Raw genomic sequence first — 243793 nt, 5'->3', positions numbered from 1 at the left:
ATGTCCTGTGCATCATGCACCCTTACGTGGTAGGTTCTATCTGTGTCAAAGAAATGCCATGTAATGACCACCTGCAATTAGAGAATTTAGGTTGTCTTTGCAATGAATCTGTTGGTATCGAGCATCTTCAATGGCTTAGCCAAAGAGCTACCATGGCTACTGGGGTACACACAAGGTTAGGCAACCTTGATTAGTGACTCGTCTTCTGAAATCCCAAAGTATCTCTGCTATTCAAAAGCTTTAATTCAGATGTGTGATTGAATATTCTTCACTTGCTTGGATAACCATAAGACATAGGAGAAGAATTAAGCACTTAATCCTCCTATCAAGTCTACTGTGCCATTTGACCATGACTGATTTATTTTCTCTCGTAACCCCATAATTCTAGTACCAGCAACACTCAAGACTTGATATTATCAGTACAAATCAGACCACATAACTGGTAGTTTGTACATTTATTCTCTCCATCACTAAAAAGGGCAACTACAATATATGCCATCTACAAGATACATTGAGAAAATTTGCCGGAGTCTCTTCACCAGCAGCTAAGACAAGGATGTGCAGTGCTTAGGAAATCTATGACCCATAGCTCCCCTCCAAGTCACACAGGCAACTTATTGGGAAGAATTTTACATCCCTTCATTAACTTTAGGTCAAAAGTTCCACTGAGTCACATATTTTCCAGCCCTGCAAGATTTCCTAGTGGCGTTAGATCACAACCTTCCTAACCATGCAGAGATGTTGATCTTACAAATCCTACAAATTGATTTAAAAATAGACAGGCAGGTTGACCTTAAGCTTAATTACAATTCTAGGTCTGCAAAAGTGTGTGGTTTCTGGAAAACCACAGGGAAGTATTTGTAAATGATGGGCATGATTGAGCAGGATCTTCCCATCAAGATCCACTTGATTTGTTACAACTTCTTTACATACAGGTCTGTTTAAACAATACGCCATTTTTTACTTATACTGTCCTATATGTAAAAAAGTTGCGACGATTGTGGCTTCTGCAGGTTACTTGCTTGGCTTAAGCAGATTAAATTCTTTGCACTTTTTCCGTAGAGTGGGACAAAAATTTGCAGTCCTTAAACAGAATTTCACTATAGAACATAGACCATAGAAAATGTACAGCACAATACAGGCCCTTCGGCCCACAAAGCTGTGCCGAACATGTCCCTACCTTAGAAGTTACCTCGGGTTACCCATAGCCCTCTATTTTTCTAAGCTCCATGTACCTATTCAGGAGTCTCTTAAAAGACCCTTTCATATCCGCCTCCACCACCTTCACCGAGCCCATTCCATGCACTCAACATTCTGCGTAAAAAAAAACTTACCCCTGCCTGTTCCTCTGAAACTACTTCCAAGCATCTTAAGACTGTGTCCTTTCCTGTCAGTCATTTCAGCCCTGGGAAAAAGCCTCTGACTATCCACAAGATCAATGCCTCTCATCTTATATACTCTATCAGGTCACCTCTCATCTTCCGTCGCACCAAAGAGAAAAGGCCGATTTCACTCAACCTATTCTCATAAGGCATGCTCCCCAATCCAGGCAACATCCTTGTAAATCTCCTCTGCACCCTTTCTATGGTTTCCACATCCTTCCTGTAGTGAGGCGACCAGAACTGAGCACAGTCTGACCAGGGTCCTATATAGCTGTAACATTACCTCTCGGCTTTTAAACTCAATTCCACAATTGATGAAGGTCAATACACCATATGCCTTCTTAACCACAGAGTCAACCTACGCAGCAGCTTCGAGTGTCCTGTGGGCTCGGACCCCAAGATCCCTCTGATCCTCAAACTTGCCAAGAGTCTTACCATTAATATCCACAACACCCCCAACCTTTGTGGCATCAGCAAGTTTACTGACCCATCCCTCCACTTATTCATCCAGGTCATTTATAAAAATGACAAAGAGAAGGGGTCCCAGACAGATCCCTGAGGCACACCACTGGTCACTAAACTCCATGCAGACTATGACCCATCTACAACCATTTGTTGCCTTCTGTGGGCAAGCCAATCCTGGATCCATAAAGTAAGGTCCCCTTGGATCCTATGCCTCCTTACTTTCTCAATAAGTCTTGCATGGGGTACCTTATAAAATACCTTGCTGAAATCCATATACACTACATCTACTGCTCTACCTTCATCTCTGTGTTTAGTCACATCCTCAAAAAATTCAATCAGGCTCGTAAGGCACGACCTGCCTTTGACAAAGCCATGCTGACTATTCCTAATCATATACGTCTCCAAATGCACATAAATCTTGTCTCTCAGAACCCTTTCCATCAACTTACCAACCACTGAAGTGAAACTCACAGGCCTATAATTTCCTGGGCTATCTCTGCTCCTTTTCTTGAATAAGGGAACAACATCTGCAACTCTCCAATCCTCTGGAACTTCTCCAGTCCCCATTAATGATTCAAAGATCATTGCCAAAGGCAATCTCCTCCCTCACCTCCTACCGTAGCCTGGGGTACATCTCATTCGGTTCCGGAGACTTATCCAACTTGATGCTTTCCAAAAGCTCCAGCAGGTTCTCTTTCTTAATGTCTATATGCTCAAGCTTTTCAGTCATCCCTACAATCGCCAAGATCCTTTTCCATTGTGAATACTGAAAGAAAATATTCATTAAGTACCTCTGCTATGTCCTCCTGTTCCATACACACTCTTCCACTGCCACGCTTGATTGGTTCTATTCTCTCACGTCTTATCCTCTTGCTCTTAATATATCTGTAGAATGCCTTGGGGTTTTCTTTAATCCTGCTCACCAAGGCCTTCCACGGCCCCTTCTGGCTCTCCTAAATTCATGCTTAAGTTCCTTCCTGCTAGCCTTATAATCTTCTAGACGTCTATCATAACCTAGTCTTTTGAACCTTTCATAAGCTTTTTTTTTTCCTTTGTACACCACAGTTCCTGCACCCTACCATCCTTTCCCTGTCTCATTGGAATGTACCTTTGCAGAATATCATGCAAGTATTCTCTGAACATTTCTGCCACATTTTTGCTGTACATTTCCCTGAGAACATCTTTTTCCAATTTATGCTTCCAAGTTCCTGCCTGATAGCTTCATATTTCCCCTTAGTCCAATTAAACGCTTTCCTATCTTATCTGCTCCTATCCTTCTCCAATGCTATGGTAAAGGAGATAGAATTGTGATCATTATCTCCAAAATGCTCTTCACTGAGAGAACTGACACCTGGCCAGGTTCCTTTCCCAATACCAGATCAAGTACAGCCTCTCCTCTTGTAGGTTTATCTACATATTGTGTCAGGAAACCTTCCTGAACACACCTGACAATCTCAACCCCATCTAAACCCTTTGCTCTAGGGAGATGCCAAACAATATTTGGGAAATTAAAATCTCCAACCACAACAACCCTGTTATTATTACACCTTTCCAGAATCTGTCTCCCTATCTGTTCCTCGATGTCCCTGTTACTATTGGGTGGTCTATAAAAAACACCCAGTAGAGTTATTGACCTCTTCCTGTTTCTAACTTCCATCCACAGAGACTCAGTAGACAATCCGTCCATGACTTCCTCCTTTTCTGCATCTGTGACACTATCTCTGATCAACAGTGCCATGCTCCAACCTCTTTTGCCTCCCTCCCTGTCCTTTCTGAAACATCTAAAGCCTGGCACTCTAAGTAGTCATTCCTGCCCCTGAGCCATCCAAGTCTCAAGTAATGGCCACATCATAAATCCAAGTACTGATGCATGCTCTAAGCTCAACCGCTGGGTTCATGATCCTCCTTGCATTAAAATAGACACATCTCAAACCATCAATTTCAGTGTATCCCTTCTCTATCACCTGCCTATCCTCTCTCTCACATTGTTTCCAAGCTTTCTCTATTTGTGAGCCAACCACCGCTTCCTCGCCCCAGTTTGGTTCCCATCCCCCAGCAATTCTAGTTTAAACTGTCCCCAATAGCCTTAGCAAATCTCCTTTCCAGGATATTGGTCCCCCTCAGATTCAAGTGCAACCTGTACTTTTTGAACTGGTCACGCCTGCCCCAAAAGAGGTCCCAATGAGCCACTGGGGTACTCTCTAGTATCTGACTCTTTCCCTTCTTACTCCTGACTGTTCCCCACTTATCTGTCTCCCAGGGCCCTGCTGTGACTACTTGCCTATAGCTCCTCTCTATCACTTCCTCACTTTCCCTGACCAGACGAAGGTCATCGAGCTGCATCTCCAGTGCCCTAACCTGGTCCCTAAGGAGCTTCAGCTCGATGCATCTGGTGCAGATGTAGCTGTCTGGGAGGCCGGGTGTCTCCTGGACTTCCCACATCTGACACCGAGCACTGAACACCGGCCTCACAGACATACTTCCTGTTTCTATTCCTCACAGGTAACTTAGCTCTTACCTCGCCTCGACCTGTTATCGGAGAAGCCCAAATGAGCCAAAACCCGACCATTTTGTCTCAGATCACTCTGTCGATAACCACTCCTTTGTCTCCCTTTTATGCCTGAACCTTCCCTGCTATCTATCTCATGATTGGTGCTCCGGTTATAGCTGCTGATAGGCAACGCATAATAGACAAATGCTCGTGAAGCTCCCTTCTCCAATAACCACCGCTGATCTGCGAGAAATCCCTCTTGGTAAAGCTCTGTTGACACTGCTGACAGGCCACGTACAATAACGAAGTGCAGAATAAAACATTATGTAATGCCCTAGTTCACATCTTTACTGCTATGCTGTAGGTATTTAATTTAGTAGCTCTGTTCTGCTTTCAGCCTGTTTGGGTTATTGTTGAAGATAAGAGATGATGTGGAATGTGTGCTGTCCAATTAACGGGAGGTTTTCTTGGTGAGGGACAAGAAGGTTGGTCTTGGGCTTTTGTTCGTTGGAAGATGAAGGGAGAAGACACTGGGGAGAACTGTTCATAGCATATGATCCGGTGGGAGCCCCATTTGTTTGAGATCTATTGCGAGCGACATTCGGAATGTGGTGTGTGCTTTCACACAGACCAAGGATCCAGTGTGTCGGTGACAGAGAAGTTGAAGATGACCTTCAACTTGTGCATGTTTGACTGTTTAATTAGAATGGGCCATTTTCTTTTTGTTAATCTTTACTAACCCTTCAGTTAAGATTCATAGGTATAATTCCTTTAATTGCATGCAGTGTACTCTGTTATTTCGTGGCATTAACTGGTAACAGGGTTGCAAATTACACAGCACAAACTGGGGTTTGGGGTGGGAGAGACGTCTCAACCTCACGAGTTTGGTGGGACAGGAGAGTGTCTTCCCTAGACTTACGCAGTGAAGGAAACCAGGTTTGTTTCAATTAATTGTAGAGAAAGTGCAGTGTGGGGAGTCAGCAAGGTGCAAAGTCACAATAAAGTAGATTGTGAGGTCAAGAGTCTGTCTTATCATACAAGGAACCATTCAGTGGTCTGCTAACTGTGGGAGAGAAACTGTTCTTGAGCCCGCTGATACGTGCTTCCAAGTTTGCGTATTTCCTGCCCGATGAGAGGGAGTGTCTGAGAAGTGAGCGTCGAGAGGGAGTGTCTGAGAAGTGAGCGTCGAGAGGGAGTGTCTGAGAAGTGAGCGTCGAGAGGGAGTGTCTGAGAAGTGAGCGTCGAGAGGGAGTGTCTGAGAAGTGAGTGTTGAGAGGGAGTGTCTGAGAAGTGAGCGTCGAGAGGGAGTGTCTGAGAAGTGATTGTCGAGAGGGAGTGTCTGAGAAGTGAGCGTCGAGAGGGAGTGTCTGAGAAGTGAGCGTCGAGAGGGAGTGTCTGAGAAGTGATTGTCGAGAGGGAGTGTCTGAGAAGTGAGCGTCGAGAGGGAGTATCTGAGAAGTGAGCGTCGAGAGGGAGTGTCTGAGAAGTGAGCGTCGAGAGGGAGTGTCTGAGAAGTGAGCGTCGAGAGGGAGTGTCTGAGAAGTGAGTGTCGAGAGGGAGTGTCTGAGAAGTGAGTGTCGAGAGGGAGTGTCTGAGAAGTGAGTGTCGAGAGGGAGTGTCTGAGAAGTGAGCGTCGAGAGGGAGTTTTCTGAGAAGTTTGGGATCTTTGATTAGGCTGACTGCTTTATTGAGGTAGTGAGAAGTGCAGACAGAGTTCATTGGTGGTGGTGGAGGGTGTGGGGCATGTGGTTAGAGGTTAGTTTCAGTGAGGTGCTGAGCTGCGTCCACACTTCTTTGCAGTTTCTTGTGGCCACAGGCAGAGCAGTAACCAAGTTGTGATGCAGTTGGATAGGATGCTTTCAATGGTGCATTGATAAAAATTGGTGAGATTCAAAGGGTCGTGCCAAATTTCTTTAGCCTCCTAAGGAAGAAGAGGCAATTGTGAGTTTTCTTGGCCATGGTATCAATGTGGTTGGAGCAGTAATGTTCACTACTAGGAAATAAAAAACAGCTTTCATCACAAGGTTTCAAGCTGAGGTAGCTCTTATTTTCCATTCTCTGGAGAGAAACAACAACTGTTTAGCTTATTAACCAGGCTTCATCTGGAATCTTATTCGCAAAATTCATGAAAATATTTTTGAAAGTAAGCAGTTCTGGTACCGTAAATACTTTTTCAATTCCTGTCATAAATTTCTAAAAGTGACAGCTTGGAGTAGATAATTTCTTTGAAGACGAGGTATTAATAAAATCCAGTCCACCAGTCTAAACCCACTTGGAGTTCTTGTTATATAACTATAGTAGTTTCAGTGCAGGCAGGATGAAATCCAGTGCAAAGAGAATGCCCACATTTCATCATTGCTGCACAGTGAAGGGATATTAACTATTGAAAAACACAATCTAAATCAGGTTTTATTTAAAGCTCCCTCCCCCACCTGTCCATTAAAAGCAAACATATTCCTCAGCACTACGAATGTATAAATTTTTTAAAATACTTCACCTATTCTCCTACAAATTCACTGAGAGCATCATTACAAAGTGATGTATTTTGGGAAGACAAACCAGTGCAGGACATGCACAGAGACTCGCAGGGCCATGAAGAGTGTCCTTGGCATACAAGTACAAGGCTCCCCGACAGTGGTGACACAGGTAGTCAAGGTAGCAAAGACATCATATCGCATGTTTGTCTTCATTGGGGATGAAATACAAGAATAGGGATGTCATGTTACAGCTGTGTTAGACTTTGTCTGAGAACACACCGGCAATGTTGAGTACAGTTCTAATGCCATACCATTGGAAGGTTATGATTAAATTAGAGGCAGTGAAGAGATTCACAAGGATGTTGCAGGGATAGGAAGGCTTGAGTTACAATTGGAATCTGGATAAGGCTGTGACTATTTTCCTTGGAGTGAAAGAGACTGAGGATTCAAAGATTCATTTATTATCAAAGCAGGTATCCATATAAAACTCTAAAATTTGGCTTTTCCAGACAGCCATGAATAAAGAAAGAGCATGAAAGTCATTCAGAGCGAACATTCCCCCACCCCCATACAAAATTAATAGCATCTCAATCATCAACTCCAACCCCCCTGCACAAAATGGATCAGGAAAATCGACCCCAAAAAATAGCCCCTTGCCCACACAAAGAAACTAACAGAACACAACAGAATATCAACCCCCAAACCACCCCTCCACCTCCCCGCATAACAAAACGGAAAAGGAGCAGGCAATAAAAAACACCGAATATAAAAACCTTAAGTCTGAAAAAGCCCACAGTCCATAACCATACAAGGCTTATACATAAACATTAACTGTTAATATCTGGACAAAGCAACTGATGGCATTGTGGGAAAAGTTGTGGATGATAGAAATGTGGGTGGAGGGACAAGTAGGCAGTCTGCAGAAGAACCTGGACTGGTTAGGAGAGTGAGTGAAGAAGTGGCAGATGGAAGTGTGTGTTATGCACTTTGATAGGGGGAGACTTTTTTCAAAATGGTGAGTATTCGGAAATCAGAGGTGAAAAGCATCTTAAGTGTTCTAATTATGAATTGCGGCAGTGTTAACTTGCAGGTTGAGTTGGTAGTAAGGAAAGCAAATGCAATATTAGCATTAATTTCCAGAGTGCTGGAGTAAAAAAGCATGGATGCACTGCTGATGCTTTATAAGATATTGGTCAGACTACATTTGGACCATTGTGAGCAATTTTCGGTGGAATGTCTAATAAAAGATGTTCTGACCTGGGAGAAATCCAGATGAAGTTCTCAAGAATGATCCCAGGAATAAAAGGCTTAACATATAGGAAATGTTTGGTGTCTCTGGGTCTTTACCCAATGGAGGTTAGAAGGTTGAGCCAGGACCTCACTAAAATCTACCAAAAGTCCTGGATGTAGCAGATGTGGAAAGGCTTTTCCATTAGTGGAGGGGGATCCGGTTTCAGAATAAAGGGACATTCCTTTAGAATTGAAATAAGGCTGAATTTCTTCAGCCAGAGGGTGGTGAATCTGTGGAGTTCATTGCTACAAGGCCAAAGCACTGGTGCGTTTAAGGCAGAGTTTGATAGGTTCTTAATCATTAAAGGGGTTAGGATTTATGGAGAGAAAACAGGAGAATGGGAATTTGGAAAAAAATCTGTTAGGATTGAAAGGCAGAGCAGAAGTGGTGGGTCAAATAGCCAATTTTCCTCCTATATCTTAGTCTTATAAAATGAGGGGCATAGTTAAGGTCACAATCTCTTCTCCAGGGTAGGGGATTTTAATACTAGAGGAAATAGGTCTGAGATGAGAGAGGCATGATGCACAGAGGATCTATGCTTCCAGATTTTCCACACATACTGTGGTGAACGTACGGATTAAGGTGCCAGAAGAAGTGGTAGGGGTGGGTACAAATGTAACGTTTAAGATACATTTGGATAGATCCATGGATAGCAAACATTTAGAGCAGAGGCTCCCAACCTGAAGTGCATGGAGCCTCTGGTTAATGGTAGGGGTTTATGGCACAAGAAAGACTGTGAAGCCCTGGCTTAGAGGAATATGGGTAAGTGCAGGCTTGGTCAGGGTAGACAAGTTCAGCCGAGAAACCTTTTCCTGTGCTGTATAACTGTATGATTTCCACCATCATTCACTCATGATGCAACTTGTATCATGTACAAAATGTTTGTTAAGACTTGTTAAGGTCTCTTCAACAGTATTTCCCCAACCTAGAATGGTTATCACCTAAATAGTGAAGGAAAGTTAGCACATCAGAAAATGATAACCACATGTCTCCCATTGAGTTATACCACATGGGAATTCCTGGAATTTCTAATGAGCACAGTGAGTGAAATGACATTACAACAACAAAAGCAACTCATCAGCATCCTCAAAATAATGTAGAATGGCAAAGAATAGCAGCTATGATATGAATAAAAATAACAACACAATAAACAAATGTTTGATGTTGTTCTTCCTGAAATGCAGAATCTACTGCTTCATTTGAATGAATGTGGGACACATTTTCCATGAAATTACTTGAGTATTAGTACAATTAAAATGTAGATTATTAATATAATTTATACAAATAGTTTTCTGACAGTCAGTGCTATGGATGAAATTTTGAATATGAGGAAAATTAGAAACCATGCAGAATCTAGTAGCAACAAATAAAATTCTCATGACAGGAAAAATATGGAAAAAAAGATATTTTACACTGCTTAAAGGAGGTAGAGCTTGAAATCATCCATATGCTTAAACAGACAGACGCAGCAGATTTCCTTAACATGAAAACAGCTTTGGGATAGCAAGATAATCTGCACTGATTTTTTTTGACATGATCAAATGATCAGATCAATGCAAGAAAAAAACTCATTGAAAATTATAAAATATTTCCAACACAAATCATTCAGTAATTTGAGTTGATGCTAATCGAAGATAACTACCCTGTGTAATCCCATCCTTCCATTATCTAATTTACTGTCCTGCAAGTAACAGCTGATTTGGCATGGAACCAATCATTTATATATACTGTATATATTAACAAGCCTTTGTTTCTACTACACTTTTAGATAGCTAGCACAGACCCCAAACCAGACCCTAAAGTATTTTTCCTAATTTCCTCTTTACTGATTTGTTTTTTAAATCTATTGCCTGGTTTTTGACTCCTCAGCAAAAAGAAATATGACCCTTCTATTTGAAACTGAAAAATTACCTTGAGAAAAAGTTTGGAACCAAACTGAAACACAAGTTAAAAGCGCAAATTGACATGTTCATCACCACTTATTATTTACACAATTTCTTGAAGAATCCAAGAGAAGTTTAATCTCCAACCTCTTTTTTTTCAACATTAACATCAAGTGGTAGGACAAGATGAGATGTCAAAGGCAAATACACAATGCTATGATCAAAAAAGAATATCTACATTGGCCAGGATGCCCCACTAAAATGGAGCTTTATAGGACAGGAACACATTGAATCTTGAGTAACAGGCACAAAGTGCTGGAGAAATTCAACAGGTCAGGCAACACCTATGGAGGGAAACGGTTATTCGACATTTCAAGCCAAGACCCTTCATCTGAACTGGAAAGAAAGAAAACAGAAGCTAGACTAAAAGGTTGCAGTGAGGGGGAAGAGAATGAGTTGGCAGGTGAGGGTAGGTGGGGTGGGGAGGGGAGCCATGGGAGTTATGTGAGAAGCTGTCAGGTGATATGTGGAAGATGAAAAGGCTTGAACAAGATGGAACTTAACAGGGGAGGAGAGTAGACTATGGAGTAAAGGGAAGGAGGTGGAGAACAGGAGGTGTGGGCATTGGGTAGTAGGGAGGGGTAAGAGAGGGCTAAAGAGGTCAGAGGAATAAGGGAACACAAAGGGGAGGGGGAGTGGCATATGCTTTCAGACATTTATGTCTTTTGCTCGATGGGAGCTTGGAGAAGAGAAAATGTCTAGAGTGGGTGTGGTTGCTTTATTGAAAAGTAACTCTGATAAATAACACTGATAGATCCGCATGTGAAATGCTGTCTCAACTGGAAGGGATGATTGGGGGTGAGGAGGTGGTGTAGGGCTGGTTTAACACTCGTCAGTCTTACAAATGCATTACAGGGTTAATGGCAAAATTCTGAGCAGTGCTTAGGAACAGAGAGACTTGAGGTCCAGTCCATAGCTCCCTCAAAGTTGCCATGCAGGGTTGATGGAGTTGGGGATTGAGTTCATGAGTGCGAGGTAATGTTCCGGCTCTATAAAGCATGGTTAGGCCACACTTGGAGTATTGCGTTCAGTTCTGATAGGAAGGATGTAGAGGCTTTTGAAAGGGTGCAGAGGAGGTTCAGCAGGATGCTGCATCAATTAGGGACCATGTCTTATGAAGGCAGATTGAGTGAGTTAGGGCTTTTCTCTTTTGAATGAAGGCTGATGAGAGGTAGCTTTACAGAGCTGGTCAAGATGATGAGAAGCAGGGCAGAAATGGCTAATACAGGGCAGCCTAATTTTAAGGTGATTGGATGAAAATAAGGCTGGATGCCAGAGGTAAGTTTATGTTCTTTATGCAGAAAGTGGATCATGCTGCCAAGAGTGGTGGTAGAGTCGGGTACCCTAGAGACTCGTAGATACGGAAGATAGCAAAATGGAGGACTATGTGGGAGTGAAGGGTTGGATTGATCATAGAATAGAGTAAAAGGTCACCACAACATTGTGAGCCGAAGGGCCTGAACTGTTCTGTAATCTTTTATGTCCTACTCAGTAATCACCAGTCCTAGCACCATTCTGCTACAACGAACTGGACAGAATCTACAGCAGATTAAATGGAAATTTGATTTGAAGCAAGATGCCTGCACTAACTTCAAGCAAAGTAAAGATTAAAAATGTAAAATTCAGGAGCTAGTTGGATGCAATCAGTGATACACTGCTATCGAAGCATGAACAGCAACTCGATCTGTATTGAAGAGTAACAGTAGAAAGCAAAAGCACAGGCATACTTATTCTGCATCTGTTGCTTGGTTTAATGCAACATGCTTGAATGTTTTACTGTTTTTCTTCTCTTTACATTAATAACTCATCATTACTTTCCTTCGAACAAGAAGCAGCTTCAAACATGAATATTATGTATCTTTAGAAGATGGGCGGATGTAGCATGAATGATTCAGGAGTAACATTGTTCATCTGCAACAGTGGCATGGAAATCACATCAGCAGCAGTATGAATTCAGCACTATTTCTGAAATTTCATCATGGTCCGCGCCCACCCCGGTACTTGAATTTCAGTGTATGGGTCACACTGGATTTAACTCATAACTTGTATGAATATGAAGGCTGATAGGTGAGAGAATATTGCTACAGTAATAAGACAACAAGACATTGGTGCAGAATTAGGCTGTTTGGTCCATCAAGTCTGCTCTATCATTTCCCTCTCAACCCCATTCTCCTGCCTTCTCTCGATAACCTTTAATGCCCTGACTAATCAAGAATCTATCAACCTCTGCCTTAAATACACCCAATGACCAGGCCTCCACAGATGCCAGTGGCAACAAATTCCACACATTCACCACCCTCTGATGGTGAAGTTCCTGCTCCTCTCTGTCCTAAATGGACGCCCCTCTATTCTGAGTCTGTGCACTCTGGAACTAGACTCTATAGGCCTTTCAACATTCGATAAGATTCAATGAGATCATGCCTCATTCTTCTAAATTCCAGCAACTACAGGCACCGAGCCATCAATTGCTCCTCATATGATAACCCTTACGTTCCCAGGGTCATTCTTGTGAACCTCCTCTGAGCACAGAGTCAGCAGATGTTTTTAGATAAGGGGTCCAAAACTGCTGCCAATACTCCAAGTGAAGTCTCACCAATATTTTATGAAACTTCAACATTATGTCTCTGTTTTTGTATTCTAGTCCTCTCGAAATGAATGCTAACATTGTATTTACCTTCCCTACCACTGACTCAACCTGCAAGTTAATCCTTAGGGGATCCTGCACATGGACTCCCAAAGACCCTTTGCACCTCAGATTTTTGAATTTTCTTGTTTAGAAAATGGTCTACACTTTTATTTCTTCTGCCTAAGTACATGACCATATGCTTCCTGACATTGGGTTCCATCTGCCACTTATTTGTCCATTCTCCTAATCTGTCCAAGTCCTTCTGCAGACTCCCAGTTTCCTTGACACTACCTGCCCTTCTACATTCTTCATATCATCTGCAAACTTAGCCACAAATTACATCATCCAAGTCATTGACATACAATGTTAAGAAAAAGCAGTCCCAACACTGACCCATGCAGAACACCATTAGTCACTGTCAGCCAATCAGAAAAGGCTCCCTCTATTCCCACTCTCTGACTCCTGCCAATCAGCCAACATTCTATCCAAACTAATACCTTTCCTGAAACACCATGGGCTCGTAACTTGTTAAGCAGTCTCATGTATAACACCCTGTCAAAGGCCTTCTGAAAATCTAAGAAAACAACACCCACCAATTCTCCTTTGTCAATCCTGCTTGTTATTTCCTCAAAGAATTCCAACGCATTTGTCAGGCAGGATTTTCCTTTAAGGAAACCATGCTGACTTTGTCATATTTTATCATGTGCCTCTAAGTACCCCAAAATCTCATCTTTAACAATTTACTCCAGCATCTTCTCAACCACTGAGGGCAGGCTAATTGGCTTATAATTTCCTTCCTTCTGCCTCTCTCCCTTCTTATAGATGAGAGTGACAGCTGAAATTTTCCAGTCCTGTCTTCTGGAAACCATGCCAGGATCAATTGATTCTTGAAAGATTATTACTAATGCCTCCACTTTCAGCTGTCACTCAGTGGTACCCACAATACCATACCTGCCTATCTCTTACAGTGCTAGAAGATCACCTACCTTATTCCATATACTGTGTGCATTCAACTGTAACACCGTCAGTCCTGTATTCATCACCCTTTTCAACTTTCTCCCCATTACACTCAACTCATCCCACTGACAGCAATTTTGCCCTATCATCTGCCTGCCCTTCCTGACAGTCTCACTACACACTACCTCTGCTTGTATACCAACTGTCCCCATCCTCAGCTCCTTCACCCCAGTTCTCATCCCCCTGCCAAATTAGTTTAAACACTCCCTAAATAGTTCTTGCAAAACTGCCCACAAGGATCACAAGGATATTGGTCCCCCTTGGTTTCACGTGTAATGCATCCCATTTGTACAGGTCATACCTTGCCTTTATAAAAATATTAATATTTGTAATATTAAACAAATCAGGAACACATTCATAAAGCAAAATAATTGCAGAAAATGTCTTTCAGCAGGAACTTTATTAGTTGTTTGGTTACTGTGGAAGCAAACAAAATTAACATTCCAAAGTAGAATATATGAATTAATTCTTTTCAATTGTAATCAGTGAAGCATATATTGGTGTGGCATTGCATTTCAGGCATTGTGTTATACTTCTCTTTGAAGAAGAATCCAACTTAGAAGCAGGAAATAATGGTAAAAGTTTTGTGGAAAGATCAGAATGTTTTTTTTTAGATTGAAGTAAAGGGAGCTCCTCTAGTTAATTCAAATATTTAATAGGCTTTCATGTGAGAAAAACTTTTCCCATTGACCAGTTGCTAATCACCATTGCAGTTTTAAAATAATTGACAATGGAAGTGGAGTTGGAGGTGTCACATGGATGTGTAGCTCAGTCAGATTTCAGAGCAGCTCCTTCATGAAATTGAATAAATAGGGAAAATCTATGCGTCATGAAAATCTACTAATGATACTTCATGGAGCCAACATGAACATAGAGGATGGAATTGCTTTCTTTTGGGTTAAATGATTGAACCAATTTGATTTCTGATTGTTAGTTGTACCTTATTCAATGTTGGCTTCAAAATAGCACACAGTATATTTCATAATTTAATATTCTTGACTTTTGCATTTCCCCATGCAAACTACCAATGGAATAAGCTTATGACAATCTTACAAAGAATCAGAATCAGTTTTAATATCACTGGCATATCAAAGTTCAAAGTAAAACGTATTATTAAAGTACATGTATGTCACCATATAGAACCTGGAGATTCACCTTCTTGCGAGCAATCATAGTAAACAAAGGAAACATAACAGAATCATCCAGGTAGCACTTAGATCCAGTGATGAAATGTTTTGAAAGGTTGGTGATTAAACATATCAACCCCTGCCTGAGAAGCAACTTGGATCTGTTGCAATTTGCCTACCAGAGCAATAGGAGGGAGGAAGGGAGGAAGGGAGGAAGGAAGGAAGGAAGGAAGGAAGGAAGGAAGGAAGGAAGGGAGGGAGGAAGGGAGGAAGGGAGGGAGGAAGGGAGGGAGGAAGGGAGGGAGGAAGGGAGGGAGGAAGGGAGGGAGGAAGGGAGGGAGGGAGGGAGGGAGGGAGGAAGGGAGGAAGGGAGGAAGGGAGGAAGGAAGGAAGGAAGGAAGGAAGGAAGGAAGGAAGGAAGGAAGGAAGGAAGGAAGGAAGGAAGGAAGGAAGGAAGGAAGGAAGGAAGGAAGGAAGGAAGGAAGGAAGGAAGGAAGGAAGGAAGGAAGGAAGGAAGGAAGGAAGGAAGGAAGGAAGGAAGGAAGGAAGGAAGGAAGGAAGGAAGGAAGGAAGGAAGGAAGGAAGGAAGGAAGGAAGGAAGGAAGGAAGGAAGGAAGGAAGGAAGGAAGGAAGGAAGGAAGGAAGGAAGGAAGGAAGGAAGGAAGGAAGGAAGGAAGGAAGGAAGGAAGGAAGGAAGGAAGGAAGGAAGGAAGGAGGGAAGGAGGGAAGGAGGGAAGGAAGGAAGGAAGGAAGGAAGGAAGGAAGGAAGGAAGGAAGAAAGATACTTTATTCATCCCCAAGGGGAAATTCAACATTTTTCCAGTGTCCCATACACTTATTGTAGCAAAACTAATTACATAAGTATTTAACTCAATATAAATATGATATGCATCTAAAATCACCCTCCCAAAAAGCTTTAATAAATAGCTTTTAAAAAGTTCTTAAACAGTTACTAAAGTGCATTGAGTGGTAACTTAAGCTCAGTCCTAACCCCGGCACTTTAACATGTCTTGCCCCTGGTGGTTGAATTGTAGAGCCGAATGGCGTTGGGGAGTAATGATCTCTTCATCCTGTCTGAGAAGCATTGCATTGACAGCAACCTGCCGCTGAAGCTGCTTCTCTGTCTCTGGATGGTGCTGTGCAGAGGATGTTCAGGGTTTTCCATGATTGACCATAGCCTACTCAGCGCCCTCCGCTCTGCCACCGATGTCATACTCTCCAGTTCTGTGCCCACGACAGAGCCTGCCTTCCTTACCAGCTTATTAAGACGTGAGGCATCCCTCTTCTTAATGCTGCCTCCCCAGCACGCCACCACAAAGAAGAGGGCGCTCTCCACAACTGACCGATAGAACATCTTCAGCATCTCACTACAAACATTGAATGACGCCAGCCTTCTGAGGAAGTACAGTTGACTCTGTGCTTTCCTGCACAGGGCATCTGTGTTGGCAATCCAGTCTAGCTTCTCGTCTAACTGCGCTCCCAGATACTTATATGTCTTAACCTGCTCAACACATTCTCCATTAATGATCACTGGCTCCATATGAGGCTGAGGTCTCCTAAAGTCCACCACCATCTCCTTGGTCTTGGTGATATTGAGACGCAGGTAGTTTGAGTTGCACCATATCACAAAGTCCTGTATCAGTTTCCTATACTCTTCCTCCTGACCATTCCTGACACACCCCACTATGGCCGTGTCATCAGCGAACTTCTGCACATGCCAGGACTCCGAGTTATATTGGAAGTCTGATGTGTACAGGGTGAACAGGACCGGAGAGAGCACGGTCCCCTGCGGCGCTCCTGTGCTGCTGACCACCGTGTCAGACCTACAGTCGCCCAACCAATGTCTCTTTACTCAACCTTGGAACACCTGGACAGCAAAAATGCATACAGCAAGATGCTCTTTATCAACTACAGTTTGGAATTCAATACCATCATCCCCTAAAATGATTACATAAGCTTCAAAACCTTGTCCTCAATACCTCCTTGTGCATTTGCATTCTCAATTTCCTTACTTCCATACCTCAGTCAGTTCAGATCGGCAACTACATCTCAACAAATTCCATCAGCACAGGTGCATAAGGCTGTGTGCTTAGTCCCCTGCTCTACTCACTTTACACCTGTGATAGTGTGGCTAAGCACAGCTCCAATGTCATATTCAAATTTGCTGACACCACCATTGTCATTGGCCAAATCAAAGGTGGTGACAAATCAGCATTTAGGAAGGAGACTGAAAACCTGGTTGAGTGGTGCCACAACAACCTCTTACTCAATGTCAGCAAGACCAAGGAGTTGATTATTGATCTCAGGAAAAGGAAACAAGAGGTCAGTGAGCAATTTCTCATCAGAGGATCAGCAACTTTAAATTCTGTGGTGTTTTCTTATTTTGGAGGACCTGTCCTGGGCCCAGTATGTAAGTGCCATCATGAAGAAAGCACCACAGCACCTCTACTTTCTTAGGAGTTTGTAAAGATTTGGCATGACATCTAAACCTTTGACAAATCTCAATAGATGTGTGATGGAGAATATATTGACTAGTTGCATCAAGGACTAATAAGGAAACACCAATATCCTTTTATGAAAAAGCCAAAGAAAAGTAGTGGATACGGCCCAGTTCCATATGAGTGAAGCCCTAACTGCCACTGAGCACATCTACACGAGGTGTTGTAGCAGAAAAGCAACATCCATCATCACAAACCCCACCTTCTGGGCCATGCATTCTTCCCACTGCTTCTATCAGGAAGAATGAATTGGAGCCTCAGGACTCACACCACCAGGTTCAGGAAGTTATTACCTTTCAGCCATCAGGCCCTTGAACCAGAGGGGATAACTTCACCCAACTTCACTTGCACCATCATTGAAATATTCCCACAACCTGTGGACACACTTTTAAGGACTCTTCATCTCATGTACTTATTTACTTATTATTATTTCTTTATTTTTATGTTTGCAGTAGTTGAACACCAAAGTTGATGCAATATTTCATTGATTCTGTTATGGTTATTATTCTATGGTTTTATTAAGTATACCAACAAGAAAATGAATCTCAATGTTGTATATGGTGACATATACGTACTTTGATAATAAATTTACTTTGAAGTTTGAATCCTTGAAAGACCATACCCCAAGGAGGGTGGACTGCAACCAATGTGCAAAAAAAAACCCCCCAAAAACCCAATTGTACAAATTCAAAAATAAAGTAATAAATAAGCAATAAATATTGAGAACATGAGGTGAAGAGTCCCTAAAAGTGAGTCAAGTTCAGTGGGAATAGATGAGTGATGGGGAAGTGATGCTGAGTGAAGTTTTAAGGGATGATAGTATGGCTTTCCGGATATTGTATTTTACTTGGTCACTAGACCTAAATGCCATTGATATGGCCCTCAGCAGATTACAGATCAGAAAGCTTCTGGATGGTTTTGTGGGGACATACTTGTCTACAACTGTTTTTCTAAAGCCTGTGACAACTGTAATGTATTCATTCAGATCCACTGATGAGTCCTTGAACACAGCCTGGTCCACCAACTCAAAGCAACCCCATAACCACTCCTCAGCCTCCTGCTATCACCTATTTGTTGTCCTTATCACTGGAGCCCTGCTCTTTAGACTCTACCTTACCCTAAACCTAACACAAATAGAAGGAAGACAGCTAAGTGATCAGATTTCCCAAGATGTGTTCTAGGCAAGGAACAGTAGGCATTCCTGCTGTGTAACAGTGGTTGAGTGTTTGGGATTCCTGGTGCTGCAGGTGATATGTTGATGATAATGGGCAGAGGTTTCTTCAACCAAGCCTGATTTAGGTCCCTGATAATGATTTGAAAGGCGTCAGGGTTTCTTGTTTGCTAATTGCAGCTTCCAATACATTCAGTGCTTGTTTAACATTTGCTTTGGGCAGTATGCAAACTGTGGTCAGGATCACAGAGGAGACCTCTCTTGGTAACTAGAATGGTTGGCACTTAATTATCAAATGTTCCAGGTTGGGGGATCTAGAGTGTGAAAAGACTGCTGTGTCCAAACACCATAAAGAGCTTATCATGAAATACAACTCCCACCTTTTGACTCCTCCGAATCAGCAGTCCAGTCCATCTGGTGTATCGAGAAGCCCTCAGGTCTTACCAACATTTCCAGCATGTCTGGAGTGAACCATGTCTCAGTGAAACACAGAATGCAGCATTTCCTCATTTCTCACCAAACATCAATCTTGCTCTTGTTCCCTAGGGTCTGTACATTTGTTAACAAGAAGCTGGGTGCAGGATGTTTCATTCCTGGCTGGGAGTCCTCCCTTCCTCCCTCTCTTCCGGCCATGCTGATGTACCTTCATCAGCTTAAAGGTGTTGTACCTGCAAGCTTGAGAATCAAGTTTTCAGAAGTTCATGAAACCGCTAGTTCATTAAGACGGTTCAGAAGAATGTTGCTAGGGTTCCATATATGAAGAAATTTGTTGTTTTGCAACAGCAGTACATTGCAATACATAATAATAAATAAAATATAAACTACAGTAAGAAATCTATTTTAAAGATTATATCAAATTAATGCAAAAAGAGCCAAAAAACGAATTGAGGTAGTGTACATGGATTCATTGTCCATTCGGAAATTTGATGGTAAAGGGGAAGAAGCTGTTCAAAAACATCAAGTGTGCATCTTCAGCTCCTGAAAATACTTTTAACTGTGAAAGCAGCTTGCTAACATAAGGAGCTGAGCAAGAATTATCCAAAGGAATTTCCATAAACATTGACTCAGTTCTTTCTGGTGATGATTGCTCGTGTTCAGACATTGATTTAACTTCTGGTGTCAACTGTTCTTTTCTGCTTAACACTGCAAAAAAATTTCTAGTTTACATTTTTTCATTTAAAAAAATAATCAAATTAAGGCTCTGTACTTATGGTAGACATATTGTATAAATTCTACATGATACACATTTCATTTTGAAATATGTTGGTTACATATTTCAGTAATTTATCTACATTATAATTTGAATGAAATATATATGTATATTTAAGTTTTCTCCCCAGTTCAGATCATCTATTAAAAATGTCAATTATAAAAAAACTATAACGCTGCTTACTAAATAAGATTGCTAAAGGATTACATTGCTGCTTTTCTGCTTTCTGTGATATATCCAAGTTGCAATTGCAGTATAACGAAAAAGACAAGCTGTCATATTTCCAGCTTGGAATGAACAGTAAGGGATCATGTGCAAGATTGACATTTGTGATTAGATTAAATCGGGAAAGAACCAAACAGTGAGGTTGTGTTTTTGATCACTCTTTCCCATTTAATTTCAAGAGAGACAGCCATTAATTTTGACCACCCACTCCTTTCAATATCTGTACAGAACTATTTTGTCCTTAATAAAGTGGTTTTAAATAAAAGGTGTAAATCATTTAATTGGACTTTTGCTTAGGCAGATGAAATTGAAAACTAATCCCAAAAATATACACAGAAAAACACAAGTTTAGTAAATATAACTGAGTCATCATCCTGATTGGGCATTCCTAACAAAATGATTTTGAATTATTATAAATACCGATCGTTATGTTCATTATTGGCTACAACCTGTTATGGTCACAGATTGGAGAAAAATTGATTATATGGAACGATAACAAAGATCATGGCTGTGTGAAAATTTAAATTCTCAATTAGTCATTGATGGAATTCATACATCTTAATCCTGTAATTAGAAGTCATTACAAATTGTGCAAAAGATATGGAGAATCTGCAGAGAGATATAAACAGGTTAGTGAGTGGGCAAGGGTCTGGCAGATGGACTACAATGTTGGTAAATGCAAGGTCATCTACTTTGGAAGGAAAGATGGAAAAGCAGATTATTATTTAAATGGTAAAAAAAGTTGTAGCATGTTGCTGTGCAGAGGGATTTGGGAGTGCTTGTGAATGAATCAAAAAAGGTTTGTTTGCAGGTACAGCAGGCTATCAAGAGGGCAAATGGAATGCTAACCTTCATTGCTGGAGGGATTGAATTTAAGAGCAGGGAGGTTATGCTGCATCTGGAGTTATGGTCTCCTTACTTGAGGAAGGATATACTGGCTTTAGAGGCGGTGCAGAGTAGGTACACCATGTTGATTCCAGAGATGAGGGGGTCTGACTATGAGGAGAGATTGAGTCACCTGGGACCGTACTCAATGGAATTCAGAAGAATGAGAGAAGATCTGATGGAAACATATAAAATTATGAAAGAGATAGATAAGATAGAGGCAGGAAAGTTGTTTCCACTGGTAGGTGAGACTAGAACTAGGAGACATAGCCTCAAGATTCGGGGGAGTAGGTTTGGGTCAGAAATGAGGAGGAACTGTTTTTTCCAGAGAGTGGTGAATCTGTGGAATTCTCTGCCCAATGAAGGAGTGGAGGCTACCTCAGTAAATATATTTAAGACAAGGCTGGATAGATTTTTGAATAGCAGGGGAACCAAGGGTTATGAGGTAAAGGCAGGTAGGTGGGGATGACTCCATGGCGAGAGCAGTCATGATCTTATTGAATGGTGGAACAGGTTCAATGGGCCAAGATGGCTTAATCCTGCTCCTATTTCTTATGTCCTTATGAATTTTGTTGCATGGATCCAAATTAACTATTTTAAGAAAGCATATATACCCATTATTTTAATGAAGTCTGAGAATTCACTCTGGTTATTCAGATTTTAGTGCAATATTTGAATAGAAGCAGTGAAATATTAGAATTTTTCTTATGCATTATAATTTCTACGAGCAACCTGCCTTAATTAAGATTGTGAATGAAATTAAAACAATATTGCAAAGGAATAAACTAATACAGCCTAAGTAGTCTTAAGGAGGTCAACTCTCCAGATAGATACCATTTATCACAAATTGGAAAGGTTCTTACTATTTCTCCACCAACCAGAGAACATATAGCTCAACAGGTTTGCATGGTGGGCCACCGTCAATAAGTAGTCAACCACAACGACACCACCAAAACAAAAATAGAATGGGTGACACAGGTTAAAGCCTCCAATTATGTAAATACCAGTATAGATGGTGAGTCCAGTGCAATCTGTTTGTGACATGGGATCTTATTTTAAGATGGATGATGTCAAGCTGTTAAGTTCCTTTCATTACTACAGACATGCCTTGTGTCCAGGGACCCTGGCTGTTGATTCTTGAATACACACTTTACAGGCTCTTTGATCCAACAAGTCAGTGCGTAACCATCAACCTAAATTAATCCCATTTTATTCTCCCCATATACTCACCAACTGCACCCAGATTCTATCAGTCACTCAGGCATCTAAACCACAAGCTGCTCATCTTTGGTATGAGGGAGGAGCACTTTTAAAACCCTTGTGGTCTCAGAGGGTTTGTGTAAACTCCATATCCAAGATCATGATGAAACTCAGGTTGAGAGCACTGACTGAGCAGCTCTACCAGCTGTGCCATTGCTTGAATACACAACAAAGTAGCATGTGGTGAAACAATTTGTTAAATGGTGAGTTTAAGCTTTATCTGACTATTCACTGATTAACCTAATTTAAGTGCTAAATGAACAACTTATTTGTTAAAGGTAACTGAGTGATAATGCATTTCATAATGACTTTATTGAAGAGTCTGCTTTGTTTTAATTGAGCCAGATGGAGCTGCGGCATCTAATGCAAGATGGACACTGTTCTCAAAATTAAATGCTGCTTCCCAGATACTTGCACAGCTGCAAGCCCCATATAACACTGATATAATGAGATAAGATTTCTGTAATTTAGAGTGTTTATTCACTTACCAATCCATGATCAATTCCAGTTCAACAAGAAACAAATGTTTTTTTTAAATTTTAGAACCAGAACAAATGAATATATAAATTGAATTTGTTACTTTTTGTGGTTCTACATGAAACATAAACATCCTTCAGTTGTTCATATTTACCCTTTACATACAGAAAAGTAATTGTAAAATCAGTTTCAGTAGTTCATACACTAACATTAATTAATATAGTCTCATTCTGTTACAATATATAATCCTTACATCCCATATTCTAATAGATACAATTTTAAGCTTCCTCCCACAATATAATAACCATAACATTGAAAATAGTTTTCATACAGGCTCTAAAGACAACATTACTCTTGATGACTTACCAAGACTGGAGTGAACATACATTTGCAACTAGAACAGCATTTTCAGTTCAGTTTGTTGTTTTTTTTTAAAATCAGAAAATACATAACATGCATCATAAGTGCGTGTAACAGAAAAGAGTTATGATGTATTAGCTGGGAGTGGAAATATTTATCCTTTTGCCATCCAGGACAGCAACATACAGACATCGGTAGAGGCTATCTCTTAAGTCTATCCGGTTCATCGATGGCGGCTATCAGTTTCTGCCGTGCTTTTTTATTGATATGCGAGCCCAGACATACATTCACAAGGTTCATTAACTGCTTCGTTGAATATTCCTGCCAAAAGAAAGCACAAAATTATAAATAAGAAAAAAAATCACTTAGCTTTACAAAACAATTTCACAGAAGTCAAACGAATAATGTGCTGATGTGAAAGCTCAACCAGCAGATGTTTCAAATTCTAATAGATGTATAAACATTTCATCTATAATAGAATATCTGGCGGTTGCAAAAATAATTTGAGACATTCAAACATGTTTAAGCCTTTCCTCTGCCATAACACACAAGCCTTACCCTATGTTCTTTGATCCACCTTTCCATATCATTTTCCGTTAGATAATAGGCTTTAATATAAGTTTCCACAAACTCCTTATCAGGAATTGGTCTGATGTCAGTCAGTTTCTCTAGTTTCATTAAAAACTGCTGGAAGTCCAACTGCATTAAGGCCCGTCCCTCATTGCTGCATTTTTTCACATTAGCATAACTGTAGGAGAAAGAGAAAGAAGATGGTCAAACCAGTACATATGACAAATTAAAGATAACCAATCTGAAAAGTGAAATATGAAAAATTCTATTAATTCTTACAGCAAAGCATTCAGCAGAATGCGAGTATTTAAAATTTGTACTCTAAAGAAATCTTCCAACAACTGTTTGTCAAAGTCATTCAGGAATTTGTCTCGTGTACGTAATGTTCATCATATATCCACGATTTGAGTGAGCAAGAGAGAAAACAGGATGGAACATAATCAGATGGGTAAATCCAATGGGGGTCTGATAGAGAACTACGAAAATCAAATAAATACTACGTAGAGTCAACATGGGATTACTAAAAGGCGTGTCGGTATCATTAGAGTCATAGAGCCTGCAAACAGGCCTTCGGGCCAAATAACCCATGCAGACTGTGCTGTCTAGCAATCTAGTCTCATATGTCCATAGTTGGCCTATAGCCCTCAAAACCTCTATGTAGATGTTGCCAATATATCTGACTCAACTACTATTTCCAAATACCCAAATAGTTCCTTTGTCTAAATCTCTCACTTGACCTTAAGCACACGTTCTCTTGCTTTTAGAACCCTATCCCTGGGGAAAAAGACTGTGCGCTTTTACTCCTGATCTTATAATACTCTATCAGGTGACCCCTGCCCCCACTCAATATTTAACATTCTAGGGAATATGCAACTTCTCCCTGTAACTTAAGCCACCCAAGTTTTCAAGTACTCTTTCAAGTCTAAAAAACATCATTCCTATAAGAGGATGATCAAAACTGTACACAATACTCCAAACGTAGCCTTATATAACTGCAACATCAAAACTATGATATTCAGTGCCCATGACTGAAGGTCAGCATGCCAAATACTTTCTTCACCACGCAATGTAGTTGTGATGTTGCTTTCCAAGATCTATGCACTTGCACCTCTAGATCCCTCTGTTCCATAGCACTCCCAGACTCCTACCATTCACTGCATCAATCCTACAATGGTTTGATCTCCCAAAATACAGTATCTCACATTTATCTGGATTGAAAGACATTTGTCAATCCACAGCTCACATACTCAGTTGATTAGGATCTCTAATTTTTCATAACTGTTTACACCATCTACAATATCACCTATTTTAGTATCATCTGCAAACTTACTAACACCATGCTTCGTATACTGACATCCAAATAATCCAAACACAGGCTTCCAGTCCAAGAAACAACTCTCAAACATCACCATCTGCTTCCTATCACAGAAAAGAGAAAATTTGCAGATGCTGCAAATCTGAACAACACACGCTAAATGCTGGAGGAACTCAGCAGGCTAGGCAGCATCTATGGAAAAAAGTACAGTTGACATTACCGGCCAAAATCCTTCTGCAGGACCGGGCCAATTATGAATCCAATCTATTATCTCCCCATGTGCTCTAAATGCCATGAAAGACCTTGTCAAAGGCCTTGCTTAAGTGCATACAGACAGTATCTGGTCTACCCTCACCCACCCTCTTGGTTACTTCATCGAACAACTCGAAGAGATTTGTCAGACATGACTTCCTGCTGACTGACCAGAATATGCCTCTCCATATGTTGGTAATTCCTGTCCCTCAGGATCCTCTCCAGCAAACTACCCACCATAGAAGTCAGTCACATTGGTATGTAACTTTCTGGCTTGCTTTGTTACCCTTTTTAAACAATGGTACCACATTAGGCCACTCCCCAGTCATTCAGAACCTCAGCTGTGGCTACAGGTGAAGCAAACATCTCTGCAAAAACCTCCACAATTTCTTCTCTAGCTTCCCACAAGGCCCAAGAATGCAATAGGTCTGGCCATGGGGATGTGTATTCCTTAGTGCACTTTAAAACCTGTAAAACCTCCTCCCTGCTAATTTGTATGTCGATTAAGGCAACACCACTCATTTTCTCCATTTCTTTATCTTCCATCATTTTATCCACAGAAAAAAACTGAAGAGAAACATTCAGTAAAAATTTCACCCATTTATTTTGGTTCCTTACACAGATGGCCATGTTGATTTCTAAGGGAACCTATTCTCTCCCTAGCCAACCGTTTACTCTTAATATACCTACAGAATCTCTCAAGATTTTGCTTCACCTTGCCTGCCAGAACTCGCTCATTCTCTTTTTGCCCTCTTAACTTCCCTCTTTAGTGCACTCTCATACTTCTTGTGGTTAACAAATACAAATGTTCACAGGTGTAATGAAAAACCTACTTGCAAGAGCATCACACACAGAGTATCATACAAGCAGGATTCACAATATAAATTAAACAAATTATATACAATTATTACAAGAACACACAACTAGAACAAAAAGAGTCCATTTTAGTGCAAAATGGTAATATTGCTGGAGTGATTGTAGTGATTTTGCTGGTTGGCTTAAGAATTGAATGGTTGAAGAAAAGTTGTTCTGGAAACTGCTGGTGTGGGATTTCAGGCTTATTCTGCAAGTATTCTTCAAACCTTCTTCATCACTTAATTTACCTTTGCTGCCACTTTTCTGAATCTTTGGATTTTTGTAGCTGGTCCTTAATGCTCCCTAGGGCCCTATCATTCATGGTACATTTCCCTCCGTTATTGAACCCTCACAAGCATGATTACATCATTCACACATTTAGTTAACTCCTGAAAAATAGCAGTTGAATTAGTCAGATAGGAACTTCCACCAACAAAGTTGCCACACAAGTTAATAGGGTTGGTGTGAAAACAAATGGTGTGTTGGCTTTTATTAGTTGGGAAATTAAACTCAAGAGCTCTATAAAAAAGGCTCTATAAAACCTTTGCCAGACCACACTTGGAATAGTGTGTCAGCTCTGGTCACCTCATTATAAGAAGCATGTAGAAGCTTCAGAGGAGATTTACCATGATTCTGCCTGGATGGGAGGGCATGTCTTTTGAGGATAGGATGAACAAGTTAAAGCCTTTCTCTTTGGAGCAAAGGAGGATGAGATGACTAGACAGAGGTGTACAAGATGAGAAGAGGCATAGGGCAAGTGAATAGCCAGAGACTATTCCCAGTGTACAATTGGCTAATACAATGAGGCATAATTTTAAGGTGATTGGAGCAAAGTATATGAGGGATGTCAGAGGTAAGACCTTTACACGAAGTGGTAGGTACATGGAACTCACTGCCAGTGGTGGTAATAGAGGCTGATACACTAGGAACATTTAAGACACTCTAAGGTAGGCACATGGATGATAGAAGAATGGAGGGTTGTGTAGGAAGGAAGTTTTAGATTTGTCTTAGAATATGTTAAAAGGTTGGCACAACATCAAGACAAAGCACATTGATGAAGGTAAAGCAGTGGATATGGCGCATATAGACTTTAGACATTAAGGCTTTAGGCTGATGGCATCTTGTAAGGTTCCCCATGGTGGGCTCATTTAGAAAGTCAGGAGGCATAGGATTCAGGGACACTTGGCTGTGAGGATACATAACTGGCTTGCCCATAGAAGGGAGATGGTGGTAGCAGATGGGAGCGTATTCTACCTGGAGGTTGGTGATCAGTGGTGTTCCACAGAGAACCGTTCCAGCTATTTATGATTTTTATAAATGGTTTGGATTCATTTTCAATGGGACATTGACATGATGCAGAGCTGGACTGAGAAGTGGCTGATGGAGTTCAACCAGGAAAAATGTATGGTGATACATTTTGAAAGGTTGAATTTGAAGGCAAATACAAGATTAATGGTAAAATTCTTGGCAGTGTGGTAATATGATGTAATTTTCCATGTTCTATGAAATCTGTGATAAGTATCCTTGCCTTTCCAAGGAAAGATAAATAATGTTTCTTTGTAATGTAAGAGTCACAACCTGCAGAGCTACAGATAAAGTGCTAGGATGTGGTATCTGATTGGGCAGCCCTTCGTTGAGAAATGGGGCTCAATGCTGGCCCCCACCACCACCACCATCTTTATGTATCACAAATGATCTATGATATAAAACACCATTGAACTTTTAATGGAGTAAATTATATGAAAAATATTTTTATTGTTTCCACATATGCCAGATATAGTTCAGAAGGAATATTGTTAGTTCAACTTCCACACTTGAACTCAAGCATATAATCTCAAACAATGACTCAAGTAATGCAGGGACAAATGTTTAATTCGATACAAAGTCTCTACCTGCCTTCTTATCACTCAACCAACATAACAAACAATTAACCTTGCTACTGTTCACGGGACTTACTGGGGTCAAGATCACTGCTGCACTGTCCCATCTGATGAAGGGTTCTGGACTTGAAATGTTAACTACTTCTCTTTCCACAGATGCTGTCTACCTTGCTGAGCTTTTCCATCATTTTCTCAGCAGACAAATGGTGTAAATAATGGACAACAGCTATGGATGCCATGTCTTTGAAGACTCATTTGATCTTAAAACTTTCAGCAGCTCAATTCAATTCTTGTGGAAATAAACACGAGGAAATCTGCAGATGCTGGAAATTCAAACAACACACACAAAATGCTGGTGGAACACAGCAGACCAGGCAGCATCGGGCAGCATCTATAAGGAGAAGCACTGTCAACGTTTCGGGCTGAGACCCTTCGTCAGGACTAACTGAAAGGAAAGATAGTAAGAGATTTGAAAGTAGTGGGGGGAGGGGGAAATGCGAAATGATAGGAGAAGACCGGAGGGGGTGGGATGAAGCTAAGAGCTGGAAAGGTGATTGGCGAAAGTGATACAGAGCTGGAGAAGGGAAAGGATCATGGGACGGGAGGCCTCGGGAGAAATGGGGGGGGGGGGGGGGGAGCACCAGAGGGAGATGGAGAACAGGCAGAGAGAGACAAAAAAAATAAACAACTAAATATGTCAGGGATGGGGTAAGAAGGAGTGGAGGGGCATTAACGGAAGTCAGAGAAGTCAATGTTCATGCCATCAGGTTGGAGGCTACCCAGCCGGTATATAAGGTGTTGTTCCTCCAACCTGAGTTTGGATTCATCTTGACAGTAGAGGAGGCCATGGATAGACATAACAGAATGGGAATGGGATGTGGAATTAAAATGTGTGGCCACTGGGAGATCCTGCTTTCTCTGGCGGACCAAGCGTAGGTGTTCAGCAAAACGGTCTCCCAGTCTGCGTCAGGTCTCACCAATATATAAAAGGCCACACCGGGAGCACTGGACACAGTATATCACACCAGCTGACTCACAGGTGAAGTGTTGCCTCACCTGGAAGGACTGTCTGGGGCCCTGAATGGTGGTGAGGGAGGAAGTGTAAGGGCAGGTATAGCACTTGTTCCGCTTACAAGGGTAAGTGCCAGGAGGGAGATCGGTGGGAAGGGATGGGGGGACGAGTGGACAAAAGAGTTGCGTAGAGAGCGATCCCTGCGGAAAGCAGAAAGGGGGGGGGGGGAGGGAAAGATGTGCTTGGTAGTGGGATCCCATTGGAGCTGGCGGAAGTTACGGAGAATTATACGTTGGACCTGGAGGCTGGTGGGGTGGTAGGTGAGGACAAGGGGAACCCTATCCCGAGTGGGGTGGCGGGTGGATGAGGTGAGGGCAGATGTGCGGGAAATGGGAGAGACGCGTTTGAGAGCAGAGCTGATGGTGGAAGGAGGGAAGGCCCTTTGTTTAAAAAAGGAAGACATCTCCTTCGTCCTGGAATGAAAAGCCTCATCCTGAGAGCAGATGCGGCGGAGATGGAGGAATTATGAGAAGGGGATAGCATTTTTGCAAGAGACAGGGTGGGAAGAGGAATAGTCCAGGTAGCTGTGAGAGTCTGTAGGCTTATAGTAGATATCAGTAGATAAGCCATCTCCAGAGATGGAGACAGAAAGATCAAGAAAGGGGAGGGAGGTGTCGGAAATGGACCAGGTAAATTTGAGGGCAGGGTGAAAGTTGGAGGCAAAGTTAATGAAGTCAACGAGCTCAGCATGCGTGCAGGAGGCAGCGCCAATGCAGTTGTCGATGTAGCAAAGGAAAAGTGGGGGACGGATACCCGTATAGACTTGGAACATGGACTGTTCCACAAAGCCAACAAAAAGGCAGGCATAACTGGGACCCATGCGGGTGCCCATGCCTACACCCTTGGCTTGGAGGAAGTGGGAGGAGCCAAAGGAGAAATTATTGAGAGTAAAAATTAATTCCGTCAGACGGAGGAGAGTGGTGGTAGAGGGGAATTGGTTAGGTCTGGAAAACTAATTCCTCTAGACGGAGGAGAGTGGTGAACTAATTCCACTAGAATTCTTGCGGAAATGGAGGGTGTTTTGTAATTCAGAAAATAGTTTACTAAAATGAACTTACCCTTCCACTATAGTTCTGTTTGCCAGCCGGATACAATGCTCCCAAAGGACGTTGGACACTTGGAATGGTATACGCACTTGTTTAGAAACTTCAGATAACTTCTTATGGAAATGTTCAAACTCCTTGAGAAACCATTGACAGAATAAAACAGAAAAGACATTCTGGTTTAATATACCTGAATATTAGCATCTTGTATTTTCATAGTAATTTTGTTTTTCAGTGCAAAGGAACATAGCAAAGGAAAAACACTTGCTGCAAACAAACTCTTATACGCTGTGAAATTATTCTATCAATTTGATTACAATGTTATAGTAACTATTGCGACCATTTTCATTCTTGCAATTACCTTGAGAAGAGTATCAACGTACACATTGTGCTGTGACATAATTTCTTTTATATCCCACTTCACACTGGCCATAAGATGCAACATCTGTTCGTAATCGATTGCTTTAGCAGCCACAATCCAATAGATCGGTTTGCGCAGCTCACTGGCAGTTGCCACGGTCTTTTTGTTATCCGATAGGAAGAGAAAATACAGAATAGTTGAAAACTATGAAAAAAACGCAAATCAACAACTGAAAGTGATCTTATTTTAGAAGCAGACATTTAAAAATTGATAATTTACTTCCTAACTACAGTGAATGTTTTTCCATTTGAAAAATTCAGTTCTGACCTGGGAATAGAACTGCTGCAAAAAAGGCTTCTTGGCTGAAGGCATCATGGCATCAAGATGAGGTTGCAAACAATCAAATTGATCAGCCAGAAACACCCTGGGAAACACAGACATACAAGACCATTTATGCTTTGGCAATTATTGTCAGCACCTTAAGAATATATTGTCAGTTCTCATCCAAAAGAATTCCAATAAACCAAAGTAGTATTAAGGTCAGAGTTCAATCTGAAAAGTATATCTACAAAACTCTGGCTTCAAATTGTGAATTCAGCTTCCCATTTGTTGCAAAGGAAATCAAGTAATCAGAAATTTGCAATTATTCTTGAAATGATCATCACTTTTCTGTGCTTTTTGCATAAATGCCAAATATCATTGCCCTACAGATTGCCATTACTAATGCACATCTAGATTTAACTGTTTCCTTAATGTTTTGGGCGAGCTCAAAACGAGATTGGCAGAGAGATGGATGCCCAAGAGTGTCTTTACAAGTGACAGTGATTGATAAGGAAGGCAGGGGGTTGGTAAGCAAGTTTGGGAAGTCTTGATGAAAAAACAAAGAATTTTTTGGTTGTGTTTAATGGCTTATGCTTCACTGCAGACCACTTTGATTACTTTACACTACAATCGCCTTCATGTTTGCTTGTTATAATTGAGTATGTTCTTGTTAAAATGGTGCAATAATTTAAAGTTATCTTCTTAATGCCTCTTGTATGATGCTATGTGCCTGTGCTGCTGATTTAATTAAGTATTTCATTGCACCTGTGCATAAATGTATTTTCAAACTCAACTTTGAACTTGATGGAATTTTCCTTTTATAAAGCTTGGGTGTTTAGATATCCTTGCTCCACAATCCAGTAAATTGGCCGACCTGCTGGCAACTTTGACGAGCTATCTAGGTCAGGGGTCACCAACCTTTTTTGCACCACGGACCGGTTTGCTATTGACAATATTCTTGCAGACCGGCTGATGGGGGCGGGAGGGTGGTGTTAATCACGACTGGAATATAGGTGATATGTCAAATATAAGTGGCTAATGCACTCAATTTTGTTTCTAAATGGGTTTATCTAACGAATTTAATATTAAACACACAGCGCATAGCTTCCTTGCATGAATATAGTGATAAGTCAATTATAAGTTACATATAAGTCAATAGCATCATAACATTTTAAGTAACGTTTGGATATTAAACACACAGCACATACTTTCCTGATATGAACATATAAAATCACTGCAACACACCAATATCGCTGAATCAGTGGGAGCCCTGGGCTTCTTTCCCTGCAACATGACAGTCCCATTGAGGGGTAATGGGAGACAGCGATACTCAAAAGGGGTTCCTTATGTTCAGTCTATTCTGCAATTTAGTTTTCGTTGGATTCATTGCAGAAAACCCCACAGAGATATGATGTTGGAAATGGAAGCAACGTTTTCAGTGCTTTTGTGGCTATCTCAGGATATTCAGCCTTGACTTTGATCCAGAATGCCGGCAGCAATGTTATGTCAAACAATACTTTTCAGCCCACCGCCATTTGCAAGCTCGAGGAGTTGGTCTTCTTCCCGCACAGACATGGATGATTCACAAATAGGTCACGAACCCATTCCTTTGCACGTCTTGGGTCATTTGCGGTTGGGAAGTAACACTCGAATTTTGTCGACGGCAAAGATTGGTGATTGCGCACCAGCTTTGAGAAGGACGGTGCAGCCTCAATCTCTCCCTAAATCCCAGCTAAAGTTGGGAACATGGCAAATATGCCCCTGTCAACTCGCCGTCCCCACAGTTCCAGTTTGGCTTTGAAAGCAGACACTTTATCTGCCAACTTGAAGACAGTTGTTATTCTCCCTTGAAGTGACAAATTGAATTCATTAAGCAGGTTGAAGATATCACACAGATAAGCGAATTTTGCTATCCCACTCCTCGTCACTGAAGCGTGCTGCCAGTGGTGACTTTTTTCCTGAAAGAAATCTCCGTAGCTGAAAGAGAAACCTGTGCCATCTTGTTAGCTGCAGCTTCTCCCAACAGTTCACGGCACATGTCCTTGGCAGCAGGCAGAATCAATTCTTCACCAACAGTGAAAGGCTTCTTAGCCTTAGCAATACGGTTAGCCACTAAGTACGATGCTCTCAGAGCAGCAGCATTTGTGGAGGTGGTGGCTCTCAGCACTTGCTTCTGTCCCGCTTGCTCACGCTTTTTTTCCGCTCAAATATCTCAACGGGTTTGTCTTTAAGGGCAGGGTCCTTGGACTCAAGGTGCCGAAGCAGTTTTGTGGGCTTCATTACCTCATTAGACAGCTTGTCCCCAGATATTACACACAGGGGGCTTGGAGCATGCGAGTCACCAGTCGCATTTAAAGCCATATTTTATGTACGACTCGTCGTATTTTCTGTTGAAGGAAGTGATCTCTTTTTTTTTAGCAGATTCAGCCTCAGTTGTCTCTGCGTTATCACCATCATTAGGCCTTTTATGTCCCCTACCACCTCTCATGTGTGCTGATATGGTATCACATGCAAGGGTCGCTCTGCTAGTTGCTGCAGGACATGCTGCACACACATTAGACACACTGTCATCAGTACACGTCATCCTCAGAAAGGCAATGCCCCTTATTAAGGACCTCCAGCACCCAGGGCATGCCCTTTTCTCACTGTTACTATTAGGTAGGAGGTTCAGAAGCCTGAAGGCACACACTCAGTGATTCAGGAACAGCTTCTTCCCCTCTGCCATCTGATTCCTAAATGGACATTGAACCCTTGAATACTACCACAAGTAGTATTATAAATACATACTATTGGGTTTTTTTTTTGCACAATTTTTAATCTATTCAATATACGTATACTGTAAACTGATTTACTTATTATTTTTTCTTCTATATTATGTTTTGCTTTGATTTGCTGCTGCTAAGTTAACAAATTTCACAACACATGCCAGTGATAATAAACCTGATTCTGATTTTGATCCTGTAACTCATCACCCTTATACATAGTCATAACCTGTTCTAAGGCATTGCATATAGTTTCATTTCCTCTAACAAACCGAGCTTCAACATTGCATGTTTCTCTAATTTCTCTCTTTGTCTCGACTTCAAGCTCATTACTTTCAGCTGGACTCATGTTGTTTTCCAAGTGCATAAATCAGACAAAACAATGATTAAATCAATTCAAGAAGCAATTTCATTCTTCAGTTTTTCAGCAGAATCAAATGGTCGAACTATTCAGGCAGACACCACTACACAGCTTTCCAATCCAATCCACTTAGACAAGGCAGTGCTGACCATTCAAAACTGTGTTTCAAATCCAAACACACAGCATTAATCAACAAAAGCTTGTTACTTGTCACAAGCTGCTCCAGGCTGCAAAGCTCCTAATTGCATGGACATGTCCAAATGCTTAGTATTCATTTGGTGTAAAAGTAGAAAATTTTTGCTGACAGAAATGTAGCAGCAATATCAAACCAAAACAATTGTCGCTAGTCTGTGACTGCTACAGCGTTGTCATACTTGCATGACGTGCCCCTAGCTCCAATGATTTCTCCAAAAAACAAATACTTTATTCAACCCTTTATTAGTAACCAACAATCATGAAGCAATGAAACTTAAATGTATGCAAGTGTAAGCTAAGCTTTATCCAGCATTATCTTACTGGTCAGCAAAAATATGCCCTCCGCCTGTCCCAAGCAACAAAATGTCATAAAATAAGCAAGAGTATGTAACTTATTCCCTTTGCTTTTACCATGTCCCCACTCATGTGACAATTAATCATAATAAAAGAGCAGAATACAAAGCAGATAGAGAACAGATACTGCAGTAACAATATGGTATAGTTAGAGAAGATAGCTGAGTGTGATCAGAGCCCAATGCTTTGGGGATATTGGTCAAGGACAGGGCATTGACACTACCCTATCAATTGAATTAACAGAGTTTTATGCTAAAACATAATTTGTGATAAGTTTTGAGTACTTTGAGATGTCTACTTGATGTATCCTGTGATGCCAAAATATACACTAAGTATGGACTATCTACCAAGCCAGAAGTCTGAATAAAACAGAGAAATACTGGGACTAATAATACACTATTACAATAATTTTATTAGATCTACACATTATTTAGCTGGAAAAAGTGAGAGATTAATCAGACACAGTTGAAATGGTATAAGATGAGATAAAAACCATTTTTTTCAAGAAAAAATGAATGCAACTCCAAAGTTCAGATGCTACAGGATGTGAAAGTTCATACAGGGTACGAGAACCAAATTGACTTTACTGTGAGCACTATATTATCAAATGCTGAGAGGAGGAAAGTGCAGAGGTAAAAGTTTAGATCAAAATTGGAAAGGCTAAAAGAAAAAAAAGAATATGGATAAATAAATCTGAAGAAAATCCAAAATTATATGATCATATAAAGATTACATGATTTGAATGAAAAAAAGGGGACAATCAAGAAAATTATAGGGGACTAGCATACACTGGAATTGGAAAATATGGACCTGGTTATAAATGAATGCAGTTTCACAGTCAACCACCATAGAGAAGCAGTAAGAATGAAGATTTTATTTTAATAAGGCAATACAATGCAAGAAATTCCAACAATAACTGCATTCAGCATTAACTGGGTTCCTGCAAGGCTACTGTGCACGCTGCTCGTCATCACACAACAAGAAAGATATGATAGCACAAGAGAAGCTGCAGGGCCAATTCATGAGATAGCCTCAGGGATTAAGAAGTTTGCTTATGAAGAAAAAATAGGCTGCTTTTTTTGGAAGGGGACATTGCAGAAACTTTTATTTAGGAGCTATAAAAGGGGAGAGATCATAGCAGAAAAGTCAATAACTCTTGGATATAGATTTGAGGTAAGAGGTAAAAGTTCAGAGTAAAATTATCAAAGTGCATATATGGTGGCACTGAGATTTGTTTTCTTGTGGGCATTTACAGTAAATTCAAGAAACACAACAGAATCAATGAAAGACTGCATGCCACAGGATGGGCAAATAAACAACCTGCAAAAGAAACCAAAGTGTGGAAATATGAAAAGAAAGAAAAATAAAAATAATAATAAATAAATATTCAATAAATATTGAGAACATGAGATGAGGAGTCCTTGAAACTGAGTCCATAGATTGTGTGAACAGTTCAGTGATGAGGTGAGTGAAGTTGAATGAAATTATCTCCTATGGTTCAAGAGCCTGATGGTTGAAGGGCAATAACTGTTCCTGAACCAAGTAGTGTGGGTCCGGAGGCTCCTGTACCTCCTCCTGGTTGCAGCAGCAAGACAACAGCATGGCCTGGATGGTAGGGATCCTGTCTGATGGATGATGCTTTCTTCCTGTGACAGTGCTCTGTATAGATGTGCTCAGTGGTAGGGAAGGTTTTACCTGTGATGGACTGGGCCATTTCCTCTATTTCTTATAAGCATTTCCATTCAAGGGCATTAGTGTTTCCATTCCAGGCTGTGATGCAACCAGTGAAAATACTCTCCAATGCATATCTATAGAAGTCTGTCACAGTTTTAGATGACATGCTGAATTTTCACAAACTTCTAAGAAAGTAGAAGTGCTGCTATGGTTTCTACATAAATGGCATTTACGTTCTGGACTAAGGACAGATCCTCTGAGAATTAATGTCTAGATCTCACAGATTAAGAGCTGATGAAGCAGAAACTCTTACCATATTTAATTAGTAACTCGATAAGCATTTGCAAAGCTATGAAACATGAGCTGGAAAGGAGGGTAATTTTGATTGCTCTTTTTCAGTAGGAATGTGTCTCTCCTGTGATGGGAAAGTATATTATTCAAAGTCAGTAAGAGTAAAATTAGATGATAACCGATATTTCAAACTTAAATTACGGTTCATCTCATTTTATATGTTTTATTACAGAAATCCCAAATGCATTTTTCATGATGACTTAAAAATTGATGTTATGATTAGAGGAGTATCTTCCTAAATAATTATATTTCTGCCACAAGGTATTGCTGGATCAATTTCAGAAACAACTTTTCAACACAAATTTCACAGCTATTTAAAAAAATGGCATATTAGTTGGGGGAATGAGTAGAAGAATTGAATTGTGTGGTTCATGTAGAATAAAATGTGAACATTCAATTACCTGTGAGAAATATATAACATTTGAAGGAACATAACTTGAATATAATTTAAATTTCTATGTCTGATTTGGCTTTTAATTAAAAATATTGAGAAAAGAATATCTTTAATCATTCAGTGATTTGTGACAAATAACTTACAAAGACTCTGTAGCCACGACCCTTTCTGCAAGACCATACAATGTTTCAGTAGAATTTAGAACAACAAGGTGACTGAGGTGTGGGCTTGGAACCTTTTCTTTTCGCTCTTCTGTGGCTGTCAAGGAGCCTGATGTTTCTGGTTGTGCCTCCTACAAAAAAAATGTACAATTACTGATAGTTATATCTATGTAATGAGCTGTCACATGAAAATAATGAATCAAAGTCTGAATAAGCAACGAAGTTTGCTACTTCAAATCTGCTCTGCCATTTATCAAGGCTGAGCTACATCAGCAACATTTACCTGTTACACATCCAAATTCTTTGATATCCTTTACGTCTAGTAATCTATCTTCGTTTTAAATGAACCTTCCATAATCCCCCATTGCTAGTAACTCCAAAGCTCACCAACCTTTCATTGAAGATATTCCTCTTTAACACATTTCTAAAGTCTGATCCTTATTTGGAGATTGTCACCTGGATACCGACTGTCAAGACCTGTAGGGATTCTGCAAGTTTCAAGGTGATCCCTTCTCATTCTTCTGAAGTTGATAATACAATCCTAGCCTACCCTACTCTCCTCATACAGTAAATCTACCATCTATGGAATCAGTAGAGTAAATCTTCATTGGAAGCCCATGATAGCAGCTAGTTTGCTTCTTGGGTAAGGAGACTAAAACTGTTTCCAATTCTTTGCAGTCTCATCAAGGCCCGAAGTAACTGCAGAAAGGCTTCCTTACTCATAGATTGAAATCCTCTAGAAATAAAGGCAAAGTGTTACACTGTATATTGGGTTTCAGTTACATCAACATTACCCAGCCTTTCACCATTCAAAAAATAGACGCCTCTATCTTTTGCGAACAGTTTTCCACATTATATTCCTTTTGCTATGGTCACATCCACTTGCTTAGCTTGTACTTCTTAAAAGTATTTTTTTTAAACTCTTCCGTCCTCACATTTTGTGGCATCAGCAAATGTGGAAATATTTTACTGGGTCTTCTCAGTTAGACAGAGATGGGGGTGAGGGCGGAGACAGAGGGGTGGGAGACAGAGACACACAAACAACTGGGACCTAATACTGATTCCCTTCTCAGCACAATATGCCTACCTGAGGATATTTGGTTTCTGGTCAATTTTCAATCCATGTCACTTTATCAAAAACCTCTATACACTACACCCACTGGTTCCTCTAATTGTCACATACTCAATGATTTCCAATGACTTAGTCAAAGCACGAATATGAGAAAACCTGCAGATGCTGGAAATTCAATTAAAACACTCAAAATGCTGGAAGAACTCAGCAGGCAAGGCAGCAGCTATGGAAAAGAGTCAACATTTCAGGGCCGAGACCCTCCGTCAAACCTACTTTTTCTTTTGTAAATCCATGCTGACTGCTCAATTCAAGGATTTTTGTTAATATATCCTTCATTATAAATTTCAGCGTTTTCTCTTCTGTTGCTTTTATCTGATTTTTGTTCTTAAATACCGAGGCCCCTATATCCACAGCAGCATTTTTAGAATCTACAGAATTTTGGTTGATAACTAGAGCACTCAATAACTCTAAAGCCATCTCCTAAGTCTGTGAGATGTAGATAATCAGTCCATCTTTCATGCTCAAGTATTCCTACAGCACTTTTTTCTGATAAAAACTTACACGTTCAGTTCCAAGACCCTTGGTTTTCCACTATTTCCAAGTCCATCTAAGTGATTAAAAGTCTACAGCACATTTTGTGTACTGTAGGATGTATGGATTTAGATTTCTGAGCCTTAGAAAGCAATGCTGAGAGATGAGATCAATACAAATTAAATGCAGAATCCTTCGATATTGTAATGAGGGTATTTGCATATTTTACTGTAATATATGAACTAACTGAGCCTTTGGAGCAGATTCACAAGGAAGAAAGGTAAAGCTTGAACTGGCTAAACCAGTTGAAATGAAGAAAAAATATAAATAGGACAGGAGTAAGGCATATGGCTCCCAGCTGATTACATCTTCAAGTCTAGTTTCCTGTCTGTTCTTAGATTCAATAATCCATCATGATCTTGTGTCACAATCACAGCTCAATGAGGTGGAGTGTTCCAAGGATTCACTACCCTCTAAGAGGAAATCTCTCTTTATCTCCATCTTAAACAGGTGACACCTTACCATGAAACAAAGCTGTTTAAATCTGGGTTCCTTTATAAAGGAAATCATCCTATTAGCATCCACTCTGTCAAGTTACTTAAAAGCTCTGAATCAGGTTTAATATCACAGGCATGTGCCGTGAAATTTTCTGTTTTGGAGCAGCAGTACATTGTAATACATAATAAAACCTATAAATTACAATAAATACATATTTAAAAAATTAAATAAGTAATGATAAAAGAGAGGAAAAGATGTGAGGTCATATTCTTGGGTTTATTGTCCATTCAGAAATCTGGAAGCAGAGCGGAAGAAAATGAGTGTGTGTCTTCAGGTTCTCATACCTACTCCTTGATGGTAGCAATGAGAAGAGGGCATGCCCTGATGGATGATGGAGGGTCTTTAATAATGGAAGCCATATTTTTGAGGCCTCACATTTTGAAGGAGTCATCAATGCTGGGGAGGCTAGTGCCTATGATGGAACTGGCTGAGTTTACAATTTTCTGCAACGTTTGCTAATTTTGTGCAGTGGCCCCTCCATACCAGATGGTGATGCAATCAGTTAGAATGCTCTCCATGGCATATCTGTAGAAATTTGTAAGAGTCGTTGGTGAGATACCAATTCTCCTCAAACTCCTAATGAAATATAGTCACTACTATCCCTTTTTTGTAATTGCATCAATATGTTGGGCCCAGGATAGATCCTCAGAGATGTTGACACCCAAGAACTTGAAACTGCTCACTCTTTCCACTGCTGATCCATCGATGAGGACTGAATGTGTTCCCTCAACTTCCCCTTTCTGAAGTCCACAATCAATTCCTTGGTCTTACTAATGTTCAGTGCAAGGTTGCTGTGACATCACTAAACCAGCTGATCTATCTCACTCCTGTATGCCTCCACATCACCATCTGAAATTCTGCCAACAATAGCTGTGTTGTAGACAATTTTATAGATGGCATTTGAGCTGTGCCATGCCACACAGTTGTGGGTCGACAGAGAGTAGAACAGTGGGCTAAGCACACGCCCTTGAGATGCACGAGTGTTGATCATCAGTGAGGGGGAGATGTTATTTGTGATCTCCACAGTCTGTGACATCCCATTGAGGAAGTCAAGGATTCATTGCAGAGGGCCAATTTTTGGAACTTGTTGATTAGAACTGAGGGTATGATCATGTTGAATGTTGAGCTGTATTAAATAAACAACAGCCTGACGTAGGTATTGCTATTGTCCAGTTGATCCAAATGGAGAGCCAGTGAGATTGCATCTGCTGTAGACCTACTATGGTGATCGCAAATTGCAGCAGGTCCAGGTCCATGCAGGAGTTGATTCTAGCCATGACCAAACTCTCAAAGCACCTCCATCATAGTAGATGTGGGTGCCACTGGGCACTAGAATTTTAACATTTCCAGTAAGAATATTATTCATTTTAAATGCCAATGAAAACTAGCCCAATTTGCTGAAGTGTTTTCCTCAGATAAGCTCTTCATTCAGCCTCAAGGTTCTTATTTAAGCTACCTTTAATCATAAATGAAGAAGCTTGGTCTCAAAGCCTATATTTGAACTCTATATTTGAAATAACCTGGTAAGCACACCACTGCATGTGAAATGCAGACATTTCAACTGTCAAACAGAACAATTAACACATATTGAAGCAAATTCCTGAGAAATACAAAGTACAGAATGGCTATGATTTTAATAACATTGTTAAATCAATTTAATTGTTTAAAAGACATATAGCAACGTGAACTTGAGAGTGCTGGGGTTCCAGAGTTTCAGTTTCGGGGCAGAATGGGGTCATCAGTGCTTTCTGGTGGTTGTGAGCTAAAATGTGGCTTGGTTAAAAATACATCACAAACCGATTAGTAGGAGGCATAGAACGGAGAACGAGGATTTGGTTAAATTATATCACAAAAGCCGAATAATGCACTCCTGCACTCCTAAATCTTACTGCATGGATACTCAGAACCCACAATAGACAGAGTTGGGAAATGGGATGAACCTGAACAGATATTTTTCAGCCACACACACCATAGATGGAATGGCCCCCTTTTGTGTCACAGATATGTGATTTTCATTTTTGCTTCATATGAAATGAAGACCAACAAAATGTACCCTAGCTAGAAGCTGATCTCCTGTTTGGTGATGTCTATGTCAGGGTTATTGAACATTTTTAGAAAGCTTCAAAGTCAGAAGTTATTATTTTCTACTGTGTTCTTTAACTATGGAATAATACAAGAAAATATTTCTGAACCCCTGCATTCCAAAATAAGTAAAAGCAGGTGTATGCAATTACTGAGTACAAAGTATGCCACACAACGTGTACTATTTTAAGCATATTCATTTTCCTTTGTGACCATTCACAATCTGACAATGATTTAATGAAGAATAGACATCACCTGTCTACGACATCTATTTCTAGTTTCACAACTTGTCGAAACAAGAGACAAGAACAGCATTCTTCTTTGACAGCAATGTTCACTTACTGGTGCAAACCTGTCAAAACAAATTCTGAACAATTTAGGCAGAGTGCATATGCAAGAAGTTGAAGAGTGCAAAACTTCTCTGAAATGAACATAAACATTACAGCACAGTACATGCACTTCAGCCCACAATGCAGAGCCAATTCCTTTACTCTAAAATCAATCTAACCATTCCTTCCCATATAGCTCTCATTTTCCTTCATCCTTTTGCCTAGCTAAGAGTCTCTTAGAAGTGCCTAATGTATTTGGCTCTCCCACCACCCCAGCAGTGTGTTCCATGCACCCACTGCTCCCCATGTAATAAAAACTACCTCTGACATTCCCCAACAAACTTAAAAGTATGCTCCCTGTATTAGCTATTAGCACCCTGGGGAAAATGGTATTCATTAGTCAGGGTTTGAGCTTGAAAGCTGTGAGTTAATATTACAGCTCTTTAAAAATTGTGAGACCACATTTGGAATATTGTGGACAGTTCTGGTTGCCTCATTATAGGAATGATATGGAAGCTTTAGAGAGGATGCAGAGCAGATTTACCAGGATACTACCTAGATTAAGATCCTGCTTTATGAAGACAGGCTGAGCAAGCTAGGACTTTTTCTCTTGGAGTGAAGGAGATGACAGGCAACTTGATAGAGGTGTACACAATTGAGTGGATTGCCAGAGACTTTTTCCCAGGGTGGAAATGTTTAATACAGGGTGCATAATTATAAGATCAGTGAAGAAAAGTACAGAGAAAAATATTGGAGGCAAGTTTTTTTTTAATAAATAGCGAGGGGTGAATGTGTGGAATACCTTGCCAGGAGGGGTGGTGATCAAAGCAGATATTTTAAGGGCATTTAAGAAACTATTTGATGGCTACATGGACAATAGAAAAAATAGAAGTGCCGTGTAGGAAGGAAGGATTAGATTAACCTTAGAGGTTAAAGAGTCAGCATGACATCATAGACCATGTTGCCTCTTATCCCTGATCCATTCTACCCTCACTCTAGTTATACTCCTGTTCTTCAAGTACATGCAGTACACCTTGGGGCTTTCCCTAACCCTACTTGCCAAAGGTTTCTCATGTCCCCTTCTTGCTCTGCTCAATTCCTTAACTTCTTTCCATCTATCTTATAACTCCCAAAAACCTTTTCTGAACTTGCTGAACTGAATTATGCTTCTTTTTTCTTCTTGGCCATATGTAAATGTATTTGCTAATGAATTTTACACAAGTATAGCACATATATATTTGGAAGTTATTCAACTGCATATTAACTTATAGCAAAAATAATCAAATCATTTTATCACACTTGTATGAAGCACTTGGAAGTGGAACATGTAGGGATGAAAGAGACTTTCTTTCATTGCACAGCCCTGGATACAGTAAAAGTACAGTTGGTATTATTTCCCTAATGTTTTATTATTGATTTTCAAAATTATTTGCAGTAAATTGAGAGAACAAGTCAACATTTGAGAAGTGACCTACATCCATTAAGAACCCACAGAAGCCATCTTGACAATGCCATCTCCCACTCTGTTTCCTGTGGACTTCATTTTTCCAACTTTTCAACTTCAAAACATCCATTCAAACAACTGCCACAACAGCAATTCTGAGATGATTTTCCTTTTCCTTAGCTGTGATCTTTCCTCCTTCAGAGTCGGTAGGAGTCCCAACTTCAGAGTCGGTAGGAGTCCCAACTTAGTCTGTTCCAGCTGAGACATCTTCTAGTGTCTCAGCTGGAGAAATTTCAGGGACCCCTTGTCCTCATATTCCATCACACCAGCTTTTACATTCAATGCTTCATTTTCAGGACTTAACCTCACAGTGAAACCACCACCAGACACACCGTTCCTTTCTCTGATCTTTCAGCATTTAGAGGGGATTCTTCACCCTTAGTTGTATGTTTCACTTTTATTCCTACTTAATTTTCTTCTCAATGGTACCTTGCTATGAAGCTCTTGCTCCTCTACCCTTTCCTTTCCCACCATCCAAGGAACCAAATAATCCATAAAATTAAACAGCAATTTAATATAGTGTAGCCTTTTAGTACACAATAAGAGATATATTCTGCATCACAAAATGCAATTGCAGATCTTGTGACTCTTTTGTGATTCACACCAGCCAGAGCACAAGGGTGACCACAAAACTCCACTTCTTCCATCATCGTTCTCCTCCTCTACTGGTTTCACCTATCATCTACCAGCCTGTCTCATACCTCTTTATATTGACTCCTTTTCCCTTACATTCTCAGTCCTGATGCAGTCTCAAACCAAAATGTTGATCATTCCTTTGCCTCTACAGATGCTGCTTGACCTGTTGTATTCTTCCAGCAGTTTGCTTATTGCTCCGGACTCCAGCATCTGCAGTTTGTGCCTACACAGACGTTTCTTTGCTCTCTTCATCCTATCTCCACCTTCCCTACAAGTTTGAACATGCTTATCTTGCAGCTTTTCCTAGTTTGGACCACAGGTCAGAGATTTGAAAAACAATCTCTTGCCTCATATACTGCCAGGCCCATTGAGTACTTCTAGCATTTTCTGTATGTATTGTTGATTAACATTTTCTATTAAAGTAAAACTTATTTGGTTACTTCTTTTGGGGAGGGTGAAGAAAAAGCAGAGGCAATGTGAGATAACATACAGTTATATTTGCAAGCATGCCTCTCAAGTGCTTATAGTAACTGAAAAACTTGGTTTTCTGAATATTAACAAAATTATATTTGTGTTATTAATATATCTAAATTTAAACTATATTAATAGAATTTAAGCAAATAATTAATCTATTATTAACTTCAAGTGTGCAATAAATGTCAGGTCTAGTGGAAATCTACACAGCAATACAATCTGGTTATGCACCTCAAAAAAATCAGGAAAGCAGTAATCAGGCTAGTAATTATGAAACAAACAATAATTTGGTTGTGTGAGAGCTTAAATGGACACACAGATGTACCATTTTAGTTGTTAGTTGAATAACAAGCTCCTTGTCTTTATTTCTCTAGCAGTGCCAAATTGGTATCCTATTAAATAAACACTGTAGATACTCATTTGCTGAGTTCAGTTCCTGAGGTTGTATTTAGTTTTCATAACTCATTTTTTTTGCATAGTCAAGAAGATATGATTCTCATTTTAACAAACAGTATTCAGTGATCTTAAAAACAAAGTAACAGGTTATGAATAATGATTAAAGATACTTAGTGCTTGCTTCACAAATAAGACTGCTGAATCTCACGTTAGCATTACCTTTGAGCCTAATCTGACCTTCATTTAGTGCCCACCTTCCTAGAGCCCACATCACCAAGAGCCAATTTTTATAGTTCCAGCAAAGAACATTGAAGGAGGCAAAGTGGCCGCTCAAGCATGCTTCATTGATTGACTACTTCACTTCTTAGAAACTAAGCCTTGCACATCTTTGATTATGAAAGATCTGTGGCAATAGAAAGATGAAATGAGAGATAAACACCCTAATTTTAAAACTGAACTGAGGAAAATTTGTCATAATAAAAAGCCTACATGTTTTGAAACTGGAAAGAAATGTTATTTCTTTTGCCATAAAATGGTTGATACGTAGAAAATGTAGAGCAAATGTTATGCTCTTGAAGACTTTAAAAAATGTTTTAATATCAAAAATATAACTTGCTAGAGGTTGCGAGATAGATCCAGATCTAAAGTGCTCTGTGGAGAAGAATCTGAAAGCTTCAGAGCAAAGAAATCAAAGATAATTAATGCAGAAAGTACAAAACAAAGCACAAAAGAAATGAAAAAGTGATCAGCAAAGCCTACATTAAATTTTATAGTCAACCTGCTAGATATAGCAAATATTAAATTAGGTTAATTCAAATCCAAAAAGATAACACAGTATACAGTACTGACAATAGAAAGAACAGTTACCAGTATCATCTAAATAATTTAAATAGAGAAAAAAGAGGGTAGATAAGGATATGCTTATATATAGTTTCAAGAAGTTTGTGAACCCTTTCCAACAACCTGGATTTCAGCATTAATTACTCATAAATATGGTCTGATCTTAATCTAATTTACAATAGTAGACAAACACAATCTGCCTAAACTAATATCACATAAACAATTGCACTTCTTATGTCTATATTGAACATATTATTTATTCATTCACAGTCCAGGCTGCAAAAAGCATGTGAACCCTTGTTTTTAATAACTGGTAAAACCTCCTTTAGCACCAATAACTGCCACCAAGTCACAAACAAGAGAAAATCTGCAGATGCTGTAAATCTGAGCAACACACACAAAATGCTGGAGGAACTCAGCAGGTCAGGCAGCATCTATGGAAAAAGTACAGTAGACGTCTCAACCCAAAACGTCAACTGTGTTTTTTTCCCATAGATGCTGCCTGGCCTGCTGAGTTCCTCCAGCATTTTATGTGTTGCTTGAACCTCCACCAAATGTTTCCTGTAGCTGATGATCAGACTTGAACAACAGCGGGGAGGAATTTTAGACCATTTCTCCAATCAAAACTGTTTCAGTTCATCAATATTTCTGTGATATCTTGCATGACAACCCTCTTCAGGTAATGCCACAGCATCTCAATTAGGTTAAAGTCTGAACTCTGACTTGGATATTCTAAAGCACTAACTTACTTCTTTTTAAACCATTATGTTGTTGATTTAATCTTGCACTTTGGATCACAGTCTGGTTGCACCATCTGACTTCTTTTAAGCTTCCAGTGATGGACCACTACCCTGACATTCTCCAGCAAAATGTTTTGATACAATTTTGAATTCATTGTTCCCTCAAAGATTACAAGCTGTCCAGGCCTTAAAGCAGCAAAGCAGCCCAAAGCATGATGCTCCATCCAAAATGTTTCACAATTGGGATGAGGTTTTGGTATTGGTATGCAGTACCCTTTTTCCTCTAAACATATTGGTGTGCAGTTCTGCAAAAAAAAAGTTCAACTTTTGTCTCAGCTATTCACAGATCATTGTCCTAGAAGCACTGTGGTACATCCAGGTGGTCTTTTGCAAAAAAGAGACCAGCAACAATGTTTTTTTTTTGGAGAAAAGTCCTTCCATGAACACCATACTTGCTCAGTGTTTATCGTACAGTGGACACATGAACAGAGACTTTAGCAAGCTCTGGAGATTACTGCAGGTCACTTGATGTTACCCTTGGATTCTTTTTCACCTTCTTCAGCATATCATACTGTGCTCTTGGAATGATCTTTGTAAGAAGCCCACTCCTAGGGGGAGAGTAGCAAAAGTACTGAATTTCCTCCATTTGATGAGTACTCAGGTCTTTAGAAATGATCTTATAGCATCTTCCAGCTTCATGCATCTCTACAATTCTTATGTCCTCAGAAAGTTGTTTTGATTGAGGTATGGTGCACATAAACAGATCTTTCTTGAGAAGAACATACTCAGTCAATACTCTGAGTTTATCTCTTTTTTTTAATACATAGGTCAGGGCACCTCTACAATCCACACTTACAATCTCATCTCATTGACTGGAACAGCTGACTCCAAATAGCATTTTTTTTTAAAAAAGGAATTATCCCAGAGGTTCAGATACATTTCTGAACCTAGACTGTGATTGTTTGAAAGGTGTACTCAGTATTGACAAGAAGTACAACGGTTCATGAGTTATTAGTTTCGGTGGATTGGATTTGTGTATTATTGTGACTTAGATCAGACCACATTTTATGAGTAATTACTGCAGGAAGCTTGGTAATTGCAAAGGGTTCACAAAGTCTTGTTTACAACTGTAGATTTACAGTACAGGATCAGGTAATGCGTCTGTTTGGCCCATATCCTGTTCAAACTGTTCATGACATGACTCCAACCTTTCTTTATTCAACTTTCAACATAACTGTCTATTTTACTCTGGAGTCTTTTTTTCTAAAATCCATCTTTTTCCATTGATACATGATTAGCATGATTAGGTACAAGCCAAGACCAAGGACAAGCCAATAATTGGGTACAAATGCAGAGTAAAGAGTTAAATTGTACCACAGAGGAAAAATTCATAAGGGCAAAGAATGCAGGACTGAAAGTGCTGTATTTAAATATGTGTAGCATTCGGTATAAGGTGGATGAACTCATGGAGCAGTTAGAAATTGGTCAATACGACTTCATGGGCATCATTGCGTCATGACAGAAAACGACTATAGTTGGGAGCTTAATATCAGAAGATTTACTTTGCATTGAAAGGGCAGGCAGGAGGGCATAGGCAGTGGTGTGGTCCTGCCGGTAAGAGATGTAATTACATCTTTAGAAAGAGGTGACAGGGTCAGAGATTGTTGAATCTTTGTGGGTGGAGATAAGAAACTGTGAGGGTAGAAAACCACTAAGGGAATCACATATAGGCCTCCAAATAGTAGCCAAGATGTGGGGTTGACTGTGCAAAGGGAGCTGGAAAAGGCACATAATAAGTGTAATGACAGAATTGTAATTTTGCCTTCAATATGCAAAGGGGATTGGGAAAATCAGGTTGGTGTCAGATTGCAAAAGAAGGAATTTGTTGAATGCATACAAGATGGCTTTTTTGAGCAGCTTGTGCTTGAGCCTAATCAGGGTAAGGCTATCTTAAATTGGGTGTTGTGTAATAACCCAGATCGTATTGGGGAGCTTAACATAAAGGAACGCTGAAGAGGCAGTGATAATAATGTGATTGAATTCATAATGTAATTTGAGAGGGAGAAGCACAAGTCACATGTATCAGTATCATAAAGGAATAAAGGGAATTACAGAGGCATGAAAGAAGAGCTTTCCAGGTGGATTGTAGGAGGATACTGGCAGAGATGTTGGCAGAGTAGAGATGGCTAAAGTTTCGGGGAATAGTTCATAAGGCACAGGATAGACATTTTCCATAGAGGACGAAATTCTGAAGTGGCAGTGGGTAGGCAATCGTGGCTGATAAGGCAAGTTAAGGACTGCATTAAAGCCAAGGAAAGGGCATATGAGGTAGCAAAAGTGAGTGTGAAGTTGGATGATTGGGAAACTTGTAAAATCCAATAAAGGCAACTATAACAGCTATAAAAGGAGAAAAGATGAAATATGAGGACAAACTAGCCAATAATATAAAGCAGGATACCTATTCTTTTTCTCAGTTATATAAAGAGTAAAAGGGAGGTCTGAGTTGATATAGGACCACTGGAAAATGATGCTGGCAAGGTAGAATTGGGGGACAAAGAAATAGCAGAATAACTTAATGGGTACCTTGCATCTGTCTTCACTGTGGAAAACTTTGGCAGTGTGCTTGAGGTCTGTGGGTGTCAGGGAGCAGGAGTGAATGCCATTCCTATTACAAAGAAAAAAGTGCTAGGCAAACTCAAAGATCTTAAGATGAAAAAGTCATCTGGACCAGATGAGCTACATCCCAGAGTCCTGAGAGAAGTTGCCGAGAAGATAATGGATGTATTGTTCATGATCTTTCAAGAATCACTTGATTCTGCCATGGTCCCAGTGGACTGGAAGACTGCAAATGTTACTCCACTCTTTAAGAAGGAAGAAAGGAAAAGAAAGGAAATATAGGCCAGTTAGCCTAATCTTAGTGGTTGGTAAAGTGTTGGAGTCTATGATTAAGGATGTGATTTTGAGGTATTTGGAGACTACCCCAAAAGTCAAGAAAAATCTTGCCTGGCAAATTTGTTGTTTGAGGAAATAACAAGCAGGGTAGACAAAGGAGAGGCTGTGTATGTCATTTACTTAGATTTTTAGAAGGCATTTGACAAGGTGACACACGTAAGGCTGCTTAACAAGACAAAATCCTATGGCGTCACAGAAAAGATACTGGCATGGATAGAGGAATGGCCGACAGGCAGGGGGCAGTGAATGGGAATAAGAGAGGCCTTTTTGGGTTGGCTGGCAGTGACTAGTGGTATTCCTTAGGGGTCAGTAATGGGACTACTATTTTTCATTGTTTGTTAATGATTTGGATAATGGAATTGATGGCTTTGTTGCAAAGTTTGTGGATAGGTGGAGGAGTAAGTAGTGTTGAGGAAGTAATGCGATTGCAGCAGGATTTAAACAAATTGCAAGAATGGGTAAAAAAAAAGTAGCAGGTGGAACACAGTGATGGGAAATGTATGATAATGCAGTTTGGTAAAAGGGACAATAGTGTATAATATTATCTAAATAGGAAGGAGGTTCAAACATCAGAGGTGCAGAGGGATTTAGGAGTACTCGTGCAAGATTCTCAGAAAGTTAATCTACAGGTTGAATCTGTGATAAAGGAGGCAAATGCAATGTTGGCATTTATTTCAAAGGGAACAGAATATAAAAGCAAAGAGACAGTGCTGAGCCTTTATAAGACTCTAGTCAGGCTGCACTTAAGAGTATTGCCAACAGTTTAGGGCCCCATGTCTCAAAAAAGATGTGTTGTCATTGGAGAGAGTCCAGAAAAGGTTCATGAGGATGGTTCCAGGAATGAAGGGGTTAACGTATGAGGAGCGTTTGGCAGCTTTGGGTCTGTACTCACTGGAATTTAGAAGAACATAGGGGGATCTCATTGAAACCTACCAAATGTTGACAGGGTCAATGTGGAGAGAATGTTTCCTGTGGTGGGGGTATTCAGAACTAGAGGGGTGAGTTTTTAATAGGGAGGCAAGGAGGAATTTTTTTAGCCATAGAGTAGTGAATCTGTGGAATGCTTTGTCTCGGTCTGCTGTGAAGGCCAAGTCCGTGGGTATATTTAAGGCTGAAATTGATCTTTTCCTGATCAGTCAGGGGATCAAAGGATATGCTAAGAAGACAGGCGTATGGGGTTGAATGGGTTCTGGGATCAGCCATTATGGAATGATACAGCAGACTCAATGGACTGAATGACCTAATTCTGCTCCTATCTCTTATGATCTCATGCACCTGAATTTATTGCTTACATCCGTCAAATACATGAGTAAAAATCTTTACATTATGTCTCTGTCTAAATGTGTAATTTATAATAAATAGTATGTACAACAGGATAGTCAATATAACATAGAAATATAGTTATGGCAGCATGAATTAATCAGTCTAATGGCCTGGTGGAAGAAGCTGTTCCGAAGCCTGTTGGTCCTGCCTTTTATACTGTGGTACCCTTTCCCGGATGGTAGCAGCTGGAGCAGTTTGTGGTTGGGGTGACTCGGGTCCCCAATGATCCTTCAGGCCATTTTTACACACCTGTCTTTGTAAATATCCAGAATAGTGGGAAATTCACATCTACAGATGCACTGGGCTGTCCGCATCACTCTCTGTAGAATCCTGCAATTGAGGGAAGTACAATTCCCATACTAGGCAGAGATGCAGCCAGTTAGAATGCTATCAATTGTGACCCTGTATAAAGTTCCTAGGATTTGGGGGCCCATACCAAACCTCTTCAACCTTCTGATGTGAGAGAGCACTGCGCTGTTGTGCCTTTTTCACCACACAGCTGGTATGCACAGACCACTTAACTCCTCAGTGATGTTTATGCTGAGGAACTTAAAGCTGTTCACCCTCTCAACCCCAGAGCCATCTATAATACAAGAAAGTAAACAAAATGGGAGAGAATTACAAAGAGAAGAAAAGCAGAGTGGAACCCTGTAGTAGTACAGAAAGAAATTTAGAGATAGCTCCACAAATAGCTCCATCCTCAATAATGACAGAGGTCAGCTTGACTGACAAAGTCTAGGGTGGAACAAACACAAACACACCTTTATCCAAAAGGTGCCACATAAATTTGTACATCTCGCCACCACCACTGAAGGCAGTTTTTAGCCACACCTATTCTCTCCAGGGGATCAAAAATAGCCGAGAGTATGAGATATAGCAAAGACCATTCTAACCAGAGTAGTGAAAACACATGCTCCAGAATTGGCTCCACCACCAAAAAATTCTATATGGTAATAGAATTGGCAGATCTCCAAATCTGCTATTGATAAAGACTGAAATTTCCTATAGATTTTCAGTCTTCTGCCAGGTTTTCTACACATCAGCAAGCATGTCCCAATGCAACTAGAATGAAATTTTCATCCTTATACAGCTTTAACAGTGTAACTTTGCTGCTCTGTAATTTATGTTTTTCATAGTGCTGCCTAAAAATCTGCTGAATTTTTCCCAAATCATTTTTAAGCGATTTAATTGCTTTAAATGGACAGCAGATTATGAAATGTTATAAATAAAGGTTAAAATGAGTTACAATTCCAAATGGTAACTGCATAAATGTCTGTTTTTAATTTTAATGCCTACCAAGTTAGCACAGCTCTGTAAATTCAATTAACTCTGCCATCAGAAATTGCATTAAATGTTTCTGACCTTGATGTCATAGTTGTCTCTGGCTAAATCAATGTTCACTCCCCCTTTCCCAATGGCTCATGAATTATGTCCAGTGGATCATTTTAGAAAGCAATTAATAATCAGCTACATTGCATATCTGGTTCACATATAGACTGGAAAGGGCAAGAGTTCCAAAATGCACAAAAGGTTATTAATGAACCAGATGGATTTTTGGTAAAACAGGTAGTTCTGTTATAATACATTTCCATAACACAAATTGGTTAAAATGTGATTGAGGGCATAGGGAACACTAAATTCAATACTTGGGCTACAATGGTTATAGTGGGATCAAGAAAATCTCTCAAAACCATGCTTTGAAGGCAACTTCAGCCTGTTTTGCTATAAAAGTTACTTTCTTTCATGCATAACCTCTTAGAAACACGCAGGGAGTCAAGCATGTCTTAAGATCAATAGTCCATATTAGTAACTAAGCTATAATACCATCTTTGCTGATACTGAAACAAACTATCAATGATTACAAGTACTGTAGATTAATGGGGAAATTTCGGAGTGCAAGTCTACACATTCCAAGAGTAGTAGAATATAAAAGCTGGTTAAAAACTACATCTGAAGTGCTTATTTCATTGCCTGAAGGGCAATGTAGGGGAGAACACATTGGGTCAAAAATACATAAAATACCAATTATGCCATGTCCAGATCACATTACAGGAATGTAAAAATGGCAAAGAGTGCAAAGAATTTATTATTATGTCAATTATGGAGAAAACTAGTGATGAAGAGATACAAACCAGGCTAATGATATTTTCTCTGGAAGAAAGAAAACCTAGGGTAGGGTTAATCAAACTGTACAAAACAAATCTATAAGCAGAGTGGGCAGGACATACATCTCATTGATGCCTGAGCAATAGGCAATATAGATTTTCTATGTTTCTTTCAAATTCCCTATTAACTTGCACATTCCAATCGCTACAGTCTCTTCCAGGCCTACAACCCTCAGATACATCTGTATTCCTCTAGTTCTGGTCTCATCATCCCGAGTTTTATCCACTCCACCTTTGGGAGAAGGATAACGAAGAGTTCAGGAGTTTATTTTAACCAACAGTGTGGCAGGGTCTGAATGGTGACAGAGATGGAAATCTTCACCCTCATTAATCTGGTACCTGGATGAGCACTTTTAAGTATTGAGACCTTCAAGGTTGCCAACAGAGGTAGCAAATAAGAATTGCCTAAGAGCTTAGAGCTTAACCTTCAAAATTCCACCGGTTTCCCTCAATGAATTTGTAAAATTGAGCTCTGTAACCAAAAGTGTTTATCCTCAGTGCGGGACTTTTGTCCAGTTATATTCCAGTGAAGTGTCCTAAGTTGGTTTACAATGTCAAAGCTGCTATTTAGATACAAGTTGGTGTTCTTGTAAAATGCCAGAACGGAATAATTACTATTTTTAGTCAAAAACCATCAGGGTGTGGGGCTCTGCAGCTTTTGGAGTGTACAAACTGCCATCTAGTGGCACAATACTGTGCAAATGTTTTAAAAATATATATATTTATTTATTATGTATTGAATTGTACTGCTGTCACGGGAATAAAAAAACAAATTTCATCACACATGAGTAATGATAAACTTGAATCTGATATAGTTCACTACTGTGGATTAAATGGGAAGGGGGCATGGAGAGGGTATATGGTTGAGAAAAGAGGAAGGGAGAGGAAAGCACCGGAGAGCTGTTTGAAATCAAATTACCTTGGCTTGTGTCTCAGGGTTGAGTGTGTCTGTCTCCACCCTGGCACTCCTTTTCTGCTACCTGTCCCACATCCCTACCGTGGTACCCCTCAACATTCCCAACATCTTTTGTTTCTGCCAGATTTATAAACTCACACTCTGCTCCATGTTGACAAATACAGTGCTGTGCAAAAGCCTTAAGCACCCTAGCTATACATATGTGCTGTACAGATTCGCAGCTGTTCATGTGAGAATGCAATAGATGAACTAAGCTAAAGAACACTCCACATTTCCCTCGAAGTAGCCAATTTAACACTCCACAGATAAATGTTTCAGTTAAATATCACACCTCACCATTTTTGCAACACAAGACTTTGTTTGCATTCAGATCTCAAAAATAGAGGTTATACAAACAGATACAGTAGTAACTACATTCTGAATGGGCAAGTACATTGTAACTCAGATCAGGAATTTCTGATATTGAGTTACAGATCTCAAAGTAAAGTCAATCTTAAATCAGATCGCTATATACTTAGCTTAAATATGTACAAGAAAATTATTTTAACCTCCTGAAGAGATATGCAACAGTCTATGCGCAACACAAGTCAACTACTCATACAGTTGCCTTAAATGAATCATGAAACTTCTTTAAAACCATTGAAAATCTGCAGGAAATGAAGTGGAAAACAACTGACAATCAATCACTGAAAAATATGATTTTGTTATCAAGGGACAACACAACAGTAGTACCATTTATCGGGTTAAACTAACATTTAAATAGCCCCAGAGCAAGTGTAAATAAGTAATTGTTTTATGGATGCAGATGAACAGTCTGCATTAACATGAACTAACATAACTAGACTTTTTTTTGCAACCTGTGAGTTAATATTAAATGCTTTATGTAATTTGTTTATAGGAAACAATAAGGTTTTGGTACAGTATTTTTCTGATAAATACCTTGAACTAAATAATGATATATTAGTACTGCAATCATATGGAATTGAAAAGACCAGATAATTTAAATTTCTTAGCATCAAATTTCTCCTTTTCTGTGGTAGTCACATAATTGAGAGAAAACTTGAACAAACTGAAGATGGTTAAACTATCGGGGTGAATAGCCCTAGAGAATTTGACAGTGCTTACCTGTCTTCTAAGATTCAGAGGTTTCATTCCCAAAAACTTCCTAATTCCCATCTCAAGTAAATATATAGTGGAAATATTTCCATTATGGCAGAAGTTTTGGCAAATAAACCAATGGAATGATTTTTTTCAACCTAAGTTAGATTGCATATTTTAAGTAAAAACTTCAGGATTCAGTAAGATTGCAATATTACATGCTGCCAATAATAATTTCCAGGGAAGATATTTAAATGCATGTTTAAGGGGTTCACTCACACCATGCCTCTTGCAACATGACTGAAATTCAGTTGCAAACTGGGCCTGAGGGCAATTTAAAAGAGTATTATTTAATTACAGTGTGATAAATAGAAAAGGGGATAAACAAGTGACCCAAATACAAAACTGCTTATTGAGTCAATTAGACAAAAATAATAGGAATTTAATTGAGAAAAATGTTCTGGAATGCATGGAATTACAAGACTAAATTATAACTTAATTTACATTATCCCACTGTCAAGCTACATTTATAATATTTTATATACTATAATAAACCACTCTATATTCTTTGAGAAGTTGCTGGTACCTCAAATCAAGGCTCTTCAAACAAATAAAGCAATAATGGGCTGCAAATTGCATTCAAGCAATTAGAGCCCCTACTATTAGTGAGTCTATGCTGTTCCCATCCTGTTGTTCTTAGGATAACGTACTTAAGAATTATTAATCTCAGTGTCATGATGTCAAAAGGATAACTTTTTGTTTAGTTTTGTTTTATATGCTTTAATTTAATGCTGAACCGAAGCTTTGGCTTGGAATGTAGCCCAATGGCAATGGTTTGTTAGGCTTGTCAGAAGAAGACAGCAAGTAGCAGTTAGAAATACAGCAGAAGGTCAACAAGGGGTGGGAAATGTAGCTGACAGTGCACAAGGGCAGCTGCTTGCAGATGGAGAGAGCGGATAGAAGATTGGGTGGTGCTTGGTGATTAACACGTGCTGGTCACAGATGGGGCTGCTGGGAGGTGAGATCAAAGCTCTAGTTAAGGTAGGTGAATGGAGGGGCAAACAGAGGAACATGTTCACATTCTGGAAAACACAAAACGCTGGAGGGACTCAGCGGGCCAGGCAGCATCTATGGAAAAGAGTACATGTCTGGACTGAATGAAACATTCCTACTTCCTATGTCCCCTGCATTAAAAACTGAATGGTCAAGGGACAGGCCAACTGGTTGGCTTCCAATGTTTCTACCACTGTTAAAACCAGAAATGGTATTTCTGGTTGTGCTTCAGATATTTAATAGTTTAACTTTCATCATGATCTCACCTAACCAGCTGCAGGGAATCCATTTTCTTCTTCAGAGGCTAATTTGTTATTAATTTCTAGCATTTATTTCAATGCTGGAGAACACACTGATTCCTCATTGGCATAATCTGCCCTGCAAGTGTTTGAAAAGTACCTGCTCCAGTACTGCTGTCTTCTACTTTAAATTGCTCTTTTAAATGACCACCAACACAACCCCAATCTATCATCTTACTAGATCAAAATTTCTCTCCACTTTACCTTATTCGCCTTTGCTCCAAAACAATTCCTTTAAGTAACAAAACTCGAATATCAGTCTTAACAGCTTACACTGAATGAACATCCGTAGTTTTCCCCCACCAAAGACAGTCAAGTATTCTTGACTTTGGAACTTATTAAACCAATACTAATTACACAGTATTAAAATTAATTTTGTGATTTCAGGACTCCAATCCATTTGTAAATGGAAATAACATATCTCTCTATTTGGATGGATGCAACACTGTTCCCCCAGTGCATCAGATACCAGCCAATCATGGTTTCCTGACTCTGAGACCTCAACTCATAGTCAGCTTCTTCAGCCTCAGGCAGTTCTTGTGACCCTTCTTACTTCCTAGAGGACACCTCCCCCTCTCCACCATTTGTACCTTCTGGTGGCTCTGGTCCCCTTGCTCCTCTGTTGCACAAACAATGCAGCAGTTTCTCTGACCTGAAAAGGTAGGCAGACAGCTTTTCTCCTTCTTCCTGGACTTCATCCTAAGATCCGCTGCACTTTCAGCAGTGCCAAAAGCATCTTCCAGAACTTGCAAATAATAAGCTGATGTGGCTAATGGATTTTCTGACTTCAAGAACCGCACGGTATCAGCTGCCAGACCCTTTAAACACTTTACCAGTCTCTGTGTTCTTTTCCATATAATCTGGCCACTGCCTCTTCACCGAAGCCTCATTCTTCTTCCACATCAGGGGTGAGCTTAACTCCAGAACACTCCCAGCCTATGGTAACTTTGATTCTCCACAAATACACTTGGCATTCATCAACCAGTGATATAATAGCCAAAACCAGCCCAGGAGGAGCAGCTTTAGGAGGAGACAATGGCACCTAACGGCAACTCCTTTGGTTACATCTTCAGAAACAGCTCTATTTCCAGCTTTAATATCTCCATTTTTCCCTTTCAGGGTTCTTTTGAAGACCCTGACCTGGAGTTACACGCTGACTTCGGTTCTTTGTAGGAATGGGCCCACTCTGGGGGTTTCACGAATGGCCATTATTTGATATGCCAAGGATGCAGCCAAAGAGATTAGCGGATGGAAGGTCGGTAACCCCACTGGACATCAGTGTGTTGTGGGAGACCCGAGATCTTTGGGCACAGAGCTCAAAAAAAGTGATGCAACGGACTCTTAGCATCATAAATCAGCAAGTTGTTTGTTACGTCTCCCCTCTCACTGTGAAACGGAGACACCTCTTTCTCCCTTATTAGGGGGACAGAGAGAAAACCTGTGGTATGTCGAATACTAGGTGAACAAGTCGTCTTTGGGGTACTGCAAGTCTCAGTCTTTGTTGTTGCTTTGCTGCACACTTGAGTGCTCGGTGGTGGGTGCCGATGCTTTTATTTTGCTGGCCCTCCATCCAACAGCATTCTGTGGCATCTTCCCTTGTGCACCACTCCACAGCTCCCACCAAAAGAACCCAAACCAGACTACTGTCCTTTAGAAAACTTTTCCCCATAGCTCACTAGAACTTTCTTTCACATCTCACCACCCAGATTGGCGGCTGACTTACATTCCCAAGTTAGATAATATGGCTTCTTATCTTAGCCAAAGTGAAGACACACTTTCCAACACAGCACTCTGCTTTCACAGAAAACTGCTATTATAAACTGCCTCACAATATAGCAATAGAAATCTTAACCAGGGCATTACAAACACAGAAAGGTGCTCTTTAATCTCTCATACCCATCCCATTCATTGTACCTGTTATGCCCGCAGCCCCCTCCTTTGTGAGAATCGCAACAGCACTAGTGGGGGGGGGGGGGGTCAGTAGACCCAGGAAATGGGAGAGAGACATGCCCAATGCTTCGTTCCCCGGCGATGCAAAATAACGCGACATTGACCATTGTCTCCTGGAGACCACGTTTGTGGATTGGGGACTATGCTACGTGCAAGCCCTCGGGTAAAGTGGGCTGGTTGAGAGAGAGATTGCATCATCCCAACCTGATTGACATCTGAGACCCCGTGAGGAAGTATAAAAGAGGGTCTGGGGGAACAACCCCTTCAGACGCACCAGAAGAAATGCTAACGATCCCGTAGTAGCGGGAAGCCATTTGAAGGAAGCCACGTGTGTTCGGTTCCCTCGCCTGGGAGCCGGTGGCGGGTACCACAGAAACGATTTTCTTGAACTAACAACGGGGAACCAACTTCCCCGATTCAACGGATTTGCTTCATAAAAGACCCGGGCAAGTTTCTTTTCTCACAAATCTCTCTCTCTCTCTCCAACAAGTGAAAACCCAGCGGTCCCCAAAGGCTGAAGCCTGCAGGAACTGAGTGACTTTTATATTTCCATCGGACAATATATTATCCCCTAGACAAACGATCGAGCTGTTTCTTATTGATGGTTATTATTATACCCGCGCTTTTAGATTGAGTAGTGATGACATATATTATCTGAATGTGCGTATTAATCTTATTTTTGTGCCCTTTATAAATACTTTTAAAAATAGTACCATCAGACTTCAACGGACCTCTCTATCTTTGCTGGTAAGTGACCCAGTTATGGGGTACGTAACATATCCAACAATATTAATTCATTTTACTGGTATATGGTCTGTACTTTCTATGTCATAACTATTCTTGTCTAGATTGTTTTAAGTGTTCTAACACCTAGCCATCCAATCTGTCCTCATAACTTAAAACATCAACACCAGGCAACTCCTCTGCACTCTCTCTCAGTGCAAAAGTTTCCAATACACTGTAAGCAAAACTTTATGCAGCATTCCAGTGGTAGTCTTATCAATACTTAACAACGTTGTACCATAACCTCCCTGCTTTCTAAGGAGGCTAATATCCAATATACGCTTTCTTCATATCCATTACCTGTTGCTGCTATCTTCAGGGGTCCTTGTATACCATGTTTCCTCTGCTCCTCAACACTCGAACCCACCCATCATCTTTAATCCTCCAAAAATGTATTAGGATTAAGTTCCATCTGTCACTGCTTTGCCCACTTCACTAATTTAGGATTTACACCCTCTGTACAGTTAAAAATGACATTAGCATCACATTTGCTAATGCCCTAACAACATTGAACCTGGTACAAACTGTGCCAATATACTCTGCCAGTTTTACACTACTCCAGATTGGAGTTAATTGTTCAATCATAGCCAATACTGCAGCATCAAAAAACAAATAACATATTAACTTCAAATGATAAACCAACTTAGCAATTCAAATAGAAAATTCACACAAGCATTTTCCAAGATACTATTTACATTCACAAGCAGTGGACCTATTTCAAAACAATATGCACCACTACCAATTCAATGATGCTCTTTGACACTGGAACTTTATCACATCTAGGGACTATCAGGAACACTTAATTTATTTCTATTGAAATTACTAAGACAAACAGACTTACTAGTGAATTGGTCAGGGGACTGTACTGCAGTTAATCAGTAGTGAACAAAAGTTGTGCCAGGAAGCCATTGATTAAGGGAATTCTACTAAATTAGAATCTTCACTATCTTGTTCAACTGCAAGAAATGATATACTGCAATATTTTTTCTTGATATATATAACGTGTTAAAGGGCACAAGATGCAAGGTGAACACAAAATCCAAGCCTTTTTAAAAACCTGGGTTCTCCATTTATAATGTCACAACCTGGAATAGTACAACCTTGTAACCACTTACTCTTACAGTTCTTGTATGCATGCCTCTTCCACTCCTTTGCCCTACTATTAATTCCATGTTCTTTCAATGTCCAATAAGGTGGCTTGTTTCAATAATATTATGGCTGATCCAGCATTCAGTGTTGATCTCTGGAGCTGTCTGTGCATTTTTACTGTGATAGTGGGGGGTTTCTGTAGATGCTCTGGTTTCCTCCCAAATTCCACAGATGCTATGATAGATTATCTGGTTTTATAAATTAGATATGTAGTCAAGTGTCCAAATATCAAAAAGGAAGTTAAGGGTGCAGAGGGGGAAATGAGTTGCCAGCCTACAGAAAAATGAGGGGAATAGGAAGGGAACTGTTTGGATTGTTCTGCTGTGAGCTGATGTAGACTCAATGAGCCAAATGGCCTCCTTCTATAACAGTAATTCAATGAATGCTTACAATTGTTTTGAAAAGTGAGCCCCAGTTTAGACTCAGACATCTGGAGGAAACATCCATCTTGTCAAGAGCCTTCAACATCTTATGTTAGAATAGGCTGCCTTTTGCTCTTCTAAATTTCATCGGAGAGGAGCCTAGCGCGTCCAATATTTTGTAATGAGGCACGAGGCACATTCTAGATATGAGTTCTATAAAGGCAACATGAGTGAATCTGCAGATGCTGGAAATAAATAAGAACACAAAATACTGGCAGAACTCCGTAGGCCAGAGAGCATCTATAGGAGGAGGTAGTGACAACGTTTCGGGCCGAAACCCTTCATCAGGAGTGAAGGAACATGGGATGGTTGAGGGAGGATAAGAAGTGGGGGGAGGGATGAAGTAGAGAGCTGGGAAGTGATAGGCTGAAGGGAAATGGGCTAGGGGGAAGGTGGAGAATTATGGGAAATAAAAAAGAAAGAAAGGTAGGGCTGGGGGGAGATTATAGTGAGGGGGGAAAGGAGGGAGAACGAGAACCAGACTAAAATTATAGATAGGGATGGGGTAAGGGGGGGCAGGGGTATCAACGGAGGTCTGTGAGTTGAATGTTCATACCGGCAGGTAGGAGGCTACCTAGGCGGGAGATAAGGTACTACTCCATCGACCTGCGTGTGGCCTCATTTTGACAGTAGAGGAGGCCATGGACAGATATGTCGGAGTGGGAGTGGTCTGTGGAATTGAAGTGTGTGGCCACAGGGAGATCCCGCCACTGCTGGAGGACTGAGCGCCGGTGTTCGGCGAAACAGTCTCCCAGTCTGCGGCAGGTCTCCCCAATGTATAAATGGCCATATCGGGAGCACCGGATACAGTATATCACCCCAGTTGACTCGCAGGTGAAGTGGTGCCCCACCTGAAAGGACTGTCTGGGGCCTGGGATGGTGGTGAGGGAAGAAGTGTGGGGGCAGGTGTAGCACTTCTTCCGTTTGCAGGGATAAGTGCCTGGTGGGAGGTCAGTGGGGAGGGATTGGGGGGGATGAATGGACAAGGGAGTCGCGTAGGGAGTGATCCCTGTGGAAAGCTGAGAGTGGGGGGGTGGGGGGAGAGGGGAAGAAGTGTCTGGTGGTGGGATCCCGTAGGAGGTGGTACCTCTGCCCCCCCCCCCTTACCCCATCCCTATCTATAATTTTAGTCTGGTTCTCTTTCTCTCCCTTTTCCCCCTTCACTATAATCCCTATATACTATATACCCTACCTTTCTTTCTCTTTTATTTCCCATAATTCTCCACCTTTCCCCTAGCCCATTTCCCTTCAGCCTATCACTTCCCAGCTCTCTACTTCATCCCTCCCCCCGCTTATCCCCCTCCTTGACCATCCCATGTTACTTCACTCCTGATGAAGGGTTTCAGCCCAAAACATCGTCACTACCTCCTCCCATAGATGCTGTCTGGGCTGCTGAGTTCTGCCAGCATTTTGTGTTTTTATGAGTTCTATAAACCTTATTTGAATTGCTTCTAGCACATGAGCCTTCTTCCTTATAAAGTAGACAAATACTGTACACAATTTGGATGGTATTAGAATCTTGCAAAGCTTGTTTTGGAAAGTCTGTTGGCAGATAAAAGGATGTCTGGCAAGAAGGAAGCTTTTAAAAATAAGTTAGAAAGAGTCATAGGGCTAACATGTTCCTTTTACAGTGAAACAAGAGGCTGGTAAAATGAGGGAACCCTGGCTGAAGAGGGAAATTGAGGCTCTAGTCCAAAAAAGGGAGAGGCACGTGTCGGGTATCGGCAGCTGGGATCAAACAAATCCTGTACAAAATATGTAGAAAGGGGAATTCAACAGGGCAAAAAGGGCTTGAGGTATCGTTGGGAGATAAGGTAAAGAAGAAATCAGAATCAGATTTTATATCACCAGCATATGTCGTGAAATTTGTTAACTTTAGGACATCAGTACAAAAAAATACATGATAAATAAAAATGGAGAAAAACACTGGGTTACATATATGCTTATTAAATAGTTGACTGAAAATAAGTAGTGCAAAATAACAGAAATAAAAAAGTAGTGAGGTTGTGTCCATGGGTTCAATGTCCATTTAGAAATCTGATGGCAGAGGGGAAGAACTGTTCCTGAATAGCTGAGTGTGTGCCTTCAGGCTTCTGTACCTCCTTCTCATGGTGACAGGGCATGTCCTGGGTAGTGAGGATCCTTGATGATGGACGCTGCCTTCCTAAGGAACCACTCCTTCAAGATGTCTTATTTATGGAGGCTGGTACAGAGATGATTAACTTTACAAGTTTCTGCAACTTATTTTGATCTTAGTAGCTTTCCCATACTAGATCATGATGGAACCAGTCAGCATGCTCACCACAGTACATTTGTAGAAGTTTTCCAGTGCTTTAGTTTACAAACCAAATCTCCTCAAACTCTTAATATAGTCACTGTCCAGGTTAGGTCCTCAGAAATATCAACACCCAGGAACTTGAAATTGCTTGCTGTCTCCACTTCTGATCCTTCTATGAGGATCGGTTTGTGTTCCCTCATCCTATTCTTCCTTAAGTACACAATTAACTCTTCAGTCTTGATGACGATGAGTACAAGGTTGTTGCTGCAGCACCACTCAATAACTGGTATATCTTGCTCCTGTACACCCTTTTGTCACATCTGAAATGCTGCCAACAATGGTTATCACCTGTACATTTATAGATGCTGTTAGAACTCCACCAAACCACAGAGTCATGGGTGTAGAGAAAGTAGAGCAGTGGGCTAAGCACACATCCCTGTGGAGTGCCAGTGTTAATTGCCAACAAGGTGGATATGTTATTTCCAACCGACATAGACTATGGTCTTCCGGTTAGGAAGTTGAGGATCCAGTTGCAGAGGGAGATACAGAGGCCTAAGTTCTGCAGCTTTTCGATCTACAGGTAGGAATGATGATGTTAAATGCTGAGCTATAGTCAATCCAAGAGATTCTATGTATATTAAAAGCAAAGGGTAAATAGGGAAAAATAGGTCCTGTTATGGATCAGTGTGTCTATTTACATGTGGAACTATGGAAAATGGACAATAACTTAAGTGAGTACTTCTGTTCTGCATTTACCATGGAGGTGTTCGTGGAAGCTCAGGAATTCAAGGAAAGAAATAGTGATGTCTTGAAACAGAGGTGTTGGTTGTCTTGAAGAGCAAACATATGGATTTATCTACCCAGGTGTACTTATGCAACATATAGTTGTATACTAGGCCATTATGGGAAACAAGGGAATTGCTGGGGCCATGGTACAGACTTTTATATTTTTTAAACCAGGGATGAACTATTGAAAAACTGTTGGGTAGCTAATGTACCTTTAAGAAGGGTGCAAGGAAATGCCAGGGAAATGCAGGCCACAGAATTTAACATTGGTGGTGGGGATTCTAGGACAGAGGATCTATCTGTGTTTGGAAAAGCTAGTACCGATTAGGAATAATCAGCATGCCTCTGGTCTAATTTTGGTAAATTGATCGATTACTGTTACATGTAGTGAGGTACAGTGACAAATCTGCCTTAAGTACCATTGGGTGAAAGATAGAAAAGCATGAAAGCACACACAACCAGGCTCACGCAGATACTATCCCACTGTTATAAGACTCTTCACTTCAATACATCACCAAGGTAGTACAAGTTAAAATAATAACAGAATACACATTAAAGTTTTACAGTTACAGAGAAAGAGCAGGTGGACAATAAGATGCAGGGACACAGCAAGGTGAAGAGACCATGTTATTGTACTCAGGAACCGTTCAATAGTCTTATTACAGTGGGATAGAATCTGTGCTTGAGCCTGGTGGTGTGTGCTTACAGGCTTTTCCATCTTCCACCCAACAGGATGGGAGAGAACAGAGCATGTCCAGAATGGGTGAAGTCATTGATTATATTGGCTGGATTACCTAGGCAGAGAGAAGTACAGACAGTGTCTGTGGAGCAGTAACTGGCTTCTGTGATGTGCTGAACTGTGTCCATAAATCTGTAGTTTCCTGCAGTCTCGGGCAAAGTAATTGCCAAACAGTCAAAGAGGTGCAGAGTGACAGTCATTGCCTGCATAGACTTTTGTAAGAATTTGTACAAGGCCCCACATAGTAGGCTAGTCCGAAAAGTGCTATCACATACGATCCAGGATGAGCTAGTCAACTGGATACAAAACTGACTTGATGGGAAGATTCAAAGGGTAATAGTTTTTCAGATTGGTAGCTTGGTGTGCTCTAGGGATTAGTGCTAGGTTCTCTGTTGTTTGTCATGTTTGGACACATAACATTTGGATGAGAATGTAAGTACATGATAAATAAGTTTTGAGGATGATACCAACCACAATGGTGGTATTGTGGACAATGAAAAAGGTTGTCTAAGGTTACAACAGCACTTAGAGCAACAGGGAAATCAGGCAAAAGAATGAAAATTGTAATTTATCTTTGAGAAATGCAAAATGGTGCATATCAGTAAACTAAACCAGGGTACGTCATACACAGTGAATGACAAGCAGTTGGGAAGTGTTGGGGTATCGCAAGACCATGAGGTACAATAATAACTTCCAGAACCTGGAAATACAGTTACAAAGTGGCAAAGCCATTACCACTCTCGGAGTTGCGACATCATGTTACAACTGTATCTGATATTGGTGAGATCAGACCTAGAATATTGTGTGCAGTGGTGGCTGCCATACAAAGGATGTGAAACTTTCTGTGTCTGGAGGCCTTGAATTACAAATTGAGGCTGAAGAGACTAGGACTTCCCCCTCTCCCCAAAGGCAAGGTGGCTCAGAGGTGACCTTATGGAGGTTCATAAAATGACAATTTGGTTGGTCACAATCTTTCCCCCTCCCCAGTGTAGGGAATTTAAGGTAAGTGGAGAAAGATGTTAAGGGGATTTGAGGGTCAAGATTTTCCATGACATACGGGAAGATACAATTATGTTCAAAATACATTTGGACATGTACATGAGTAGGAATGGCTGGGATACAGGCGAAATGCAGAAAAATTGGTGCCTGCTCAAAAGGACCCTAGTCAGCACTGATGATTTGGGAAGAAGGGCTTTTTTCCATCTATAAAAATCTATGACTATAAATCAAGCATAATTAAGCATGCCTGATTTCCAATTCTTCAGGATTTGATGAAGGTTATTGATCTGAACTAATAGCTCTTACACTTGGACTCACTGACCATTCTACTGAGTATTTTATAGTAATTTGTTTTTTTATATAACATGATTGCCAAAATGGATATAGGAGCACGCTGAAGAAATATTAGTTATTTGTTAGTCAACTTACTGAGGGAATCAAGGCTTTATTTCAAGGCCCCAAATGAAGCATTTAACCATGTTTGATCCTGAAATTACAATCTCCACATATAAGCATCCAATTAAGAAACAAGTATATATTGGAAATTCTTTATTAATTACCAGCCATAGCTACCAAAAGTCCAAGTATTTCTCTAAATTTGAAGGTACAAATCATAGACAATTTTGGAAATCATTCATTAAGTTAACTAAAGGAATAATTTAGAAATGCACTTCCTCACCAGATCAATAAGGCTTTCTTGTATTCTACTCAGTGTGGTTCGTAGCCTGCTGCTGATTAATCCTAGTCCTGTAGATTCATACTGAAAGCAAATAATAAAACCTGCAGGTCAGTTCTTCATCAATGGAGAAATTTATTAACGTACTAATATTATCTAATCTAACAATAAGAGTGAATACAATCTAATCTTTGTTCAAAAATATAAAGAATTATCAGTTTCCATCTTATACTAATTCAAAAATGTAAATCAAGAATGTCAAAGCAGTGCATTAATTATATTCTTCAAATGCAGATTGAAGCATTCTGGTCCACCATTTTGTGGCCTGACAACCCCCCACCTTTTGAATCTGGTACCATTAGTGTACAGAGCAACCATTAAGGAAATGGTATTAGTATTGTGTATTAGCAAATACAATTTATGGATTTAGTGCATAAACATAGCAGTTGTGTTGACTGACCAGATATTTGAGGAGGGTGAAAGGGGGAGTCAAGGGAAAGTAGTGCACCAAATTGCTGCAACTTAAAATATAACAAATTAAAGAAGGTCTAAAAAAAATATAAATTGCCATAAACACTTAGATCAGTGTAGAATCAAGAAGTTTCAGGTACTGATCAAAGCTGTTCGACCTGAAACCTTAACTTCTTTCTTCCTTCCAGTTTTTACTTCAAGTTTCTGTAACTTTGGCCTTATTTATTTAGAGATACAGTGCAGAATAGGCCCTTCCGGTATTTTGAGCCAGATTGCTCAAACCACCCCCAAGAACCCTAATCTAAACACAGGGCAATTTACAATGATCAATTAACCTACGTGGTATGTCTTTGGACTATGAAAGGAAACCGGAGGACTCAGAGAAAATCCATACATTCCATGAGGAAAACGTACAGACTCCATTATAGGGGGCACGGTAATTGAACTCTGATGTCCCGAGCTGTAATGGCGTCACGCTTACCACTATGCTACCGTGGTGCCCAAGCTTGAATCTAGACTTCAGTTTGAAAGCCCAGATGGAAAGTTTATTACAGCTGAAATCAATGATACTTTATTTGAAAAATATAATCTAAAATATTCTGTATTATGAACTGCAATAAATATAATAGATTTCAATATCATAGCAATGTCTTATTATGGTATTTGTAAACTTACCATGTCTTCCCGCCCAAAGAAAGTATACACTGCATATAGGTAATAATCAAATAGTTGTGACATACAGTGGATCACATCAAAAGCAATTGGCTTCAATATATTCATCATCTGCATGTATTTTCCTAGAAATGAAAGCAAGAAACACAAACAATAATGACACTAAATTCAGCTTGCTTTGTTAATTCTCACTCCTATTGACAAAGTAATAGTTACACATTTGTGACAAGATTACAAAAAGTAGGAACATTTTCTAGAATTATTTCAGGAATGAAGGATTACAGATCATGTAGAGAAACTAGAAGGGAGTTTTCTTCTTAGATCAAAGGCTGGATTGACATTTGTCATAGATAGTTAATATAAGTTTAAATAGTGAAAATGAAGAGAAGCTATACATTTCCAGCTATGGGAAGCTCAACATACAAGATCACACAGGTAACCTGAGAAAGAATCTAGAGACGTGGATGTGGAAGCAGCTGAGGAGACACCAGGAATATGGTCTGGAGGCACAGCTGGATTCTTCTGATCTACAATAATGCATGTGCTCTGGTAGTTAGGAAAGAATACTAGCTGAAGAGTAGTAAAGCCAGACAATGCCTGGCCAAAATATTTTGTTCAATGCATGCAAAAATACAAATCATCAGTTATTTTTGGCAAGAACACAAAACATTAGACAAAATGCCAACACAATGGACACATTTCCAAAATTATCACAATGCTCCACACAAGTTATGTATGGAAAAGGCTGAAATGGACTAAAAGCTTTGCATTATATGGAAAAACTCAACCTCCAGAAATAGGGCAAGACCAAATGCCAGATCAGTCATGGACTTTTTAAATGTTGGATACTGGAAGATTTCAGAAGCCAACTCCTGTCCCTATTACTTATGGTTTTAAGAGACGATTCAGCACAGAAGACAATACTTGTTATTGTCAATCTTTCACCAGGCAGGCAGTAATGCAGACTAGAAGTGAAACTGGTATTATGGTAATTAGATAAGAACAACAATAATCACCAAAAATTGTAGATCAAATTAAATTTCCAATCATGTGATACAACAGAAACCTAATAATTCAGAGATAAAGGAAAAAGTTCTATAATCTTTGGTTTAAATAAGTCATTGAATCACATGATCCATGTTGCCTCTCTCTGCAGGGAAGAAATGAAATGAGTCTTTGGCAACCACAGACCACTTCATTGTGATGTGATCAAAGCAGTTCAGCACTGTATTGAACCATAAACCAATGACTCCAGCAGTAAAATTTATCAACTGTGCCCAACATGTGACAGTATTAAACCAAGCAACTATCACAAGAAGCATTGGGGTACATCTCAAAGGGAAAATAGGATGGGAAAAAAAGGTACAAGTTAGATCTGGCTAGTAGCAGGGCTTAAAAAAAATCCCAAGAGGTTCTATCGGTATATTAAAAGTAAAAGGGTAGACAAAGAGCGAATAGATCCTCACAAAAGACCAGCAAGGCTGTTGAAGTATGGAGTCACATGATATTTTATGAATATTAGATTTACTGTGGCAAAACTGATGGATGCTAAATTAAGGGAAATGAGTGATGAGTGATGGCCACTAAGTGGCCATTTTATTAGGTACACCTGTACGCATGCTTGTTAAATATCTAATTAGCCAATCATGTGGCAACAGCTCAATGCAGAAAAACATACAAACATGGTCAAGAAGTTCAGATCAAACATCAAAATGGGGAAGAAATGTAATCTAAGTGAATTTGACAGTGGAATTATTGATGGTTTGAGTTATCTTAGAAACTGTTAATCTTAAATTTTCATATACAATAGTCTCAAGAGTTTACAAAGAATGATACAAACTAAACAAAAAAAAAACCAAAGAGTGGCATTTCTGTGGGTGAAAATGCCTTGCTAATGAAAGAATCAGATGAGAATAGCCAGACTGGTTCAAGATGACAACTCAAATAACCACATGTTACAACAGTGGTATGTAAAAGAACATCTCTGAACACACATATTGAACCTTGAAGTGAATGGAACACAGCAGCAGAAGAACCTGAACATACATACACTCAGTGGCTACTTTATTAGGTATTTCCTGTACCAAATAAAGTGTCCCCTTCGTGTAGATTTAGAGGGAGTTGGGATTGCCAAACGTTACGTGGATTTTCTGGTGTAGTCTGTTTTGTCATATGCTTTTGTGATATCATTCTGGAGGAATGTTGTCTCATTTTTTAACTGCATTGCATTTGTGGTTTCTAAATGACAATAAACTGAATCTGAATTGGTGGGAAGCTACACCAGAAATTGCAGTAGCCCTGGCGGAGATATTTGCTTCCTCTTTACCTACATGTTAAGCTCCAGAACACTGGAGGGTTACAAATGTTGTACCATTATTAAAGGAAAGCAAAGGCAAGCCAAAAAGTTACAGATTGATGAGTCTGATATTAGTGGTGGAAAAGCTACTAGAGGGTTCTTTGAGGGATAGGACAAGGTATAGTTAGGGATAGTCAGCATGACTATGTGCATTAAAAATAGTGTCTGACAAATCTCTTAGCTTTTCAAAAAGGTAACCAAGAGGATAGATGAAGGTAGGGTAGTGGATGTTGTCTATATAGACTTTCAGTAAAGCCTGTGACAAAGTCCCACATGGTGGACTAGTCAAGAAGTTTAGATTTCATAGGATTTAGGGAGAGACAGCTAATTGGATTCACAATCGGCTTGTCAATAGGAAGCAGAGTGATGGCTGAAGGTCTTTCTGAGACTAGAGGCTTGTGATTGATAGTGTTCCATAGGGGTTGCTGCTGGGACCTTAGTTGTTGTTCATTTACATGAATGACTTCGATGTACAAGGCATGTAAGCTTTCTGCTGACACTAAAATATCGTAAAAGGGGTGTTGGACAGGTGCAGAGGAGTGCCAGGGGCAGGGGGAGGCACAGCCCTGAGACACCAGGCAAGATAATTTGTTTCTAAACAATCAGTTTATTGATCATTACAGAATGCATCTCTGGTGCTTCCTGATCCTGCTCCTCCCCTTCCCTTTTTTCACACCATGATTACCCCTCTCTCTGCCCATTTCCCACTCTCAGTCCACAATAGAAATTCATAGCAGAATCAGGTTTATCATCACTCAAATATGATCAATATTTTGTTGTGCAGCAGTACAGTGTAATACATAAAATTATTACAGTAGTTGCAAATGTCTTAGGCAATATATATATGTATATGCTTAAGACTTTTGTACAATAATGCAATGAAAACGAATGCAAGAGGAAAGCTAGTTTACACAAAAAAGTGAATATTTTTGAAACACCATTTTGGTAGGAAAGATGTTATGAAAAAGCAAGTCCTTTCTTTAAACAGCATCAATTTCATACTTAATCACTTTCTCAAAATCCGAGAAGTTAACTATGATTACTTGTTCTGGAAAAACAAAACAGGTACTCAAGGAAACTCAAAAATGTCTTAGATTATTTGTATTTTGAGTGAGAGTTTGGAATACAAGAGCCCTAAAACTTACACTGTGATAAACCAAAATTTATAAGTTCTAGTATACTTGCAAATAATAATGAGCCACTGTCTCCAATGTTAACTAAACAATATAGCACTTATATGCAATCAGTAGCAGTCCAATGATCATCTGGTAAAGCATCATTTGTTCAGTTCAATTGCAGAGTTTCATGAATAAAGAGTTTTGTTTTAAATAGTGCAGTGTAGATCACTAAATTGTAGTTGTACATGTGTGGAATGGTAGTTTAGCAGTTAGTGCAGTGTTTTACAGCAACAGCAATCAGAAGATTTGGGTTCAGATCCCACTGCTGTTTGTATGTCCTCCCCGAGACCGCGGGGATTTCATTCAGGTGCTCCAGTTTCCTCCCACATTCCAAAAGACATACAGGTTAGAGTTACTGTGCTGTGTTGGTGCCAGAAGCATGGCAACACTTGTAGGCTACTCCCAGTACATCTTGGTCGTTGGCACAAACGGCATTTTTCAATGTATGCTTCAATGTACATATGACAAATAAAGACATTCTTTAAAACTCTTCGAGAATATTTGCACATTGACAATATGCATGAATGAGGGCAATGCAGGAATTCATCCACTCTAATCTAATTATAAATGTTTTATTCCTTTTAATAAGCATTAAAGCACATTTTCCTATAACAATAATTAATCCATAATAAGAAGTAGCTGCAGTTGTTGAAAGAAATTTCATTTTCTGGATGTAATACTGATGAAACAATCTCTGGTTTACTATAGCTCATAATATCGTTAATGTTTTAATTTGCTGAACTCACCATAAAACATTCAACCATATTGCGCCACAGTAGCAGAGTGGTTAGAGCAACATTATCACAACTCAGAGCATTCTGGAGTTCACAGTTCAATTCCGGCACTGTTCTGCCAGAAATCTCTATACATTCTGGTTTCCTCCCATCATCCAAACACATACTGGGTAAGTTAAATGGTCAATGTAAACTGTCCAATGATCAGGTTAGGCTTCATTGGGATTTTGGGGTTTGCTGGGATGGCATGGCTCAAAGGACCAGAAGGGCCTATTCTGTGCTGTATCACAAAATAAAGTATCACCTCTTAGGAATCATGCAATAAGTGCATACAAACGGGTGTAACTGTGAAGAGAAAAAACCCTTTAGCTATCTGAAGGATACAACAGGGTCTTTTAAGAGACTCTTGGATAGGTATATGGGGCTTAGAAAAATAGAGGACTATGGGTAACTGTAGGTAATTTCTAAAGTACGTGTTCAACACAGCATTGCAGGCTGAAGGGCCTGCATTGTGCTGTAGGTTTTCCATGTTTCTGTCTAAATGAGTTATTTATGTAGTATGGTAATTAAACTCAGGATTGAATCTCTGTACGTTGGCAAGCTGAATGATGTTGCAGACGAAGCAATGGATGAGCATGACAATTTTCAATTCCATATATAGGAGGGGTAAAAGCAGCTGTAATCAGTTATTTTCATTGTTAATACAAGTTAATCAATTAAATTCTAACAAAGGTTTCATACTCACCAACAAGTCTTATTACATTCAAGGTAGTGTTTGTTAAAATGAGTGTATTGCCTTTGTTCAGATAGCAATCGGACTTCTTTCTACTTTTCAAAGTTTCTTTGGAAACGCTAGAAAAGGAAACTGAAATTAGCAGAGGCCAAATAAGAAGTTCAAGACAAAATTTGACTTTGTGCCTGATTCACAATCAACAGACAGATAATATGGTCTCGCCAACTCAACAATCTATATGAAAATTTAGTCTACCGCTCACAGTATCTGAAATGATATAATGCAAAGTAGTATAATGAGATCAAACCTTTTTGGTCACTCGAATAATTTCAACAATGACCTTTTAGTATTTAACTCCCAACTTACAAATATTGACTAAATGTTCAAAATCTTAGTGCACGACGAAATAGCACTGCATTTTTTAAAAAGAAAAACTTTTTTAAAAAAAGCCTGTGATTTACAGTAAATGCAAGATAAAAAGTTTCTCCTCAGACATCATTAAGGGCAAATTATCTGTTTCTTCCAATCTGATTCCTAAATTTAGGGAAGTAGTGTTTTCATTAAGCTGATAACACACAGCTCTTTGAAATCTAAACAGACTTTGAGGATACTGAAATACTTGGATGAAGATGCATATGGCTGTAAAAATAAACTGGCAATAAAAGAGAAATTACAATGGAAAGACGTAATTCTTTTGTATTATAAAAGATGGGATTAGGGAGCAGATCTGGCTACCTTGCAAACAAAATCTGGACATTTGATTAATTAGTATTGCGTGAGCTAATGCCAGGATAACATGCATCCATATTTGGAGCTGGAGCTAGTTACATGATATCTGATTTAGTTAGTTTAGAATTATTACTAGAATACAGGAGTTACAAAAGCGCATGGTATTTTGTAGTTTGTAGCATTATCTATCACATAATCTTACAATCATACAAACTTTTTCTAACTTGTAATATGTACTGTATTTTTTTTAATAGTTATAGTCATATTGGAACTTCAATGAAGTTTAAAGACAAAATACGAGCTCTCTGGTTTGAGAAGCTTGGCCAGCTTTATAGGTAAAGCATCAGGGAAGACCAGCTACAATAATGGAGACACCAGAGGTGTCGTCTGGAGCAATAAATAAACCTCTTAAAGAACTCAGCAGGTCCAGCAGCATCTGTGGCGGCAAAGCAACAGTCGACAATTCAGGCTGATGCCCTTCAACAGGCCCGAAATATTGACTATCCCTGTAATAAATATAGTTAAGAAGAAAAGAAAAGCTTACAAAAGGTTCAGAGGGCTAGGTAATGTTAGAGATCTAGAAGATTTGAAGGCTAACAGGAAGGAGCTTAAAACGAAATTAGGAGAGCCAGAAAGGGCCTATCCCTTTGCCTACATACATATAGATCAACTTCAAGTTATTCCAGCAGTTCTCCTTTAGCTCCTAGCTACTATAATAACCAAATGGAAAAGCAATTTATTTGTAAGGTCACTTTTGAGATTTCTAAAATTTCTGATATTCTTATGTACAGACTGTAAAAATCAAATTCTATGATAAAAATGCAAGTCAAAGCCTAAATGACTGAAAATTAATAGCTTTCTTCCTGATCTGTAGTTTAATTACTATGCAGAGGTTGCTAATTGCCAAACTATTGACCATTTTATGGCTGATTCAGCATCATTTGAAAATCAAATTAAATCATCTCAATCACAAAATGGTCTTGATTGTTTTGTATATCTTAAATATGGACACTTGTATGAAAGTCAAGAAACCACATTACAGGATACATTTATAATTTATATATTTTTTAAGACATCAGCAAGTCAAAGCAGATGATTTCACTACACATTCATGCATGGTTGATAAAACAGCTTCTTATTCAGAAGTTTTTTGATTTAGGATTTTACACACCATGATGCATATTGTTTTCACTTCTACAACTGTGCCTATTAACTGGAGAAAATTAGATGAGAGGTTGGTGGCACTGCAGGGGAAAGGATGAAGAGCTGTTGTGTTTAGGAAACTAAGATAGAGAGTATTGAGCTTTTGATGAATTTAACAATGACTTCTCAATTTAATTTCCATGCCCCCATAACAGAGCTCACAAGGTTGAGAGGTTTGCTGGTTATCTGACTGGGAGACCTGTACATGACAGATTGGTGCAGTTCAAAGGGGAGAGATTTTGAGGAGGATGTTGGGAAGGGGAGCTCTGGAAGTAGTCAACAGATTATGGAGGAGAAGCAAAGCCACTTATTTAAGTAGGGCAGCAAAGAGGGCAGGATATCAGGTACCATTAACACATATTTGGCAAATAGATCTAAATAGCGGACACTTCTTTGCATGTCCATAATGATTTCCCACCCTTCCACCTTGGTCATTCTCTCTTCTCCCTCCTCACATCAGACAGAAGATACAAAAGTTTGAGAACATGTACCACCAAGCTCAAGGACAGCCTTCTTTCCTGCTGAATCTTATATGAGAAAGATGAACTATCATGTCATGGCGCTTGCATTTTATTTATCTAACTGTAATGTAATACTATAAGCAGCAGCCTACTCTCTGTCCCTTTTATAATAAACTGACGGACTTGTGTATGGAATGGTCTGTCTGGATGTCATGCAAATGAAATCCTTTCACTCGGTACACATGACAATTATATACCAAACAGCCTCTCAGCTGCTGCTTCCAAGCCACTTAACAATTTTGCTGGACTTGTGCAGAAATATATACTATATTTCTGCCTAATCGATAACTAGGAAACAAATTATGAGACACGTAGCTACTTTTAGTAGCTCAGTTGTTTTATCGAATTGGCAAACTTGAGACACGAGGCAATGCTTCTTTGGAAAGCAATGGTTTTCTTAATGACGTCCTTCCATGAGCACCATTCTAGTTCAGTGTTTTTCTTATAGAGGACACATAAACAGAGGCTTTAGCAAGTTCTAGAGGTCTCTGAAGGTATTTTGCTGTCCCCCTTTGGTTCTTTTTCATCTCCTTCACATTGCACATTGTGATCTTGAAATGAACTTTGCAGAACACCCACTCCTGGGGCGGTGGGCGGGGGGAAGAGTAGCAACAGCACTGAATTCTCTCCATTTGGAGACAATTTCTCTTACCATGGGCTGATGAACACTCAGGTTTTTAGAAATGTTATTGCATGTTATTGCTTCATACATCTCTACAATACTTCTTCGAAGGTCCTCAGAAAGTTGTTTTGATTGAGGCAAGGTGCATGTAAACAGAGCAGGCCCTATCAGTAATTGAATTTTGTGTGTCTATTTTATAGGTCAGGGCACCTCCACAACCCACACCTCCAATCTCATCTCATTGATTGGAATACATGACTCCAAACAGTTTTTGTAGAAGGTATCAGTGGTGAGTGGTGTGCTGCAGGGGTCAGTGCTGGGCCCACAACTGTTCACGATACACATAAACAATCTGGAAGAGGGGACCGAGTATAGTGTATCCAAGTTTGCTGATAATACTAAATTGAGTGGAAAAGCAAATTGTGCAGAATATATGGAGAGTTTTCAGAGAAGTATATAGATAGATTAAATGAGTGGGCAAGGGTCTGGCAGATCAAGTACAATGTTGGTAAATGCGAGGACATCCACTTTGGAAGGAAAAATGAAAGTCCATATTATTATTTAAATGGTAAAACATTGCAGCATGCTGCTGTGCAGAGAGACTTAAGTGTGCTTGTGCATGATTCACAAAAGACTGGTTTGCAGATGCAGCAGGCTATCAAGAAGGCAAATGGAATGTTGGCTTTTATTGCAAGAGGGTTTGAATTTAAGAGCAGGGAGGTGATGCTGCAACTGTACAGGGTTACTGGTGATACCGCAACTAGAGTACTATATGCAGTACTCATGGCCCTTCCTCCTTTTCCCCCAAAATCTCACACCACTGCTGCTCTGCTGTAAACCCTGCCAGCAGCTCCTTCCAATTTACTTTGGTAAATTTTAGTGGTAAATAAAATCAAGTCCCATTCTCTCAATTCTCAACTATTTCGAGAGCTTGGCATTGAGAAAGATGGCTCTCAAAATAAAACTTCCTGAGCTGCTTTTACGTGGCTTCTGAAACTATTATTAAGTTCTTTGAATGAAGCATTCAAGCATATTAAGCATGTCATTGTTTATTTGTCAGAATTATTCACAAAGTTTAATGAAATCAATCTTCAATTACAAGGAAATGATGTGAATCTTAGCTAAGTCAAATCAGTTGTCATCACATTTCTGTCTATGTTAACCCCATTTAAGTGCAACAATGGTATCACAAAGTTTTCCATTTTCCTAGCCTCTCTGAATTGGAAGAGAAAGAAAGAAATTATGATCTTCCAAGTATACTGAGCTCATGTGGGTGAACTGCATAAAGACATGTTAGAGGGATTTCAGGATGATCTCTCAATCCAAATTCCAGTTTGGGTAATAAATTCATTCCTGAGAACTAGCAATGAAGAATAACAGGAAGGATGCAGAGAGAACTGGTCTTGCTACAAAATTACTTTGAGCTAAAGCCAAGGTTCAAAAAAATCATATCAAGTCTTTCGGTTGCAGAAAAAGAAATCTCTGAACACTATCCTGCACAGTGGAAAAAAGTCAAGATGTTCTTTATTGCCTTTCCAACATCATATTTATAGTGGAGTGCTGTTTCAATTCAGTCGCCCAACTTCTTTCAAAGCAACAAAACAGACTGCAAAATGACTGAACGTGGGGATCTGAGACTCCTGAGATGCATTCAGCCTGATGTGGAGAAATTGCACCCAGCCCATCAACTCATTGAAAAGTGAACAAGCAATGATGTAGTGAATAGTTGGACTACTAATGTCTGTTCTAAAATTGTTGAAGTTGTTTTTACTGTAATTAATGAAATAATTTTATTTGTGTCTTTCAATAGATTAAAATAATTTTGCAATTATTTGTCACTGCTTTAAATTTGAAGTTCTTATTTTCTTTCATTGTGCATCATAAATTAAAATAATTTATGGTTTTTATGTTGGAAAGGGAGAGCGGGTGCTTGGGATGTGATCTAAGAGCAAAGGGGTGGTAACTCAAAAAAGCTTGAGAACCACTGATCGAAACCAATGCAACCATAACATTTCCAGCACTGCTTTGAAAAACCCTAGGAAGCAAAACAGCAAGGTCCATGGGATTTCTTTGCTGTTAGTTCCATTGCTATAGTTTTTACTTCACTAATTTTTTTTAAACTTCCTCACTTTCACGACTATTGGCTTCCCATTTTGTGCCATCTATAAAATACACTGATGAATGGACTCTCAGCTATTTCCTTATTCACCAAATATAATTTCTCCCAACTTTGCCCCAGACTTACTTTTGCTATTTTCTTCTTTGTATGTGCTTGTGTACTAGTTCATACAATCATTGTCTCATACTTTTTGCCAGTTTTACTTTTAAGTTATATTAATTCACAGAACTCAAAATCCTAACAATAATCGGTGTTACTGCAAGTTCAAATCTTCAAGTCAATTCAAGTCAATTCACTTTTAGTGTCATTTCGACCATAACTGCTGGTACAGTACACAGTGAAAATGAGACAATGTTTTTCAGAACCATGGTGCTACATGAAATAATACAAGAACTACACTGAACTACGTAAAAAAAGGACAGAGAAAGCTACACTAGATTACAGACCTACACAGGACTACATGAAGTGCACAAAAATAGTGCAGGCATTACAATAAATAATAAACAGGACAATAGGGCAAGGTGTCAGTCCAGGCTTTGGGTATTGAGGAGTCTGATAGCTTGGGGGAAGAAACTGTTACATAGTCTGGCTGTGAGAGCCCGAATGCTTAATAATAGTTGAACTGGATTTTCCACAGAACTTTTATTGGGGGGGAGGGGGGAAGCATCTCATTACACGTTATTTGTTGAAGTTTTTGATATTACTTGCCCATTAATATCCATTTTAGTTGAATTTCAGAATCTCTGTTAGTCAAATCACTCTTCATAATTAGCTGGGTTTAAAGTTAACATAGTTAAGGGGTGAAGCTTAGGAGGAATGATGGTGTCTAACGGCGACTCCTTTGCTTGCATCTTTGGAAACAACTCTATTTCTACTTTTAATATCTTTATTTTTTCCTTTCAGGGTTCTTTTGAGGACCCTGATCTGGTATTACAAGCAGGCTTTGATTCTTTGTGGGAATGGGACCCGTTCTCGGGGATTCGGGACCTGCCGATGTTTGGCACACCAAGGGGTAGGCCTGAGAGGCGGCCTAGTGTTCGCAAGCCTAAGATCTCGGGGCTCTGGAGACGGGCGGATCGAGGGTCGGTGTCACGGCAGGAGACTCACATGTCATCAGGCAGGCTAGAAAATCTTTCTCTATGGGCCCAAAAACCCGAGGTTTTAGCGATCTTTGGACACAGAGCTTGGAAAAAGCGACAAAACAGACTTTTAAGATTGTAAACCAGCAGGTTGCTGTTATGTCTCCCGCTCGCTGTGAAAATCGGGGACACCTTGCTCTCCCTTGCCAAGGAGAAAGAGAACCTGTGGGTTGTCAAATTCAGATGAAATGCTAAGCTTATGGGGTATCTGCAAGGTCTGTGTCTTTGCTAATGCTTAGCACATGGTTGGACTTGGTAATGGTACCGATGACTTGCTATTTTTGCTGATGGGGGAGAGGGAATTGTTGCTCGCTGCCACTTACACGCGGGGGGAGCTGGGGGGGGTGTTGGGATTCTCATGTTTAACTGTTCATTTTTTGGGGCACTTCTCTGTTTTTGTGGCTGTTTTGCAAAGAAATAGCATTTCAGGATGTATATTGTATACATTTCTCTGACATTAAACTTGACCTTTGAAAGTCAATACAAAACTCCATATTGTAGTGGCGCGCAAGACGCTACAAAAGGAAAACACGGAGGCAGAGAGAGCTGAACTCAGAATGGTTTTACTGATTCAAAGTCGCGCACTTAAAACCCCCTTCCCATGGGTCCCTGCGAACAGCGGGGTGGACCTGACGTCAGACCGTCCCCGGAAGGCCCGTCCAAGCGGGTTGTGTGTCTGCTCACAGCTCCCGATGGCTGTTCAAGTCCTGTGCGTACGGGCCACCACACCACCTCCCCCAGAAACGTCCATCGGGGGAGTGGAGCACCCAGTCTGTGTGGCTTGCCTGGGTGGCTGGCCTCACCAGCGCGGTGCGGGTACCCTCACTGGTTGCTCAATGTCCACGTGCACCGGTTTGAGACGGTCCACTGTAAAAGTCTCTTCTCGGCCACCCACCTCCATGACACACGTGGATCCGTTGTGACGGATCACCCTGAAAGGTCCCTCGTACGGCCGCTGTAGAGATGACCTGTGCATGCCCCTGCGAATAATATCATACTCACAGTCTCGGAGGTCTTTAGGGGTGAAGGATGGCGTGGGACTGCCTGGAGGTCTGGACCGGTGCTAGGGTCCCTACCTTGTCATGCAGCCTCGTTAGCACCGCTGCTGGAGTTTTGGCCGAACCTTGGGCCTCAGGTACGAACTCGCCTGGGACCGTCGGGAGCACCGTAGACCAATTCCGCCGAGGAGGTGTCCAGGTCCTCCTTGGGGGCCGTCAGGATGCCCAGTAGGACCCAGGGAAGCTCGTCTGTCCAGTTGGGGCCCCTGAGGTGAGCCGTCAGGGCCGACTTGAGATGCCAGTGGAATCACTCTACCAAACCGTTGGACCAGGGATGGTACGCTGTGGTGTGATGCAGCTGGGTGCCCAGGAGCTGCGCTAGAGCTGTCCACAACCTGGACGTGAACCGCGCCCCTCTGTCGGAGGTGATGTCCGTTGGGAGGCCGAACCTGGCGATCGAGCTGGCAATGAGCTTCCTGGCACAGGACTCAGTGGACGTGTCTGCGAGTGGTACGGCTTCCGGCCATCTGGTGAACCTGTCTACCACGGTAAAGATATACCTGGCACCCCGGGAGACTGGCAGGGGGCCGATGATGCCATTGTGGATGTGTTGGAACCTTCTTTGCAGCGGCTGGAACTGCTGGAGGGGAGCCTTCTTGTGCCGCTGGACTTTGGCAGTCTGGCAGTGTATGCAGGTCCTGGCCCAGTGTCCGATCTGTTTGCACAAACCGTGCCAGACAAATCTGTCCGCTACCAGCTTGATGGATGCCCGAATGGATGGGTGGGCCAGGTTATGCAGCGTGTCGAACACCTGGCGTCTCCACGCCACTGGAACCGCAGGTCGGGGTTTGCCAGTAGACACGTCACACAGTAGTCGATCCGCTGCCGGGCCGATGGAGACGTCCTCCAGCTGGAGCCCCGAAACGGCGGTGCGGTAAGCCAGAATCTCATGATCCAACCGTTGTGCTTCTGCCACTGCTGCGTAGCCTATCCCTGAGAACGATACGCCTACTGAGTGGAGGCAGGGATGAAACAGTGTGTCGGCGACGACGTTGTTCTTTCCTGCGATGTGGCAAACGTCCGTGGTGAATTCCGAAACAAAGGAAAGGTGCCTCTGCTGCCGAGCCGACCATGGGTCCGATACCTTGGCCAGTGTGAAGGTGAGGGGCTTGTGGTCTGTATACCTCGAGGAAGTACCGGAAATACTGGACAGCCAGGTAGAGCACTAGCAACTCTCTGTCGAAGGCGCTGTATTTCATCTCCGGTGGCCATAAGTGCCGGCTGAAGAAAGCGAGCAGCCGTCACTGGTCTTCAACAAGCTGCTCCAGGATTCTGCCGCCATGTCAGAAGCGTCCACTGTGAGTGCCGTGGGTACATCGACTCTCGGGTGCACCAGGAGGGCTGCCTTCGCCAGCGCCTCCTTGGTCTGCTCGGAACAAGGGTCTCATGATGCGGACCGCCGACAGCACGAACCGGTGATAAAAGTTGACCATCTCCACGAACTCCTGCAGGCCCTTGACCGTGTTGGGCTTGGGGAATAGGTGGACGGCCTGGACCTTGTCCGGTAGGGGAACTGCGCTATGCCGGTTGACTCTGTGGCCCAAGAAGTCAATCTCCGTCAACCCGAACTGGCACTTTGCCGGATTGACTGCCAGTCTGTGGCCGCTTAGGCATTGGCAGAGCTGGTGCAAATGTGCCACATGCTCTTGGTGCAAACTGCTGGCCACCAGGATATCATCCAAGTAAATGAAAGCGAAATCCAGGCCACGCCCCACCGTGTCCATGAGCCTCTGGAAAGTTTGGGCTGCATTCTTGAGACCAAAAGGCATCCTCAGGAATTCGAACGAGCCGAACGGGGTACTGAGGGCTGCGAGCTCAGGCGTGCAACGGCGAGCCTTGCGTGGGGATGTGGTGCTGCACGCTGTGCTTGGGGTCGGCCGTGGAGAGCTGCGGGGTGATTATGGAGGGGAATTTTGCCAACACCCTGGCAAATCCGTTACCCAAGAGAGTCACGGAATCCAGGAGGAGGGCCAGTAGCTTGGCTTCTCCGAGCTGGAAAGTCTGGGACATTTCGGTGTGGACCAAACACTGGCCTTTCAGGAGGCAGTTGGCACGTAGGAAGTCTGCCCCAGTAGCGGCTGTGACACTGCCACCAACGAGAAAGTCCATGTGAAACGAATGGACCCGAAATTCAGTGCGATAGGGAGGAAGCACGCTGATTTCGGCCCCAGTGTCTACCAGGAAGCACCGCCCGGAGTGCCGGTCCCAGTGGTACAGGAGGCTGTCTTGGTGGCCAGCCGTCATAGCCGTTAGCGATGGCTGGCCCCGGCGTTTCCCAGAATAGCACATAGTGGATGGCAGCAGTGGGCGCATGAACCCCATCTTTGGTGATAGAAACACCATTGCTCTGAACTGTCGACTTGACCCCCGTGGGTCTCGGTGGCTTCGGTTGCAGGGCCGGTGCTTTGGGGCGCACGACTGTGGCTAGGCCCGTGGAGACCGCTCCACGTTGCTTGCTCTGCCAAAGGACGTCTGCTTTAGCCGCGACCCGACGCTGGTTGCTGAAATCCTCACCCACGAGGAGGAGGCGAATGTCCTCTGGCATTTGTTCGAAGAACAACTGTTCAAATAGAAGGCACAGCTTATGGCCGTCCATGAGTGCCAGCTTATCATTCATGAGCTCGGATGGCGTGCAGTCGCCCAGGCCGTCCATGTGTAGGAGCTGCACGGCCCACTCGCGGGGGGAGAGTCCGAAGGTACGGAGCAGGAGCGTGCCTTAAGCTGAGCGTACCTGTCTTCCGTTGGTGGCTGGCGTAGGAAGTCAATGATCCAGCTGTCTCCTGGTCAAGCGCGCTGGCCACGTGGTAGTACCGCGTGGTGTCGGCTGTAATGTCTCTGATATTGAACTGGGCCTCAGCCTGCTCGAACCAGACGTGGGGCTGAGTGGACCAGAAAGTAGGAAGCTTCAGAGAGACCGTGCTGTGCGAATTGCTCGAACTCATGGCTGGCTGTGGAGTCGCTGGCTCCAGATGCCGTCTGGAATGTCAGGGTCACCAATGTAGTGGCACGCAAGGCGCTACAAAAGGAACACACGGAGGCAGAGAGAGCTGAAATCGAAATGGTTTTACTGATTCAAACTCCCTCGCTTAAAACTCCCTTCCCATGGGTCCCTGTGAACAGTGGGGCGGACGTGACGTCAGACCATCCCCGGAAGGTCCGCCCCGAGGGGTTCGTGCGTCTGCTGACAGCTTCCAATGGCGTTTCAAGCCCCGTGTGTGCGGATCGCCACAATATTAACATATGTTCCGTTATGATTCTTTACAATAGAATTACTAAAAACAATTCTAAATCCAAAATCAACACACAGAAAATGGTGGAGGAACTCAGCAAATCAGACAGCATCTATGGAGGGGAACTAACAGTCAAAGTTTCCTGCCAAGATGCTTCGTCAGGATCTGAAAGGAAGGGGGGCAAAAGCCAGAATAAGGAGCAGGGTAAGAGTATAAGCTGGCAGGTGACAAGTGAGGTAAAAAAAAAAGGGATGGGTTGAGAAGGGGTAAAAAGAGGTAAGAAGTTGGGATGTGATGGGTGGAAGAGGTAAAGGGCTAAAGAACGAACCTAAAAAGAGAGGACAGTGGACCACGCAAGAAAGGGAAAGAGGAGGGGAACCAGAGGCAGGTGAGAAGGGGTAATCAGAATGAGAAATGAAAAAAAGGGAAAGTGGGAGGAAGGGGGTAAATTACTCAAAGCTAGAGAGATCAATGTTCGTGCCAATCAGGTTGGAGGTTAGCAAATAGAATATGAAGTATTGCTTTTCCAATCTGAGTTTGGCCTCATTATGGCAGTAGAGGACAGATATGTTAGAATAGGAATGGGAAGGCAAATTGAAATGGGTAGCTACCGAAAGGTCCTGCCTTTTGCAGCGTACAGAGCAAAGGTGCTTGACAAAGTGGTTCCCCAATCTGAAAGAGGTCTCAGTAAGGTAGAGGAAGCTGAACCAGGTTCAATAGTTGAACCCGAAACCCTAACAGCTGAAGTGTCCCTCACCTGGAAGGAATGTGAGGGGCCCTGAATGGTGGTGAGGAAGGAGGTGCAGCACTTGTCCACCTTGCAGGGATAAGTGCCAGGAGAGAGAGCAGGGTGAGTGAATAAGGAAGTCACACAGAGAATGATCCCGATGGAAAGAGGAAGGTGTGGGAGGGGGAATGTTGTTATTTATAGGATCCTGTTGGGCGATGCTAGAAGTTATGGAGAAAAATGTGCTGAATAGGAAATCATGTAGGATGGTAGCTAAGGACAAAGAGAAACCTGCTATGACAGTGAGAAGTTGGGATGAGGGCAGACATGCAAGAGAAGGAGAAGATGCTGGTGAGGGCAGTATTGATGGTAGTGGAAGGAAGACACCGAGTTTAAAAAAAAAGATTCAAATGTTCTGAAATGGAAAGCTTCATCCTGAGAACAGATACAGATGGAACGGGACTGAATCAACTGGGACAAAATGGAGGCATGGTATGTAGACACGAATTCATTGGGGCAGCAGCAGATAGAAACAATAGGCCTATCCAGACAGTAAGGTTTGTGGTTTTCAGGTAGAAGGTAGAAACGAGCAATGCAGAGTACAGGAACTATGAGGCTGGTGGCACTGGATGGGAGATCAAGATTAGGTTGGTGTTAGTGTGGGAGACAATGGCCTAGTGATTCTTGGTTGGATCCTGTGCAAAGGGTAAAAGGAAGAGTCTGAGAGTTGCCATCTGAGCTCAGCATGGTAGAGGTCAGTCCACCAGACTACAGCAGCATTTGTATGTCTGTAGGTTTGATTGTGAATTTGGCATTGGTGCGGAGAGTGGAGGGCAGTGCATTCAAAAGGGGTGAGTTTAGAAAAGGTGAGAGGAAAGGTGAAGTGAAAACTGTTGATGTCCCGTTGGCAGTTAGAGATGAAAAGATCCAGAGTAGACAGAAGGCCACAGCAAGGTGTTCAAGAGGAAGAGGGATGAAGATAGGAGAAGTGGTCATTGGTTGGGGGTGGTGAATCCTTGTAAAAGAAGTAGATTTGGAGGTGGAGGCAACAGAAGAAGAATTTGGAGTCATGGCAGGCACAGAACTCATTAAGGTGTGGACACAATGGACCAAAGGACAGCCCTTGCTGAGGATAAAATGTTCTACCTTGTGCCTAGATCCAAAATCACCTCTTGGCTGGTTCCATTACCTGGACTAGGTTTAGCTGTGTTTCATAACATGTTTCAGATTTTTAAGAATTTAATTCCTTCTACATCTGTGCTAAGATTAAAATCAATCAACCCCCTTCCCTCCAGACCAACCTTCAAAGTATGGCACACAAATTCTGTTGCCCTTGCACTTGATCGTAATTCTGCAATAACTGTGTCACTACAAAGCAGCAGTTATTTTAACAACACACGAAGAAATAGTCAAAAGAATTTTTAGAATGATGATACTTGATCCGTTAAGTTCTTGTTGATTCTTTTTACGGTGATCTAATCAGTTTAATTCATCTGCTCTCTGACAGTGCAACTGTATTGCCCTGCTTTTAAAATCCTTGAGCGTTTCCATTTTTACAACCCTAGACTGGATAGGCAGGGCTTCTTTTCGCTTATGGAGAATAGACTGTGGGGGGGAGGGAGAACCTGACAAAGATCTACAAAATTATGTTGGGCATAAATATGGTGGATAGTGTGCAACATTACCCTCTTTCACCTTAACTCGGTGCCCTCCAATTTTCAATGCCGCTGTTGAGGGGCAAAGAAGATCCAAGTAAAATTGCTTTCACCTAGCAAGTGATTGGAATGTGAAACATATTATTTAGAAGGCAGTAGAGACAGTACCCTCCCAACATTTAACAAATACCTGGATAAGCACTTGAACTGCTACAGACTGAGTACCAGTGAATAGAATTAGGATACATAGGTATTTGTTGGCCGACATGGAAATTGCATGCTGAAGAACCTGTTTCAGTGATACATGTCCCTTTATGACTCTGAAAACTCAAACTTTACAGCTGAAACTCTTCATCACAGGTACCATAGGGATCAATAATAAGCATTACTGAGAATTTGATTTACCTTGGTCAGACTGCAACATTATTTGTAAGCACCTTAATACTACAAAAATGACACCTGCTGTAATTCCGACTAATATACTGTGTTGTTTCCTCATTAATACAGTCTGAGGGTGTAGTACTGAACCTCCATGATGTGGTGGGCATTGCATATGATGCTGTGTATACAATATCAGAAAGGATGAAATACAATTCCACGTCATATTATTTTCTGCAAATCGTGATGAACAGTGGTTTAGTCTTCTCATCAAAATTAATGTATTGGTTTTGGATTTAAAAGAAGTGAATAGAAACACCTTGAATTGTGTGCAGGGTACAATAAAAATTCAAATACAATAAAAGAAACAGCAAATGAGTTAAAATTTTACAGAACATCTCCAAATGGCTGAAATAATAAAAAATACACCACCCCTAAAAATTCCCTTAATGTTATCTATTTTTGGAAAATTACCATCGATTACCTTTTCAGTGGAACATCTCCAGTTTGCTCATCCACAAAGTCCCTTTTAAGCTCTTCTGGAACATCACTATCGCTGTCATCATCTTGGTAGACACTCTTCTCCAATTCATCAGATTCATACTGTGGAAAGAAACACCCCACTCCAATTACCTGTAACAAGTAATCCAATTAACCAACATCGCTAAAAAAGAATCTAATTTAGGCTTTCTTATTAAATGCACACCATGCATTGAAGAATGCCTGTGCAGACTCACTAAGCTAAAGGCCTGTTGTACTGCATTGTACCTTGACTCTACCTGACAGAGAGAGTAGACTTAACAGAAATATACAAGATTGCGATGTCTTGACTAAGTGGCTGTGGAGAGGGCCTTTCCAATCTAGAATTGGGGGTGGGGGGGGGGGGGGTCACTACTTAAATATAAAAGGTCGCCAATTTAGGACAAAGTTGAGACATTTTTTTCTTATTCCCCTTAAAGGGTCATAAGATTTTGGAACTCTTCCTCAAATAATCTTCAAATATTTTTAAGATGAATGTAAATAGATACTTGATAAGCAAGGAAGTGATATGTCACTAGAGATAGAATGGATGGTAGAGTTGAGGCTGGAATTTGATCAACCATTAATCTACTTAATGGCAAAGGCAGCAGGGAGCACAGTATTCTCCTGCTGTTCCTAACTTGCATCATGGATAATTGTGTGAACAAACTATATAATGCCACCTGGATTTAACAACCATTTTGGGCAACTTCAGTTCAGCAGCTGATCTGACACATTTGGTAAATGAGAGAAAACATAGGTTGGATGGAACATTATGTGAAAAATATCAATCACATTGAATAACATCAATGCAGAGGGATACTGATCTTCTTGGACAAAAATTACTGTATCTTAATAAGCTGGCACATCAAGCAATTTGGGAAAATAAGTTGTATGTTTTTATTAGAAGAAGATTTGATGGCTAGTGTGAAGTCATCCTATTATAGTTACATAAAGTTTTGCAAGACCGGACCTGGAATATTGTATACAGATCTGGACTTCAAACCCAAGGAGGAATAGACTTGCAACAGCTTCAAAGGATTGATTCCCTGGAAGGAATTTGTTCTTGAAGAAACATTAATCAGAGTGAACCAATGTTTGCTTTAGCTTAGCATGATAAGATAACAGCAAATACAAAATTGCAAAAGGATCTGATAGGGTAGACATAGGAATCTTTTTCGCAGCATCAAAAGGGAATAGGCATTCAGGGTTAATATGAAAAACAAAAATCCCTTTTCACAGAATATTTGCTGTTGTCTACCCAAAGGGGATGTGGAGGCACAGTTAATAAGTATATATAAGACATTCGATTAATGGATTGTATATCTCAAGGGAAACGTTGGATATGGCAGCTAGTATAGGAAACTGATGCTGAGACCGCAGAGCAGCCACATGCTAATGAATAGCACAGCAGACAGAGGATTCAAATGACAGAGTCCTGTTTCTATTTCTAATGTTCACACATATAAATCTGCATCCCAGAAGGGATTAGTGCAATTAAGTATTAACAATTAGTTTCAACAATACCATTGGCTGAAGGAACTGCTCCTATGTTTTACTGGTTGATGTTCTATTGCCTATTCAGAAACACTACATACTATTAATAACAAAGTTAAACGCCTTTCTGAGAAATCTCTCATTTTAATGAAATGCAAATAGAGCTCGTCATACCCCATTAGCAGCAAGAACATCTTCTGTTTCATCATCTTTGCTGTCAGTCTGCTGTTCAAATGGATTTCCGCCATTTTGGCATTGGTCAAAGAGAGACCCTGCTGCTGTTGTAGATGACGACATAGAATACTGCTTGCTAGGTGACACTGACGGAGAACGAGACTGCCGCATAAATTTAAACTCCTAAAACAATAAATTTTCAATAAAGGCATCTGAATAAAGCAGGATTCAGAACTAAAGTTACCTGAAAATTGTACTTCACTTTAACAAACAACTGAGGATGCATTTCCATTGAATATAATGATGCAGAAGTAATATTTTTTGTTAGCAACACCATGCACTCCTTGTTGAACTGATGTGTGTACTATTTCCATTGCAACATAGTCCTCAGTGTTAATCAGCTATTTTCTTCTCTGTCAAGGTCTGAACTATTAGAAGTTATAAAAGAGTAGCAAGAGCTTTACAGCAAGGCCACAGTGCAGAAACTGTTTCAAAACATATTACTGTAAATCCTCAACTGGTCAGGCAACTTCCATGAAGAAAAAATTAGTATGAAATCAACTTCTCTTTGTACTGATGTTGTTTTGTTTATTGAGTATTCCACACTTCAAATTTTAAGAATCTGCAACTGTTTTGTTTTTTGAGATTTTTTAGATTAAAGTCAGATAACTATGGCAGGTTGGGACAAATACTTTTAAATTTTAGGACTGCGCCAGAATGAAGATGCTTAAAAATAGTAATCATAATAGACTATTAAAAAGAAACAAAGACTAGAGAGGTAATATTTTAATTCACGACTGAGAATTTACTGAAAAAAAGAGTACAATCTAAATAAGAAGCCTAAGTGACAAAGAATAAAAGTATTCCTCAGATATAGAAATACGCACAAAAACACGAGAAAACATTTCAAAGAAGGTCTATAAGGAAACCTAGAGTTTTTTGGCCGACACGTGTCTGTCGGGGAAGGACAGGGCAGTGGGAATAGTTCGGAAACTGTTAGGTGACAGTGGGGAGAGTTCAATACACAGAAATTATTTCATTCTCTCCCACACCATTGCCTCAGTTCGCAAACTAATCCCATTAACCCATTGTTTGCCCTGTATCGGTCTCCAAACTGATCCAGTAGTCCTACTCTCGCCCCTCAGAGCCATATAATTCACCAAACTAATCCCACTGTTGCTCCTTCTCCACTGTTGCCCGGCGACTATCTCCAAAATCATCCAAGCTCTCGAACCAGCTGAATATTTCACATGCACAACAGAGCTAACAATGTCAATAAGGATTTATGATTTTACCCTTCACAGAATATGCTACTGACTATGTCCCGAAAACAAGAATCGATTTTCTCGTAAAGGCTGAGAATAGCTCAGGGACCATAATTTTTTTTTAATATAAAAAGTGAGGAAAATCTTAAAAATAATGAAAGAATCAGGTTTTTAGATCAGATGAATTGTTGACAGAAATATTTAAGAAATTATTAGAAATGGAAATTATCACAAAGGACTGGGGAGAAATCATAAACTTGTGTTTATTGCCCATTAAGACACATATTTGATCGTCGTAGGTCTTTATTATCATGCTGGCCATCAGCTACCTCTCCTGGTGCATTATAATACAGTAGGGTCATTAAGTATCAAGTTATTACCGCTAATTGATTATAAAAGTGACAGGGAATAATATTTATTTACAGTACACTAAGTACAAGTGCTCCTTTGTTTTTCCCTCTCTAATTTCCTCTCACGCAATCATAATTACAAAATTTGACACAAAGCCATGACCAACTGTAATGTTTTCTCCACTGCCCATCCAGTTATACAAAAAAAATCTCAAGTGGGATTATTTACGATCGCTATTAAACCACATCAACCTTTCACTTACCAAGTTGTACTTAGAAGTAAGTCTCTATTTGATGCAGGTATCGAGGATAAATGATCAAACATTTTTAGAAAAAATAGATGTTAAAATCCATTTGCATCTTGAGAGTTAAGGTAGACTTGAAAAATTCCATTTCTGAAAGTGAATACTTACATGCAATTGCAAAATACTGAAGTTAGACTTAACAGGACACAATTCCCAAGTTTCATTTTCTAAAAACATACGCAATTCTTCAAGACGTATTCTGTAGAGACAGTTGAAATCAATGAAAAGTCTCAGTAATAGGACGTGAATGTGCATTTTAAAAATTTCTCCTCCTTCAAACCACTTTTGCAATTAATAAAGTACAACACCATAGTAGAATTCATTCTGTCGGAAGGTAATTTTAGAGCTAGATACATAGCTGAACATATAGTTTTCCAGCATGGCTTCAACCTCTTCCAAAAGATCAGAAGTTACATCACCAAATCAAGCAGCATTAGCAGAGAAGAGAAAAAGTAATGAATGGAACAGGTTTTTACTGTGTGACATAACCAAACTGAAACAAAGATCAGGAGCTTCCTTCATATTTTATATTCAGGTATGTTTGTTAGGAACTAACAAATGATCAGACTTCTTAAAATAAATACCTTCGCATTTTTCTGAAAGGAATAATTTATGGTATAATTGTTAAAAAAATCACAATTAAACTAAAACTGAAGCGTTTTCCTAATTGTGAATTCTTCTGTCTGCTACTGTGCCATTAACATGGATGATTTGGCAAGTAAATGTGTGGCTGAGAAGCTGGTGCAGGGGTCAGGGCTTCAGGTTCTTGGATCATTGGGATCTTTCCTGTTCAAAAGTGACGGGTTGCTCCCAAGGGAGACCAATACTCACGCAGGCAGGTTTGTTACAGCTGTTGGGAAAGGTTTAAACTAATTTGGCAGGGGGGTGGAAACCGGAGTGAAGGGATTCAGGGAAGACTGGATGATGAAAAAAGAAAAGATAGTCTGCATTCAGACGGTCAGGAAGGACAGGCAGGTGATGGGACTTAGTTGCAGCCAACAGGCTGAGTATCAAAACATTAGGGATGCAGAATGCAAATACAGTATTCAAGGTGATGAATCTAAATGTGCGTAGGACAAGAAATAAGGTGGATGATCTTGTACTATTACAGATTGTCAGGTATGATATTATGGCCATCACTGAATCATGGCTGAAGGATGGTTGCAGTTGGGCACTGAACGTCCAAGGTTACACATTATATCAGAGAGACAGGAAGAGGGTGCTGTGCCTCTACTGGAAAGAATGCAATCAAATCAGTAGAAAAATGTTACATAGGATCAGAAGATGTTGAATCCTTGTGGGTTGAGTTAAGAAACTGCAAGGGTAAAAGGCGTAATGGCAGTTATATATAGGCCTCACAGTAGTAGCTGGGAGGTTGACCACAGATTACAACAGGAAAGAGAAAAGGTGAGTCAAAAGGGCAATATTATGGTAGTCACGGGAGATTTCAACATGCAGTTCAATTGGGAAAATCATGTTGGTACTGGATCTCAAGACTGTGAGTTTGTTGAAGGCCTAAGAGAGAGCTTTTCAGAGCAGTTTGTTGTTGAGCCTACTGGGGATCAGCTATACTAGATTGGGTGTTGAGTAATGAACTGGAGGCAATTAGGGAACTTAAGGTAAAAGAACCCTTAGGAACCAGTGATCACAATATGACTGAGTACAACTTGAAATTAGATAGGGAGAAAGTAAAGTCTGATGTAGCAGTATTTCAGTGGAGGAAGGGAAATTACAGTGAAAAGAGAAGGAAGTTGGTCAAAATAAATTGGAAGTTGTTGGTAGGGACATCAGCAGAGCAACAATGGCAGGCGTTTCTGGGAAAAATGAGGAAGGTGCAAGATAGATGTATTCCAAAAATGAAGGAATACTCAAATGGTAAAATAGTACAACCATGGCAGGCAAGGGAAATCAAAACTATTGTAGAAGTAAAGGGCATACAACAAAGCAAAAATTAGTGGGAAGACAAAGGATTGGGAAGTTTTTAAAAAAATATGAAGAGCAACTAAAAAAAATCATTGGAAGGGAAAAGATGAAATATGAAAGCAAGCTAACAAATAATATCAAAGTGGATAGTAAAAGTTTTTTCAAGTATGTTAAAAATAAAAGAGAGATGAGAGTGGCTATAGAACTGCTGGAAAAGGAGGCAGGAGAAATAGTAACAGGGGACAAGGAGATAGCTGATGAACTAAATGGGTATTTTGCATCAGTCTTCATTGTGGAAAACACTAACAGTATGCGTGATGAAGTGTGTGAAGGAAGAGAGGTGGGTGTAGCTACTATTACAAGAGAGAAGGTGCTCAAAAAGCTAAAAGACATAAAGGAACATAAGTCAGCTGGACCAGATGAACTCACCCTAGGGTTCTGAAAGAGATAGCATTGGAGATTGTGGTGGCATTAGAAATTATCTTTCAAAAATCATTGGACTCTGGCATGGTGCCAGAGGACTGGAAAATTGCAAATAAGTAAGGAGGAAGGCAGAAGAAAGGAAATTATAGACTAGTTAGCCTGACCTCAGTGGCTGGGAAGATGTTAGAGTTGATTGTTAAGGATGAGGTGATGGAGCACTTGGTGACATAGGACAAGACAGTACAAAGTCAGTATGGCTTTCTTTAGGGAAAATCCTGCCTGACAAACCTGTTGAAATTCTTTGAGGAAATTACAAGTAGGATAGATAAAGGAGATGCAGTGGAAGTTGTACTTTTGGCCTTTTAGAAGGCCTTTGACAAAGTGCCATACATGAGGCTGCTTACCAAGTTAAGAGCCCATGATATTACAGGAAAGTTAGTCACATAGTTAGAACATTGGCTGATTGATAAGAGGCAGTGAGTGGGCATAAAAGGATCCTTTTCTGGTTGGCTGCCAGTGACTAGTGGTGGTCTGCAGGTGTTGGTGTTGGGACTGCTTCTTTTTATGCTGAATATAAATGATTTAGATGATGGAATAGATGGCTTTGCTACCAAGCTTACAGATGATCTAAAGATTGGTGGAGAGACAGGTAGTGTTGTGGAAACAGGTAGGATGCAGAAGGACTTGGGCAGATTAGGAGAATGGGCAAGGAAGTGGCAAATGAAATACAATGTCGGTAAATGCATGGTCTATTGTGGGGACTATTTTCTAAATGGAGAGAAAATCCCAAAAATCTGAGATGCAAAGGGACTTGGGAGTCTTTGTGCAGAACACCCTAAAGGTTACTTTGCAGGTTGAGTTGGTGGTGAGGAAGGCAAATGCAATTTTAGCATTCATTTCAAAAGGGCTAGAATACAAGAGCAAGGATGTGATGTTGAGGCTTTATAAGGCACTGGTGAGGCTTCACCTTGTGTATTGTGAACAGTTTTGGGCCCCTCAACTTAGAAGAGATATGCTGGCATTGGAGAGGGTCCAGAAGCGTTTCACAAGGATGATTCCAGGAATGAAAGGGTTATCATACGAGGAATATTTGGTAGTCCTGGGTCTGTACTCGCTGGAATTCAGAAAGATGAGGGGGAGGATCTCATTGAAACCTTTTGAATGTTCAAAGGCCTAGACAAAATAGATGTGTAAGGGGTATTTCCCATGGTAGGGGAGTCCAGTACAAGAGGCTACAGCCTCAGGATTGAGGGACGCCCTTTCAAAACTGAGTTGCGGAGAAATTTCTTTAGCCAAAGGTGGTGAATTTTTGGATTTTGTTGCCACATGCAGATGTGGAGGCCAGTTCAAGTCAGAAATTGATAGGTTCTTGATTGGGCATGGCATCAAAGGTTATGGGGAGAAGGCCAAGACTTGGGGTTGAGGAGGAGAGAAAAAAGGATCAGCCATTATTGATTGGCAGAGCAGACTCGATGGGCCAGATGGCCTAATTCTGCTCCTATGTCTTAAGGATTTCAAAGCATCCCTTTCTAGGCAATAAAATGGGGAGCATCAAAACCTGGAGTAAAGTATCAAGATAATTCACAGGAGTATTAACATACAACAATTGACTCACTTTGGAAGATACTTGGGTAAATAATCAAAAAGTACTGGGTTTCAGGAATACCTTAAAGAAAGTGATGTTATGCAGCAAAATGTGCCCAGAAGGAAATTCCAAAGCTTAAAGCAGAAATATTTAAAAGCACATTTCTGGATCGTTTGTCAAGATCTCTGAATATTTCACAACTGAAATCAGGTTTACTATCACTGTCTTATATTATAATTGTTGTCTTACGGTAGCTGTACAATACAATAATATTAATATAAGCTACAAAATAAACAAACAGTGCACGAACAAAACAAGGCAGTGCTCATGGACTGTTCAGAAATCTGATGGCAGAGGGGAAGAAGCTGTTTCAGAATTGTATGTGGATCTTCCAGTAATAAAACCACACTATCACACTCAGTTTCAAAGGAAGTGTTTAAAATTTTCATTTGAAAAAAAAAGAGCTGGAAGATGATTATCAACTTTGCAAAATATCATTCAAAATGTTTACCTGGAGTTGACTGGTTAATTGAGGGTGCGGAGGTTGAAAATCTGCTCAATCTCTGCACCCTGTGTGATAAACACCTTCAACACCAGAGAGAGTTCTACCACGTCTTCATAGACCTCAAGAAGGCATTTGACAGAATCTGGCATGATGCCTTATGGGCCACCATGAAGAAATTTAACATGGGGCAGAGGCTGATTTATACAATCCGTCAGCTTTACGCCAAGGCAGCCAGTGTAGTACTCGCTCAGGGCAACATCAGGGAGTGGTTCCATACCTCAGTAGGTGTTCGTCAGGGCTGCCTCCTCTCCCCCAATCTCTTCAACGTCTTCCTGGAACGGATCATGAATGTTGCCCTTGAAGATCATGTGGGCAAAGTCAGCATCGGAGGGAGGAACATCACAAACCTAAGATTTGCTGACGACATTGATGGACTTGCAGGAAAAGAGGACGAACTGGCCAACCTGGTCAGCCATCTTGACAGAGCCTCCACAAAGCTTGGAATGGAAATAAGTGCCGAGAAAACCAAGCTCATGTCAAATGCCAATGGTGCCATCACAACAGACATCTTAGTCCATGGTCAGAAACTTGAGACAGTGTAGTTCAAATACCTGGGGACAATCATCAGTGATGAAGGCTCAAGACCAGAAGTCCTGGCACAGACAATGACTACACTATCCAAACTCAAGACAATATGGAGGGACAGCAACATCACCATGAAGTACAAGATCAGACTCCTGCATGCATTGATATTCTCTATCTTCCTGTACGCATGCGAGACATGGACCCTCACAGCAAAGCTACAGAGGAAGATACAGGCATTGGAAATGAGATGCTATCACAACATCTTGGGCATCTCATACTTGGACCACATCACAAATGAGCAGGTCCACAAGACCATCCAGCACCACATTTCCCCCATGAAGACTTTCTCACAACAGTGAAGAAAAGAAAGCTGAGATGGTATGGCCATGTATCAAGATCGTTACGTGCAAAGACCGTCCTACAGGGAACTGTGGAGGGGAAAAGGAGAGGTAGAGAGAGGAAAAGATAGACGGACAACATTAAAGAATGGACAGGGAAAACATTTGCTAGGCTCTGGTACACAACCACGACAGATGGAACAGACTGGTGCAAAGCTTGTCATGACGGCGCCCTGACGACTCCATCAGGAGTTAAGGGCTCAAGGTAAAAAGGCAAAAAGACTGGTGACAAAGGAAGATCTTTCACTTTAAAATGTTACTGAAAAAAAATCCTTTCCGATTATTTACCCACGTATCTTCTTAAGTGATGCAATTGTTATAGGTTAATGCTTCTGTGGATCATCTTAATGCTTTCCTTACGGTTTTGATGCTACTCATTTGATTCCCTCTAAACTGATGCTTTGAAAGGTGTCTAAAATCATCCATATTAATGACACAATAGCAGGCAAAAGAATTGTGTTCCAAAGCTGCATGTTTTCATATTTATGAAGTGGCTGATTTAATAATGAATAGGTTTGCTGTGTTGCCATGGACTGTAGTGGCAGCAGTACAGACAGCAGCTGTTCAGGTGTCTGAAGTCCATCTTGGAAAGAGAAGTTGGGAGGACAGCAATTTGGTTCCAAGCTGTTGCTAAGATTCCATTCCATAAACTGGAAATTGTGATAAATGTTCTGCTTGGAGATGGGATGTGAAATTTTTTGGATATCTCAAGCTGAAGTTATAATACAAAGGCGGATTGAGAGGCTAGGCTCAAACGCCTTTGGTCAGAGAAGCTCAAGGGATGTAGTAGATCAGGTTTTACAATTAAAGATATTGATGAATAAAGGACCCTCTGGTGAGAAAATCCAGGGTAAGATTACAAATAATAGGTAGGATGTTCAAGAGTTAGGTCAGAAATTGCTTCTTGACAATGGATAGTGGAAATCTGAAATATCCTCACAAGCAGCTGCTTAAGAATTTAAATTATATTGTTAAATGTTTAAGCAAGGGATCTCAAAAACTAAGATCAGTGGTCCTCCATTGGTTGAGGTCAACCATGTGTGTTCTGTCCTGGCTCTAGGTTGCTGGTGCAGCGCTGTGTATGGTTGATGAGACCAAGGTGAGAGTAGCAGTCTGTTGCAAATGTCATCTATAAATGGTCTTCTTAGCTCTGCTGGGGTTTCAGCTTCGCTTCCTACGGGCCCATTTGTCTTCTGCCACATTCAAGAATTTTTCTTTGCTTGAATCAAGGTTTTGTTTCAGGGTGCTTCTCTCCCTGGTGTGGTCGGCTGAAAGTTACTCTCAGGACTCAATATTGGATGTCCAGCACCTTCATATCCCACTCGCAGACATCCTTGTCTCACAGTTGCAGGCAACCAGCGTTTCTCTTGCCTAAAGTCAGCTCACCGTAGCGGTTGTTTTTTAGGATGTGGCCATCCTTCATGCAGCGGACATGGCCCAGCCAACACAACATATGCTGCCTAAACAAGGCATACACGCTAGAGAGGTCAGCATGAGAGAGAACTTCAACATTAGGTACTCTCTCTCCAGGAGTCACGACGAAGGCATCTTAAATGGAAGCTGTTAACCCTTCTCTCCTGCTTGTCATATTTCGTCCAGGTCTCGCTGCCATCAAGCAGTATGTTGGTGACACAAGCATTGTACACCACCATCTTTGCTTTGAATGAGTATTTGGAGTTCTCTCAGACTCATGTGGTGAGGCAGGTAAGAGTTGTTGCAGCCTTCTCAATGCACTTGCCAATTTCTGCATCCAAGGAAACGTTGTTACTGATGGACCCCACGTATGTGAACTGATGGTACCTCCATGTTTTGTCCCAAGACGTTTGCCATTTTCAGGCTGATAGACCAAATTCTTTGTAGGCCTGGGACAAGTGATCCATCAAGTTCTCTAGGTCCGGTGAAGTGTCAGTTTCGAATGCCGCACGATCAACAACAACAAGTCTCTAATCAGAGCCTCGTGCACTTTGGTCTGGCTCTTGGGTAGGCAAGGTTAAGAAGCCTGCCATTTGATCTAGTGTGGAGATCCCTTTGGTTGCATTGCCAAATGTGTGCTTCAATAGAAGTGTAAAGATCCCAAAGAGAGCTGAGCAAGAACACAGCCTTGCCTAATGCCATTGCTTATGTCAAGATGCTCCAAAGAGCTGTCAATATATTGCCTAGTCCCCTTCATGTTGGAATGGGTGGATTTGATCATGCTCTGCAGTCTTGACAGGCAGCCTACTTTGGAAAGGATCTGAAAAAGCCTGTCTCTGCTGTCCAAGTCAAACTCCTTGGTGAGATCAATAAATGCAAGGCAGAGGGCCTTCTTTTGTTCTGTGCATCTCTCCTGCAGTTGGCAGAGAAAGAAAATCACGTCCGCAATTGACCTACCAGCAAGGAAGCTGCTATGTGACTCCGGGTAGACACATTCAGCCAATTTCAGTAGATGGACTTAGAAAACTCAGGCAGGGACTTTGCCACAATACTCAAAAAGGAGATGCTCTATAGATGTCACAGTCGCTTCTCTTGCCTTTGTTTTTGTAGAGGGTAATGATCTTGGTGTCCTTCATATCCCGTGGTACAGCTCCTTCTTGCCAACACTGACAAACAACCATGTAGTGTAGTCATGCAGTGCTTGAGCAGGTTTAGGGGAATCCCAAATTGCCTGGTACGTTCCCAAAAGCAAAGCTGCCAATACCTTGCTGAACTCCTCTAGGATCAGCTCTGCATCCAGTTCTATTGTTGTCAAGCACTCAATAACATCCAGGGTTGAAGTGGTGACAATATTCACTTTGGAGTAGAGGTCAGAGTAATGTTTGATTCATTTCTTCCTCTGTTTGCCCCTGCCTGTGATTACTTCCCCACTGATGGATTTGAAAGGGTGCCATCTTGGTCTGAGGGGACAAGGGCTTTCAATGGTAGTGTAGCGGTTAGCTTGGCGCTATTACAGCTTAGGGCATTGGATTTTGAATTTCAATTCTGACATCGTCTGTACGTCTTCCCCATAGAACGCATGGGTTTTTTCTCTAGGTGTTCCAGTTTCCTCTGATAGTCTAAAGACATACTGGTTAATAGGTTAATTGGACATTGTAAATCATTCCATGATTGGGCTAGGTTAAATCAGAGATTACTGAGGCAGCACAGTTTGAAGGATCAGAAAGGCATATTCCACTGTAACTCAAAATTAAATATATAAATAAGCTACATATCAACTACTCATTCTTCCAGACTAAGTTTCAACACAAGGTTTCCTGGAGACACCATTGCTCCAGACACTGGCACCAGCTGGATGTGATCCTAGTCAGGCACTTCTTCCTTGGCTGTATGCTTGTTATGTGCTTCTACCACAGTGCAGACTATGACACAGACCACTCGCTGGTGACTGCAGTAAGAATTAAAGTAACTAGAAAAAGATATTGTTCACTTATGACCTAACTGAGATGTTGAATAGTCTGCATATTTTCCTCTATTACACCAAGAGAAAACAAATTTGGATATGAAGGCTGGGTGTAGGAATAGGAAGTAGCTGGTGTCAATCTTTCAAGAAGAAACAATACACAATTAATCTAAAACCAAGCAAACAAATCCTACTTTCTACCAAAAAGATGGTTTGTGGTTCAGAGAATGACCCAGCAAATATCAAGAAACTGTCCTTTCATTTCCCTTTATACAAACCACATTGTAAAATAATTGTTTTGAGTTCTTTACTTGACCCAAACTTAAACCACAGCATACAATTATAAAGGAAGCAAAATTAGTCATCACCAAAAGATCTAAAAACATCTTCTCAGTAAATAAATATGAACCACAAAACAAATGACAGCATAAAAGCACACTAGTTTCGACAAAACAGAATGTTCTGGCAGTAACATAGCCATCATTAAAATAAAAAATGCGAACGCACAGATATCCGATAATCTGAGATGTCTGAGTCTATTATTAAGAATGAGGTTTTGGGATACTTGGAGACACATAATAATATAAACCAGTCAGCATGCTTTTCTTAAGGGGAAATCTTCACTGACGAATCTGTTGGACTTCTTTGAAGTGGTAACAGGCAAGATAGACAAAGGTGAGTCAATGGTTGTTACTTACTTGGACTTTCAGGTCTTAGACAAGATGCCACACACGAGGGTGCTGAGTAAGACAAGAGCCCATGGTATGACAGGAAAGATGCTAGCATCGATTGGCTGACAGGCAGGAGGCAAAGAGTGGGATTAAAAGAGGGCTTTTTCTGATTGGCTGCTGATGGCTAATGGTGTTCCACGGTGATTAGTATTGGGTCCGCTACCTTTCACGTTATGTTGACAATCTGGATGACGGAATTGGTGGCTTTGTGGTCAAGTTTGTTGATGATACAAAAATACTTGGAGGAACAAATAGTGGTGAGGAAGAAAACTCCTATGTCTTATGGTCTAAGTTAGTGCTACATTAGTGGTTCTAGATAATGAATGCTTATTTTATGGATTTTTGTCTCTTCTCCATTTTAGCAAAATAACAGTAAAAAACCAACAAATGTATAAAAAATTCTATTTAACAGTTCTGAGCAAAAAAAACTACCATTAATATGACTAGAGGTATAAGACTGTAAAACATTTCATTATTATAGCAAAGTATTTGACAGCTGATCAAAAATATTAAATATGTAATTAGATTCCAATGAAAACATTTTTTTTACCTGTGATAACTTTTAAAATAATTCAAACTTTGTTTCCGAATAGACTCCTGCAAAACTTCTGATTTACTGCCACAAAATTCTTCACCAACTTGCATCAATCTGGTTTGTAAACAATGAAGTTTAAAATTCATTTAATAAATGCAAGTGTATTAAATCAAACATAGGGCTGGTTTGGAAAAAGTACATTTTCAATACCTGCTAATAATGTCCAGTACCAAAATAAAATCATCATACTTGAAGTTGGATAAATCTGTTCCAAGCAAATAGGTCTTTGCCTTTAACTGAACATCCTATAAAAAAACAATCCTACTGTTAGTGTGTAACTAATATGAACTCATTTTAAATTTTAACTTTGAGGGTAGATCACAAGGGTAGATCTAATTACCCTTCCCTGCTCTCAAAAAAACTCAACGATTTAAAACAAGCTGGTGTTACAACACCACCAACTAGGCATGAAAGTTTCCTGATCCATCTAAGAAAACTGAACTGAATCTATAACCACAAGTAGAACCATGTGAAAGATTCTATTTAAGGATAATTTAGCAATTTTATTACAGGGTAAATTGTACTTTTGTGTGGACCATCAGTACTGTGTGCAATAAAATACTAAAATTAGTAACCATCAAAAATGCCAGCCTTCAGTAAATAAGACGAGTATCAGCAAACTTCCTACATGACAACCTTTGGCAAGGCTGAGCAATGAGTCACCTGCACAAATTTATTTAATATCATCAGTTCACTTTTATGTCTATGGTTTAGAATTGGTTCATGAGGTCAAAGCAAGCTCCATAGACACTGCCAAATTTAGAATTCAAGGTGCCTGATAGGGCAATTAGGTGGGCAATACTGAAGTTTTCTGCATCTTTGCTTGACTTTGCCTAAAGTGATTTGAAGTTACTACTGCTATCCCAAGATGTAGCTTCTTCATTTTTATGGCAACAAGAACAGTGGGATGTCACAAAGAGTTTTTTTAAGGTGGTTACAAAGAAAATTAATGAAGGGAACAGTGGACATTGAAGTTATCAAATTTACAGGGGATCTCTATCAGCCAAGTGGGCTGAAGAATGGCAAATGTACTTTAATTCTGACAAGTACAAAATATTGCATTTTGGAAAGTCGGATACAGGTAGGACTTTACAGCAGGGCCTTGCCGAGTGTTATAGAACAGAGGGACATTGGACTACTAATGCATAATTAATTTAAAGTGGAGTCACAGATAGACAGGCTGATGAAGGGAGTTTTTGGCACATTAGCCTTCATAAATCAGGGCTTTAAATTGGAAATTCATGGTGCAGTTGTACAAGACAGTAGTGAAGCTGCAAATGGAGAACCATGCTCAGTTTTTGTTGCCCTGCTAAAGGAACAATGTTATTAAACTTGAAAAAAAGGTAGAAAATATTTAAGGATATTGCCAGAACTGGGAGGAGCGAGTTATCAGGAGAATTGGTCAGGTTACAACTTTATTCCTTAGGAATGCAGGGACTGAGATGATTTTTATTGAGGTGCATAAAATCATGATGAACGTTGATAGGATGAATACACTCAGTTTTTTTTCCAGGGTTAGGAACCAAGAACTTGAAGGTAAAGGTTTAAGAGATGGTAAAGATTTAAGCAGAACTTGAGGGGCAACTTTTTTTTTTAAACAAAAAGGTGGTTTCTATTTGGACTGAGCTGCCAAAGGAAGCAGTTGAGACAGGTACGTTCACAACTTTTAAAGACAGTTGGACAAGTATATTGATTGATAATGTTCAGGAAGTTATGAGTCGAATGCTGGCAAGTATAACTATCTATGATGGCATATCATGGTCAGCATTGACCAATAGGGCCAAAGGATATCTTTCTCACCTGTATAATTCTATGACTGTATGAAAGCACTGGTTAAGCAACACTCAGAATATTGTGTGCTGTTCTGATTACCACAACATAGAAAGAATGAGGTTGTACCAAAAAGTTCGCGAAAGAGCTTCAACAGGATTTTGCCTGAAATGGAGAGCTTTAATTACATGGAAAGATGGGATAGGCTGTGATTGGTCTTTGTGGAGCACATGAGGCTGAGGGGGTGACTATATAAAGATTTATAAAATTATCAAGGGCATAGTTAAGGTAGATAGCCTTAACTAAGATAACCTCTTTCTAAGGGTCAGGAAGTATAAAACTAGAGTACATAAGTTCAGTGCAAGAGGAGAAATATTTAAAAGGAGATCTGAGGCGCAAGGTTTTCCTCTAAAGAGATGATGGACGTATAGAACAAGCTACTAGATAGCGTGGCAGAAACAGGTAAAATTAGAGTTTTTAAAAAATCACATTTGGATAGGTGCATGGATAGGAAAAGAATTGGGCAATATTGGCCAATTGCTGGAAATGACATTATCATAGACAACTACCTTGGTCAATGTGGATAAGTCGAGCCAAAGGGCATATTTCCACTCTGTTTTACTTGATGTCTAAATTAATTAATTCTCAAGCAACTTAAAGATCTAAATTTAAAATGAACACTTTCAATCTGAATGCATTCATACACTAAGTACTGGTATATGACATACAATCAATACATCTTTCACCCAATTCATCAGAACTAAGTCTTATTCATTGTAATAAATTTAATTACACATGTCAAAATAAACAGGGAATGTAGAAAGAAAGAAATAATGCTTTTTGGTAATTTTAAAAAATGAATTATACCAAGAATTAACAGTGAGGCAAAAGTGCAAGATGCATGGGATCCATTTTGGTTGTATGTTAATTTAAACTTAAATTAGATGTTTTTTTCTGTCTCTTAGTTTTATATGTTTTCCTGTTGTGGGATGGCTGTGTAAATATGCTGTACTGTATCTGCTCTATGATATGCTGTGCTGCATTGTAAGATAACAATAAATAATAAAAAAATTTCTGAATTACAAAAAAAAGAATTATACCTTAAACGTTCATTGCAGAGCTACCGTGCTCTACCTCAAGACTCCTTGATACATTTATCATGCATCTTTGAGTCCATCAATCTCTGCCAATAATGATTTCCGCCACTGCTCCCTATCCCCAAGCATCAAAGATTTTGCAGTTTAAAATCCAAAACATCATTCTTATTAAGTGATTTTATGTGGTCCACAATAATCAGGCATTGAAGTTATATATGAAAGTCAAAAGCAAGCATGAAGGTATATGCATTTTAAATACATGAAGTAAAGCAATTTGCACTCCACTAACAAATGACAGTAACTTAGAAGACAAAATCTAACACTATGCTTTTGAACAGCAATAATTCCTAGTAAGCAAAAGTAAAAAACATTTAATAGATAGTAAAAAAAAAAGTTGTTGGAATTGAAGCACAGACCTGCCAAATGCGTGAAAGGCCATGTTCTAATTTCTTCTTTACGTAGCTTCGATTAAAGTTAGGATCATCAGTTGTAATCTCACCATGGCCATCTGACACAAAAAAAAACTTCTGTGACACATCTTTTTGCATTTTACATAGAGCTTAACTTCTCTAGTCGTTTCACACACATTGTGCTGTTGTCAGTATTCAACTAGTAATTTTCTCAAAGTAATGTTGTGATATAGGATTCAGGACTTCTCAATGATTTTTAAGCAGCTTCTTCCCTTCCACTATCAAAGTTCTGAGCAGTCCATACACCAACTCAGTATTCTTTTTCTGCACTTATTTATTTTGGTAATTTGTAGCCATTTTTATTGCTTTGCATGTAACCACTGCTATAAAACAACAAACTTCATGTCATACAAGTCAGAGATTAAAAATATCTTCTGCGTTTGCAACTCTAGATAATCAGCTGTAAATACCCAATTCTTTTTTTTTTGACCAGCTGTGGAAATATCCATATTTTATCACATCAGAATTACCATTCAGTTAAATGGAAAGTAAAAAAAATGAAAAGAGATGGCAGAAATTTAATGAATTATAATTCACACTGGTCATTAAGTCATCCAGATAAAGAAATGCTTACAAAATATTTAAATTACATTGCTACCAGAAATAGCATGCTAATTGTATATGTTGTTCTTCTCAGCAGAATGTGACAGACTGCAAAGAAAGGTGACAAATATTTCAATTGGTTGCATTAATAACCCTACTCTCCTCTATAAACAAAAGTTTACAGTAGGGAGGCAAAAAAAACTGCCAATGACAATGGATCAGAGTAAGAGGGTCACTTTCTACACTTCAAGCACTGGTATACCACTTTCATGAAGATCAGAGCAGATGGCGAGCAAGACAGCATGGTAGTAGTTGATGCATTGAAGTTGCCCGGTGTAAGATGATACAAAACACTGGGATTCATCTGCTGGAAGCATCTGTGACCTGAACTTAAGAATTGATGAGCTTGAATATAAGATTGGGAACCAGCAAAGTCTCAAAATGAGGAAGTTGCGTGAATGTATTATTGCAGGAGATAATTAGCCCTGTAGTATGGAAAAGTGGTACAGCTGGAAGGATTGCTATCATAAGCCATACATGAGGCTGCTTAACAAGGTAAAATCCTATGGCATTACAGGAAAGATACCTGTATGCATAGATGAATGGCTGACAGGCAGGAGGCAATAAGTGGGAATAAAAGGAGCCTTTTCTGGTTGGCTGCTGGTGACTAGTGGTATTCCTCAGGGGCTTGTATTGGGACCGCTACTTTTCATATTGTTTGTTAATGATTTAGATAATGGAATTGATGGCTTTGTGACAAAGTTTGTGGATGATACGAAAATAGGTGGAGTGGTAGGTAGTGCTGAGGAAGCAATAAAATTGCAGGAGGACTTAGACAAGTTAGGAGAATGGGCAAAGTGGCAGATGGAATACAGCATTGGGAAATGTATGATCGTGCATTTTGGTACAAGTAGCAATAGTATGGAATATTATCTAAAAGGGGAGAAAGTTCAAACACCAAAGGTGCAGAGGGTCTTGGGAGTCCTTGTGCAAGACTGCCTGAAGGTTATTTTACAGGCTGAGTCTGTGGTAAAGAAGGCAAATGCAATGTTGACATTTATTTCAAGGGGAATAGAATATAAAAGCAAGGGGAAAATGCTGGCCAAACAAGGGGCTTGAACCTGGTGGGAAAGCGTCGAACAACGACATCTATCTTGGAAAGTTCTGTGACAGATGGAACCGCTCTGCATTTCTTTTCTATGCAGAGCAGCGTACGACCTGCTCCCAACACCTGCCAACCTCAGCACCTGGTATGAAGGTAAGACAGACAGGTGTGCTGCTTGTGGCAAGAACGAAACACTTCATCATATTTTGAGTGCATGCAGAGTCAATCTTTCCAGCAGCATGTACACTTGGAGACATAACAATGCTCTCAAAGTTGTAACAGAAGCGGTTGAGCAGAGAGTACTGTAGCACAACTTATCTCATGTCCCATGCTGCACAGAACATCGCATATCATTTGTGAAAGAAGGCTCCAAGTCAAGGGTGTACAGCGCAGGCCCATGATCAAGCATACTTTCTTCAGCCAATGATTGGTGTGTCAAGGCCGATCTGGATGAGAAAGGCAGTTTCCCAGAGCAAATAGCTTTCACCAAGTTGCGTCCAGATATAATCGTATGGTCTAACACCAGTTGAGAAGTAGCTATTGGTGAACTCATAGTCCCCCGAGAAAACAACATTGATGAAGCCCATGAGTGCATGTTAACCAAATATGCAGAATTAAGATCAGAGTGCAGAGACAGAGGGTGGAAGGTCTCATGCTATCCATTTGAAGTAGGTTACCGTGGCTTTATTACATTCACTCTCCAGAAGTGGCTGCATGATCTTGACTTCCTTAGAAGAGGGATCAAGTCAACCAGCAGGGCTGTAGCTGAGGTAGCAGAGACAGGATCATCATGGGTGTGGGCCAGGTACGTCCAGAGGGGCAGAAAGTTGGACAATGTTTTGCAAACCCTTCAGTAATTGCATAGACACCCGAAGAGTAGACTATCTGTTGGATGGAAGTGACCAACAACTCTAATAGGGGCAGATGCCAAGTTTTTAAGCTCACCAGTGGGAGGTGGTGCTTTAGCACTGCTGGCCCACCACCTCGAGGGAGTCTTGATCATAAGTGGGCCGAAACTCCTGAAGACAGATCAAATCAGAAGGCAAATCAACTGATGATCCCACTGGTGATAGCACAGGACAGTTAACATCTTAGTCCAAGTGTATTTTCAATTCTGAGCCTTTATAAGACACTAGTCAGACCACATTTGGAATATTGTCAATAGTTTTGGGCCCCATATCTCAGAAAGGATATGTTGTCATTGGAGATTCACGAGGTTGATTCCGGGGATAAAGGGGTTAACATATGAGGAGAATCTGGCAGCTTTGGGCCTGTACGGACTGGAAGAATGCAGGGGGATCTCACTGAAACTTACTGAGCTGCCGGTGACAGTGGTGGAGGTGGAAACGATATGGCCTTTTAAGAGACTCCTGGATGGCTACATGGAGCTTAGAAAAATAAAGAGCAATGGGTAAAGCCTAGGTAGTTGTAAGGTAGAGACATGTTCGGCACAGCTTTGTGGGCTGAAGGGCCTGTATTATGCTGTATGTTTTCTATGTTTCTATGACTATATAGGGTGGTTATGGAGAGGATGTTTCCTCTGTCACAGGCTGCAGTGGAGACGAACCCATGCATATACTTCAGATGGAAGTTAATTGTTTTTTAATTGGTCAGGGTATCAAATGATATGGTGAGAAGGCAGGTATTTGGGGTTGAGTGGGATCCAGGATCAGCCATAACTGAAGGGCGGAGAAAACTCAATGGGCTGAATGGCCTGATTCTGCTCCCAGGACTTACGGTCCTAGAGTCAGAGTCAATCCTGACTGCAGGTGCTGTTTGTGTGGAGTTCACACATTCTCAAAGTGATTACTCCAATTCCTTCACATATCTCAAAAACATGTAGGTGACCATTGTAAATTCTGCTAAAGTGCTGATTGGGGGGCGCAGAGGGAGGAGGAGGGGTGTTGATGAGAATATAGGGTGGAGGTACAGAATAGAAATGGGATGAATGCATAATTAGTGTTAATGGGTCTTTAATGGATCAGATTTACTCAGTGGGGGCTTTACAACTCACTCTTTTTGACTCTATGAACTGGATTACAGGATGTGACCAAGAGCAAGGCAGGCATGCAGTATGAGAAGGACCCAGGCCTTACTACTTGTCCAACAGTTATCAGGTGATAGAGTCATAGAAAAGTACTGAAACAGGTCCTTTCACACTTTAGAACCATTTAAACTGCCTACTCCCATTGACCTGCACCGGGACCATAACACTCTATACGCACAGATGTGTCCATTCGAACTTTTCTGGATCGCTGAAATTGAGTTTGCATGCACCATTTGCACTGGCAGCTCATTCCACACTCTCATAACCTTAAGACTTAAGTTTCCCTTCATGTTCCCATTAAACATCTCATCCTTCACCCTTAAGCCATGACTTCTGGTTGTAGTCCCACCCAACCTCAGTGGAAAAAGCCTGCTCTATATAAACCCCTCATAATTTTGTATATCTCTATCAAATCTCGCTTCAGTCTTCTGTGTTCTAAGGAGTAGTCCTAACCTATTTAATCTTTCCTTAAAATTTATCTTCTCCAGTCCCAGCAACATTCTTGTAAATTTTCTCTGTACTCCTTCAAACCTATTTAAATCTTTCCCGTAGGTAGGTGACCAAAACTTCACACAATACTCCAAAATTAATCCTCACCAACACCCTATATAAGTTTAATGTAACATCCCGATATCTATACTCAATACTTTTGATTTATCAGACACTGAGCTAAAAGCTTTCTTTATGATTCCATCACTTTCAATGAATTATGGACCTGTATTCCCAGATTCCTTTCTTCTACAGCACTTCACAGTTCCCTACCATTCTCTGTGTAAGACCTAATGAGGGTGGTCCCAATATTTTTGCTGCTGATGCAGATACCTCTGCAAACTCTGATAGTCTTCCTCATTGTCTTAGTGTAATCTACTAATCTGCTGATCTAATTAACATCACCATCAAGATCATTGATTTAGATGACAAACAACAAAAGACCTGGCACCAATCCCTAGGGCACTCCATCAGTCACCCGGGATTCTGGTCAGAGGCACAACCATCTACTGCCACTGTCTGGTTCCTCCCATAAAGACAATGTCAAATCCAGTTTACCAGTGCATCTTCAATTCCAAGTGATTGAACCTTCTGATCAACCTCCCAAGCAGGATCTTGTCAAATGCCCTGCTAAATCAAGGCCACGTTGACAGCTTTTGTGTCTTCTTGAATGTGCTTCTGGAACTGCTAGAGCCTGTGATTTGCAATTTGGAGATCATTTGGGCTCTCCAGCACTTGGTTGTCTGCAGGATTCCAAAAGGCAGCAAGCTTCAAGGTGAGGAGGCTGTGAGGGGGAGTGCAGGGGGTGGGGAACCGATGTTCAATTCCAGTTCACTGATTAAAGCAACGAGAGTCTGAAATATCGAAGCAAGTGTGGAAGATGAGCATTAGCTACCTGCCTTCTGATCGCTGGTGGGATGGCTCTGCTGCCGGAGAGGGGAGCCTGTGTAGCCTCCCGCTGTGCCCAGAGAAGTTACTGAGGTTTTCTGCATTTAGGATATGGATATGGATTTGGACTATAGTCTACAGATCTTTTGTGCCAGTCTTGAAGTTTTTTTTTTAAGTTCTGTGCTTTTTGCCCACCTTTTCTCGTTTATTTGTGTCGGGGTCAATGTTCTTGTGGTATTTCATGCGGGGGGGCAGGGGCCACAGGGTTGATGCTCTTGTTGCTTATTTTGCAGTTTCTTTGTGCAGCGAGAGGAGGATTTGGAAGCTGATGTTCTCTCTGCATTTTGTGTGGAACGAGGGGGTTCAGGGTTAATGTTCTTCTTGCGTTTCATGCACGGGAGAGGGACTTTGGTATCAATGATTGTGTTACCGTTCTTTTTTTTCTTGGTTTCATGGCTATCCAGTGAAGAAGAATCTTAGAGTTGTATTCTTTGAATTCATTGCCTTGTCTTCATCAACTTTACTGGTAACTTTCTCCAAAAACTCTGGTTAGACATGACCTATTATGCACAAAGCCATGCTGACTATCCTTAATCAGACCATGTCTATCCAAACACTTATTTATAGTCCCTTAGAATACTCTTCAATAACTTTTCCACTAGTGACGTCAGGTTCGCTGGCCTACAATTTTCTGGTTTATTTTTAGACTTTCTTGAACAGCATAACAATAGCTATCCTGCAAGCCTCCGGTACCTCCCTGTCACTAACAATGATGTAAATATCTTTGCTACGGCTGCTGCAATTTCTGCACTTGCCTCCTACAGGGTGCGAAGGAACACCCTGTAAGGCCCTGGGGATTTGCCTCAAGAGCAAATACCTCCCCCCCCCCCCCCCTCTGTTATCTGTATAGAGTCCATGCCCTCGATATTGCTTTGCCTCACTTCCATAGACTTTGTGCGCATCTGCTGAGTAAGTGCGGATGCAAAAACATCCATTTCCAATCTCATCTCTTGGCTCCATGCATACATTCCCATCCTGAGTTTCCAGAGGACCAATTTTGTCCCTTACAATACTTTTCCTCTTAACATACCTGTAGGATCTCTTAGGATTCTCCTTCACCTTGTCTGCTAGGACAACCTCATGCCTTCACTTAGCCATCTTGATTTCTTTTTTAAGTGTTCTCCTGCATTTCTTATACTCCTTAACTACTTTATTTGTTCCTACCTGCCTCTACGTGCTATGCACCTCCTTTTATTTTTTTTAAACCAGGGCCTCAATATCTCTAAAAACCAAGGTTCCCTAAACCTGTTATCATTACTTTTTATTCATACAGACAAATATAATCTCTCTACTCTCAAAACTTCACTTTTGAAGGCCTCCTAATTACCATGTAAAACTTTGCCTGAAAGCAGCCTGCCCAAATCCACACTCGCCAGATCCTTTCTGATACTATCAAAATTGGCCTTTCTCCAATGCAGAATCTCAACCTGCACACCAGATCTATCTTTATCGATATTTACTTTGACACTAATGGCATTATGATCACTAAATGCAAAGTGTTTCCCTACACAAACTTCTGTCACCTGTCTCAATCCCTGAAAACCAGATCAAGAATCACAAGTTCTCTTGTTCGGACTGCAACATACTGATTAAGGAAACTTTCCTGAACCCATTTGACAGACTTTATTCCATCTACAATATGGGAAACCCAGTCAATATGTGAAATATTAAAATTACCTACTACTTTGAAAACAACCTTGCAACTGTCTGCAATCTCTCTAAAAATGTGTTCCTCTAAATCCTATTGGGTGGTCTACAATATAACCCCATTAACATGGTCATAACTTTCTTATTCCTCAGTTGCAGCATAAAGCCTCGCGAGGCAAGTACTCCACTGTGTCCTGAGCACTGCCATGACATTTTCCATCACTACTAACGCCACCCCTCCATCTTTAATCTTTTTCATTCTGTCACATCTAAAAACAATGGAACTCCAGAATACTGAGCTACCAGTCCTACCCCTCCTGCCCTCACTAATGGGTACGATATCACAATTCCATTTGTTGATCCATGCCGAGCTTACCTGCCATTCCTACAATACTTGCTTTGAAATATACACAGCTCCAAACATTAGTCGCACTATGCTCAACCCTTTGATTACTGACTTTGTCCGAGGTCTTAACAACATATGTCTTCACAACATCTCTACTATCTGTTATGGCACTCTGGTTCCCATCCCCCTGTAACTCTAGGTTAAACTTCACTGTACAGCAGTAGCAAACCTTCCCGCTAGGATATTACTTCAGTTCAGGAACAAACCCTCTCTTCTATACAGGTCCCAGCTTCCCTGGAAGGGAGCCCAATGATCCAAAAATCTGATGTCCTCCCTCCTATAACAAAAACTCCTTAGCTACATGTTAAACTATTATGATCTTCCTAGTTCTGGCCCCACTAGCATGCGGAACAGGTCAGAACAGGAAGAGTGACGAGGTTCTGTAAAGTGAGTTCTGTAAAGGACAGTCCTGCCCTTTAACTTAGTACCCAACTCCCTGAGCTCACTTTACAGAACCTCGTCACTCTTCCTACCCATGTCATTGGTATCTACGTAGACAACTTCTGGTTGTTCACCTCTCTTCACCCCCCCTCCCCCCCCCCACCCACTTAAGACTGCTAAAGACTCAGTCCACGATGTCCTGAGACTCTGGCACCTGGGAGGCAAAAAGGCCACTGATTAAGCTGGACCACCTTCATATGCAAGCCCCACCCTGATAATCTCCATTTGACTCTACCTTCATCATTATATTCTAACACATAATTATCTATAGGTCTTGAAACTGATGCACTCATCCTGTACATAAATAATAAAAGATTCACCTTATACAGCCACATTACCTATCTACCTCAAGCAGAAAACAAAATACAGGTGGAACTCAGAAGGTCATGCATCAAATGTGGTGGGAAAGGGATAATCAGTTTTTCAGGTCATGTTAAGGGGAGATATCTGGTATGAGCTGAACAAGTAGGGTGAGCCGAGAGCTGTAGCCAAGTGTGGAAGGGAGATGTGGAAAAAGCAAGAGAGGCTGGGAGGTGATTGGTGATGTCAAGGGGCTGCAGATTATGGAAAATGATATAAAAATAAGAAAGGTTATGAGTAAAACAATAGAGGGGAGGAATGCAGGACAGTTGAGAACAATGAGGAAAAGGAGGGAATCGAGTGAATAGAATGTGTGGATGAGAGAGGCAGATGGAACCAGATGACGAATGAGTATGGGGGAAAGAGTTGATTGAGTGCATGAGAAGGAGAGAAAAAGGAACAGAGGGGCGTGAGTTAGTTTAACACTTGCAGATGTCAATGTTCATGTCATTGGATTGTAGATTACCCTAATGGAATATGAGGTGATGTTCTGTTGGCAGTGGAGATGGCCAAGAACTCGTCAGTCTGGGAATGGGAAGGGGACTTGAAATGGTTTGCATTTATTTCAATTTGAATTTATCCACCAAGGTCCTCTCACTCATCCCCTTCATTCCAAATCCTAATCCCGCCACCCAGCTCCATTACCAACTTTCTTTCCTCTGCCTGACCTCGTTCCATTTGCCTGTTACATCCATACTCTACCTACTTCATCTCTTCCTCTTACCCCCACTGTTCCCATCTGCCCTGCATCACTCTAGTTTGGCCTCATTCATTACCTTTATTTCAAAATTCAGATTCTATAATCTGCAGCCCTTCACCGTCTCCAATAATTTCCCAGCTGCTGTCACAACTTCCCCTCCTCTCACTTGGGTTTATCTGTCCAACAAAGCCTTGTCACTGAGACTGACTTGTCAACTGTCAGCTCCCGCTTTACCCCTCCCCCTCAACTCTCTATACCAGCTGGCTCCTCTAGACCTTCTCAGTCACAGTCCAGGGTCTTGACCTGAAAAGTTCACCATCCTTTTGCTTCCACAGATGCTCCTGACTCACTGAGCTCCTCCAGCAGTTTGCTTATTGGTCTAGATTACAGTAGTTGCAGACTCTGGTGTCTCCATTATCTCTCTACATAAATGAAATTTGTAACCATTATGAATGGCCACTGTAAGATGTTTTAAGTATTTTCAGCTCCACCCTAGAAAAAGCCTAATGTATAAAAATTCATTAACAGTTACTGGCCATACATTCACTGTCCCATTCTGAGTTTGAACCCTTGTGATTATGTGGCATATTTCATCAAGGACATTCACGTGGAAGCACAGATAAAGCTTTCACTGACCCTTACTAAGATTCAGCTGCAAAATTATACCTTTAATATCCTGGGCAGCAATGGCCACTGAGTACCTTTCTCCTCCCCCCTCCTCTTGCCTTACAACAGCCTGTGGCATACTGTGTGCCTAGTTCATATTATTCCAGTTATCCCATGATACAAGAATGATTGTTTCTACCATGTAGATGCCTGAAGCTAACAAAAACTACTCTGCAGATTTCTGCATCTTGAACCAACTCTGAAAATTCACGCAAGACCTGTCAAGTTGGAGTAACAATTAAGAAATTTAATATAATAAAAATAAAGACAATTAAATAAGATTCAACAATTCTTCATTTTGCTGCCCAGTAGATGAGCATTATCCACTTCACCAGAATGCCAGATGAGGCAGCATGCACTGCAAGAAGCTTTCAGACCTTAAGTGCTAATTTGATTTAAAGTGACTCTCAAAACAGTGACGTACTATCAAATCTAATTTCACTGAAATTGATCAACGGATAAATATAGCACACAACATGGAGAGTTTTTCCCACCCTTATGAAATACTACATGGTGATGTTTTACATCCACTTGGACAGGTAAACATTTTCTGTTAATAAACAATATTTACCACAATCCATTCAAAAGCATTCCATCTGCATGCACTCAAGAGAACTTCAGATTCTCTGCTCAAGTAGCACTAAACCTACTGACTCAGAGGGAAAGGCTCCAAAACATAATATGAACTTTATCAATACATAATATGAACTTGCCCAAGTGGCAAATAGTTAATGTAAATGAAAATCCTTGTTATTTTTCATTCTTTTGTCTACTATGCAGATATAATGTATGTTAAATAAAACTAAGAAACTCAAGTATTAAAACATTTGGTGACTTCTGCAAAAAATGGTTATAGTCAAACCCAACAAGCATTCCATTACTTGTCATTGTTTACTTTGAAAATAGATCTGAATGCTGTTTTAGATCAATATACATAGAAAATACAGCATAGGAAAAGGCTTTTCAAACCATGATGTGCTGAGCTAATTAATTATCAAATGCTCAATTAATTGCTTCTACATAAATAATGTCCATATCCTTCCATTTCCTGTACATTCTTATGCCTACCGAAGAGCCTCTCAAATGCCCTTATTCCACCACCAACCACAACCAGGCACCTACTGACCTGTGTGTAAAAAAACATTGCCCCACCCCTTTAAACTTATCCCCTTTCTCCTTAAATGCATGCCCTCTGGTATCGGACATTTGAACACTGCGATAAAAATAACAGATGTTTATCTCTGCGCCTCAATCTTACAGACCTCTATCATATCTCACCTGAACTTCTGGTGTTTTGGATAAAGCAATGCAAGTTTGTCCAGCCTCTCCTTATAGCACACGCCCTTTAATCCAGGCAGCATAGAGCAAAGCCTCTGAATCACCCTCTCCAAAGCCCCAACATCCTCCTGGGCAACCAGAATCAAATGCAATATTCCAGATGCAGCCTAACTTGAGTTTTTAAACAAGCTGCAACATATTTTCCTAACCTTTGAACTCATTTACACAATGAATAAATGCAAACATGCCAACATGCCATATGCCTTCTATGCACACCCTATCAACCAGCAAAGCCACTTTCATAAAGCTATGGACTTGGCCCTCAGGATTTTTCTGCACATTAATACTGGTAAGGATCCTGCCATTCACAATGTACTGTCCCTTTTCATTTGATTTCCCAAGGTGCAATACTTCATATTTGGCTACGTTAAAATCCAGCGGCCATTTTTCTGGTCATATCTGCAACTGAACTTGTATCTTTCAGCAGTCTCCATATCCACAACAATTTTTATATCACCTGCAACATTACAAACCCATCCATCTAAATTTCTATACAGATCACACAGCAGGCCTCATGTGGTCCCCTGTAGAAAGCCACTCATCACAAAACTCCAGCCAGAATAAGTCCCATATACCAATACCCACTGTCTTCCATGGATAAGGCAATTCTGAACCAAACTGCCAAGTCACTGTGAACCTAATGCATTTAATCTTCTGGAAGAGTCTCACATGAGGGATCTTCTCAAATGTCTTACGAAAATGCACATGGACAACATCCACCGCTTTACCTTCAATACCCTCATTACCTTCTTAAAAACCCCAATCAAGTTAGTACAATTTGCGTCACACAATACTACACTGACTGCCCCTAATCAGGCCATGAGTTTCCAAATGTTCAAAAATCCTATCTAGCAGAATTCTCTCCTGTAATCACCGCACCACTGACACACTAGTCTACAGTTTCTAGGATTATCCCTGTTTCCCTTCTTGAATAATGGAACAACATTAGCTACTTGCAAGTCATCTGAGATCTCACCTGTGCTTAGAGAGGACACAAAGATATTGATCAGAGCCCCACCAATCTCATCTCATCTCTCTCTCTCTCAATAACCTGGGAAATATCCCATCAGGCCCTGGCGACATTCCACCATAATATTCTTTAAAAGACTCAACACTACCTTAATTGATTTTAAATGCCTAAACACATGAGAACCACACTGATCTCCCCATCCTTACAAAATACTCATTTAGAACCTCACCCACATCCTCCATCTTCAAGAACATGTTCCCTCCTTTACCATAGAGTGGTTCTACCTACTCTCCAGTTATCCTCTTGCTCTTGATCTATAGATAAATGCCTTCAGATTCTCCTTAATCGGACTTACTCGGGACATTTAATGGCCCCTCCAGGTTCACCTCAATCCCTCAAGTTCTTTTCTGGCTTCCTTATAATCTTGAAAAACTGTTTCACTTAGCCAGCCAAAGCTTATATGTGGCTCATCTTTCTTTTTGACTAAAATCACCACATCTTTCAATTTCCAAGGTATTGTTCCCTTGCCAACCTTGTCTTTCCTTCTACTGGAACATAGCTGCCCTGTGCACTTCTTTAAACATCTTCCACATCAGGTGTGTACTTGCCTAAAAACAGTTGTTCCCACTAACTCTCTCTAGTTCTTTTTGTTGGATCTGTTTATTCTTAGATTAGACTGTTCAACTGTTTTTCTCTTTGCAGTTTAACAATTAATTGTGTTTTATAAACATAATTACTTTTTTGCAAGCAACTTTTTACTTGCTTCCCAATGGTCACAATATGATTATGTAGTAGTTCAGTGTGCCTCCTAGTGGTTAGATTGGAACAATTCTGGAGAGTTCTGGAATCTTCTCGGTGCTGAATTGTTTGAACAACTCATGAGCAACTCATTGACTCTTATCTATGAATTTGAATGGCATTTTCCTTGTCTATGGAGTATGAAAAGAGCTACACCACAAGACAGCACCATCTTAGATCGTTTCGTCTTTCTCCCTTTGCTTAGCAGACACCTATTACCATCCATTTCAATTTTCCTTTCTATCAGTGTGAAGCAAGTTTTGTGCCTCTTTTCTGACTTCTGAAAGAGCCCATAATTAAAAAAAATCGGAACCCAACACTTCATAACATTACTTCCTAACATTCACCCCATAATTTACCCTGTTCAGATTTAATACTCTCCCACGGGTCTATACTTATCCTTAATTGGAGCTATGTCAAAATTTAAGGAGCTGTGATCACTTTTTCCTGACAGAAAGATCAGTCACCTGGCCAGGCACATTACCCAACACCAGGTCCAGTATGGCTCCTCCTCTTATTGAACTATCTCCATATTGATTTGATAAACCCTCCTGGATGCATTGAGCAAATTCTACTCTGTCTAAAACTCTCACATTAAGGATGCCCCAGTCTATATTAGGGAAGTTGAAGCCATCCACTACAACAGCCCTGTTGTTTTCACACCTTCACTTAATCTGTTTACAGATTTGCTCCTCAATATCCCACAGTAATTGCACCTATATTTTTTTTAAAGTTCTATCTATATAAAACCAGTAGATGAGCCTTCCTTTATATATTCTAAGTGAAGCTGTGATATTATCTCTAAGCAATAGCACAATTTCCCCTTCCACCATTTTTGCCTCCTTTTTTTTCTGGAACACAAATCCCTGACAGTAAGAAACTATCCTTGTCCCTTTTTCAAACAAGTTGTTGGCATGGGCAAAGCATCATAGTTCCATGTACTGATCCATACTCTAAGTTCGCCCTTACCCACAATAGTCCTAACATTAAGATAAATGAACTTCAATCTGTATGTCACATTGTGTCTATTACCTTGCTCCTGCTTGTTCTTACTCATCATGACATCTAACTTCCTCTCAGTCACTCCACTTTCTGACCTAGTGTTTTGGTCCCAACCTTCTCAAAAACCAGTTTAACCCTCCTGAGTAATACTAGCCAGGAGTTTGATCTTCACCGCCCCCCCCCCCCCCACCCAGCCTTAAAGTGCAACCTGCCCTTCTTGAACAGGCCACTCCTGCCCAAGAAGAGGTTCCAATCATCCAAAAACATGAAACACTGTACCATTTCCTCATCCACATTTATTTGTTCCATCTTTCCTTTCCTGCCCTGACTAGCAAGTGCCACTGGGAATAATCCAGAGAGTGCTTGTGCATGAATCGCAAAAACTTGGTTAGCAGACTATCAAGAAGGCAAATGGAATGTTGTTCTTCATTGCTAGAGGGATTGAATGTAAGAGCAGGGAGGTTATGCTGCAACTGGAGTACTGCGTACAGCTATGGTCTCCTTCTTGAAGAAGGATATACTGGCTTTGGCGGAGGTGCAGAAGAGGTTCACCAAGTTGATTCCAGAGACAAGGGAGTTAAGACTATGAGGAGAGATTGTGTCGCCTGGGACTGTATTCGCTGGAATTTGGAAGAATGAGAGGAGCTCTTATAGAAACATACAAAATTATGAAAGGATAGATAAGATAGAGGCAGGAAAGGTACTTCCACTGGTTGGTGAGACTAGAGCTAGGGGACATAGCGTCAAGATTTGGGGGAGTAAATTTAAAGCAGAGATGAGGAGGAACTGCTTTTCCTAGAGAGTGGTGAATCTGTGGAATTCTCTGCCTAATGAAGCGGTGGAGGCTAACTCAGTAGATATATTTAAGACAAGATTGGATATATTTTTGCATAGAAGGGGAATTAAGGGTTTTGGGGAAAAGGTAGGTAGGTGGAGATGGTCAGAGCAACCATGATCTTATTGAATGATGGAGCAGGCTCGGTGACCCTACTCCTGTAATTTCTTATGTTCTTATTACCACCTTTGAAGTCGAGCTTTTCAGCCTCTTTCCTAACTCTACTATATACTTACTGCACAGGACCTCTCCCCCCTTTCTACCTATGATATTGGTGCCAATCTGTACCATGACTTCTTTTTCTTTTTCAATCTTTTTATTGATATCAACATGGTAAGATTGATACATAGTTATTGGGATTACAAAATTGCAAAATTAAAATGAGCATAAAAGGATACATAAGCAATAAGTACAATATAGTTAAGCCTTCCCAAATCATACATGATATAAATATAATATAGAAAAAAACTAGGTATATCAATATGAAAAAGGAACAGAAAAAAGAAAAAGAAAAAAAAATTATTACCCCAAAATACAAGAACTAATCTAACAAACTAACCACTTACTAATATAAAAAAGAAGAAAGAAAAGGGAAAAAAAACACGGGCTGTTTATAGTATCTAAGAAAAGACAAAGAATCATCAGTGTCACCAACTCCTATCCTCTATGTACCATGACTTCTGGCTGTTTATCCTTCCCCCTTGAAAATGTTCTGCAGCCTCCCTGAGACATCCCTGACTCTGGCACCTAGGAGACAACGCACTATCCTGGCATCTCTTTTGCAGCCATAGCTCTGCCTGATTTTACTCTTCCTTGCTGAACTGCAGAGCCGGCCATAGTGTTACCAGCAAGAGAAAATCTGCAGATGCTAGAAATCAAAGCAACACCCACAAAATGCTGGAGGAATTCAGCAGGCCAGGTAGCACCTATAGAAAAGAGTTAACAGTTGACGTTTCAGGCTGAGGAGAAAAAAAGATAAAAAGTCAGAATAAGAAAGTGGGGAGAAGGGAGGAAGAAAATCAAGGTGACAGGCAAAACTGGGAGAGGGGAGGTGTGAAGTACAGAACTAGGAAATTGATTGGTGAAAGAGATACAGGGCTGGAGAAGGGGGAAATCGGACAGGAGAGGACAGAACACCTTGGAAGAAAGAAAAAGGGAAGGAGCAGGTAAGGAGATAAGGTGAGAGGGGGAAATGGGAATGGCGAGGGAGGAGGGGGATTTCAGTAAGTTTGGGAACTTGATGTTCAGCCATTAGGTTGGAAGCTACCCAAATGGAATGTAAGGCATTGCTCCTCCAACCTGAATGTGGCCTCATTACAGCAGAAGAGGAGGCCATGGACTGGCATGTCAGAATGGGAATGAGAAGTGGAATTAAAATGGGTGACCACTGGGAAACCACTTTCCCAAGCACCTGTGCTCTGTCCACCAGAAACAGCAGGATCTCCCAGTGGCCACCCTATTTTACCTTACATTTCTCCCTCCCCGCTCCCTACCTTCTTACTCTGACTTCTCATCTTTTTCTCTGGCTCTGGTGAAGGGTCTTGGCCTGAAACATTGACTATTTACTCTTTTCCATTGATGCTGCCTGGCCAGCTGAGCTCCTCCAGGATTTTCTGCATAGTGTGACTGATCTGGCTGCTGCTAATACTGAGCCCTGAAAAGGGAACATACCTCCATGCAGAATCCAAATAGAGACCTGCTGCTGACAGGAATGGTCACAGTGGGACCCTGCCCTGTCTCTGCCCCATAATTCTCCTTGTGCTCACCAAACTATCTGCAGTTTGACCTTAGAACTTCCTTAAAACTCTAGTCTACAATTTGTTAAACATTCTGGATGATCCTAAATGCATCCACATCAAGATCCAGTTCCTTCACATGGTCAGTCAGCAGCTGCAGCTGCAGCTGACTGCACCTCCTACAGGTACGGTAGTGTAGCAGTTAACTGAACATTTTACATCACCAACTGTAAGATCAGGGTTTGATTTCAGCCACTGTCTGCAAGCAGTTAGAAAGATCTCCCTGTGGCTACGTGGGTCTTCTCCGGATGCTCCAGTTTCCTCCAACATCCCTAAGATGTTTCATGAGAAGATGGCAGCGCGACAGCAGGGCGCAGCGGCCACTCTAGGAATGAATATCTGTTATCTGTAAGTAGGGGCCATGCACAATCCTGATTTGATGGAGATGGACTTGAGAAGCACAGAGGAACATTTGGTGAAATTTCTGACATGCCTGTTTCGCTGCCGCTGCTACTGTGCGATCGAAAAATCTCTGGAGAGGAAGGCCCCAAAACTCGGCTTTGCCTGCTGCTTGGCGGCCAGGGCCGGCATCAAAGTGCTCGGCAGAGATGGTGCTCGGTGCTCGGTGTCAGAGGGCCGGTCGGAAGCTTGAAGTTTTCGGACGGAATCAGAGTTGGCTGTGGTCAGGTGCTTCCAGAGGCTACATCAGGAAGCTTTGCGACACTGGAGGTTCATGGCAGGAAGAGTTTTTCTTCCTTCTACCGTCTACATGAGATGATGGGCTATCGAGGACTTTGAGACTTTTTTTTTACCGTGTCCATGGTCTGCTCTTATCAAATCACAGTATTGCTTTGCACTGTTGTAACTGTATGTTATAATTATGTGGTTTGTGTCAGTTAGTCTTGGTCTGAGTGTCCTCATAATCTAATCTAAAAAAGATGTACGAGTTAGGGCTATTAAGTGGTGGGCATGCTATGCTGGCACTAGAATCACTGTGACGCTCGCGGTCTGTCCAAATCTCATTGATATGATCTGATGCAATCAACACATTTCACTGTATGCTTCTAAGTACACATGACAAATAAAACTAATCTTTATCTTATCTTTAAGATAAAGTCATCAGTGATACTGCTTTTGGTTTCTACATATATTACTAAAGCCATTAACTTAACGACTAAAAAGCACTGATAATTAAGACAGACTTAAGAGTTTCTGTTCTCCTAAGAAACGTTAGCAGCCCATTAGACCTTCATTTTGTGCTATTTGTCTCTCTGTTCACTTAAAGGCTAAGAGAGTGGCAATTAGAAAGAGAATAGCCAAACAGGGACAAAAATTTTAGTAACTACAGTCGGCCCTCCTTATCCGCGGATTCAACCAACGACGGATCAGGAAATCTCGGAAGTTATCTCTCCAGCCCTTGTTGTTTGAGCATGTACACACTATTTTTTCTTGTCGTTATTCCCTAAACAATACAGTATAACAACTAGTTACATAGCATTTACAATGTATTAGATATTATAAATAATCTAGAAATGGCTTAAAAGTACAGGTAGTCCCCAGGTTATGACCCCCGGGGGGGTCTCGGAAACAATCCCCCGCAGTTAAGGAGGGTCGACTGTACACAAGTTATAGTACAGTATTGGTATCACTATTAGAAAATTGGTCAAACTCCATTCAGTTTATTAAAGGAAGGAATGATGTAATGTATTATTCAAAAGTGTAATGTAATGATACACAGCTTCACTATATTATCCACCATTTGAAACTGACATATAGGGTGACGAAAGAAACAAGGTAATATTTTTTTCAATTGTCATATGTACCAAGATACAGTGAAATAATTTTGTTTGCATCCCAACTACAGATCATTCCACACAAGCTGATTTCATATACTCCAAAGGTAGTAACAAACACTGCTGAATTTGTAATGGCATTCCCTACCAGAAGCTGGAGCAGACTCTTCATTGTCATGTGCCTCATGCCACGACATTGTCCGATAGTAACTCAGCATGACCTCCCACAGGGCTTTACAAAGATCAGACAGACATGGAATGTAGCTGTCTGGAGTAATATGCTGTTGGGGAAAAAAATAACATTGAGAGACTTTTTACAGGGTCAAACAAATTTGGAGATGAGGTCTATATCCTAATATGTTGTTGCTCTTTAGTTAATTAGAAAGCATTCTATAAATCCTTCATACTTTTGTACAACAAGTCACCACTCAATAATAGCCTGTTACTTCAAGACCTGAGAAAATAATTAAGATTTTGAATATAACCACCAATTTTTCTATGCAGGTTACATGCAACCAGGAACAGAAATGTTATAAAATTCCTGCTGGATTCGAACAACAACGTGAAACTTAAAGATTGGCATTGGAAGTTAATGATGTTTAACCCTCCACTTCATTAGATCACAAGTTAAAGCCTGAACAATGGATAAAAGCCATAACAGAAAGAATATTAAAGATAATTGCTTAATTTTGATTTGATACAAAAGACGTAACATGCTCCAAATGCATTATGAAATATAATAGGGTTGGAGTGTCCACTTTAGTGAATTACCAGCAATTAGGACTCCAAGTGCATTAGTTATTCTATTTCTCAGTGTCTCTCCACCTGATTTGCAAATCACTGAAGGCAAAATACTTCATGAGCAAGTACCATTAAACAGCATTTTTAATTGTAATTTTTAAACATTTAATGAAAATTTTGTAAAATATATTATAAAGTAAAACTTGGTTTAATTTCATGGAGATGAAAACTGTTTTTCACAATTAAATAACATTTTAATTGGTCCCAAACCACTTCACAACTAATAAATAGGAAAACTATTTTCTTTTCCTCGTTTCACTCAAGGACCTCTGCAAAATGGAAAGGGAATATCCTTCACATAACTTTAAGCTTGTCTATTATATTTTTCTTTCTCCTATGAGGTGCCTACTGGCAGGCTTATTACATTGAAAGATGCTACCCATATAACCTGTTGATATGTTCGAGCACACTAACTTCATCCTCCATTTGGTTCAAAAAGAATTCACATCTGAATAAATGCTCAGTCAAAGAAAAAAAGCTACTGATGGCCATGCTGAGCACCAAATCATTCTTCATATTGTCCACACAACATTCTCGAATGGAACTATAGGTAAAGTTGCAATGGATGCCAATAGTGAGAAATTGCCAATTATACTGTACATCACGATAACGAATTCTCAAGTGACCCAGAAGAATGTTGTCCAATAGCAATAGCAACTGCTAGATTACATAGTTTCGTATCTTTTATTTTCAAATTTATGCTATGTGATTCATCCCAGTTACTTCTCACAAAAAGTAAAAATGAATTAAGTTAGTTCTGTATTGCTGTATTTACTGAATTATGTTTCTGCAGCATCTATTCAATAAAATGAACAAACCTCAATGACTAGGTCAATATTCAGAATCAGAATTAATATCACCAGCATATGTCATGAAATTTGTTAAATTTGCAGCAACAATACAATGCAGTACATGATAAATACAGAAAAGCAAAATGAATTATAGTAACTATATTTAATAGCTAAAATAAGTCGTGCAAAAACAGAAATTAAATAAAGTAGTGAGGTGGTGTTCATGGGTTCAATGTCCATTTAGAAATCAGATGACAGAAGGGAAGAAGCTATTCCTGAATCACCGAGTGTGTGCCTTCAGGCTTCTGTACCTCCTTCCTGTTGAGAAGAGGTCACGTCCTGGGTGGTGGGGGTCCTTAATGATGGACACCTTTCTGAGGCACCAACTCTTTGAAGATGTCTTAGATACTACAGAGGGTAATACCCACAATGGAGCTAATCTTACAACTCTCTGCAGCTGCAACTGTTAACTGTAGTCAGAGATCAATTACAAATCAGATCAAATTCGACAGTCATGAGGGGCATACATTGTTTATGGTAACATGGCGATAACTTTCCAACAATAATAATTGAGAGGTGGGGATGAATGATAGACAGGTAGACACAAAGAAGGAAAACTTGCTTCTAAGGGTGTTCAATAAAATAAAGTGAGAATAAAAGACTGGTTAGTACATGACTGCAACACTATGGATTGTTGTTGAGATTTATTTAAGTCTTTCAGGAAAATAAACCCACCATTTTTGCTCAACCTGAATTTTTTTGTGACTCCACAATCAAGAGAAACACAATAAATTTATTGTGCAAGGAGTGAGAATGACTTCATTACCGAAATGACAAAGGAAGCCAGACAGATATATTAAACCACAATTATGAGATGAACCATTGGGATTAAGTTATCCATCAGATTTCAAAAAGATGGGCTCATTTGTAAGTCCCCTCCTTTAGCACTCTGAGGAATGTATGGAAGTTATTAGAATTGCTCTATCGGTTAATAAATAGCATAACATAATCATACCTTTTAACACCAATCTGCAATACAGTTATTAACCCTGCTGACCAAATATTGAACCAAACTTTGAAGTATGTCTGAATGAGTATGTCACAGTTGTCACTGACTTCATTAAAACCTGTGGGGATGACTGTGTGTGCCCACAAGAACATACCGTACATACCCGAATCAAAAGCCATGGATGAACTGTGACATTCAGGTCTGGTGATCCAGGATTATACAAGGGGGACTTACCGAGGACTATCTCATGAGCAAAAGGACAATTCCGATTGAGGTTAAGGGTCGGAGTCAGATGCATATCAACTCTGGCATTACTTCCTACAAAGCAAAACCTACCATCATGAAAGGCAATGATGCCTCACTCTCAGATGAGCTTAATGCCCTTTATGCATGCTTTGAAAGGGAGAATAAAACTAGAGTTATGAGAGTCCCTGCACTTTCTAATGACCCTGTGATCTCTATCTCAGAGGGAGACATCAGAATGCCTTTCAAATGGGTGAACCCTCTCAAGGCGACGGTGCACTGAGTAAGGCTCTGAAAACCTGTGTCAACTAACTTGTGGGTGTGTTCAAAGACACTTTCAGTCTTTCATTACTACAGTCAGAAGTTTCCATTTGCTTCAAAAGGGCAACAATCATACCAGTACCCAAGAAGAGCAGGGTGTGCAGCCTTAACAACGATCACCCAGAAGCACACACATTTATTGAGAAGTACTTTGAGAGGTTGTTTATGGCTAGAATCAACTCCTGCATAAGGACGGACCAGACCCAATGCAATTTGCCTCTCGTCACAATAGGTCTACAGCTAATGCAATCTCATTGGCTCGTCACATGGCCTTGGGTTACGTGGACAATACCAATACAATATCAGCCTGCTGTGTGGTGACTACAGCTCAGCATTTAACACACTCTTTCTTACAGGTTTGATCAAAAAGCTCCAAAACCTGGCCCTCTGTATCTCCTTCTGCAACTGAATCCTCTACTTCCTCACTGGAAGACCACAGACTGTGCAGATCAGAAAAAGCATCTCCAGCTCACTGATAATCTACACTGATTGTGCATGGCCCCTACTTACAGATAACAGATATTTATTCCTAGAGTGGCCGCTGCGCCCTGCTGTCGCGCCGCCATCTTCTCATGAAACATCTTAGGGATGTTGGAGGAAACTGGAGCATCCGGAGAAGACCCACGTAGCCACAGGGAGATCTTTCTAACTGCTTGCAGACAGTAGCTGAAATCAAATCCTGATCTTAGTTGGTGTTAACCAAATGTTCAGTTAACCGCTACACTACCGTACCTGTAGGAGGTGCAGTCAGCTGCAGCTGCAGCTGCTGACTGACCATGTGAAGGAACTGGATCTTGATGTGGATGCATTTAGGATCATCCAGAATGTGTGCTTAGCCCACTGCTCAACTTCCTCTACACCCATGAATATGTGGCTCAGCACAGCTCAAATGGCATCTATAAATCTGTTGATAACACAACTATTTTGGCAGAATTTCAGATGGTGACAAGAAGGTGCAGAGCAGCAAGACAGATCAGCTGGTTGAGTGGTGCTGCAGCAACAACCTTGCACTCAATGTCAGTAAGACCAAAGAATTTATTGTGGACTTCTGAAAGGGTAGGACCAGGCAACACACACAAGTCCTCAGAAGGATCAGAAGAGGAAAAGGCAACCAATTTCATGTTCCTGGATGTGAACATCTCTGAGGATCGATCCTGGGCCCAACGTATCAATGCTGTTACAAAGAAGGCAAGACAATGGCTATATTTTATTAGGAGTTTGAGGAGATTTGGTAAATCACCAAAGATCCTTGCAAATTTCTACAGATATACAGTGAAGAGCATTCTAACTGGCTACATCAACTGGTATGGGGTGGGCTGCACAGGATTGAAATAAGCTGCAGAAAGTTGTACACTCAAGTCATCTCCATCATGGGGTCTAGCCTCCATAGTATGTAGGACGTTTTCAAGAAGCGATGCCTCAAAAAAAAAGCAGCATCCACAATTAAGGACCTCTGCCACTCAAAACATGTCCTCTTCTCATTGCTACCACCAGGGAGGTGGTATAGGAGTCTGAAGTCACATACTTAGCAATTCGATGGCTAACTCAGTGGTGAGAAGGCCAAGTATTATTTCATAAATAATACAGCTCTAAGGTCGATATAGTTTGGGGATCAACCAAAAAGGAATGTTGTGATGTTCTGATTGAAGGAATCTTGATTCAAGCTAACCCTGTGTAAATACTGCCCATACACAATTATCTGTTGGCAAGAAGTAACAGATTATATATGGCATAAAATGATAAAGTAAGTATATTCACAGACAAGAGAAAATCTGCAGATGCTGGAAATCCAAGCAAGCAACATACACAAAATGCTGGAGAAACTCAGCAGGCCACTCAGCACCGATGGAAAAGAGTACAGATGATGCTTCGGGCCAAGACTGTTTGATAAAGCTGACATTGTCACTGAAGCAGGGTATTCAGGGGTATGCTCTTACTCATGTGCTGGACCCACGGTCTGCGTGAACACATTTTTGATCATATTTTCTCTTTCTCATGTAGATGGGTTGGTTACTAAGCTTGTAGCTGATACAAAGACTGGGTGGGGTGGCGGTGGTGTTGTGAACAGTGTAGAGACTTCCAAAAATACAACAGGAGCTAGATCAGTTATGGATATAAGCAGAGAAGTGGGAGATGCAGTTTAATCTGAACAAGTGGGAAGTTTTATACTTTGGGAAGTCAAATGTAGGAAAAAAATATACAGTTATTGGCAAGTACTGATTTGCACAAGAATCTTGGAGTCTAAGTCATACTTCATTAAAAGTGGTTATACAAGTAAATAACCAATCAAGGACACTATGGCATGTTTGCCCTCTTTGGATGGGTATTGAACACAAGAAAAAGGAATTTGTGTTGTAGCTATATGAAAATGTGTTCAAGCACTTGGAGTTTTGGGTGCATTTTTGTCCCCCAATTACAGCATGGATGCAAAGTCTTTGAAAAGTGTCCAGAAGAGGTATACTAGGGTGTGCCCACAAGATGAAGTTGGGCAAATTTCGGTAATTTTCTCTGGAGCATCAGAGGCTGAGTGGAGAATCCAATATCTACAAGAGGAAAACAGAAACTTCTGCATTGTCTTTGATAATGCAGTGTATTAAAATAGCTTGCCAAACTGTAATAGCTCTCAACTTTTAAGCTTACTGTTATCTTGGCAACAAATTTGAAAGAGTGCTATAATAAAATTTTAACACATTCACTTCAACTCAGAACTTTCCTTTATTAAATTCAGAGATCCAAGTTTCTTTAATATATCTTCCTTTTCAATGTTTATCAGGTTGTACTCCATGTTAACGTTGGTATTTTTTCCAGCAACACCCATAGTGGTAAGTGGATTTGTGGGAGTTTGTTGGTGGAGTCTTGGTAGTGGTAATGCCTTTGACATTCAAGGGGTAAGAATGGAAAATTTAGCTCAAATAAATAGAATTACTATTTTCTTTCAATCTTACTTTAACTCCAATAATCTAAAACACCCAGACTTTAGTGTCAGACTGGCATCATTCTGGATGTGCTTTTTACCATTCCAAGCAGTTTTAAATGTTAAACAGTGGAGTTATAAACTTTCAAAAGAGCACTGGAACTGGGAGCCTGGTGAGTCTAAAGGGAACATGGGAAACAGTGACCCAGTTAAAAATTAAAAGCAAATATAAGAAAATTTGCAAGTTTACAACATGGGCCAATCTACTCCACCCAAAAAGCAAAACCCTTTCGGGTTTTGGAAATGAAATACATGGGTTTATCTCTCACTTTTCTTCTTGCCACTTGCCAAATCAAAACAGTCTTTTATCCGTCATTTTCAGCAGTGCCTTCTGGTCAAACTTAACTCTTCATCTTCTTCATCTTTTCACAAGACATCAAGTCCACACTATTTATTTTGTAAAATCCAAAAGGTTTGTTTGAACCTGAACTCTGGGAAGCATACACATTTTTAATTTCTTCTAAACCCTTCAATATACCTTTCAGCTAAAGTATCAAAACTCTGGTACTTACTGGCTCAACACATTTTAACTTGTCTTTACACAGATTAGGGGGAAGCATGGAGGAATTGGCCTCAAACCCAATGTGTCAGAAAAAGGAATATTTATATTTTTAAACTACTACTTGTTGTTACCAGATGTTAGGAATTGTATTACCATCTTTACAGAGTAGAGCACGTATTGTGACTGTCTGCCAATTTAATCTGACTCCTTGCCAATAATAGCCAATACCTACTGTAATTATCTAAGCAATGAACAAAGAATTAACAAAACAGCAGTACTGAACACTTGGAATTTCTGGTACTGCGATCAAAAGGAACTTTCACTTGGGGAAAAGAATAATTTTTCTGAAAACAGAAAGGTCTGCAGTTCAAAGTCTCCTCTGTTAATAAATACAGCTTCATGGCTTCAATAGAAATATTTATTTCACAACAAATCCTAAAGTAAAGATAAGAATTCATAAAAGTCACCAGTTATTTTGGAAAAAGATATGTTATTCCAAATTACCCCAGAAATTTTTAAAAACGGTAACTTTGTTTCTCAGATAATTATTATACTAATACGGTGTTACAGACTGACAAAATTTCTTTGCACTTATGACATTACATGTAAAAATGCACAAGGCATTGCAAGATGTTTTGATAAATTCATAAACAGTGCAAAATAAGTATCTCATTCAACAAGAATCAAGTGAGGACAGCACTTCAGGTGAAATATTCTGCAATAACTTCTTCCCTCAACTATGTTACTGAGAAGAGTGATGAAGAAAATGCAGATGTCACCCATATGATGTTTTAAGATAGGTAGGAGCAGATGGTATGGAAAAGTACTTAATTGGGGGAGGGAGAATTATGTTGCTGGTAGCAGGAATTTGGGAGTGAAAACTGGGAACAGATGTTCATAGGGAAATGTACAAGTTACTTAGGGTGCACTTGCATGGGATTCGGGATAGGTATGTCCCACTGAAGCAGCAAAAGGACAATAGGGTGAAAGAACCACAGTTAACAAGAGATTTGGAACATCTAGTCAAGAGGAAGAAAGAAGCATACTTAAGTTTTAGGAAGCAAGAATCAGACAGGGTTCTAGAGTGTTAAGTGGAGGCCAGGAAGGAGCTTAAGAAGGGAATATGAGATAACTTGATGAGAAGGACTAAGGAAAACCACAAGGCTTATTACACATACATGAAGAACGGGAGGATGACTAGAGTCAATACCACCGCCCCCACCGCCCCCAGGAAAAGCGATTCGATACTGCTGCAAAATAGAATATTAAGAAAATACAAATCAATAAATCATCAAATAAATACTGAGAATGCTGAAAATACACATCATGTCAAGCAAGAGTGTATTGAGAGTATCACTCCAGATCTTGAATCATTAAGTCTGTTTCCCTTTGCCTGATATGAGTAGTGCTTTCAAAATCTTTTATTTTAGATTGCCAGCATCTACAGTTCTTTTGATTTCCTATAAAGCACTGTTCCTCCAGTCTTGACCGACTTCTCTGCTGAAATTTCTTTTCAGTTATTTACAAAGGAAGTTCATACCATTTGTACAAAAAAAGTTTTAAGACCAATTCAACCGATGTTTCACAAAAGATACAGTACTTATTTTACAGTTCGATGAACAAAGTTCACCATGAACAATACTCTTAGAATTTAAACACATTTTTCCAGCTGCAAGCAAAGTCACATTGTATGAAATGATAAGGTAATACATACCGTACAAAGGTCTTTATATTGGAGTTTCTGAAACTTAGTGTCAGAATTCCCTGCACACAACTCCACATACCCAAGGACAACCTGGAACACTGTGTTGTGAATTGCCTGAGTGAAGTGCATGTGCAGTTGATCCATTGCAGTCTGTAAAACAGTTTTTAAAAAGTCGTTTTTTGAAATGCGCTTTATAATAGTAACCATGTAACAATGAATTTACTTCAGAGGAAGGTTTACAAATGAGAAAATTCATTGTTAAAATCATTTTGGAAGCATTCTGATTATATGGAATTGGCTGGAATTATGAAGTATGTAATTAATATCATCTTAAATAAATCAATAGAATCCAATTCAGTACCCTGCTCCTGCTTCCTCCATAAATTTCTTCACCTCTTTAGCCAGCAATATTCATCTAACTCCTGAACATATTCTTTACCTCTGCAGCAGAGAACACCACAAGTTCATCGTACATTATGTAAAGAAATTTCTTCACATTTCAGTCTGAAATAGCTTACAATCTCTTGAGATTGTGACTCCTAGTTCCAGACAATCTCCAAAAGGAACAACTTACCTTTACTTAGTCTGCCTACTCTTGCCAGGATTTATCAAGTTTTAATGAGGCCCACTCTCATTCTTTTAAACTCAATTATCCAATAGTCACTCCTCAAAGGTCTGGAATCAGTTTTGCAAACCTAATTTGCAGGAACAATGTTCCTCAAATAAAAACACCATATATTTGGTTCTCAGCAAATTAGTTGCAAATAATAGACAAACTATCAAATACATGTCACTGTTGATCAAAAGTAACTTTCCATAAGATGAATTTCACTTCTAGACACACTGCCTTGATACTACAGCCCTAATTTTAAAATGAAAGCATTACTCAGAGATAACCTGTGCCAAGACAGAAAGATATGCATTTAAGGAGTTCAAAATCTTGGGGACATAAGTTTAAAGTAGTGGTTGCGAACCATTTTAAGCCCAAGATCTCCTACCTCGGCCTTAGTGAAAAGCAAGATCAACCTACTAAATCTTTAGAGAAAAAACAGCTCAGATTATACTTCCAACTTGAGGCCTTTTATTTAGGCTAATTGTATTTGAATTACCGAAAATGATTTGGTCAAACTTTCAAATTAATTCAACCAAGAAAACACTGTAACTAGCATATCAAACAGTCCATAGCTGTCTTTAAGAATATTACAATACTTCATACCTTTAATTCTAAGTTTTAATATTTAATTTTATTTCAACACAAAAAATATATGAATAAAAATTGACAGTTGCACTCTGTGTGATGACTGGGGCTGAATACTTTCTGCTAGTTCCCTGAAATTTGGCTCATAACTACAGACAGCCAGTCTGAAACACTCAGCAGGTTGGGCAGCATCCGTGGAAACGAGTAGTCAACGTTTCAAGCCGAGACCATTCGTCAGGACTGAAGGAGGAGGAGGAGGAGGCAGGGGCCCTATAAAGAAGGTGGGGGGAGGGTGGAAGGTGCCAGGTGAAAAACCAACCAGAGGAAATATCACGGGATGGAGGAGGGGAAGCAGGGAGGGGATAGGCCGGAGGGCTGAAGAAGGAATGAAAGGAGAAAGCACTATGGGTAGAAGAAGAAGGCAGAATCATGAGAGAGGTGATAGGCAGCTGGAAGAGGAGGCAGAGTGAAAGTGGGATGGGGGAAGGGAGAAGGAGGGAATTATCAGAAGTTGGAGAATTCGATGTTCATACCAAGGGGCTGGAGACTACCCAGACGGTATATGAGGTGTTGCTCCTCCAACCTGAGTTTGGCCTCTTCACGGCAGTAGAGGAGGCCATGTATGGACATATCCGAATGGGAATGTGAAACAGAGTTGAAATGGGTGGCAACCAGGAGATCCTGTCTGTCCTGGCAGATGGAGCGGAGGTGCTCGATGAAGTGGTCCCCAAATCTGCGTCGGGTCTCGCCTTCATCTCCTCCATTTCCTGCACCTCGGCCCTCACCCCATCCTCCCATCACCACAACAGGGACCGTGTTCCCTTTGTCCTCACCTACCACCCCACCAGCCTCCAGATCCAGCATATTATCCTTCGCAACTTCCGCCACCTTCAACAGGACCCCACCACCAAGCACATCTTTCCCTCTCTACTCCTCTCCACTTTTCGCAGGGATCGTTCCCTCCACAACTGCCTGGTCCACATGTCCCTCCCCACAGATCTCCCACCTGGTACTTATCCCTGCAAGCGTAAGTGCTACACCTGTCCCTACACCTCCTCTCTTACCACCATTCAGGACCCCAAACAGTCCTTCCAGGTGAGGCAACACTTCACTTGTGAGTCTGTTGGGGTCATCTATTGCATCCGGTGCTCCCAGTGCGGCCTCCTCTACATCGGCGAGACCTGATGCAGATTGGGGGACCGCTTCCTCGAGCACCTCCGCTCCATCCGCCAGGACAGACAGTATCTGACGGTTGCCACCCACTTCAACTCTGCTTCACATTCCCATTCGGATATGTCCACACATATCCTCTACTGCCATGATGAGGCCAAACTCAGGTTGGAGGAGCAACACCTCATATACCGTATGGGCAGTCTCCAGCCCCTTGGTATGAACATCGAATTCTCCAACTTCTGGTAATTCCCTCCCTCTCCCTTCCCCCATCCCACTTCCACTCTGCCTCCTCTTCCAGCTGCCTATCACCTCTCTGATTCTGCCTTCTTCTACTACCCATAGTGCTTTCCCCTTTCATTCCTTCTTCACCCCCCTGGCCTATCCCCTCTTTGCTTCCCCTCCCCCACCCCTTGATCTTTCTTCTGATTGGTTTTCCACCCTCCCCCCACCTTCTTTATAGGGCCCCTGCCCCCTTCTCCTTTAATCCTGACGAAGGTTCTCGGCCCAAAACGTTGACTGCTCGTTTCAACGGATGCTGCCTGACCTGCTGAGTTCTTCCAGCTTGTCTGTATGTGTTGATTTGCCCACAGCATCTGCAGTGTACTTTGTGTTTAGTCTGAGACAGTATGAGGTATTTGTCAGTAAGACAGCTCCTGTATTTAGATTTAATAATTTTCATCTGTGAAAATGCAATTTCACACAGATAAGTTGACCCAAAGTAGGCACTGACTTTTAGTGCACATGTGGTGAAATGAGGAAACTTCTCCCTGCTGACAAGCCCCCAAAAGTCACCGTCCCTTCATCTTGCTTTAAGCTCGATGTCACTTTGCAAATCAATTATTTCCATTTCAATATCACTTGGCACACCAAATACTTGCTGGAATTTGGATGCTATCTGTTCTACATCGATCGGTAGAAATGGGTTTGAAATAAAATGCAGCAATATCTTTCATGACGTTTAACTCGCCAAAACGCTGATCAAACTCTATTGCCAGTTTGTCTAGGTAAGCACAGGTAAGCTCAGGGCAAAAAGCATTTTTTTTCCTTGACGGCCTGTAACATTTTCTCCAAGTTGGGAAAGTATATCAGCCTCCTATTCCTTAATTTGAAATCCAAATACCGAGCTTGGCATTAAACGCATTTACTGTGTTTATCATGTGGGGCAGGTGTTGGTCTTTTCCCATGAGCTCAATGTTAAGTACGTTTAATTTAGCCATTAGGTCTGTCAGAAACCCTAAATCCATTAGCCACACATCATCTGACAGTTCCTCATGTCCTTCGTTTCTTGTCGACAGAAAAGTCATTATCTCAGGCAGCAAGTCAACAAATCATTGCAGCACTTTGCTACGACTCAACCACTGAACGTCAGCATGAAGAATTATGTCTCCATAAGTGGCATCAAGCTCATCCAATAACGCCTTGAATAAGCAGTGCTGAAGCGCTTTCGCTCAAATCAAGTTTATCGGTTTGACCACCAATGTCATTACATGAGAGAAGTCCGCAACCTTCCCAGCCAAGGCCTGCTGATGAGTCACACAGTGATAATCCAGGAAGTCGGGAAAATCAGGGTCATTACGGCACAGTGCTATAAAACCAACACACACACACACACACACACCACGCATTGCTGGGGCCCCATCAGTAGTAATTGCCACCAGTTTATGAATGCGGATGTCATTTTCACGGACATATTTTTTAAACTCATTGTAAATATCCTCACCTCTCATTCTCTCCTTTAAGTGCAAGAGTAAGGAAGTCCTCTTTTGTAAAATCTTGGAAAGCCACTATGATAAATATAACAAGCTGAGCTGTTTTCATGACATCCAAAGATTCATCGAACTGTAGTGAAAAATATTCACAGAGTGACAAGTCCTTTAACACTTGTCAATCCACGTTCTCTGACAGTGACTCCACCCTCCTTGTCACTGTTGCAGGGCCAAGCGGTATATTACGTATTGCGGTTTTTTTAAATATATTTTTTATTAAATTTTTAAGAGAATAACATACAATGAATAGAATAATAATGAAAATTAATATTAGCCCTCCCCCCTCCCCTTAACCCTTCCCCCCGAAAGAAAGAAAGAAAGAAAGAAAGAAGAATTGCCTGGATATCGGAGGATCACCATGGAGTTCAAAATAACTTTAGTATATATCTTTATTTTTTTCCCCAAATAACTAATAATTTTATCTTCAAAGGACCTATATATTTAATCCTATCTTTTGTAGATGGGGGGGGCGGCAAATTTTCAAAAATATATCATATTCATTTCTTAAATTATATGTAATTTTTTCAAGTGGAATGCAGCTAGATATTTCATTATTCCAACGGTCCATAGTTAAGTATGCACCTGATTTCCAAGTAACTGCAATAGCTTTTTTGGCTACTGCCAGTGTAATTTTTATAAATTTTTTCTGATATTTATTCAATTTAGGTTTCGGTATTATCCCTTCAATATCGCCTAATAAAAATAATGTTGGGCTATGTGGAAGTTGTATTCCAATAATTTGTTCCAGTAAAAGTCTTAGATTTATCCAAAAAGGTTGAATTTTAAATCAAGACCAAGTAGAGTGTAGAAAAGTACTGATTTCTTGATTACATCAAAAACATTGGTCAGATAAATTTGGGTTTAATCTATTTATTTTTTGTGGTGTAATATATAATTGATGTAAAAAATAGTGTTGTACTAATCTAAGTTGGACATTTATTGTATTTGTCATACTATCAAGACATAGTCTTGACCAATTTTTTTCATCAATTTTAATATTCAAATCAGTTTCCCATTTTTGTCTTGACTTATGAATTCCTGGTTTAATTGTCTGTTTTTGAATCAAATTATACATGACGTAAATTTTTTAATTTTTCCTTTTTGAATTAAAGTTTCTATTTCATTAGGTTTTTCCATTAACATTGTTTGACCCAGTTTATCTCTTAAATAGGCCTTTAATTGAAAATAACATAAAAGTGTTATTTGCTATTTTATATTTATTCTTTAATTGATCAAACGACATCAATATACCTCCTTCAAAACAGTCACCTATATATCTGATCCCTTTTTGAAACCAATTATATAAAAGTTGATTATCCATTGTAAAAGGAATAAGTCTATTTTGAATTAGGGTTCTCTTTGCTAATAAAGATTTCTTTATCACATCATCCACATTTACCTTATTCCATAAATTGATCAAATGTTTTAAAATAAGAGATTCTTTCTTTTCTCCTATCCATTTGGATTCCCATTTATATATAAAATCTTTTGGTATATTTTCTCCTATTTTATCTAACTCTATTCTAATCCATGCCGGTTTTTCTTCATCAAAAAAAAAGATGCAATAAATCTAAGTTGATTTGCTTTATAATAATTCTTAGAATTTGGGAGTTGTAACCCTACTAGGTCAAATTTACATGTCAATTTTTCCAAAGATATTCTTGACATCTTACCTTTCCAAAGAAACTTCCTCACACATTTATTCAACTCTTGAAAAAACTTCTGGGGCAGTTGTATTGGTAATGTTTGGAATAAATATTGTAATCTGGGAAATATATTCATTTTTACAGCATTAACTCTACCTACTAATGTTATTGGTAACATCATCCATTTATCAAGATCTTCTTGTATTTTTTTCAATAATGGCAAATAATTTAATTTATATAAATTCTTTATATCATTATCGACTCTTATACCTAAATATTTTATACCATTTGTCGGCCATCTAAATTGAGTTACTAATCGACATTGAGTATAGTCTCCTTTAGTAAGGGGTAAAATTGCATTTTTATCCCAGTTTACTTATACCCTGATATTTTCCCATATTCTTCCAATCTGAAAGATAATTTATGCAACGAATGCAATGGGTTTGTTAAATAAATCAGAACATCATCAGCAAATAAATTAATCTAATATTCCTCCTGGTTAACTCTGAAGCCCACAATATCTGGATCCATTCTAATTAATTCAGCTAATGGTTCTATCGCCAATACAAATAGGGCAGATGATAATGGACAACCTTGTCTAGTTGACCTTTTTAACTGGAATGATGTCGAAATTTGGCCATTTGTCACTACTTTAGCTTTGGGACTAGTATTTAAGGTTTTAATCCAGTTTATAAAAGATTTTCCTAACCCATATTTTTCCAATACCTTAAATAAAAAGTCCCATCACAATCTATCAAATGCTTTTTCTGCATCCAAAGCAACTGCCACACTCATTTCCTCCTCCTTTTGTGCCAGATGAATTATGCTAAGTAACCGAGTTACATATCCGCCAATTGTCTATTTTTAATAAAGCCTGTTTGATTCATATGTATTAATTTTGGTATTTAAATAATCTATTAGATAACATTTTTGCTATTATTTTATAATCTGTATTTAACAAAGAAATAGGCTTATATGATGTTGGTTTTAAAGGATCTCTATCTTTTTTTGGCAATACTATTAAGATCGCTGTAGAAAAAGATTGTGGAAGTTTATGTGTCCTTTCCGCTTGATATATTAACTCCATAAAGGGAGGGATTAATAAATCTTTAAAATTTTTATAAAATTCAGGCAGAAAACCATCTTCTCCTGGAGATTTATTACTCTGAAGTGATCCTAAAGCTTCTTCAACCTCTTTTAATGTAAAGGGCATATCTAATCCTTTCTGTTCTTCCAAATTCAATTTTGGAAGAGTTATTGTGATAAAAATTCTTCTATCTCAGCAACCTCATTTTGTGATTCTGTTTGATATGATTTGGAGTAAAAATTTTTAAGAGTTTCATTAATTTCTAAAGGTTTATAAGTAATTATATTTGCACTTGTTCTAATTGCATTTATTGTTTTGGAAACCTGCTCTGTTTTCAACTGCCAAGCAAGAATCTTGTGTGATCTTTCACCTAATTCGTAATATCTCTGTTAGTTCTCATAATTACTTTTTCTGTTCGATATGTCTGGAGTGTATTATATTGTAGCTTCTTATTAACAAGTTGTCTTCATTTTTCTTCTGTCATATATCTTTGGGATTCTTTTTCTAATTATGTAATCTCTTTTTCTAATTGATCTATTTCTACCATATATTCCTTCTTAATTTTAGAAGTATAACTTATTATCTGACCCCTCAAATATGCTTTCATCACTTCCCATAATATAAATTTATCATCAACTGAATATGAGTTTGGATCCAAAAAAATGGATCTGTTTTTTCATAAAATCACAAAAATCTTGAAGTTTTAATAAAATTGAATTAAATCTCTATTAAATCAATTCCTCCTTATCCATCATTATCATTGTCATTATCAAGGGGGAATGATCTGACAGTATTCTCGCTTGATATTCTACACTTTTCACTCTGTCCTGATTATTCATTGATAATAGGAAAAAATCAATCCTTGAATAAGTATTATGTCTATGTGAATAAAATGAATAATATCTTTCTCTTGGATTAATTCTTCTCCATATATCAATCAAATTTAAGTCTTTCATCAATGATAAAGTTAGCTTTATTACTTTTGATTTTGTAATAGCCTTAGTTGACCTATCTAGAACTGGGTCTAAACAAAAGTTAAAATCTCCACCTATTAATATTTTATCATGTGCATCGGCCAATTTCAAAAAAAGTTTTTGTATGAATCTTGCATCATTTTCATTTGATGCATAAATGTTCATGAGTCCATAATTCCAATGTATAATCACACATCTCCCCACAGAATCAATTAGTACATTTTGTATCTTAATTGATAAGGTTTTATTAACCAAAATTGCAACTCCCCTCAACTTTGAATTAAATGAAGCTGAAATAACACTTCCAACCCAATCTCTCTTTTATTTCTGATGTTCTGTCTCTGTTAAATGTGTTTCCTGCAAAAAAGCTACATCTCCTTTCATTTTCTTAATATATGTTAAAACTCTTTTTCTTTTCACCAGTCCATTAAGCCCATTAACATTAAAACTTAAAAAATTGAGTAAATTAGTCATTCATAATACCTTGGGGAATCTCTTTAAAATTCTCCATGTTGCTATGTGTCTTCCCCCCCCCCCTCCCCAATCATCCAGGTAAAAAAAGAAAAATAGAAGAAATATAGATAGTAAAGAAAAAAATAACAAAATACCCCCCCCCCCCCACTAACGTTGTGAATAAATAGAAACACAACATTACCCCCCTCCGTTTTACGGGTCATGGCAATCGCCATGATTACACACGTGAATCCCGCAGCAATCAATCAGAAGCTCCTCCAGCTCCCCATAACAAAAAAAGATATATAAGTGAAGAAAAAAAATTAATATCTCTACTCCCAATTAATATTCCTCAATTTTTTTATCTTGTGCCCCTTCTATCATATACTTAAAGTATATTTGTATATTCTTCTACTCATAAATGTCCATCAAATCCAATCCCTATCTCAGTCTTCATCTTTAATCCATTTCACTTCCATAATTCTTTACCGCTTCTCATGAATATTAGTAAGTTCTTGTACAAACTCCTCTGCTTTCTGATGATCAATAAAAAATCTTCTTTCTTCGTCATCCAAAAAAATTATCAGTGTTGCTGGGTAGCTCAGTATAAATTTATAACCCTTTTCCCATAAGTTTTTTCACTGAATTAAATTCCTTCCGCCTCTTCAAAAGGTCGTAACTTATATCAGGATAAAAAAGAACTCTTTTCCCTTCTATCAACAATGGCCCATTTCTCTTTCTGGCACCTTCAACAGCTGCCTTCAAGATCTTGATATCTTAAACATTTTATCAAGATTGATCGTGGATTTTGATCTTGTTGGGGCTTTGGTCTTAAAGCTCTATGAGCCCTTTCGATTTCAATTAACTGACTTCCCTCTTCCATTTCCAAGATTTCCGAAATCCATTTTTGAAAGAATTTTATTGAATCTTCTCCCTCTATACCTTCTTTAAGACCAACAATCTTAATATTGTTTTGTCTGCTGAAATTTTCGAGCACATCTACTTTTTCCAACAACTATTTTCTTTCTGATGTCCAGGCAAGGATATTATCTTCCATCTTATCTATTCTTTCAGTGTTGTTTCTCTTTTTTTCTTCCAACTTTTTAACTTTCTTGTCCATTTTCTTGTTTTTCCAGCACCTTATCAAGCGTAATCTTCATATTTCTAATATCTGTTTTTATTACCTTTAATTCATGCATTATTTGTATCAGGACTTCTCTTATGTCTCCAGAAAATTTTCCACCTTTAATTTCCTCCTGTTCTTCTTCTTCATCTATTTCTTCATTTGTGTTTTCAAGAGTCTGATTCTACTTCCGATTCACTTTCACTTTCACTTCCAGTCGCAGTTGGAACTTGTAGTTTTGTTTGCACCAGTTTGTGCATACTCGTTTTTTCACACATGCACAGCTCCCTCTGTTTCTTCTTAGTGATTGTTGATATTGTCGCAGCCTCCTGCCCTGCACCATCGGAAGCGACATGTACTTCGCCGGGAAGAGATCCAACTTGAGTACAAGGCTCCGCCAAAAAGGCTGGGCCTCTTTCCCCGCCAACTCGCGCTATCTTCAAAGTAGTAATTCTCAAAGCAGGATCTCCCAGTGGCCACACATTTTAATTCCACATCCCATTCCTATTCTGATATGTCTATCCATGGCCTCCTCTATTGTCAAAATGAATCCAAACTCAGGTTGGAGGAACAACACCTTATATACCGGCTGGGTAGCCTCCAACCTGATGGCATGAACACTGACTTCTCTAACTTCCGTTAATGCCCCTCCTCCCCTTCATACCCCATCCCTGACATATTTAGTTGTTTGCCTGCTCTCCATCTCCCTCTGGTGCTCCCCCTTCCTTTCTTTCTCCTGAGGCCTCCCGTCCCATGATCCTTTCCCTTCTCTAGCACTGTATCACTTTCGCCAATCACCTTTCCAGCTCTTAGCTTCATCTCTCCCCCTCCGGTCTACTCCTATCATTTCGCATTTCCCCCTCCCCCCTCTACTTTCAAATCTCTTACTATCTTTCCTTTTGGTTAGTCCTGACGAAGGGTCTCGGCCTGAAACGTCAACATCGCTTCTCCCTATAGATGCTGCCTGGCCTGCTGTGTTCTACCAGCATTTTGTGTGTGTTGTTGTTTGAATTTCCAGCATCTGCAGATTTCCTCGTGTGTGAATTCTCTTCTGTTCCTGTTTAGGAGGCATATCTAAAGATAGTCCTGAATTGTCTATAAGTAGTTTCTAGAAGGTATTTATTAACTCTTCTTCACTTAAACTTTGTTTTATTGGTTTTTATGGGAGAGCTGGATTTCCACATCTTGATCTTACGTCATCACGTGACATCCCCCTCACGTATTGCGGTTTTTATGTCATTTTTGTTTTTAAAATCATTAAAAACAGTCTCTGGGGTAATGGCCATTGCTTCCTTGAATAAATCGCCATCTGTAAAAGGTTTCTTGTGTTTAGCCAAATGGTGACTTACACGAAATGATGCTTCAATAGCAGCTTTATTTTAAGCAGCATGTTTTGTGAAAAACGATTGCTGGGCCTTCAACCTCGATTTCAGCTCCTCAACTTTCCTGGCACAGATTGCACTCTTTGGGGGGTAGATGTCTTTAAATTTCTGGTGGTTGATGTTGTGGTGCCGCTCCAGATTCCCTCCTTTAGTCAGTACTTGTGTTTGATGGCACAACATACACACACTTGTTTTTCACCAAGGTAAATAGAAGTTCCTCTTCCCATTCTGGATGGAATTTGTACATTTTCGCCTTTTTTCGTGGAGCCTCTGCCAAGCTAGCTAGCTACCTTGCAGGATATCACCAGCGAGTGCCGTATATTGATATTTGCGACAGTCTGTACTCTTATCTAATTTAATTAGTCACTTTAATGCAGCACAAGCTACACTGAAAAAATACAACAGCAAAATCAAAAGAAAGAGGCGCTAACTTTTCAGTAAAAACTAAAATTAATTCTAATTACTAGCACACTATCTAAAATGCTAAACATGAATTTACGCTATCAAAGGCAAAAAATTTGAATGAAAGCAAGGGCAGTATAACTGATAAAACTTTTGCATAACTGACGTAATATAAGTAGCAGCATAATAGAGTCAAACCTAATGAAAGTTGATCAAATTTTAGTTGTCATGAATGCATAAGTGAGTCATTTTTACCCACACGTGTTGTTTTCTTTCGCCATTGGACAGTTTGCCCATTTGTTCGTTTATGTTTAAGATGAACGAAGCTCTCCCATGCTCCATGGAAATTTGACAGACAGCAGCAATAGTCACATGATGTCAGCACACATGTGACACACGACGCTGGGCAGTGGTGAAATAAACACACAATAACCAGGGAAAGTAACTAAGTGTGGGTTAAAAATGACTCACATATGCGCTCTAGGGGTAAAATTTGCTTTTGTATCAAAAGTTTATCAGGCATAATGTATTTGTGTATTTATTTTTCCTTTTTTGGGATCTACTGGGAAAGTCTTAAGGATCGACCAGCCGATCGCAATGGACTGGTTGGCGACCACTAGTTTAAAGCAACATGCAAAATGGTTTAGAAAAGATTAGAGAAAAAAATCCACCATTCAAAGGAGAGTCTGGAATTTTAACAAAAAGATAGAGGCAGAAAACTGTTGACCACTTGCTGAGCTATGAATTACATGATTATAGGCAAAAAGACAGAAAATATTAACCTCATTTGCTCTTTGATAGCTGACATTCAGAAGAGCTGAGTGATATCACAAATCTCAATGATTCTAAGCAAATGGAAAACTGTCAATGATCAACATAATTTTGTAATGAACTAGTTTCTGTTCTAGCAATATGAACTCACCTGCACTTTGCTACATAACTGGAGTAGATACACAGCAATCACTTGAAAAAAATACTCTCAACCTGCCCTCGTGAAAATCCATCCTTGGCCCAACATGCTGATGCAATTACAAAGACACGTCAGCAGCTATATTTCATTAGGAGTTTGAGGGGATTTGGTATATCACCAGAAACTCGCAGATTTCTATAGATGCACATTGGAGAGCATTCTAATGGGCTGCATCACGCCTGGTAGAGGGGGGCTTCAATGCACAATTTCGGAAAAAACTACAGGAAGTTGCCAACTCAACTTTCTCCATCCTGGTCACTAGCACCACCCCTCCAACCCCCCAGCATCAAGGACATCTTCAAAAGGCAATGACTTTAAAAGGTTATCTATCAGTAAGGACCCCCATCACCCAAGACATGCTTTCTTCTCATTGCCACAGGAGCCTGAAGACAAACACTCAATGTTTTAGAACAGCTTCTTCCCCTTTGTCATCAGACTGCTGAATGGATAATTAACCTAGGTACACTTCCTCACCATTTTCCTTTTTCCCTCCTTCTCATTGTACAGTGGATTCCAGTTAATTGGGACACATTGGAATCAGTAGTTTTTGGTTCATTTAAGTGGCTGCCCCAAATAGACAAAGTTTCTTGGAACTAGTAAATAAGGTCAACAAAAACGGCAAACTACCAAACAACACATTAGAACACTACCAATAATACCACAGTACCATTATTAGTTTATAATATTTATGGATGGTAGAATTTATCCAATGCACATGGCCATTTTCTTTTGATTGACTGCAAATGAACAAAATCAGCACAGACATTTAGTGCAGATAATAGACTGCCTTTGTACAATGCTTTTGACAACTACATCCACCAAATCTTCATTTTCATTAAAACATTCAAGGTAATTGTCAATACCATCAAATTATTTGTGGTTCCTAATTGAAGTAATGAAATAGTTTCATTTTCACTTCAGCCATTTCTGGCATCTCCAAGCCTGAACACTCGAAACCGCAGTGAACAAAACGGTTCTGAATTGACTTGCGGCTTATTTCTCACCAACTGTCGGTGACAAAAAAAACAATCACAAACACAAACACACACAACTGATGCTATTTTAAGAACACACACAAAATGCACCAGGTAGCATCTATAGGAAGAAGTACAGTCGATGTTTTGGGCTGAGACCCTTGTCAGGACTAACTGAAAGAAGAGAAAGTAAGAGATTTGAAAGTGGGAGGGGGAGATCTGAAATGCTAGAAGACAGAAAGGGAAGGGATGAAGCTAAGAGCTGGAAGATGATTGGCAAAAGGGATACACAGCTGGAGCAGGGAAAGGATCATAGGACGCGAGGCCTAGGGAGAAAGAAAGGGGGAGGGGAGCACCAGAGAGAGATGGAGAACAGACAAGGAGTGATTGTGAGAGGGACAGCTTAATGTCCCATATAAATGAAGGGAACCCCAGCTAGCTTCTTGATTAGTTTTTATTCTTTCAAGTGTTGTCCTAAATAAGCAGCTGCCCCAATTAACCAATAACCCAATTAATCAGAGTCCACTGCATATTTCTTGTTGTAATTTAGTTTTTTTAAATTATGTATTGCATTGTACTGCTGCCGCAAAACAGCAAATTTCATGACAAATGATTGTGTTTTAATCTCGTAACCAGGTCACATTGTTTGAGATCCTCTCAAGTGGAAACATCTTAGTAAGATTACTTCTAAACTCCAAATAACATACAAAAATATCTAATAATCCAAAATCTGTTCATTTACAAACTCTGATGATTCAGCATCTAATTAATTGGATGTTGATCTTCACAATCCCATGGTACTTCAAAAGCCGAAACATAAAATATGCAGTAAGTTACTAAAGGGATTCTGAGGGTTAAGATTTACATGTACTTGGAAAGACATGGATTGATTAAAGATAGTCAACGTAGTCATACCCACCACTGCAACAAAAAAAAACCTACCTATGATACCTCCAATTACCTTAAGTTATGCCCACTCATATTCACTATTCTTGCTCTAGGAAAAAGGCATGGCCTGTCCACTCTATGCCACTTATCATCTTATCAAGTAACCTGCTTTACTCTTTTGCCCCAAAGAGAAAAACACTAGCTTGCTCAAATGCTCCTCATAAAACATGCTCTCTACTCCAGGCAGCATCCTGGTAAATCCTCTCTGCATCCCCTCTAAAGCTTCCACATCCTTCCTATAATGAGGTGACTAGAAATGAACACAATGCTCCAAGTGTGGTCTAACCACTTTTACAGAGCTGCTACATTACCTCACAGACTCCTAAACTCAATCCTCCAACTAATGAAGGCCAACATACCATACGTCTTCCTAAAGGCAACTATAAGGGATCTATGAATTTAGACCCCAAGATTCCTCTATTCCTCCACACTAAGATCCCTGCCATCAACCCTGTACTCTGCCTTCCAAAGTGTATCACTTCATAATTTTCCAGATTGAACTCTGTCTGTCGCATCTCAGCTTTGTTTTGTATCTTATCAATGTACTGCTGTAACCTACAACTTTCTTGTACACTATCCACACCACCACCAACCTTAACTGTCACCTACAAACTTACTAACTCTTCCTTCCATTTCCTTAAAATCACTTTAAAAAAGCACAAAAAGCAAGGGTCTCCATGTAGAATATGCTCCAATGGCCAGCAGAAGTGGTGGATCGGGTTCACATTCAACATTTTGGAGAAATTTAGATAGGTACATGGATGGGAGGGGTATGGAGGGCTATGGTCTGGCTGCAGGTTGATGGGACTAGACACGTTCATCGTTCAGCAGAGACGAGATTAGTCAAAGGGCCTGCTTCTATGCAGTAGTGTTCCATTGCTCTATGCTACCACTCTCTGCTTTCTGTGTGCAGGCCAATTTTGAATCCCTGCAGCCAGGTTTCCCTGGATCCCAAGCTTCCTGACTTTGTATAAGCCTGCAATAGGAAACCTTGCCAAATGCCTTATAGAAATCCACATACACCACATCCACTCCTTTCTTCATCAATTTGCTTTGTTACTTCCTCAAAGAATGCTATCAGACTAATGAGGCACAACTTGCCTCTCACTAAGCCATGCTGGCTAACTCTAATCAGTCTATGCTTCTCCAAATACCTGTCTGTAAAATCCTCCCCAATAGTTTGCCCACCACTAACGTAAGAATCACTGTCTACAATGTGCAGTATAATCCCTGTTACTTTTCATCAAAGGAATAACACTTGCCAACCTCCGATTATTATTCTACATCAATGACTTGAATAAGAACCTAAAAGGCATGGCTAGTAAGTTTGCAGATCAGAATTATATTTATTGTCATTAAACATAATGTATGGTGTGAAATGGGTTGCTTTGCGACAGCAGTAAAATTACACTTAAATAGGTAGCGCCATTGATAGTGAAGCTGGTCATCAAAATCTATAAAGAAGGATGTTCATTAGCTGGGGAAGTTGGCTGAGGAAGGGTAAAAGGAGTTTAATTCTGATAAGTGTAAATTGTTCCATTTTGGGAAGACAAATGAGAGTAGGACATTTACAGTGAATGGTAGGGCCAGGAGGAGTGTTGTCGAATAGCGGGGCTAGGAATACAAGTACATGGTTCCTCAAAAGTGGCTTCACAGGTAGACAGGAAGTTAGTTTTTGCTGACCAAACTGAGGGAACTGAGTATGGAAATTTTAACTTGATATTTTAACTTGATATCTTGATATTGGTGAAGCCACATTTGAAATATTGTGTTCAAGATTTGGTCACCCTGCTACTAAGACAGCATTAAGCTGAAAAGATCATGGAGGAGATTAGAAGTCTCAAGGGACTGAGCCACAGAGAGAGGTTGAGCACTTTTGTGGCCTATCTCACTGCAGCATAGGAGAATGAGGTTGGTGTTATAGAGGTAAATAAAATCATGAGGGGTATCGACAGAGTCAATGCACAAATTCTTTTTCCCAAGGGATGAGGAAATCAAGAAATAAATGACAAAGTTTTCAGGTCATAGGGGAGCTATTTAATAGAAATCTGAGGCACAACTTTTTCATCCAGAGTGTGGAATGAGCCTCCAAAGGAAGTGGTTGTGGCAGGTACATTAATATTTAAAGAGTACTTGGACAGGTATGTGGATAGAAATAGTTTGGTTATGGATCAAATGCAAGCAAATGGGACTATTAGATGGGAATCTTGGTTGGCATGGAATATTTGGAGCAAAAGGGCCTGTTTACTTGCTCTAAGGCTCCATGACCCAGATTCCCGTGCTCCCTTCTGATACACTAGGGTCCCATTTCCCATGCTCTCTTCAGACTTGCTGGGTTTATTATACTACTGTATAGCATCTCAAAAATAGAGAAATAAATGTTGAACTATTAACAGAAATATCCTCCAAAAGTCCAAAATGTCTGTTTGTCAAGTCAAGTCACTTTTTATTGTCATTTCGACCATAACTGCTGGTACAGTACATAGTAAAAATGAGACGACGTTTTTTCAGGACCACAGTGTTACATGACACAGTACAAAAACTAGACTGAACTATGTAAAAAACACTAGACTACAGACTTACCCGGGACTGCATAAAGTGCACAAAACAGTGCAGGAATTACAATAAATAATAAACAATACAATAGGGCAGTAAGGTGTCGATCCAGGCTCCGGGTATTGAGGAGTGTTATAGCTTGGGGGAAGAAACGGTTACATATCATTAATCATTAATGTTTCATTAATGGGGCTTTACTGCAGATCAAATTTCTTTAGCCCTTTATGTTAAGATAACCTTCTTAAGCCAAGAATTAGCCTAGTGAACCTCTTTTGAGATATAGAACATAGAATAGTACAGCACATTACAGGCCCTTCGGCCCACAATGTTGTGCTGACTCTCAAACCCTGCCTCCCATATATCCCCCCACCTTAAATTCCTTCATATAAATGTCTAGTAGTCTCTTAAACTTCACTAGTATATCTGCCTCCACCACTGACAGGCAGTGCATTCCACGCACCAACCACTCTGAGTGAAAAACCTTCCTCTAATGTCCCCCTTGAACTTCCCTCCCCTTACCTTAAAGCCATGTCCTCTTGTACTGAACAGTGGTGCCCTGGGGAAGAGGCTCTGGCTGTCCATTCTATCTGTTCCTCTTAATATCTTGTACACCTCTATCATGTCTCCTCTCATCCTCCTTCTCTCCAAAGAGTAAAGCCCTAGCTCCCTTAATCTCTGATCATAATGCATACTCCCTAAACCAGGCAGCATCCTGGTAAATCTCCTCTGTACCCTTTCCAATGCTTCCACATCCTTCCTATAGAGAGGCGGCCAGAACTGGACACAGTACTCCAAGTGTGGCCTAACCAGAGTTTAATAGAGCTGCATCATTACATCGCGTCTCTTAAACTCTATCCCTCAACTTATGAAAGCTAACACCCCATAAGCTTTCTTAACTACCCTATCTACCTGTGAGACAACTTTCAGGGAGCTATGGACATGTACCCCCAGATCCCTCTGCTCCTCCACACTACCATCTATCCTGCCATTTACTTTGTACTCTGCCTTGGAGTTTGTCCTTCCAAAGTGTACCACCATACATTTCTCCGGGCTGAACTCCATCTGCCACTTCTCAACCCACTTCTGCATCCTATTAAGGGATTCAACATAGGGCTGATATTTGAAAATGACTGAGGCAAGAGATCAGCAACAATTTTATTGACCGCTCCATTCCTACTTGATTGCTTATAGTCCTCTCAAGAAAATTCAGTGGTGTCTATGAAATTATGAAACCACTTAAAAATACTGTAAAATTTTGGGAGGAGGGTGCATAAATAGTTAATCGCGAAATGGAAGCACTGTCTCAGCATAAACCTGGAGCTAAGGGCTGGCCCATTTCTAAAACAGAAAACTGACAGAACAGTAAAAAAAAAGTTGTTCGTGCCACTACACACTGTTTCAATGCACTCAGCTTTATCATTTCACTCAACCTCAGCATCATATTAAAGCCTGGCATTGATTTTTCAATCTTAACAAGGAAAATTTGAAAAAAATATTTGCAGCAGGGTAAATTTTACAAAGCATCAAGTCTTTCTGTGCATTGAATTTTATGGTGCAAAGTAAAGATAATTAAATTTTTAATCAATAATACAGCATATTTGGTGAAACTGAATATGTGCAGCATTAAATTCTATTTACCTGTGTTTTTCCCAGTAGTCTATAAGCAAGTTGGACTTTAGTATAATGACCAACTTCAAAGTGCTTGCAGGTTTTTGACAGAGCTACATCTAATTGCTCCTAAATTAAAAGCAATAAAAGACAGGAATTTAATGAACAGGGTATGTACATAATTGAGTCACTATCTTCAGTTAAGTAGGTCAATAATTCTCTAAGTACTTTTTTTAAAGTTTCTACAGCTACACAGCTGGTAAAGAAATGGACAGAATAAACAAAGGCTGAATGAAAATCTTTGCATTGATTAACTTCTGGCAAGAGGTATTTCTGCTGTTATCCAAACTAGTTAGCGAACATCAAGTATTTAACTAAGCAAATCATTTTTAAGACCATTCTTCAACAGTTTGTTTTGAAAGTATGAAATTAATATGCACAAAGGCATCTTTACAAATTAAAGATAATAAGGGATCTCTATATGTAGGACTCATCATATTTGAACAAGTGATCCACTGACACAAGATAACAACAATCAGATTATAAAATGAATGGTTAAAACAAAATTAGCCTTTTAGATGGTAACATACTCCCTGCTCACCTTATGGTCTTTAGCCTGACCAAGAGATGTAAAACAGTCTCAGCCAATCATTTTATAGAAAAGTCCTCCTGAACTTACACTGGTGTTTTACCAAGAACTAAACAAACAACTGATCATTTTCTAAGTGATAAAATAAATACGCAATTTCATATTGGTAATGACAAAGGGAAAGGAGGGATCTGAACTGTTCTCTGACCGTACCATAATATAATTGTAAGTCATTGCCTTAACAAATTTGTTAAATAAGCAAAAACTTTAAAGTTACTATAACTTTAAGAGCATAGTTTACTTACACAATTTAAATAAGCACAACAATAAGATAGCACATTGAGATAAAGGAGATACCGCCGAGTCTTTTTAAGAACTTTGAGGTGAATAAGACCCAAGGGCATAATGGGATACACCCCAGATTATCGAGAGGCAAGAGATAAGATTGCTGGAGCCTTGACTAACATGTGTGTCCACTCCAGCCACAGTTGAGGTCTGACAGACTACTGAGTAGCTAATGTCCGATTATCCAAGAAAGGAAATAAGGTTAATTCTGGAAACTATTAACCGGTGAGTCTCACGTCAGCAGCAGGAAATTACTTAGAGAGGGGAAGCTATTCAGAGACGATTCTGTGAGATGGAATTTATGAACATTAGAAAACCATAGCCTAATTAGGGATCATTAGCATGGCCTTCTGCCAGGCAAGTTATGTTTTACGAATTTTATTAAGTTTCTCAAAGAGGTGACAAAGGTGATAAATGAAGAACTGTGGATATTGTCTACATGGATTTTAGTAAGGCACTTGGCAAGTTTGCTCATGGGAGGCTCATCCATAACATTGGAACAGAATCCCCAGTGATTTGGCCATTTGGATTCAAAATAGGCTTTCCCCATAGAAGATAGAGTAGTGGTCAACAGAAATTATTCTGGCTGGAGTTCTGTGGCTAGTGATATTCCACAGGGATCTGCACTGGGACCTCTGCTGTTTGTGGTAAATGACCTGGAAAGAAAACATATGAAGTTTGGTGGTGTTATAGACAGCGTGGAATACAGTAGGATATAGACAAGTTGAAGATATGTGCAAACAAATGGCATATAGAGTTTAACCATGCCAAGTGTGAGGGATTGTACTTTAGGAGTTCAAATAAAAAGAGACAGTACACTTTTACTGGCAGGACCCTTAACGGTGTTGATGTGCAGAGAGTTCTTGAGATCCAAGTCCATAGCTCCCTCAAAGTGGCTGCACAAGGTTAATAGGCTGGTCAAGAAGGTACATATATGGTATATTTGACTATTAGTTTAGGAATGGAGTTCAAAAGTCAGAAAATTACATTGCAGCTTTATAAAACACCAGTTAGTCCGCATCTACAACATGGCATTCAATTCTGGTCACCGCATTAGAAGGGTGTCAAGGCTCTGGAGAGGGTACAGAAAAGGTTTAGCACGTTGCTGCCTGGATAAGAGTGTGTGTGCGCACGATATAAACCAGGATTGGATAAACTTGTGTTACTTTCTCCGGAGTCTCGGAGGCTAAGGGGAGATTGATAGAGGTTTACAAAATGAGAAGCACAGATAGTGTAGACAGCCAGTGTCCTTAGAGTAGGGTTAAGAAGTCAAAAATCAGAGGGTTTCTATTTAAAGGTAAGTGAGATGAAGTTCAAAGGACATGGGGGGCAAGTTTTTGTTTATACATTGTGGTAAGTGCCTGGAATGCACTGGCTGCAGTGGTGATGGAGGCAAATACAATAGTATTCAACAGGCTCAAAGAAACACACAAATATGCAGGAAATGGAAGGACACAGACATTGTACATATAGAAAAGAATAATTTATGTGGAGTGAGCATTTGATTACTAATTTAATTAGGTTGGCACAACATTGTGGGCTGAAGGGCCTGTTCCTGTGCTATACTGCTCCATGTTCTATAGCTTGTCAACAAGAATTTAAGGCTTCTAACTTTATATGCTAGCATTTTTACATTATATAATTTATTAGTTCTAGCAAAAATTACTTAATAGCATTACCTCAATTTGTTCCAAAGTATCCTGTAATTTTGAATTCAGCTCACTTAAGGAAAAGAAACAATAGTTAGTTTACCATGTGCAAATTAATATGTGAATACCACTGGTTGGACTAAAAATGTTAATCACATTCAACCCATAAAATTCAGATTAATAAAGAGGCTAAGCCAGGTTTTTAATATAATCTGATTAGATGGTTAGAAAATGATTCTAATTTGAATTCTAAACATTAAAACTAATTAATTATTAGAAAATTCGCTCATGCAGCAGAAATGTTTACTAGATCCTTGAGTGCAATATGAGTAATGTAGTTTGAATGGTGTCTTGAATGAAATATTACTCTATTCTGGTCTACCAGTCTAATAGTCAATGCTTGCTCTTTAACAAATAAAAGAAACATTCCTGAGGGAAGAAAAAGCTTCATCACAAATGAAGCAACCAACAGCTTGTTTACTAAAGATGCAATGCAGACAGATGCATCAATTCACTAATTTGATACAAGTGCTGCCTTTCTGGAACTGAACTCAATACTAGACAAAATTGTGTGAGCAATTTTGTTATGCATTATAACAAAACAATTAACCCAAAGTAGATCAATCATATGTGCCTTTTTTTCTTCCTTGTTGCAAGTGAAGACTAGCTCTGCACACCGCCAGTGGTAGCTTCAAAAAAACAGCCAGCATTGTCACACCTTTCTATCCAAGAGCAGCTTCATTCAAGGACATTCTATATGTGTACTTTACTGTACTTGGCATTCTTCCAGTAACCAAGTCTGCTGGGTCTGCAATTTGTCAAGGATTTGAGTTCCATCAGCAGATTCATCTGTTCAGAGGTGAAAAGGGACTTGGGAGTCTTTTGCAGGATTCCCAAATGATTAACTTGCAGTTTGAGTCAGTAGTAAGGAAGGCAAATGTAACATTAGCATGAATTTTGAGAGGCCTAGAATATAAAAGCAAGGATGTAATATCAAGGCTTTACAAGGCATTGATCAGACTGTAACTGGAGTATTTTGAACAGTTTTGGGCCCCTTATCTAAGAAAGGATGCACTGGCATTAGAGAGGGGAGAGAGCAGCTTCACAAGAATGATCCTGGGAATAAACGGGTTAACGTACGAAAGGAGTTTGAATGCTCAGGCCTGGAGTTTAGAACAATGAGGGGGTGTAGGGGATCTCATTGAAACCGTATCAAATATTGAAAGGTCCAGATAGAGTGAATGTGGAGAGGACATTTCCAATACTGGGGAGTCTAGGACCAGAGCACACAGCCTCAGAATAGAAGGACATCCACTTAGAACAGAGATGAGCAGGAACTTCTTTGAACATAGAGTGCTGAATCTGTGGAATTCACTGCCACAGGTTGCAGTGGAGACCAAGTTATTCTGTATATTTAAAGTGGAGGTCGATAGGTTTTTGACTGGCAAGGGCATCAGGATTTCAGGGAGAATGACGTTGAGTGGGATAATAAATCAGCCATGATGGAATGGCAGAGCGCACTTGATGGGATGAATAGCTTAATTCTGCTCCTACAGTATGTCTATGGTCCTATTCAGGGTCCTAAAGAGTCCTTCCAGGTGAGGCAGAAGTTCACAAGCAAATCCATCAGGGTCATTTATTGTATCTGGTGTGGCCCCCTCTACAGCAGAGGGCTCAGACACAGATTGAGGGATTGTTTTATTGAGTATATAAGCTCCATTTTCTGTAACAGCCATATTCCCCCAATTCCCAGCCATTTTAACTCTACCACATCCCACAGACACACTTTTTATCATTGTACTATAGGTTTTTTTTAAACAGTAAGTATTTAAATAAAATACTTCAAATCATAACTAATTAAATAAAGTTCAGGATCAGGTAATGTGTTGGAACTGCATAATATTGGAAGCTGGTGGACCCCACTGTGGTTCCTCATGACCACATCTGCAACAAGTGTGGGTTGTTCAAGGAAATCAGGTGCAAAGTTGATGTGCTGAAATCTGAGCTTCAAACACTGCAATGCATCAGGGAGGGAAGAGTTACCTGGACGCAGTCACATCCATTAGATTAACTACTTCAGATGCGGTTCTTCGTTAGGAACAAGCCGAAGTTCTGAAGCAGCCTCAACCCTTGATTAGATCTGGGACTCTTGCTCCCTGTGCAGATGGGAGTGGGACCTATAGGAAGAATACGCAGCTGAACCATGGCACTGTGGTTCAGGAAGCTATTCAAGGGCTTGAGGGGTGAGGGGGAGAGAAGAGAAATGCAGTTTTGTAACTGGGGATAGTATAGTCATAATTCTCTATCCCCAGGATCGCGAGTCTTGAAGATTGTGTAACCTACCTAGTGCCCAGATTCTTCTCAAATTTGCCTTCATGTTGCCTGAAGTTAAATTCTTATCTCTTTAATAACTTTGTCTTATTCTTTATTCTGAGGTAAGCTATCATTCCTATTTATTTTATCCTTACTTTTCCCCCTACTACTTAGTTTAAACCCTGTCCATAGCCCTGGACATGCAGGTTGCCAGGAATCTGGTCCCATTCCAATGGGATGGACTCCACCTGGTTCAGACATAGTCCATCCTATTGGAACAGCTCCCTCCTTCCTCAACACCGATGCCAGTACCCAATGAACTTAATCGCACATCGTCCACACCAATTTTTCAGCAATGCAAATCAAGTTGCTGGAAGATGGAAGAGGAAGAAACAATTCTTAAAATCTTATGTTCAAGAAAGAATTTCCCCATACAAACCTCAAAGAACAACTGCCAAGAAATTGCATTTCTTCCATGATTGGAATGCTAAATGGGTGCACCCAACCTGAAAAGCTGCTCAAGTTTAAAAACTGGTGAAAATTAACTTCTAAAAAAATTATCAGGATGCTCTCCATGAAACAGCCTCCCATCCCCCATTAAGACACTCTCCCTGTGTTTCCTGATGGTTGCAGCTGGTAAGCAGGCCAATTGACACCTGCCTGGTAACTTGAAATGCACTCTCCACTGCAGCCACAGCAGCATAAGACTTCCATTGTGGGGGCAAGAGATGGCAAATAGATGTCTCTACAGCTTGTCTAGCCACAGACATTGCCCCCATCCAAATTTCACAATCTGACTGACACCCCAATCCTATATCTTTACTGGCCCCAAACCAACTGCCAAACGCAGGACCACAATACAGCAAAGATCAGAAGCTCTAATCCCTATATTTAAAAGTTGTTGCAAGTTCACAGATAACTAGTCCAGTGTTGAAACTGATCAGGCATCACAAGCTCAAGTACAACTAAAGGGCTGAATATCAGTGCCCTATCGTGAATACCACTATGGTATCATCAACTTGGCTTTTGATTCACTCCTTGTTTTAACAGCTGGACGAGGTGAAAAGTACAACAGGCACAATTCAGCACAAGTTTCAGTCAGTACTGGATCATACACCTGGACAGAGAGGAATTACCTTAAGACATAGGAGCAGAATTAGGCCACTTGGTCCATCAAATCTTCTCTTCTGTTCCATCATGGCTGATTTATTATCCTTCTCAGACCTATTTTCCTGCCTTTTCCACATAATCTTTAACACCCCTGTCGAACCATAAAACTATAACCCTCCACTTTAAAATATCGAACCACAGCTGACACAGCCTGTGGCAATGAATTCTACAAATTCACTGCCCTCTGGCTAAAGAAGTACATTCTCATCTCCATCTAAATGGACATCCCTCTATTCTGAGGTTGTGCCCTCTGGCTCTCCACTATGGGAAACAACCTCTCCATGTCCATTCTGTCTTGGCCTTTCAATATTCAATAGGTTTCAATGAGATCCCCCCCTCGCTCTTCTAAAATCCACTGAGTACAGGCAGAGAGCCAAACACTCCTCATACGTTAACCGTTTCAATCGTGGAAAAATTCTCATGAACCTCCTCTGGACCGTCTCCAACTACATCTGTGCTAAGGTGCCCAATTTCCCAACTGGAGAGACTTTGCAAATGAGCACAATCATGTTTAAAAGGTGCACAAAATAACTTGATGCACAAAAGTTCTCCTCTTTCAACTCAATACTGCACAATGCCTACACCTTACATTTAATTCAATCTCCATCCAAATGAAGCTGAGTGTTGCTTAAATACAAATCAATAGTTTTAATTGTTATCATGAATTTATCTACCTCTCCCAAAATCCATGCTGTCCCTCAAACACAGATCCTTCATTAATGCTATTTGTTATTCTCCTCATATTTCCATTAACTCCGCATGACTGTAACGCATACCAACTGACTCAGGGCAATTTACCATGATCAATTTACCTTGTTTTCTGGTGTTTTCTAACTTAGCCCCCGTAATAATTACATGGAAGTGAAATTTTAGATTTACAGGGTTAGAATTCAGCATATCAGAGCAAAACCAAATCTAGCTGCAACCACCCAAGGTACATTTGATTCCATTTACAGGTAAAAAATGAACAGAACACTCATATTTAATAGGGGAACTGTAATCGGTTCAGTAGACTTTCTTTAAAAACAAAGTAGCCAGGATAACAGAGTACATTTTAATGAGGCCTGGAGCTACAAATGTTGAAGATATGGCTTGAGGTTATCAATCACCCTTGTAATTTTGCAGAGAGCCAAAAAGTAATCAGTTTAAAGTTTTAACAATATAAGAGTAAGTTAACTATCGTAAGATTCTTTTCCTCCCTACCAGACCAAAGTCATTGGGCTGGGAGGAGAAACAGATACAAGAAGAGAATGCTATAAATAATGAGGAATGATTCTATGAAAGGGATTAGCAAGGCCACATGAAAGTTTAAGACATTAAAATTAAGGGAGTTTCAAGAGTTTAAATGGAAATATAAGTAAACTCCGGAACTTTGGGAACAGGTGAATCAGAGTTACCATTGTATGTATGTCATGGCTGAAACAAACAGTTAACATGTTTATGAATGATGGAGTACCAGAATTTTAAGGTGGTGTGAATGCAGGAACAGAGTGAATCTCAAATGAAAGAGAAAATATCAAAGAACTAAGTTGACAAAGGTACGATACTACATATTACAGGTTGTATGCTGTCACAAAAGATATGAACTTAGAGAATTAGAGATTGAATTTACATCACAAATTACACTGTATTTATTCAATGTAACCAGCCTTATTGCTCCCAGAACTTCAAATAAACCAATGTTTACCTTTGTCACCATTACGCACCAGTTATTTGCACTCCAAACAAATAGCAATTGCATGCCAAATTTTAGAGAGGATCACAAGTTAACATTTCTTGAAAAGAGATGCCAGATTTAGCACAAAGAATTACAAATAATTCAATTACTGATTCAAACTATCATCTGACAAAATTTTGTGGGCATTTCACGCTTTGCACCTCATATGGAAATGGAGCAAACATTCTAAACAGAAAGAGGAATTTACTTTCAAAGCAAAAATTGAAGCTGATGAACCAGATGCCAATATTCCATGAAGGCTGAATAACATTTGGATGGAAGATTTTCTTTGAACTTAAATAAAGAGATAGTTACAAAATTGTTTATAATTGAGATTACAAAATAAAAACTTGTAGTCAGCTTGAATAGTATATTTAGCATTTAAAATATCAATCTCTTACCTGGACTTAAGGTCACAGAAATTACAATATTCATTTACTTTTTGATATTCCTCTAATGTTTTATTCCTTATTTTTTCTTATATGAAGATATCGCTATGATTTTCCCTCTTAAGACCACCTTCAAAGTATCCCATTATATTCATCTACAATGGTAATACTTCACCTCAAATTATAAATGGATTTCAAATAATTATACAGTCAATTTTTGTATTTCTCATGTTTAATATTCCTCTTTCGTTACACAAGGAGACCATTCAGCTCAACAAGTTTATGTGGCTCTCAGCAATCCCATTGCCACACTCTTGGAGGTGTGGGGAGGATGACGATGCATGCGATCATCAGGAGAATTTGCAACATCCACACTGACAACAATAGAGATCAGGGTCACACCTAGATCACTGAAACTGTGAATCATCAATACTAATTGCTGCCCAAATGTTCTGTCAACTAATGAAAGTACATTTTCCAAGACTACATTCAAAAGTATTTCCTGCACTGCACTGTGTTCCAGCACCATTTAACCACATTAAAATACCTGAGCCATTTATTATAAAGCTTGAAAAAGTTTGAAGAAAAGCGATAGCTTTTCAATATTAGTTATTTCAAATGTAGATTTGTAGGTCAGACTTACCTTATGCAACTGTAGTGTTTAAATGTACTAGCTGCTTTCTGACATTCCAAACAGAGCTGTATTGCACCAGGATAATCTTCTTCCTTAATAACAAAAATCATTGAGGTAAAATTATTTGAAACTCAGTTTAGAAAATCTTTATTAAAACTGGAGGAGGCTCTATCCCTCACTCCTGAGTAGAGTAATGATATCCCACACGAAAGGCTGGTGAACAGGGTAGTATACAAGTGTGAAGGCAGAGTTGGTTAACAGCTAGCAAATAAAGAATAGCAATAAACAGGTCCACCTCAGTTGACTGTTTCTGACTAATTGGGTACCACAGGAATTAGTGCTCGAGCCTCAGCTGCTCAATCAAGAACAGTGATGGTATCTTCATTGTAACTAACAATTTTAATCAGGCTAACCTTAAAACTTTATTTCCTAAGTTCATTGTAAGTGCATATAGGACCTTTCCCATGATCTCACGTGGGATTGCCCAAACATCTGTCTTTACATCTGATACCAACGTATCCAATAGCAGCAAGGAGAAACCAACCATCAGAATAGCACCAGTGTGGCCCAAGGGAGCCATCACCAGTCTTCAATAGTGTCCACGGACCCCTTGATTAATGGCAAGGGTCCATGGCATAAAAAGGATTGGGAACCCCTGATTGGGAGGAATACCCAACCATGACTACATACTACATCAAATTCTGCATAGACAATGTCATCACCACCAAAAACATCCAGGTATTCTCCAACCAGAAGCCATGGATGAACAATGAGGTATGGAACCTGCTCAAAGCTTGTGACATTGCTTACAGACCCAGTGATGCCAAAGCATGCAGTGAGGCCAGATTGAATCTTGAGAGGCATCAAGACCACTGTGTATAGACAGAAGGTATAGATTGTGACGTGTCATGCCAACATGTTTGGGAAAGCATCAGATCCATCTCAGATTACAAAGAAAAGCTTACCTGCTCGGCTCATGGTGATGCCATGACGAAGAACTAAGAACTTAGACGAAGAACTAAGCAACTTTGCTCGCTTTGATAAGAACAAGAAGGAACCAGTGATGAGGGCCTTAACTCGGACGGAGGAACTGCACCAGCACTGAACGTACATGAGGTGAGGCATGTACTCCATAATGTCAATGCACGCAGAGTAGCAAAGCAGACAACATATCCGTACAGGTCGTCAGGGATTGCACTGACCAACTGGCGGAAGTTCTGACAGGTATTTACAACCTCTCGCTGTCCCAGGTTAGGATTCTGGGATGCTTCAAAGCAGCAACTATCATGCTAATTTCCAGGATTTCAGCAGCAACATATCTTAATGATTGTCGGTATCACTCACTCCCATGGTTGCCAAGTGTTTGGAAAGACTGGTCATGTCCCACATCAAGGGCATAATCCTGGCTATCACTTTTTTCCATTTCAAGGTTCTTTTGAAGACCCTGACCTGGAGTTACACTCTGATTTTGGTTCTTTGCGGGAATGGGACCCGCTCTCAGGGCCTCACGACCAGCTGCTTTTTGATATGCCAAGGGCGCAGTCTAGAAGCCTAACGTGCCTTCAGGGTGCTGGATTTTTGTGGCTCTGGAGGCAGGTAAGTTCGACACTGGTGCCACTGGCGACGACTGATGCGTCGCGGGAGAACAAGAAAGATTGGAAGCAGTGGGCTTGCTGCTTGCCCAGAGGCACAGAGCTTGGTAAAAGTGATGCAAAAGACTTTTATCAAAACATCTCGCTGATTTATGGTGTTATGCCTCCCCTCTCGCTGTGAAATGGGAACACCTCCTTTTCCCTTATTAGGGAGAAAGCCTGTGGTATGTTGAATACTGGGTGAACAAATAGACTTTGGGGTACTGCAAGTCTGTGTCTTTATTGTTGCTTTGCTGCACACTTGAGTGCTTGGTGGGGGTGCCAATGTTTTTTTTGCTGGTGGGGTTGTTGCCTTGTTGTTGCTTGTGCGTGGTGCATGGGTGGGGGGAGTTGGGGGGAGTTTGGAGTTCTAACATTTAACTCTCATTCATTCTTTGGGGCACTCTTCTGTTTTCATGGATGTTTGCAAAGAAAAAGAATTTCGGGATGTATACAGAATGCATTTCTCTGACATTAAATGTACCCATTGAAACCTTGGACCAGCACCAGTCCAGTTTGCCTACAAGGTGAATAGATCAAACAAAGACACTATTTCTATCACCCTTCACTATCGTGAAATACCTGGAGCATAAAGATACTCTGGCAGGATGCTTTTCATTGATTACAGCTCGGTCTTTAACACAATACTACCAAACAAGCTGACGGTTAAGCTCCACAGTCTAGGTCTTGGCACATCAACCTGTAATCAGATCTTGAACTTCCCCACTAATCATACCCAGATGGTGAAACTACCCAGATGGCAAATGCACACCAACCCTGAACACCAGTGCCCCACAGGGATGTGTAATGAGCCCACATCTCTACTCTCTCTTCACCTATGACTGCACTCCTTCTCAGGTTACAAAGTCATTCATCAAATTTGCACTTGGCCTAGTCACAGGCGAAAACAAATAGCATACAGAGGGAGATGCTGAAACTGTCTGATTGGTGCAAGAACCACAACCTATTAGTCAGCATCAAGATAAATGATTATTGACTTCAGGAAGCCAGGAGGTCCCGAACAAGCACCTCTATTCTTAAGTGGGTCTCCAGTTTCAAGTTTTTGGAGATGAATGTCACCGAGGAACTCTCTTAGTCAGTCAACACAACCTCAATAGTAGGGATGGCACAACAGTGAATATACTACCTGTGGTGCTAATCTACTCCAAAAATTGCTGGCCTACTTTTAAGGCTGCGTGATAGAGAACATACTGACATACAGAATGACAGGGTGGTACTTCAGCTGCAGTAAAACAGATCGCAAATCACCCCAACAGTGATTAGAACAGCTTAGCACGTCACGGAGACTCAACTGCTGGACCAGGAGACAATCTACAATTCTCGATGCCCAAAACAACATTAAAGATCCATCCCATCCCTGACATATCTGTTCAATATCCTGCCATCTGCTTGGAGAAACAGAAACATCTTAGCCAAGATAGTAAGACTGAAAACAACTTCTTCCCTGGGGCTATTGTGCAGCTGACTGATGTTACACCAGTTTGCCAATGGCCTTTGAATGTTATGGACAAAGTCACTTGTGACATGTTAATACAGGGTGTTTTTAAAAAATTAAGCTATTCTGCGTGCATTGCAAATATCCGTTTTGCACGGACTGGAGTAGCATCACAATCCCGTTGTCTCGAGCAAAGACAATGAAGTTCTATTCTATTTTATTTCCTTGAACTGCCATCCAGGTTGTTACAAGAAGTCAGTAAGCAGAATGGAACACCAATATTTAAAATGTGCCTTGACCAGAACGCGACGGAGCTGAAGAAACAGCAGCTTGCATTCAACTGATCAAATTAAACAGTTCTGCACAGCACTACTTAATTGATTTCTGCTTCCACTGATTACACATTTTGAAAATCAAGGCCTTGGCAGACCAAATTGCAAGTTTAATTTTGAATCGACTACATGCCAACGTAGCAAAAAAAAGACATCTATTGTTATGGGGCTGCTTTAAATCATTATGCATTATGATGGAGCAGATTCAATTATAGAATTTAAAAGCTGGAAAGTATCTAAAAGGATTAGGAGGATGATGGGGGATACATAGAAGTGCAATGAGCTTGACTGCTGTTACCTACAGCCAGTATACATTCAGTAGTTCTTTCATGTTACAACGAAAGTTTAACTATAGCTTGAATTAGAAGAAACATGTTTTCCACTAGATATAATGCAACAGAAATTTACAAGAGTAATGCTAGGATTAGAATTCTAGCTGCGAGAAAAGCTAAGGTTGGTTTCTTGGAAAGAGGGAAGATTGAGGGATAGATTAACAGGTAAACAAACCAGGATTTATCTAAGGTAAACAAAACAGATTGGGATTATTACAGATAGTCAGCACCAGTGTTTGTTACATGAGACACAAATATATTTCCCTCATCTGAGTTGATCAACAGTCCTGAACCAAGATACACAAAAGCATCAGTTTAGCCTCTGCTTCCTGTCACTATACCAATTTGAGAACAATTTTCCACCCTCACTTTACTTTGAGCAGTTTGCCACGCAGAACACAACAGAAAGGTTGCTGAAATCTATGTAAACTACATTCAACATCCTCAATGTTTCCTCCATTAAAAAAAGTCACTCAAGTAGATCAGACATCATTTTCTCAGAAATTTCTTGGAAAAATGATATTGGAGAACAGAAAGAGATAAGTTCTAATGTCAGAAGTGAGCCTCACTTAGAGGAAATTCTAGCATCATTATCCAAGTTATCAAATACAGATTTTAGAAGAAACATATTTTATCAACTCCTTAAAAAGAAGTGACATGGGATCAGAAGATGTAGAATCCTTCTGGGTAGATTTAAGAAATGGCAAGGGTAAAAAGAAGCTGATGAGATTTATATACAAGACTTGAACAGCAGCCAGGATGTGGTCTATAAGTTTCAACAGAGAAAAGAAGAGGCATGCAATAAAGACAATGGTATGATAGTCATAGGGGATTTCAATATGCAGGTAGATGGGGAAAATCAGGTTGGTGCTCAATCCCAAGAGAGAGTATTGCTTTTTAGAGTGGCTCATGGCTGCACCCACTAGGGAAAAGGCAATTCTGGAATGTGTGCTCTGTTATGAACCAGATTTGATTTGAAAGTGTAAGGAACCCTTAGGAGACAGTGATCATAATATGATAGAATTCACCTTCAGCTTAAGAGGGAGAAGCTGAACTCAGATATATATGTATTTTAATGCAGTAAAAGGAATTACAGAGCCATGAGAAAGGAGCTGGCCGAAATTCACTGGAAGGGGACCCCAGCAGGGATGATGGCAGAATAGCAATGACTAGAGTTTTTACGGCAATTCTTAAGGCAAAAGATAGGTACATCCCAAAGATGTAGTAGTATTCTAAAGGCAGGATAAGGCAACTGTGTGTGACAAGGGAAGTCAAAAACAGCTTAAAAGCAAAAGAGAGGGTAAATAACAAATATTAGTCATAAGTTAGAGGATTGTGAACCTTTTAAAAACCAAGAGAAGGTATTTAAAAAAACAAAAAGAGAAAAGCTGAAATGTGAAGATATGTGAGCTAAAAATATCAAAGAGGATAACAAATTGTTTTTCAGATTACATATAAAGAGTAAAAGAGATTTGAGAGTGGATATTGGACCAGTGTTAAATGACACTGGAGAGGGAGTAATGGGGACAAAGAAATGGCAGACAGACTTTGCATCAGTCTTCACTGTGGAAGACACTAGCAAAATGCCAGCAATTGAAAAGTGTCGGGGCAGAACTGAGTGTAGTTGCTACTACTAAGGAGAGGTGCTTGGTAAGTTGAAAGGTCTGAAGGTAAATAAGTCACCTGGGCTAGATGAACTATATTCCGGGGTTCTGAAAGAGGTGGCTGAAGAGATTGTGGAAGCATTAGTGGTGATTTTCAAGAATCACTAGATTCTGGAATGGTTCTGGAAGACTGGAATATTTTAAATCTTACTCCACTCTTTAAGAAGGGAGGGAGGCAAAAGACAGTAATTTGTAGGCCAGTTAGTCAGATTTCAGTGGTTGGTAAAACGTTAAGTTCATTATTAAGGATGAGGTTTTGGGGTATTCAGAGACACATAATAAGCCGAAATCAGCATGGTTTCCTTTAGGGGAAATCTTCCATGCAAATCTATCAGAATTCTTCAAAGTAACAGGCAATATAGACAAAGGAGAGTCAGTAGATGCTGTTTACTTGGATCTTCACAAGTCCTTTGACAAGGTGCCATGTGAGACTGCTACACAAGACAACGGTCCATGGTATTACAGGAAAGATACTGGTTCAAATAGAAATTTGGCTGCCTAGCAGGACAAAGCGGAAATAAAGGGGGCCTTTTCTGGTTGGCTGCCTGTGACTAATGGCATTCCAGTGACTGGTACTGGATCCATTACCTTTAATCTAAAATGTTAATCATCTGGATGACAGAATTGACGATGGCTTTGTAGCTAAGTTTGTGGATGATACAAAGATAGGTGGAAGGACAGATAGCATTCAAGAGGGCTAGTAAATCAGCTATGATAGAATAGCGAAACAGACATGATGGGCCAATTGTCCTAATTCTGTTCCTATGTCTCATTTGAATTTGGGGCTGAAAGAGCAAGACTAGTGCCACGTGGAAAGATAAGCAATTAAGAACACGGGTTTACATTAACATAATTAAGACTGTTAGAAGGTTTAAGTGGAGTTGAAATCTGGTAACTGGATTAGCTTTCCATAGCACTAAGTTAAGAAGCTTTTGAATATTGATTGCTTACCTCCAACATCTCGCTTAACCGTACATCAGTTCTTTGCTATAATAAAAAAAATTCAAAAATATTTAATTGAACATCAAAATACCAAAACATTTCACTTAAATAAATAAACATGCATACCAGTGTTTTAATTGTGCGCAAAGACTTCAGCAGCCCAATCAGCAGCTGCCTTTTTCTTTGATTAGCCAGTAGCCCCAAGCTAGCTTGTGTGAATCCTTCCTTCGCAATATTTAACTGCCTACCAAGACAAAAGACAAATGCGTTACAAACTAAACAATCATATAAATGAACTAACAAAATCTTGATAACATTTCAAAAGGTTCCTCATTACAATTCAGGAGCAACTCAAAACTTACAGTAAAACCCTGATGTCCCTCCCCACCCAGTTCAAAAACCCCATGGCTCAGCATCAGGCTCACCTGTTTCTGCTTCCCACATTACTTTCAAACATTCCAGGTCCCTTCCCTTGCTCAAACTCTCCCTTGAACATATCGGAGCTCTAATTTCCAAGTTCCCCTTAAACTCGCCAGGGCTCTATTACCTTTGATCTTATTAAACTCATTGGGTTTTGATTCCCATGTTCCCTTTCCACCTATACTGTGAACTGCTGAGAGACCCACTTATACCTCTGTCAGTGCCACAAGAGTAACACTTCAGTAAGTCAATCTTTATGCCTCTTAACATTTATCCATTCAAATATATTTCCCTAATGTGCCCTTATTTTATGCAATATTTTTTAAGAGTTGCCTTACTAAATACCATATGAAAATCCAAATTTACAACCACTAGATTCCCTTCAAGAATCTAGTTACAAATAAAGTTTAATTAGCCATAGTTTCTCTCTTAAAACTGCTTTGACTGTCTAATTGTATTATGTTTTTCCAGAATAGCCTGTTATCAGATCTTAATGATAAATTGCAGCAGTTGTTAACAACAGATCATCCCAATTGGTCAACTGGCCTATTTCTTGAATAATAGTTCAGAACCAGACACTCCATCCCAAGCTCAAGAGGATACAAGCATGCATTTGGCTTGGGCTGTGTGTTCTTTGACCTGAGCCTAAGGTCTTTTTATTTAATTTCAAAGTACATACAACCCAAGCTAAGCACACACTCAGATCCTTAGGCTCGGGTTAGATCAGACCAAGCCAGTAGCTGCCAGTTATTATTAAATTACTGCACTAATGAGATCTCCAGGTGCTTCACTGCTTTAAACAAAGTCTGTTAATTTAAGTGCTGGTATTTATTGACACAGTTGATCTGTTTTAAGATTTTAAAAACTGCTTTAGTTTTATAGAGTTAGTTTTACAAAGATTAGCATTATCTGTCACATGCCCATTGAAACACAGTGAATTATATTGCCTGCATCAACGACCACAGTCTGAGGATGTGCTGGGCCAAGTTTCACCATGCTTCTGGTGCCGATGTAGCATGCCCGCAACTTACTAACCAGTCTTTTGGATGTGAGAGGAAACCAGACACTTGGAGAAAACCCACACAATCACTGGGAGAACATTCGCTGGATGGGACAGGTCAAGTCAGGCAGCATCTCAAGAACCACAAACACAAGAAAATCTGCAGATGCTGGAAATCCAAAGCAATGCACACAAAATGTTGGAAGAACTATGCAGGTCAGGCATCTCAAGAATGTCCATTGACATTTGTTCCATCTTATGCTGTCGAAGCCTGTGCAAGCAAGGTTTGGAGCCAAACGTACTCAGCCTGTGAGCTGTGAAGCATGATCTCAGGAAATGATTGTTCTCTCGGAGCAGATCAGTCAACCTAGCCAAAGACCAGGAAAAGCTGCTGCTTGAAGAGAAAGGAAGTAAATGGAATGAAGAGCTGATAAGTTTGACTAATGGGGAAGGAAAGAAATAACTTGCTTAAGCTTAAGGATTTTGCATATGATTCTTAGTTTTTGAAAAAAAGTATTAAAATTCTGGAGGGCCTCAATTCTCAGGTCAGTCAGAAAGTATCATGGGCTGTGTATGTACACCAGAAATAGAATGACTAAAGATAATCAGTTCACAAATCAAAAGTAGTGTAGTCCGCAGGTTCAGGTTGAATTTACACTGTCCATGATTTAAGTTTCAATGTGGCCCTTAAGTGCAGCATCAAGCAATTACTATTTTTCCAATATGAGGGAATTTTTGTAGACTTCAAGAACTTGTGGATGATCAGTAATGCATCTACTTCGTCTGTAATGAGATCTTTTGGAATCCTGGAACATAGCCTGTTAGAATCTGGAGATTTATCCAGTTTTACTCCACTGAACCTCTACTGTTATTTGATGATATCCATTATTTTGATACTTCCCTTGTTAAGATAAAAATACTTGCTTAATGCACGGTTGTCAAGTTTTATGTTTGTAGCATTACTTCAGGTTAAGTAAAAGACCATGGGCAGAAAATAGAGGGAAAGGCAAAAAAATATTGATAATCAAGCAAAAAAGCTGGTGTTTATAGAGGCAGGTTCCCCCTCCCCCCCCCCCCCCAAAAAGTAAAGCTGTAAAAGTCCGATCAAGCTTATAAGCACTAAAATAATACCAAACCAGGACTAAGAGGACCACTATTAAGCTTGAATAATTTAAATGGTTCCATCCTACCTAAACCAATGCTTTAGTGTCACTGGTATCATTCCTCACCCAGGTAGATGTTTTTTTTAAATATCCACTGTTACAGATTATCTCATACCCTAATAATTACAAACACTGCCTGAAACCTCCTCTGCTGAACAATCCACCTGCCCCATAATCATAAATGCCAATTACCCCCACAGATTTGATTGTCATACCATATTTTGCCATCTACAGTTTAATACTCAACTACTTCAAAAGGCCTTTGACAAAACACCATAGAAGCCTGCTAAGTAAGTTAAGAGTTTATGGTATTACAAGAAAGGTATTAGATTGACTGACTGGCAGAAGGCAGATTGGGAATGAAAGGGTCTTTTCTGGTTGGTTGTCGGTAACAAATGATGTTCCACAGGGGTCAATGCTGGACCTGCTCACTTTCACATCACCTGTCAATGATTTAGATAATAGAATTAATAGTCAAGTTTGCAATGATAGAAAAATAAGTGAAGTTGCGGTTAGCTTTGAGGAGGCAATGAGTTTGCAGAAGGAAGGACTTGAAGAAGTGGCAGATAGAATACAGTGTATGGAAGTATATGGTCATTCACTTTGGCAGAAGGAGTAAAGGCATAGACAACTTTCTAAACAGGGAGCAAATTCAGAAATCAGAGGTGCAAAGGGACTTGGGGGGCCTTGTGCAAGATTCCCTAAAGGTTAACTAGCAGGTGGAGTCGATGGTAAAGGAAGGCAAATGCAATATTAGTATTCATTTCGAGAGTACTCAATTATAAAAGCAAGGATGTAATGCTGAGGCTTTATAAGGCATTGATCATACTGCACTGGAGTATTGAGAGCAGTGGTGAGAGTTGTCTGAGAAAGGATGTGTTGGCACTGGAGAGGATCCCAAGAAGGCTCATGAGAATGATCCCAGGAATGAAAGGGTCGTTGTACGAGGAGTGTTTGATGGCTCTAGGTCCATACCCACTGGAGTTTGGAAGAACGAGGGGGGAAATCACATTGAAACCTATTGAATATTGAAAAATCTAGATAGAGCGTACATGAAGAGTATGTTTCCTATAATAGCGGAGAATAGGACCAGAGGTCACAGCCTCAGAATATAAGGACATCCCTTTAGAACAGAGATAAAGAGGAGTTTCTTTAGCCAGAGGGTGATGAATTTGAGGAATTCATTGCCATACACATCTGTGGAGGATAAGTGACTGGGTATGTTTAAAGTGGAGGTTGATAGATTTTTGATTAGTTAGGGTGTCAAAGATTATGTGGAGAAGGCAGAAGAACGGGGACAAGAGGGATAAATCAGCAATGGCAGAGCATACTAGCTGGGTTGAATGGCCTAATTCTGAACTAATGTCTTATAGTCCATTCATTTCCATTTTTTTTTCTGTTTTTGTCCATTTCAGACAAATATTTGTCACGGCATGTTTCTATACTATCCCTTGCTAATTCACTGACAATTTGGCCCATTTCTATCCAAGTTTTTTTAATGCTTCAAATTCTCAGGCTTGCTCCTTTTGACAGTGGTTCTTTTAAATGTAAAATACCCATGGTGCATCACTTCAGTAGTTTTTATCCCCCAGTATTCTGTACATGTTTGAGAATTTGGTGGCATGCAAATAATTACTCCCCTTTGTTGACCTGCCAGTTGAGTTTATAATCTTATTTTCAATTTACCTGAGCCAATCTACCGCCCATGGTTACACTATCCACTTTATTTCAACTTCAGGCCCTAGTTTTCAACTGAACTGTCTCCCATAAAATGTAAACACAAAATTATTTCATACTGTAATAATGTTTCCTTAGAGAATCCTTAATTCTGAGACAACTAAATAATCACGTATTACTTCACTCTTTGACTCATCATTCCAGAAAATGTATCTTTGAACTTGTCCTCAGTACTACAATTGCCATTCTGGTTGACAATATGATGAATCAGGATCACTACCTATAAAACAATCTTTTCTTAACTTTTTTTTTCCCCCTCAATCTAATGGTGTTGATATTATTGTTAGGTGCCCTGTAAAGCATTTAGCTCTGTATTTTCTCTTCCTTCATGGATGGCTGTGGAGGCCAAGTTATTGGTTACATTTAAGCAAAAGTTGATAACCTCTTGATTAGTAAGGGTGTCAAAGGTTATAGGGAGAAGGAAGAACAGGGTTGAGAGGGAAAGTGAATCAGACATGATTGAATGTTGGAGCAGACTCAATGGGCTGAATGGCCCAATTCTGCTCTGATGTCTTACGGTCAGTTTAGATACAAAACATCAATGCCATTTCACTTCCCACAAATGCTGCATGACATGCTCTGTGTTCAAGTGTTACATTTAATTTGCTGTTTTTTTTCTACAGAAGGATTATTTCTCAGTGCTGCACTTAAGTCATAATTTAAAGGCAGGACAACACATGACCATCATAAAAACCAGCCTCCCCTCAATGTCTATACTTCTTGTGGCCTCAGAAAAGCAGTCAAAATAAAAGATCACTCCACTCCAGCTCTCTTCTCCCTCCATCAGGCAGAAGATACAAAATCCAGAAAACGAGCACCATGAGGCCCAAGGACAATTCTTTCCTCATGTTATAAAACTCTTGAATAACATCTTATACAGTAAAAATAAACTCTTGACCTCACAGTCAACCTCATCATAACCCCTACACCATATTTTCTCCCTGGACTGCCCTTTACTTGTAATTTTAACACTATATATTGCATTCTATGATTTTCCCCTGTACATCCATGATGCACACATTTTGAAATGAAATGTATGGATGCCATGCAAAACAAGTTTTGCCACTGTATCTCAGTACATGTGACAATAATAAACTAATTCCTCTTCATTTTTCTATTTCAAGAATTTATTTATAAAGAATAATTTATAATGATAAACTTGCATTTATCATTATTAATTACCAATTTCATTTATCTTTAAGACCAAGACTTCTACTGACTTTTGCTTATACACATTCCAATGCAGAAAAGTAATCCTTTGAAAACCCACTTCAAATACAGTAATCTCTTAGAACAATTATTTTGATGATCCATCACAAAAAAATAACAAAAGTACACATTTATTACAGAAATAACAACAAATACAGGGCTTTTGAAGTACTGTCATCTCTTACCTTCTGGCATTTGTACATATGACTGCTGCCAATTGAAGATTAGTTTGTAGTGATGTAACTCTTTCAAGCTCCTACAAGAATATATTTTGATAAATAACATTTCTTTTGAATATTTAGTTACTTTTTAAGTAGTACCCTTGCCTATCCTCTGGCAACTATTCTTAAATGAACAATGTTATTATTTTTTTCCAAGTCCAAATTATATTCAGTCTTCAGCTTCAATCAGCATGTTGTAAACTCAATCTTTGAAATAAGTTTTAGATGGGCCTTTTCTCTGGATTTCACAAGAATAAGAGGCTTTCTTACTGAAAACAATATTCGGAGTGGACAATACAATAGATGAGAGCAGGGAAAAAGCAAGAGAATTTCTTCTTCAGTTGGGATGTAAATCTTTGTAATTTTCTACCATGAAGAGCTGAGGATGCTATGTCATTAAGCACATTAAAGGCCATAGCTGATTGATTATCCAATGATGCAGGGATCAAGGATTATGCTAGAGACAGCAAAATAAAATCCAGATCAACAATTGGTAAAGCAAACTCAAGGGACTGTATTCCGTACTTCTGCACCTATATTTGCTCCAAGAACAATACCTTTGAGAAGCAGTTTTCTTATTTCAATACAGTTAAGTGAGCAATGAATTACATATGATATTGATATATATTGTAATACAAATTATACAATTCTAAAGAGACGATGAAAGTTCACAAGATCATCCAAAAAAATGAAAAGATTGATTGTATTTTAAACTTCTGTTATATAATAAATACAATTATATTATTGATCTCATTTTAATCCAAATTCAGTTTTGACCTGCTTGTTTTAGATAGAAGTGATTACTCGCCCATTATTTAATGACCTTTTACCTTCACATACGCAGCCTGCTTCTCCAGGATTAAATCTGCTACCTTCTTTGATACCTGTAAAGAAAAGTATATTATTACAATTCACACAGTAATGCAAGATACAGGCATTAGTGACTTTTACTTAAATAATGCAAATGAAACTTTAAGAACTTAGTTATGAAAAATTTACCAATCCATGTTGCATGCATATCAGTTTCCAATTGAGCTGTACTATTCAACATGTAACATAAGATGCTGCTTATTGACTATAGCTCAGCATTGAACACAATCATTCCTACAGTTCTGATTAAAAAGCTACGGAACCAGGGCCTTCTGTATCTCCCTCTGCAACTGGATCCTTGACATCCTAACCAGAAGACTACAATCTGTGAGGATTGGAAGTAACATCTCCACCTCGCTGACAATCAACACAGGGGCACCACAGGGATGTGTGCTTAGCCCACTCCTCGACTCTCTCTACACCCATGACTGTGTGGCTCAGAAGTGGAGGAAGTGAGCAATTTCAAGTCCCTGGGTGTCAGTATCTCTGAGGACCTAACACAGTCACAACATATTAACACAGCTATAAAGAAGGCAAGACAGTAGCTATATTTCATTGGACGTTTCACAGATTTGGTCTGAAACTTCTCTAGATGTAGCGTGGAGAGTATTCTGACTGACTACATCACTGTCTGGTACTGGTGTGGGGTGGGGGGGGGGTGGAAGAGCTACTGCACAGGACTAAAGTTGCAGAAAGTTGTAAAATTAGTCAGCTCCATTGTGGATGAAGTTGGTTAAGATGGAGCCAGTCTACAATGCTCCTTCAGTCAACATCTTCTGGATAGATCATGAAACTATATATTTCACTTCTACATTTGTTTTTTTCATCTTGGATGTGATTCTGGAACTGATGGAGCCCGTTCTCCTCTTTCTGAGAGGGTTCCAGGAGGCAGTGGCTGCACATGCGAACCTCATGACTATAAGCAAATATTCGACTCCATTTCAATGCTTGTCAATTAAAGCGACAAGGGAGATTGAAATATACTTATTTTAACTTAATTACATAATATACATAAACTTATTTTTTCTGTGTTTCACTGCTCTGCAGTCTCGAAGAGGATTCCGGAAGAGAGGCAGCATTTACGAACTTTCTGGCCGGAAGGCTGCAGGATGGGATGCAAGCCATTGTTCCACTCCATTTTGCTGATTAAAGCAATGAGGGAAATTGAAGCATCAATGCAAATGCGGAGGGTGCATGCCAGCTGCCTGTTTTCTGATCAATCTGCTGTGGAGAGGGAGAGGTCTCCCACTGGGTCCAGAGAGTGTTCTTCAGGTTTTTCTATGTTTTGGATCTGGTGTTTTTCACCCAATCTTTCTTTTTTTCGTGTAGGAGGGATTTGGAAGTGCCCGCTCCATTTTCATTTGTTTTTTTTGTGTGGGGAGTGAGATAGTATACTTTGAAAATACGTGAACTTTTGGGTACTAGCCTTCATAGTATTCAAGACATTTTCAAGGAGTGCTGCCTCAGAAAGGTGGCATCCATCATTAAGGATCCCAGGACAAGCCCTCTTCTCAAGAAGGAGGTACAGAAGTATGGAGCCACACACTCAGCAATTCTGAACAGCTTCTTCCCCTCTGCCATCCAAATGGACATTGAACCCATGAATACTACATTTTTTTAAATTACGGTTTTTGCACTACTTATTTTAACTTAATTATTTAATAGACATATACTTATTTTTTCTGTATTATCATGTATCGCATTGTACTGCTGCCGCAAAGTTAACAAATTTCACGATGTATGCCGGTAATATTAAAACCCTGATTCTGAATTTGAAACAGGATAATTAAAGAGACAAAAATGTCTCATTTAATTCTCTGAAGCAATGCATTCCAAACTCACCTGCTAAATCATGGAGTTACTTATGGTGATAAGATAAACAATAAGCTATACACAAGCTGGACTTAACAGAAATGTCTACCATGACTTATACAAAAGTAATGTTTCCCGCTCTGTCACTATAGTCTGCCAAGCAGAGCATTGACTTCGAACTAAGTTATGTGTACACTAGAGAGTGCATGCGAGCCATGCTCTGAATAGATTTCAATCTCACATTCTGATAGATTATCTACTGATTAACTTTAAGATTTCAATGATTCAATATACAGGAGAACACAACCTCATAAATTTAAAGAATAATATGTTCTGAGGATGTCTAGTGTCCTCATCAATTGTGAGTTTTTGAAATTATTTTAATGCATGGAAGTTATTTGATTGCATTGCAAAAAGCGTAAAAGTTCTCTACAACAATAACTGTAGCAAAGCAGTTAAGCTACAGCCTTCTGCCTTAATGAACTTTAATTAAATAAATCCTGAAAAATAATGTTCATATGAAACTTTCAAGTATTATAAAAGGCCCACATGGTTACTTAAAAGTTTTCAGCCATGGAAAACTGCACACACACACACACACACACACACACACACACACACACACACGACTAGACATTTGCCCTTGAACTGGGCAAAAAAAAAACAAATCACTTAGACAATAAATCTTGCAGCAGATCCATCATCCCAACAATGATTCAAAAGTTTTAAATTCTCAAAGCAGAAGTTTATCGCTGTGCGATACAGTTTCAATGTATTAGCTCCCGAAGTTTCATATATTCATATAAACAAATCATAAAAGCCTGCACAAACTTGATCATATTTGCTGCAGGAATATTAGCTAATCCAAAATGAGAATGGACTAAAGTTACAGTGATGTTTTAGCTCCAAATTATGAAACAAAAGCTGTCATTTAATTCCTAATCTTCATTTCTGGGGAACACAGTGGATTCTGGTTAATTTGGACTCACCGGGTCATTTTGGCCCAAGTCAAAGGCCGCTCCAATTAACTGAAGTCTCATGGAAATAGTTAACTGAGTAACAATTTATCTATTTAAATGAAATACAAAACAAATTAGTACACTACCAATACCTCTATAGTACTAAAAATTGCATTAGTTCCTTAATAATTATCAGAGGAATTCATCTGTGTTCTTTTGATTGACTGGAAATTAATAAAATTAGCACAGACACCTGGTGCAGATAATAAACTGCTTTCATACAAGGCTATCAATGATTGTATCTTCCAAAACTTCATTTTCATAATAACATTTGAAATGATTATCAATATGTTCAAGTCCTTCTAAGTTCCCAATTTGAAGTAGTGAAATCCTGTCATTTGTACTCCTGGCTGTTTCTTGCATCTCCAAGCTGAGCTTGAAACCGCAGTGAGCAAAGATGTTCCAAATTGTCTAAATGCTTATTTCTGACCAAATATCAGTAACAAAAATCACTGCTTTTTGAACACGAGCATACGCAACTGACACTAGTTAGAAACTGTTCGGCAACAATCTCCTGTCCCAATTAAGTGGCATAGTACCCCAAATAATGTGAACCCTGGCTATCTTCTCGATTTAGTTCATGGTCTTGCAGAGTTGTCTCAAGTAAACAGTTTCCCCGATGAACTGATGACTCAATGAACCAGAATCCACTGTATGCTGTTTGTTAGAGGATAAAGAAGATGTAGAATAAATTTATATTTATAATACAATTCTCCAATTACTATGTAAAATAATATACTCACAACAGCTTGCTGCTGTTTCAGTTTATCTCTGTATTCTTCTAGATCTTGAAGGTTGAGAACAGACGGGAGTTTCTGTAGACAGACAAGATATCTTCAGCAAACATTAGAAAATATTCATTGCATTAGTAAAGCAACACACGAAGAACAAAACATGGCACAGAATCTTCTGCTGCTGTATATCACCGTAAAATCTTTTAAAGAGGATGTGATAAAATGCGATCTTTATCCTTTTGATTTTCTATTTGAAATGTAGAACTAGGTAGAGTCTTGGAAGTTATTAGAAATATTTGAAATCTCAGCAAACAGAAGCATATTGTATTTTATCTGATTTCCCCCTCACGTAGCTTCTTCAACCCATGTTACAAACCTTATTGGATTTCTTCTTCTCCAGCCGTTTACCTTTCTCACTCACCTGGCTTCACCTACCACCTTCCAACTATCCTCCTTTCCCTCCACCCACCACCATATTCTGACATCTTTCCCCTTCCTTCTCTGTCCTGAAGAAGGGTCTTGGCTCAAAACATCGACTCTTTATTCATTTCCATTGGCACTGCCTGACCTGCTGAGTTCCTCCAGTATTGTGTGTGTGTTACGAAGTTATTGTTCAATCCTTGACTATCCATTAATTGAGGCACAAATCAAAGTAAACTTTAAATAAATTAGTTCTTTTGAGGAGAAATGTTTACCAAGTGAAACATTTGTTACTTTCAAAAGTCTATTTGACAAATTTAAGAAATAAATATTCCACAGTTACCTCCAGTTCATGCTCTACAACATCAAATGAATCATTGCTGAAATATATTTCTTCAATACTGTTGATAATTTCTTGCTCTGCTAGAGGGTCACTGGGATTTTCTCTCAACTCCCTCAGTTCTTCCTTCAGTAAAATGAGAAATTAAGTAAGTGAAATTACATGATTCACATCATAATTGCAATACCAATAATTTATCTAAATTATCCCTTTGTCCCAAAGGATTAAAAGTGTTGGCACTATCAACGACAGATGATATTGGTTATTTATATTCTGCACATGCTTACTAAATCCTACACTTGCTGATTTAGTTAGAATAAATTTCTCATTCCATTGGGATATTTTCACAGAAAGCAGCCTAGTTGAATAGCTCTAAACCATCTATTGCTTTTGCAAAATATAAACCACAATCTGAGCTAAACTGAGGACACTTTAATCCAACTCAAATGAAAGAACAAAATCTGTTTTATGCCTCATGATGAAAACAGCTACAAATGCTGCAAGCTGCTTGTTGACCTTTGAGACTTTCAGGAGTATTTCTGGAATAGTGCAATGCTGCTGAAGTCAAGCCAGGGCAAATATATTGTGGGGTGTCTGGTAGCATCTTTGAGGAGGGTTAGCAGGGAGGAAGACTGGAAGTAGTGGACAGACAGAAGGGAGAGAAACAAAGCTGCAAGTTAGAAATACGGCAGGCAAAACAAAGCGTGCAGAAAGCCAAGCAACAAATAGCATCAGAGTACACAAAAGCGTTAAGGCGGCCATTGTAAAAGTACTAGATACCCAAAGTAAATAAATTAATGATACAAATAGTCACAAATAGGTACAATCTAACTGTTATTACAAAGCTGAAAAACAAAGATTTCAAGATACAGTATTTGGTTAATTGGGACATCAGTTGATCAGGCTGAAAGTACAACTGGTATTCTAATTTGTTCTGCATTTCATTTAAGTACATAATTTGTTACTCAGTTAAATAGTAGATTGCCTGCTTAATACCTTGTAGTTCTATGAAACTTCGGATAATTGGGACAAGTACTTAATTTGGCCAAAATGTAATGGTCCTGATGTGTCCCAATTAACCGGAATCCACTCCATATAGGACAGATAATATAATATATAACATAAATTAATATATAATATATAATACTTCCAATTAGGAATGAAACCAGTAAGTAGACTGGATCTTGCTTTGCAGATTGTAGTACAGGCAGAGTTAGGAAAGATGCTGCTTCTCAGCTCCTACTCAGAGCTTCTGCTATTACTTGTATGGACATTACATGTTCTGAGCCGATGTGGATTTCCTGGGGTGCTCTGGTTTCCTCACACACCCCAGGCATTGACACATCAGTAGATAACCAGCCACTGTAAATTATCCTTTATGTTTGGTTCAGCAGAAGCTGAAGGAGTTAATAAGAGTTAGAAGAGTAAAATATTACTGTAAGATTAATGTAGATTAATATGTAATGATTGGCACAGACGCAGTGAGCAAAGGGTCTACTTGCATGCATTATAACCATGATTATGAGAATGTGTTCGGGAGAGCAAAAAACAGTGGAATAATTTATAATCTCCACGAAGGAATTGTGTTGTACAACAATGTACAAATAAGGAAATTCAAGGGCAGGACTATTGAAGTAATTGGGAGGAATTTTAATCTATATGCTAATTAGATCAATCAAACTAGTACTAACAAAACAGATAACAATTTTCTAGAATTAATGCAAGATGGGTTTCTAGATCAGTATATGGAGGAACAGACTGCAAAATTGATTATTTTTAAATCTGGTGCTATGCAATCTGAAAAGGATAATTAATAATTTTGTTTTGAAGAGGCCCAAGGAAAGAGTGATCATAATATGAATTTGCATTGTTCAAAAATGGACATAGTTCAATCTGAAACCAGGACTTTTGATCTAAACAATGGAAACTAAGAAGGAAATAGAAGTTAGCTGGTAATGATATTGCAAAGCTCCCAAAATGTATAGGCAATGGATAGCATTTAAAGAAATACTGATTTGCAACAAATATTCAGTACAGTCCTTTAAGACACAAAAACACATCTAACCAAGAAATAAAGACAGTATTAAATCTGATGCAAAGCTTACAAAGTTATCAGAAAAATTTAGTAGTCATAGAGTCACACAGCACGGAAACTCTCTTCAACTCAGCTCAACCATATTGCCCAGTGAGCTGGTCTCATCTACCCACCTTTGACTCATAGCTCTCCAAACTTCTCCTATCCACGTACTTATCTTGAAGGCTTTTAAATGTTGCTAATATCTGCCTCAACCACAATTTCTGGCAGATTATTTAAAATACTGACCAGACTTTGCATGAAAAAGCTGCCTCTCTTAAATCTCTTGCCTCTGACCTTAAACTTAAGCCCTCTTGGTTTTAGCAAACACTGACAGGGAAAAAGACAATGCCATTCACCGTGCCATTCCCACTCACTATCTTGTATAACTATATCAGATCATCCTTCAATCTCCTATTTTCCTGAGGAATAAAGTCCTCATCTACACAATCTCTCCTTGGAACTCGGGCTCCTGAATCCAGTTAACACCCTGCTAAATCTGTTCTGCACTTTCTAGTTTAATAACATCTTCCCTATAACATGATGACCAAAACTGTACATAATACTCTAAGTGCTGCTTGAGCAATGTCTTTGCAACATTGCAATACAAATACAAAACTCATAAGGCTAGAAGACATAGGAGCAGAATTAGGCCATTCAGTCCAAGTCTGCTCTGCCATCCCATCATGGCTGATCCCAGATCCCACTCAACCCCCATACACCTGCCTTCTCACCATATCTGGCACCGAATCTGGCCCTGTGGCTCAAAAGGGTAGGAAAAGGAAGAGGATGGCAGCAGTGATAGGGGACTCTATAGTAAGGGGGTCAGACAGGCGATTCTGTGGACGCAGGAAAGAAACACAGATGGTAGCTTGCCTCTCAGGTGCCAGGGTCCGGATGTTTCTGATTGCGTCCACAATATCCTGAAGTGGGAGGGTGAACAGCCAGAGGTTGTGGTACATATTGGTACCAACGACATAGGTGGGAAAAGACAGAAGGTTCTGAAAACAGACTACAGCAAGTTAGGAAGGAAGCTGAGAAGCAGGATCTCAAAGGTAGTAATCTTGGTTTTACCGCCTGTGCCAAGTGACAGTAAGTATAGGAATAGAATGAGGTGGAGGATAAATACATGGCTGAGGGATTGGAGCAGGGGGCAGTGATTCAGATTTCTAGATTATTGAGACCTTTTGGGGGCAGGCGTTACCTGTATAAAAGGACGGGTTGCACTTCAATCCAAGGGGGACCAATATCCTAGCTGAGAAGTTTGCTAAAGCTATTGGGGAGAGTTTAAACTAGAATTGCTGGGGTGTGGGAACCAAACTGAAGAGATGGAGGAAGGGGTGGTTGGCTCACAAATAGAGAAAGCTTGTGGACAGTGCAAAAGGGAAGATAGGCAGGTGATAGAAAAGGGATGCGCTCAGACCGATGTTCTGACGTACATTTCCCTGAGAAATATGGCAAGTGTTCAGGGGATACTTGCTTGGAGTTCTGCATTAGGGTTACGGTGCATTGGCCTTTATCATCTGTGGGATTGACCTCAGGAGCTGAGAGGTAATGTTGCAGCTATATCGGACCCTGGTCAGATCCCACTTGGAGTACTGTGCTCAGTTCTGGTCGCCTCACCACAGGAAGGATGTAGAAACTATAGAAAGGATCCAGAGGATAGGTTGAGTGAACATAGCCTTTTCTCCTTGAAGCAACGGAGGATGTGTAAGATGATGAGAGGCATTTGATCGCGTGGGTAGTCAGAGGCTTTTTCCCAGGGCTGAAATGGCTATCACGAGAGGCACAGTTTTAAGGTGCTTGGAAGTAGATACAGAGGAGATGTCAGGTGTAAGTTGTTTTTTTTTAAAACACAGAGAAAGGTGAGTGTGTAGAATGGGCTGCCGGCGTCAGTGGCAGAGGTGGATACGATAGGGTCTTTTAAGACAGGGGTCACCAACCTTTTTTGCACCGCGGACCAGTTTAATATTGATAACATTCTTGCGAACTGGCCAATGGGCCGGGGGGGTGTTAATCACAACTGGAATATAGGTGATAAGTCAACTATAAGTCACTTATAAGTGGCTAATACACTCAATCTCGTTTCTAAGAGGGTTTATCTAACAAATTTAATACTAAACACACAGCACATATTTTCCTCCCATGAATATGGTGAATATAGTGATAAGTCAGTTATAAGTCACTTATAAGTTAATAGCATCATAACATTTTAAGTAACGTTTGGATATTAAACACACAGCACATATTTTCCATGTGTGAACATATAAAATCATTGCAACACACCAATATCGCTGAATCAGTGGGAGCCTGCAACAAGACAGTCCCATCGAGGGGTGATGGGAGACAGCGATACTCGAAGGGGGTTCCTTATGTCCAGCCTATTCCACAAATTAATTGCCGTGCCTCTCAGCACTAGCTTCTGTTCTGCTTGATCACGTTTTATCCGCTCAAAAAACTCAACGGGTTTGCCTTTAAGTGCGAGGTGCTTGGACTCAAAGTGCTGAAGCAGTTTTGAGGAGTTCATTGCCTCATTAGACAGCCTCCGGGCCCGAAATCCAGCCTCCCTCTCGCCTGCCCACTGCCAGATGCCTTGGCCAGCTCAAGGGTGGGGTGAGAGGGAGCGCGACCGACCGAGCGAGGAGGAGTGTGACAGGGCACACACCCGTCCTCCTTGTAGGTAGGTAGGACCTATCTGTCGACAGAAGTTTGGCTAGAGGGATGACTTTGTGTATATCGCAGCAAGGTAGCTGCTCAGCTACTTACAAAACCCCGAGCCCAAATTAGGTCATCTGCTAATATTTTAGCACCAGGTTCCCCACAAACATTCAGTGTGCTAAACAGGTTTAGAGGCGGCGCCCATCTGTCTGCACTCCAGGCCAGCAGCAACAGCACTTCTTGTCGGCCACAGGAGGCGGTTGGTTACCCGAGGCCAACCAGTGATCCTTGGCACTATGGTATCACTGCGTTTAGGCGACTGATGACCTCGCATGCATTCAAGTTTAACAGTGGGCGTGACATGGGATGAGGAAAGGTGCAGCTGACTCATATCGTTTCATACTGCCAAATCATATTGTTTCCTCGCGGCCCGGTACCAGTCCACGGCCCAGTGGTTGGGGACCACTGTTTTAAGAGACTCCTGGATAGGTACATGGACCTTAGAAAAACAGAGGGCTATGGATAACCCTAGGTAATTTCTAAAGTAAGGACATGTTCGGCACAGATTTGTGGGCTGAAGGGCCTGTATTGTGCTGTAGGTTTTCTATGCTTTCTATATCCTTTGATGCCTTGACCAATCTGCATTCCCTCAGTTTCATAATACTCCCCAGGTTCCGACCATTCAGTGTACAAGTCTTTCTCTCACATTTGTTTGAATTGAAAGCCATTCACCAATCTTCAACTAATATATACAAATGATCAAGACCCCTCAGTAGTTTTTCGTAACAGCCTGCACTATTTACGACATCACTTATTTTAATATTTCCACAAACTTACTAACCAGACCTTGCATTTTCACATCCAAATTGTTTATAAAAATTACAAACAATAAAGGAGCCAGCACGAGCTCCCATGGCACACCACTAGGCACAAGCCTCCATTCTGAGAAACAATGCTCAAATGTCACCCATTTCTTCCTAGGAAATTATGAATCCAATGCTCTATTACCCTGGATCCTATGTGATCCAATCTTCTAGACTAGCCTGCTTTGCTAGAGCACATATAGACAACATCCATTACTCTACCCTCAACTACCCTCTTAGTTACCTCCTTGAACTTTTCCAAAAGATTTGCCTGACACGTCTTTCCACACACAAAGCCATGCCTACCGTCCCAAACCAGTAGGTCACACCATATATTGATATATCCTGTCTGTCAGAATCCCCTCCAGCAATTTACCCAGCACTGATCAGACTCACTGAACAGTAGCTTCTTAGCTTGTTTTTGCTACATTTTTTTTTTAGTAATGGTACATTAACCACTCTCCAGTCCTCCAGAGTCTCATTTGTGGCGAGATGAAGGCACAATCTGCAATGATCTCCAAAATTTGCCGGTTACGTGGAATAGTCTATGTTCTAAGCCTACACTGGTGTGCACCCCCACTTTTCCTACGCTGAATCGACGACTGCATTGGTGCTGTTTCCTGCACCCACATCAAGTTCGTCAACTTCATCCACTTTGCCTCTAACTTCCACACTGCCCTCAAATTTACCTGGTCCATTTCCAACACTTCCCTCCCTTTTCTCGATCTCACTGTATCTCTGGAGTCAGCCTATCTACTGATGTCTATTATAAGCCCACGGACTCTCACCTGGACTATACTTCTTCCCACCCTGTTACTTGTAAAATTGCCATTCCCTTCTCTCAATTCCTCTGTCTCCGCCACATCTGTTCTCAGGATGAGGCTTTTCATTCCTTTTTAAGAAAGGGGATTCCCTTCCTCCAACATCAATGCTGCCCTCATCTGCATCCCTTCCATTTCACACACGTCGTCTCTTACCCCATCCTCCAGCCACCCCACCAGGGATATGGTTCCTCTTGTCCTCACCTACCACCCCACCAGCCCCCACATCCAGCACATAATTCTCCAGAACTTCTACCATCTCCACTAAGCACATCTTTCCCTCTTCCTCCGCCCCCCCCCCCACTTTCTGCTTTCCACAGGGATCACTCCCTACGGGACTCCCTTCTCCATTCGTCCCTCCCTCCTGCTGGCACTTATCTTTGCAGGTGGAACAACTGCTACACCTGCCCCTGCACCTCCTCCCTCACTACCATTCAGAGCCCAAAAAGATCCTTCCAGATGAGGTGACATGTCATGTGGTGACTTGTTGGGGTCATCTACTGTGTCCAGTGCTCCAGGTGTGGCCTCCTGTATATCAGTAAGACCCAACTTAGACTGGGAGACCATTTTGAAGAGCACCTACACTCCATCCGACAGAAGTGTGATCGTCCAGTAACCACCCATTTTATTTCTACTTCCCTTCTGATATGTCAATCCATGGCCTCCCCTACTATCTCGATGAGACCACGCTCGAGTTGGAGGAACACCACCTTATATTCCATCTGAGTAGCCTCCTACCTGATGGTATGAGCATCGATTTCCCAACTTTCAGTAATGTCTCTCTCCCCCCCCCCACCCCGCCCCCCAGTTCTACTTCACCCACTTCCATATCTCTTGCCTGCTGTCTGAGGTATTCTCCAAGCAGGTCATGCTTAGGGGCCATCTTCCTGACATATTCTTGGATGGTTCACATTTCTTCCAGCCCCGGAAGAAATTAGTAGTTTCTGGGTCTTGATGTCAATGGCTTCCAGTTCATTCCTTGGCCTGCACACCATCTCGGTTGGTTATCTCATGAGTGGTCGGGGGAATATGTTGATGGCTGTAATCTTGCTCTTCCCATAGGTCCAATCTCACTCTTCAGAGGTACTTAGATACTGTGCCACTCCTTCTGTCCTCATCATGGCTTCCACGAGCCTGCAGGATCCCCAGGTATTTGTAGCTGTCCTGTACATTTAGCATATGGTAACTTGACTTCTTCAGTCTTAATAATTTTGCTTCTTTTCACTACCATCCAGCCGCACTTTTCCAGTTCAAATGGCATCCCAATGTACACCGTTGTCAGGTGGATTAGACAGTTTTGTCAGCCAATATGTGCGAATCATGTCAGGCCCTGTTGATGGCCAGTTCTTCAAACTTGCTTTTTCCTTATTGTAATGTACAACATTTTTTTTGCATTGCACTGTACTGCTGCCACAAAACAAGTTTCACGACATAAGCCAGTGATGTTAAAACTGGTTTTAACATTAAAAATAACACAGGAGTGAGTAAGCAACACACAAAAAGACAGAGGAGTCCAGCAAGTCAGACAGCATCTATAGATGGGAACAGACAGTTAACATTTCTGGTCAAGATCATTCATCAGGACTAGAAAGAAAGACAAGACAGCTGACATAAAAAGTGAGGGCAGGGGTGGAGGGTGGAGTACAAACTCATGGGTGATAGGTAGATTGAGATGAGGGGAAGTTGATAGGTAAGAAAGGGGGAAGAGTGGGAATGTTGTAAGAAGCTGAGAGACAATAGATAGAAGTGACAAAAGGCTGAAAAGATGGAAAGGAGAGTGAACCATGGAATACAGGGAAGGAGGTCTGGAGGAAAACTGAAGGGTTGAATGTGTGGGTCATGGGCATATCAAGGAAGTTGTTGACAGGAAAGAAATGGGATGATGATAAGCAAAAAAAGGACAGACAGAAGGGTGGAGAATGGAGACGAAGTTTCCTTTTGTGGGAGGTTTAGAACTACAATCCCATGATCAGATCCCCTCACAACCTGTTCCTTTTCAAGACTAATCTGAGTTTCTTTAGTCTTACCCTCACTGAATCTTACTAATAACTCCTTGCAGCTCTCCGAGACCTTCAAATATCTCCGTAATTGCTGCGCCTATAATTGTACACAGCACCTCAACTGTGCCGAGCTAATGCTAAAGGCTCATCACAACTCCCCTGCTGCTATTTTTATGCCCAATGAATAAATTGCAGGATCATGTACATTTTCCTTAGTGTTATTTTCAGACAATGATCTAAAATGAAGTCTGGGTTTCATATAAAATTCTGAGAATCAGTTTCTTCTCCAGACATCAAAAAAATATATACAGGCATTGAAAAGAATAGTTTACAATATTGCCAAGAAAACTAGTTGTGGGTGTGAATGTAGCAAAATCTAGCTTCAGTTTAACACCAAACACACTGTGTGTGTGTATATATATATATATATTTTACAAATTTAAATTGCTAAATCTCAATAGACTCTCAAAGCATTTCTATGGTAATTCAATCCACAAGTCAGCAGTCTGTTTGGCAATGATGTATAAAAACAACACATCAGAACCCATAATTCAAGGTACAAGTTGGCCACAACTCCCTTGAAATTCCAGATCACAAAGTTCTAATAACTGGTACTACACTGCCATCTGGAGTTTAAATAATATCAGTGATACAAAGCCAGCACTGAACTGCACTGAGTTTGTCAGTCAGTGCTTTTACAGTAAACCATCATGAATGAGATCATGAAAGACAAGCCAAAGGTACTAAGGAATCATGTCCCTTTATACTTCAAGGTTTCTCCCTCTACTACCTTTGACAAACAATGAATCCCACACCTCTATCACTTCAAATGCAAAGATCTCTCATTATCCTTTTTAACCCCTCTACCAATTTATTTAAAGTTCAAAGCTCAAAGAAAATATATTATCAAAGTACATATATAGCATTTCACCATATACTTAAGTCAGATTCATTTTCTTGCTGATATTCACAGTAAATAGAAAGAAACACAACAGAACAAAGAAACTGCACACAACAGAGATAGACGAACAACCAATGTACAAAAGACAAATGTGCATATGCTTAAAAATAAAACACAAGGAGAATACAAGTTGCAAAGTCCCTCAAAGTGAGTCCATTGGTTGTGGAATCATTTCAGTGCTGGGGCAACAGAAATTATTTTCTCTGGATTAAAAGGCTGATGGTTGAAGGGTAAAAACTTTTAACCATCCTGAACAAGTTGATGTGGGATTTCAGGCTCCTGTAACTCTTTCCTGATGGCAGAAGTGAGAAGAGAGCATGGCCTGGATGGTGGGAATCCTTGACGATGGATGCTGCTTTCCTGCAATAGTGGTCCTTGTAAATGTGCTCAATGGTGGGAAGGGCTTTACCTGTGATGGACTGGGCCATATTCAGTACTCTCTGTTGTATTTTTCCTTTCAAGGGCATTGATGGCTCCATACCAGGCCATGATGCAACTAGTTAATATACTCTCCACAGTCAAGTATACAAGTTTGTCAACACTTTAGAAGACAGGCCAAATCTGTGCAAGCTTATAAGAAAGTAGAGGCAGTGTCGTACCTTTTTTGTAATGGCAGTTACATGCTGGATCCAGAACAGATCCTCTGAAATGATAACAATGAGGAATTTAAAGTTTGTTACATACCCGGGGGTATCTTGTGCCTGTCACATGACCATGATGTAACTGAGGCTATGCTGGGCATGACGTAATGGATTTGTGGTGGTGGAGTGATGTAATTTTTCCGCCAGTGAGAGTCATGTGATAGGTTTTTTAACAGGGTATAAATGGAGAACCCCTCCCTGTGACGTGGGGGCAGTTCGTGGCTGAATTCACCAGTGACTCCATGTTGCTGCGTATTCAATGTTATGACGCAGATTTATTTTAAAGTGGAGTTTTACTTTCTGCCTTAAGTTTCAAAGGTTATTGCTGGCAGTTTTGCTACAATACTGCCAGTTAAAATCCAGTTGGAGAATGAAGATTCATTGAAGCTCAGGAAGCTGAAAGATAGAGGGAAGTTGATGTCAGCTGTGAAGCAGATTCAACCTTTATTTAATCTTTGTACAAGGAATTAATAACTTGTGTCCATGTTAACTCCTGCTTTGCCAAAAAAGAGCAGGGAGTTGGATGCAGAGTTTCACCAAGGTCAGTGCCTTTAAGCCGTTTTATTTCCTTCAATCGTAAATCCCTCAGCAAAGCATACTTCGGCTGGGATCAGCAGTAACATCATGAAAGAGGATTTAATTCAAGGAAAGTCTCTGTAACTGACTAAATCATTTTGAACTTTTTGCAATACTACTTTAAAGAACTGAGTTCGCATTTCTCGCTTTAAAAACTGTTCGAGCTGCCATATCGCAGCTGACTTCTGGTTAAGTTAGTCGTTTGTTTACTTTTGGGTTTTTTTTAGCAGTGTTTAATAAATGTTTTATTTGTTATAAAAAACCTGTCTCAATTATATATTCACTGTTGCTGGATCATAACAAGTTACTGACGCACTCCACCTCTGATCTGCTGATGAGGACTGACTCATGGGCTTCCAGTTTCCTCCTCCTGCAGTCAACGACCAAAACTTTAGTTTTGCTGACATTGAGTGAGAAATGGTTGTTGTGACACCACTCAGCCACATCATCATTCTCCATCCTCATGCATGCATCTTCACCATCCATCGCTGGGCAGAGAACCAATGAAATGGCATCTAATGTTGGCCTGGTGTGACAGTAGGCAAATTGAAGCAGAACCAAGTCCCTCCTTAGGTAGAAGCTGATCTGCTTCATTGCCAACCTCTGCAAGCACTTTCTCACAGTCGATGTAAGTGCTACTGGACGACAGTCATTGAGGCAGGTTACCACATTCTGCTTGGGCACTGGTATAATTGAAGCCTGCTTGAAGCAACTGAGTACCAAAGTCTGACAAAGCAAGAGGGTAAAGGTATCAATGAACACATGAGCCAATAAAATTGCACGGATCTACAGCACTCAGCAAGGTAGCCTGCAAGGGCCAGATGCTTTTCCTTACACCCCCAATCTTGGTGGCATCCAGATCTAGATGACAAACAACAATGGACCCAGCACCGATCCCTGCAGCACTCCACTACCCACAGGCCTCCAATCAGAGAGACAACCATCTACTACCACTTTCCGGCTTTTTGCACAAATCCATTATCTAATCCAATTTACCACCTCGTCTTGAATGCCAAGTGACTGAACCTTCTTGACCAACCTCCCATGCGGGACCTTGTAAAATGCCTTGCTAAAGTCCATGCAGAAAACATCCACTGCCTTGTCTTCATGCACTTTCCTGGTAACTTCCTCGGAAAACAAGATTGGTTAAACATGACCAATGACGCATGAAGCCATGCTGGCTATCCTAATCACCCCACATCTATCCAAATGTTCATATACCCCAGTTCCTTAGAGCCCAGTAATGTCTACACTTGACCCCTGTAGGGTCCAGGGGAACATGTCAGGTCCTGGGATATTATCCACCCTGACTTGCCTAAGGACAGCAAACACCTCCACATCTATAATCTGTATAGAGTCCATGAAGTTGATGCCACTTTGCCTCACTTCAATAGACTCTATCCATCTCCAGAGTAAATACACATGCAAAAAAAACAATAAATTAAAATCTCCCCCATATCTTTCAGCACCAAACATTGATTACCATTCTGATCTTCCAGAGGACCAATTTTGTCCCTTGCTCTTAAAATATATTTAGAATCCCTTAGGATTCTCTTTCACCCTGACTGCTCAGGCAATCTCTTGCCTTCTTTTAGTCCTCCTGATTTCTTAAGTGTTCTCTTGCATTTCTATACTCCATAAGCACCTCATTTGTTCCTACATACCTATACCCATAATGTTCCTCCCTTTTTTCTTAACCATGGCCTCAATATCACTTGAAAACAGAGATTCCCCACACTTGTTATCATTACCTTTTACTCTGACAGGCACATACATGCTTTCTACTCTCAAAATATCAGTTTTGAAGGCCTCCCACCTACCAAGCACACATTTGCCAGAAAACAGCCTGCTCCAATCCACACTTGCCAGATCATTTCTGATACCATCAAAGTTGGTCTTTTTCCAATTTAGAATCTCAACCAATGGACTAGACCGGGGGTCGGCAACCCGCGGCTCCGGAGCCGCATGTGGCTCTTTTACGTCTGTGCTGCGGCTCCCTGTTGCTTTGGGAAATAATTGGTTGTGGCGACCCTTTTCCTGGCACATCCGAACCGACTCACAATTAGATAGCCTACGGGGGTTTGCGAGCACAGAGCTTTGGAGCCTCTGCGCCATGGGGGGCAGGTTGAGGGAGGCTTAAAAGTGAGGCTGAAGATTTCGAATAAAGTTTTTTCCTTCGACTGCAGTTACCGACTCTGTGTCGTAATTTTAGCGCTGCGTGTAGCACACCGCTACATGGTCAGTATTTAATTAAAATGTATTTTATGTTAGTTTGTTAGTTTTTGAAATGTAAATCTAAATTTGAAGATTATGGTGATCTTGTACAATCTAAATAAGACTTTGTGGCGACCCATTTCCTGACACATCCGAACCGGCTCACAATTAGCCAGCGTTCAGGCTAAGGGAGATAGCCTACAGGGGTTTGTGAGTACGTGTCTTTTGCAGCATCCGCGCCCATGGGGGGCGGGTTGAGGGAGGCTTAAAAGCAAGGCTGTTTAGTTCGAATAAAGCTATCTTTGACTGCAGTTTACTGACTGCATGTAGCAACCGCTACAACGTGTTTTTATCGCTGGCTGTCCAGAGGGGAGGTGCTGAAACGCTTTGTCGCGTGTCTGGAAGAAGTGAAAACTTTCCTGGGCAGCAAAGGGCTCACCTTTCCTGAGCTGGAACAGCCAGAGTGGCTGGAAAAGCTACACTTCATGGTAGACATAACAGCGCACCTGAACACGCTGAACACAGCTCTTCAACGGGGTAAGGACGTACAGCCCTGCACATGTTGGAGGATGTTTTGGCATTCGAGCGCAAGTTGACGTTGCTTGCCAGAGATTTACAGAAAGGCACATTGTCTCACTTCCCCAATTTGAGAGAGTTCAAAAAAGGTCACGACATGATAAATTCGGAGTATTTACATTGGGCAATCATCGCAATGCAAACATCGTTTGGGAAACGCTTCTGTGAGTTCAGAGAGGAAAAAAACACATTATCCTTCCTGGTCACTCCCCTAAGCATCGATCCATCCCTACTGAATACGACTGCATTGTCAGGTGTGAGTCAACCTGAACAAGGATGATAAATATTTTAATTGCCTATTATTTTACGTATATTCATATGCTTTCATTGTTCAGTGAAATAGTCCTTTTATTTTTCAGGTTGACAGCTGGCTGACGTTATTTTTGGTTTGCTGCTGGCGGCAAATTTAAGTTTGGCGTTTTTCATAAATACAAGAAGGACTCAAATAGACGTTGAGTATTTTACTTAAAAGTAACCTTCAACCCAACGTCTTTTTTTCGGAGGTCAACATGTTTTTGTTGCATGCAGAAATGTAATTTCGTTTTCTCTGCAGGAGTTCATCAATTTCATAAATGCAACACATTATAGTTTGTTTATACATAGCATAAAGGCAAAACAAAACGTTGTATGCAGTGTTATTTCATTTTAAATGTCAAACGGGTTTTGCGGCTCCCAGTGTTTTCTTTTCTGTGGGAAACGGGTCCAAGTGGCTCTTTCAGTGGTAAAGGTTGCTGACCCCTGGACTAGACCTATCTCTTTGTATATTTACTTTGAAACTAATGGCATTGTGGTCACTGGATGCAGTGTTCTCCAACACAAACTTCTGTCACCTGCCCTGTCTCATTCCCCAGTAGCAGATCAAGTATCGCACACTCTCTCGTTGGCACTTCTACATACTGATTAAGGAACCTTTCCTCAGCCCATTTGACAAACACTGCCCCATCTAGTCCTGTTACTATATGGGAGTCCCAGATAATACATGGAATATTAAAATTACCCACTATAATAACTTTATGTTTCTTTCAATAGTCCGCAATCTCCCTACAAATTTCTTCCTCTAAATTGGGTATTCTGTAATATGGTCATACCTTTTTATTTCTCAATTCCACCCATAACAGTTCACTAGACGAGCTCTCCAGTCTGTCCTGATAGAGCACTGACAGGACATATTCCCTGACAAGTAATGCCTCTATTACTATGATGAGACCACACTCAGGTTGAATCAACACCTTGTATTCTGTCTGGGTAGCCTCCAACCTAATGGCAGTAACATCGATTTTCGAACTTCCCGTAATTGCCCCCCACATTCCCCTTCACCATTCCCCATTCCTATTGCCCTCTTTCAGCTCATCTCCTTACCTTCTCATCACTTCTCTCTGGTTCTCCTCCCCCTTCCCTTTCTTCCATGGTCTTCTACCCTCTCCTAACAGATTCCCTCTTCTCTCACCCTTCATCTCTTTCACCAAGTTACTAGCCCTTTATTTCACCCCACCTACCAGCTTGTACTTCTTCCTCCCCTCCCCTCACCTTACCTTCTTACTCCGAGGAGGTTGCATCTTTTGCTGACCGCTGAGATAATGCTCAATCATGCTTAATTGTATGTTTGTTAATTACTAATAAAGGGTCAAATAAAGTGTTCGATTTTTAGAGCAATCACCTGAGCTGTGGACATGTCATGCAAGTATAACAATCCATATGATCGGAGGCTAGCAGCAATTGTTTTGATTATAGATTGGTTTTACCGCTACAGCATGCATTAACTCTATTAACATTCCCAACTACAAATACTTCAGTGCAGCAGTTTCTTTTTCCTTGCAGTCTACCTACTCCAGAGGCTGTTAAACTAGATTATGAATATTAATACCTAATAATGAAAATAATGTGGCATTTTGAGCTCAAAAGCAGAACCTTCTAAAGCAGACAATCTGATCCCATTATCTTGAGATACTTCTGCTTCAAAATCTAATGCACAGTACAGCACCCAGACAAGGAAAACAGATTTCATGGTTCTGATGCAGATTTCAACAGAATGAGGACATAGCAGGGAGAAATTTTCAGAACCTGGGTAACAATGAGATTAAACTAATTTGGCAGGGGGATGGTAACCAGAATTATATGGCTGATGATGGGGCAGTTGGTATACAATTAGATGTGTGAGGAAGGTCAGGGAGACAAGAGGGAAAACTGCAGTCGGTGGGATAAGTTAAAGTAACCAAAAATCAGTTACACCCAAAGGGGCCAAAATTGAAAAGAGTAATGAATATTTTGGACTGAAATTGTTATATTTGAGTGGATGCAGTATACGAAATACGGTAGATAATCGTGTAGTGGAGTTAGTGATTGGCAGGTATGATGTTGGCATCGCTGAGTCATTAGTAAAGGATCACAGTTGGGAGCTTAACGTCCAAGGATACACATTATATCAAAAGGACAGAGAGGTAAACAGATGGGGTAGGGAGGCTTTGTTGGTAAAAAAAAATGGAATCAAATCCTTAAAAATAAGTGACATAGGATCAGAAGATGTAGAATCCTTGATAAAGTTGAGAAACTGAAAGGGTAAAAGGACCCTGATGGGAGCTATATACAAGCCTCCAAACAATAGCCAAGATGTGGGCCACAAATTAAAATGGGAGATGGAAAAGAAATGTAAAAAGGGCAATGTTCCAATGCCATGGGATATTTCAATATGAAGGCGACCTTGGCCAAAACATCGACTGCACTCATTCCATAGATGCTGCCCGGACTGCTGAGTTCCTCCAGCATTTTGTGTGCAGAAGTGAATGTTGTTGCTATTGTTACGATGATGCTTGGGAAGCTGAAATGTCTGAAGGTAGATTAAGTTACCTGGACCAGATGGACTACACCCCATGGTTCTGAAAGAGGTAGTTGAAGAGATTTTGGGGGCATTATCATGATCTTTCAAGAATCACTATATTTTGGAATGGTTCCAGAGGACTGAAAATTGCAAATTGCAAATGTCACTCCACTCTTTCAAAACAGAAGAAAGGAAATCATAGGCCAGTTAACCTCACTTCAGTGGCTAGAAAAATGTTGGAAATAACAGGCAATATAGACAACGGAGAGTCAGTGATTGTTGTTTATTTGGATTTTCAGAAGGCTTGTGACAAGATGCTACATGTGGCTGTTTAACAAGACCCCATGGTTTTACAGAAAATATATCTGCATGCAGAGAAGGTTGGTTGACAGGCAGCTGGCAAAGAATGGGAATAAAGGGGACCTTTTCTGGTTGGCTGCCTTTGACTAGTGGTGTACTGTAAGGGTTGGTGTTGGGTCCACTTCTTTTGAAGTTATATGTCAACACCTCAACTTCTATAGGACTTTGTGGAGATTTGGCATGACATCTAAAATGCTGACAAACTTTTAAAGATGTGTAGTAGAAAGTATATTGATTGGCTGCATCACAGCCTGGTATGGAAACACCAAGACCCTTGAATAGAAAATCCGACAAAAGTAATGGATATGGCCCAGTCTATCACAGGACAAGGATGCTTCCTATAGTGGTGGAGTCTCAAACCAGAGGACCCAGCCTCAGAATAAAGCAAAGGTTCCCAACTTAGGGTCGCTGGACCCCTTGCTTAATGGTATTGGTCCATGGCCTAATAAAGGTTGGGGACCCCTGCAATAGAGGTGCATCCATTTAGAGCAGGGATAAGGAAAAGTTTCTTAAGCCAGAGGGTGATGAATCTGTGGAATTTATTGCCACAGGTAACTGTGCAAGCCAAGTCACTGGGTATACTTAAGGTGAAGGTTGATAGCTTCTTGATTAATCGGGACATCAAAGGCTACAGGGAGAAGGCAGGAGAACGCAGTTGAGAGGGTTAATAAATCAGCCATGATGGTATAGCAGAACAGACTCAATAAGCTACATGGTCCAATTCTGTTCCTATATCTTATGAATTACGGAGATGAGATAGATGAATAAGAGTGTTTGAGCTCAGCAAAGGGAAACATAAATGTGCTAAATGTGAAAGTGAATTAGTAAGGTATTAAAAACACAAGCACAAAAGCAAATTTTATAGTAGTGGTAGAATACATGGCCCCAGATTGCAAGTTCTGCATTGTTAGAAACAATCCCAAAATCAATCAACTAAGCCAAGCAGGGCTAGTCATTAAATAAGAAATGGAAGAGTCTGAAATTACATAGATATTATTTTTAAAAAAACATATTCAATGTAGGCTTGTCAGCTTTCCTATATGCTAATAGATTAAAAATGTCACCCAAACTCTATAACACGCTAGCACATTACCTGTTCCCCACACTGAATCAAAACAATGGCTGCACTGCTTTTTCCAAAATGCAGTTATCAGGAAATAGGAAAATAAATTGTTTCAAAAGTCAATGCACAACACACAAGAACACAAAATTCTACATAGAGAGAATTTTTGTTGAACTTGATTGAAAGAGTATAGAAAATACAGATGAAAATAAACGAGCTAAGGGTGATAAAATTCAATAGTAATTGTTTCAAGTTGTGATGGAGAAAAACCAACAGAGAAACATAGCAAGGGGATTCTTTAAAGTCAAATGAAGTTAATATGAAAATTGAAAATTCAGGAATTGTAGAACTGTACAGCAGATGATTATTCAGGCAATCATAGTCATAGAGCACTACAGCACAGAAACAGGCCTGTTGGCCCATCTAGTCCATGTCAAACTGTTATTCTGCCTAGTCCCATCGACTCACACCTGAACTATGGCACTCCAAACTCCTCCTGTCCGTGTACTTATCCAAATTTCTCTTTTTTTGGGTGTGTTTGGATCTTTTGACAAACTATGTAATTAATTAACCCAAGCTTTGTACAAGTTCCAGTATGGACGGTCCCAATTATGGCTGCAAAACGAAGAGGTTTGGGCATGGGACTAGCAACCCCATCCCTAAAAACAGAGCAGCAGAAGCCTAGAACCAGGACTCTGGTGAGGTACTGTTGGCAGCCTATGCCCCAGTAGGGTTGATGGGCTTAAGAAGCAGCTATGCACAACTATGTGATTATTTTTTATTCTTTACAAAATACACAACTCCCTTTGAAAAAATACAATTGGATGAGTTTCCACCCATTAGATAAAGAATGCTAAACCTTTACCACCTCAATTATTTTTTTGTTCAGATCACAAATCCAAAAGGTCTTCAGCCATGAAAATCACTTCACTTTATTCTAAATATACCCGAGACAACAATTTTTTGCACAGATTATTTTAGGTGCTTTAGGTTAGAACAGAATTTTTCTTTACATACCTGTCAAATACACTCAGTAGTACAACATGCTTTAACACTGAACAAATTATTTTAGGAGAATGTGAATAAGCAATGTGTGTAACTTTCCAATTGATACCAACTTTTTTTTTCTTGCAAATCTAGTGAGGGGGACTTTAAGAGCAAACAATATCTTGTGAGTTTTACTTCTTGACATGTTTCTCCTGTTAACTAAATGTAATAAGTGGCCTAGTATCTTTGCAACATGCAAAAGACTCACTCTAGAATTTAAAGGATATGTTAACAGATTCATGAAATAACAGCCTGCATTAAAAGAAATTCCAAAAACTGGGCTGAGATTTAATGAAAATTAGTAAACAAATATGAAACAGGAACTAAAGATAACATCCAGTTCTAACATTGCAGATTTGTAAAGTGTAATTGCTCAGTGACAGGTTGAATCAAATCAATTTACAAAGTGGTATTCATGCTGTTGTAAATGATGAACAGCATTCATGAAACCTGGTCACATCTTATTTTGCTCAATACCCAAACAGCAAATGGAGTGAAACTGTATTATACATTGATACTGACTCCAGAACTGAACTGGCTTTATGGCTCCAAGTTCCTTCCATAAAAATTGTGAGGTCCATGAATAATCCAAAAGTGCTTGTGTAACTATTTTATCTTATTTTTCCAGTCAGCACATTAATATTAATTATTGAAATATACTTTTCTACCATTACAATAAAAATACAAATTCATGTATTTGAAATTGACAAAAAAAACAAGAAAATATGAGCAGAAATAGGCCACCAGGCCTCTCAAATCTGCACCACCATCCAACATGATCACAGCTGATCTACCTCAGGCCTCATCACATTCCTCAGCTCCCTAACCTTACAAGTATTTATTAACACCAGCTTAATTTTTTTTCTCATAAACTAGACTCCATAATCTCTGGGGTACAGAATTCCAGAGAATTGTCACCCTCACCCTGAAAAATGTCTTTCACCTTACCATGTCCCCTCATTTGAGATTTTTCCACTTGTAAATTCATCTCAACATCCACTCTAGTGTGTCCCCATTGGACCCTTGATGTGCCAATAAGATCTTTTGAGTTCATTAAGAATTCATTCTTCTAACTAAATACCAACCCAACCTATTTAACCTCTATTGAAAAGACAATACTAGTGAGTGTCAATTGGACTGCCTCCAATGAGATTTCCTATCCTTGATCTTTCAGTTGTTCTCATTTGCAGTCTCTTTCCATTTACATAATCTGCTTTTTGATTTCTCTTTCTAAAGTGCAAACTCCTTACACTTTCCCAATTTAAAATTCCATTTTCCAAGTCTAATCACTTGCTTTATCCCTGTTCTATTGCAGAATTGCAATATCCTCAACACTACTTGCCCTGTCATCTTTTGTCATGTCATTAGCAAATCTGGATTCTTTATATACTGCTCCCTCCTCCATGTCATTATTATAAATAGCAAATAATTGAAGGCAATTCAAAAAAGGAAACCATGCATTTCATATGTCAAGATGTAAAACTGTAATTAAGCAAGGGTTCTTTTTCAGATGTATTTAAGATCTAAAAATAAATCACAATAAGGGACAGTTAGCAAATGCTTAATTTATTATTCAACACTACACTCTCAGAGCATCAGAAATACTCTAAAAGCATCAGAAATAATGAAACACTTAAATATCCAAAGGAACAAAATACACAATTACAAATGATACAATAAAATCCAGCATATAACTCCCTTTAAAGTGTTCCATGAGGGACTCCTGAAGGATATCACTACCCTTATTCATTCTACTAACTATTGATACACGTTAAGGTTTAATATGAACAGAAATAAAATGATATACAGATATTGTAGTTCTGCTATAATGGAATAGTTCCATTCCAAAGAGACCTCATGTTATAGAAAATTGCCTTATGAAAACAATGAGAAAATAGCAGCCAATCACAAGAGAGTCTCAGACTTAAAATAAAGTTATTCATCCTACAGGATTTCCAAAAAGGTATTTTTAATAGCTATAAGTTTATTTTGTTACTGCAAGCTAAAATTGCCAAAGACTCCATGCTAAATTGTTTAATAAATTGTCCTTACACGTGTCAATCAAGGCATTGCTTGCCAATTTCCAATGGCCTCCATTGATGAAACTAGGCTTGTATTGTTAATCCACCCATCCCTCCCCAGTGTTCACTTGGCAGAACAATGGACTAAGGGTCTGGACAAAATACATATATACTAGGCCAGTTTTGCCTGTTTACAGTTGCCAGGGAGAGACATCCAAGCGGTGTGGCACTCCGTCCAAGCTGGAACCGGTGCTGCCACACCCCACCCCCAAGTGCTTGCTCGACAGAAGACAAGCCCTGTTGCAGTCGTATGCAGATTTCAGCGATGTTTGATGGCCTGAGTTTGGTCTCTTTTATTGAGTGCTTGTACCTTTCTATCTTATACGTGTGTGTGCTTTGTGCTGTGTGTGACTGTTGATACTGTGTTCTGCACATTGACCCTGGAGGAACGCTGTCTCACTTGGCTATATTCTTATAGAAACATCTGCATGAATGCTAAGCTAGGGCACATCATGTATTCATGATTCATGTCTTCATGTATAGTTGAAAGATAATTAGAATTGCATTGAACTGATTGATTTCTGCAGGGTGGTTAAAAATAACATGCTTGTCAATTTCCAAAGTAACATTGAAATGGTTTCCAGTTTCCAGCTCTCAAATGAAATCGCATTTAACCAATTCAATACAATGTTCTTCAATTCATTAATTACAAAATATACAACTCACATTATGGAAACAGACATTTTGACAGAATTAGCTATACGTGAGAATTAATATCACAGTAAAATATTAAACAAAGAGCAGAAAGAATAAGAACCCACAAAAATCTCTAATGAAATACAACTGATAATATTTTTAAAACAAGTGATTAGAGGATTCTCATCAGAAATAATTTATACTTAATCAAATGAAAAAGATATAGCACCGTGAAAATTCATCTCACTTTTAATAACTTTAGATATGAAAAAGCTGTTCTCAAATATAAAGCAAACCCATGATTACACAGAACATGGTGTTCATTTTCTTTTACATATACTAGAATTCAGCCTTCAGTTTACACCCAAAATCTTTTGAGAATATCAACTGCATGGCTTTTCAAAACAGCTGACAGACATCAGTTGCAGACCTATATTTGCATACAATGAATAACTTCTCAATACAGGACATGACTGTACATTCTACATTGTATTTTAAAGGTACAGGTGCCCCCTCCCCCCTTTACAAAGGTAGAGTGTTTCCTATGAAACCTTTCTTAAGCCGAAATGGTGTAAAGCGAAGAAAAAAAATTTTTTTTGTTGAAGTTCATCAAACATTTCCATAAGATGTATTTCAGACATTGTACATACATATCATATAATCATATATATCACAAAATCTCCACAAAGTATTTATCTGGGGTATACACTTATAGAAAAGAGTGGAAAGTAAAAACAAGCAAAAGGAAAGAACTATGTATAAGTAGGGAGTGATTTTTTTTTACAACAGATTCATTGATTTGTGAGAATAAAATCAGGCCTATGAGGCATTATGCAGTTAAACCATTTTTCCCAGTATGAATTGTTCCAGCTTAAGATTAACAGATGCTGTTATCTTCTCCATTTTGTAGATGTCCATTGTAATTTCCATCCATGTATTTAAAGTTGGGCTCTCCAGTGATAACCATTTCCTAGTAAGAGTCTTTTTACCAGCCACCAACAGTATATTCATTAAACATTTATCTCTTTTCAACCATTCTTGAGGTATATATCCAAAATATATGGTCTTACTCTCCAAGGGTATTTCACATTTAAAGATGTCTTGTAGGGCATTGTGTATCCCCCTCCAATAGTTTTTGATAACAGGGCAGTCCCAAAAAAAATAGATAATGATCTGCATTTTGATTTCCACAATTTCTCCAGCAAACAGGGAGATTACCATCATAATGGGATTTCTGAGAGGGTGTAATAAAATATCTTTTCCATCCAAACTCCCTCCATTTCTGTGAATTGGTACATTTCAATTGATATCTCCATATTGTTGTCCATTCTTCCTCAGATATAATTATCCCTCCTTCCTTCTCCCATTTTGTTTTAATGTATGAAGTCGAATGTGTTTTAAGATTTGACAACCCCTTATACATGCTTGAAATTATTCTACTACCATTATCTGAATTATATGCTTTTCTAAAGAGCTCTATCAAGCATGCATTTACCTTGGTTACATTTTTAAGCGTCTTATTAACATATTGTCGCATCTGTAAATACCGATAAAAATCTTCTTTTTCTAATAAGTGTTTCTCTTTAAGCATTTCAAAACTGAACAGTGTTCTTTCTTTCATTATGTTGCAAAGAGCTGTTATTCCTTTAGCTGTCCAGTCCTTAAATCTAGCATCCAATTTATTTGGTGTAAAATTAGAGTCATATGCACACAATTTAAGAATTGCAATATCTGTCTCTAGATTATATTCTTTTATAGTAGTTTTCCATATTTTAAGAGTCAATTTCACCTATGGGTTATCAATAGTATTTATGTACCTTTGCAGGTTGTTATCAGCCAAAATTGCTTGTATGGGGATGGGAAGTACCCGCTCCTCAATGTTTTTCCATTGAGCATCATATGATGGGTTGCACCAACATATCACAGCTCTCAACTGTGCTGCAAAATAATAATCTCTAAGAGAAGGCAAGCCCCATCCCCACCTTTTCCTTTGCTAATTGCAAAGTTTTAAGACGAACTCCAGGCCTTTTACCCTGCCATATACACCTTGATAGCATCTTGTTCCATTCATTGAATTGATTTTGATTAATCTCTATTGGTTGGGTCTGAAAGAGATATAACAGTCTGGGCAGTATATGCATTTTAGTAGACTCAATCCTTGAACTGAGACTGAATAAAGGAATCAGGCTCCATCTTGCCACATCTTCCTTAATTTTTTTATATAAAGGCTGATAATTACATTCTGATAATTTTGCCAAATCTTTTGGCATTATGATGCCCAAATATTTGAAAGACTGTGCCATGCCCAGGGGTATCGACTTTCAATTTCTCTTGGTGAGCTAGAGTAATATGAAAGTAATTGGGTTTTATCTATGTTGATCTTGTATCCTGATAATTGACCATATTGTTCAAAGGATTGCATCAATTTAGGTAAAGAGTACGTTGGTTGCCCGAGTTAGATCAAAATGTCATCCGCATAACAAGCCAATTTATGCTCTGTCCCCTTAATAGTAATTCCCCTGATATCTTCATTTTGTCTGATGTATTAAGCTAATGGTTCCAGACGCGAAGAGTAGTGGTGACCATGCACAACCCGGTCTCGTGCCCCTTTCTAGGGTAAGGCTATTTGATAAATATCCATTGATTTTAATCCTAGCAGTAGGATTGTCATATAGTGTCTGTATAGTTTTAATAATTGTGTCTCAGAAACCAAATCTATGTAAAACTCTGTAAAGAAAATTCCAATTAACCAAATCAAATGCTTTTTCAGCGTCCACACTTATCACTATTGCTTCGATTTTATTTTTTTGTATATGATCCATAATGTGAAGTGTCCTTCTTATATTGTCTTAAGTCTGGTGTTGTCATATAAAACTTGCCTGATCATTACGTATCAGCATGGGTAGAAACTCTTCTAATCGTTTGGCCATGATGGAGGTAAATAACCTATAATCTACATTAAGAACGGATATTGGTCTAAATGACCCGCATTCCATTTTATCCTTGCCTTCTTTCGGCATAGCCGAGATTATTGTTTCCTTCCAACTGGGTGGCATTTGTGCCTTTTTTAGAGCCCAGTTCAGTGTGGGGAGCAAAACAGGAATTAACTCATTTTTAAATTCTTTGTACCACTCTGCCGTATACCCATCTGATCCTGCTGACTTGCTTAATTTAAGCCTACTAATTGCAGCTTTTAATTCAACTTCAGTTATGTCAGCAGTCATCCTTCTATTTTGTTCTTCGCTTAAAGTGGGTAACTCTAGAGAATTCAAGAAGCAGTCAATTTGGGTTATGCTTCCCCCCTGGAACTTTGGAATATAGCGTTTTGTAAAACATTCAAAAGCTTCTTGAATTTCACTTAGCTTATATTTTATCATTTTCATTCTTGGGTCGTTAATTCTATGAATTGTATTTTCTGCTATCATTTTTTTCAGTTTCCACACCAGTGTTTTCATAAGATTTCGATCCACTTTCATAATGTCTCTGTTTCAGAAACATTAAGTTTTTCCTGATTTCTCACATAGCCAAGTTATTTATTTCATTCCTAATTCTTTTAATTTCCCCTAATGTATCCTGTGCCAAATTCAATTTGTGTTTTTTCTCTAGTTCCTTCAGCCTATTTTGTAATTCCTCTAATGTTTTATTCCTTATTTTTTTCTTATATGAAGATATCGCTATAATTTTCCCTCTTAAGACCACCTTCAGAGTATCCCATAAAATGGGAGGTGAAACCTCTCCATTATCATTAAATTCTAAGTAGAGACCAATTTCTTTTTTAATTTGTTCCTTAAAGTACAGATCATTGAGTAGACTTGAATTTAGTTTCCAAATAGTATTCTTTTGTTGTAGGTCAAAATCAACAGATAGATATATAGGTGCATGGTCACTTACATCTATTGTCCCAATTCCACAGGTGTTTATTTTGTCTTTGTCTTTTCCAAATGTTATGAAATAGTCTATTCTTGAATATACAGTATGTGGAGCAGAATAATGAGTGTAATCCCTTCTGTCAGGGAAAAGGTCCCTCCATATATCAATTAAACCAACATCCTCAAAAAGTGTATTAACTTTCTTATGTAAAGATTTTGTTTCATAGGTTTTGCTATTGGAAGAGTCTAAGTTTGGTTGTAATTGTAAATTTAAGTCTCCCCCACATATCAAGAGACCTTCTGTTTCCGTTACCATAACATCAATAATTTTCTGAAAGAAACCAATATCACTTCCCCGGGGTGCGTATATATTCAATAGAGTAACTGAATTGTCGTCTATATTCCCCCTTACCAGAATATATCTGCCTTCTTTATCTCCCATTTCAAATATTTTTTCAAAACTTAGCTTACTCGAGATAAGAATAGCAACTCCTCTCCTATGTCCTGATTTATATGAGGAGAAAAACAGATTAGTGAAGCCCATTCTCTTTAGTTTTTTATACTCATTATCACTTAAATGAGTTTCCTGTAAATATACTACATAGGCTTGTTCTTTTTTCATTTTGGATAAAATTCTCTTACATTTGATTGGATTTAACAGCCCATTTACATTAAAAGAAATGAATTTTACTTTTTTTCTGTGTAATGGAAAAGATTTCCCTGTGTAATGGAAAATGCGTGTATATATATATACATACACAGACATTACACACATACATATATATATATATATATATATATATATACACACACATATATATATATTCTCATTTTGCTGGGGAAAAAGGAGTAAGTGAGCGAATAAAGAATAACAACTACGTAATATAAAATCCACATTATAATAAGTTTTTCTCGAGATAGGTATATCACCGTGTACTTTTGCTTCTGTTTAGCTTCTCAACATTTTTAAAGTTAGCCAAACCTTATGGCTCTTCTGAAGGGGGTGAGGACTGTCTTTGGGAAACTCCCAGTCTCTTCCTGATATGTTTCTCTCGGCCTCCACCCGCCTCCTGCCTTCTCGCTTCTCACACTATTTCCCAAGCCGAGCGGGACAATTCCTCAACCAGGCTTTCTTTCGGTTTGGTCATGCTGATGGACAACCCTCTGGTCTTCATGTCTGTAGTCGCCTCTTCCACTGTCTGGTAGAACTGTGTCCCATTGTCATAAAACACTCGAAGTTTAGCAGGGTACAGAGCTTGAAATCTAATCTTATTTTGCTTTAATACTCGCTTTACTTCGGAGTATTCTTTGCGTTTCTGGAGGAACGCGGGGGGGGGGGGGTAACCTTGGTCGAAATATATTAATTTATCCTCTAAAAACACTCTCATCTTACCCCAGGTCCTTCGTAGAATCTCCGCCTTGGTGCTGTACCGAAGGAATTTAATTATAATTGAGCGTGGCTTTCTATCTGGGTAGGTTTTGGGACTAACGCGTGGTGCGCTCTTTCAACTTCCAGCTCCATAGCCAGGGGAAGATCCAGCGCGTCCCGCAGTAACTTTCTGACAAACTCCGTCATAGACGGGCCCTCCACTCCTTCGGGAACGTTGTAGATTCTGATATTTTTCCGCCGTGATCTTCCCTCCAGGTCAAGCAGTTTACCTTCTTGGTGATGTATTATTTTTATTGTCTTGCTCAGTATCCGTTCCACGTTTTGAATACGATCTTCCACCTTCTCAATGCGAGTCTCTGCCACCGCTATTTTTTTGATTAACGCTGGCGAGCTCTGCCTTAATATCACAGAGCTGCTGCTTTATATCTTTCTGGACCTCCATTATTTCTTTTAGGATTTCGAAGATATTCGCTGCTTTGTCTGAACAAGGCCCAGCGGCCGCCTCACTAGCACGCGGTCGGGTTGAAGAGCTGCTTGCTGCACTCCTCTCTGACGCAGGCTCCACAGCGTCACTTTTTTTATTTCCATTTCTTCTCCCCATTCTTGCCTCCCTTTTCAGTTCAAATATTTTTTGAAAAATATTATATTTGACAGGTTAATAGTTAATACGCGTTTTTCCAGAGGAGCTAGTGACTTAAGCTGGCATTCTTGATGGTGGCGTCACCAGACCTCCGGAAAAAATTTCATAAAAGTGAAAATCCTCTTTGTAATGCAAAACCAGGTTACTAATGTAGGTCTTTTGTAAAAGCGAAGTGGCGTAAAGCGAACACTTGTAAAGCAGGGGACACCTGTAACAGCTTTATTTCTAATTTAAAAATCAATTTAACCATTCAACTTATGGGGGGGGGGGAGGGAGGAGAGAAGGATTTTTAAAAGGGCTTCATCAATGCAAATATCATCACACTCGACACAGGTAAATATTGCACACATCATGTCGACAACATGACAACGTTGGCACAGTACCTTGCTGGGGATTCGAAAACTTTCAACAAGGGATTTGATCTCTGGCACATTTTCTTGTGGGCTTTTCAGGCCCTGAAAAAAACAAGACAAATGGAAGAAATTATGATAAAGAGCAACATATGCTTTAATATGCTATGCTTTCCAATGTAACTTTCATAATTACATCTCAAACTGTCACACAAAAAATGCTGGAGGAATTCAGCAAGTCAGGTAGCATCTATGAAAAAGGGTTAACAGTCGACGTTTCAGGCCTCAGACCGAAACTTCGACAGTTTATTCATTTACGTACGTGCTGCGTGCGCCTGCTGAGGTCCTCCAGGATTGTGAGTGGGCTGCTTGGATTTCCAGCACCTGCAGATATTCTCATCTTTGTGCTATATGTCAAAAGTGTATTCCGTTCAAAACTAATTCTTTTGTCTTAACAGAGATGCACCAAGAACAAAAGCAAATTTGTTTGGGTTCACTTCTGACCGTCATATGCTTTCCTCTTCAAGATGTTTCTCCAATTCCTGCTTTTCTTTACTCGAGTTCTCCAAACTCCTTTTGCCTGTTGTGTTATTGACCAATAGCACACTTAAACTCAAACTAAAGATTTCATTCGCCGCAATTTCCAGTCTCAATGACCAAACACACATTTTATCACTTAAGCAGAATTGTCACTTTTCCTTCAGCCTATGATTCCTCTCCACCATAGTTCACAAGCTTCCGACAATTGCAGGGTCATTTCTTTCATTTTAGTCTCCATTCTCCCCACCCTCTCGCAATCAAATTGGGTTAACACAACAAACAACCTGCCAGATGAACTCAGGGATTAAACAGAATCTGTGGGAGGAAATGAATTGCCAACATTTTGGGATGCAACGTTGCATCAGTATTGGTGACATCTCTATCCAAGGTGGAGTCTATCATTCGATTTTCCACGCATGTTTTAAAAATCATTCACACTTCATAATCTTCATAGCTCATTTTACAACTTTTCAAACCCATAGATTCATAATCATGTGCTAATAAACTTTAATGGCATCGAACTTTTCAAAAACATGCAAACCTAAATTCTGGGACTTTATTGAAAATGGTTTCCAACCAGTTTAGGAGGAAAATTCCAGAACGTATTACTTAATATTATTCATAATTTAAATGCTGCACAATTATTGTGCATAATGATAAATAAACCTCAAATCCCTGAGCAACTGTGGAGGAGAATCATAAATACAGCAGAGGAGGAGGCCCTGCAGCCCACTGAGCCAGCACCAACCATTTACACAACTTCTGCATAGGCTCAGTGTAGAGACCAGCCTTTCAACTAAAGTTGCCTACCTGAGTTAGTCCCATTTCCCTAAGATAGCCTCATATCCTTCTAAATTCATCCTATCCATGTAACTCTCTAAATGTCTTAAAATTTTGATACTGTACCCACCAGAGCTTCTTCTCGTACGCTTCATATACCCACCACCCTCTGTGTGAATAAGTTGCCCGTGAGAAGACTTTTGAATCTTCCTCCACTTCTTAAATCCATGCCCTCCAGTCTTACACTCCCTACCATGGGAAAAAACTGATCATTCACATTATTATTCCCTTTCTGATAGTCCAGAAGGAGGAAAAATCCAACCTATGCAATCTCTTATATCTCAGACCCTCCAGTCCTGGAAACATTCTCATGAGTTTTTTTCTTCACCCTTTCCACCTTAATGACATCCTTCCTAAAACTAGGCAATACTCCAAAATGTGGTCTCACTACCAACTCAATAGAGTTTTAAAATGATGTTACAGGGACATCACGTGATGACGTAGGGTCAAGACGTTGAGAATCCAGCTCCCTCGTAAAAAGTAATGAAATAGGGTTTAAATGAAGAAGAATTAATAAATACCTACTAGAAACTATTTATAAGTAACTCAGGATTATTTTTGGATATGGCTCCTAAACCGAAACAGAAGAAAGCTACTACTTTGAAGACTGCACAAATCGGCGGGGAAGAAGGCCTAACTGTATCGGCGAAGCCTCGGACTCAAGTTGTACCTCCTCCCGGCGAAGTGCATGGCACTTCTGATGATGCGGGACAGGAAGTTGCAGCAATGTCGGCGGTCTCTAAGAAGAAACGACAAGAACAACGCATGCGCGAAGAAACAAGTATTCATGAACAGATATTAACAAAACTACAAATCCCAACTACGGCTGGAAGTGAATCGGAAGTAGAATCAGACTCTTTGGGAAATACAGAGGATGAAGAAGAGGAAAAGAAGAAAGAGATTAAAGGAGACATAAGAGATATCCTGATATATATGATGAATTAATTAAAAGCTTTAAGAACAGATATAAGAAGGATGCAGAATACACTCGATAATGTGGTGGAAAAACAAAAGAAGATGGATAATAAAGTTAAAGAGATGGAAGTAAACATGGAAGAAAACACTGAAAGAATAGAGAAGATAGAAGACAATAACCTTGCCTGGACAATAGAAAGAAAACGTTTGTTGGAAAAAATAGATGCGCTTGAAAACTTTAGTAGATGAAATAATATTAAAATTGTTGGTCTTATGGAAGGTACAGAGGGAGAAAATCCAATAAAATTCTTTCAAGAATGGATTCCAAAAATTTTGGAAATGAAAGAAGGAAGCCAAGTAATTGAAATTGAAAGAGCACACAGAGCTTTAAGACCCAAGACCTCAACAGGATCAAAATCCAAGATCAATTTTGATAAAATGCTTAAGGTATCAAGATAAAGAAATGATCTTGAAGGCAGCTACTCAAGGTGCTAAAAAGAGAAATGGGCCATTGATAATAGAAGGGAAAAGAGTTTTTTTTTATCCAGACATAAGTTATGATCTTCTGAAGAGGCGGAAGGAATTTAATCCAGTGAAAAAATCTTTATGGGAAAAGGGCTTTAAATTTTTATTGAGCTACCCAGCAAAATTGATAATTTTCCTGGATAACGAAGAAAGAAGATCTTTTGTTGATTACCGGAAAGCGGAGAAATTTGTACAAGAATTATTTTGATCCACGAAGAGGACTAAAAAATTATAGAAGTGGTGGACTAATGATGAAGACTGAAATAAGGTTGGACTTGATGGACATTTATCAGGAAAACAAAAATAGTTGAGGAGTATTAATTGGGAGTAGAGACATTAATTTTTTTTTCTTCATTAATATATTTTCTTTTTTTTTGTGGGGGAGCTGGAGGAGCTCCTGATCGATGGCTGCGAGTTTCACGTGTACAATCATGGCGATTGCCATGACCCGTAAAATGGGGGGGGGGGGTAATGGTGTGTTCATTTTTTTCACAACATTAGTGAGGGGGGGGTATGTTTTTTTTTCTTATATATTAGTTACCTTTTTTCTATTTTTCTTCTTTTTTGCCTGGATGGTTGGGGAGAGACTCATAGCAACATAGAAAATTTCAAAGAGTTCCCAAGGTATTATGAATGATTAATTTACTTAATTTTTTAAGTTTTAATGTTAATGGACTTAATGGACCTGTGAAAAGAAAAAGAGTTTTAACATATATTAAGAAAATGAAAGGAGATATAGATTTTTTACAAGAAACACATTTAACAGAAACAGAACATAAGAAATTAAAGAGAGATTGGGTTGGAAATGTCATTGCAGCTTCATTTAATTCAAAGTCGAGAGGAGTTGCAATTTTGGTTAATAAAACTTTACCAATTAAAATACAAAATGTAGTAATTGATTCTGTGGGGAGATATGTGATTATACATTGTCAAATGTTTTCAGAATTATGGACTTTTATGAACAGTTATGCACCAAATGAAAATGATGCAAAATTCATACAAGTTTTTTTTTAATTTGGCTGATGCACATGATAAAATATTAATAGGTGGAGATTTTAATTTTGTTTAGATCCAGTTTTGGATAGGTCAACTAAAGTTGCTACAAAATCAAAAATAATAAAACTAACTTTATCATTAATGAAAGATTTAAACCTGATTGATATATGGAGAAAAATTAATCCAAGAGAAAGAGATTATTCATTTTATTCAAATAGACATAAAACTTACTCAAGAATTAATTTTTTTTATTATCAAAAAATATTCAGGATAGAGTGAAAAGTGTGGAATATAAAGCAAGAATACTGTCAGATCATTACCCCTTGATAATGATAATGATGGATAAGGAGGAATCGATCTATAGATGCAGATTTAATTCAATTTTATTAAAACATCAAGATTTTTGTTATTTTATGAAAAACCAGATTCAATTTTTTTTTGAATACAAATTTACATTCAGTTGAAGATAAAATTGTATTATGGGAAGCAATGAAAGCATATTTAAGGGGTCAGATTATAAATTATACATCTAAAATTAAGAAGGAATACATGGCAGAAATAGATCAATTGGAAAAAGATATCATAAAGTTAGAAAAAGAATCTCAAAGATATATGACAGAAGAAAAACGAAGACAACTTGTTAATAAAGAATTACAATATAATACACTCCAGACATATCGTACAGAAAAAGTAATTATGAGAACTAAACAGAAATATTATGAATTAGGTGAAAGATCACATAAGATTCTTGCATAGCAGTTGAAAACAGAACAGGCTTCTAAAACAATAAATGCAATTAGAACAAGTGTAAATAAGGTTACTTATAAACCTTTAGAAATTAATGAAACTTTTAAAAAAATTTATACTGAACTATATCCATCAGAATCACAAAACATGATTGCTTTGATAGATAAATTTTTATCACAAATAACCCTTCCAAAATTAAATTTGGAAGAACAGAAAGGATTAGATATGCCCTTTACATTAAAAAAGGTTGAAGAAGCTTTAGGATCACTTCAGAGTAATAAATCCTCATGAGAAGATAGCTTTCCTCCTGAATTTTATAAAAAATTTAAAGATTTATTAATTCCTCCTTTTATGGAAATAATATACCAAGTGGAAAGAATGCATAAACTCCCACAATCTTTTTTAACAGGGATCATAACTGTATTGCCAAAAAAATATAGATCCTTTAAAACCAACATCATATAGACCTATTTCTTTGTTGAATACAGATTATAAAATAATAGCAAAAAATTTATCTAATAGAATATCTAAATATTTACCAAAATTAATACATATGGATCAAACAGGTTTTATTAAAAACAGACAATCAATGGATAATATAACCCAGTTACTTAGTATAATTCATTTGGCACAAAAAAGACAGGAAATGAGTGTGGCAGTTGCTTTGGAAGCAGAAAAAGCATTTGATAGATTGGAATGGGATTTTTTATTTAAGGTATTGGAAAAATTTGATTCAAAAACAGACAATTGAATCTGGAATTCATAAATCAAGACAAAAATGGAAATCTGATTTGAATGTTAAAATTGATGGAAAAAGTTGGTCAAGATTATGTTCTGATAGTATGATAAATACAATAAACGTTCGACTTAGATTAATACAATATAATTTTTACATCAATTATATATAACACCACAGAAAATAAATAGATTAAATTCAAATATGTCTGACCAATGTTTTCGATGTAATCAAGAAATTGGTACTTTTTTTTACATTCTACTTGGTCTTGTTTTAAAATTCAACCATTTTGGATAAATTTAAGACTTATTGGAACAAATTACTACAGTACAACTCCCACATAGTCCAACGTTATTTTTATTAGGAGATATTTAAGGGATAATACCGAAACTTAAACTGAATAAGTATCTGAAAAAATTTATAAAAATTGCATTAGCAGTAGCTAAAAAAGTTATCACAGTTACTTGGAAATCTGATTTATATTTAACTATGGATCGTTGGAATAATGAAATATATAGTTGTATTCCACTTGAAAAAATTACATATAGTCTAAGAAATGAATATGATATATTTTTGAAAATTTGGCTCCCATACCTACAAAAGATGGGATTAAATATACAGGTCCTTTGAAGATAAAATTATAAAGTAATTGGGGAAAGTAAAAATAAATATTAAAATTATTTTGAACTCCATGGAGCATGTGGGGATCCTCCGATATCCAGACAATCTTTTTTCTTCTTTCTTTCTTTCTTTTTTTTCTTTCTTTAGATAAGGGTTAAGGGGGGAGGGTTAAGGGGAGGGGGGGAGGATCAATATTATTTTTCTTTTTTTCCATTACATTTATTCTTCATAATTTTCTAAAAATTTAATAAATAAATTTTAAAAATGATGTTCCAACCCCTGCACTCAATGAACTGATTAAAGATAATTTTGACAAACACCTGCTTCACCACCCTATGCACTCATGTCTCCACTTATAAGAAACTATAGTTATATTATTGTACCTCAAGCTCTATTCTACAACAACTTCCAGGACCCCTTCCATTTACTGCACAAATCCAGCACTGGTTTATCTTACTGAAGTCAATATCTTGCACTTGTCTGATTTAAATTCTATCACCCGTTCTTTAATCCAATTTTTTATTCTCTTTACATTCTCATCTATTACCCCTCTGAATCTACCAATCACCTATACAGTGAAGGCAATTTACACTGGACAATTCATCTACTAAACTGAATATCCTAGGATATGGAAGAAAGAGGAAATCAATACATTCACAAACAGAAAGCACTAACTCAATACAGATGGCATCGGAGATTAGGATTTATGCCAGACCCTTGTTGCTCAGAGGCAGCAGCTCAACGAGCTGTATCCTAAGACCATACGATAGGAGCAGAATTAAGCCATATGGCCAATCAACTCTGCTCTGCTATTTCATCATGGTTGATCCGTTTTTCCTCTCAGCCCCAATCTCCTGCCTTCCCACCCCCTGCCCCCCCATCCCTTCATGCCCTGACCAATCAAGAATCTATCAATAGATGCCTTAAATATACATAAAGCCTTGGTCTCCACAGCTACCTGTAACCACAAATTTGCCGCTCTCTGGCTAAAGAAATTCCTCATCTCCGTTCTTAAAAGACACCCCTCTATTTTGAGGCTGTCCCCTCTGGACTTAAGACACTCCTACAACAGGAAACATTCTCTCCACATCCACTCCAACAAGGCAAGATTCAATAGGTTTTAATTAAATCACCTCTAAATTCCAGTGAATACTAGCCCAGAGCCGAACACTCTTCACAAGTCATTTAATCCTGGAATCATTTTCGTGAACCTCCTTTGAACCCTTACCAATTTCGGCATATCCATTCTAAGACAAACTGCTTACAATACTCCAAAGCCTCACCAGTGCTTTATAAAGTCTCAACATTTCAACCTTGCTTTTATATTATAGTCCTCTTGAAATGAATGCTAACATCACATTTGCCTTCCTCACCACAGACTCTACCAAAGTGCATGAGCATACACTTCCCAACACTGTATTTCATCTGCCATTTCTTTGCACATTTTCTTAATTTGTTTAAGTCCTCTGTCATCTCTCTACTTCCTCAAAACTACCTGCCCTTCCACCTATCTTCATATTGTCTGCAAACTTTGCAACAAAGCCATCAATTCCATCATTGAAATCATTGGCATATAGTGTAAAAAGAATCAGTACCAACACAGACTTTTGTAAAACACACTAGTCACTAGGCAGCCAACAGAAAAGGCTAATCACAAACAAAAGAAAATCTGCAGATGTTAGAAATCCAAGCAATACACACAAAATGCTGGAGGAACTCAGCAGGCTAGGCAACATCAAAAGAAAAGAGTACAGTCAACCTTTCAGCCAAAACGTTTCATCAGGACTGGGGAAAAAAGAAAACCAGAAAAGGCTTTTATTCCCACTCTTTGCCTCCTGCCAACCAGCCACTGCTTTATCCATGCTAAAATGTTTCCTGTAATCATGCGTTTGTAGGTGGTGAAGCAGCCTCATGTGTGGCACCTTGTCAAAGGCCTTCTGAAAATCCGAACACACAATATCAACTATCCTGATTGTTACTTCTTCAAAGAATTCCACAGATCTGTCAAGCAAGATTTTCCCTTGAAGAAGCCATGCCGACTACAGCCTATTTCATCATGTGCCTCCAAGTACCCTGAAACCACTTCCTTAATAATCAACTCCAACATCTTCCCAACCTCTGAGGTCAGATTAAATAGCCTACAATTTTTTTTCTTCTGCCTCTGTCCCTTTTTGAAGAGTGGAGTGACATTTGCAATTTTCCAGTCTTCCAGAATCTAGTGATGCTTGAAAGATTACTAATGCACCTAAAGCCATCTTTTTCAAAACTCTAGGGTATACACTATTTCGGCAGATGACTTATCTACCTTCAAGCCTTTCAATTTCCCCAAGAAGTTTCTCTCTAATAATGGTAACTTTACACATTCATGACCCCCAACACCTAGAAGTTCCATCACACTGCTAGTGTCTTCCACAGTGAAGACTGATGCAAAATACTTAAGAGTTCTTCCACAATTTCCTTGTCCTCTATTACTATCTCTCCAGCATCATTTTCCAATTGTCCAATATCCACTCTCAACTCTTTTTTTACACTTTATGTATCTAAGAAACTTTTAATATCCCCTTGAATATTATTGGCTAGCTTTCTTTTATATTCCATCTTTAACTTCTCAATGACTTTTTAGTTGCCTTCTGTTGCTATTTAAAAGCTTCCCAATTCTCTAACTTCCCACTTATTTTTGCTCTATTATATAGCCCCTCTTTGGCTTTTAAGTTGACTTTGACTTCCCTTGTTAGTTCCAGTTGTGTCATCTTGCGTTTAAAATACTTCTTACTCTTTGGTATGTGTATATCCTATTTCTTCCAAATTGCTTTCAGAAATTCTAGCCACTGCTGTTCTGCCGTCATCCCTCCAGTGATCTTTTCCAATCAATTCTGGCCAACTCCTCTTTTATGCCTCTGTAATTTCCTTTATTCAACTGTAATACTGGTACATCTGACTTTAACTTCTCAAATTTCAGGGTGAATTCAATCATTTGATGATCACTTTTTCCTAAGCGTTCCTTTGCCTTATAATCAGTTCCAGTTCATTGTGCAACCCCCAATCCAGAATATCTGATCCGCTTGTAGGCTTAACCACAAGCTATTCTCCATCTCATAGGCATTCTAGAAATTCCCTCTTTTAGAATCCCTCACCAACCTGATTTTCCCAATCTTCCTGCATATTGAAATCCCCCATAACTATTGTAAAAATGCCATTTTGGCATGTGTTTTCCATCTCCCTTTAGAACTTGTAAACCACATCCTTACTGTTTTTTTTGGGGGGGGGCATCTGTATATAACTTTGATCAGGGACTTTTTACCTTTGCAGTTCCTTAGCTCTATCCACAATGATTCAACATCTTCTAACCCTATGTCATTTCTTTCTAATGATTTAAATTTAATTTTTTAACCAATAGAGCCATGCCACCCCCTCTGTCTTCCTGCATATTCCTTTTGGTACATTGGACATTATGTTCCTAGCTATAGTCTTCTTTCGGCCATGATTTGGTGATGCCTACAACATCATACTTGCCAATCTATGACTGTGCTACAAGTTTATTGACCTTATTCCGTATACTGAGCACATACGAATATAACACCTTTAGTTCTTTATTCACCTTTTACTATTTTGTCTGCCTTTTGCATTGCAACTCATCCTGTTGACTACAATCTTACCCCATTATTCAGCTTCTCCTTGCTAGGAGTCTCACTACACGCTGCCTCTGTTTGTAAACCAACTAACTCATCTTCAGCATTATCACTCCGGTTCTCATCCCCCCACCAAATTAGTTTAAACAACTCTAGCCAACCTGCCCGCAAGGATATTAGACTCCCTCAGGTTCAGGTGTAACCCTATCCTTTTATACAAGACGTACCTTCCCTAGAAGAGATCCCAATAATCCATAAATCTGAACTTCTGACCCAGCTCCTCAGTCATACATTCATCTGCCAAGTTATCCTATCCTTACACTTACTGACACGTGGCACATGCAGCCATCCAGCGATAACTACCCTGGAAGTCCTGTTTCACAGCTTTCTACCTAGCTCCCCAAAATCTCTCTTCAGGACCTCCTCACATTGTCCACCTATGTTATTGGTGCCAATATGTACCAAGACTTCTAGCTGCTCACCCTCACCCTTGAGAATGCCATGGACAAGATCAAAGAGATCCCTGATCCTGGCATCATCTGGGTGTCTCTAATGCACCGACAGAACCTCTTCTCTACTGCCCTGACTAAGGAATCTCATATCAACATTACAGTCCTCTTCACCTCTCTGCTTCTCTGAGCCACAGCACCAGACTCAGTGCCAGAGATCCAGTCACGGTGCTCCCCCCTTGACTGGTCATCAACCTGAATAGTATGTAAAGTTATATAGTCTCCGAGACTTCCCACATCCCATACACAGTACAAAACACTGCACCTGGAGCCATTCTCACTATACTATGCACTAATAGATGATAAGCAATGAACAAATAAGAACAGGGAGAGTAACTTACAAGACAATCGACCTCACCCAAGCCTCATGAGCCAAAGCCACTCTGAAGACTGGCACACTGCAAAAGAATGGCCACTCCAATAATGGCGACTCTGCTTGCACTTGAATTATTCTTATTGGCCCTTTCTATTGAATGCTTCTTGCTGACTGGTCGCTCCTCAAAGCAGAGAAAACTGGCTCAAAGCTCTGCTTTTTAAATCTAGTTCGCAGATCTGAGTGAAAGGTTGCTCTTTTTACACAGTGCCTCTTGCTGATCGGTCATTACTCAAATCAGAGCAACTGCCGTGAAACTCTGCCTTCGAAACCTCAATCGCCATTCTGATTTTAAAAAACTAGCTCTTTTCATGCTACCTTGGTGTGGACTGTCCAAATCATGGTGCTGCCCATAACTACAAATATTTAAAACTATTTAAGCTTCACAAACTATCAGTACTATAGCAATGCAGTTAAAAATATAATAGAACATCCTTCAAAAGAATTAGCTCTCTTAATTCGTATGTGAGTAATAATCATTAGGGAAATCATTGATTGTGCTCAACTGTCTCATTATTACACTGCTCCAATATGTATCAACATCTCCAAAACCAAGTCCCATGATACTTAATACAGTTAAAATATTAAGCAAACATGCTCCAGTAAATCATGTTGCGCAGTACATCATTCTTACATTGCAACACAGCTTGGGACTCACGTCATGATATTGCACTGAATACACATGAAACAAAACGAGGTGGGGGGGAATACATACAATCAGAAATGCAAAACTGTTGTGACTGTGATCAAAGTCACCGACCGGAGAGACACTGGAGCTGGTGATATGTAGGCTTTATTCATCACAAACCCAAAGGTACATCACATTTTTGACCCTTAAGATCAAAAGTAAAAACAGAAGGTAATTCAATAGAATTTGAAAAGTTACAATGACATTGTTAACTTCAATATTTTCAGTTGACAAATGGTTCCTTTGGAAGCACATTGTAATTGAAGTCCTTACTGAAGATCCAGATGCCTTTTGGAAAAAGTGATTAAGACAAATATTCTAAAAACTTCTGATGACAAAGAGTCAGGCATCCAAAATTAATGTTGTCAGGGCTGTCTCTGAGTACACAAAAAGTATTGATTGCCTATATCTGTAACCACATTTCATACGCTGAATAAGAACATCAATCAGGTCTGCCAGTATGAACTTAAGTTACAGTGGTACAAAACCCATGTTTCCTGGTTTGATGCAAACCAATTAACACAATCTCATTGCTTTAATGTGTGGCTTTTACATATGCAATCTTAGTCTGTGGGCTAATTTACTGCTTGCAATTTGCAGTAAGAACTGAATTTGCATGCTTCTTGAATTTACTTACAATTACAAAAAGAACTGAAGACTGGTTCTTTGTTGAAGTAATATCTATTATATGCACATAAATTCAGAATACTTCCTAACAAAGACAAAAAAATTGATGGAACTACCTAGTTTTCAATGAGGAAAAAGAGCGCTCATAAATGAAATTGTTTTATGTAACTCAAAAGCAAAAGAAATTGCAGAATAGTTACAGAATAGGAGACCATTCACCCCATCATGTGCAATGATGGCTCTCCAACAGAGCAACTCTAGTTTCACCTGGAGGCATTTCTCTGCATGTATTTCTCCATTATGTTTTGTCAGATTCACATTTGAATGCCACAATCAAGCCAGAGCACAAACTACACTGTGGCAATACATTCTAACACACACTACATAATATAATTCCAAATTTTCTTCACTTTTCAATGGTTCAGTTTAATATCAGAGCGTGTATACAGTATACAACATGAAATTCATACTCTTCACAAATATCCATGAAAGAGAAACCGCTCCCAAAAGAATAAATGACAGAAAGACAGTAGAACCCCAAAGAACCCCCCCAAACACACGAACAGCAGCAAATGCATCAGAGTCAGATTAGTATCACCAGCATATGTCAGGAAATTCATTAACTTTACAGCAGTACAATGGAATACATGATAAATAGAAAAAACTGAGTTACATTAAGTATGTATGTATATTAAATCGTGGAGTTAAAATAAATAGTGTAAAATCCAAGTGGGGTAGTGCTCATGGGTTCAATGTTCATTTAGAACTCGGAAGGCAGAGGAGAAGAAGCTGTTCCTTAATCACTTAGGCTACGTCCACACTAGACTGGATAATTTTGAAAATGCCGGTTTCATGTAAAAACAATAGGCGTCCACACTGGGCATTTTAAAAAATATCTCTGTCCACATTGAAATGGATATTTTGGCGAATCTCCTCCTACTGCGCATGCGCAGGACACATCTACTGAAAACAAGCGACATGTTTGGTGTCGAATCTCGCTGTGAAAGATGGTGCGTGTTTGTTCATTTACAGACCAGAAAAACTTAAATGATGGGCAGCTGCCGGCTCTCACACAGGAGGACTTAAAACTAAAAAAAAACAGGGAGTTCACGGACAGTTTGACCCAGCTGACGACGAACATTGAAGAACTGACAAACTCTGTTGCATTAATAAAGCACCTTGTTAAATGTATAAAACATGTCTACATCAATATTATCTTGTATTTCCATACAATGTTACATTTGGCTGTTACACATCTATTGCCAGAGAAGTACTTGCATAAATAGGTAAACCACCTTCATATGAGCAAGGACAGAAAACAGGGCAAAGTGAGTATACTTATTTATTCAGTAAGTTATGGGTCAAAGTATTTGGTGAGTACATTTCTAACTCTTCTGGCTTCAGTCTCGTTGCCGTCTGTTTTGAAATTGTTAGGTTGCGTTCAAGAAAACAATGAAATGGCGCGCTGCCACCACCATCTTTTTGGCACATCATGACAGTGTTTTTAGATTTCTCTGGTTACTCCATCCACACTGCTCCAGCCAGTCTGGCGTTTTCAAAATTACACACTCTGAACAGCGTTTCTGAAAATCTCTGTTTTCAGGGGACAAAAATGCCATTTTAGTGTGGACGGAGGGTAAAACCGAAGAGAAAAAGCTTCGGTTATGGATTTATCTGGTGTAGTGTGGACGTAGCCTGAGTGTGTGCCTTCAGGTTTCTGTCCCTCCTTCCTGATAGTAACAGGGCACGCTCTAGCTGGTAAGATTCCTTAATGATGGACGCTGCCTTCCTAAGATGCTGTTCCTTGAAGATATCTTGGATACCATGGAGGCTAGTACCTAAGATAGAGCTGACTAATTTTACATGTTTCTAGAACATTTCAATCTTCTGCAATAGACACCACCACCTACACACACCCCCAACACCAGACTCTGATGCAGCCACTCAGAATGCTCTCCACAGTATGTTTGTAGAAGTTTTTGAATGTTTTAGTTGACAAGCCGAATAATATCAAACTCCTAATGAAGTATAGCTGCTGTTGGCTTCTTTATTAATGCATCAGTATTTTGCGTCCGGGTGAGGTCCCCAGAGATACTGATACCCAGGAACTTGAAAATGTTCGCTCTGTCCACTTATGTTCACAATCAGCTCTGTGATCTTGCTGATATTGAGTGCAAGGTTGTTGCTGCAAAACCACACAATAACTGATATATCTCGCTCCTGTACACCCTTTCATCATCATCTGAAATTTGGCCAACAATGGTTGTATCATCAGCAAATTTAGATGCTGTTTGCACTACACCTAACCACAGTCATAGATGTAGAGAGTAGGCACACACCCTGTGGAGCGCCAGTGTTAATTTCCAGCGAGGTGGAGATGATATTTCCAATCCACACAGATTGTGGTCCTCTTGTTAGGAAGGCAAGGATCCAGTTACAGAAGGAGGTACAGACAACTAGATTCTGTAGCTTTTCGATCCAGACTGTAGGAATGTTCATGTTAAAAACGGAGTTATAGTCAAGCAACAACATTCTGATATAGGTATTTGCAATGTCCAGGTGATCCAAGGCTGGGTAAAGAGCAATTGAGATCGCACCTGCTGTACACCTATTGTGGTGTTAGGCAAATTGCAGTGTGTTCAAAGCACTGCATCAAGCATTTCAATCCTTCCCCTCCCCCCACTTGCTCCAACAAAAGCATCAAGGCCCCCACCCCTACCCACCATGCGAGCCCCAAGAGACTTTGATGAGGACTCTATCAAACACTACAGTCTATCCTAACACTTTGACATCTCAGACAGGTTCTGTCTCACCAACGAGAATATCTGGGATTTCCAATATTTATACCCTTATTGGAAAGAAGCAGCATATCACAACCTATTCAATTCAGCTCCTTCGTGATTTCATATTCCTCCAGGAAATCTTCCTTCAACTACTTTTCTCCAAAGACATCCCAGCCTCTCCAATTTACCTTTGTAAATGTAATCTGTATACCAGGAACCATTCTCATAACTCATCTCCAGACCCTTTCTAGCCTCACATCCTGCCAGTAATAAGCCAACAAGAAATAGAACATACAGCAATGAATGGCAGCGATGCTTCACTACCAGATGAACTCAACGCCTTCTATGCCCAATTTGGAAGGGAGAACACAACTACACCTGCACCTGACAATCCTGTGATCGCCGTCTCAGAGACTGATGTTAGGCTGTCTTTAAAGAGAGTGAACCCTCACAAAGCAGAAGGTCCCAATGGAGTACCTGGTAAGGCTATGAAAACCTGCGCCAACCAACTGGCGGGAGTATTCAAGGACATTTTCAACCTCTCACAGCTTTGGACGGAAGTTCCCACTTGCTTCAAAAAGGCAACAATTATACCAGGGCCAAAGAAGAATAACATGAGCTCCCTAAATGACTATCGCCCAGTAGCACTCACAACTACTGTGATGAAATGCTTTGAGAGGTTGGTCATCACTAGATTGACCTCCTGCCTCAGCAAGGACCTGGACCCATTGCAATTTGCCTATCACCACAATAAGTCAATGGAAGACACAATCTCAATGGTTCTCCACACGGCTTTAGACCACCTGGACAACACAAACACCCATGTCAGGATGCTGCTCATCAACTATAGCTCAGCATTTAATACCATCATTCCCACAATCCTGATTGAGAAGTTGCAGAACCTGGGTCTCTGAACCTCCCTCTGCACCGCTGCAGATCTCCTCCTCACTGACAATCAACACTGGTGCACCTCAGGGATGTGTGCTTAGCCCACTGCTCTACTCTCTATATACACATAACTGTGTGGCTAGGCACAGCTCAAATATCATCTATAAATTTGTTTGTAGAATCTCAGGTGGTGACAAGAGAGAATACAGGAGTGAGATATGCCAACTAGTGGAGTGGTGCTGCAGCAACAACCTGGCACTCAACATCAGTAAGACGAAAGAGCTGATTGTGGACATACCAAACCTCACAGAGGGATCAGAAGTGGAGAGAGTGGGCAGTTCCAAGTTCCTGGGTGTCAAGATCTCTGAGGATCTAACCTGGTCCCAACATATCGATGTAGTTATAAAGAAGGCAAGACAGCAACTATTCTTCATTAGAAGTTTGAAGAGATTTGGCATGTCAACAAATATACTCAGAAACTTCTATAGTTGTACAATGGAGAGCATTGACAGGCTGCATCACTGTCTGGTGGGGGGGGGGGGGGGGCAGCCACTGCACAGGACCAAAAGAAGCTGAAGAGGCGTGTAAATCTAGTCAGCTCCATCTCTCGGGTACTAACCTACAAAGTATCCAAGATATTGTCAGGGAACAGTGTTTCAGAAAGGACCTCCAGCACCCAGGGCATGCCCTTTTCTCACTTTTACCACCAGATAGGCGGTAGCGAAGCCTGAAGGCACACACTCAGTGATTCAAGAAGAACTTCTTCCCCTCTGCCATCTGATTCCTAAATGGACATTGAACCCTTGGACACTATCTCACTTTTTTAATATATAGTACAGGTGCCCCCTCATTTTCAAATGTTCACTTTACGACACCTCGCGGTTACGAAAGACCTACATTAGTTACCTGCTTTCACTAACAGAAGGTGTTTTCACTAACAGAAGTTATTTTCACTGTTACGATAAAAGGCAGCGCCCGAAAGAGGTAGGGCATGAAGAAAGGTAGCACGTGCACCGAGCAGCCGAGTTCCTCCCCCGGAACTGCATTCTAGCCGGCATTGCTTAAACACGTGCCTGTGAGCATCTGTGTTTTATATTTATTTATTTTGTGCATCCGTTAGCAAGATGAGTTCTAAGGTATTGGAAAAGCCTAAAAGAGCGCATAAGGTGTTACACTTAGCGTAAAACTAGACATAATTAAGCATTTCGATCGTGGTGAACAAAATAAGGATATAGTAAGTTTGGCTAAGGCTTTGTGGAAGTTGACGAAGATGATGTTGAAGAGGTTTTGTCATCCCATGACCAAGAACTGAGAGATGAAGAGCTGATGAAGAGGAAAGGATAACAATTGAAGTCGAACGCAGCACCAAATGGCCCGGAAGTGAAGTCGTCCAGGAACTGAATGTGAAGCAATTGCATAAGATTTTTGCTGATATTGACAACGCTGCAATGATTGCAGAAAAGTATGACTTTAATTTTGAAAGGATATGTACGTTTAGGGCATATTTGCAGGATGGTTTGAGTGCTTACAAAGAAGTGTATGATAGAAAAACGCGTGAGGCAAAGCAGTCAAGCATACTGTTGTTTTTCAAGCCTTCCACATCAGCCACAGCAGATGACAAACCTGAACCTTTGACATCGAGGCAGGCAGACATAGAAGAATGTGACCTGCCTGCCTTGGTGGAAACAGATGATGATGACACCCAGTCTCCTCACCTCCCACCACCCCAACCTCCGACGACTCAGCCTAACACACCATCATCAGTGTGCTCACTGTCTTCCCAATTCCGGAAGTGGAACTACACTGTACATATATTATTTCCACTTTATATATGCTGTGTATTTTTAGGTGTTATTTGGTAGCTTCATAACTTAAAGGTTACTGGAAAGAGTGCTTCTGCTGAGAGCACTTCCACCATGTGTTTCTGCCAGGAGCGCTTGCATGAGATTTTCGCTGAAGTGGACAATGCTGCAATAATTGCAGAAAAGTATTCCTACATTATATAGGCTGTGTATTTATATGATCATTCCTGCTTTTACTATATGTTACTGTTATTTTAGGTTTTATGTGTTATTTGGCATGATTTGGTAGGTTATTTTTTGGGTCTGCGAATGCTCACAAATTTTTCCCATATAAATTAATGGTAATTGCTTCTTCACTTTATGACATTCTGGCTTACGAACCATTTCATAGGAACACTCTACCTTCGAATAGCGGGGGAAACCTGTATTTCTGTTTTTTGCATGTTTTTAATTTATTCAATGTATAGTGCAATTGATTATTTATTATTTTCTTCTCTTCTATATTATGTATTGCATTTTGCTGCTAAGTTATCAAATTTGCTGCTAAGTTATCAAATTTCACATCACATGCCAATGATAATAAACTCGATACTGATTCCTGCACAAGAACAGGCCTTTGAGCCACAATGTTAATGCTGACTAATCCCTTCTCTCTCCAGAAGGTCGACATCCCTCCACCCCCTGGCCTGTTCTTATACCTCTTGAAATGCCTCTTGAACACTGCTATTGAATGTGCTTCCACCACTTCCCCTGACAGTGTATCTCAGGCACCTGCCACTCAATGTAAAATAAAGATGCCTTGTAAATCTTTCAAACTATCCCCTCAAGTATTTGACATTGTGGACCTGGGGAAAAGATTCCGAAGTCAGACAAATATTGTGAAAGTGTTCTGCATGATTCTCCTATTTTCAAACCCTTTCTCTATCACAGATCAGAACTGTACAAATTGATAAGTTGGTTTATTACTGTCACATGTACCAAGGCAGTGAAAAAGCTTGTATTGCATGGCATCCACAGATCGTTTCTTTACACAATTCACTGAGGTAATACAAAGGAAGACAATAAGCATTCTGCATTCTGTTGAAGTTAGAGGAAGTGTAGTGCAGACAGACAATAAGGTACAAGATGAGAATGAGGTAAGATTGAGGTCAAGTGTCCATCTTATTGTACTAGGATACTGTTCGATAGTATTATAACAGCGGGACAGAAACTGTACTTGAGCCTGGTGATATGTGCTTTCAGGCTTTTGTATCTTCTGCACAAAGGGAAAAAGAAGAGAGGATTCCTGGGATAGAGCAGGTCTTTGATTATGTCGGCTACTTATTTGAGGCATCAAGATACATAAACAGAAAACATGGAAGGAGGAACTAGAGCTGGTTTCTGTTATATGCCGGGCTGTGTCCACAATTCTTTGCAGCTTACTGCAGTCATGGGCAGAGCAGTGGCCATACCAAGCCCGGATGCATCCAGATAGGATGCTTTCTGTGGTGCATTGATAAAAATTGGAGAGAGGCATGAAGAGCATGCCAAATTTCTTTAGCCTCCTGATGATCGTAGTGTCTTTGTGGCTAAATGAGGACAGGCAATTGGTAATGTTCACTCCTAGCAACTTGCTCTCAATCCTCTTGCCCTCAGCACCATTGATGTGAACAGAAATTTATGTCATTTATGACATAAATGACCAGTTCTGTTTTTTCTGACATTGAGAAGGTTGATAGAGCATTAAATGGCCTGTTTTCTCCTTCTTGTACTCTGACTCATTGTTACTTGAGATTCAGCCCATTAAGATGGTGCCATCTATAAACTTGTAGATGGAGTTAAAGCAGAAACTAGAGTCGTGAGTTCATAGGGAGTTCAGGGGAGACTGAGGACATAGCCTTATGCGGCACTAGTGTTGAGGATAATTGTGCTGAGGTGTTGCTGCCCAACCTTACTAATTATGGTATGTTTTATTAATCTTATGCATCTTATTATCCACAATTATTCACAAAAATTATTTGTGAGCACATACTCCCAGATCACTGTACCTCTGCATCCCTTTTCAGTCTTAATTTGCTTTACTATCAGCCTTCTCTGATTCCTCAAACTAAAGTTACAAACTATTGCAATCTATCAGCATTTTCCTCACAATTCACAAAAGATTTGTGTCACCTGCAAGTTTAAAAATTGTGACTTGTATTCCAAATTCAACTTCATTAATATAGATAAATTGATTGTCCCATTATTAACTCTGGGGTACACCTCAAGATGAGAAACAATTTACCTGTCACATCACCAACAATACCTTAAAGACATCAGCATCTCTTTTAAACCATATCGTTCTGTTTTATATGACATTTTTCCAAAAACTTTCAAGCCTAGGTGTACCATATCAAGTCTACCTGTCATCATATTTAAAAATTCCATCAAATTTGTGGATGTCAAATCCAGACTGAAGTCACTTGGAGACCGTATAAGTACAAACTCTTTATTCAAAGCACCCGGGGCCTCACTCAGTTAGTCGCTCAAACAAGAACAGTCTGTCTGTGACTGTTCCTGCCCGATCCACCAACTCACAATTCCCCTGCTACCACAAAGTTAATAAACATCAAGACATTAAACCTGACTGCAATTCTGAAAAGTTGAAAATACCCAGTGAATTAGGCAGCAGAAGAAAGACCAAGAGTTGATGTGAATTTCAACAGTTAACTTCTTATCAAGGCTGGGAGAACTGAGTAAACAGTGTGCTGGAAATCTGAAAACCCTTTCTATATACTACAGATACTGCCTAACCAAGACAGTATTTCCAGCATGGGTATTTTTCACGTGTTACCCTGTTCAAATAAAAGGTCATGAAGCTGTTTCCGTAGATGCACATGAGCATATATCCTAGCAGGAGTAAGATACCCAGCCGTTCAAGCACACTTGATCATTTTGTAAAATGACAGCTGACCTTATTGTAAATTTGACTTCCCAACCCTGCCCACGCATAACAAGCTTTCAACCCATTCCCTATTAAGCAATAAAGTCTTAAACAGCACTGCTTTCTATGTCCTTTGAAAAGCATAAGTTTCTTAGGGTTCAAGAAAACATTTCTATCCCATCTGCTTTTAATGGGCAAACACTTATTGTTAAACTGAGAACCTTAGTTTTAGATTCTCCCACAACATGAAATGTGCACACTACATTCACCCTTCCCCATAGGATCACATATTTTAACAAATCGCCATTCACTTTTTGAATTTGATGAGTTTTTCTATCAGGATAATTCATTCAAATAACGTCAATAAAACAACAGTATAATTTGACAGTCAATGTTTCAGACTTGAGACCCTTCAACAGGACTGGAAAGGAAGGGGACAGAAAACAGAATAATATGGTGGGGGAGGGAGAGTAGTACAAGCTGGCAGGTGTCAGGTGAGACCTGCCTTTGGTACTGCCCCTTTCCTTTCCACTCCTGATAAAAAGTTCCACTCTGAAATATTGGCTATTTATTGCTATCTTCCTCCAGCAACTTGAGAGTTGCTCAAGATCTCCAGCATTTGTGGTACCTCTGGTGAGTGTAATTTGACAGCATATCTTCCCAACATTTTTTTTTAATCAAGACACACTATACATTTTTAAATTATCAAAGTGTATTCCATACTATTCCAACTCATTTTCTTTGCTTTTTGATACTGCTGAACTTACATCATTTCTGAATTATGACAGCAAGAAAACACGTCCTGATGCAGGAGCTTGACTGGAAACATAGACAATTCCTGTATTCCCATTGATTCTACTGGACCCACCAAGTTCCTCTGGCAGACCATTTGTTACACACAGAAAAAAAAAACACAGTACCATCATACTCTTTTAAGAGCTTCAGAAATGGAAGCAGAGGTAGACTTTTCAGTCCTATAATTTTCTCTCAAAAGGAGAAACATCCTCCCAGCATTTATCCTGTGAAATCTCCCTCCCTCCACCAAAGATCCTTTTCTCCATAATAACATCGCTCAATCATTTAAAATCCATCGGGTACAGACCCAACCTCTTCAGCTTTTCCTCTTAAGTCAATTCCTCCTACACTTAAGATTCACCTGTGAATGGGCTCTTAAATTACAAGCTAGAAAGAATGAATGTACGCCCAGCTCAAACACATCAACTGTGCAGACAGCAGCCCCAGACGTCTCCTTCTCACCCCGTTGAAGGATTCACCACCACCCCCCCCCCCCCACGGTGGTTAATGGGATCAGCCCCGGCAACAGTCTCTTCTTCCCCACCTCTGCCCCTGCTGTTGTAAGAGTCCCTTTAAACCTGAGGCGAGCTCCTGCTGAAACCTCAGGCCTAGACAATAATTTGGTTTAAAACCCACTCACACTCCAGAGCAATGAGCCATTACCTGACGGGACATAAGAGACTTTATTTTCTGCATTCTTCTGCTGGTTGCAATTGACTCCAACGATAGCTCTATCCTGAGTTTAACAGCAGCGGCCTTCATACCACCTAACCACAGAGACCTCCATTTTAGGATCACGTGACGGTGGGTGCGCGTTGCATGATGGAATCTGTAGTCCGCCTGATTCACAGCTTGCACAGCAACTCCCAGAAGTCATTGCAATAGTTAGCCCTTACCAGTGCGGGAACCTTGCCTGTTTTCATTGTGAATGTACTCTGCCTTGCCGAGGCACAGCGACAACTCGTTGATAGTTCCTCTTAGTTACCCCTCGATCTCATCATAACCCCACTAAGGAGCACCAGGCCATTGTCTCCCACACTATAACCAACCTTATCAGTTCTGGGGAACTCCCATCCACTGCCACCAACTTCATAGTTCCCACACCCGGCACTTCCCGTTTCTACCTCCTACCCAAGATCCACAAACCTGCCTGTCCAGGTAGACCCACTGTTTCAGCTTGCTCCTGCCCCACCAAACTCATTTCTGCATACCTTGACACTGTTTTATCCCCCTTTATTCAATCCCTTCCCACCTATGTTCGTGACACTTCTCATGCTCTGAATTTTTTCAACGGTTTTAAGTTCCCTGGCCCCCACCGCCTTATTTTCACCATGGATGTCCAGTCCCTATATACATCCATCCCCCACCAGGAAGGTCTCAAAGCTCTCAGCTTCTTTTGGATTCCAAACCTAACCAGTTCTCCTCCTTCCAGTGCAATTAGTCCTTACTCTTAATAATTTCTCCTTTGGCTCCTCCCACTTCCTCCAAACCAAAGGTGTATCCATGGGCAGCAGTATGGATCCCAGTTATGCCTGCCTTTTTGTTGGCTTTGTGGAACGGTCCATGTTCCAAGCCTATACGGGTATCCATCCCCTTTGTTTCCTTTGCTACATCGACAACTGCATTGGCACTGCCTCCTGCACGCATGCTGAGCTCGTTGACTTCATTAACTTTGACTCCAACTTTCACCCTGCCCTCAAATTTACCTGGTCTATTTCTGACACCTCCCTCCCCTTTCGTGATCTTTCAGTCTCTTTCTCTGGAGATGGCTTATCTACTGATATCTACTATAAGGCTACAGACTCTCACAACTACCTGGACTATTCCTCTTCCCAACCTGTCTCTTGCAAAATACCATCCCCTTCTCGCAATTCCTCCATCTCCGCCACATCTGCTCTCAGGATGAGGCTTTTCATTTCAGAACAAAAGAGATGTCTTCCTTTTTTAAAGAAAGGGGCTTCTCTTCCTCCACCATCAACTCTGTTCTCAAACACATCTCTCCCATTTCACGCACATCTGCTCTCACCCCATCCTCCCGCCACCCCACAAGAGATAGGGATCCCCTTGTCCTCACCTACCACCCCAGCAGCCTCTGGGTCCAACATATAATTCTCCTTAACTTCCGCCACCTCCAACAGGATCCCACCACCAAGCACATCTTTCCCTCCCCCCTCTTTCTGCTTTCTACAGGGATCGCTCCCTATGCGACTCCCTTGTCCACTCGTTCCCCCCCCCCCCCCATCCCTTCCCACCAATCTCCCTCTGGGCACTTACCCTTGTAAGTGGAACAAGTGCTACACCTGTCATTACACTTCCCCCCTCACCACCATTCAGGGCCCCAGACAATCCTTCCAGGAGAGGTGACACTTCACCTGTGTGTCGGCTGGTGTGGTATACTGCATCCGGTGCTCCCAGTGTGGTCTTCTATATATTGGTGAGACCCAACACAGACTGGGATACTGTTTCGCTGAACACCTATGCTCTGGCTGCCAGAGAAAGCAGGATCTCCCAGTTTCTAATTCCATGTCCCATTCCCATTCTGATATGTCTATCCATGGCCTCCTCTACTGTCAAGATGAAGCCACACTCAGGTTGGAGGAACAAAACCTTATTTACCAGCTGGGTAGCCTCCAACCTGATGGCATGCACATTGATTTATCTAACTTCCATTAATGCCCCCATCCCCTTCTTACCCCATCCCTTATTTATTTATTTTTCCCCTTTTTTCTACTTTACTCTCTCTTTTTTCTCTCTCTGTCCCTCTCACAATCACTCCTTGCCTACTCTCCATCTCTCTCTGGTGCTTCCCTCCCCCTTTCTTTCTCCCTAGGCCTCCCATCCCATGATAATAGACAATAGACAATAGGTGCAGAAGTAGACCATTCAGCCCTTCAAGCCTGCACCACCATTCTGAGATCATGGCTGATCATATACTATCAATACCCGGTTCCTGCCTTGTCCCCATATCCCTTGTTTCCCCTATCTATAAGATACCTATCTAGCTCCTTCTTGAAAGCATCCAGAGAATTGGCCTTTCACTGCCTTCCAAGGCAGTGCATTCCAGACCCCCACAACTCTCTGGGAGAAGAAGTTTTTCCTTAACTCTGTCCTAAATGACCTACCCCTTATTCTCAAACCATGCCCTCTGGTACTGGACTCTCCCAGCATCTGGAACATACTTCCTGCCTCTATCTTGTCCAATCCCTTAATAATCTTATATGTTGCAATCAGACCCCCTCTTACTCCTTAATTCCAGCATGTACAAGCCCAGCCTCTCTAACGTCTCTGCGTAAGACAGTCCGGACATCCCAGGAATTAACCTCATGAATCTATGCTGCACTTCCTCTATAGCCAGGATGTCCTTCCTTAACCCTGGAGACCAAAACAGTACACAATACTCCAGGTGTGGTCTCACCAGAGCCCTGTACAAATGCAAAAGGTGATAATTTTGATACTTTCCCTTCTCCAGCTCTGTATCCCTTTTGCCAATTAACTTTCCAGCTCTTAGCTTCATCCCTCCCCCTCCTGTCTTCTCCTGTCATTTCAGATCTCCCCCTCCCCCTCCCACTTTCAAATCTACTATCTCTTCTTTCAGTTAGTCCTGACGAAGGGTCTCAGCCCAAAACGTTGACTGTACTTCTTCCTATAGATGCTGCCTGGCTGCTGCATTCCACCAGCATTTTGTGTGTTACTGTGTTGTATGGTTGTGATTTTTTTTTAGTTTATTCCTCAGCTGACTTGCAGAGAAATTCTATGTTTACTGAGTATGTCTTCAAACGTAGACCACATTGTATCTACTATTCCCAATTTCTCATTAAACTTGAATTCTCAATGCATCTTCACTTTGGTTTCTCAAACGACTTTTTCCTCATTTGCTCTTTTCATCAATCACTGCCTCTTTATGGGTTAACTAATAGCTTGCAATGGTATCAATGGGATGGGCCAGTGTGGAATATGTGCCTTAGTGGAACGACTGAACAGGGAAGTGGTTTTAAACTCATAAAAGGAATCTACATGAAACTTAAATATACACAAAACAGGAAAAGAGAACACAGAAAGAATAAATTAAGGAAGGACATTGATAGTAAGAAGCCAAATAGAATTAAAAAAGAAATGGCTAAGAAGATAGTTAACAATAAAGTACAAGAAAAATCCTATTAAAATGAATTAACTTCTGTGTATACAATGTACACTCTATTCAGAACAAGCATGGAAACTAGAATCAACCAGCTGTTGGGAAATACCAGATATATTTGGGATTATTGATACCTCGAGAAAAAAATCAGGACAAAGAATGAAATATAGGCTTATGATGTACTGTTTTTAGAAAAGAACAAAGATAAAAAGAGGAAGTTTTAGAAGAAACTAAGAATGAATTAAAAGAGGAATTACTACACTTACTTAATGATCTGTCAGTGAAATGTGTAGAAAATGAGCATAATGCTGCCTTTAAGAGGACTATAGAAAATGCCCAGGAACTTTTTGACAGTCAGTCAATTCTGTAAGAGAAAGAAAAATGTGATCCTGCTAAAGAAAAGAATAAAAGGACATCTAGAGTTAAAAATGGTTAGCATGATTTTAATTTGGAAAATCTTACTTACCAAATTTTTGCAAAGATAACAGAGTAGATGCTTGCAGTACAGAAGACAAAATATATCTCTACTTTAAAGAAGCCTTGGATGAGGTTCACCATAATAGATTAATGAATAAAATCAGTGAATGTAAAGTCAGAGAGCTAAAAGGATTGTGAGCTCATTTAGAAGAGTGGCATCAAAGGCCGACAACAATAGAAGAAGGCATGTAGTAGGCTGCAATAAGATCTGTACTTGGACTACTGGTCACATTAGTAATTTAAAATCTGGACCAGACAAAGGACCTCAACCCAAAATGTTGGCTGTCCATTTCCTTGCATGGACGATGCATGACTAGCTGAGTTCAGGAGGCCCATCAGTGAAGAAAATAATTCTGAATCAATGGCTCAAAGCAGAATTCACCAAGATGCAGCCGTGTCCGGGTACATCAGGGGTGGATAATATCTGAATAAAATAGTGGGGTTTGGAAATCATGGAAGTAAACTCAAAAGGTGTGCCTCTAAAAGATATCTAAACATTTAATTCTTAAACAAATAAATTTTGTTTGAAAATAATTGCAATTAATATACAAGTATAATCGTAAGTCAAAGATATTTTCTGGTATGTATTATCATCTGTTGAATTGACAACAATATATCATATATAATATGTAATATATGTATTTTTGTATCATCGGTTTCTTAAGGTTGTCATAGCTGGGGAGATAGTGGTGATAAACTCGCACTACCTACTAAATGCTCCCAATGGTGTGCATCTCAATTAGCCTCTGAGTAACCAAGTCCAGTTCCTGGCCTTCTTGTGTGGCTTAGCTAAGGCAGTTGAGCTCAACACTATCTGGCAACTCCCGCAATGCCACTGCTGCCAAACTGTATCTGCCTCTGCCATTCCTTTGGATTCATCTGCTGCATGGAGAGGGGGAGCTTGCTACATGGGCACCAGCTTACTCCTCATATTTTACTGCCCTGGCTTGCAAATCACGTAGACAGTTGGGATTCAATATTCATGGTTGATCCATGGGCCTCGTTACATCATCAAGATGGGCCTCAGCTGTAAGACTGATGAGTCAGCATACAGTGAGGAGGTGCAGCTGCTAATGGACTGGTGCAGAGCCAACAACCTATCTCTGAATGTGAACAAAAGAGATGGTTGTAGACTTCAGGAGAGCACGGAGCGACCACTCTCCGCTGAACATTGACGGCTCCTCCATTGAGATCGTTAAGAGCACCAAATGTCTTGGTGTTCACCTGGCGGAGAATCTCACCTGGTCCCTCAACACCAGCTCCATAGCCAAGAAAGCCCAGCAGTGTCACTACTTTCTGCGAAGGCTGAGAAAAATCCATCTCCCACCCCCCATCCCCATCTTCACCACATTCTACAGAGGATGTATCGAGAGCATCCTGAGCAGCTGCATCACTGCCTGGTTCGGGAATTGCACCATCTCGGATTGCAAGACCATGCAGCAGATAGTGAGGTCAGCTGAGAAGATCATCGGGGTCTCTCTTCCCGCCATTACAGACATTTACACCACACATTGCACCCGCAAAGCTAACAGCATTATGAAGGACCCCACGCACTCCTCACACAAACTCTTCTCCCTCCTGCCATCTTGCAAAAGGTACTGAAGAATCCAAGCTCAACCAGACTGTGCAACAGTTTCTTCCCCCAAGCCATCAGACTCCTCATTACCCAAAGTCTAGGCTGACATCTACATCATTTATTATTATATTGAAATTTGTCCTCTACTGCGCATAGTGTCTTGTTTATTATTTATTTATTAGTTATTGTACTGCCCTGCACTGTTTGTGCACTTTATGTAGTCCTGTGTAGGTCTGTAGTATATTGTAGTTTCTGTGTTGTTTTACGTAGCCTAGTGTAGCCTTGAGTTGTCTCACATGGTCTAGTGTATTTTTGTGTTGTTTCATGTAGCACCAGGGTCCTGGAGGAACATTGTTTCGTTTTTACTGTGTACAGTACCAGCAGTTTATGGTTGAAATGACAATAAAAAGTGACTTGACTTGACTTGAAATCTTCTTTTTCATACATTGTGCAAACATTGTCAGGTACGTTTTTATGAATGGTCATGAAACGAAAATGGAAGAAGTCTTATGAACTTTGGTCTTTCTCCCTAAAACTTTTACAATAGCTACGTTAACCTTCAGTGTATCCCTTAGCACCTAAGCCAGGGTCTTGGTCTGGGCAAGACTAGAATATTCAGTGATGAACAAAGATTGTCATTTACTAAGTTGATAATCTTCCAGCAACTACCCATAGCTGAATCGTGACAATAATCACATTGCTTTCCAGATCTTGGTAAATGTGCAATACAGAAGGAGACATGTGTCAACTGCATATAGCCTGCTTGTGAGAGCAGCTGAGGACTCTGTGCAATGAAGGATCAGATAGGTTGGGCTTTTTCATCTCTGTCTGAGCAAGGTCTCACTGTTGCAATGAGACATTTGGGCTGATACCTTTGATAGTCTGTTAGAAACAATCCAAAATTATGCACCTGTTTCTTTTCCTGCAGGGTCCTGAAGACATTTTGTGCAGACCTGAGATAGTAAAATGATATTTAATGTTTGATCATGAATAAAAAACAAGCAAATGGCAAGTATAATTAAAAGATATTGTGATAGAGTGTTTTGCAGAATATAGAGTGTGTAGTTCAGACTAAGAAAGAAATTGTTAGGGCCAAAAGAGGTTTTGAGATAGCTTTGGCAAGAAATATTATGGAGAATCCCAAGACATTCTATAAGTATATTAGGAGCAAAAGGGTAACTAAGGAGAGAGCTGGTCCTTTTAAAGGCAAAAGGGGGAATCTCTGAGCAGAGCCAATGTGGAGAGCAGAGCAGGCCTTAAATGAATAGTTGTCATTAGTATTCACCAAGGAGAAGGATTTGAAAAAGGGTTAGTGCATGGATATTCTAGAGCATATCAGTAGCAAGAATGAGGAGGAGTAGATGGAAATTTGAAGCAACAAACTATCTACTGGAAGAGCTCAATTAGTCAAACAGCAACTGCAGAAGGAAAAGAAGCTGTTGGCATTTTGGGACAAAACCCCGTGCCAGCATCTGATGCAGGGTTTCAAACCAATATACCAACAAGCAGATTGTTAGGAGAGGTTAAAAATCATGGAAGACATAACAGTTTATAGGTCACCAAGCCTCATGATCTTTTGAGAAATAAGCGATTGCTGGATTTCTGATGGAGACTTTTTCATTTTCATTAGCCATGGATGAGATGCTAGTAGAGTGAAGGATAGCGATTATTATTCTTTTATTTAAGAAATTAAGTAGGGATAGGACAGGTAAGCCTATGAGCCTTATTTATGACAATGGTAGGGAGAGTTCTATTGAAAGGATTTAAGTACATTTGGAAAGGCAGAGGCTGCCTTGTATTGTCAGAACAGCTTTGTCTGACAATTAAATTGTCTCATTAAATTGATTGACTTTTTAAGGAGGTAACTAAGAAAATTGTCACCTTCTCCCTTATCCTCCCCCCCTCCCCCCCACCTTCTTATTCCAGCATTTTCCCCCTTCCTTTTCAGTCCTGAAGAAGGGTCTCGGCCCAAATCGTCGATTGTTTATGCATTTCCGTACATGCCGCCTGACCTGCTGAGTTCCTCCAGCATTTTGTGTGTGTTGCACTGGATTACTGAAGATATGAAAGTTGCAAGTATGCAGTTCTGATCATATTTACTATTGCACAATATTGTCTGTGCAACATTGCATTAAGCAATCATACAAGCCACAAGTCAGCATCCTTTGAGAATAGTCAGATGCAAAGACCAGTCCCAGGAAGAACAGCATCTCTGTTTGTATTGGCCATCTCAGGTAGATTTGTGTCCCAGCTACCTCAGAAGACTGTGTCGAGGCAGAGTAAAGTTGTTGAAATAAATAATATAGGCATGAAAATAAACCTGTAGTCTGTAACTGCCAAATGACATTTGATCATGGTTATCTTTTTTTCACAACTAGATGGTGCTAAGAGTTTGCAAACACTGTGAAGAGTTTATACAAGATATCACAAGCCATACAGAATGCTTAGTAGTGTTTATTGTAGAGATTACAGTGTGTTTGGTGGCTAGTTGTTACTCAACCCCTTCTCTTTTTTGGGACCAGCTGTTGGGAATAAATGCAAGAGCACTTTTGATTTCAATACTTGGATGGTTTGCTCATCCCTTCATGGTCACTGTTTCTTTTCCAGTGAAGAGACTATCTCAGCACATTGGACGACATTCTGGAACACTTCATCAATACCTGAACAGCATGATAGTGTAGCAGTTGGCACTATTACAGCTCAGTGTCGGAGTTTGGAGTTCAATTCCAGCGCCATCTGCAATCAGTATGTACATCCTTCCCTTGAACATCAGGGTTTCCTTAGGGTGCTCTGGTTTCCTCCCACATTCCAAAGACGTACGGGTAACTAGGTTGGAAATTGTACTGTGTTTAGGCTAGGGCTGAATAGGTGGATTTCTGGGTGGTGTGGCTCATTGACCAGAAGGGCTGAATCTCTCAAAAAATAAACATAATGATGACGGCAGAAAAATCTTTATTCTTTAAAATTGACGGCATTGATTGTTAATTTTAGAGAACAGATCTGTAAAACATATTACTATGGTATTTTAGGTTAATCCATTTCATATGACAGTGCAAAGGACATGTGTGAGTGTGAGTTCCCTGAATTCTTGAATTCCGTGAATCTTAATCTTACATGAGATTGGCTGTGATACCTCATTTCCAGATGAGCTCAGCACTTTTTAATGCATGCATTAAAAGGGAGAATAAAACTACATCTTTATGAATTCATGCAGTATTAAGTGTCCCAGAGGCCAACATCAGAACATTTTTCAAGAAGGTAATTCCTCAAGCCCCAATCGTGTACCTGGTAGGGCACTGAAACCCTCTGCCAACCAACTAACTGGAGTATTCAAGGACAACTTCAATCTTTCATTACTGTAGTCAGAGGTTCCCATCTGCTTCAAAATACAACAATCATACCAATGCCCAAAAAAAGCAGGGTGACATTCCTCAACAACTATCGTCTAGTTTCACTCATATCTACTGTTATGCAATGCTTTGAGAGGCTGTTTATGGCTAGAACTAACTCCTATCTAAGCAAAGACCTGGACCTGCATCAATTTAACAGGGACACAATGGCTTCTCTGACTCGCAATAACAAGACAAGTTTTTAAATTCCTCGATAGTGTTTCAAAGTTTCTAGCCAGAGATTTCAGGAACCACTGAAATTTGAGACAATATTAATTTTATTTTGCTGGCAGCAGATTTAATAGTGGTGCTCAACTGAATAGGGATTCTGTGGACACCAGACCCAGTGACAACGACCCAGCCTAGATGGCTCAGGAAAGAGAGCAGCAGATGCAGGTGGGGTGAGAGGAAGAAGGAACACAGCAAGAGAGCCAGGGCACTCATTAGATGAAGAGCTAACCCGACCAGGCTGGTGGTACCATCACTTTTCCCGACCAACTAGAAAATAAAATGGCCTCACTGGGGCTGAGAATGAACACACAGAAAGAGATGAGGAACTGCTATGTTCTGATTTTCACTGAAATATGGCTAAACAACAACATGCCCGCCTCGGCATTTCAACTCGACATGATGATTCTGTTCCAGACAGACAGAATCCCTCTTTTCAGGAAAGGAGGTGGAATTTGTTTGTATTTAACAAAGGCTGGTGCACAAACTCTAACAGTCACTGTCCTGGGGCAATTGAGTATCTTACAATTAAATGATGGCCACATTACTTGCTCAGGGAGTTTACTGTTATATTCATCACCACTGTCTACATCTCCGCAAACATTTCCACTTGCTTCATTTCTTAAAGATTACAAGAATCTGAAATCTTCTCATTGTAGTAAATGTTTATAAGAAGGGGACAATGCACACAGGATCACCATTATCAACAAGGTATAATTGCCAACAGGAAAGATTATGTTAGATGAAAGTACTTAGCACTTTTTTATTAAGTGGGATGATGGCCCACACTCTCAACTTGGCCTCTCTAACAGCATCTCCTAATGTTACTCCCAGCATTACATACATACTGCTGCTGAAAACAGAGAAACCAGTCGAAGAGTACATCATTGTACAGCCCAATGAGGCAGTCTATGCTTCTGGGCTGTTCTGAATGGACTAACTGGCAGATGTTCAAGGAGGCTGCCACAAACAGAAGATACAGACTTTGAAGAATATGCCTCATTCGTCACCAGCTACATCTGTAAGTGTGTAGATTAGATTAGATTATGAGGTCACTCAGTCCTGGTTTATTGTCATTTAGAAATGCATGCATTAAGAAATGCTACAATGTTCCTCCAGTATGATATCACAGAAACACAAGACAGACCAAGACTAACTGACAAAAACCACATAATTATAACATACAGTTACAACAGTGCAAAGCAATACCGTAATTTGATAAGTGCAGACCATGGGCACGGTAAAAAAAAGTCTCGATAGCCAATCATCTCATGCAGACAGTAGAAGGAAGAAAAACTCTTCATGCCATGAACTTCCAGCGCCGCAAACTTGCTGATGCAGCCTCTGGAAGCACCTGACCACAGCCAACTCCTTCTGAAAACTTCGAGCCTCCGACCAGCCCTCCGACTCCGAGCACTGATTACCATCTCTGCCGAGCACTTCAACCCCGGCCCCAGCCGCCAAGCAACAGGCAAAGCCAAGGATTCGGGGCCTTCCTCCTGGAGATTTTCCAATCGCACAGTAGCAGCGGCAGCGAAACAGGCATGTCAGAAGTTTCACCAGATGTTCCTCCGTGCTTCTCATGTCAGTCTCCATCAAATCAGGGTTGTACATGGCATCCTACTTGAAAGGGAACAGATATTCATCCCGGCGTGGCCGCTGCACACTGTGTCATGCCGCCATCTTCTCTACATCTTGCACAATCTCTCATGGTCCCAGAGCACATCCTCCACAATCAGAAAAGCTCACCAACAGCTCTACTTTCTGAGGAGGTGAAGAGAACAAAACTATGCACATCTATACTGCACATCTGTAGAAGGATGTGAGAAGAGAGCATGCTGCATTATGGTTTGGAAACAGCACTGTGGCAGACAGGAAGACTCTACAGTGGGTAGTCAAAACTGCCAAATCCATCACCTGTACTAACCTACTCACCATCAAGGGCACCTATACAGAAAGATGTCAGAAAAGGGCCAGTAACATGGGGGCTCTTACCCACCCTCTTCAAGGTCTGTTTGTCCCACTCCCATCAGAGAGGAGGCTATATACCATCTACACGAGGCCTACCAGACTCAGAAACAGTTACTTCCTCAAGCAGTAAGGCCGATCAGCACTAACCCACTCCTTCACACCCCTCAGCACCACTGCTTTACCATGTCCTGACAGAGTCACCTTATGTACAGACACTCCTGAGCCTAGGCTCACTTTATGGACATACAATTAATCTATGTATATAAACTACTTTATGTATTTATATTTATTGAATGTTTTAAATCATTGTGTTCTTTATCATACTGTGGTTTTTTGGCCCACAATAGCAGTTACTTTGTTTGCTTTTACACTTGCATACTGGAAATGACATTAAACAATCTTGAATCATTCTCTCAATCAATAAACTTCAAAACTTGGGCCTCCGTACCTCCCTCTGCAAATGAGTCCTTGATTTCCTCATTGGGAGACAACAATCAATGCGATTCGGAACAGACAACATTGCGTGCTTGCCCGCTGCTCTACTCTTCCTACACCTATGACTGTGTGGCTGAACACAGCAGAAATGCCATCTACAAATTCGTAGATGACACAACTGTCGTCAGCAGAGTCTCAGAGGGTGTTGAGGAGGCATACAGGAGTGAGATAGATCAGCTGGTTGTTGCTGTCACCACAACAACAATATTGCACTCATCGAGGGAATTGATTGTGGTCTACAGGAAGGGGAAAACGGGAGAATACACACCTGACCTTGACAAGGAGTCAGCAGTAGAAAAGGTGAGCAGTTTCAAGTTCCTGGGTGTCAACATCACTGAATACCTATCCTGGGCTCAACATATTGATGCATTTATGAAGAAGGCACATCAACAGCAATTTTTCATTAGGAGTTGGAGGAGATTTGAGAAAACTTCTGCAAATGTACGATGGACAGCATTCTAACTGGTTGCATCACAATCTGGTATGGACGGGCCACAGCACAGATTGGAAAAAGCTGCAGTGGGCTGTAGACTCTGCCAGCTCCATCATGTGCACTAGCCTCCCCAGCATCCAGGGCACTTCAAAAGCTGAAGCCTCAAAACGGTGTCATCCATCATCAAACACTCCCACCATCCAGGGCGTGCCCTCTCCTCTCTACTACCATCATGTGAAACACAATACCTAAAATTATAAAGGATGCAGACTCAATTGACACTTCTAAAGGTATCCCCAAAACCTATTTATTCAAGCCTGCGTTTAACTAACATCTTTTTGTCTTTTATTTTCATTTTTTACAATTTCAACTATATCATTTGTATGAAAAGTGCTCTATAAAGAAGTTATTTTTATTAAAACTCGTGCATTCAGTAAAAGGTATATACTGTAATCAAGATTTAGTTGAAATAAATGGTCTACAATGAAACAGTGAAACTTGTTTCTATGACCTATTTTTTTAAAATGGGGAACTTTCTGAGTTGGAGTCTGAATTAATTCCTTATCAAACCAAGGTCACTTCCTTGCTTTGTTACATTTTCTAATGCTTCCATCATACCAAAATAAGAACTTGAATATTCATTTAAATGTCTCTTAGCAACATGAATGGTAGATAGAATTACAACTATAGCAAAGATATATTTTCTGCATTATTTTACATTCAAATCAGTCTCCTATATCACCAGGAAACTTAAAAAGGCTTTCAAAATTCAACAACTACACTGGGCACGGTGAGGATGAAATAAAATAAAATTGCAGTCAAGGAGGAAAGACCAACACAGTTTCTTTTATCTGATTCTTTTCATCCAGGACCACTAGCACCCTTTCCAGATGAGGCAAGGATTTAGACCCGAAGACATAGGAGCATATGTGGACACTTGACTCATTGAATCTTTACTGCCATTTGATCATGGCTGATATATTTTCCCTCTCAACCTCATATCTCTACCTTCTCCCTGTAATCTTTGACACCCTTACTAATTAAGAAGCTATCAAATTCCACTTTAAATATACCCAATGACTTGGCCTCCACAACCATCTGTAGCAATGAATTGCACAAATGCACCACCCTCTAGCTAAAGAATTTGTTATATTTTGTAACTCCAGAAACTATTCAAAAGAAAAACACAGGAGCCGGGAGATGCGAGTGTACTTACTTTTTATTTTTCCTTTTGTTAGTGAGGTACACATATATGACGTGGAGGTGTAATGACGTATGCCATTCACATATTTTTACATATAACCAGTAATGAGTTTTGTAAACAACAAAGAATGCTTAGTCAAACAATATCTTTACAATGTTACTCAAATACTATGGAAATATCAAATACACAATACTCCTTCCTGCTTAGTTATAAACTCAATATAAAATGCACCTCATTCAGGCATAAATATTTAATCACTGTGGAGGCTTTCTTACTCCTGTTGGATAACATATTTTCAGGGAATGGGGATCACTCTGCTTGGCAGGTGGGACTTGTGACTGTGAAGCAATCTCAGGTTCTGGAGTCTCCTCCATTGTGGTTGTAGGAATTGCCTCTGGACTGCAGGAAGTGGTTCTGACAGCTCTACCCACCTTTCTTCTCTAACAATTGACTATGCTCCCCTCAATCAATCAATGTGTCATCTCCAGACAATATCAGGCACGATCTCCACTGGGTAGGAGAGTGGTCCAGTTCTGTCCTTAGTCTTTTCAACTACCCACTTTTGATCACCTCTGTGGTCCCTCTGCTGGACTGTTTGTCCAGGAGTGAAACACTGAACCTCGTTGTTTGAGGAGCTATCAATTTGCCTCGGTTGCTGGTTCTGCACACTAGTTCTGGGATTGGGTTTGAGTACATCCACATGCGAGTGCAAAGGATGACCCAGGAACTGCACAGCTGGTGAGCTGTTGGTTGTGGAGTACGCTGCATTGTGATTGCAAGGAGGAAATTGGCAAGCTTCTAATTCAGTGTCAGTGGAGTGTGTTCAACTGACATTGCTCGCAGTATGTTCTTCAGACTTCAGACAAACCTTTCCGCCAAGCCATTTGTAGCTGGGTGGTGCAGTGCAGATGTACTGTGTCTTACTTCATTCATTTTCAGGGATGACTGAAACTGTTCTGCCATAAGCTGTGCTCCATTGTCACTGACTAAATGTTCTGGAACACCAGTCCTTAAGAAGATGTTTCTCAACATATCAACAGTGTGTGAGGCTCAGGTAGAGGCTATTAGTAACACTCTTGCTACTTTGTAGCTGTTCCACTACTACCAAGACATTAGTGCCCATGAATAGTTCGGCAAAATCCACATGAATCCTCTGCCAGGCAATACAGGACATTCCCGGGGATGGAGGTGCGCTGGCCTTGGTATTTTCTGGATGTGTTGGCATTCCAAACAGTGCATGGCAAGCTGCTCGATTTGCTGATCTGTTCCTAGCCACCAGATAATGTTTCAAGACAATGCTTTCATTTTGAACGTGCCTAGGTAACCAGTCTGAAGCTGCTCCAACACTAGCTGTCAGCTTGGATGGTATAACAACTCTCAATCCCCACATAAGGCAACCCCTGTCAAAGTGCACGTTCAACCTGATGCTGGTAAAAATGGGGTCAAGAATCTCTGTTGCAAGTTCCAGCCATTTTAGCTGGCCAAGTAGACCTAAGACAACGTGGGGTCTTTACCGGTTTCCTTTTGGATCATCCCTACCGTATCAGGGAGACTTTCAATTTGCATTAGAGAGAATACATCAAGCTGAGTGACCTCTTTTGAACATTTTTCAAGTGTTTCCTTTTCCGATGGTAAACAGGACAATCCATCAACACTTCCATGATTATTTGTCCTCTTGAATTTGATCTTGTAATTGTGTCCTCCATCTCTGCATGTGTGCTGCTGCTGTTTGTGGAACACCCTTCTGTAGTTTCAAAATGGACACCAGTGGCAGATGATAAGTAATGAGAGCAAACATTCTTTCCATACAGGTACTGTTTGAAGCAGTTTATACTCCAAACTAGACTCAAGGCCTCTCTATCAATCTGTGGGTGATTTTCCTTTGCAGTGGTAAGGGACTGTGATGCAAATGCTATGGGATGTTCACTTCCATCACTCATAACATGTGACATGTCTACACCTATACCATAAGGCAGACTTCACTGGACTGTGTGGATCACAATGAGTGAATGCAGTGTCAGTCATCTCCATTTCCTTTGCCTTTTGGAAAGCTGCTTCACACCGCTTTCTCCATTGCCATTTCTTCGCAGTCTGTAGTTATGAGTTCATGGGGTGGAGCACAGAGGCCTGGTTTGTCAGGACCCTCTTATAGTAATTGAAAAATCCTAAAAAGGACTGCAACTGTGACACATCCTTTGGCCATGACGTATCCACCACTGTGCATTTTCTCAGCACATTTGTGTAATCCTTGCATGTCAATGGTGTGCTCACTGTAAGAAAAGCTTGGCTTAAAGAATTCCAATTTGACATATTGTGTCCTGAGCTCATAATCTTCCAATCTTTTTAAAAATGTCTTGAAATTTTGGAGCTTTCTTTGTCATCCTCACCAGTAACAATAACATCATCCAGGTAACACTGAGTCCCTGCACAGCAACTGGTCCATGACTTACTGCCAGAGTGCAGGTGCTGATTGTACTCTAAAAATAAGCCTATTATAGTGATAAAGCCCTTTGAGAATCTTTATGGTGAGAAATGTCTTGGACTCAACTTCCATCTCCATCTGCAGGTAGGCCTCAGCTAGATCCACTTGATTGAACTGATACCCTACAGAAAGATGTGCAAAGATATCTTCTATCCCAGGCAGAGGGTACTGATCTACTACTTTCTGTACTGAGTTGATGGTGACCTTAAAATCACCACAGTTCCTGAAAAACTCCTCTTTCTTAGCTACTGGGACCATTGGTATTGCCCATGATCTCCACTCAGTTTTGGAAAGAATTCCTTCAGCCTCCATGCGATCGAGCTCATTGGCTACTTTATCACTGATGGTAAATGGAACTAGACAGGCTTTGTAAAACTTGGGTGTGACATTATTTTAAATTATTTTACCCTTGATATGTTTGAGTTTTCCAGTGCCAACTTATAACACTACTGTGGCATTATACGGTATCTTTCTTAATTTGCTTTCAGTTGATTCTCTTGCTGGGGATGTAGCATGTAACTGGTGGATGGATCTACAATCGTGTTGTAGTTGTCTCAACCAATCTTGGCCTCACAATGCGAGCCCTCCTGTTCTTACCGCAATGTGCCTTGCTGATTGTTGTATTTCACTGTTACAAATGTCATTCCCACAGGAGTCATCTTTTCTCCAGTGCTGTATAATTTCTTAGTTTGATATCTGCAGGTTTCAGTTCAGTATCTTTGAAATTCCATTCAAACTCATGTTGTGAAATGAATGAAACAGCTGAACTAGAGCTCAATTCCATTTTAATTAATTTGCCATTCACTTCTGATGTAAGCCAGATTGCTTGTCTTTTATTAGTTTCCACATTGTAAATCTCAAGGCTACAGAGTCCTATGATATTACCATCATTCTCAGGTTTTTTTTATCAACAACATGCAAATTAGAGCTCTTCTTGAAATTGCAACTTGACTTTTTATCTTTTTCTCATCCCTGTGCAGTCCATTTATTCTGGTCTGCCCAAAGTGATATTTGAATGTGTCCGACTTTGTTGCATTTTCGGCAGGTTTCACCTTTAGACCAGCCTTAGTCTAAAGGTCTTAGTACTTGACCCCTGCCACAATGGTGACTCAATTTGTTCAGCTAGGCAAGTTTCTATTTAAACATTGCAATTTTGTTTGTGCTCAATTATATTCCTGACTACACCTCACTTGCATCTCTAGGTGCTATTTCCATTGATACAACAATTTCAACTACTCCTTTAAATGTGAGTTGTCCTTCAGTTTGGAGCTATTTTTGAATGCTTTTTTGTAAGATTCCACAAACTAGTCAATGTCTCTGTATCATTAAGCCCATCACTGAACACACAAAGCTCAAACAACTTCTTCAGTTCAGCCATGTACACTGAAATGGACTCCCCTTCCTTTTGATTCTCTTTATGAAACCTAGTGCATTCTGCAATCAACACTGGCATTGGTTCGAAATGTTCCTGTGTTACTTTCACAATATCAGCAAAGCTGGTTTGGTTGGAGCAATTAAATGTCTAAGCAAACTGTAAACTTTTCCAACTAAGCTGGTAGTTGTTGCTTATTGGCTATTCCACTTGTTTTAAATTGCTGCTCAATTTGTTCAGTATACATTAGCCAGTTATCTATTCTGCAATTAAACACATATATTTCCCTGAAGTAGCCAGCCATTTCTGCTTTCTTTTACATTTCTTGTAATTATCACCCAGTACTCACCACTTATGAACCCATCAACTTCACCCATTGTCTGCATTTTTTAACTTGACTGCCTTTTGTCTTTTGTAAGAAACACACGCTACACTTTTTTAAAAAAATTTGATCGTCTATCTACCCTAGTGAAGAATAAAATCTCCTGCACCTCAGTATGTAGGTTACCTTTGGTTCGTTTTAAAGCTTCATCACCACTGTTATGTTTTGTAAATCTCACAACTAATTGGAAAAAAAACCCACAGATCTGGAAGATTCATGTCTACTTATTACTTTCTGTTAGTGTGGCATGTACATATGATACGGTGGCATAATGATGTATAACATTCACATACTTTTACACATAACCCATAATGAATTGAATTGAGCAAACACGAGGAAATCTGCAGATGTTGGAAATTCAAACAACACACACAAAATGCTGGTGGAACACAGCAGGCCAGGCAGCACCTATAAGGAGAAGCACTGTCGACATTGCAGGCCGAGACCCTTTGTCAGGACTAAAGAAATTATAACATAGAAATACAATTGTGTCAGCTTGAATTAATCACTCTGATGGCATGGTGGAAGAAGCTGTCCTGGAGCCTGTTGGTCCTGGCTTTTATGCTGCAGTACCATTTCCCAGATGGTAGCAGCTGGAACAGTTAGTGGTTGGGGTGACTTGGATCCCCAGTAATCCTTCAGGCCCTTTTTACACACCTGTCTTTGTAAATGTCCTGAATAGTGGGAAGTTCACATCTACAGATGTGCTGGGCTGTCTGCACCACTTTCTGCAGAGTCCTGCGATTGAATGAAGTACAGTTCCCATACCAGGTAGTGATAGAGCCAGTAAGGATGCTCTCAATTGTAGAAAGTTCTTAGGAGGTTGGGATCCATACCAAAACTCTTCAACCGTCTGAGGCGAAAGAGGCGCTGTTGTGCCTTTTTCACCGCACAGCTGGTATGTGGTACAGACCACGTGAGATCCTTAGTGATGTGTATGCTGAGGAACTTAAAGCTGTTCACCCTCCCAACCCCAGATCCAGTGATGTCAATAGGAGTTAGCCTGTCTCCATTCCTCCTGTCGTCTACAACCAGCTCCCTTGGTTTTGTGACATTGAGGGAGAGGTTGTTTTCTTGACACCACTGTGTCAGGCTGATGACTTCTTCTCTGTAGGCTACCTCGTTATTGTTTGAGATTAGGCCATTCAATGTGGCATTGTCAGCAAATTTAATTAGCTGATTAGAGTTGTGGGTGGGAACACAGTCATGTGTATACAGAGAGTAAAGGAGGGGGCTTAGGACTTAGCCTTGGTGGGCATTTGTGTTGATGGTCAGAGGGGTATCTGCGGTGAGGGAGCCCACTCTTATCACCTGCCGGTGATCTGACAGGAAGTCCAGAATCCAGCTACACAAAGCAGGGTGAAGGCCGAGGTCTTTGAGCTTCTTGTCGAGCCTGGACGGAATTATGGTGTTGAATGCTGAACTGTAGTCCAAGAACCGCATTCTCGCATAAGCATCTTTCTTGTCCAGATGTGTAAGGATGGTGTGTAGGGCAGTGGCTATTGCATCATCTGTCAAGCGGTTATGTTGGTAGGCGAATTTTAGGAGATCCAGTGTAGGTGATGGCATGCTGCAGATGTAATCCTTGACCAGCCTCTCAAAGCGTTTGCTTATTATTGAGGTGACTGCGACAGGATACCAGTCGTTCAAACATGTTACCTTGGCCTTTTTAGGTACTGGAACAATAGTAGATGTTTCGAAGGAGGATGGCACTCTACACTGGGAGAGGGAGAGATTAAATCTGTCTGTAAACACACCGGCCAGTGGTGCCACGCATACTCTGAGTACTCGCCCTGGGATGCCGTCCGGTCCCACAGTCTTGCGACTGTCCACTTGTTGGAAACACCTGCGTACTTCAGCCTCAGAGATGACCAAGCTGCAGGTCGCATCAGCTGTTGGCCTTCTCCTGGGCTCAGAACTGGCAACATCAGATCGAGTGTATAAAAAGATTTAGCTCATCTGGGAGAGAGGCAGCAATGTTGGAAACTCCACTGCATTTAGCTTTGAAGTCTGCAATTGTGTACAGACCTTGCCATAAGCTGTGTGTGTTGTTGGTAGAGAATTGAGTCTGAATCTTGTCCCTGTAACAATGCCTCACTGCCTTGATGACATTGTGCAGATCATGGCTGCATTTCTTGAGTTCCTGTTGGTGACCGGCAACGTAAGCTCTGTGTCACGTGGTAAGTGCTGTTTGCGTGGAACTGTTGATCCAGAGTTTCTGGTTTGGATAGACCCTGACCATTTTCTGAAGGGCAACATTGTCAATGCACTTCCGGATGAAACTCATGATCCCATCTGTGAACTCAGACATCCTCATCATGGAAGACATTCCAGTCGATGTCATCAAAGCGATCCTGCAGCATGGAGCCCGAGTGGTCGGACCAGCTGCCTCTTGTTTCAGCTTCTGCTTGTACCTCGGCAGCAGAAAGATGGAGGAGTGATCTGATTTCCCAAACAGTGGGTGGAGGAGAGCTTTGTAACTGTTGCGGAAGGAAGAGTAGCAGTAGTCAAATATGCTATCTCCCCGTGTGCTCACCTGGATGTGCTGACAAAACTTTGTAGAGACTTTAGTCAGCGGCATTCTATTAAAGTCGCTGGCGCTGATGAAGGCAGCCTCTGGGTGTGCATTCTCCGGGGTGCTGACAGTTTCGTACAGTTCCTTGAGAGCCTGGTCTGTTATAATAACAGTTGTGAACTTCCTAGGCAGCCAGAATGGTCTACGCAGCAGTGACAGGAACTCCAGATCCAGGGAACAAAAGGATTTGAGGTCATGCACGTTCTGGGGGGTCACACCGAGCATGATGGACTATGACCATGAAAGATACCCCAACTCCTTTACTCTTACCAAAGAGGATTTTTGACCTGTCTGCATGGAACAGGGGGAATCCAGAGGGCTTGAATGTATGATCCGGTATCTCTTCCGTCAGCCAGGTCTCCACGAAGCACAAAATGTTACATTCCCTTGTTTCTGGCTAGTAGGAGATACTGGCTCTTAGTTCACACAGCTTGTTGTCCAGGAACTGAACATTAGCTAGGTGTATGCTGGGGAGCAGTGGCCAATTAGTACACCATCTCAGCCTCACCAGGACCTCAACCCTTCTCCCTTGCCTCTGATGCCACTTCTGAGGTAGCGACAGTGTAAGACATGAGTCTTCCGTGGATCGTGCAAGCAGGGGATCCCAGTGTAGGAAAGGTGGCACGTAGTAGGTAAGTGCCGCCTTGCCAATGTTCAGAAGAGTCAGTCTATCATATCTAATGTGACTATTGGCTACTTGAAAAAGAAATCCAGAGGAAATTAACAGTATACTGTACAGTTGGAATGGAGCTCACAACACAGCTGCCGTACATGGCGTCATCTTGGGTGATGCTTAATCAAAAAATATATCTACAACGTTATTCAAATATCACTGAAATATTAAATGTTCATACCTAGAGCCATCAAATGCTCCATTTACATTAACCCTTTCCTCTGGAGACATCCCCGAATTGACAGCATTTCACTTTAGTTGGCTCTATTCAGTGCTCACAATGTGTTCTCATCCATAATGTATTGCCCATGCAACGTGGGCAGCAGCAGTTGTGAGGAAAGTAGAGTTAATATTTCACCAGAAATGAGAAATCTTTATTTTTTTTTACTTAATTGTCTCTACTCGCTTCCTGAAATTGAAATTTACTCTCTGGGAATCAATACATATTCAAGCTATACCTACCTTTTTTGTGAAATATCAATAATTCTTTATTGCATTCCTAATTCTCCCCATCACCTGTCCATTGATAGCAATTTTACGTGACCAACCCCAAAATGTGCTTTCTCCTCTCTCAGTATTTCAAAGGGATTTTTCACTTTGTGATACCTTTCAATGTCCTGGCCTTTTTCCTTGCTTCTCCATG

At 40.1% G+C, this 243793-nt stretch overlaps 1 protein-coding gene across 2 annotated transcripts; it reads right to left on the bottom strand.

The window, feature by feature from the left end:
- Nucleotides 1-22525: 22525 nt before the first annotated feature.
- On the bottom strand, nucleotides 22526-222556 carry vps50 (VPS50 EARP/GARPII complex subunit). Of its 2 annotated transcripts, none has more exons than XM_059972546.1 (28): nucleotides 222422-222556; nucleotides 200876-200947; nucleotides 173211-173333; nucleotides 172457-172528; nucleotides 168843-168896; nucleotides 167977-168047; nucleotides 162389-162506; nucleotides 162272-162307; nucleotides 155915-155997; nucleotides 149713-149755; nucleotides 147130-147228; nucleotides 128849-128989; nucleotides 120642-120774; nucleotides 102616-102707; nucleotides 99483-99577; nucleotides 99288-99386; nucleotides 89320-89410; nucleotides 87292-87474; nucleotides 85586-85704; nucleotides 71733-71839; nucleotides 66723-66844; nucleotides 65580-65660; nucleotides 36809-36957; nucleotides 30581-30677; nucleotides 30254-30457; nucleotides 29908-30029; nucleotides 23464-23653; nucleotides 22526-23226 (listed from the first exon to the last, which is right to left on the bottom strand). In XM_059972546.1, exons 1-28 carry the CDS (start codon nucleotides 222518-222520, stop codon nucleotides 23107-23109), a joined length of 3015 nt encoding a protein of 1004 aa, XP_059828529.1. In that variant the 5' UTR covers nucleotides 222521-222556; the 3' UTR covers nucleotides 22526-23106. The 2 variants fall into 2 exon arrangements, with proteins under 2 accessions (XP_059828529.1, XP_059828531.1); XM_059972548.1 differs by having other exon boundaries at nucleotides 30254-30412.
- Nucleotides 222557-243793: the final 21237 nt, after the last annotated feature.

The sequence above is a fragment of the Hypanus sabinus genome, chromosome 6 (genome assembly GCF_030144855.1).
Source record: "Hypanus sabinus isolate sHypSab1 chromosome 6, sHypSab1.hap1, whole genome shotgun sequence".
Classification (NCBI taxonomy): Eukaryota; Metazoa; Chordata; class Chondrichthyes; order Myliobatiformes; family Dasyatidae; genus Hypanus; species Hypanus sabinus.
Note: the sequence above shows the minus strand (reverse complement) of the source record. Positions and strands in the feature narration are given on the sequence as shown.

What these genes read in the sequence shown, in the direction of transcription:
- vps50 (XM_059972546.1), bottom strand. Translation starts at nt 222,520, where the DNA reads ATGAAGGCCGCTGCTGTTAAACTCAGGATAGAGCTATCGTTGGAGTCA. An exon ending in AGAGTCTGCTCCAGCTTCTG is followed by an intron (nt 102,708 to 120,641) that starts GTAGGGAATGCC and finishes TTTTTGTGTCAG; the next exon opens with ATGGCCATGGTGAGATTACA. An exon ending in AACAGAACTATAGTGGAAGG is followed by an intron (nt 23,654 to 29,907) that starts GTAAGTTCATTT and finishes TTTCTCCTACAG; the next exon opens with TTATGCTAATGTGAAAAAAT.